Consider the following 288,358-nt stretch of genomic DNA (forward strand, 5'->3'; position numbering starts at 1 on the left):
AAGGTCCATCAATTACTCAGAGATGATGAGCCACTTGAAGCCAGACAGTGAAACCATGAGCAATGCAAGGATTGTTTTTTCCACTATCTGCAAGGGAAGAGAGGGAAGATTCAATCCCTTGGGAAGTGGAAGGGGCATTCCTGAGAGGGAGCCAGTGTTGTGGCTGGACTTGGGCGGTGTCTTTGTCCAGCTCACTCAAGGGGCACCAAGCAGCTCTAAAGGCCAGGTGAAGTATTCACTCTCCTTGCCTTGCCCCCTGTTTGTCATTCACCTGTCATATTTTTGACAAATACTCAAACACATGACAAATTTAAATTAACATTTTTCTTCTGATTCTTCTGAAGAAAGCTGGCTTGGATTCCAAGAAGCACTTCTACATTCACCAGGCTGGGTTTCCCCAACACAGTGCAGCAGAAATTCTCATGCAAATCTACAGCCTTACACGCTTTAAAGTTGTTTTTCTTCAAACTTCTGGGGGGTGGAAAGAAACTTGATATACAACACTGTTAGGGTTTTTTGTTGTTTTTATAAAATTTTTCAAGTTATCACAAAAATTACACACACTAAAAGCTTAATCTGCACATTTTCCAATTAAAAATTGAAATATCTTAAGTTTATTACTTTTATATACAATTTCAGTCCAAATTTACATTCGCATCATTTTCATGGGTAGCAAAAGGCATGGATCAAACACAGGATTGAGATGTGTCACTTCAGCATATTTATAGGATATTTACTTCAAATCTTGGTATGTGTTCATTCAAATTTATTTAGAACAGGCCACTGACAAAAGGCTGGATTTTGTGCTGAAATGGTATAAACTGTGGGGAGAGTCACTGCTACCATCCACTGCTTTCAATGCAAACATCCATCGTTTCTTTCAGTGAGATTCACAGGACAATGACTGAAAAATTAACAGATTCATTATAACCTCTGAGAGCTGTTTAGTTTAAAGCTCCATCCATGGCTGGGCAGTCAGTTTAAGGCATCTGTGCTAGACATCACAACTTTAAAAGTTAACTGAAGGAATTCTGCAGTTAACTAACAAAAGCTGGAATTCCTCTCACCTACCCCTGGAAGAGAAGTTACTCACTTGGTTCTTCTTGAGTCTTCAAAAACAAAGTAATGAAGTTAGTAAGACATGACAGGTTATAAACATCCCCCTCTTTCAGCTACAAAAATGGATTTCTATTTGAATAACTTACATTCAGTGAAATTGTCTTTAGACCTGTTTGAAATCATTTAGGCTTAGCGAGCACAATTTAAGCAAAACTTCATTCAGATATTGCAAAACAAAGCAAACAAAAATTAAAATTTACAAGGAATACTTTGGTTCCCTCCAAATTAATTATTACTTGAAATACGGAGAAAAAAAATTCAAAATTATGCCTCTCCTGCTAGACTTCATAAGAGAATTCAAATGAAGACACCTCTCAAGCCCAGAGTATGAACAGTTGGCTATTTTAACAATCTGCACAAACTGAGATACTGAATGTTAATTTAAGACACTATGAAATCAAAAGCTCAATTTTCCCCTGTAGTTTTCTGTTGCTTGAGTTATTAAAGAACCAGCACTGAAGGAAATACCTGCACAACTATCCCAGTTACGTCCACTCAAACTCCATACTTTATAAAATACTAACTATGGAGACCCTGAAAGAAATAGAAACTACATCTTTAAACAGAATCCAGAAATGCAGTTTCATATACAGCTGCATGTTCTCAAGTGTGCTTTTGCAGAAAAACATACTTTTTGATAGTTAAGCCTTGAAAGCAAACCAGTCACATAGATCCTTCCTTTCCATTTAATATTCTACATATAATGTAATCTTTTTTGCTTTGGTAAGATACAAGTAATGGGGAAATATGGGTAAGGAAAGCACAGTAGATAACATGGGTATATATCATACCTTTTTTTAAGAAATCTGAGCTGAAATGTAAGGCATCCCTCGAAGTATTTTTTGCATATGCAAGGAATGCAGTTCTTTGTAAACAAAAGCTTGAGGAAAGCAATACTGAAGCCAAAGAATCTTCCCTAGCATCCTTCCAATGATCCCATAACCAAGAGCAACTCTCCTAGGGCAAGTGTTTTGGAACTATATCCTGTGAAAAAGAGAATCCCATCCTTTGTCTTTTCTAATCACATAGTAGAGATTGCCTCGCCTTGAAGATCTCCAGATTAGGGGAGTGATGCCAAAGTTGATTCTCGAGGGCACGAGCTCATCCAAAGTCTATTTTTCTGGTACATCACCTTCTATAGATTTTGTGGCAGCATTGCTATGGCCCGCAGAGGCTTGCACGGTATTCCCACAGGAAACACTTCCCAGCACCCGGGACTGACAGGCAGCAGCAGGTTTGGTGGTGGAAAGCGTTTTAGAAGAGTTGGACTGATGTCTGCGATGACCTGAATCCTCGCCTGGTCTCCTCCTGCCAGATTCTTCACCAATAGGTGGCTGAAAATAAACGTGGGCAACCTGTTAGGTGTTTTGCCATAAAGCCAGGTATTTCTGCCTCTCCACAGACTTGCAGGACTGAAAGGATTAGGCCCTTAGAATTTATCAGGTTGCCTTTTCATGAAATCAAGTACTGCTCTCAGATTACCTTGCAGTGATTTATTTGTAGACCAAACATTATTTAAAATAGGCATTGAAACTTACATCCACCCTGAAGTCCTCCAGTCTCTTAAATTTACTCAGGTATTCTTGCAGTTTGGGGTCAACAGCTGGAGTCTTGTGTTGAGAGTATTTTAGGTAAGCCCAAAATTTTTCGAGTCCATACAGCTGACCTAGTAACAGAAAAAGATAATTTTACCGCTTTACAAAGGTCAAATTTAATTATAAACTTAATTATTCACTGTAACTATATTTTTAAGAGGAAGATAAAAAGAACATGAATAAAAGCTGTTCTTGGTTAGTTAACAAGTCAGTGCCAAGGAATTGGGATTATCTTCAACTAATGTTACCACAGTGTGAGCAGTGACAGGCCTGAGATAATTACCAGCTTCATAGTCCCTCTTTGTTTCTTGTTGGAAATCCTCAAATATTTCTTTCCTGAATTTCTTTTCCAGGCCATAGCTGTAAAATCTGAACAAGCATTCCAAGCCGTACCTGGAACAGAACAGAGAGGTACAAAAATCCACCTTGTCTCTTCGGCTCAGAAATAGAGATGGGGGAACTGGGTGGAAAGAAATTAATTTTATCCAAGAACTGCAGGGCAGCAACAATTTCCTTGGTGGTCATTTTTCTGGTATTTTTGTAAGGCAGGAACCAGTTTGAAGAAGTGAAATGAGGTTAAGAATGTCTTCACCTACAGAAGAAAGAATCTGAGGAGTGTTAGTACAGAACTCACTCATCATGGTCAACAAGTTAATGTAGAATTCAGATCTTCATTAGGTCAGGAAATGCTGTACAGTCATTCATCTGCAAAGCACAACTATTTACTGTTTTTTTCCTATTAAAATAACTTACACATGCTGCTATTTTAAAGATTTACAAAAAGTCAAAGGCAGTACTAAAAATGTTCACTGCAGATGTATGTAAACTTCACAGTCCTTAAAAGGAATGGTAAGGCCTCAGGAAAAAATACCTGTAGTGTTCTTTTGCATCCTCTAGAGCAAGCTGTTTGAATTCTTCATACATTTTCTTATTGAAGTGATCTCTCAGAAAAAAGGACCAGAAACGAAAAAGTGTGTTCATTTCTTGGGACTGGCCAATTCCCAACCGTTTCCTCTCTGGAAATAAAAAAAAAGAAAGAGAAGAACAAAACCACTATTTTAATTTTTCACCAGAATATTTTAAAGTCCATTGCCTTTAGAGAAAAACACACCAGGATCTTCTGGTAACTTCAGTTCAAATTTGAGGGTGATTTTTTTGTCAGGGAACGTAAAGTTAAATGAAAAGCAAGGTTCCTAAAACAGGCACCAAATAAATTTTGCTTGCCTTTCCCAAGAAAAAGTAAGGATGAGGAACAGTGGGAAGAAAACTGGTATCAGACAACACCTGGAAGCTTCTAAAAATTTTAGGAAGTGCATGGAGCAGCTTACCTGTTAAACACCTCCGCCGGTATTTGTGGTACACCTGCTGAGTAAAGCCATTTTCCTTTAACAGTTCGTGAGATGGGTGCTGGAATTTGGGAAGAGAATTTGGAGTACAGCCATAACCTGCCAGTGGAGCTCCTTCTGAAGGTGAGGCATTGGAACTGCTGGAGAAAAAAACCAACATATTTCTGCCCTGTAAACAGAGCTTTTCTGCTTTTCTGCCACCCTGACCTATGCAAGAGCTGAAGTACGGTCACTTGGGAACTGCTGCAGTGCATCTGGGTTTGGGTGCACCTCAAGAAAATCAAATTTTGTGCTAATATGTTGAAAATAAAACAGTTTTGGACAACAATAATTAAACATTGATGTCCTGCTTGACTTTAAATGACCACTGAAGTGAACATCATTGCCTTGAGTAACATTACTGATGCTGTATCATGGATCAAACAACACTGTGAACACCAATCTGCCTAGCTTGTTTCCAGACAGCTCTGTGTTCCATATTTTTGTCTTCCTTGATTATTCTTTTCTTGCTTCTACTGTATTTATAAATTGCCTTTTATAGCAAGCTTCTCCATTAGTAGTGAAATCTCACTATTTTATGCAAATAAATTTTGAATAACAGCAACAATTACCTCACAGAGGAAGTTCTTGGCCTGTGGTCTCTGGAATCCATCACCCAACCAACATGGCATTCTAAGGGAGGATTTGTACTGTGGCGTGTTTTTCTTTTTCTTGGAGTCTAAGAAAGTAAAAGAAGGATTTATTTCCCTAATTTGACTTCACTCATTCTCTCCCTTTTAAAACACAGATCTAAAAGTTTTCCATTCTGTTATCTAACAAGCTGTAAAGTCACAAGACCACAGTTTCATAACCTGAAGATTAGTCTTATGTAACTAATCAAAAATCTTAAGCACTACTCTTCTTTTAGAAATGACTTTCAAGGAAGAAGACTCAAAAAGTGCTCAATAGAAATAAAAAAGGGAATATGGTAAATATTTTGGAATTAAGCAATAGGAATACAAGCATTTAATTTTTTGCCTTTTAATTCTTATTAAACTATGCACAAGCATGAGTTTTATAGGCTTTTGCTGTTTTGGATTTTTTTTTAAACATTTTTAAACATTTAAACATTTTTTTTCCATTTACCTTTACATCAAAGGATCGTGTTTCTTTAACAACAGGGTAGAACCTGGGTGTTTTGTTGGGATCCTGGAGCCTGGGGGTGCGAGGTGTTCGTGGGACGAAGCCAGGGTGGAAACGGGGGGAATCTGGTACTGCTGTTGGCAGTGATCGAGCCATTCCTGCTGTTGGAGGTACTTCAGTACTTAGGAAATTACAGGTCAGCTCCTCTGCTAAATATAGAGGCAGGAAGGAGAAAGTGAGGTGGTTTTACCGAGCTACTTTAGAGATGCTATTAGCATGCAACCCAGTAAATGTTAATAGTACTGTATCAGAAATACCACAAGAGATAAGATATGGATGTTGTGACTGCTCAGTAATGGTATGGTACAAGTAGTAAATTCTTCTAATCTCATTTCCTTCCATCCCCATATCCCATAAAAAAATGCTGGTTTCTATAAAACGTTTCAGTTCAACTTTACACATTATAAATTCCAAGTCACACAAAGAGCACCTGGTGCTGGTGGAGAGTGACAACAAAGCAGAACAAGTGCCAGTTTCTTGTCATTCAGCTGAAACCACGCTACCCATGAACAGCTGACAATTTGAAAAATTAGCAAAGAAAAAGCCCCCTCAGACTGCTGACTGAACCAAAATTAAAATACTGCACAGGCAGAAAGAGTCAGAACACCTACAGAGTTGTTCTTTATCACAGAGATTCTAAAAAACAAATACTTTCATACTTACCTTTCTGTAACCCTGGAGGTCTAGGAGGAACTTCTTGGGCTGGATCAGCAGTTTCTGGTGCAAGACTAACAAATTCATCCTTATTAATGAGGTTTAGCTTCTTGAAGTTCTCAATCTCTTGCTGGATTAGAGAAAGCAAATTGTAAATGCAAAGCAGGGTAATAGATACCATCCTGAGAAACAGATGCATTTCATGAAGAGAAAATAAGCCAGAATTGACACACAAGTGACACATGCCAGGTGGGACGTGTATACTGTGCGTGAAAAATACCGTCAAATCATTATGAAGTCCAACATTTTGCTGTAACAACAACAAAAAAGAGAATATTCTCTCTTGCACTTTGCTATTTCTCACTGCCCTCTTCCTGTTTGCTGTTATTCTTGGTCCATTCTAATCCGTATTCTAAATGCTACCTTAATTTCTTGCTCTTATTCTCAACAACCGTTTCCACCTTTGTCATCTTGGTTTTGTACAAACACGCTCCATTTGTCCATGAAGCCAATTCCCCCTCTTTGTGCACAGAAACAGCCCCTTTCCCTCACCACTCAGTGTTTAGGTAACATCACTCTAATTATTGTTCTAACAAACTACAAGGCAAACAGAACCTTAATATAAAACTACTTTAAAATCACTGTATTACTTCCCTCTCATCATCTCATGTCTGACACGTACCCCCTTCCCCTCTGGGTAGGGGTTTGCATCTGTTATGAAACAAACTACTCATAGAACAAGAAAACATTGAACCATCTCCAAAACCTTACAAAAAATGTTCATTCACTGTTTTTGGTCAAGTCTGTGGCATGAAAAGCTTGGGTTTGCTTTCAGCTGTAAAGACAATTCAGCAGGCCTGCAAATTACTGTCACTTTTCTGTAGCATTTTACAACTACATAGCAGAAGGCTGAAATTAATTTGGGAACTGTTTAGACAGGCATGGTTTTCAAGTCAAAAACTGAAGAGAATTACCTTCATCATGGCATCATTTTCATTCTGATCCATCCACAAATCCTGTTCGTAGTAGTACAAGCCATCATTAATGACTTTAGCAAGTTCTGATGTCATTTTTGCACGGCACACACGGTTGCCAGCACGGTCTCCACATGGATGTTTTTTCACATACGGTGGTGTCTGTGTTACAATTAAAATCTTGTTTACATCCTGATCATCAATTTCATAATCAGAATCGCTGTCTGACCAATCAGTAAATTTATTCTTCCGACACTGATTTTGTTCCATCTCTTCATCAAACAGAAATTCAAGTTCTTCCTGTTCTTGTTCCTCCGGAGGTGGGGGTGGCTGGTGTTGATCTGGTGTTTGATCAGGTATAGGAACAGCCTCCTAAGTTGGAAAAGATTTTATATTTTAATTGGATAATGATTTTCCAAACTTCATTGCATTCTCAAGCATCACATATGTTAATATGTTTAAACCTTGGTTTACAGTGCAACCTCAAAATTGTTTTTGCATTTATTTATTTAAATGTAACATAAAGGTTTTTGGTTTTACCTTTAGCTTGACAGTGGATGCACGATGCCTCTTCTTCACTTCTATCCAAGGCTCAGAGTCCAAATCGGGCAAACTTGTAGACAGTCCTTTAGACATTGTCTGAAAATTACTTGATTCAGCATTTTCCTTTGGACTCAGTGGGCTTCCCACTCTTGGAGAACTTGGTGCAGACTCTAGCAGTAGAAAACAGTAGTTCAGCTCCTGTTGTGGATTGCTTAGGTTCTATTTTGCTTGTTTTGCAATTGTTTTCACTGCCCTTTCTTTTAACCACAGCTACCATTTTTCTACCTCTCTGGACAAGCATAACACTGATCAAAAAAATTTTTCATTTTTAAGAGACAGCTTTTCACAGTTCACTCAACATTTCAGAATAAAATTAATTCTAAGAATTTATTTCCATGGAAAGTTTCTTCATAGCCACAGTGAGACGTTACGTGTTGTTGAGGAGAAAAAAAAGAGCAGCATCATTAGGATCGTGTTTTCTCCGTGTCATTCTCTAGCTCTGTGGATGGGTGCCTAATTCCATCTTCATTCTTCCCATTTAATTTCAGCCAACATTTTACAAAAAGACTCCCTTGCCAAGGGCTGTCGGCAAACAAATGCATCTCCCTATTAAAAATGGGAATGAGTTTCCCATCCAAAACAAGGGTGCCCCAAATAAAGAGCAAACTTTCAGCTGCCTCAAAAACGAAGCAGATTTTAGGACTTGTTTAAGATTACTATTATTAATTCCACAGGACTGTAGTCCACCATTCTATATTCTAGAGAATGGTCACAGCCATAACACACAAGAGACATTTATATCTACTTCACATCAGCCACGTGATTTGACAAGTGCAAGGCTGGCAGGCAGAGCAGCTGAACAAACCATTACCAAAAGTGCAACTTCTGTTATGAAATCAGTATCAGGAGGCAAACTTCCTAAGCTAGACAGACAGCCCTAAACTAATGTTTCTGTAAAAATAAATCCTTTACCAGTATGTGAGCCAAAAGTTTGGCCTGGTATGAATTCTGGACAATTGATGAGCTGAGAAAAGTCAGTTGGAGGCAGGTTGCATGGAGGAGGACCTGGAATTGGCCACTTTTCTGGATCAACCCTTTTTCTTAGTTTCTGATCCACAGTTTCAACTTCTGTACTGTCCTTTAGGGCCTGTGTGACAAGCATATTATAACATTAAAAACTATCAAAAAAAGAAAAAAAAACTAAACAAAAAACAAAAAAACCCCACCAACTTGGCCACTTATAGCCTCTTTATAGAATCCCTGTCATTACAAACATAAATTTATTAACTCTGAAGGTATGAAGCTATGGCAGCACAGAATTAACCAAGCAACTTTTCAAATACATCCTTCTTGAATGATTGTACCTCCAAAATGAGTGCAGCATTCGTAGTCAGAGCTTGCATCCGACGGAAACTGGCGATCAGTGACACAGGCAAAAATCCTTGTTGGTCCATCTTTCTCCTCAGAAAGAAGTCTCTCTCCAAATTTTCTGTGCTGAAATAATACTCACTGCAGAATGAAACATACAAACCTGAGCTTATTCTACAGTTAAAGGAAGTCCTAAAGCAGCAACTCAGATTCCTTGTTAAAGTCTTCCATTAAAAAAAACCAAATATTTTGACATCAACAAAACCATTCTTCAGTAGAAGACCCAGAGAGCAGCAAGCATGCTCGACAGGTTAAGACAGACTTATGACTCAGTACAGCACAGAGGGGTAAAAATCAAAGCCTTGGTACATTTGCACAGGCAAAAAATACTCTCCAGTTTTCCTTCACCCACCCCCTCCCTCATTACTTACATGGACAGAAGGGAACCACATTGTCTTGGCCTCCATAGAGGTGAAGGACAAGCACTGCTTACAGTCAGAGCATAAGTTATGTCCCACACAGCAGTACCAGTTCATCCTGAACTGCATCTTTTATTGTCCCAGTTTCCAGTGCACTGGAAGGCTTAAGTACCCTATCTGAGTGTTGAGGCACAGATATATTTACCCTGAATCATCAAGCATGCTTGTGGGAAGATGAGAAAACAAAACCAGAAATGTTGTATTTGGCATGAAACTGTACCACAAAGGCACAACAGCTCATGGAGGAAAAAAGTCTGAGAGAATAGATGATGTTGAAGGACATTTCAGGAATCTGGTAATACCACAGAGACGAGGGACAAACAGCAGAAAGACAAAGTCTCAACAATGAAGCTGCTCTAGGAAACAATCCGGGTGTCAAGAGGTTTTATACTTAGTGAAGAAAAAAAATAAGGAATTCAAATCATGATCTGTCACACAGAACAAGGGAATGAGAAAGCATCCTATGAACAAGAATGGAAAACCCCCTCGATTTACATGATGGCTGAAACCTAGGCCTTTCATACAGCTTACACATCATACCATGATTTTACACAGCACATCCAAGGAACACTAACTGCTCCTCACATTCAGAAAAACGCAGGTAGGGAAAGACTTAATGGAAAGCAGTTAAAATTCTGTGACAAAAATAGAGGTAGCGCAAAAAGAAAATGAGAGGGTATTAAAATGCTGAGGAAAAAAGCTGCACATGCAAATGTAAAATAAAGATCATTCTACTTTCAACAAAGAATAAAACAACAAAGCTTCTCTCCACTGAAGCTGGGATCAAGGCCAAAGTCTCCAAGAGCAGGCCACTCTGATGCCATCACTGACTCAAGCAGCACCTTGATGCCATTTCTTTCTCTAATTTTTTTGTAGCTGAAGAAATTTGAAGCAAAAGCTCACTCTATGAATCACACACAGAATATTCTGAGCTGGAAGGGACCCACAAGGATCCTCAAGTCCAACTCCCACATGAATGGCCCATGCAACCTCTCAACCCTGAGACCTTGGCAGTATCAGCACTGTGCTGTGACCAACACTCAGCTCCAAGACAGAATGAATTTAAAGTCTCAATGCTGGACAAGACAGGACAAATGGAAACACTGCTATTAAATCAAAGCAAACAGAGAAGAGAACAAGGCTTTTGGAGAATTAAGCTCTTACTCAGAGCCAAGTATAATCAGTGAAGCAACTGGGCACAAAGAGATAGTTTCTTTCAAGAATACCCTGTCTACTGTTCTGAGCTGCTATGTTCCTTTTCCCCTCCCAGTCTAGAAGATAAGCAACCACAAATGCCATAAACCAACATTTTACTAGTGTTACCTTTACAATCGTACAGTAAAGGTAAAATCCTGTAATGATTCACCTAGTTAAAAATTCCACAAGCAGAAAGGGACAATGACTGAGCTTGACTCAAACTGCCTCACTTGATGTCCATCACTCTAGAAAAAGGAATGTGAAAGACCATTAATGATAAATGAAGACAATGCACAAGTTTGCTCCAAGTAGAGGGACAAACCTAAACACACAAACTCCCTCCAGCTTTACTCTTCTTCCTTTTCAGAGTCCATTTCCTTACTATTGAATTGATAGCTGAACTTTTATTTGTGTATTTTCTAAAGCAAAAGGACTTTTTAAACAGAGTTCTGCTGCATGTTACAGAATGAAGAGCTGCTAAGCACTGAAGCTTTTCAGGCTGACAACTTCAGCTGGTGGTTAAAAACATAGAAGATATTTTTATATGCAACACAAATATTACTCTGTTGTACATCAAGCTGGTTCTTGGAACAAGCATAAATCGCTTGATAGTAATGTGTTTCTTCCTGTAATTACACATCAACTCAGTAGAGATTTTTTTCAATTAAGCAGGTAAACTTTTAAAATTTATTCATCCAATAGGATTCAGTCTCACTTCTTTAATAAATCCTGATTTATCTTGGACTCCAACAGGAACTCTGAGACATAACGATTTTCTGTACCTTTATTCTCTATACACTTCTTTCTTTGGCATAGTCACTTTAATATTTTATAGCTAAATTATGAAAGGCAGACAATGTCACCCCAATTTAGGGCCTAATAATAGGTAACTGATGAATAAAGTCTGTTTCCCATCATTATTAGCGTGATAAAAGAAGGGAATAAACAAAAAACACCTTATTTTTTTCTTTTTTTTTTTTTTTTTTTTTTTTTTGTGTGTGTCTAGAGAGAATGAAACTAGTGAAGTTCTGTTCTAAATCTGCTCAGGAATCTCCCTCTCATGGAAAGCAAACTCCATAACCAAATGCCTTAGGAGTTCACACCAGGCAAGCAACCAATGGCTGCGGTTATCCAGCCACGCCAAGTCTTCTACCAACACCTGCCAACCTCTCGGTGCCAAAAGGGAATACAAATATACCCAGAAGTCAGATGTGACCAGTGCTGTAACTGACATTTTTCTCAGCAGAGGGGGACATCGTCATGTCCTACCTTAGGAGGTCTGGATTCTACACTGCATGCCCAGAAATCTGGCCAACAGTGGAGTGGCTGTGCTCCTCCCCCACTTGTCTGAGGACAGTGAAGGCCGATTATCCTGACATGGGGGTACATGTCCACTGTCAGGTCTCATAGGGGCCTGGCAGCAAGAGCAAAAAAAGACTGCAATAGAAGTTTTGAAGTTGATAGCCACATGTCAGATACTTTCTGCCCTTTAAAGAGGCTTTTCTCTTCCTTTTTGCGTCAACTGTAACAAAAGAAGCGAGAATAAAATAAGCAAGTTGCTGTACGGAACACGAGGGCAATCAAAAACCACCACAGAGGCATCGCAGAGAAACGCAAGTACAGAGGATGAAATATCTGCCAGTGGTGGAAACTGTCTCTTTAAAATGAACTAGTGCTTTCCAGGCCCTTTTTGACTTGTCTCCTGGTGATAATCAGTCTTCCAGATGGTTTCTCATTGCCTAATGGTATACACGAGAAAGTAAACATTTCAGATTACTGAAAAATCAAGTATCATTGCAAAACTACCCTCTCTCTCTCTCAGTTACATGTTTCAGGTGAAACACACTGAAAACATCAAACTAACGAGACTTCTCAAAGTGAAATTGAGAGCAAATAGGGGGAACGTCACCCAAGAAGAGCTTTACAGGCAAACAGACCAACAGTACTCAAAGCACAAGCTCAGAGACATCCATATCTCAATTACATGACAACATAAAGAGGGCTGTGTACCATAAATAAAGCAGTTATACGAGTTAGAGCCAGACTACAGCACAAGATGCAGAAACAGCTTCCTGAAAACTCCTCCCCATTACTCAAGTTTTTCCAGCCCACCAGTGAATAAATTCGAGCTGACACTAGAAATGGTCAAAGTTAACTCAAAAATTTAAGCTGAAATGCCTTAATCTCCAACTTGACATGGATAACAAGGATTCAACACTGTTTGAAATGAGTTATTTTGTCTGAACTAGATCTCTGAAAATATTTATACATTAAGCAATCTACTTACATTTGGTGTTTTATATATTCCTTGAGAAGTGCTTCATCCACAGAATACATCTGCACTCCTGTTCCGTCACCATAGTAATAAATCACACCAGGGTTAAGTTCAGGCTGAAATACTTGGTCAACTCCTTCACCATACAGCTCTTGATAACCAACTGAATAGTCAAAGTTCACTTCAACATAAAAGAGAACATAAAGTAACAACATTAGAAAACGCAAACAACATTATAACCATAGTTTGAAAGTTTTTTGCCACGTATCCATTTCTTTGCATACTGCTGGGGTTTCCTCTGCCTCGTCCTCTTCCTCTGCTTCTCCCCCTTCCTCTGCCTCTGGAGAACCCTCGGACGCTGCCACCCTCACTCCTCACGCTGCACACCTCGTCATGGTCGTCCCTCTTTTCTCTATCACGACGCCAATCTTGAAGAGAAAAAAAAACAAAACCACAAGATAGCTGCAATCACAATGAAACATCCCGGTTCCTCTAAGTCCCTTATGCCACCAGAGTTCCCAGCCTGAGCACAGGCAACCCACAGCCATGCCGAGGTGGCCAGAGCCAAAGCTGCAGGAGAGGAACAGGAAAGGCCTGCCAGCCCTGCCAGAGCCTGAGGGGCAGGAGGGGTCAGCAGCAAGGAGGCAATCGATGGACTGGCAGTCAATCCCAAATGCTTCTGAAGCAGCTGGACACCCTGGTGCCAGCTCAGAGGTCACAGTACCTGTGGTCAGCTCAGGGCAGGAAGGAATGATCAGGACAGTTCAGTCTCCTCCTCTGGACAACTCCCACCACTACAGGAGTGAGAGGGGAATCGCAGAATTGCAGAATGGCTTGGGTTGGAAGGACTCTTAAAGGTCATCTGGTTCCAACCACCCCTGACATGGGCAGGGACACTTTCCACTAGACCAGGTTGCTCAGAGCTTCATCCAACCTGGCCTTAAGCTCTTCCAGGGATGGGGCATCCACAGCTTCTCTGGGCACCCTGTGCCAGGCCCTCACCACCCTCACAGTTATTTTTTTTTTTATCCAATATCTAATCTAAACCTACTTGCTTTCATTTTAAAACCATTCTCCCTTGTCCTGTCATTCCATGCCCTTTTAAGTAGTCTCTCTCCACCTTACAGGCTCCCTTCAGGTACTGAAGGCCACCATTAGGTCACCCCACAGCCTTTGCTTTTTCAGGCTGAACAAACCCAGTTCTCCCAGCCTTTCCTCACAGAAGATGTTCTCCATCCCTCTGATCATTTTGCTGGTCTCCTCTGGACTCACTCCAGCAGCTCCATGTCCATCCTGTGCTGGGACCCCAGAGCTGAGGCAGTGCTCCAGGTGGGCTCTCACCAGAGCAGAGGGGCAGAATCCCCTCCCTCCCCTGCTGCCCTCGGGGCTCTGGATGAGCCCAGGACACGTTTGGCTCTCTGGGCTGTGAGGGCCATGGCCAGGGCATGTCCAGCCTCTCACCCCCCAGCAACCCAAGTCCTTCTGGGTAGGGCTGCTCTCCATCTGCTCATCCCCCAACCTGGATTGATACAGGGATTGCTCTCACCCAGGTGCAGCACCAGCACTTGGTGTTGTTAAACCTCATGAGATTCCCATGGGCCAATTCCCAAGCTTGCCCAGGTCCCTAGGGGTGGGATCCTGTCCTTCAGGCATGTCCACTGCAGCACTCAGCTCGGGGTCATCTGCAGATGGGCTGAGGGTGCTCTCAAGGCCAGCTCTTGATTACAGGATCCCGCAGCAGGGGCTCTCTGGAATCTCCTTTTGTCCCTGGCAGCAGCTGCCAAACACTCCCCTGACTCTGCCCATTGAACAGCAACTGTGCAAACCAGACCCCAGGGACCTGGGCTCCATCCACCCCAAAACTTAGGGACGGGTGAAATTCCCTCTTCACTTTTGAGAGGAATTGTGTGAGAGGAGGTTTCATTTTCTTCCTCTTTTCCTAACACTCGCAGAGACTTCTTTACTGAAAGTCACCTTTGCTGAAAGTTTCCCCAGGTTGTAAGTGGATAGTCTTTCAGATGCCAGGGAGACCACTTTGCCACAGGAAGGCCTGGGGATACAGCCCCTACTGCATCAAAGCTAAATTTAGCAAAGGACTGACTAAAGATACGTACTAAAAATTGTATTAAAAATCTTGGTTTAGCAACCATTTTTAGTGAACCCTACAACCACAGGTGTATGCTCATACACTCAAGTCCTGTCACATAAGACTGAATTCACAGAGAATATAATCTGTGTGTGTGTGGTTTTCAGTCATTTGACCATCCTAAAAAAAATCTGCCGAAGGAAGTGATAGCTGGTAAAAATCCTCCTCCCACCCCTATCCATCCTTCAGACATCCAGTTCAAACTCTTACATCCACATTCCTAAAATGACTTCATAAATTCCATGTCAGTAGCACCCAGTACTTATTATAATGAGAAAACATTCAAACTGTGCAATTTTAAAACCTAAACCAACCAACTTTCACTCAGCCTAAGATTTCTGCCGCCTAACCAGCTGTGTTCACAACACCCAAGGACCAGAAGCAGCACCAGTTGTGGTGTCAGCAGAGCTTTTTGCATAGCTGTGCTGAGAAATAGGTCAGGGATCTGAGGGACTCGGTCCAGCTCGAAGGAAAAACCAACATCAGTAGAAGTGCCAAAGCAGAGTTCAAAGTGTAGCTCCACAAGCAGCTGCTCTGGTAGCAACAAGCTGTGGGAACAGCAGCAGAGCAGGACTGAGCAGACACCTTCTGAGGCTTTTTCCAAACCTTCTGTACTGTAAAACTGTGGGACAGGATTGTGTAGGGTGCCACGAAGAGGAATACGCATGCAGCTGGTCACTGGCAAATATAAACACCAGGTTTTACCTATTGCAGGCAGAGCTAAGTTTCAGCATGAACTGCCAGCTCATGTGATAGCACACTTTATTTGCCACCAACAGCAAGAGCCAGAGACTGAGAACTACTTACTTCTTGCCTCATTCCTTCTGTTGTTATGAGGTATTAACTTGTTTGATTCCAGCACAAATCTGGAGCTCGTTCGGGAGCCTGCTCTGTCTTGACTGTCTGACCTCACATCGTCCAAGTGAAGCGGCACCCATTTCTGCTTGTTACCTTGAAAAGTTAATATATTACTCTTAATTATACTAATACTTGAAGTTTCAGCTCCTGAAAAGACTCTGCAGAATTTTCCTTGTAAGACTAGCAACACTTAATTTCAAATTTTAAAAAGCGGGAGAAATTTTAAGATATTACAAGTTACTAAATAATAAATGCAGTAAACAAGAATTTCTGAAACTGAACTGCAACCTCAGCTAAGATTCAAATGTAAGAAATAAAGGCAAACATTTTATTTAATGGCTTTTTAGATGCTCCATGATCAAGAATTTACAGCTATGTCAATGTTAAATACAGGCAGCAAATTCCTTGCTATATAATTTTACAACTCGTATATGAAACTTTGAAGTAAAAAATAACATATAAAATTAACTACCACAATAAAGATTTCAATCACAAATCATACAAATTTTCCTGATAATTTAGCTGTGGTACTGTACTTTCATCTCAAGATATTCAAAGTTCATTCACATGCATCAAAAATTACTAGCAAAGCTTTATTTCGGTTTATTTGCAGGCTGGCCTAAAGTATCCACTAGCAATTTATTTAGCTAGAATATTGATTGGTATTGTGGGCTTTATCCTTCCTGGCTAAGAAATAGAAGTACATAAGATGTCTTCTCTGCACTGGTGGTGGAGGGAAACGAAAAAGCATGTTTTACCTGTGGAATGCTTTGCTTTAGATTTCCACTTAGACTGAAAAAACTAAAAGCATATATTACATATATGTATATAACAAGATTAATAAAGCTGAACAGCAAAGGTCTTTAGGATCTGGAAAAAACACCAGCAGGGAAGCAAGACAAAAAAGCAGCTGATCTTGAAACTCCTGCTGCTGCTTCTCCAGCCTATTCCAATCTCCTGACCAAATGAGATAGAGGTTTGCTTCCCATTTTTAGTGTAACAGATTGGATCAAAAAGAAGGAAATAACCTGGTTTAGTCTTCAAATGATCACTTCAATGTGCAAGCTAATAGTAGAGCATGAAAACTGAAGTGCTGGTGTATATGCACACACACACCCATATATGTATATTAAGTTAAATTAACACAGTGCTACCTATCCAAGGAAACAAAGATTCCAGAGACAGTAATGTCTCCAGAAATGTAAAATCTTCCAGAAATTGTCAGACCTCCAAGGACCATCAGTAGGGCACAAGCTACAAGCTGCTTTTCCCCCAGAATTCTCACTTGACTGAACAGAATGCTCCAAACCCTGAGGGAGGAAGCCTGGCTGAGGCTTCCATGCAGACAGCAATATATTCTGTATTCACCCAGCACAGGCAAAGCAGGAGAAGTTTTATCGAGTCATTCAACTGGAATCTATGCAGCTGTATCAACACTGCATTGCTGCATTATACACAGTGCCTAAACTCACCTTTTTTCCTTTGGTTATTAGTCTGAGCTTCATCTTCACTAGTGTTATCTGCTGGACCATCTGGCTTTGCCTCCGGGTTGTCCTTGATTCCATTATTGCTTTTTTGATCGGATTTCTCCTCCTTTTCTCTTCTATTTGTTGGCTTCTTACTATGACTTACAGTCTTACACTGTAGGAGACACAGGTAATTATTTCTGGCAGTACAGCTGCTGATAGCAGGAGGTGCACATTTCCTTTAGATATTAAAATTCCTTTTTTACTACCTGTTTTCAGCCTCTTCAGCAAGGTGAACTTTAAGAATTGACTTGTTTTGTCAAGTCTCTTTTAAAATACTTTTATTTTCTGCTAACATAGCAAGAGCACAAAATGAGGTTTTAGATTAAGAAAGTTTTTGGTTTTTAAGAGAAGATGTAAAATGGCAGTGTGCATCATGAGTTCAGACATGAAAATGTATTTTATAGGAAAGAAAGAAATATTCTCACTAGTATCTACTGTTCAGACTTACTATCTTTAAAAAGCTGGGCTCACAGAATACTGGGTGGGAGGGAGGGGATTCTGTCTCTCTGCCCCACCCTGGTGGGACCCCACCTGCAGTGCTGCCTCCAGCTCTGGGGCCCCCAATATGAAAATATGGATCTGCTGGAGAGAGCCCAGGGGAGGCCAAGGATGATGAGAGAGCTGAAGCCCCTCTCCAGGGAAGACAAGGTGAGAGCTGGGATTGCTCAGCCTGGCAAAAAGAAGGCCTCAGGGAGACCTCACCATGGCTTTTCAATGCTTAAAGGGGGATTATGAAAGAGGGACAGACTTTTTAGCAGGCCCCGTAGTAATAGGACAACGGAGAATGGCTTTAAAATAAAAGAGTTTCAGACAAGGTATAGGAGGAAATTTGTCATGATGAGAGAGCTGAAACAGTGGCACAGGCTGCCCAGAGAGGTGGTTGGATGTCCCTGGGACATCCTGAGAAACATTCAAGGCCGTGCTGGATGAAGCTCACTTGATCAAGTGGAAGATGTCCCTTCCACTTGGGTCAGGGGGACTGGACTAGAAGACCTTCAAAGGTCCCTTCCAACCCAAATCATTCAATCATCAGATATAATTTTTACCTGCAAAATGGGAAGTTTTGCAGACATTTCTGCTGAAGAGAAAGAATTTTCCTATATTGTGGAGACAGCTTTGAAAGTAGATACTGCAGTACTGTGCTATAATTAATTTGAACACAAAGCCTTCCCCTAGACAAACAAACTAAGTACAAACCAAATGTTATTTTGTTTTACAGACACTGCATAAATTTGGACACTTTCAGTTACAAAATGCATGCTGTTGAGCCCAAATGTTGTGGTTTCCCTGACCAAGAACACAGCAAAAGCACCACAGGGATGCTGCTGCAGATCTACAGCACATGAAATGGCACCTCACCATTTGCAGTCATCTGTGCTCTCTTCCAGTTTTAAATAGCATCAGAGAGGTCTAAAACACATTATGTACTTATCACTTGAGATAAAGAGAAAGGAAGATAATTTGACAGAATAGATGTTAACTTAAAACCCAGAAGGGGAAAAATACATCAGAGGAATAAGATAACTAAGAATAACTAAATTGTGTTCAGGCAACGGGCACAAAGCGCTCCGAGCCGCAAGAGAGGACAGCATGTTCACAACTCCAAAGGCCTTCTCATCTGTGCATAAACAGGTGAAAACAGCAGAAAAGGTAAATGAAACTTTTGAATCAGTGGAGTTAAAAAGTAAGGCACTATTTAATATGTACATCTCTGTGGCACACCACTAACAAATTCCAGTACCAGTGCAGTCAGTTAAGCACACATCAGTATCCTGAATTATTGACAAAACTTCTACTGAAACCCTACAACACCCAAAGCACATCCTTGGGGGAACAGTATTGAACAGATAAGCCAACATGGCTTAAAAAAAGAGAAAAAATCCTGAGGATGACAAAGGACACTTACTTCATTGTTTGCTATTTCGCTCGGGGTCGGCCAGCTTGCGATATCGCCCAAATCATCAGCCTGCAAAGGTGACAAACAGTTTATGTTCCTTCCTTGATTGATTTAGCCCTTATTAACACAGGGAAGATGTCAGTCATGGCTCAGAGAGCCACAGTACCCCCAGGAGCATAGCTGTTAAAAGTAGCAATTCTTAAAAAAAAACAAGAAATACAACAGAAAACAAACACGCAACTTTTGAAAGAGATTTGAGCTCACAACAGACAATTGTCAGATTGAATATTGTCTTACACATATGTGATTTAAAGCTATCTACTGCTCAAGGCTTGTACTTTTTGGAAAACTTTGGCAGCTATTAACCAACCTAAAAAGTGGTGGATGTACAAAATTTCAGGAAGTTAATGTTTCAATAAAAGGACTCTGTGTCTCCTGTTGTCATAGTGGTAATTTTATGCACATAAAGGACACTCATCGCATAAGGTGCAAGGAGGATTTCTAAAACCAATCTAACATCACTTGTGCTCAAAGTGATGCTGTTTCTTTGCAACCCCTTCACATTTTTATGCAATCCCATTGATTTTTTAAACAAAAATGCCTTTCTTTATCCCTTGTGCATATACCAATTTAGCAACTCTCGTAATTTTAATTTCCTTCTTTTTTTTTCAATTTGTCTCTGTGTTCAAAATTGCCTATTACCAAGGCATAACATAACACTTCTGGTTGGAACTCCAAAATACCTTCCATCTTTTTATTAGAGCAGTATCACCTATTTATAATGCTGAATATTTACAGGCAAAAATACAAACCTTGCTGCTTTTTCTTGTCCTGGGTTTCCCTGCTTTTATCACTTTAGTGGAATTTTGTACTTCTGAAAAGGAAAAAAAACATTTTCAGGTGAAGAATTAGGCTGCACTTTAAATGAGTAAGGCAGGTGTGTGTTAACAACTCTGCCATGCTCTATCACACTACACCAAAGTGTTTCTGAGGGCTTGATATCAAAGTCAATGAACTTTCTTTAATGAATAAAGTCACAAATAGTACATGACACTGAAAACTCACGTTCATAACAAGTGCAAATCTTCTTGCAAACCAGGTGTACAAGATGCTGCCTTGCTCTATTTGAGCATTTTTTTCAACTAAGAAGGTCAAGGCTATGTCAAAGTGCTGGTATTTTAACCTAACAAGTGACAAAGAAAACCCCTGATACACATTCAATAAGTTCTCCTATTAAAAGCTATACTTATAAGGCAGAATGTATGAAATCTATAATTATGCAAGTAAGGAAAAAAAAATAAACATAGAAACAATTATATATTCCCAAATTCCTAGTAATTTTCTTTTATAAGTAATTACTCAGATGCCAAATAGAGTTTAGCCGTATAGCTCAAAATCAAGCCAAAGTAAAAAAACCAAACCAAACCAAAACAAACAAAGGAAGATATGAAAACTACTACTTAGTCAAAGCCTAAACATTATAATAATGATCCCATCTGATCTCCTGTGCAAGAGGAAACCATCTCTTAATTTCCTCTATAAAGCCCTGGCTCTCCCAGTGCATGTGTTCCCATACAGATGGGGGGTCACAGCCATTCCTTGAAACTCCTTATTCGGTGTTTTATTGCAAGACAAGCTCGAAACACCAAACGTGTCTGAAATCACAAGTGGATTATTTTATACGGGGATAACATCACCTCCTCAGCCCTTATCTCTTTCACATCCAGTGACTAATCTCCCTTATCACGGCTCCACACTGGGAACCCCACCCTTGTGCCCCAGTGACTCTGGAAAGCCTCTCTGTCTGCTTCCTGGAATACACAGCAAACGTTACAAGCACCAAGTAATGCTTACTCCACATTCCAGCCTAAATTTTAATATCACTTATAGCCACATAAATTACGAATTTCATGTGTATGCTTTGCACAACTTGGACATCTCACCAGACACGAATCCAGTGAATCCTGACCACCATTTGCCAGCAGGTTTTTGCCTCTCCTACAGATCTGCTTTTTAAACCAAAGACAAAAGACACATCTCAATTAACTTCAGACTGAGAGCTTTAAGAAACACACCGTGTGTTTCTTAGTGACCGTGTAACCCTAATTCTCACTTGCCACTCAGTAGTAAACTAATTGCCTTTTTACAAAACAAGACAAACGACTGCAGGGGTGGAGCAGCAAACAAATTTGTAATTCTCTCCAGGAGAACTGCCAATTACCCGTGCAGGTAAACCGAGCGGCCACGGCGTGGCTGTAAACACACGTCTGTGTCCAATTACCTGACTGAAGCCCTTTTTCCATCTCACAGCACTTTTACTTAAATTGCTGCTGAAGGACTGTTCTGCCAGAACTTCTGCTCTGTGTGTCAGCAGGGCGTAGCGAGGCGCTCAGAAGCGCAAGGCTCATTGTTTGCTGCCCTATCTTAGTCATGGGATATAATTTATTCTAGGCGGCAGGAGAGGCTATCTGAATTGAGCAGAATGAGACCCAACTCGTTTTAAGGAATCCCTCTTATCTGAATGGAGTAATCCAAGACTTGGAAGATGCATTTGCAAGCTAAACAAAAAGAGAATATTAGGCAACGCACCTCCTGGTGGATGATGCCCTTTCGGAACTCAAAGGGCTCGAGACCTCATCTCATCTCACTCTCTACTTCCCTACCTGACAACGCCTCCACAAAGCTCCTTCTCCTCCCAAAAGAACCATGCTCAAAACCAAATTTAACAGGTCCTTCCTGGCCTGTTAAATTTTAACTGGTCCCCCTGGCTTTCTGGGGCTTATCACGTGGGAGCTGGACTTCAGTGTGAAGCATGAAAGGGAAGATAAAGGGGAAGGAAAAACAACAAGGAGGGTGGGTGAGTAAAAGAACATAACATGAGATGACTGAAAGGTTTTACCCAGGTCACACCTGCTCTGTTGCCATGAACAGGCCCTAGAGACACCATTCAGGCAAAAACACGTGTTCAGATAAAAGCCCTCTGCTTAACATCGCTCTGGGGTTTGGTTTAACATCCCATAACAGTGTTGGGTACCCCAAAATGGCATCTTTCATTTCAGCAGAACCCAACAAGGCCTTCCAAATAAACTATTCCCCTTGTTAATTCCAACACAACTGCATTAAAATGGTTTATTCTGTGACATGCTACAAGGAACCTGTTCATTAGTGGCATGTTGTGTCAATAAAAGAACTCACTGATCCTCAATGATTTTACTCACTGGGTTTCGGAGTCTTGAGGGTGTGGGAGAAATAAATAAATGTATGAATTACAACTGCCTCAAGGATGAGGCAGTTTGATTGCCAATGATCATCTTTAAATCACCAAACTCCATGCAGTCGAGGTGGCATTCACAGGAAAACATTTTTATTATAGTTCTTCCAAGTCTCCTGACAGATCACATCCCAGCAGGAGGCACTTCCTGCAGAAACACAAGGATGCACAAACATGCCACGTGCAGCATGTCAAGATAAACAGAACAGCACGTCTGGAAAGTGAAAGATGAATTTTGGAACCACCAAAACTGCAGCAATCCTCTGGGACAATGGCAACAGAGAAAGAAAAGCAGACTGGGTGGCTGAGGAGCAAAGTTTGTACATAAGAGCTCTCACCAAGATACCCCTGGTCACGATGACAACAGGATTACAAGACAACAGGATCACAAGTAATAGGACTTCAGAAAGGATGGTTTGAAGCGCTGCAAATAAATAGTCAGCAAGTAATTTTTCCTGATGGAAAGGGGCAGATGATATTGCCAATTTCTTCTGAAAGCAAAATCTCTAAATATAGGTGGAATGCATTCTGATTTTTGATACAAACACTGTTAATGCTGTGAGGGTTTCTAGACAATATTCAGGTTTTATTTTTACTTGGACTGCACGTGTGTTCCCTTTTGTGAAAGAACAGCATCACATAAATACCAGAAGTGCTTCAGGGAGCAGATAAAATCACCCAGCTCTTCAAAACTTAATTGGAGCCTGCGTGTTAAACTTGTACAGTATTTTCCTTTCAATGCTCAGTTGGGGACTTGACAGTATATTCCATTTTTAAAGAAGGCAAGCTATGCTTAAATCTATTTTTTTGACAGATGAAGTATTGCAAATGCAACAAAAATTATCCCTTGAAGAATATCAGCAATTTAAATCCAGAGCATGGACTTAGAGCAGAGATTCTGCAAAACAATAAAAAAAGAAATCCTAATCACTATCCTAACATTCTGCCCTACAAGAGTTCTGGCATTTTATAGCAAAAACTACGTTAGATTGTCAATGTCGACACTATTTGAACAATTAACCGAGGCAATTAACCAAGTCATGACACCTGCATCCTTCCACCTGTTTATGTTCAAAACCCATCAATTTTGCAATACAGCAAGTATTAGGGGGAGGGGGAATCCACAACAGATTACTGATTCACCATTATGCTATTTATTTTCCTTATATTTAATTTCCCAGTTCATGTTTTTCTTAGCTTCTTCATAGAAAACTGCAACGTGTGACTCAATTTCCACCAAAGTTTTCATGGTTAAATGTAGCATATGCCATAGCACAGAGAGGTGAGTTTCAGTTTCATAACAGGTCTCCAGTTTAGAAGCAAAAACCCCAGACAAAATTACACATGCTGTTATGTACAGCTAAAATACAGGCAGCAGCTTTATAAGGATAACATTTTTAATCCCTTTAGGGTTGGGGAAATTGTCAATGCTGAAGCTTCTGATAATGCTTTGAATAATTTTTAGATGCTGCTATTAAAACACTCCATAAATTCCTAAGAACTAATGAGAACACCTGCCTTAAGTACACCCTGATAAAAAAACCTGACAATCAGATCATTTATGAATTGACTCATCTAAGGTTTGCTATTCCTAGCAACATAGTGTATCATCACTAAACTGTACCTTTACGACCTGTTTGCTGTCAGACTAAAGCAAATTGATTTACACAATAGCACTACAGTGAAATGGTTCTGCTAGCAAGAGACCAAACAGATAAAATGTATTCTTTGATGCCCAGAAATAAACACAATAAGCACAAAATAAATGAATGAAGTGTGCACTTAATTTAATTAGCTACATCATTCAAGCACATGCTAGTAGGCAATCTCACTTCAACCACTTCAGCAGCACAAATATTTTGCTTCACTGAATACTTTCATGTATTTCATGAACAATTTTTGAATGATCATCTAATAAGTCATTGGAGACCCACATCAGCTATACAAATCACACAAAGATTTGAGAACTTGTCATTCAGATTCCCTTTTTGCAGCCTCACAAAAAGGGCAGTACCAAAGGCTTCATACAAAGAGGTGTGAGAAGTTTTGAAATAAAGTTATTTTAACCACTCAATTCTTGGCAAATTATTTATGTGGAGGATGGGTAACTCACAGTTTGAACCTAAAGAAGTGAGGAGTTACTGCAATACATTGGCTTGGCACTACAAGGGGAGGGAGGCACATCACTGCCCCTTTCATCACCTGGCAGCCTCTGTTAAAGCTCACTCCCCCTGGCCATGATCACCAGGATTAGACCCAAGGAATCATTAAGGTTAAAAAAGACCTCCAAGATCATCAAGACCAACCTTTAAATAAATACCACCTTGTCAACTAAAACCTGGCACTGAGTGATTTCTTGAACCTCCCCAGGGACTGACACTCCACCGGGCAGCGTGTTCCAAAGCTTAACCACTCTCTCAGGGAAACAATTCTTCCTGAACTAGAGAGAAGCCTATTAATTTCACTAGCAATTTTAAATCTGAAATGAGTCTTTCCCCACAACTTAAAAGCAGATGAGGATGTAGAAGTAGCCTCTGAAGTAATTCTGAAGTTATTCTGCTTACAAGCTAAGTTTAGTGAAAGGCTTGGTCAGAAACACTGAACTGTGGTAACAAACACAACCATGAAAAGTTCAGATATGTTTGCATTGGGTGTTAGGTTTAGTGTGATGACTAAAAACTACTAAGGTACCTGAGACAAAAATATAATCAGTTGTAGTAACAACGCTTGGACCCAATTCTTCTGCCAAATTTTAACATTTTCCTGGTAGCATCAGGCAGTTTGTTTCAGTAACAAGAGACAGGTTTGCCTCTATCACAAACCAATCCCATGATAAATTGAAAGTCCAAAGATGACAGGCTGGAGCCAATTTTCTCAAGTCTGTAACTATCACTGAACACACCATAGGTGCACGTCTCAGGAAACTTTTAACAAATTACGCCAGGATCAACAAGTCTAACAGGATCCAGTCACTGCTTTGATGTGAGATCCTTTTACACTTTATTATCCTCTTTACGGATAGTTCTACATTCCATCCCAGTAGTATTTCTGCTCATCCACTTATTATTTCACATGACTAATTTCCATACTACAACATTCATAAGGGCCTAGTGTGACAGATTTCGTCCTGCCAACGTGCAATTAGTTTCTTCAAAATGCATCCCTTGTTGCGGGTGGAGGCACATGGCAATTTCTTCCTTCAAAGAGCCAGGAAGGATCAGCTGCTTTGCCTTTTACAAGGGTAAGAATGGTGGCTTCCTCACGGTGCTTCTGCTGGTGGCCAAACCAAAACACACACCCTGCTGTGTGTTCTTCACCAGCGCCACTGCCAGCAACACTGACTCCCTTATTTGCTCAGTTATACGCCTGCCCACCGAAAATTATGCTCTAGTACAACTCCTCAGTTTAATTATTAATTCCATGAATGGTAAGCACAACTTCTTGCAGGAGAAAAACAATATAAGGCTCTCCAAAATCACGAAATCAAGCAGACAATGCGCACAGTGTGTGAACGCACGGCCTTCCTGCCTCCTCCTCCTTCCTTCAACAATTATTTGCGTGCTTTATCTTTGCTGGAAAAGCAAACTTTGCAGAGGTGAAGCACACAAGGTGCTAACGCGACAAAAGCAGCTTTCCCACTGCTTCTGATGCACCAGTGCTGTTATTCCTGCCACAGCAAGGCAAACAAGTGACAAGTGCCCTTCATGCATGAAGCGGGCCACGAGCTGCTGCCCAGCCAGGCGCATTTTGGAAGCTCGGCACAAACAGGTACTTAGGAGAGCGTCAGCACACATAAACAAAACAGTCCAGATAATAAAGATGGGGATGCACTTTGCCAAAAGCTCTGCTCTTCAGCAAAGCAGAAATTTTGCGGTCGGGAATGTGGTCTCCGTTTGTATGACCTGTATACTTGAAACTGTAAATTATATATTTCTCTTTGTCAAGGAAGTACATGTTTAATTCAAGGATAAAAGTGGCTGTGAGATCACAAAAAAGGTTTGCCAGGTGCCCTCGGGAGCGAGTGCTGAGATTGAAATTCTCTGGAAGCACTGGCTGAAGTATTTATTTTGAGGTCAGCAGTTTACTTGCAGCCAAGAACAATACTCCAAGAAGCTGCAAACTTCTAGGAACACTTTGCTAGCCTAAGCATAAAGCCTGGCAATTTCAAGTTAGGTCCTTGACGACCAGCTTTGCAAAGCCATATGAGCGTTCAGTCGGTGTGGTGCCTACAAAACAGCTTTATCTTACGTGTAGTGATTTAAGGCCAGGAAATTATCCCGTGGCTACTCTTCTCCCTGGGTAAGCGCACCAAATCCCAACAGCGAGCGAACCGCCTGCTTCTGCCGTGCTTAGAGCCTCGGCAACCCCATTCCGGGAACCAAACCCAAGTAACGGATCCTTCCGAAGGCCTTGCTACATAATTAGCCAAAAAAGAGCTGCGGCAAAGCGGCGCTTCTAAAGGAGGCTAAGTGAGACGAGTGGGCGAGCAGCCCTCTCTGCCAGCGCCAGGGGCCGGCCGGAGGTCACCGCCGGGCCCGGGTGGCCACTGGCAAGCCCCGGGACCTGCGGCCAGCCCGGCGCTGCTGTCCCCCGCCCGGAGCGCTGCCTCCTGTGCCCATGTATGTCAAACCCAGCGCGCCCGGCCCGGCGCTGCGCACGGGCCCGGCTCCGCGGCCGCCGACAAACACGCGCTTTTCCTTCCTTCCTAAAAAAGAAAAAAAAAAAAAAAACAAAACCCCAAAAAAAAAACCAAAACCAAAACCACCCCGATGCCACGGAGGCGCCGCGCACACGCTCCCGGCCCCGCACCTGGCTCCTGCGCTCCGAGCCGCCCGTCCGGCCCCGCGGGCGGGGAAGGGCTGTCCCGCCGGGCTCTGCGCCGCGTCCACGCGTTCTCCTTGGGCGCCGGGGCTTCCCTGCTCCGGCCGCGCTCCTCCGCCGCCTCCTCCCCGCGGGGCGAGCCGGGCTCGGGCTGCCGGGGCTCCTGGGCCGCCCCCCAGCCCCGCCGCTCCGACACCTGCGCCGCGGACATGCCCGGCCGTGCGCCCGCCGGAGGGGCCGCAGCCGGGGCGGCCGAGGCGAGGAGCCCGCGGCGGGGGAAGGGGAACCCGCCTCCTCTCCTCGCCGCCCCGCCCCGCAGCCGCTGCCAGTGCCCCCCGGCCGGGCCGGGCCGAGCGCTGCCGGCTCCCTGCTGCCCTGCGGCCGCTCGGAGGGACGGCGGAGCGCCGAGCCAGCGACAGCGACAGCGACCGCGACCCGCCGGGGCCGCCGCCGCCGCCTGCGGAGGGACGGGCGGCGCTCCGGGCGCGCTGCCCCGGCCCCGCCCGCGCGGGGGAGGGACCCGGGGCTCTCCCGTGCGCCGTGACCTCACGCGGCCGGGAGGCTTTCCAGGGCCTTTCGGACATTTCGGCTCTGCAGGCCTCGCCCGCACCTGCACGGCGCGGGGAGGGGCTGGCTATGGTGAGCAGGAGGGTGAGCGCGTCTCGTTGGTGAGAAGGGGACTCCCCGGGCCGCAGCCTCGAGAACGTGCTCGACAGGCGCAGGAGAGCATCCTTGAGGTCCCAGCAGCGAGGGAATCCCGTATCTTTTAAGCCTTCCAACAGACAGGTACCTCTGCCATCACACCACCTCTCCTCCGCCTTTCTACTTGCTGCCAAAACCCCCCAGGAAATCATCTCCCAGTAGAAACGTGTGCTCGTTCCACGCTCACTGGCTGTACCCGCACTCCTGCCGCCGCCTTATCCCACAAGCGCTCCGGTCACAGGATGAGGAAAGCCACGGCAGCGCGACATTATTTGCTCCTTTCCCTGTTTGCCAGCTCCTCGTGCTCCCAACAATTCTCCTTGATTACACCTTAAGACACCCGCTCCTCTCCCATTTCTTTCATTCATCCCTCAGCCGCGTCTTACTCCCTTTCTTACAGAAGGTGCTCCAAAAAAATAGTGCCAACAGTTCTTTAATGAACTCAGCAAATTCCCAAATAGGCTTCTGTAAAGTTAGTCAAATAGTTTCGAAGTAGTGTCACAAATAAACGAATTTCCTGGGTTTTGCAGCAGTAAAATATGTTCCATTCAGGGTGATGTTGTTCTCCGCTCTAATGAGATCGTGTGGAGCTTCACCTCCTCATCAGGAAAAAAATCCACCACAAATCAACCAAAAACTCAACAAATTCCCACGGCAGCTGAAACTTCAGGCACTGAAACATTTTGAGGATTATTCTGGAACTGTGTGTCCTGTAGTAGCAGATGAGATCAGCTGGTGGAAGTCTGGGCCTACCTCAAAGCAAACCCCAGGAGCCTGCTGCTTTGTTCAAGATCTTTGGAAATTAATGACCTGCTGTGGTGAAGGCTTGGAATTAAAACATCTGCTACAATTGTTACCTGGCAAGGAGCAAACCACATTAATGCGCATTCCTGTAATTGCAGATTTCAGTTCCAAACATTAGAGGAATTTTCATAGGTAGAGGAAAACGTAATTTCTGCTTCTAAGCACTTTTTGTACTGAAAGTGACATGCATTTTCTTTTAAAATTTGTATCAATAAAGACAAAAAAAATGGTAGAATGATTAAAATTACAGCAAGTCTTCAAACATAGAGGCATTTTTCTTTGATACCAATAATTTGATTTTTTTTTTATGCCATACATTTACTAATCAAGGAGGTGCTGACTGCACACATTCCTGAAAAAAGGAGAATCAGTCATACTATAACAGTTTCCATTTTCTTTTATTTGGTCTCCCAAGCTCTGAAGTTAAGCAGAAGAGTGATATGAAAGTAAAGAGGCCCTACCTAAGTCACAGGTTAGAAGAGGATTAACCTCTTGTTTCCTCTTTTTCCCATACAAGATTTAGAAGATAAGGAAGCAGAGGAGTAGGCCAGCTGGGATTTCAGGAATACTACAGCACAGGAACCTGAACAGAGCAGGAAAAAAGCAGGAAAATAATTAAAGGCTAATTACGTGGGGGGCAGAAAAGCACTGAAGTTGGCCAGTTACGTGGCGCCTGAGAAGTTTTTGTCCATATTCGCTTTGCTAACTCTGCAGGGGGAAGCTTCCTGCAGACTTTGTTGGATGGAGTGGGGCTGAAGAGGATACTAAAAGCTTTTACAGTTGCTAGGATCATCCTTCACATGTTGTCCACTTGTATCATCCTCCTTGTTACTGTCTAGCAGCGCCAGTCAGGCTCCTCAGGCAAAACTCTCCTTCCTTCGGGAACACAGTACTTAGAATGCTCACGTTTGGAAAAGCATCTTATTTACACCAAATGAAAACAAGAGAAGAACAACTCTTATTTATGCTTTAATGCTCATGTTTTATCTGGTGTGGAAGCAACCAAGCCTACCAAGGAACACTGCAAATTCCAGGACTGCACGGAATAGCAGCATTTTACTCCTATAGGGTAAAAATTCAGGAGGAATTACGTGGCTACAAAAGGCTCCTTTCCATACTGTGTAACTTATCACTACTGCCATGCTGGCAGGGAACCTGACGGTCTGAGATAAAGAAACTCCCCTGCCCAACCAATTGCAATTCAGAGTAACATTTAAAAAAAAAAAAAAAATCCAAAAAAACCCACAAGACAGAAACAATTAAGATAAACAAAAACCTGCCTCAAAGTGTTAGCAGCGATCAAGCAAAAGTAGTATTCTGAGGATCCAAGGATTTTCACTTTTCTACTGTTTACAGAGTATCTCCATTACAGGCATTTGACATTCCAGAGGTAAGAAAGAATTCAAGAAGCAAATGTAAATAATAAAATATTCAAGAAGTAAGAAAAAGCAGCAAGACTCCATTCCTTTATATAGTGTTTCCTTTCGTGCAGATTTTTTGGAGTAATAAAACACAAGTGATCTATCCTTGCTGAAGAAAAAAATATATATATATATATATATATTCCTGAGTGGTTCCTTTTGAGTTATTTGGGGAGTTTTATTTGCCTTGGAGAAAGAATTAGAAACAGCTCCATTATTAGATATGTCCTGCACTGGCAAGTGTAAAACTGGAATCGCGGTGGTATCTTAATTAGCTGATACAAGCTTATTTTCTTTACCAGGTTTCTAGGCACGTAGAAAAACATCAAAGCAGCACCAGTGTTTGTTGTGTGAAGCTTTTATCATGTCCTGAAGATTACCTGCTCTCCTCCTGCTACAGCTCTAGTAGGAACAGAAAGGATTACAGGGTAACAGTGGGATGCATTTTGAACACCTGTTAACAAGAGAGGGAAAAAACCAAACTCTCACACCTACACATTTTTAGGACTTTTATTGAAAAAATTTAAAACCAAAAAATTACCAAGGCCAGTTTTACAATAAATTTAAGACATACAGAATGGCTTACCTGTTACACAGAAGAAACCTTATTACAATATTTCTCTCATGCAACTTCTGGATTAAAACCACATTCTCATTTAACATCAAAATGGATTATTTATACTTTCTTAGGATTTAACCTTAAAATATGATTTAAAAAGTTGATTTTTCAAGGGTTAAAAACACATACACAGCAAGACTACCCCCTTCACAGACCAGCTCCCTATGTCTGATAACTGGCAGAAACAGACCACTGAGCTCATTTTTCTTTTTTTTTTTTTTTTTTGTTATTCTAACCTGAGAAATTTCTTAAATAATGCTTACTGGGCTTTCACATTTGGCAACTTCAGTTACTGAGCAAAGTGCGATTCCTTATTCTTGTCAGAAGCCAGTCTTTCGCTGCTTGTCCCAAAAGACACTCTCAGAACCAGGAGCAGCGTTTGTCCCCAAAGACACTCTCACAGCAGGAGTGCTATTAGCCTAAACATCCTTCTGTGCCCTTTTGGTAAGTCAAACCTTGTTAGTAATACCATCGGGACACCAACCTCAGGATGCAGAGTTCCCATCAGTTGTGTAATTCCCGGTATTGTGCGCTTTGAAAATATTTACTTTGGCATGTTATACTTTGTAGCATAGTTGATTTTTTTTTGTGCTTACTCCTGGCCTTTACAAAATCTGTCTTTTCTCTCTTGCATTTATTCAAGCCCTTTCCCTTGCCACCAGTTATCTCCCTTTCTCATAGCTGCAACAGAAGCAGGACACAAAGCACACAATTACATTTAAAATGTGAGAGCTACAAAAGCTGCTGAACAGCGGACAGTGCTCTGGTAAAGCACTCCTAGTTGATGAATGTGCTTGCAAACGCTGTGAATCTTTTAGTACACTAGTCAAGACTTCCATTTTAAATTTGTAAATTTAATAATATTTCATTTCAAACCCTCCAAATATTTGGTGTTTAAATGTGCTAGTCACATCACACTGGTTCCCTGTATACAAAACCAACGATGTCCAAGGAAATGATGAAAAACCGTTTGAAAGAAGCAATTTAACTTCCAACAGAATAGAACCTCTTCTGTGTTTTCAGTGAATTTGTATGTTACATCATTTGGGTTATTCAAAATTGCTGCTCTTCCATTTTATCTGAACACACCTGATTTTCAAATGAACCATGATTTCTTCAGCTACCAGTCCTGTGTACCTGACTAAAATTCAAGAGAATATGTAAACTGGGCTTTGTTTGCTCCATACACTGCCTGCTAAAAACCTTTACAGTAACCATGGAGATCAAAAGTGTTGGAAAGGTGCAGAAGTCACACATCCTGAGAAATGGCTGGATTTTTCTTTTTGTTTCAGAGTAATCTTGGTTGTGGACTTTACTAAATACTGAAGTGCTTCAGTTTTCAACTTCTCTGCAAATTGGTTTTAAAAGAATGTTATAGGAGAGTACCACAAAAAAACAAAATATGTGGAGAGATACCCACACAGTTGGTACATGACAACCTTTTATTCTACTGTAATTTGTTGGCATTTTTGATCCCAAAAGTGGAAAGAACAGACTTTGGATTTTCTTAAATGCATTCAAAATCCAAGTTTCTTTATTTTCCATCTGATTAAAAAAGACAAGTGTTGAAAAACAAGGAGCAAAACTAACTGTTTCAATAACCTTTAGTCTCACGTATCTTTTAAATTATACAGTGCAAGTGTATTTTGCATATCAGTGCTGAGTGCACTTTAGAAAGGACATCTGTTGAAGTATTTCCAACAGGTCTTTGTAGCACCATATAATCTGCTGTCAGTTTAACTGCTTAGAATCAGCCAGTGCTTAGAAAGTAAAATGATAATATTTCTATTTCATCTATCATTCCATAAAAGAAAAAGAAATCTGAAAGCTTATGTTATCCAACTGAATTAATGTAAACAATTAATTACCAGACACTTGATTTTCACTTATTCCAGTTTTGTGAACCTGGCTGATGAATGCTACATGATCCTCCTGTAATGGCACGGTTTAATTCAGTGGCAGAAAAACTTCACGGATGTATTGAATGAAAACGTCTCTCTCTCACTTTTCCTTGAATTGTCAAAGTCTCTCTTTGCAAGACGTGGTGCTGAGCCTTCTGCTAAGGCTCATTTTCAATTCATAATTGAAGAGAAAAGCAGTGACAAACACGAGAGGCTGAGTGCTGGCAAAGCCACGGTACAACACAATAGGAACAGCAAGGCCATGAGGAAGCAAGAGGTAACCGAGGTATCTGGAACGAACCAAAACTACACTAAACACAAGAGAGCAGCTTAGCCCCACAGCACATTTTACATTCTTCCAACACTTGATTGGTCTGTTTTCTACTGACACACGATTCAGAATTTATTCAGAATTGAAGGAACACACAATCTGATTGGACATGAAGTACATGAACCACTCATGCACTGACAAATGCTGCTGTTGTTTTTTCCTCAGGTAATGCTGAAGCAGCTGTGTCAGAATGGCACTGGGTTGAAATGAAAGCAATGCTGGTACTTTACCACTTCTGGTAATTGTTACCTACAACAGTCAGTGACCATCTGCTCAACACTACAAGAGGCTTGTTTTCCAAACATGAGTTCCAGTAAGCTGAATTACAAATGAGATCAGTCTGAATGCATTAGAAAGATCACATGGTGTATTTCTGGAGGAAGCGGTCAAACGCGTCGTAAATCGCTTGTCTGAAACCAGGAAAAGAGAAGAGAATTTGTGTCATTTGGAAAAGGGCAGTTGTAAGTGGCATCTTTCCATATATTTACGAATATATCTACAAAGCTATCATCACAATTTCAAAACAGAGTTCAATAAAAATGCGGTATCAGGTGGTATTTTCTCCTTCCTTTATTTCTGGGATCTCTTACTTCAATCTAGTAATATATTTACATTTCAGGAATGAGTGGGACAGTTTTCCAACTTTAATGCAAGTGAAAACAGAGATGGATTTGGAGTTTTCTACTCAAACACATCAGAGACATGAGTAGCTTGAAATTTTTGAGCAACTGTTTTAAATAGCACTGAACTACTGGTTAGCATACATTAACCTGATACAGTGCTATTCTTTTTTGTTGTTCCTTAGACTTCCTAAATGGCGTGTATAGTCTTGCTAATTCCTTGTATTTTAAAATCAACAGCACAAGTATTTAACTTTTTGAAAACTACAGAACTGCACTCATAAAACAGATTCACATAACTGTCTTTAGGAAATCAATGCCTAATATTACTAAGGCACAAATTCATGAAAGTACTACTTATTTACAGTCAAGTTTTCATTTTTATTAAATCTAAAATTTAATTTTAAACTTTTCTGTTCACCTTACCTGAAAAGTCCTTGTTTGAAGAGGTAGGCACTGACATGACCTCCATCCAGATACCTGATTTCACAGCCTGGCCAGATCTCCTGGAGGCTGCGCACGCCGGTGCGCGGAATGTACGCATCCTCCTTGGCTTGTACTACTATGATTAAACTTGGGTCAACTGGAACTAAAGGAAAACAAAGCAAAACTTCATTCATCTGTGGTAAGAAATAAAAACACAACAGCAGAGATTTCTGCTGTCAAAATGCTATTTTCACAAAAAAAAAAAAATTAAATTATTTGATGCTTTAATAAAATCACGTTTTAAAGTCTCCACCAGAATTTATCTGGTTTTTAATGTTACAATAGTGAGGCCATCATTGGAAAAACAAACTAACCCTTATCCTTCTCACCCCTAGAGCAGAAATGCCTCAAAGACTTGTGAAGTTGACAAGAGAATTCTCTGTCCTCTCATCAACAAAACTCTAGAGCATTCATGTCAGTTCTTTGAGATCCTTTTTATTGGGCAAAAAGAAGTATGAAATTCAACAAAATAGAAGTTTCATAGATTTTTTTCCCCTCAAGGAGGAAAAAAGACAACTTTTGATACAAGAGGTCAGAAAGCACAGCCTATGTTCACTTCCCTTTTTGTTTCCCACATGGTTTACTTGCAACATAAAAATCCCAACATATTGTTATACATATTTATTGCTCATAATCAGAACTGCACCAATCAGATTACTAGCAGGAATAACACCAATATGATGTTGAGAAAAATAACACCAAAATTATGTTGAACACAGAACATTTCTCCCTTCAAAAAGAAAATATGTGATATGTTAAAAAGTGACCAGCCAAGATGTCTGCCAGTGGGGTGTCACAAATAATGTAAACCCTCCCTTCTTTCATACTAAATCTTATATAGAGAATATGCAATGCCAAGATGAATTCAAGTCTTCCATTCAATTTTCCATGAAATCTGAGAATTAGGCAGATTTCCTGAAGCTCCTCTCTGGCCTCACTCCAAGGATACTCTGGGAGGGAGTGCAAAGTCCCCCAGAGAATGACAAGACCTGGGAGACTATTGACACAATGGACTCCATCACTTTGACAAGTGCATCGGGAACACAGATCCTTTTAAGTTCCATGAAAGGTCAGTACTTAGCTAAGTGATACCTGGATAAGTCTAGATAAACAAGAAAGTCTGTACATAGAATAAAACTTACAGGGCTCTTCCTGTCTACTGAAATAACTTAAAAAGCTTTAAGGAAAGCACTTCACTGGTTTTCATCACAAAGTATCTTTGGCTAGCAGTGGAAGAATCTACACTAGTGTAGTTTCCTTTTATTGAGTGTTTCCTTTATTTTTAACATTTATTTAAATTTAAAACACTTGAACCAATGGAGTACCAAATGACAGAAGTAAGACATGAGGTGGCACAGGGGCTCAGTATCAGGAAAGCTTTGACACTAAACGACAATGCTGTCTGAAGTCAAAGCATGTTGTAGGAGATGGCTTCAGCAGGTTCATGCACAGCCGAACCATGAACTGCCACAAAAGGAATTCCGAGCCCCTACTCCAGCAGAACCTTTTAAGGCGGCTCTAGGAAGCAATCACTTGTTTGCATTGCTGGAAAGGGTTTGTCCTGAACTCCAAGGAATGCTGGACTACAGCTCCCCCTATATGCTATGCCTGTCCTGGGAAACAGTATTCACCAGCCTGCACCAGCTCAGAAAGACCCCCAAAATGTTTTTACTGGCAATATCATTCAAGCCTGGTGCTCAGCTATGCAGGCTACCTTCTGTCTGAAGTCGGTATGAGATTTCTGCTTGAAAAACCTTATTAGCAGATCAATTAAGATTAATTAGACCTGGGTATTACTCACATCACACAGGCGTTTTTTTCCTTTACATAATACAAATTTGCACTAACTCATATCTGAAAAAAGACACAGCAAGGCAGAGGAGAAAAATGTGCAAAGATACAGAGAAGCAAATTTTTAATTGACTTTGTCATTAGTTGGCCATCAAGAAGGAACAGAAAAACAATTAGGAAATGGAGTAGTAAATAGACACTATGGAATAATGCTCACAATAATTCCTTATTTCAGCAAAGGTGCCAGCAACTTTACACTTGGAGAAGGAAGAAAATACCTTTCCCCCCACTGTATTTTATTCAGCTTTCCAAAGTGCTCATTGAAACAAAGAGATACATACCTGGGAAGTTAGCTACGTGGGTACATTCATCCATTACTCCCTTCATGAACATTAAGGATTCTCTCTGTAAAGTGTCACTCCTTCTCCTTGTATTTATCCTGTGTCCTTGTGGGCTGGTTAAGTTTTTATTGCTACTACTACTGGTGGAAAAGGTTTGATTTATGCACTGCATTTTAGGAGCATCTTGCATTAAGAGTCTTTCTGAAGAGGCACTTAGAGCACTTCTATTTGTGGCAAAGCTGTGAACAGATTCCTTGGATACAGAGTCATTCAAGGACTCAAAGCTGAATATTCTGGAAGTCACGTCCATGTCCGCCAGCCTGTCCACACTGTCGGGGAAGTTCTTCACAAAGTCTTGTCCCATCTTGAAAGAATCCGTCTAAGAAAAGAAAACAATTAAGGGTTCTCCCTTAAACCATTTGGCTAATTTTATTTTGAAGATGAACTCATAATTAAAATAAAAAAAGACACTACCAGCACTGCTCACTTCTATTTTCAGCTTGCAGGTCTTTCAATTAAATCCTGATCATCATAACCTCTTGAGAATTTCATTCTACGTTTCTGTCAGTTTAAAAAATTGCAGGATGTACTTACATATACAGAAGCTTGTGATATAAACAATTGCTTTTCTTTCTGTATTAAACTCTGAGTTTGTAATTACAGTCATTTAAACTTAAATGATATACTACTACTACTACTACTACTAATAATAATAATAATAGAAAAATGAACATATGTGACCAGGTCTAATGTTATGTTTAGGACTGGAAAACTGACAGTCTCTAAATACTAGGGAGACACAAGCTGAACATCTTGAAAAATGTTTCTTCTTTTCATTTTGTCTTCTCCAACAGTGTTGCTGGAGTGTTTGTGACTTAAAAATGGCAAGTGCCCAAGTAACAACTATCTGCACACCAGCTCCTCTTCTCCTGCTGTGAGGTATTAGAAAAAAAAAAAATCACAAAGAAAAGAATCTTAGAGGGGAAAGAAAAAGGCATTTATCAGAATTTTGATTGAATATGTTTCATGTTGTAGTGTGATCAAAGGAAAAACTTGTAGCAAGAGCTACACTTTAAACTCATTATGCAACCAAAATAATTACTTTTGTGTCTCAGGTTTTTCCTTCAAAGACTAAATTTATCAAAGCATAAAGAAACAATGTGGCAGTATGTTCTAGCTAACAATTGTCTACTTTTAGTGGAAGAAGTTACATTATTTGCTAGATTTGCACATGTAAATATTAGCAGACAGGTAGAATAAACCATACTTACTCCACAATATTCAAGCATTTGAATGATTTCCTCTTCATACACAGTTTGTGTAAAATACTGTTTCTCCAGCTCTCTCCAGTTCACTGCCTTACTCAGCACACCCTGAGATGATAAATTCAGTACACAAGTAAAACCCAGAGGTCATTCTAAAATAATGATACACACAGGAAATTGACCTGTTCCTCTCCTGATTTTTTCAGTGGAATTGTGTTCCTGGACAGCCTCAGAATTATTGCAATCAAAGCACAAGCACATATTATAACATAGACATGGAATCCCACCTCCCTTGTGGCCAGCCCAAATATTTTAACATATATTTTTGATTACAATCTAATATATTAACAGAAAATGTATTTTGTAATTTATTAATTACCGTAGTGAAGACTGCAGAGGCTGTCGACCAGGAAAGACATGGAATCAGTGGCAATGGTTTAGGCCAGTTTGTCACTGCCAGTGAAGCCATCTAGAAGCAAACACACTTATTACACATTTTGATACTGGATTCACAGTATGGTAAAAAGAACTCTCTCATCTTCAAATTCTTTGTTTACATGGTATTTATGAAACTTGTGGTGCTAGAGAGAGTTTAAGACTGTGGCAGCTGGATAGACTTTCACCTATTTAGAAGTTATTATCTGGTCTCCAGTGATTTCTTAAAAAATAAACATTTCTCTGGAAAGGTTGCTCATTTCAAGGTTGAATGGGATTTGGTTATAAGTGTTCCCAATAGAATATTTACTAAATATTCCATTAATTACAATTACAATTCAATTATTTATATTTGCAAATCATTAATTATTATAATAATTATAATTATAGAAACAGATACAAGCTATTCATTGTTTAAAATCATAAACTTCTATAACTTCTATAACTTTCCACCAAGCTCTTGCAAGTTTATTTCAAGGCAAAACAGAGGCAATCTATGAGAAGGACTATTTCAAATTCTATACTTTCAAAATTTGTATAAAGGAAACAAAATTTGAAGAAGTAATTTGCAATGTTAAGCACACTCTTTTTCTGTCCCTTAAGTTTGAATTATTACTTTTGCAACAGTTCTCAGAACATGTTTTTGTGACTATTCTGTCTATCCCAGAAAAAAACAGAGCAAGTAAGTTCAATGTACACAAGTTCCCTGAATGGTATGTTCTTGACAAGTTTTATTTTATTAATATGAAACACCTCATGTCTGTTCTAGATGTTCTAATAAATGGATTTATGCAACTGAACTATTGCTCTACTTTAATTATTTTTATTAATAAGTTACAAGAACACCACACGTCTATGTTCTGATTCTCTCCAGTAGAACTCTCTCCCCTTTAGTAGAACTGAATCAATGCTTACAACCTTCCATTGTAAAACACATCTATATCAACATCACATATCACTTATTTCATAGAAGTTTCTATGAAAAAACTGTGAAAGATTCAGCAGGGTGATGTTGATGTAAACCAAAGGTGCTCTGTACATTTATGACATTTACAGTTATAAAACTCTGCTTTAGGGGAATATTTTCCTTTTGGGAAACACTACCATTACCAAGATTATTTACTGAGCTCCTAACAAACAAAGGATGTTGTTTTAATAAGCTTTGCACCTGTGTCTCACAGAGCTGTGATAATCTGCAGAGACACAAGCAGTAACATTTTAACTGTATATTAGTCTTTCAAGCATCTTAGTGCTACACTGCAGGTTTAGTTTGAGTACACACAGTGTCACACAGAAAATGTTATCCACCTCACCACAGAAATCTCTGATCAGTACCAATGATCACTGACACCAAAAGCCACCTCAATTACAACATGCCTACAAAGAAGGGGTATTTCACACAATGCATTAAAACACAAAGGTTTAAGCAAGAAGAAAAGAGGAAAAGAGGGAGAATTAGCAATCGATCAGTGCAGACTTTCTTTCAGCAAACATTTCTGCCCCCCACCCTTGTGGAAAAAAAAACAATTATGTGAGAAGTTTATATTCTTATTAAGCCTGCTGGGAGATGGCTGACAAAGGGCTCTATGATTTGTCAGTACATATTAAGGATTATACTAATTCAGCACAAGAGAACATGAGAATTGCCAACAATTTGTTTCTCATGACTCTAAGTGTTTATTTTAAAGCACTTCTGAGATCAACACTGTAAAACAAATTATTTCCATATGCTATATAATCAAATGAGAAGTTAAAACAAAAATTACTGAACAGGAGATATAAAAGCTTACATGTCCTCCCATGGATATTCCAGTCATCCCTAGTGGTCCATAGCCTTCTCTCTCTAGCCAGTGCAAAAGAGCTGCCGATTCTAGAATTAGAGCTCCTCCCATCACAAACAGGTCCGAGACATTTTTTAAACATGACCGTCTTTTCTCCCCAGAAAAGGAAAATAGAGGGTTTATTTTCTAAGATTAGACTCTGACAGTTCTTATCATTCTATACATACTTTTATACACAGCTTCATCACAATCCCACAGAATTCTGGAGCTGGACTCCTGTTGATTCAACAGGAGGTAAAAGCAAGCCCAGATTTTCTGGCACTTGTAATTTTTCATACAAATGAGGACTAGAAATAGACACCTGCCTATGCTTTTAGTGTAAAATCACTGACAGCTTGGTCTTTTGGAAACAATTACCAACATTAGCAACTCATTAGTAGCGATATTCTGTCCTGTGAAGTTGTCACAGACATTTTAGAAATAGAATCAAAATGATACAGTCCTAAGCATACCCTATCTCGTTTGCAGAAACAAGTATATATTTTTTTTCTTATTTACCTGTTTTACATCATTGTAAAATTGCACACTACATTTGAAGAGCAATCAGTATGTCAGCTTTGGAAGCACTCATCAGTGTCACTGTAAGACTGAAACTGTAATGTGGGAAGTTTGTCACAGTATTGAGAAATTCAGGCGGTGTACTGCAAAGCACTAAAACACAGAAGACACACAAAAGAAGTAGAGATCTATTTGGCTGAGCCATCAGAGTGACTCTAAAAATAATATACCTCTAACCTGGAGAGGGGGACTGAGTATTTTCAGTACCACAGCCAGGTTACAAAAGGCTCCTGGCCTCTCCAGCCAGCATGCCACCATCACATTTGTGACACTCTGAAGCACAAGGACAAAGCTCACTGTGAAGTCACACAGAAATGACAGAAATGAACATAGCTGCTGCACAGCAGCATTTACAGCCTAATGTAATTCTTTCCTACAGCTTTGTGAGACTCCTCAGCCTTCTGCAGCTGCTGTATTTATTGAACACTGTCACCTGTTTCACTGGCACTGGGTAACCCTGTACTGGAGAGTGACAACAAGAGTTGGGGTATTAGACTGAGCACTGCCCTGCCTTGAAACAATCCTGACACACTGAACAACTGAGAACAGTTATTTAATTTATTCTTCTGCATCAGATTACCCATAACTGGAAATTAACCTACCAATGGATGTACTCCAGCACGTGCTTTCTCCTGTCACTTTCCTATAATCTTACAAAAAACACCTGTGTCTTCTAGTCATGTTAAATGTCCAAGTTAGGATTAAAAAGGATTAAAACTCCAACTCATATTTGGACTTTCAGAAATATTGAGAGACTAAAAGCTTTGCCTCAGACACAATATCCTGTTTAATTCTGATAATATGTCTGTGGTTTGGAAAATGCAAAAAGTAAAAATGAAGACTGCCTAATTAGGCTTCCAAATTCCAATTTAAGAAACTGACTGAAGAAACAAATCCTATAAAATACTGAATATTGCACAACGTCCTGACTAACAGCTAATCAACACTAGATCTATTTGTATGCCTGTAGATCCTTAAAAGATCTCAGAAAAGCAAAATACTAGCAATTATAATGGAAATACGCTATCTGAGGAAAGATTATTCAGAGCTGATTGAAATATAACAGCAGTACTTGTCATGCAGCTGTGAATCAGGAAAATAAAACAGTTCTGGCTTGTACTGACACAAGATGTTTGCATCTCACTTCATACTGCAAGTTCATCTTGTGCAAACTTTCCTGATCCCTGAGATCTCCTAACACAACACCCAAATCAGTTTAGCAAAGAGTAGATAATTTCACATTGGCAGGTTACTAGTGGTTTTTGAAATGTTTTTTTCCTAATAAGCTATCAAAGTTTAGACAACTTTTGGCTTGAAAGAGAAAAAAAAGAAAAGCAGTATCAAAAAAAAATTGGTATCTATAAATGTAACAGGAATACTTACAATTGATCCTTAGGTTTTCTACAGCCATGTAAAAGACTCCAGTTAAAGAAAGTTTAAAAAGATTTATCAAAACTGGCCATTTAAAAAAAAAATAGATTAAATAAATAATATGCATAAATAGCTTGAATTAATTGAAATTTAGAACTTAAACTCACAAGTTTAAACTGTCACCTAATTAAATTCAACCTATTTCAATGATGCAGTTTGCAACATTTTACTTCTGTCAGATATATGGGTAGGAAAAAAGTGTAAATTGAGATCCTATTTAATAAAACAGAATAATACTGTTATACAAGATGACAGAACAAAACTGATCCATTTTTTTAAAAACCCACCCAAATCTGAAGTGATAAGAGCAAGTTTCTCAGAAGTTACCTGAGGTACCATAGAATTGTGTTTCACATAGCAATCATACTCCCTTTGCTTCTACTGGGTACCAGAAAGCTGGTATTTTACGAGTGTGGTAACTCTTCTGCCTCCCAGAGAGGACATTAGGAACAACTATTGTGTTTCCACAAAAGGATATAGTAAGGATTTTCTAGCAACAGGGAAGCCATACAGGCTTCTTTAATCATCGGCCGCGCCATTAACGTGCGTCTTCTCCAGAAGTGCTAAAGATAGAGTGCACAGACAATATAGGTAAGACAAAATTTGATGATTGAATTTCTCCATAACAATTTTACATTTTACACACTCACATGGTCTCCAGTGCCTGCTAAATGAATGCACACAGGTCTGTGCTTGCCATTCCATCTTCTGGGTATGATGAACTGAAATCTATGAGAAATGAACACCTATTTTAGCAGAGTAAGAATATCTATTAACAAGCTGCATCAAGAGAAATTAATTAAAAAACTAAAACCAAAACAACATAACTATTTGTAACCCGTGCAGGCAAACTGCCAGCAATTCAGCAACATTATTTTTCATGAACACATTCAGCAAACAAAGGAATCTGAAAGTAGGACAGAAGAAAGGCCAAACAAGAAAAGGAGCCAAGATGAAAGATCATGTTCCTAAAAAAGACTACTACCTCATCATCACAATTTAAACTTTGCAGAGTGGAGAAATGCAACTTCAGATAAAGAGCAGCCTAAACAAGCATGTCCAGCTCTCCTAGGCATCATTGCTATTTTTTCTCCTGAAGGCACAACAGCTGAAATTGAAGATTAAGATGAGCAATAAATAAAAAAAAAATCAAAACCCCAACATACAAACCATGAAATTATTCTATACACTCAACATTATTCAATTAATGTCTTCTGCTGCTACTTATTTACAGTTTAAACTACTGAAAAAAAAATCCTTCCTGAGCCACCACAATTTTCCCCACAAGATGGAGCACTGTTACCTACGAGAGTGTTACACTTCAGCAAATGCATTCATACCATCTTGAGGGAAATTTGTACAGCTTTTCGAACCTGTTACAATACTGGCCAAAGTAACAATTATCATAACTTAGCTACAAAGCACAACAGAACATAGAAAACAGTGAGCACATTGTATTTTCCAGTATGGCACTAATTAGCTTGATAATGTTAACAGTTTCTTTCTCTAGCCAGTAGAGAGGTGGAACAGAACTAATTTCTTGACTATCAGCCTTTTTCTCACATCCCTTAATTTTACATGCTTTAGCACACATATAAAAACACCAACCAGTATTACTGACAAAATCTACAACTTCCGTATCAACTTGAGCTGACAAACTTTTGTTTATGCTATTAAACAAACAAAGTCTGGGAAAAAAATTCAGCATGACAGTTCAGCTCAAAACTAAAAGCAAACAGAAATTATGCTCCCTTTGCAAACCCACTCCTCATCTGCAAATAAATGTTAGTGTGAAACCAGCATTATTAGGGAGCCTCCAGCTTTCTGTGAGAATGCTTGCTGTTGTTGTTTTGTTGTTTGTTTTTTTCCTGTTTGCCAAGTAAGAAAAGAACCAGTTTCTCTGGCTACAATAAAATAAGCTTGCTATTTTATCACAGACACAAGATTTTTGGATTCAATGGAATGGCTCCTTCAAATACAACATAATATTCTTTGATATAAACAGCTTCTCCTGCTACATATAAAACAAAAACTACTGTTTTTTATTTCCAGCATCCCCCTCATTTGGAAAAATATAAACCAATAATTCAAAAGACTCAGGGTATTCCACAGCTTTATGCAATATGATTTCTAAGCTTAAAAAACAAAAAAAAACCAAACAAACAAACAAAAAAAAGCAACCAAAATACCCAAAAAACCCCAAAACAACCAAAACAACAACAACAACAAATAAAACACCACCCAACCAAATCAAAAAAGTAATATTTTGGTATTGGATTTTTTATTTAATACATAGATTGAACTATCACATATCACATGAATAAGATTTTACAGATTGTTTGCATTACAATCAATTAGCTGCACAATAAAACTACTTACAGACAAATACTTTACTTCTCTGCAGCACTAATTTCAGAAATACCTCTCGGTTTCTCTTACCTTGCTACAAGAGATTCAACTGGCAGGATACCTGGGACACAATGAGCCAAGGGGGAAATGAAGTGCCCCTCGAGGATTTTACAGTCTGATTGCCTCTCAACCTGCAGAAAAAATGGGACAATAGAAATAAATATTATGTCAATCTTTAACCTTTTACAGGAATCAAAGAAAGATGCAATGCTGTCCCATTTTAAATACATTCGATAACACAGACTAAGTTTTGAGTTTCAACATTTGACATCTCACTGCCCAATTACTGTACTACTGTGAAAAAAAGAAAAAAACCAGTATCTGTACAGGCACTGCTTTAGTCTCTATTTCCTTCCATTCTCTTCTAGTAGCCTATTAAAGTGGCCTGGTGTTAAGTACCAAGTTATTTCACCTCTGTATACCCATAGGAAAATAAATGCAGTTAAATCACATCATCTCTTGCTTATAAGTACCTTGTCAATGAACACTGGGTAATCTTTCGAAACAAGCGTCTGGCATTTTTCCCTGTTTCCAATAATCTTTCTGAATTCAAATATTCTGTTGAAAGGAAACAAGTAGAGAAGATTCAACTTTTAATCTAAAAAAAAGAAGAGACATATTTTTATAAAATTTCAGGAGCTAAAGTAAGCCACAAACAAAGAAAACTTATGAAGACAGATTTGCATTTACAGATCAATCAGGCCACCACAGAGTAGGTGGTAGCTTCCATAGGATGCTTCTGTTATAAAAAAAAGTCTCAGGTACCTTGCTGGGGAACAGAAGGCTAAGGGGCAAATCTGGTTGCTTTCTTCTGTTACTTAAATGGGCTGCAGAGCTACACAGAGTAACTGAAACAAAACTCTTCTCAGAGGTGTACAGTGAGAGGACAGGATTACTGAAGGACATGAACACTTAAGAGGCAATGGTCGTGTGCTGCAGTGTAAGAAATCCCTCCTGGAACAAAGTGAAAGATTGCTTTCACAGTTAAGCACATGAAAAAATAGCCCAGGGAAACTAAAAAAGACCTTCATCCTCAAGGGATGAAGTGCCTTTGAAGTGAATGAAGTGCCAAGTGACTTGAAGAAACAAAGAAGTCAGCTTTGTTTTGAACAGGGATTTTGACTTGATGCCCTCAAATTGGCCCTTTAAACCTTAAATAGTTCATAACTTGCTCATTTCTGTGCTCATAAATACAGACTTTACCTGACAAGATAGAAGAGTTTTGAGTGAAAAGTACAGAGGAATGACCTGTTCACCTCCCCAACACCACAGAAAACCCAAAGAATGGAAGAAAATCCAGTTTATCACCGCAGAATAGCTCTACTTTATAACCTTTGTTTTTCTTATAGAAAACAGCAAGTGAATTAAGTATTTCTGAGAAAGTAAGGGTAAAGATGTGAGCATGGAGGGTAAGCTAAACAGAGATGTTTTGACTATAAATCTTCTAAAAATACTACATTTATGTATTTTTTCTATAGTTAGGTGGATACTGAAGGCTAAATCTTGCCTCTACTGAGGAATTTCAACCTTTGCTAATGAGTTGAGGACAAAGAGTTAGGATATTAACATTCATCACACCAAGGGGGTACACAAAATTTCAGATTAGACAGAGTAGTCTGCCATTCAATCTCAGATAATACCTGAAGTATAAAACATTTAGTAACTTAATAATGGAGCTTCACAGCAATGATTTAACAAACAAAAATAAAAACCCTCCTCCCACAAGCCAGTGTGAGGAGTCAGGAGGAGGTAGTATTCTTCCTTCTTCATACAGGTGAAGCCAGGCTGCTGGGGAACAACTCATCTTCATCCAGTCAGGGGCAACACACAGAACAAAACTTTCTCCCCCTTTGCAGACCAGCAAGCTTGCCTCCTGCTTTCCCCACCACTTTTGATCTGGTGGGAGAGGGTTTTTTTTTCCCTGAATGAAGAAGGAGGAACTGTAGCTGGTATCTCTGTTACCACCAGCAACACAACCTTAGTGCCATTTTGTGTGGGTGTGATCACCCTCCAGAGCCCAGGCAAGCCTTGCACTGGTGAGCAGTCAGAGGCTCCCTGTATGAAGACACCACTTGCACTGGAGGGAAATGGGACACTGAAACTTCACTGTGTCTCACCAAGAACCCAAAGGTTTTTAAAAGAGAGGGTTTTGATAACATTAAAATATCACATTTTGTATATACACATGGAATAGAATACAGAAATGCTGCAATCAAAACACACCCCACCATTTTTGGCTATTCCAATCAAAGCCAACATTCTCATTTTACAGGAAAGTCTGCTACTTAAGAGAAAAAATCAACTGAAGACAGACACACAAAGCAATCCAAGTGCCATTTCCAGATCAGATCTTTCATATGGACTTAAAAACCAAATAAACAAGCTCCCATAAAACTCTACTGCTATCCAGTGCACAAAATTTTATTTCAGTAGTTTTCCAAGTTTTCTTTATTGATTTTCATATACATAAGAGTGAGCTTATTAAATGCAGGTTTATCATTTCCTATTTAAATACTGCACAATACAGAATATATATAGTCATTTCAATTTTATACTGAAGAAATCTAAGTGCTCAGCTTCCAGGTATTAATCTCAATAGTAATTAATAAAAAAATAATCAAATGCTTAAAAACAAATATATATATATATATTTTTTTTTTTTATTTTTTTTTTTTTTAATTTTCAAGACATCTAAAAAGAAAGAGTTTACTACTTTGGGCTGTGAGAGAAACTTGTGATTAAATCTTACACTTTCAAAACTAATTAGGAAGTTACAGAAAGATAGCATGTTAAACATGTTAAACAGAAACAATTCTCCAGAAATTCATCAAGTTTTGTTTTTAGAAAACACTTCCAGAGATGCTGCTTGACGTATGCCATCAAAAAAGCACAAGTAAAAATATAGTTGGAAACTCAGGCATTCTCTCAAGAAAGGCCTCTTAGAAAAAAAAATTTGAAATCCTTTTAAGACTTCTTTTAAATTCTGTTACTCCCTTGGTATAGAAACATATGATTTCTTAAATAGAACCAATTTAAACACTTTTTATATTTTAAATACAAGATAGCAATTACTGTTGCTACTTCAAGGGTTGTTTTTTTCTTTTAATGTAACATATCATTTATGCTTTTACTTTTTAACAAGTCACCTTTTCAGATCCTCAGGCTTTCCCCATCCTCTGATGAAAAGTTTAGTGAGGAGAAGCTTTCGGTACAAGACATCTAATTTACTTACACCCATTAGCAGCACACTGTCATCTAGGGAAAAAGCAGAGGTAAAAACAAGGCAGTTAAAGTCTGGGAGAGTGGCAAATTCATTGATTTTAACACAAAGTGGTTTCTTGTTCTGATTTCTGCATTAAGGAAAAGCCATCTAATGTATTCCAAGAAAATTAACCTTGCTATTCAGGTCAACTCTTCATTTTAAGCAAAATATAAAGGCAGTTGATACAACATGTAGGAATTTAAAATGCTAATTAAAACCAGATATTCATTACACCACTGATGATAAGCCAGCTGAAAGAGGCACATCAGGGCTACATCCAAACTACATCTTCAATCAGTCCTAACTGCACTTTACTTGCACTGATCAAACAAAGAGTAGTAGCGCTGATCTCTGTCCTCTCAACAGAGCTGCCATGGCAAAACTCTTCAGAGAATGTGGGCTGTCAAAAACACACCTCAGAATGGAAGCTTGAAACAATGTTTGAGTTTAAACCACTAGAAGACTTCATCTCTTCACCTTCTTAATGGAGAGAATGAGAGAGAGAAGGAGTGAGAGTGAAGGAGGAAGAAGGGAGGAAGAGGGAAAGAATGTCATCCCAGTCACTGTCACAGAGAAAGCTTATTTTTGTAATCTTGCCTTCATTGGTGTATTAAACATATATCCTAAACATAATTTTATCTGTTCCTTTCCAATTCTGCTATTTCTTACAGTTTTCAAAGTGATGCTTCTCCCACTCCTTTCTGGAAAGAAACCACACCCCCAAAATCCTTGCCAGGATCATTTCTCTTTCAACAAATACACCAGCTCAAATAGAGCTAAATCTAATGAGATTTTAGGCAAGCTGAGTATTATTTTCAAAGCAACACTTACTGAAGTGAAGAGAGAGCCACTGCTGAGCCCTTCCAATGAGGAAGAAAACAACAACCAAATACTAGAAAGGAGAATTTAGATCTGGTTTCTTGGTTAGCAGGATACAGGTTACTCAATTAAAAATATAGTCCAGGATCTGTGTATACCTAAGAAAATAACAGATTTAATTATCAAACACTTGGTTAGTAAATTTACTTCAGGCATTTTCTAGCATTTTCAATCCCTCCATACTAAATGTGCTCAATAATCTCATCATACTTCAAAATAGTGCAATTTAATTAATGGGTTTTTTTAAATTTCAATTTCATCCAAAAACACTTTTTCTGCCACACTCCAATATGGCCATTTTTAAAAAGAAACTTGTTTGACTATAACAAGTCAAAATTGTGGTCAGATTAACAAAAACATTCATGTACACTTCTAGAAAGCCAGTATTTAAGAATCAGTACACAAAAATAAAGGGGAACTCTTTAACACCTAGAATAAATTACTATCAAAACAGAAGTTATAGACACTTGAATTTTAGAACAAGCATGCTAGAAAGCCATGATGACTCTAAGATGGTTCAGCCACTACAGGGTAAAAATAAATACATTAAATGAGCAGAAAGTCATAGTGGGGATGCTTTATTTTAAAAACATGAAGATGTAGATTTTGCTTTTAGTCCAAAGTCTGGCCTGACAAGCACTCTGCTACACCAAGGGAGTGCCAAAACAACTTTCTAGGCAAGGACATTATATTTTAATGTAATATTGATTGAAGTAAAAGTGTTGTCTCATCCTCTCTTCTGCTTCATTGATGGAATAGAGACTCTGAAATAACTCGGGATATTTCAATTAATCAGAATCAAGATAAAAGCACTACTGGAAAGAGTATAGGAAACACTAAAATAAATTTTTTAAAAAACATTCCTAGTATGTGAAGCATGCTGCATAGAACTTCTCAGAAATATCACTGAGATAAAAAATTTGGGAGAATGGCCCCTACTGAATCTCTTTAACAAAACAGCAGGACATGCTTCAGTCACTGCCCATCCATGCCTACATGACAAGACAATTACAAACACTTTACTGCCAGCAAAGGCAAATCCAAGTGCTGGAGGCTGAAGTTTTATTTAGGGTTATTTATTTTTTAACAGGAGTATTTCAGCAGCGAGGATTTGAAATGCATGAAAGAATCAGGAAAGGCGGTTTCGGAATGAAACTTGATTTCCTCCACTTGACAGCATACATGCCACAATCCCTATCTCACTGTGAGACAGGTCAGCAGGAAGCAGTGACCTGATAACGATGCTGTGGAGCTGTGTGGCCCAAGAGGCAGGATCTGTGTTATGAACCCTGAATGAATACATTGTTAACACTGAAAGTTTTACATAACGGGACTTGTGAATGGAAACTGCAAGCAGATACAAAAGCACGCTAAGAAGAAACAGAATCAGATATATTAATTCATTCAAAATCCAACACATAAAAGGTCAGCGATTGCTTTTTATCCGTGCAAACAGCTTCAGTTACAAGAAAAACACCCCTGGAAAGTACACGAGACCTTCACTCAAGGTCCACAGTGTAGAGTCTATTCTATACATGGATAAGAAAAAGCTCCCACCCAGCAGCCAACCTGAAAAAAACACGGAGGCTCTGTTTTAGAAGGCGGAGTTGTCAACTTCCCTACCCTCCCTCTCTATTTAAAAACCCTCCCTTAAATTAATGCCAGTTCCTTTTCTGATAGAAGATACGGCTGCTTAGAAATCAAAGAAATCACAAAGAAGTGACGGCAAGGCAGACACAAGCCCCACAACCACTCCACAAAACGGGATGGACACGCAGGAGCCGGAGGATAAACAACGGGGCCTAAAGCAGGGCTGTGAGCAGCTCCCTGCAAACCTGACCCGACCACTCGCAGGGGGCAGGTGGGACCCCCGATCCCAAATCTCTGCCATCCCCCGCTCCAAGCCCGCCCCAGCGGGACCCGGCGCTGCCCCAGCAGGAACAGCCCCCCATGCAGGACACGGCCACCGCGGCCCCTCCGACCCCCCTCAGCTCCCCCCGGCGCCCCGAGCCCGGCCCCGGGCAATGCCGTGAGGGGGAGCAGCTCTGGCAGCGCCACCGCCGCTGCCTGAGCGGGCGCCACGGCCACCCTCGGCCCGGCCCGGCCCACGAAGGTCACCCACCGCTCACCCGAAGCGCTGCCGGTGCTGAGGCACCACATGGGAGGGCAGGAGCGGGAAGCGGAGGAAGAAGAGGAGGAGGAAGAGGAGGAGGAGGGGAGGGCGAAGGGCGGGACGGGACGGATGGGACGGGACGGGACGCGCCTCACGCGCGCGGACCTGGCGAGCGCGCGTGCGAGCGCGCGTGCGCGCGCGCGGGGCGCTCAAGCGTGGGGCGCGCTCGCGCGCGCGCGGGAAGAGATCAACCCCGCCCCCCCCCCCGCCCCGCCGCGCGCGTGACCCGCCCCGCCTTGCCCCGCCCCTCCGCGTCGCTCGCGCCGCTCCGCTCGGACCCGGCCGGCAGCGCCCCCCAGCGGCGGACGGGCGGTAGCGCGCGCGAGCGCTCGGGCGCCCCCTGGCGGCGTGCGTGAGGCGGGCGCGGGCGGGGCCCGGGGCTGCGGGGCCATGGCGGCCGCGGGCTCCGCTGCGGAGGCGCGTCCCGAAGGGCAGGAGCCCCTGCTGGGGTCCGCAGGGGCCGCGGCGGATGAGGACGAGGAGGAGGAGAGCAGGTAGGGCTGTTTCCGCTGTGAGGCGGCGCCAGGACGTGGGGTGCCGCCGCCGCGGATGACCCGAGGAGTCGCCCGTGGGTCCCCGGTCCTTCCCCGCCCCTCACGGGGAGCCCGAGCCTGAGGGCGCTGCCCGGCCGGGGTCCGGCCCCAGCCGCCTTCCCCAGTGCTCCGGAGCTCGGAGCCCTTGTCTCGGAGCGTCCCGGGCCCGGCTGCGGGAGCGGGCCGGGGGCTGCTTCCCTCTGTGGGATAACACAAACTCACTCGCCTGGGAAAGTTCCTAAGAACCGCCGAGCAAGATTAATGTGGGGCAGAAGTCTGGGTGTTAACAGCAGCCTTCGTGTGTGCCTCAAGCTGTTCGTCGCTTTTTTCCCCCCTCTGACAGCAAAACAAGTGTTTTGAATTTAAAATTGGACATGCCTAAGTCTAGGTACTTACATAAACAGCGTTTATAAACAATGCTTAGGAACCTATATATCTGTAACTTGAGTCTACATCATCTGGATAGAGATTACTTTGTAACTTAGTTTGTGACTTCTACTTTAATTTTTTTTCAGCCCTTGCAATCTAGCTGTATCTTTTAGGCACAACTCTTACGTTGTGTGTTATTTTCTCATCATAAGAACAGACTGGATGTTGCTTTTTGTCAAATCAAGAGTTGTTCAGGTTTGTGGTTCTTTTAAGATTACAGCTGTGAGGAAATGTCCAGGGTTTTATGGTTTAACACCCACTTTTTAAAGCTTTTATATGATCTGTGATGCTCCCAAGTGTCTATACAAGGAGTTTGCAGAATTGAAGACCTCCCTAGATCAAGATCTCTCTGTGTGACATTGGGTGTGTGATAGCATTTCTGTTGTTTTGTTTGATTTGTCAATCTAGTATTTTTCCAGCGAAAAATAAATTCTTTATAGTCTTTGCTGAGCGGAAATCCACTTCAGCTTAACGAGTTACACAATTGTATTGAGAGGTTGGTGAAAAATGTTTTCAATGTCATGTGGGAGCACCTAGAAGAGGATCTGATGATTTCTTTCTCTCTCTTGCTTTTTTTTTTTTTTTTTCTTAAACCAGGAATGTTGTGGAAACAAAGGAACATTATAAGAGCAGGTGGCGATCCATCTGGATCATGTACCTGACAATGTTTCTCAGTAGTGTAGGTGAGTAAATACATGTGGAATTCGATGTTACTTGTTCAATTAATATACTTCAGTTTGAAAATGACAGGGCTTTCTAAATTCCAACTACAGAGCTTCTTTAATGCTACTGTACTAACCTCAAAAGAGCTGCATTGTTTGATTATTCAAAAGAGAATGTATGAATCTAGCAAATCAAACAGAAAGGTACATCTGATGAGATAAGTAATAAAACCGGCTTGACACGAAATTATGTATTATATAAGTCTGTGGACTATGACTGCCTAATAGTTTGGTAGTGGCAAAAGGTAGTGGCAAGGTAAGGGTGTTGCTCAGAATCAAACAAAGCAAAGGTTGCACTTTTATCATCCAGAGTGAAACTTCTAGAGAATGAAAATGGAAATAATGTGGAGTTTTTAAGAGATAAGATCTTCCTGGGAATATATGATATTCCAAAATATCTATCAAAATTTGTTTTTTTCCTTCTGGACTTTACACCTTCATTGCAGGACAAATTGAAATTTTATTCCTAGGTAACTTCCCCCAGAATGCTGTTGATCTTTGATCTATGATGATTTTCTGTGGGCCTAGATATTATCTGGAAGTTGATAGGATACTTCAATAACTCTTTTTTTTTTTTTTCATCAATTAAAATCTCTTTAACCAATGAATACAGATATGTCAGTGTATCATTATTTTGGTTTTTTTACTTTGGGGACCTTGTTGTCTTTCCATTGGGAGGACAACATAGGAGGTTTTTTCTTTAGTATGTATGCACCTACAAAAATGATTTTTTAAAAATAGTTCCTCCCCGTAGGAGGAATTACCACTCCTTAGAACAGCAGAAAATGCATGGGTTTATACTGTAATACATTTAGAGGCAGAAGAATGAACTTGTAATAACTGTTTTAGGAAAGAAAAGTACTGATAAAAATGGCAACTAAAATAACTTCAGTTTTTACTGTGTTACAGGTTTCTCAATTGTAATTATGTCTGTGTGGCCGTATCTCCAAAAGGTTTGTAAATATGTTTGTTTTTTTTAATAATTAAGAACAGAACACTCCTGCTCAGAAAATAGGTAATAGAAAACCTGACATTTGATTTAGGAAAAGTAGAGGAAGGTGTGTGGCTTTAAGAGACTTTTATTCTGCCATCCACTTAGACAGCTTTTATTATTTCTGTCAGATTTTTTCCTGAATTGATAAAGGTACATCATAATCCAGAAATGTTTGGTTTTCCAATATCATGATTTCTTGGACAGCAAATCAATAGAAGTCTTGTTATTGAAACATAGGAGACATGACTTGTCTACATTTAAAAAAAAAAAAAAAAAGGAAACTGGAGGTAGAAGTTGCTCTGTAAATGTCACGTTGTTGCACATAGATCTTGATATTCCAAACAGGGATTGCCCTTGTTCCTGTGTAGTGATTTTAGTTTCTTTGGTTGTTTTCACCTCTTAGTTTCAATCTTAAAAGCAGCATAAAAGTCTGAAACTTCAGTTTAAACTGTGCTAGGATTTTAGTGTCCCTGAAACTGCAGAAGGCGGTTTCAAATGCAAATTTGGAAGAATATAACCTGGGCAAGGACCTAGAGGTGTCATTGAAGTGAGGCTGATGCTGAGTTCTTGCAGAAGACAAGAAAATGCATTTCCAGCCTTGTAAATCAGGACAGATTCAGGCATGTACTGAAACAATGGAAGTGACTCCTTGGTCCTGGCATGGAAAGTGCCTGCCATGCTGCTGAAGTTCTGTCTCTAGCCCAGAACATCAGCAGTGCTGTACAAAAACTCATGGAGTTTGGTGCAAGTGAGGCATTCCCAAGCTTGGAAGCAAAGCAGATTTTATTGGTTTGGTGCATTTGTGGAGAGAGTGAGCCAAGGTTTAGTACCCCAGACAAAGCATTACAGTACAGAGTCCTTGGTGTCCCAGGTACTAATTCTGAAAGTGTGTTACTGGTAATACAAAACACTCCAGTGCTTTACCCACAGAACTGTGTTCCTGCAGATTGATCCGACAGCAGATGCGAGTTTCTTGGGCTGGATTATCGCTTCATACAGCATTGGCCAAATGGTTGCCTCTCCCCTCTTTGGCTTGTGGTCCAACTACAGGCCCAGGAGAGAACCTCTGGTCATTTCCACTGCTATTTCAGTAGCTGCGAATTGTCTCTATGCCTACGTCCACGTGCCCCATTCCCACAACAAATACTACATGCTGACTGCCCGTGCTCTCGTGGGGTTTGGAGCAGGTAAACACAGCAGGATTTGCATTTCTGGAAATGATTACATTCTGTGTCTCATGTAAGAGGGTTAACATTGTGTTTTAATACCAGATTTACCATTATGTGAATGAATTCTGTAACTGAATATGTAACAAAGCAAAGGGTGGACCCGTAGTGGTTTGTAACAAAATTGTGTAATTGTGCTGTTGTGTAAAAATATTGAAGGGAGTGCTGGCTTTTATTATCTTGCAAAATAAGAAACAAACCCCTAAAATAAATGTTACTCAACAGTTTAACAATATGAACTTGATACTTACATGAACACTTGGCTTGGTCTGTGGTTTTTTTGAAGGAAATGTGGCTGTAGTTCGATCGTATATTGCGGGTGCCACTTCTCTGACGGAAAGAACGAGTGCCATGGCCAATACCAGTGCCTGCCAAGCAGTTGGCTTCATATTAGGGCCAGGTAAAGCAAAATCTTTCCTCACTTCTCTTACTAGGTTGAAATTGGGCATTAGAAGTAGGAATCCTCAGCGGCTGTATGCAGGGGATTTTAAGGCATAGTTTGTCAATGATATCACAATTGTATAAATTGAGTCCACTCACCTATACTTCTGTAAGCCAATATAAATGGAACATTCTTGTCCAATTGCTCTGCACCAATTTAAAATTTAATTTCAGCCCCCCACTACATCTTTTCTCTCTAGTTTGCCCTGAGCACAGGGATAATCCAGTCCCAGGATCAAGGTTTTCTATATAGGAGCAAGAGTTAAAAAGAGTAAATCTGTCTGCCAAGAAAATTAACCATTGCTGCACTCAAAATTCTGTTCTATAAGTGTCATGATGTTGTTTATACTGTTTATTTTATGCAATCAAGTACTTTCCTGGCTAACTGAGATCCCACTGTTATCCATTTGTTTATTTAGAGTAGAATTCTCAAAATGTAAAAGGTATAGTACTTAAATTTTACTTAGCAATTAGAACAACCTTTCTTATGTTTTCTTAATGATTCTCAAGATTTTCACAGTACATTGATATTTTTAAGTTTTTCAGACGTGTTTTACACTTATTGGAGAAGAAGGAGTAACATGGAAATTCCTTTGTCTTCAGCTGAACATGTACACGGCACCAGTTTTATTTGGAGCTCTCTTAGGGGTTATTAATATCATTCTCATCTTTGCCATATTCAGGTAATCAAGTGAAAAAAACCTTATAAATATTCTACCTTGTTTTTGTGGGTGACTTGTAGCAAATAATATGCTGCTCAGGAGGAGGAGTAATAAACCTGTAAATAAATCTGGAGTGCTAAAACTATAAGTTGTTATTTATTTTTTCAGTGTTTCTGCCTTCTTTAATACCTGTATATTTCTGATGCTAAATGAATCTTGGTGATGTTATCGTTAGAATGTAAACTGATTAAAAAAAGTTAAAGATACTAGACAATTAGGCTTGATGTACTTTTAGTGTCAGTAGTTGCTACCCATGTTTTTCCTCTAAGGAGAAATAAGGTTAGCTCATCTGTAGGGATCTCACTGTCTATGTCTTCCCTTTGAGATTCTCAGGGGGGATTTTTATTCATTATCCCATTGGTGCAGATGCATATGGATATATTATATTCTCCCACTAGAATGTTTCCTTTCTTGAATAGGTTGGTGATCGCTGCAGTCAGGTGTCAGCTTTGTAGATGAAGTTTAATGGAGCTGCAAATGATTATCATATAGATTATACCATTTACAATTATTTTAATAGGCACTTTACTCAATAGTAGATCAAATAAAAATGTGTATTAATGAAAAAAGTTCTAAATTTCTAGGGAGCATCGAGTGGATGACATGGGACGGCAGTACAAAAGTATCAATTCTGATGGAGAAGGTACCAGTGTTTCCTTGAAAATTTATTCTTTGATTATAATTTTGAAGTACTCTCTTATTACATACAAGCATTTAGAAGTATTCTAAAGTCTGATGCACTGGGAAGCTGGTGTGGAAAACAGGTTACATCCCTCCCTAGCTGGTCCAGGAATTGCTTCATTTGTCATGTTGTGTCCAAAGTGCTGTTTGGTAGCAAAAAAGGGAAAGAAAAAATAAATTGTATGGATCCTTCCATATTTTCACCCTGAGAATTCTTCTGTGTAGTTTTGGCCTTTGAAGAGAATGTTTTGGTTTCCATTGTTCAGATATTTCAAGAAGTTTGTTTATTTTGCTGTCACTCAGGACTCATTGGGAAAACAGACCGTGTAACAAGTTTTGAAATAATTTTCTTTAATTGTCAGTGGAATTGAAATTTCAACAACTCCATTTTGATGTAAAAACTTTATACTTTGACTGTCAAAGTATAACTGCCTAGCTGCCCACCAACTTGCATGCTAAATACTTAAAAGACTAAAGGAATCATTGCTGTTTGTAATTTGTGATGGTGTAACAAAAAGCTCAGTTTACAGTTCAGGTGATTCTTTTGTATTGCTGCAGGAAGTGATGTTCTGGATCAGAACACAGAAGGAAGCATTGACCATGTTGCTGTGGTAGCACTCAACATTCTCTTCTTTGTCATCCTATTTGTGTTTGCTGTCTTTGAAACGTAAGTTTGTCTATTTTCTCTCAAAATATTCAGACATGTAGAGTAATTAGGCTGGGGGTGCATGTAGAGTCTTTTCTGTTCCGCTCACCTTCCCAACTTCCCAAGCAGAAGTCCAAAACCATAGGCAATCAAGTTGATGTGTATTGATACAGAGTAATGATTTAAATAACTCAGTAATAACTAAAGATACATACAATTTGTGGTATAGAAAACATTAATGTAAAATCTTTTGAATGGAGGCAAACCCATATCTTCAACTTTTTAAATATTCAAAAAAAAAAAAGAAAAAGCTTAACTTGGGCTGCCTAAAATTTTCAGAGAAAACATGTTTTCAGTTGAGTATTTTGTTCTATAATTTTTGCCTTGGTTTTGTGTGATCTCTTAGTATGATTCTGATTATCTCCATAAGCTTAAGTGCATCTCTTAGTTCAGTGATGATTCAAACGTATTTGATAGATTTAATGCAGTTGTATTCTGAAATACACTGTTTTATATGACTGGGTTTTTTTCAGCTTAAAGAGGTATGTTATTTACTCACAAATTTTCTGTGTGTAAGAAAAAAAGCAAAATATAACATTATCTCAGGCTCAGCTGTACTTCTTTTTTAACTTGGAAAATACTTTGAGGATACAAGATTCATTCTGCAAGTTGCTGAGCTCTAATGTAGTTAAAATTTGTTTTACAATATGGCTCTGTCAAAAGTTGCAGTATTTTTATAAAACTGAGGTTTTAGAGACTGGTTGGTTGCTAAAACTTATACAGTATCAAAAGTTTATTATTTTTGCTCTCACAGGGTCTGATTTGTTTTCTGTCTCTATTTTCTATTCTGTTCTATTTTCTGTCTCCGGGCTTGGTTTTCACTCCATCATCTTTCCATGAACTATCAGAAATAGATTATATATCTATTTATATCTAAGCATATCAGAATGCTTCAGAGTATGGCTGGTGTAGTGCATTGATGTTTGGGATGATACATGTATGGACACTATGTATGGAAGAAGCTTTTTATGATTAATAGATTTTTGTTCTGTCATTTCAGTATAGCTACTCCACTGACGATGGATATGTATTCCTGGACCAGGAAAGAAGCTGTTTTTTATAATGGAATAATCCTTAGCGTGATTGGCATTGAATCAGTTGTTGTTTTCATGGTGGTTAAAATACTATCTAAAAAGTAAGTTTTGGGGATTTTGTTACTTATGTTGGCTAAACATGAAAAGCTTTATGGCAATGCCAAATCTAACTCAAGTATTTTACTTGGTGATGAGTCTGGGTTTACTATGACAACAAAATACTTCCAATTTTGGCACAGCCTTGATGTTGTGATTCTTCTTTATTCTGTTAACATAACCCTCTTACTTGACTGTCTTTTACTCTTGAATCACAAGAAAAGCTGGTTTGAAGTTACTGTGATTTTGTAACTTGCAGGTATTTTGGTCAGATAGCATTTCCACAGACTAATGGGCTATGTCATTAGCAGTTACCTAAATTTCACATTAATTAAATGATACATTTAACTAAAATGTCATTATTTGCTAGGACTGGTGAGCGTGCCATTCTCCATGCAGGCTTATTGATTGTCTTGGTTGGATTCTTTATTTTACTGCCTTGGGGGAAGAAACTACCAAATATCCAGTGGCAAGGTATAGTTCAAGTCTTATTAGACCACTTTTGTAGTGCTCTCTTGAAAGCCTTTTATTGCACTTTTGTTCTTAATGATACAAATAACTTATTTTTACAGAAATAAAGAACAGCTCCATTCCCAGAACAGCCCCCAGTGAAATGTTAGCGCCTTTCTGGAGCTTGCCAGAGCTGCAGCTGCCATGCAACCACACAGCAGAACCTGTGGGCTGCCCTGTCACACAGTCCTGGTGCCTGAACACTCCCATGATCTACCTGGCCCAGTACATCAGCTCTGATGTGCTCATAGGGTTGGGCTATCCCGTTTGCAATGTCATGTCCTACACTTTATACTCAAAAGTCCTAGGACCAAAGCCTCAGGTAAGCACCATCCCTAAATGGTTTCTTTCTTTCGCTCTTCAAGACTTGCACTCTCTTTATTAGAATGAGAGGCCCTCTATCACCAGCCAAATAATTGTGTGTTTAAGCAGGGCAGAACTTTGCAGGAGCTTCAATATTTTTTAAAATCTAAGGCAAGTCTCTAGGGGACTTAGAAAGCAAGGCTTGTGCTCTTTATGCAAATCTCACAACATGAAAATTCCATGACTGTTCTGAATGTTCAGTCCATGACTGAATCCTTTTTGTAACTACCAATTACACATGTGGAGTATCAGGATGGAATAATGTCTCTTAGTAAATTTATTATATAAAGATTACAAATGCTACTAGACCCCCAGTATGGGCATTTGTTAGTAGTGAAACACTATAGCAAACTTACATTATTGCTTAACAAAAAAATTTGTTCCCCTTTTGCCCATTTTTTTCATGTTATATTTTGGTGAAAGAGACTTCATGCTTTGAGCCAGAACACGTTTTGTTAGAAAGTGGAGTACCTATGAGTGGAGACATGGAATTAAAGCTTGGAGAGGCTGAGCAGTACTCATGGAAACAAAGCAATCAGTGTCTTAATCAGTTCAGAAAGATAAGTGGTTGTTTAAGTACTTCCAAATTGTCTAGTTAGGCTAATGGGTTGGAATTAATGGCAAGCCAAATAATGCCTGTATCACTTACATAAGCTTTTGATCTGCTGTAGGGTGTCTACATGGGATGGTTGACTGCCTCTGGAAGTGGAGCACGGATCCTTGGGCCTGTTTTTGTGAGCCAGATCTACACTCACTTGGGGCCACGGTGGGCGTTCAGCTTGATCTGTGGAGTAGTTGTGGTCTCTCTCTTACTTTTGGAGATAGTATACAAGAGACTAATTGCATTTTCTGTCAGATATGGGAGGTTGCAGGAAGAGAATTGTTAAATACATATTTAAAAAAAAAACCTGAACAGTAAAACCAAGCAGAAGTAATACTTAGTTTATTACTGTTTTTGATCAAGGAGTACCTAACCACTGACCTTGTTGGCTGTGTGCTAACAACTGTACACCTGCACTTACACATTGACAAGAACACTTAACTTGGTCATACCCCAATACCTAGTTACCCCTGCTGCAGCTGGCTTTTGCGTCCTGCTTTTCTAGCAGCAGAGGAAGGAATGTGAGGGGTTAGAGCGATACAATGGCACATTTGAAGTGTGTACAGTTTCTATGATGTACTCTTGCACTGAGTGCAGCTGTGAAGGTCACAGGTTATGTGCATCCTTTCCAGGAAGTAAAAGAAATATTATCTTGATTCTGTGAATCGGGATTCATAATTGTTTTGTAACTACAAGATTAGTTGAGCTGCATGCACTTTGTATGGAGACACCACTGCCTGAGCAAACCTTCTGATGTTGGGTTTGTTGGCTTGTAAGCACCAGTTAATACAGACTATCTGTTTCTGGAACCTGTTACATCTCCTCCAGGATTCCAAATGACAGGTGACAGAAACACAGAGGAAGGTAGGTGCCCTCCACACAGGTAGTTGGTGTGGGATTTGGGTCTTTAAGTTGACACAGAGCCATTGAAAATCAGTTTCAGCAGCTGTTACTTGAACTGCAGTGAACCAAATGTGCAATTTTTCCTCTACTGTTTTGCTGAATGCCTTTTTGTAGCAAGAAAGATAAACTGCAGCGTTGAAATATGCACAGCTTTTCTTAACTACAAGAAAAAAAAAGTCCAAGCACAATAGTTTACACTTTTGTGCTTTGTGAGAATGAATGCACTGTGCAGAGCAGTGGTGGTAATTAAGTGAAAGGAGAAACTGGCTCCTGGATGTTAACTATTATCTGCAGACTTCTATTTTTTCTAATATTAGGGTACAAGAAACAGGAATTTACACTGTTTTAGTCATTCAGACTTTAAGAAGTGAGACTGTAATTTCCCTTCATAATGGGGCCTAAGCTCATCTGTACGGGTTTGTTTAGCTGTTTTAATGTTACTGGGAAAAAAACCTCTGGAGTAACTCCAGTATGAGGGTTGTGGCTGCTGTCTAATGTCTCTACTATTTGAATTTAATAAATGTAATTATGTATTCCTATGTACTCAATTGTTCAAACACTAAGAGACTACTGAATTAAAAGATGATTTTTTCAATTCTGACTGAAGGGGATACGTAAGTTTTATTCTCATGGGCTTTCCTGCTACAGAACCACAAAAGGTTTTGAAAAAGGACTTCACTTTTATCAGCTAATTCATAACAAGTGCTACTTGTATATCATTCTTGATGTTCCTACTGCTGAATTCTTTATTTGCAAGCTATTTCCTTGATTTGGACATCCAAAGTTCTGTCTTTTAAACAGCAGGAGAACTGGCTTGAAGCAGTTCAGCTGAACTATGCTTGCACAGAGCCAGCACCAGTTCCTCTGAAACTCTTCATCCTCCCCCCTCCAACACCAAAGATTTTTAAGATCTTTTCCTGCCTGATAAGGAAGTCATAGAGTATTTAAGTACAGATACAAACACCATCAGGAGTGTTAGCACAGTTGAAGCCAAATGCTTGAGAGAAAAGCTACTGTTAATGAAACTTCAGTTGCTGTAAGTATTACTCAACGAGTAAAACAAGGTAAAACCACCTAGTTATTAACTCTCTTCCTTTAACCATTACTTGAGCATGAAACAAATAAATAGATCCAGACAATTACCACTGCATTTATTTTTTTTTTTGTATAACATGCTTGTGGCAGGGAAGATTTAAGCTGCTGCTACAAAACATAAAAACAGAGTTATAAAACATATACATATTTACATATATTACTTGTAAGACATAAAAATATAAGTTATTTACAAATACATGAACAGCACAGATGCATTTTCCTTGATTGTTGGCACTGAGTAAGCAGTGGAATAAGTAAAAAATACAACAGATTCAGATTATTTCCAAAGACTTAATACAGTCAAGAACCAAGTTCCTCAAAGTTTTGCTTGAGTGAGTTTATCCATCACTTTAATGAAAAGTATGTTTTGTATGGTACTTCACACACAATATGCTACAAATCTAGAGTAACCCTTCCCTTCCTAAATTTTTAGCAGATTTTGGAAGAATCTCTGCATAAGCTGAGTAAGATCAGTCACTTTACTGGGAAGTCAGTGAGTGAGTTTATTAAGCTCTTGTGCCGTGACATCCGGTTTCCTTTAATCAGAGAGGAGCAGCTGGATTGGTAAACATTACAAGAATAGAAGACAGACAGTGCAGCTTCTCTTTGATGTATTCTGGCAACTTATCATCTTCTCCATATCTAGAATGGCAAAGCAGCATAGAAAAATTGAGATGCTTAAATAATTTGTGTTACTTCAATACAATAAAGTATACAGATATGTAAATGTAAATAGTAAATGGATAGGTATTTCAAAACACTGTCCTCTACCTCCCTGTTTTTAATACTATGCATGAATAGTGGCTGTACTCTGGAGACCAAGTAGATGCATTCCCAACTTGTTTTATTCATTTGTTATCCAGAGTTCAGTCAGCTATGGGTGCTTATAAAAAAACCCCTTTATTTAATAAGCTTACATAAGCTAACCAGCAGCAAAGTGATGGCAACTATAAAGTTTAAAATATACAAACCAAAATCAATAGCAGCTATGAAGTTACCTGATGTACAACAGCCTTGTACTAAGTTACTTGGATGTTTTTATGGCAGGAACAGACTCACCTGGTTGTCTGGCCATCTGGAGAAGTGTAAGTGATGGAAGAGACACCTGCTTGGGCTACCAGCTGGGATCCATCATTGAACTGAACCCATACTGCTCCACTGGTCAGCTGATGAGAGAAGTTACATTGTGGTTTGAGCATATGAAATACACAATTACAAACCTACAACCTTTCTAATAATGGAAGCTGAAAGTTTTCCAAAACTGCTGAAGGGACTTAGGTATTTTGGTCAGTCTTAAAGACAAAGATTGCATGGATATTACTTTGGAGAAATATTACTTAGTTTCATGCTGACTTCCTCAGGATGCTTGGCTTTAGTTATCCTTGCCAATGCCAGATAAAGGGAATTACCTTTAGTTTAACCACTTCTAAAGAAATTTTATGAAGGGCCAAACACTAAAAGGAGGCCCATTTGTGAGAGTTCAAGCTATACACAATTTAAAGTTTATATATATCAAGAGAACTTTTCCTGTTAGGACAGGAAGCTTAATTATCTGGATTGCAAAGAATGTTTCAAACCTAAAGCATATCCAACAGAAAAGCAGAGGGAAAATGGCTTTGCAAGGAAACAGATTTTCCTGTTGTAGAGGAAGATGCTTTCTCTTGTACAGATCTGCTACATATCTATTAAAAACTTTGTCATGACACCTTTGCATCTATATTAATGAAAAGAGAAGTTAAACAGTTTCAATTTTTTACTAGTCAAATGACAAAGGACACTGAAATAGACAATAATAGCCACAGGAAAACTGTGGTAACTGAGATACTGAACTATTATTTTGGTTTCTTCTAGTTACATAAGAACCATGGTTTTTATCTAAGATACTTTAAAGTATCTTTCCACATACAAATTTTAGACAAACTAGTGAACAACTGAATGATTCCTCACAAATCAAATTTAAAGTTAATGTAAAGGTAATGACTTTGATGTGAAAGTACACATCTCAAATTAGTAGGAAAAATGAATGGACATGCCCCCTTGATTAATTTCTCACCTGAGAAGCCCAACCAACATTTTTCACAAAAACAGATTTGACAAGTTGGGCTGAATTTGGACTGCATTCCGTTAGATGAACAGAGGAGCACGTCTTTTCAACAGTGTTAGTCAGAAACGTAGGCTTTTCGTAAGACACCACCTAAAACCCAGAGATGCACAGAATTAACAGCCTTGGCATTAATCCTCCTGATGTAGTGGTCAATTGCCATCTGTTCATGTATACAGGCAGGGTTAGCCTCTATGCTTCATTTAACAGCATTACAGTGTAAAAACCCCACAGGGACACAACTTTGTTATCAGTTCAGTCAGGTAGAAATGGTCAGATTCTGTACTAGGGACACAAACTACACAAAGAGATGCAGATCCAACAAACGTAGATTGATGTATATTCAATGAAGCTCACAATACAAACTCAGTGTGCCAAGACCCCAGTAGGATTCAGTCAGGTGAGGCAGTTATATCAGGAACCAAAGCTTGGTGGGCCTTTTAAACCAGATGAAATTGCTCACAAAGCCTTATTGGCTACATGTATATCTTCACTTACACTTTCTTTATATGCACATTAACACTTGATTATTTCAGAACAACATCAACTGCCACTACCCTTTGTGACACCATTTGTTATACAGCACCAGGGCACATCAGGGCTCTCAAACTGAAGACTGTGCTAACACAAGTAAGCAGTTTTCAAACTCTGTTCCTAGGAGTCACCTGTGGTAAAGTTTTGGGGAGTTCTGATTTTTCAGGTGCTCTTAAATCCAGATATCAAAAGTTAGTTAAAATCAAAGTTAACATTTCTAGTCAGTATCCTCACAAATAGCTAATAAAAGCCTATGCCCATACAAATGTAATTCCAATAATTCAAGTAAAACAGCAATATGGGAGACTGGAATCCATGGTACATCCTTGTGTACGTACAGGAGCACAGTTTGGAGTCTGAACTGGAGTAGAACTGGCAGCTTTATTTCGATCCAATGCCACAACTTCTTTTGGGTAGTTTGTCTTGTCCAACAGTGGAGGTGCTACAGCCTGTGGTGATTCACTATTACCAGGTCTTCTGGAAAAATAATGAGAAAAACAGGGAAAAGGTCTGTCCAAAAGGGATTAAAAAAGCAAGGGAAGGAGCTCTTCCTTCATTTTACCATGGACCGTCCAAAGCACCTAAGGGCAGGAGTCTTCTGTATAACGGTTTTTCAGTTGAAATATATAAGTATTCAATAAATATTCAATAAATACATAAATGTTCAAATACATCAGTATTTTGAACTGAAAGATATTACCTTCCAACAATTATTGGAAAAAATGGAGCACTGCCACTCCTTTTCTCTTCTTCCAAAACGGCACATTCCAGTGCAAGGCATATACGATGTCCCTGAAATGAGGAGTTTATTAGTATTAATTTGAGAATTGTATAACTATTTCATACACATTTAGTGCGGCAAATTTGTGAGCCCACACAAGGAAATTTCAGTGGTGCTGAATTTTTCAAGCTGTATAAAGTAGCTTCATCTGTTGTGTTTAATTATTTCACCAGACACACAGACCTGCTTTACACACTAGTAAGAATTTCCTCTTACTATGCATGAATAGTAAGCAATTAGTCTTGCTTCTGAGGGATTGTGACCATAACCTCTACCCTGATATTTGCCCTTCAAAAAAAACACCATCCTCCCTCCTTAATAGTGCAATGAAAAACATGGAAAGCAACAGGAAGCACATTTGTGAAAGGGAAGGTGAATTTTCAGGAAGTTGTTTTGCACTGGAAAAGGTCTATGTAAAACACCTTACCTCATTTGCATGATCCATATAAACCTGGATTTCCTTCTTCAACCCTGCTTCACTTTCTCCTTTCAAAGTGAAGGATTTCCCTGACTTTTCAATCACACGAGTTACACCACCTGTCTTATGGATCTTTGCTCCTGCAAGAAAACGTGAACACTTTCAGTGTGAGCTGTATAAAATAACAATTAACCATGGAAGGCTTGAAGAAGGGTCATGCCACTTACTAAGTTAACTATCAAAAGTAGATGTAAAGAAGAGCTCACGAATAAAAAACCCAAAGTATAATTTAAATAACACTTTTGCAACATTTACTTCCTGAAAAAGATAGCAGTAAGGAATTAATCTACAAGTGCTAGAATAAAGGCAGAGTGCCCAATAAAAATGCTTATAGTGCACTATTTTCTTCAAACTGGAGTGGTGGTTGTTTAGTGTTAGGCAATATTTTAGTGCAGCCCTAAAATCATGATTTACCTATTTGCATAACTGCTAAAGTGAATACATACCATCATAAAAACAAATTTCAACATCTGCAGGGGGTGAATTTTCCATCAACATGCACTTGGCATATCTTGTATAAAACGTCACTTTGGGGGTTTTTGTTCTCACCAACTGCACAAACTTAGCTGCATATTGGTATTTTTTCCAGTACTTTTCTAAAAAAGAAAATTCAAAAAAATTTAGATATTAGCAGATTAAACATTGTGCACCAGCTTAAAGAGTAGTAATTTAAATTCTGTATTTGACAGCTTAAGGTTGTGAGTAATATTTAAGTACTCCATAAGTATGTTTAAAGAAACTAACTTATTTCCATCAACAGCTCCCAGTATGAGTGAGGAAAAGATTACAAGAGCTTTAATTTTGGTACACTACATTGTAAAGAGGAGACTCCTTAAAGCTTCCTTGTTAAAGGAATCAAAACCTGTGGGTTACACTTCCTTGTATAGTTTCAAAACCATTTTCCAGTTAAACAGTAGTTTGAATCTAATTCTGAAAGGAGTTTTACTTCAGAGTTATCTGAAAAGTAACAGATAAAAACTATAAAGGTGCAAGATTCACTTAAAATATCACATTAATCATCATAGTAGTAAAATAAATTTCAGGTTACCTGGCAAGTTGTCAAAATTATATGTGCAGATGCCTTCAGGAAGAGCAGGAGGTCTGTCATCAAGAAGGAAACCTCTTCCTTCATTTGGATGATAAACTGCAATCTACAAAAAGGGAACAAAAATTGTGTGTAGTTGCAACTTACTACAGCACTCTACACTTTTAACAGGTATGGAAATAACTTACATTTTAATTAATTACTGTGATTTACCATGAAAGCTCTATTCTTTTAAGTAATTGTTTAACAGCAGCACTTTTTCACCAATACTTGGTCAAGTCAAATTTTTCTCTGAATTGCTTGCTCCCTGTATTTATGTGGCTTTATTATGGAGGGGAAAAGTTTACAGCTGTGCATATATAAACAGTGAATTTCAAAAGCCATAATCACTTAAAAAGAAAACCACACCTCTGAATGAACTGTAAGCACTTTATACAACAGTGAAGAAATCAAAAATATACACACCACATTTCCATCACAAGATATTCTGAGAACTTCTTTCACAAGTTCCTGTGAGCGGTGTTCTTTCAGAAACTCCATACATACTTCCCCAGTATCTAGAATGCTCACCTAAAATATATTAAATATAAAATTAAACAAAAAGATCTTTACTTTCTGCAAAAGGTAAGATATCACTTTTTTCCCACAAATGCTTTAATAAATGCTTTTCTTTTTTCTTAAATGCACTTCAAACTGATAAGTGCTTCTTACAATAACTTTTGTTATAAGTGCTATTTTTTTAAAAAACAGAGCACTTCAAGATGACTGAAGGGTATCAACCTGGTAACTGAGGATGAGGCTTCTTAAGTGACAAATCAAACAGACAGGTCTGCTCTATTATGCTTTAAGTATTCTCCATACAAAAACTAATATGCATCTTATTAATATGATTCTAATTTAAATTAATCTAGATTAAGTTTCATAAAAACATGTTTCTATTTTACCAAGTGATTTTTAAGAGACAGTCACATTATATTAAGCACTTCAATTGTTCCCATTTTTAGAACACTTACCACTGCGTTTTTGGTTTTTTGCCTGATGGGTTTCAGCCTGTGAGCAGTGAGAGGTGACACAACACTTCGCAGTGTAGGTTTCTGGTGTGCTGATGGTTCTTGGCCCCAAGTTTGGTTTTGTTCTGGTGTTGACCAAAGGCCACATGTAGGAGATGGTTGAACTTTCTCATTTTTGCAGAGAACTCCAGGGATGCATTTCTTTGGGTTTCTCTGATTTAAAGAATGTGGACAGTCACCAGATGCATCATGATTCTTTATATCTTTTAAGGTGTTCCATGCATTTCTTGGTTCATCCTGCTGCATGTCCAGATGGTACCGAAAACCACCATGTGCGTTGCTTTTGCCGGTCAGGTCTGCAGGTGGTCTCAGAGGAACTGAAAGCATCACAAAGGGACATAGGAGATTCAAAGAGTCATAACCAGAAGGAAGAAAATCTAATATAGCTTTAAAATATTTTTAAGGGATTGTCTTAGAAGGCTTATTTAAGGGAAGAATGGAATTTCTTTAATCATCAGGCCTTTTGGTACCATCAATGCCAGTGCTAGCAAAATTCCAGTGTTACTTAAAATAAGCTGTTCCTATATTTCAGTTATGATGATGTGGTGGGTTTACCGCTGACTAAACCCCTGGTCTTCAGTTTTTATACACCAAATAATTTTTTAAGAATAGTTTATAAACAAAATACTAAGACTTCAAATACATTCTTACACAAGAATTAGTTTAATCTGTTGAAAAAACAGCTTATTTACCATTCAGATAATCACTAGTAGCAAAATTTCATATAAATTTATCTAACTAGTGTTTTACCATCTACCAGAAGTTTCAGTACTCAAAATGTTAAATGCATACTCTAAATCCCTAGTTTTATTTTTTAAATCGTTGCATTTATTTCTTTTAAACATCTGTTTTTATGTTTAACCTTCCTATAACTCCTTCCCTAGTTTTGATATTTAAGCTCTTGATCAACTTTCACCTCGCCCACATCACTATTGTGCTCCTTCTGCTGTGTGGCTGAGCAGTTGAGAAGGGACAAAAATTAAATAGTATTATTCAGACCATGTTCTCTTATTCTAATTCCCTGTAGACAGAAGGGGAAGGAGTCCAGTAATATCAAAAGCCAGAATGGATTTATGGTTTATTCTTATGATTAAATTACATTATTTGCAAATGATGTAATATGATGCACAGCAAAGAACACCTCCTTCCCTTCTGTGTCTTTGTCTTTTCCTCCACCCATCCTTCTGCAGCCTTATTATCTTTCTCATTCATTGAGGCCCCATCTCTTATTTAGCTGTATTTGCACAAGGAAATTATCAGGGCTTTCAAGTCACCTGCTAGTATTCTGTCATAAATTCACACTGACACGTTTACACAACTGAGTAATTACATTAGGGTCTAAAATTCTGGTTTCCTCTTTGTTTTTGTTTGGGTTTGTTTTTGGTAGAAAATAATGGGTTGTTTTAGGAAACTATGTATTCAAATTCAATGTAAAAAGAAATAAAAAAAACCCCAGAGATCCCACTAAAACTATTACAGGTCACTAACTTGAGTGCAAAAATACACAAGTGATTAGTAACACACCATTTGTTTGCATGCTTCCAAGCCACTGCTGCATTGTCTCAGCCTGGGACTTCTGCTCTAACAAACCAATCTGGGGCTTCAGTGGGCACAGAAAATTTGACCTACAAAATAAAAGTTACACACGTAATCAAGATTGCATCAAAGACACTTGCACAACAAAAGTTATAATGCTACAGCTGCAGAAACCACAACACTTAGAACATTTAGAAAACCCACAACATTAAGAACATTCAGGAAGTGCAGGTGGCATTTTGTAATTCTAGGCAGCAAAGAACCTGCTTCTTTTTCATGGGGTAAGGAACAGGAAAATAAAATAATTTCCAGATGGAATGAAAAGCTATGATAATGCTGCCAGCAGTAACTGTTCTTACATCTAGCTCTTAATTCACAGCCTTGGAGGAGACCCAGTGATGACATGATACCCTAGACCCCCATGGATCTCACAGCATTACAAACATGCAGCTGAAAAATGCCAATCCTACCACCCAAAATAATTTACATTTGTATAAAGACAGTCAATCCCAAAAATTATAAAGATCTTTTTACCAGCTTTTGAGATGATGATATATATGTAGCCACAGGTGAACTAAAGATATAAACCATGTGTTGAAGGATAAAGAATACACACCAAACCAGTTACTGCAGAGTCACTGTCTGTTGTAAATTCACACTAAGCTCCTGTGAGGTTTTTATCTCCATATCCTGAACCTGTCTGCACTTTACTGTAGTGATGATGACTACTTCACTATTGGCAAGGGCTCACTTATCACCAAAACATCAGAATATAAACCATCAAATTCAAGTCATAGGACCTTGCATTTAAGGTTGCTGTGCAAGCTAACTACAGGTGTAAGAGGCTTTCCTCTAATCAACTATGTAAAAAAATGTTGTAACTGTTAAGTTAATCCCCACACTCGCATTAATATTCTCTCATGTTTACATTCAGCACGTCTTTATGAAGTCATGGGGAACAAAAGTAAACATTACAGTAACATTTGCATAAATTTTTGATTCATCAAACATTTCTCAAACTAGAAAGAATGCACATGCCCACTGAACTTTGCTTCTGTCAAACACATGAGAACAGTCAGGAAAATCTTCTTACTCCATTTACTTTTTTGGCAAGGAAAAGTGCTAATTTGTCTTTTCCTTGAACTGATTTGCAAAGAAAAAATATAGGAAATTATGCCAGTTCTTAATGTGGAGAAAATGCAAGAACAAAGATATGGAAGTCCTTATACTAAAACAGAAAATTACTCTTTTGATATTCTGCTCATGGAAAGTCTACAGAAAGAAGCCATGATTTTCACAAAGAAGCTACAAATAAGTACAGAACTCAATTTCATATAATTATCTATTGTTGACACTTTCCTTTCTGGCACACCACCTTTACAATCCATTGCCTAATCTTCACTAAATTTTTGTTTTATTCCCTCTAAACATAAGAAAAAAAATCACCTCAAGAGATCAGAAAGTAAAAATGTTGATAATTGCACTTTGAATGCCTTCTCCCCTCATCTGTCTCTTCTACAAAGAACAATTAGCAAGGCTCTCTACTACAATTACTGTGAAGAAAGAAATAATCAAGTTGCTGCAAGTGGAAAGAAGACAATAAAGGAGCTCTAAATTTCATCTGAATAAGAAACTGATTCTTACTGTGGTTGGTCTTTTACAGGTGGAGATATCTGCTCTTCAAAAGAACCAGAAGTACTAGAAGTCTTCTCCTTAAATATTTCTCCTATATCAGTATAGCTGGTGGCAGGTGAAAAGTATTCTGTGTTCTCCCTTGTTCCTATTTTAGGCTTGGAAAGCACTTCCAAAGAGTGACATCGATCCACCATGTTGGATACGCCTTGAGTCTGGCTGTGGGATGTGCCAGACCTGTCTGAGGAGTGAGCTCTCCGGAGGTAGCGGGAATGTGGCCTCTCCTCACCAGGCTGCGTGGTTCTTCCCCTGCCACCTACACCTATTTCCCTTCCCTGAATTCCCCACCGCTGGAAAGAACCACTTCCATCTCCCGATGAATTATTACTGGAGTTCTTGTTTGTAGGAAAAAAAGTAATTTTATTTGGGAGCGGCTGTCCAACTAACAGCTTTTTCTTTTCCTTCAAGCAACCGCTGGTACTGATGCTGGAAGAGCCCGTGAAGGTTGTAGAGATGGTGGCATTTCCACTGTCCATGGAATCTTCTGAGGTTCCCAAATCTCTGCTCCGTGCAGAGCTACCTCTGGACATAAAAGGATGATCCAACACCGAGGAAAGACTCAAGCGATCTGCCGGGTTTTTGCGCAGTAACCTGTGAATGAGGTCCTGCGCCTCTCTCGACAAGAAGGCTGGCATTTCATAATCTGCCAGCACCACTTTATTCAGCGTGTTCCTCACTGTGTCCGTGTCAAAAGGCGGCTTTCCAATGAGAAGAGTGTAGAACATACAGCCCAGAGACCACACGTCAGACTCCAGCCCGTGCGGGCTCCTCGTGGCTATCTCCGGAGAAATGTAATTCGGAGTTCCACACATGGTGTAATGCTTCTCGTGAGGCATCTTCAGCTGAGTCGCCAACCCAAAATCAGCAATCTTGACATTCATGTTACTGGTGAGTAAGATATTGGAGAGGGTGAGGTCCCGGTGCAATATTCCATGGGAATGGAGGTACAGCATACCCATGATAATCTGGTGCAAGAAGTGTCGTGCTGTCAAAACAAAACCAGATGTTGCAGTCTTAGATTTTACGTAATAGCTCTGAAAATAACTCAGCTTTAAATCTGCTTTCATCTTGCTTTTATTTTTTCTTATTTATATTAAAAAGAATGTTACAAGACTGTTTAGGTGTCAGACTACTAAAATTGGAATTAACTTTCTGCTTTCTACTTTAAGCAAAATGGCACAACTTTGTTCTAAGTTCATGAAAACTTATGTAACACAGGAAAAGGGACTGGAAATATTTTTAATTGGCCCAAACTTTCTAGAATTAGATTCTTAAGAATTAAAGCTAAGTTGCTCATCACTTTTGTAAACAGATACAAGTTAAACTAATGATGCCTGTTATAGTAGTACCCCAATAATCCAGTCCTGTGGCCTGGGTCTCAAAAAATCCCTATCTATAGCAGTATCATAGAATTAAATTAGAAACTGGCAGAGAAGCGTGTAAGCTGGAAGAAGTGAGCAAGAGGTGAGCAGTGAGGTGAGTCTGGAAGCAGTAAAGGCAGAAGCTGCCAGTTTTCCTGTTCTTCTTTCCTCTTCCCAGTCTTCACCCACATTTTGACACAATTCTAAGTACAATGGTAAGCTGTACCTTCTATCTGTCTCTGCCTTCTAAGAGAACCATCTTTTTGTACTCCAAATAGCACAAACAGAAACAAATGTATATAGAAATGCAAGTGAATATATGCACAATAATAATTAATCTCTAGATTATCATTTATACAAGATTTTAAGGTATAGAAAATGTGATGGCAGCTTTAAATATTCTGGCTCTAGAATTAAATATTTATTGAGTGAGATAAAACACTAATGCAGAGGGCTCCACAGATCAAAAAACCCCAGAAATCTCACCTTCATCTTCTGAAAAGGGTTTCTTTCTGTTCTTTATGTATCTGCTCATTTCACCATTGTGACATATCTCAAGTATCAAGTAAACGTAATTGCTATCTTCAAAATAGTTATAAAGCTGGAACATAAAACAAGGAAAAAATGAAATTTCATTTTGTAGACTACGCAGAAAATCCCATATACAGCACTCTCTTGAAACCCCATGGTTCTTACCTCGAGTATAGATGGATGCTTTAGCTGACAATGTATTTTCACCTCATTCTGAACCCTCTGTACCATTCCAACCTTGTGCATGGCTTTTTTGTCTATCTGTAAGTGGATCACAGCATAACTCAGATATTCAGTGCATATCTGCCTGACACTTTTTAAGTATAAGCAAGTTTTCACATAGTTTAACTTAATATACTTTTTAAAGGAAGAAGTGTAATAGATAATTGGAGGAACACCACAACTGAAAGCAATCCGGTGTTAACATTATCAATACTAGCACTTTTATTTTTCTGAAATATTTAAGCAGAGAAACCTAAATCTGATTTTTCTTTGCAGATAGGCTAAATATAGTCAACATTTGAAATCCTTTCCATTAATTACCAAGCCTCTTTGGTTGCGGTGCAGCTTAAAAGATGGAGTCGCAACCTTAATGCCCGTTATAGATAAACATTCAACATACATAAACATCAGTGCCCAACTGCATAACCCCAACCTGTTACAACTTTGCATTTGGTCTCTAGGGAGACGGGTATTTCCTCGGCCTGCTGCCTTACCATTTTGATAGCCACTTCCAGGCCGGTTTTCAGGGATACTGCTCTGTAGACCCCTGCAAAGGAGCCCTTCCCCAGGAGGTTCCCCACCTTGAAATCCTGCAAGACGAACAAAGCAGCCTGGTTAGCCTGGGGCTTTGTCAGTCCGGCTTCGCAGCGCCTCTCCCGATGCGGACCCTCCCACCAGAGGTGGGGAGCCCACACACCCCCGAGATCCGGGCAAACCCCAAGGCGGCCCGGTGGTACCTGGAGGAAGCTCTCCGGGGCCCGACGGCGGGGCCCTGCGGGGCCGCACAGCCACCCCCGCCGCATCCTCCTGCCGGCACCGCACTGCCGCTGCCGCTGCCCGGGGCGGCGCGGCCGGGCCGCCTTCCCGCCGCCTCTCCCGCCGCGGCTCCCGGGACGCGGATACACCCGCCCCCAGCTGCCATGGCAGCGCCCCCGGAGCCGCCGCTCCCCACAAACACGTGCGGACGGGCCGAAAGCGCGGGAGGAATCGCGCTTCCACAAACACCCGCCGGGAGCGGGACGAGCCCGCGCCCGGCCCCTCCGCGCCCCGGGGCCCCGACGGCCAGGGCTGCGCGCCGCACCTCTATCCTCTCGCCGATGCAGGTCGCCATGGCGCCGGCCGCTCTCCCTCGGATCCCGCTACCGGTCTTGCCGAGGGCCTGGGCCGCGGTTGCCCATTAGGGCGCCCCGGGCCGCCCGCCCCGGCGCAGCCCCGCTCGCTCCCGGGCCCGGAGGCGGCCGCTCCGCGCCCCCCCCGCCGACATTTTGAAAAGTCGCGCCGTTACCCCCCGGCCCCGCCCCGCCCCGGGACGAGGCTGCGTCTGACGCAACCGCGTCACGCAGAGGCGCGCGCGCGGGCCTCGCGGACGAGCTGGGGGCGGAGGGAGGAGCTGCGGCGCGTGCGCGGGGCGGGGCCGGCCCGGGCAGCCGTTACAGCGCGTGCGCTCTGAGGGGTGCGCGCGGCGGCGCGGGGTGTGAGCCGCGTCTCCCGGGGTTGGGGAGTCCCTGGAATGTTGAGGGGTTGTCCTGAGGATTGTCTGGTCCTCAACCCCGGTTGTCACGGGCAGGGATACACCCCCTAGATCAATTTGCTCAGGGCATTACCCCGCCTGGCTTTGAATACTGCTCGTAATGGGGCATCCACAGCCTCCGTGGGCAGCCTATTCCAGTGTGTACTCACCCCCGCAGTGAAAAATTTCTTCCTAATATCTAACCTCAATTTCCCCCCTTTCACCACTGGGTATACCCAGTGCTTTTTGCCCCAGCACTGCAGTTCCTGATGAAGAGTCCCTCTCCGCTTCCTTATCGGCTCCCTTCAGACACTGGAAGGTTACTCTGAGGTCTCCACTCTGTCTTCTCCAGGCTGAGCAGCCCCAAGTTTCTCAGCCTGTCCTCACAGGGCAGGTGCTCCAGTCCTCACCAACCTCGTGGCCCTCGTCTGGACTTGCTCCAACAGTTCTGTGTCCTTATGTCAGGGACACCAGGACTATCAGCAGCACTCCAGGTGGGGTCTCACCAGAGCAGAGAAAGAATCACCTCATTTGAACTGCTGACCGTGCCAGTCATGGCCACCCTTTGGATGCAGCCAAGGATTTCCTTGGCTTTCTGGGCTGTGAGGGCTCGCTGCCAGCTGTTTTTTATCAATCATCACCCCAAGTCTTTCCCTGCAGGGCTGCTCTCAGTCACTTCTCTGCCCAGCCTGGGATTGCCTACAGGTGTAGGACCTGGCACTTTGTTGAACTCCTCGAGGTTTCCCTCAGCCCACCTTCAAGCCTGTGGAGGCTCCTCTGGGTGGCATTGCTTCACTCCACTGTGTCGACTGCACCACACAGCTTGGAGCTGTCAACAAATTTGCTGAGCGTGCACTTGATCCCATTGTCCATGTCACCTACCAAAACATTTAACTGTATTGACCTCAATACTGACCCGAAGGACACTGCTTTCAGCTGCAAGTAATTTTGTTTTTTTTAAAACATATTCCTCTTGGGTCATTAACGTTTTTCAAAGGTATTGCAAAATACCTGCTTCTGTTACTGTGTTCCAGATTAATAGAAGGAGTTCCAAACAGGAATTGTGCTCGTTTTGTGGTGATAGTTGCTGGAATTATTGTTTGAATACAGCAGAGCTTTTCTTTGAATTGTCTTTTCTGACAACAAAAAGGAGGTGTGCTGAGTGTCAGGAAAAACTGAGAGGCAGAGGTAGAGCAGCTGCTTTCATCCTTTTGTGGATTTAATTCCCAAGTACCTTGTTTGATTTTCTGAAAAAGCTATTTCCAACTATTTTTCTTCTGAAATAATTTCTGAGCTGTGAGTTTAAAGAAAAACCCAAGTGAAGATAACCAGGAATGAACCTCATTCCATCACCTGTGCTTAGCATGCTCTTCTTGACGCAAATCTTTCTTTAATCTGAGGTGCTCACACTTTATTGGGCAGACCTCTGAGTGATATGCCTGTATGTGACTTTAAAAGTATTGAGTATTGAGTCTTTTGTAGTGTGTTTTATCCAAAATATAGTGTAAAACAAAATCCTGGAGCCATGTATAGAGATTCTCACGTGTCCTTTGGTTCCTTCATTTAACTTTTGTTTATTTTGTCACAGCAGTGATTAGACCTGGTCTACAGCACTTCATGGCTGATGTGAAACAAAGCAGCAGAGTTGTAATGAATTAATTTTTATGGGCCAGATGCCTTTGCTGGATGCCAGGTGTCATTGATGAATTTCCTTACTGTAGTTAAGGTGAATTTAAAATGTGAGGGAACATCTTCAAGCTCCATTACCTCAGCAGTTTGATTACAATCTCATGTGCTTTTCTATCTGTAGCTGCTCTATTAAAAATTAAATTCATTTTTGGGCGAGCATGCCTTCAAGCAATATTTAGACTCAATCCCTATAGTAAGCTGGTGGCAGTCCATTGCACAGAACAATTTTTCCCCAGTTTTTAGTAATGCTTTTTTCCCCCCGTTCTTTATTTTTCAACTGGTTGTTCAGTTGTGTTTTTATTTCTTTCTTGATGTTCAGATGCAGCACTGTTTACACAAGCTGAAGCTCTGTGTCTCCTTTTGTGTGACAGTACTGTTCATGTAGCTACACAGTAAAACACATCAATTAATTGGTTTGGGCTGGGGAAAAGACTGTTATTTTTATTGGTTTTTATTTGTTTAGCCTGCCCTCTGAATTATCCCACCTCATAAACATCTTGCTGGCTCCTTCTGTTCCATGCTCCCAAAATTATTTTCGCTACAGCAGGCATCCAGGGTGCAAGGAGGAGGTGGAGTGATTTAGCACTTCACCTTCTCCAGTGTTTGCCAGCTGGTGGCTGTAAACTCGAGCAGTTCCCCCATGACCTGCCAGCTTTCATTGTCGAAATAAAATATAGAGGTGGCTTGTAATCAAGCTGCACTTTCTCCTTCATGCACTCCTTGGTGGGTGTAAAATGGATTGTGGATAAGTGTTTGTGTCAGTCACTGAGAATCCTTACAGGTAAACCAGGAGCTGTGTGAGTGATTAAGTGGACCCGGGTTGTGGAGCTGTGGAACATTCACAGTCATCACTGGCTTGTGTATCGAGGGTGGAAGATTAGTAAAAAGGAGATTTTCAATTTAATTTCAAGGCTAAATTATTTACCTGAAGAGTGATGAAGCTGCACCTCCTCTGATTGTCCAGCCTGCAACATGCAGTGAAATGGTGCTTTCCTCTGTCTCATTAAAAAGGAATTCTGTTGTTGGGTTGTATTTATGACTGCAGGGGTCAGCATTTGCTGTGAGCAGAGCTTGTGAGACAAACCAACGATGTAACAAATCCTTCGCTATCCCTTTTCATCAGAGAGCACAGATACCTATCCTTGTTCTCAAGGCCTAAGCATTGAAAAAAATGCTATCATAAAGTCTTCTTTAAAGAGTTTTAAGAGAGAAATAGGACTCCCTTTAAAGAGAGCACGCAGGCCTTCCTTCAGCTTTGTTGCATGACCAAAAAGTGAAGCTTTAGGATATACTTCATCAAGTGGAGCAGTCTGATTAGCAACAAAAGTAAAAAGGAACTGAGTAGGAAGGATGATAAAAAGCAAATGGGAGCATAAAGTTATATTTTACAAATTATAATAAGTTGCTGTTGGTTGCTCTGCAGCTTTGCTTGCATCTTGGCCACAAGGTTCATGGCACAGGTAGTTTCACATATTTCCCATAGGTATATTTCTTTCTTATTGCTACTTTTGACAGATGGAGGGGAGCTGTCTCTTGGATCTATCTGGTAGTGCCAGTCTAGACAACAGAAGCTGAATCTTACTGAAAACATTGCTGGTGTGTCCTGGGTAGATGATGAGTTGTGTGCATGTAATGATCCATCAGCCCTGGCTTCTGTTTGGCTGCTAGGAATTTTAAAAAAAATTACCCTGATTTTACACTTTTCTCCTCTCCTTTCTTCACTCAAGTGTCATGAAGAATTCACTCTTCCTGACATTTTACTTTTGTGATGGACATTGATTCCTGGTGTTATTTCCAAGTGGAAATGGACTCATTGTTTTGTTCCAGAAAATTAACCTTCCCACTAAACCATGATCACAATGGATCCTTTTTGGCAAAGAAACCAGAAGTAAGGCCTAGTTGTTGATTTTCTGAAAAATTAGGTTGTGGTATGTTGAAGGTTTGTTTTTTGCTCAAGGAGAAGAAGGAAGAGTTCAATAAGGCAACTGGTGGCTTCACAGATAAATTGCTCCCCTCTGCCCCTTCCTGTCACCATTTTGCCAAGACTTCATTTCTTTAGCTAAGCACGCTGTGTGTCATTTTTCATGTGTGCCTTTGTAATTTGAGCACCATGAAAATTATTGAATGAGAACAACGCTTCCTATTCACACTTTGTTCTGAACTGTGTTTACACTGCTCAGGTAGTTACACAGCAGAGCAATGGTCAAAGCGATGCTTTGGAACAGTCTGGTTTAACAGTGTACATGGTGCCAGTGTCTGTTTCTATAATAGCATCTTATAAACAACATTTCTGACCTCCTAAAGCCTTTATCTCACCACTATAAACAAGCCAAGCTATTTTACTCTCCTATCATGTGCTATGTTTCCTGTTCCCCAGGTCAGTCTGTAGCTTTTCTTTTCTTTTTTCCTGTATAACAAATCCATATTTTTATCAACATGAGTTGCTGGTATCAAATTAACACTTAGTGACTGATGCTACTCTTTTAGTAGAAATACTTCTCCTGGTACTTTGGAAGATCACATTTTACTTTTTCAGTCTTGTTATACTGGCAGTTTACAATAGTCTTCATGACAATGGCATTCAAATCCTTCCATTGTTACCATTTTTCAAATTTAGAAACATCTTCTTATAGCATAACTATTTTTTATTAATCCACACATGACCCTTCAATGTGTATTACTGCATTTTATTTCATCTCTGTTACTGAAATTCTGGGAGTCATCTGATTCATCATCTAGGATACCCAGCCCTCTGGTTTTATGAAGCCTTTTAATTCTGTGTTATCAATAAAGCCAATTCTTCCAGCCCTCATGTTTTTATAAGAGGGCCATCAATGGTCTTCTAAATCTTCAATATTGAACACCTTTGATAAAAAACAAATCTAAGCTTTCTCCACACTTCAAAGAATTGTATTTTTGCTGAACTGAGGCATAAAGGGGAGCTCTGTGATTATTTTTTATAAATGGGGGGCTTTTAGTTGCCATTTTGCTAGTCCAGATTCCAAGTAGTGCCACCCCTCTTTGTCTCAGTGTATCTGTGACAAGGACTATCACAGAGCTTCTTTTAAACTGCTGAACTGTTTTGTCACATTGAGACTATATTCTGTAATATTTCTTCTTCTAATCATACAAGCACACTTCTCCATATTTTAGTCTGACTCTCTCTTGTCTGGACTTTTTATCCCACCCCAGTGGAGTGTCTGAAACCCACTCGGGAATCTCCTACTTGATTTGACCCTGCTTTATTTATAGTAGCTCTGGTTTTTTTTGTCTGTCACACCATCAACATGTTCTACAATCTAAAAAACAGAATTAATTGATTCTGCAGCAATTATTAAATGATATTTGTCATTTGGGTTCCAAAGTTTTGCCTTTTGCCCCATATGTGACTAAAACATGCTCAGACTTAGAGAGAAATAAAGAAATCTTTGAGTTACTCTGCTGCAGCTGCCATGAGCAGACAGTCAGACTACATTGTTGTCTACACTGAAGAGAAGGAAGAGTACTGGTAGTGTGTTTACCTCTCTTTTTTTTTTTTTAATTTTGCATAACTACTCTCACTTATGACTACCTCAGTATGCAAGGATGCTAGAAATAACAAATTCAGCTTGAGCTCAGGTGAAGGGAAGGAAAGGAAATGAACCACATAGCGCATCATTTGCTCTCTTAAGACAAGGTGTGGTGCAGGAAGATGTTGAAAGGAGCCCTGTCTGATTCTGCTTTGATATGTTAACTTTCTATTCTAAGTATTTGAATAAATGGTGCCTTGCCTTACCCAGCATCTGCAAAGGAGATGGCTGTGACCTCAGGGATGAGCTCACCAGCAGCGTGCCTGTGCAGGCTGCGTTTCAGCGGCACTGCAGCTGGCACAGCAGGACAAGCACCCACCAGTCCTGTGAGCCTGCCAGGGTGTGTCAGCAACATGAGAGAGTCAGTGCAATTCTGTTGCCAACTCCTCCTGTCAAGAACAATTTATTTTTAAAAATTTCACTTCGTAGTTACACAGACACAAAACTTCAGTGGGGTATTTTTCATGTCTAACACCACTGAAATGTCTGTTTTGTTTTCCTATTTATCAGGGCCACCCTGTGAAAGAGGAGCCCTTTCCAGGTAGTTACAGATTGTTTTCTTCCATATTCTTCCATATTCTTCATTCTGGATGGTAATGCTGGAAAACTTGGTCAAGGAAGGAGTGATTTACCCAAACCAAAATTGAACCAAATCCAGATTATATTTGTGATGGGTTTGTTGTGTATTTTTTGTTAGTTTTCTTTATTCAAGGGAAAGTACATGATCATGGAGACTTGGCTGCTTCTGTCTGTTTTTCACTAAATTGAATTCTACGCTTCTACAAAGAATATCAAATTTTATCAAATGAGAATTTGCTTTGATTTTGTGCCCACCCACATGAATGCTTTGGAGCTCACCTTTCAGCTTTGCTTTCAGAGATGAGAAACCTTGCTCTTGTCATTTAGAATCACCTGTCTGATAGAAACTTGAGTGGTGAAAAGCAAAATTTCTCTCAGTAACAATTCATTTCCAGGTGCTTGTTTCAGTCTGGTTTGATCATGAATTTTGGAATGCACTTGCTGGATGTTCACTGTTTGCAGTGGTCTGCAGTCTTCATACCCTGCTTCTAAAGTTAAATATAACAGATGAGCAGAAAAAAGGGTTTTCACTAACATACTTTATCTTAAAAGGCACTGGGCCAAAGTTTGTGGGAACAAAATCTCTATGTCTTGATTATGCTGAAGCTTGGAGTAAAACTCATTAAAAGTTTTGGCTATGACTGTGCTCCATTAGGAGCAAATGACCTATTCCTTATGATTATTATCCACACCTCTATTGTCTGTAAAATTTATTTTGTGCTCCATGTTACAATCTAGCCAAATAATTTAGTATTCTTCTATGACTCAGAAAATAACCTGGGAAAAAAACCAAACCAAACTAAAAAATGCTTCGTTTTTTGCTTATGCAAGGCACATTCCACCTCAGGCTTAATCTGAGCTGAATTCAGCCTGGAAAAATGAGAAGACTGCAGCATCAATTTATTGCCAATGCATTTTATTCATGTTAAGGCTTCAGTCTACTATTTCTCTCTCTTTCTGTCTTGAGCATCACAATATCCAGAGGCGATGCTGCTCTCCAATTTATCCTCAGGTGGAATTTTACCTGTTTGTCTTCTGCTCTGTAAACCTTTTCACCCGTGTTCCTTTGCCTTGTCCCTTGGCAGCTGAGTGCCACGGTCACTGGAACTGCAGCCCTGCAGATAGGCATTGGTGAAGTGTACACTCAGTGTGCTGTGCTGTCTGAGGATTCACTGGTCTGTTGTTTTTATCCTTGCCCAACGCCAGCATTGTTTCCACCTTCCTGAAAGTTTATTTAGGTGCTCGCTGGAATTTTCCTTGGCCTCCCTTGGTGAATATTCAATTGCCAGCAGTGGGTGTAGCTGCCAGTGTTGACATCTAGTCTTGCTTGCAGAGGTGGACTGCTCCCTTAGGCACAATTCCTTTGTTAATGGTGTTTCCAAGCCTTATTGAACCACGCAGCGGTAATTACTGTCTTATATTTTAATCCTTTTTCTAATTAGCATTTGTTCTTATATATGTTTTCAGAACTCGGGGATTAGCACTTATCTGTACACTGAGCTTACTGTGAGCACATGAAGCTTGCCCATGTACCACAGAATGCAAAAAGACCTCTGGAAAGAAAACAAGTGGGTTTTGAATGGCACTTTATTGTCTCCATGCAGGAAGATACAGTAAGAAACAGTTTTGATATTAAATGAATGGAGCATTCATACCTCAACAGTCTTTTAGAATTATAAATCCCACATCTTATTGAGTACAGATCTTTTAGAACATCCTGGGTAAAAAAAATTAGTTAATCTGCCTTGGTAGAACTATTAATTAATTCTTCTGAAGAGAATGAGTGGATTTACTCTGTCTTTATGCTTCACACATGCAGCGAAGGAGGAGTCATACATACCTGTCACGTGCAGCACAGTATGAGGTGTGTTTATTGGTAATGTGAATATATAGGATTATTCACTCAGCCATCAGGCATTACCTTCTGTCACATGAAGCACAGAAGCTTTGTTGTAGGAATGAACAAGCTGAAGTGACCATTGCTGTATTCCTGGGATCCCAGACAACCTGTGGCATTCACTTAGCTGCTGGGCTATAACAACCTCAGCTTCCTCTTCCTTTAAAATAAGAGGAGCTTAGGAAAAGAAAATAAGATTTCTGTCAGTTTTTGCAATAGAACCAATCACTGGCTAAATTAATGTGGTTATTTCCCATCATCTTAGCTGAAAATAAATTTGAAGTGCCTGAAGGCCATGCAACTCCTCTGAAGCAATCATAGGACAGCATTTTCCAAGGACAGAAACTGGAGTGCACTATTTTCAGCTCTAAACATAAGCAGCTGTAGTTCCATTGAAGTTAGAGGAGTTATATAGCTTTGTACAAAGGTGCAATTTGATTCCTAGGTTGGGATTTAGATTTTTCAAAAGCAGGGATGTTACATTTCTTCCGTGACACTTGCAGCTAGTTGACACTAGTGAACTAGTGAAATATTGAATAATATTCAATATAAGCCTTGCTCATACTGAATAGGAGGAACAATCAGAATAATGTTTCCCCCCACCCCAGTGAAATTAGCTTTTTTTTCCCCCTGCATGTTCAGTCTCAGAAGTACTTGGAGTTAATTACTTCACATCTGCATTGCTTCTCTTACAACCATGTGTGCCTGGTTTTACTGGAGCCTGAGGCTGGGCCTGTGCTTGAGGATTAAGTAGCCTGTGTTGAGCTGTGTGCTGCTATGGCTGCTCCAGGACTCAAACAAGGCAGTTTCAAACTGGCAGGGGTATATTTGCAATATGGCTGAAGTTTGGAGGTACATGAAGCAGTGTGTTCAAAACTTAGCTTTGAAACTCCTTTCTTAAGCAAAAGCCTATGCTCAGCTTTAATTATTGGGCTCCTAGTTCTCCTCCCTGATATTCTCTCCTACCAGGGGCACTGGACTGGTTTCCTTGGGAATTTTCCATGGCATGTTTATTGCTGAAGTCTGACTAACAGTAACATAGCTACAGTGCAGTACAGTCTCTGTTTTCACTTTCAGTAGCCCAGGTTTTGGGTGGTTTTTTTCTAAAAAACTTTCTCCACTTCAGATTCCTCATGTGGCTTCTCAGGAGAATGACATTTTTCTCTTCATCATGCTCAGAGGAAACGTGATTTCAGATGGCAGTGTCTTTGTGTTGAGACAGGCTGGGAGTTGAACAAATATCTTGAGACTTGGATCACTTGTGATGCTTTGTCTCACACAGAAAGGGGCTGTGGCTCTCATCTGTCTGTATGATGGGGAGTTCTCCAGAGGGAACATGTTTCAGACAGAAAAAAATAACTGAAAACTTCTTCATCCTGGGACTGACTGTGTCACTGCTGTGCTGATCAAGAAAAAAGATGTGGAAAAATTGCTCACCTCCCCTACTTCTTCGGTAGTGAAATTCAATTTATTTCAGAGAAGGAATTTTTTCATTTAAATCTGTATCTTTAAAAAAAACAAGTCAAACTTGTTAGCCATGTCATTTAGTTTACTCTTCTCTAAAACTGACAACATGTTCCATCCTTATTTCAGGAGTGTGGCTGGAGGGAAGTCATTTGCAATGTAAGCGAAGAAAAAAACAGTTTGTTGAAAGAATGATTGTTTCTGAGAAGCTGGTTATTAAATATAATCTGTTTTGAGTAAAATCCTTGGTGTGGCAGAAGGCTTTGTTGCAATGACTAACACATTTTTATAGACATTCCAACTTTGAACCCTCCTATGAAGTTACTGGCCCTGCAGCAGAGGCCTTAAGTCTATGCTACAAGAATATTGTGTTGCTTGTGTTAATGCTGTCAAAGACAGATGAGTATTTTGTTTTTACTGATTGTGTTGAACTAGAATGGCAGCATTTGGTAGCCCAGTGGTACTTTACCATTTATGCCAGCAGAAGCTTCCCCCCCCCCACCATCTTTTGTCCATCTTAATGAAGTTACAGAATTTGTAACTTTGTGTGGTGTAGTGGAGCCTGTCTCTGTAGATACCAAGGGTGAGCTTAGTCAGTGATTTAGCACTGGAGCCAGGCTGACATCATGCCTGTGTTATGGAAACAATGAGGTCATTGGAATGATTTGCTAATTTGGCTGGTGCCCCTGTTGTAGGTGTCTGTATTTGTTGCTGTGTGGAGCACAGCCCCACACCGTGCCCTGTTCCTGAGCAGGACACGAACCCCTGTGCAAGTTTTTCCAGATGCCTTTTCTGTGACTCTTTTGACTGTACTGCACCTGTGAGCACTAAGTGATAGTTTCGAAAAGAGAAAACTTTTGCAAGTCAAAATAAATTCCATGAAAAAGGGTGGCCTCAGTATTTGAATTTTTTATTAAGAGGACCTATCTTGGTCTGGAATTATCATTAAATCCATCACACAGTCTGCACAAGCTCACATCAGTGAGAAGAATTCCTTACCCCAAAGTGAAAATAGCATTATCACAGCACAGCTGAAGGAGTTTCAGATCAGTGCAGATACTCATGGCTTGGCACTTGCATCATGTGCCCTTATGAGTGATGTTCTGCCCTGCAAAGTGAGACAAACTGAAAACGCAAGGACAGATTTCTCAGTGTAGCAACACTGCTATTTGGATACCTAGAGCTAAAACCCAACTTAAATACAAAACTATTCATTATTTCCCCAGGCTATTCTGTTGGAAATCTTGATTGACTCCCTTTGCAGTAATTTTTTGTAAATTTTTAGCTGTAACTAGCACTTAGTTACCAAGCAAGCAGCTGGATTTGCAAAGAAGATGAATCCCTTGGGTAATCATATCTGTCAAGTTCATTCAGGTGGATTTCAAGATGGTAACAACGGATGCAGTGTGAGATTTGAAGGCTTCCTCAACAAAATATAATTTCATTGTCCTAAATCTTAACTAAAGTATTAATTATACTTTCCCCTTTTTTTTCAGTTCCTACTTCACTGTCAGGATACATGTCTGCTCCTCTGGCTTTGAAAATTGGTTTACTGATGTTATCCATGAAAACAAAACATCACCTGAGCATAAAGGTATAATTTTTGCATTTTTCCAGTTGTTTACAAAAGATCTTGATCAACAGTTTAGCATATTAAGACAAATGACATTTATAACTGCTGTTTTTTGGGGCAAGCTGGTTGTTGTGGTGTGTATTTCTGACATGATATTAAAGGAAAGCAATACAAAATATTTCTCTAATGGCTTGTTCCACCCCCAGGATGATACTGAAAAATACACTTATGTTGTCTGAGCTCAGTTAGTTTGTCTTGAAAAAGCTATCACGAGAATTTAGCACATTGGTCTATGGTTGTTTATTTTCTTGCAAGCAAAAACAAATGCAAATACTCTATTTGTGTATTTAAAAGTTTAGAGTAATTATCTTTACAATTTCCGCAGTCTTGGCAACTTAGTGAATTTAGATACATTTTATATTTCTACTAAATATAGTCAAATGAGATGAATGCGTATTTCATGCTCCTGTAATGTGAAAGAAAATTAAAGTTATCTGTGGTAGAAGCTTGCTTCTGTTTGACTCACCAAATACTCTGAATACTACTGAATGACACCTCTGTCATTCTAAGGTCCAGCCTGGTAAACTTTCTTGTTGTTTGTGAACTTGGTATTACAAGCAAAAGGGAAATGCTTTTGAAAAAGCAACAGAGAGATAAGCTGGGTTGTTTATTCTTTGTAAATTAGCACTCAAAGCCAGCAAAGGTAACACCACTGAGTTTTCTGAAATATCTGTGAGTAGGTTGTAATTTTCACTTAATGAGCTTGCAAGAGCTGGTGTGATTACTTCATCAGTGACTTTGCAAAGTACAGGTTTAGAAATGCCATCATAAACAGAGTGAGTGATCTTTGGATTCATTTTCCATCTCCACTCTCTATGTTAAAATCACCATATAAGAGTATTTTGTCCTGCCTTGATATTGTAGACAAGGCAGTGCAGGTAGATGATGGAACAGGTGGGGAATATTTATTGCAGCAGGAACATATGAAAGATGTGCAAAGAGGAAGTAAAATGGGAAAGGTTGTTTTTGGTTGAGAAAGGAAACTTCTTGGGCCACTTCATCTTCCTGTAGCACTGTCAAGACAATGTTCCCTGTTTTGTTTTGTCATTTTATTTTCCAGGGGTAGTTCTGCTGGTCGCTGCCATACTCCACAGGAGGAACTCAAAGCTCTGGCCTAAGATTTTTGTGCTGGTGTGTTGCCTTCCTGGGGGTGTTGGCTCCCTTTCCAGGAATGTAGCATTTTTTGTGCTGCCCTGTGGTAGATACTTTGTGACTTGAATGAATCATTTAATTTCACTGTCCTTCAGAGGCATAAGTAGTAACCCACATTTACTTTTGTCTGTTCAATGCTTATAAAATGTTCAGCTTTTTCCCTGGGATGTTCTCTGATGTGAGGATAAGGCTATTTTCCGAAGAAATGTGCAAGTAAAATGCTCTTGACCAGTAGTTTGTAAATGTATTTGCTGTAGAAGGTGTCATTTTCTTCTTCTATTTGCAAGTGCTTCAGCACTACTGAAAATCTAATTAGCCTCATAAAAGGAAGAGCACACTGATATTTGTAGGAAGAATGAAGAATGTAGGACAGAGTTAAGCTGAGAAAGTAAAGGATAATATTTAGTTGCAGCCATGGTAATGATCACAGAGGACACTCCCGTTTCAGAAGCTCTTTGACAAACACAGTCCCTATGAATAAATTGTTTTTTATTCTGCAAGCCGCTTGTTTCTCCCTGAAACTGCACCAAGCCAGTCCCTTGAGGCAGTGTTAGGGTATTACAGTTCAGAGAAGCTGGTTTTCAGGCAAAATTTGAAATCTAGGGCCTCACAATACATTTCAGTATTTTGATGGAAACATTAACATTAGCCTTAAATTGTGGCTATGTTTTTAATTCCTTGAGTTTTAGCTGGCTACCTTCAGCTGACAGGACCTGAGGGAATGTCTTGAAGCTGTGTCAGGGGAGGGTTAGGTTGGATGATAGGAAAAGGTTTTTCACCCAGAGGGTGTCTGGGCACTGAACAAGCTCCCCATGGAAGTGGCCACAGCACGAAGCCTGGCAGAGCTGAAGAAGCATTGTGACCATGCTCTAGGGTACACGGTGGGAATGCTGGGGTGTCCTCTTTCAGGGCAGGACTTGGACTTGGATGATCCTTGTGGCTCCCTTTCAGCTCAGGATATTCTGTGATTCTTTCAACATTCACCTTGTTTTGCTAGAACAGTCCTTTTGCTGTGTGACAATGGGATACTTTTCCTGGTGGTGAACACAGCTAAACCTGGAGCGTGAAGGGGCTGATTGAGTGGTCTGAGATGCTGAGACAGCAGAGTAGGTTAAGGGCAGGATTTCCCCCTGTACTGATAAGGTAGGTATCAAGCTGATTTCTAGTTGTACATTTTTACACATGCACTATGTATGTGCATGTATATACATGTAAATAGATAGTTTTTTCAATAGGACCTTTCCCCACCCCTAAATCCCAAACCTGGCCTGTGAAATTAATATAGCTGAAATATTTTATTATTTACTGAGATCTAAGAATGCAAAGCCTGGAATGCAGACTTGGAGGCACTTTTGAAGTGTACTGATGGATATAAAAATGTTGAATCATGTTGTTTTTGTGCACTTATATTGGTTATGCAGAATTCTACAGTCATTGCATGCTGCTGGAGGACACAGGGATTCCTGTTACACTGCCAGCACATTGAAAAATTCCTGGAGGAATCCCCTGGTTGCTGCTTTCCAGCTGCACCTCCGCATCTGCTCAGAAAATCAACTGTGCCCCAAGCCATCGATTTCCCCCAGCAGTTCAAGGCACAGGAAAACTAAATTTGTACGTTGCAGTAAGTCATTCATGAAAGACGAATTCCTGGAAACCTGGGAATTTGTGCTCATCCAAATGCAGAGACATGACAGCAGCTGTGACAATAACTGCAGCTCCCCAGAGGCAAAGCAGTGCTATGCTTGGGCTGCAGCAGCCTGGCACAGAGAAGGGTGAGAGAAGCCACAGCAGGACAGGTGAGGCACCAAAAATGCCTTCATCTTCTTACCTGTGACCTTTTGGACAGTGTCACCTTGTATCCACCCAGGACATCAGACAAAGCTGCTTTTAAGAACACTGATGCAAAAATGAGGTCTGGGGTGGTCATTTATGGTTCAAGTAGCGGTTTATATATTTATTATCATTATACACAACCTTGACAATCTATATTGCCATTCAAAAATAAATTGAAGTCTTGTCAATTTGCACATGATCTGTCACTACTAAGAATCCCATTTACATACATCGTAAACATTTTCCGTACTTAAACACCGCTTTAAATTCTGACTCTCCCATCTCTTCCCCCCCTCAACCCATGGAGATATGGTTATCGACTATGGAAAGAAACTTTTCCAACCACTGCAACATTCAGGGACTACCACCTTTTTTGATCAACCTAATTAAACTATTTCAACACTTTGCTGACCAAGTGGCCAGAGGTGGCTGGTGGGTATAGCTCAATTTTATTCTTGTTTAAAATGATTCTTGATGGATTTCATTGCAATGAATCCTGGTTTTCATTGCTTGATGTATTTCCTTCTGACCAGGAAAGAAGGAATCCAAATTTTAACAGCTGTATCAAGTAACTCACATCAAGCACCTTCCTGGTTTAGTATTCTACAGTGCCAACAGTCACAATTAGTTATTTTCACTGTTATATACAGGTGTAGTAAGTGGTTGGAGTCTTCAAATTTCATCCAGAGAGAATTAAGAATTCAGCTAGGAGTCAGCCACCACTACAGACGTTCTGTAGCTACTAAGAGCTTGTGTTTATACTCCCAACCGCTATCTTGGGAGTTGAAATTAAAATTTATGAGGCATTAACGCCTTTTGTTAAACATGTTTTTTACCACCTCTTTTGAGAGTTTCTGTCTCCTGGTGCCTGAATGATGAAAAAAACTTAAAGAGTAGCAGAAGTGTAAGAGGCAATAGAATATTTCTCCATCCAGTTAATAAACTCACAGCTAGTGGCAATTAAGAATAAGCATCCTTAGAGCAGGCAAACCTTATGCCAGCCCACAACTCAAGTTTGGGCATCTGAGCTTCACTTGAGAAGGGCTCACAGAGGCGTGGAAGTATTACAGTGTGATTGATTACACAGCAATGAGAAGTCCTATTTTAAGGAATGAGGTTCATGATGGCACCGATCTACAGGAATTGAATTTAGCTTCTACAGCAGCTGGGCAGGTGCTTTGAACCAGCAAATGCAGTGTGTTTGCAGCATGGCTTCATGTTCTGGATGCTAGCATTGGTTAACTGACAGGCATGAAAAACCAGAGCTCTGAGAAGTGCAGATCCCAAGCTTTGTTAAGGCTGTTCATTTTTTACACTGATGTCAAAAAAATAATTGGGAAGAAAAACCTCCTGCCAGCTCCTTGCTTGTTTCCTGAAATTACGCTTCCATAATCCCTACAGGAAAACCCCCACTTAAATATGGGGTATTTGAGAACTGTTATTAGCAATCCGTAGGAGAGATGGAGTTCAGCACACAGAGATGTTGGAAAATATTAAGGAACTTCCAATGCTGAAGATACAAAGAAATCTCATCAACACACAGATTGGATGCTGTACATCAGTATCTTCCACTTGTAGGTGGGAGAAGCAAAGCCTCTATCCCACAGACCACAAGGGGTCCAGGATGCTGGAGCTGCACGGCAGACACTGCACTGCCCTCCTGTGCTGCGGTGCCAGGGACAGGGCACCTTCCCCCTCACTCTGCCCCGGGGCTGTGGGAGGCAGAGCGGGAATACAGGCTGTGGGACACAGGCTGGGTGTTCCCCAACTGCCTGTGAGCATTCAGGACCCAGCTGCTCACCACTCCGTGTTTTGCAAGCCTGCCCCAAAGGCAGTATTTAAGCACTGCAAGGACACTGCCAGAAGCCAGGAAGGGAGAGGCGTCTTCATTCAAATTCAGGCAACAACAAAATCAAAACCTTCATTCAGAATCAAGGGGTATTTTGTCATGAAGCAGCAGCTTCAAGAAAGGAGAGCATAAAACCCTAACTTAAGTGTTACAAATCTGTTTATGTTACATCTGAATGAAGTTCAAAGAAACTTCTAACGTACCGCAATACAAAAAGTGTACAGGAACTCATGATTCAGCTCTAAACTAGACTTAGTTTAGTAAAGAAAATTAAATTAATTTTGAAGTCCTTTCTTGAGCAAGTTCATTAATGCTCCAGACAGGAGAGAAGTCCTCTTTAAAGTGAAGGAAACTCTTACTGGTAAAACGAAACAATGTATTTATACTGGCTTGTTATCAGATCTTTACATGAAACTTTAGAACTTGATTTACAACACTTTTGTTTTTTAAACGAACTCTACTGCCTTTACAAAGATAGTGTTGCTTCCTTTTTTCTTCTTTTTGTGGGACAGAGGGAACATTTTCAAATATCAGAAATGTATCTTGCCCTCAGCAGAAAGTTTCAAGTTTATCATTATCAACAATTCCTGCTGTTATGTAGCAAAGACTCTGGTGCTGTCAGGGTAGGCAGAGGGAACTTGCTCATTGAATCAGACACACAAAACCTCAAGTTGTGCATAGTGTGTAAGTACTTAAATCTCTGTAACAGGAACCAGATTAAATACGAGCAAGTCATCTATTAGTGTCAACTCACTGAGGAAGGATCAACTCTGCCATCCCAAATGGGATTCCTAACATGGACCTCAAAAGCCAGCCTCTGTGGGCGGTCTGTGTCAGCACTCCTCTTCAGCAGGGATCTAGAGACAGACCAGATGCACAGCAGAAAAACCCTATTCTAGTAAGAAAACTTGACTACAACTGTTTGTCTGAACCATATCTGGTTTTGAGCGTGCAAAATTATTCTAGCCTTTAACCTAAGCATTGCCTCAGACATCTGTGAGATTAAGCATCTGATGGCCATGAGCAGAGGACATTGTTCTTGCACATGACCTTTTAGCTACTGAAGAGCTGACACTGGAGATTTCTGCAGTTTGTGCTCTTCTGCCACAGGTACCAAGAAGTCTACCTAGACAAATTATTGTGTAGCTGGATTTTAAGAAGCCAGTACTTGAGAATGCTACTCATTACACTGCTGTGGTAAAAGCCATTAGGATATAAATGGTCTTAAAGCCTATGAGACCAAAGCCAGCTCAGCCTGACAAAGGACAGCTGATGCTGCAGTACCGTCACCCCCTCAGCGCCAGAGGTGTGACTACCGTGGCAGAACTCAAGACTGAGGTTGCAGAATAGCTCTCCTCAAGGTCATTCAGTTTTAGTTCAAGGGCATTAAACATGTCAACTGAGGTGTCAGACCATCCACACTGACTGCATGGAAGCGGAACAGGAACGAGAGCCAAGTACAAGCATCTCAGTCACTTGATGTCAGTCATGACGATACAATTCCAGTACTTGAACTGGTCTAGGCAGATTTATGTACAGCCATAAATGATGGTTCCTTTGTCTGTGAAGATATGTGAGAGTTGAATTCTCCTCTCCCAGGGCTCACAAATCACTTTTTGTAGCATGAAGTGGTAGAAGATGAAGGGCACAGCTGAAGATAAAACAGCTGCCAAAGCCAGAAAGATTGTAGTTCTTGTTTACAACAGCAACACCTCCTATAGGAGAACTGCTGTAGGAGTGCCTGGTTAACATCTGGACTTGTTTCTAGGACAGAGTTCAAGTCACTGAAGCAATACACTGCAACTTATTTCAGTTTTTTATGCTGGGTAAAGAAACCACTTTTCATAGTCGGAGTAGCCCATTCCCACTCTGGTAACAGAAGAGCTGTTTGGAGTCAATAGTGACAGGCTTTAGTAAGTGCTGCAGTACCCCAGTGACCGACAGAAGCATTTGGAATATATTTGGGACATACATTGGACCTTGACAACGTTTAAGAGGTATCAAAGATAACAGTGACTCTACTGTTTAATACATTGTAGACACTTTCATTAGAGAGCTAAATGACCAAAGCCAAGTGGTAAGCTATGCAAGTTCATCAAGCAGATTCCATCTTTGGGGTAAGAATATCCAGTTTTTAAGCTCTTCTGTTTTGGTCCTTGACCAAAAAATTATGTGCTGAGCATCAAGGCTTAAATAAGCTCTCAGCATTTCTTTCAAGTCTGCACCAAACAGCATTTAAGCAACCTCAAAATCAGGGTGGTGATACCCAGTTTACACAGCACTGTTTCTGCTGTTTCTCCTCCCCAGGACGAGATACGATCAAGATGTAAATTGAATTTGAAACAAAAGAAGTGGAAAGCAGTTCCACGTGCAATAAGACATTTTCAAGGGACAGCTACACAGCAGGCCTTGAATGTTCTCCCCTTTCCTCCTGTTCTCACCAGCATCACCCCGTGCTAAGCGCAGTAGGGTATGTACAGCGACGTGCAGAGACCAGGAACTCCGGCACACGGCAGAGCCACGTGCTGGAGCAGTTTGTAATGAAGACTGGTAGTGGCATGGGAACCCAAAAAACGCTTAAGCTCATATTACTCAGTTCCTATGAAAAAGACCGTACAATTCTCATGGTACATCAACAAGATGGACTGGTATGCCAACTAACCTCTATTTTAATATTTAAATTATAACAATACAATAACTAGAAAAGGTCAGTGCTTCAAGTGACAGCTTTTGCCACTTCAATTCCAATATTTTTCCAAAATAAAGATGCGATTAGATCTACACTTGAGCATCAGTAGTGCAATACAGTATCCTTTCCTGAATAAAGGAGCTGAGGTTTATCCACAATAAAAGCTTTAAATAAGGTAGATTGTTGCCATTTATATATCAATTCTGTATGTTTGATATAAAATATATTGGGAAAGCTTCAACTGACTTATACAATCTACATTTGGCTAAAGCTCCACATAAGCAGCATCAGTGGAAATGAACATCAGAGGTGTACTTAATATAAAACACTTTCAAAACTACTCAGCAACAAATGACAGAAGTTTGGCTAAGAGTAACTGAACATCTGAGGTGTGTACCAGACAAAAAGAATGGACCCTGTGGTTACTTGCACTATTTTAATGAAGTAAAAGAAATGCAAGGTCTTAGTCCACTTCCATTTCTCCGGGGGGTTTGGTCTGCTGCGGGTTGTCCTTTGCTGGTTCGGGTTTTGTTTCAGCAGCGCTCTGTCCGTTCACTGGCCCGTTGTGCTCCCCGTTAGCTTTGGGCTGCCCGTCACTGGGAGGTTCTATCTTCGGCTTGGGCTTGGATAGAATGGGATTACAGAAGCTATCCAGTTCCTAGTTGTGACACAGGTGAGACAGCAAGGTCATTTGGTGGCACAGCAACTGCATTCAACTAGAACGTCTCTGATTTGTTTCTGGTTCGTAATGGCCGGGAGTTTCATTATCAAAGACCAGACTTGTCTATTCTATCAAGCCTATAAACTTCAAAAAAGGTCTTTCACTACCTGAGGACTTCATTATTTGTTACAAACCTCTATGACAACCCATTCTGTAGAAACTTTAGAAATAGAATTTCTAGAAATAGAAATTTTAAAAAGGATTGTGCAGAGGTAACTACCGTAAACCAAGAGCCAGCAATGAAGAGTGCTGTAACTGCTGCTCCCTCTGTATAGGTCTTTTAATAGCTTTAAAACCTCTGCAGATGTAATATTCTAGTTCAGATCTAGGCTAAAGTCTGGCTCAGGAAAAACTGATTAGAATTCAACAAGTACAATTATTTTTTTTTTACCTTAGATTTTGCTAGTATTTCTGCCACTTTGACAACTGGATCCTGAGTTAGACTGAGTTTATTCTGGGCATTCATTTTGCTGTTCAACCAATTCATAGCCTCATTAATGTATTTTTCAACTTTCTCCATCTCAGCAGGATCTAGATGGTCGTATTTTTCATCCTGAGGAGAGAGACAGGTATTTGTAGCACCCACTAAAACATGCTGCTCACCCAACTGAGTTAATCTTAGAAGTTACTGATACACTGGTAACAGCTGTAAATTCAGAGATCCATTTCAAATGATGCCAGCACATCAATCTTTGATGTATGTTCTCCTCAAGAAGCTCTTTCTGCTAGCAATGCAGAACAGGTTTAAAGTTCTAGAAGTACAACAGCCCTTCTAAAGCAGTGCAAGAGGAAACTTTACAGGATTTGTTTAAACACAAAAGACTCTACAGCCAAAATCAAAACACCTATAATCACTGAATAGCTGAAATCATTTGGCTTTACCTTATTTTTGTATGCTTCTACTGCTTTCATAAGGAGCTGAATCTTCTTTCCCAGTTCATTTAGAACTTTTGGTCTCTCTTCGTGTTCCATGCATCTTTCCTGGATAGGCTGTCCAAATTTCTGGAATAGTAAGCATAAAGATCTTTACAGAACACGCATTTCCTTTAGTCTGCTCTAAGAATAAAATGCAGCATGGGAAGGAAGGCTGCCTTTAACTCCTTTTCTCACCCATTCAAAGAGCCAAGTCTTTGTATATTGCTTTAGTCCAACAACAAAAAAAAGCAGAAGTTAAAACATAGGAATAGTAACTGTTCTTTCTAGGGTTGGTATTTTGCTGTTTTCTGCAAGAAAAGCATTTGGAACAATGCATTTGTCACAGAAACCAGTTAGGCTTTAACAGATGCTTTAATTTTCAAGTAGTTCATCTGAAAACTTTTAATTTTATCCACTGTTTGCTTTTTCCTTCTCTTGAATGGTGGTATCCCGGCAGTTGCCTGGATCTACACTGCTGTTTCCATTAGTTATTCCTCCCCCTGAGGAAATGTGACTGCAGAGTAAACAGCTGGAACCCAGGGGCTAGACACCTACTTCAGCTTACTAGGAAGTGGGTAGCTATTCATCAGAACTCACATTTTCCCCATCAGATCCTTAAAATCTGAAGCATTTAGGGGGTGTTTGTCATCAATAATCAAATGATACAATGGAAGCTACTGTTAAAGCACTCCAGAGCCTTTACTGCTGGATATTAGACCCAAAAATTGGTCTTATTATGCATCTGCAGAAGATCACTGAGAACAAGAAAACAGAATATATATACTGGAACTTAATTCTCATCACCCAGGAGTGCAGTCTAACTACTCAAAAGCCTCTTTCAGACTGTAAGAAATCTGACAAAATTCCCACAGCAATTAGATCTATTGTCATTAGCGACAGTCTGCTTCAGTTCAACCATTTGCAAATTAGGAACACAACTCACATTAAACTGTACTTCTAGATCTAAACATTCTGCTCATTTCATAACTGAACATACACAACCTGAACACCCACCCCCAAAAATTCATGAATGAGTTTTCTAGAAAACAAGTTAAAATCTTACCTTTAATTCCTGAAGCTTATCCATGTATACTTGTTTTGGCTGGTCCTCTCCATCTTCATAAAGCCAGTTTTCTGTGTCCTCTAACATCAAAGTCAGCTTGTTTGAATCCTACAAAGCAAGTTATGGACACTCCAAGTCAGAATGGAACATATCAAATGAGACTTCTCTCCCTGGCAAAAACCCACCCTACTCAAAACAGGACTGCTTCATCAGCTTAAAATATTCAAAGTGAGAATGAAGAAAAACAGTAATTAACAGACTTCAAAGCCAAGATTTTACAGTGATTAAAGAGGCAGGACAGCCCTACTCATGTGATTTGCAGGTGAAGTTTACCAGTTATAAAATCAGTCCTGAGGCTATTTAAGACAGTCCATGCACCTCTGAAGAGTGTTCCACATCATCTGTTCACTTCCTTTTTACTCCTACCTACTCATGCCATTCAGAAGCTCATGGTGATCTGTCCTACTTTCCTATGCTGACCACAGGGTTTTTACTTTCTTCCTGCATCCCTGACCCTTCCTTACCACTGAGGAGCTTCTGAGGCAGTAAAGAACTCTGCAAGTCAAATGCCAGGTGTAAGCGTTAACTTGAGCTTCACTGCTGGGAAGTCAAGGCATCTCCTATTCCAAAACTAGTCCAAGAGACCCCTGCAGCCTCCACAAAACACACACAAAATTTATAAATACAAAGGAACTTTTTCCAACAGCTGAAGCATATAGGTGAGTCTTACCTCTTCAGTGATAAATTTCTCAAAGACTCCACACAGTTTGTCTCTGAATTCATACACATATTCTTCAACAGCATTCTTAGCATCATTTCGTTCTTTCTCAAGCTTGTCTTGCATCATCATCTTCCCCTAGGGTGGAGCAAGGCACACTTAAAACTGAAAGCATTTTTAAGTGTTCAGCTTAGTCACTACTCTTGAAACTGTACCAGAGAACTTGGCAGAGGCCTGGTAATTCACAATTATTGATAAAAACGTTCACCTCTGTGTAAGTCATCACTACAAGCACAACCACAATGGGCTAAGGAAAGTCCAGAGAAATTGAGTCATTTCACCAAAAACCCCAAACCACAAAACCCGTTATAATTAAGGGCAACTTCCTAAAGAATTCTAAATAAGCTATGTTGATGATTACAAGTATTTTTTAGATACTTATTTACAGTGACATTAATTTGAGTGGCCACCTCTTTATGCTGCTTACCTCATTTTCTATATAGGAATTGATCAGATCTTGTCCCAGCTGCCTATAGAGGCTCGCCTGTATAGGGAGGTCAATACTCTTAACTTTTGTTTTAGCCTTTGGCTGGGAGGGATGATCTTGCTTTTCTCCAGAAGAAGCCTATGAAAAGAGTGACACTACTGAGAAACCTCCAGGAATGAACATTTATGCTCAAAAAAGAGACAAAGAAACTAGTTAAGACAGCTACAAATTAATCTTATGTAAATTAAGGACCTAATTATTCCTCTGTATTCAAAATCACTATTACCTCAGTTTGGAACCAAGCAGGTGAAATTTAATTTCTTTAAAGAACTGTTAAAAAAACTTGTTGAAAAGCTTAAAGCGCTGCATATTATTCTTCACAACTTTTCCTAATCATCCCAAATTCCATCTTCATTGTAAAACCAAGTTAAACAGCAGAAACCTACTTCAGTTTCCAATGTAGCATGATTAAAACTTTGAAGTGCTATGGTAGGATTCTTTACTTAACCATTTCAATATAGGTGTTCTCTAAACACAGTCCCATGTTTTTCAACTAGCAAAATCAGTAAATGTGAGAAAAGAGGGCAAAAAATATGTTATATCAATACTGAATACAAACCTTTGTTTCAGTTCCAGCATTTTCACTCTCCTCATCTGCTTGGTTCTGTTGTTCAGCTTGACTTTTCTGCACACCTTCTTCTTGATCAACCTGCATTTTATCCTGCAGAGAGTTACATAACTGAATGCAAAGGTTTGCTGTAAGATTTAAGACTGGTATCAATTACAGCAAATCACAAACAACACATGAATTTCAGAATCAATCTTAAAAATTTATGCTTCACTATGCTTAAACAGGCATTTTGATGTAGTATTTATATCTTTCAAATTCAAATGAAAATTCTACTCTGTTGCTTGATTTTGCTGTCTGTCCCTGTTACATAATTATACTAAGACTTGTGAATACTCACTTTAAATTAGAAACAAATACATATAAAATGAAATCAAAGAACATTCTAGCAACACACCACCAACAAAGGAAACAACAATGGATTCTCTATGGAACAGCCAGAACTTTGACTTCCTGTCATTTTTGACCAAAACTTTAAAGTTTGCAAGCCAAAGCAGAAGTAATTTAATTACTGCAATTATTACCTGCACCTGTCTCACAAGACAGTGAAAACAATAAAAATTAGCATCTGTAGTAGCAGCCTCTTGGGAGTACATGGGCAACTATCTTCCCTCCTTGCCACCCAAAATAAAGAGAGCCTGACTTAAATTTTTCAGTAAGTTCATCACTTATGCCTTATTCTAAATTTAACAGTCTGAAAGACTGTTAAATTACTAATGCAGATCACGTGGTTTAAGTAATACAGCCCCATGTCATCACTGAAAAACACTTTTAATGACACAGTAATGGGTAAGCCTGAAGTTTCCAGGATGATTCTAATCATCAGAGATCCAGAGCATTAATAACTAACAAGCTGTAGCTAAGGTCTGAAAGGCCCAAGATTGCCTCCATTACAAGGAATTCACAAACTACATATGCATGTAGAATAATTTACTACTAGTTCTGCAAAATAATAAAAACAATTGTTTAAGGATTTCAAACTCTAGCACAGGTTGCAATTTGAAGTGGAAAACAAGAAGGCTAGTTCTACCAAATTTAAAGTTTTGTCACTTCAGACTAGAAAATAAGTGATATCTAAGTACTCATTTGCTGTTCTTACTGTTCACACAGAAAAGCCAACAACTGGAAGGAACTGCTTTGCCTACAGGAAATAGCTAGAGAGGGAATAATAGAACACATAGACACCACAAACCTCCTCCTCAGAGTCGAGGGGATCATCCTCAATACTGAAAGGTAATTGCTGACAAGCACCATCGTAAAACAGAAGATGTGTTAGATGCATGAAGTGCTACAAACAGAAAGCCTGAGCATGGAAGCAGCTACTCTCATTCTGAATTCAGCACACTCCCAGTAAGCTCCACATGCCTCTTACTCCAAATGTCAGCTCTAGCACTTCCAACCTTTGCTCACTGGATTACAGACATCATGTATGGAGCACCTGCCCACAAGGACCTGGCACCATGTTCAGCATTTCAAATATGCCCGCATTCCTGGAAAGCGGCATAGTATTCAAGAAGTTGCTTACACCAATTATATAAGGCTTCTTGTGTAACCATTTGCTCTAATTCCTATAGAATATCCAACTAAAGTGGGAGAAGCTAAGGCCAAATCTTAGGAGAAATGCTGCCAGGGCCAGCGCTGGTGCTGCTGTTTCCAGCTCCAAAGTGTTCCCTGGCACCCAGACCTCAACTCTGCACTGCAAAGGGGCACAGCTGCACCTCACAGGGAACTACTTTCAGGAGACAGTGCAGCTTTCCATGTATAAAGAAATAGCATATATTTTTTTTACTCATTGAAAACATAGTTTGTAAAGAAAAACCTTTGGAATTTGTCAACAGATCTCATTAAATATGTTGCCTTTTGCTGGTGACACTAGATAACGCTAAGACTATTAGAGGGATGACGAAAAACAATGAAAAAACGATTTCATTTTTTTAGAATCCGTTTTTTCCGTTCTTTGTTCTTTAGTGCCACGCTTCACCAGCACTTAAGCAATAAACATGAAGAAACGTGTTGCATAACCGAAGCGGTAATTTAAGGGTGGAGAAGCAGTAACTGTCAGAAGCGGAGCACGGTGATTTACCCTGCAATTATCGGCTCTGGTGTCAGAATGACAGTGTAGATGTTTACAAGCTTTACATACCAGCTCCTCATCTCTGCCTTGGTTCTTACTTGCTGACTCGGTGTCCATGGGGGTGTCGTTGTGCTCCCCCTCGATGCTCTGCTTCTCTATGATGGACGCGTTGGCCACGCTGAACAGCCCGTGGATGTTGACGCGCACTTTCACCTTCACCTTGGAGTTGTCGCCGTCGTGCTGGGGACCAACGTTCTGAATAGTGAAACGCCCTTGGAAACAACAGAGGTGGCTTTAATTGTTGTACCAAAATGCAGAGAAAGAGGGAAAAAAACCCCCAAATGCATTCCTTTAAGGGTGTTAACTTAAATAGCAACTTCACATAACTGAAACTACTTGGAAACTTTCTACGTAGTTGACAATCCTACAATGTAAGCTGCAGGTAGATTAACTAAAAGCTGGTTCCCCAGTTATTACCAGTTCACTGATAATTAATAAGATGTTTTTGCTTTATCTCTATTCCATAAAAAAACAAGACAATACTTTTCTGGGTGTTCTACTTCTCTGCTGCCTTCTGTAACCACCACACTAGAGAAACTACTCTGATTCATCTCAAATGGATTCTTTTGTCCACGTAACTCAAACTTCACACTGAAAAATAAAACGTTAGCAGAGATAAAATATTCTGTTTGAATTTGGTAACATGGCTACACTACATTTTTTGGAGAATGATCAGTGCTTAGCAAGGTTTCAAAAAGCAGTGGGGTTGATACTTGGGGATTCATGGTTTCAAATCTATTTTGAAACTTGCTGAAAATTTAAGTATAGATGATGTGCATATGTAAAGAAGAATTTTTCTTCCTCAAGACCACAGACTTCTTGCATAGACAGCCGAATATACAGCAATACATTAGTACCTGATTAATAAATCAGTGAATAAAATAATGAATTAAAGAAGCCAAGGAGTGTACTAATAACTGCAAGTAAGGTGGCATTAGCTAACAAGAAACTTATTTATGCCACCTAATTCTTCAGACTCTACTACAGATGCTTAAATTGAGGAAACACCTGTATTTTATATTCTCAGGTTAACAGAAAGAGACGTGACAGATCACATGAGACAAGTTATCTGTCCAGACAGGCAACAGCTCCTTTGATCCAATTTCTTTGAAAAATCCAGGCTGGCAGGCACATAAGATCTTTATCAGTTTTACAGAGACTGAAAGAACCAGACAACAGAGCACTGAACTCTTAGTGCCTACTTCTTTTGAAGCGTTCAGAAACTGTAAAGATAGATGGAAGGCAGAACAAAGAATTTTTTTCAGTCATGTCCAACAGAGATGTCAATATGGTTTTGCTCACTACATTTAAATCAGGAAGCCTGTGCTGAGACTTTCTAAAGAACCCAAGTTTTTCTGTAAGCTAGAAAATAGGGAAATAACACATCTTACAAAAAAGAAGAACCACTTTTTCCTGTATCAACAGGAGTTAGGGATGGGGATTTTATTCCCATGTCCTTACCTATTCTGGAATCAGGATAAGGCACTTCATGTGGATGGGTATAATAAGCTTCCAAGTCAAAAGGCTCTTTCTTGTGGAAAGTAATTACTTTTGAGAATGGAGCAGCATGGTTCTTACTGAAGACTTCACACTCCCTAAAGCAATAAACATTAGATAACATTAAACCTCTGAGCATAATTTCATGGATAATCAAAGTCAAGGTATGTTAACAATCAACTGCTAACTAAGCAACAGTGATTTAGTTTAGGTCAGTTTTTAACAAGAGTTGGAGGTTGAAAGCCTCTAGGTCTCAAAGCTGGACGCTGCATTTTGTCACACTTATTAAAAATTAGGCAAATTCACCCCAACATTTTAATTTAATTGCATTTCCCATTGTTAAGCAGTAACTGGAACCCCAAAGGTAAAATGCTAAAAAAGAAAATTAAAATTTCAAGTGTACAAGTGCACAACAGCTTCAAAGCCTGAGGCCTGTTTTTTTCCACAGCTCAACGTTTTTCTTTATATCCAAACACACTCGGTTTTGTAGGCACTGTACAACTTACCCTGTTCCTTCTTCATAAGATGATTTCCATCTCAATGTTATAGAGTAAGGAACAACATCTGTGATGGAAAACTCACGCACTTTAAAAGCTGGAGAAAGAATTGCACACTGGGGAAAAAAAACCAAAAAGACCAGAAGTTTATTATATCCATGCAGTCAAGTAAACAGCAAGTACAAGAATTAATACTTATCATATAGGCCATATGGAGGCCCTGCTTATCACAGACTTTTTTTTTAACAGAAACTTTGTAGAGTTAACTAAATTGAAAGACTTAACCAAAGTAATAGATGTTATTTCCTCAATGATTTTCAGTAAAGATACCCAGCAAAGGTTCCAGGTGATGACACAGAAATGCAACAGCAGAATTTACCAGGTCTTTTTAACAAGCCCATCCTTCTAACATGACACAGCAGCAAATTAATGAATGTAACAGAATCATTTCTGATATGGTCACAGTCACCAGTTAGTGAAAGAACGAGTAAGACTCTGCATCTTGTTTCAGCTGCAGTACATTTTGCTTGTGGTTAGCTGTATTTCATTAGTACATTATGTTAAAGAAGCAATACTAAAGTTTTATTTCAGGAACTATACCTGCAAGGCACAGCCTCTTGCAACAGCTTCGTCAGCATTTAGCGTGGTGCTTATCTCTTTACAGAAAAAGTTAGAGATCTGTTCCTTCACTGCTGGAATTCTAGTAGCCCCACCTACTATTTCTATACTGTAGATATCTTCACGCTGAAGTTCTAGAAAAGAGAGTGCATGCCCTTAAGTTATCATCAACATATCAGAAAGCTATCTTTGGACAAAAAAAGAAGAGAAAAAAAGATAAAAGTTCTCTTGTTATCTAGACACTGTGACAAGCACTGAATGTATTTCATGGCTGACAAGATCTTTAAAACTCTTTGTCTCTACTACAGGCTACAAAGTTTTCTAGCTGCATAAACCTGAGAAACCAGAAGCCAAGCATTCTTGCATGGAATGAGAACAGCTGTCCTTTAAGTGTGTTGTCCACGTGCATCCCCTTTCTGCTTTGCCTAAACTCATAAGGGTGAAATTGGGTCTTCTTCACTATTGGACAATACCTCACCTCTCCCAAAGAAAACCAACAACATTAAACCCAAATAGCTCTCATTTTATGTCTGGCTGAATTTTGCTTGCCAAAAGAGAGAAGAAAACCTTTCTAAGCCAATGTATCTAAGAAATAACATAGCGTGCTTGAAGGTTAACTTTTTAATTCTGAAATCAGGATATGTGTATGAAGTCATCTCAAACAACAGTCAGTCATTGAACAGCTTTGTTCTGCAGTTACTCAGCTTTTTAATTCCTGTATTTGCTATCTAGCCAAGTCACAAGATGACCAGAATTCTTCCCTTTCTTTTAGTTGAAGGTGATGGAATTGAGGGTAAAACCTTTCCTATTAAAAGTCTAAATTCTCTCCTCCACATTATATTAGACAAAAAAAATTAAAATAATATAAAAAAATTACTTTGTTATTGGCACATGCTTTAGGTAACTCAATTTAAGAATATACTGCCAAATGACCAGGTCAGTGAGGATATATAAGTATCACATGGAACAGGCTGGCCAGAAGGTTGCAGTAAAGAATAATACCTTTTACCATCATCGTTTTGGTTTGGTTGTTTGGTGCTTTTTAATAAATTCAGAGTGCCAACCTTTTCCATGACACAGGGTGAATGAGGGTCAATAACCAAGGTTGCAGAGTAGCATGTGCACTAAATGAGGCGGGAATGGGATCATGCATTCATGGCAAGCATATGAATGGAACTTACATTTAACTTTTCAGTATTTAGCTTTGCAATTCTAATAAATACAAAAATACATTGAAAAGATAATCATTAAAGAGATCAGGAATGACTGGATTGCTAGCAGCACCTCAAGTAACTTCTACTTACTGGCTTGATCCATGGCTGCTCTTAGAGGAGGCTCCACTCTGGCCAGAAGGGCAGCACACAACTGCTCAAACTGAGCTCTGCAGGGCAGGGAGAGTGCTTGGCGTTACCAGGCTGCTCAGAGACCACAACCCTCTGCCCCTCAGTGGGAACAACGCCCAGTACCTGTTCATCTTACTGGAGACATCCAGGTCATTCATGAAGCACTCGATATTGAGTGGAAGGTCAGATGCGTTCGCACTCATCAGCTTCTTGAGCTTTTCACATTCCTGATACAATCGCAGCAGTGCTCGGGGATTCTCTTTTACATTCAGTTTGTATTTTGTCCTAAATTCTTCGGAGAAGTAATCTACCAAAGCCTCATCAAAATTCCTACCACCTACGAAAGGGTCAAAGGTAGTGGCCAAGACCTGGCAGAAGTCAAAGAACAAGATCACAAGTTATTAGCCAAGGTTTGTTCTGTGTCATTTACTCAGTGCAGCAAGATGTGACATCATCGCCTTCCACACAGCTTCAGGTGGCACTGGCGACCAGAGACAGGCCCACAAAAGCATTAGGCTCCTAGTAGGTCACAGACAAAAAACTCTCCAAGCCAGAAAGCAAACACTGCTCAGCTTTACTTCACATCCCACTGGATTCAGACTTTGAACTGTCATGGATGGCACCAAAAAAAATTAAAAAGCCCAACATCTCAGAGTGACTCAAGGCAACTCAAGAATCTCCCATGAGTGAGTCAGCTGCACAACTACAACGCTTAGGAGGCTCCCTGAATATGCAAATACTTCAGGGATATGGTAAAACCTGTGCAGTGTCCTCAATTGTCATGCACTTCCCAAAACACACTTCAGCATACTTCACTTCTGCATTTTACAAAAACTGACTTGATGAAATAGTCAAAATCTAACACAAAGGTTTCGTATTCCACGTTTAAGAATATTTTCTATAGACACTTATTTTTTAAAAAAATCTAATCTTTCCACAGAGCAGTATTTTGAGTTTTAAATACTTCAGGCTTTTAATGTATGACTTAAAAGATTACCTTCAGTTTTCCCTTGTTAAAAGCACAGATGGAAACCTGATATGCAGAATGCCCCATATCTACAAAGACCACATTTCTTGGCTTCTCTTCCAAGGCTGGCAGATCTTGCTTGTATATTCCATAGGCTAATGCAACTGGAAAACACCAACCCATGGAATGTAAGGGGAAGCCACACACAGCTGCAGACCATGCATTAAAAGCACCAAGAGACAGACACTGCTCATGTTTACCCTTTCTGAACACCTTCATAACTCTTACTAAAAAGTCAAAACCACGTTGGAAACACATTTTACGCTGACTAGAGAGGAGATGTCACGTGAAGGTATGGCACTAATAAAGACTCACCCTGCATTTCATTTCTGCTTGCAGACAAATTAACATTGCAATTTGTGAAGCGGCACAGATTAAGACTCATGCCTACACCTCTCCCTTGAAATGCCTTACTTTCAGAATTTTTTACTTTTCAAAGCTGAAGTTCAAGCATGCCCAAGGAAATACAGAAATTGTTTTGGAAGACTAATTTACATGAGTCCAAGCTTTCACTACCAGCACTCACTTGGAAAGCTTTTTTGAGACTTTCCAAAAGCAAAGAGAATCAAGAAAAATAAAAATTACTGATTTAAGCAGCTCCAGCTTTAGTCCCCGTCAAGTGTTATGTATTTCTATGCTCTACCTTAGAACTCACCAAAACCAGAAGAGGGAATTTACTTTTATAAATTACTTTATAAAAGCAGTTGTGCCTTTGCTACAGCTGACAGGATTGCCACAGTTTTAAGCACAGATCCCAAGTTTATTTCCAAAGCTATTCCCATAGTGACCATGCTCAGGCTAGCAAACCCCAGCTCTCATGGTGCCTCCCAAGTGCTGCACACCACCCCACTGTTGTGTTTCCAGTTCCCAAACTGGATTGGGCAGTACTAGCCTGGACAGCTTTCTCCCAAACTCCCAATTTTGTAACAGCAGGGTGTCATCACCCTCACATTCAACAGCCTGTACGGCCTCAAAGAACAAGAGAAGTCCCAGCCCTTTACCTGCTGTAGTTTCATTCATCAGCTTCAGACAATTTAATCCCGCAATCTGTGCAGCTGCCATTACAGACCTTCTTTCAGCATCAGTGAAGAAACTAGGGACCTGTTTCCAAAAAATAATGTCATTGGATATTATGGGATATGGATTTTTTAATTCAGAGTAGTCAGACTTGCCCATCAAGCTATCCTATAAATGGCATGACCACAAGAAACTGTTAAAAGCCTACCTCAAATTAATAAGGCTGTCTGAAACAGCTAGCTAATTCATTTGAGTGCATATTTTAATTAGAAGTTCAAAATACAACAAAAATGAGGTGGCATCCAGGGTTGTTTTAAATAAAGCAGATTTTAACACCCACACCAAAAAAACCCCAAAAAAACAAAAAAAGCAAAAATCCTGAAAATGCTTTCTCAGATTGTTTTAATGAGTTTTTCATCTTAAAATCATCACCAGTTTCTGATTTGTTCAGGACAAAGTCAACCCAACAAATATCCACACACAGCCCTACAGTAAACCAATGGCAGAAGCACTGCAGCACTGCTGGAATCAAACTTGAACCTGTATCCATTTCTCAGCTATCACTGCCACCACAGTGCCAGCTTACAGTCACCACAGTGCCAGCTTACAGCGTGCTACAAGGTTCAGTGCCACCAAAAATAGCCACAGCATGATCAGAGCCCAGTTAGGATCTGGCTGCAACCAGCTGGCACCTCTTCAGCAAGCGTAGAGCTCCATTTTGTTGTGTGTTTTGCTGGCTACCACTGTGGGGCATTGCCAAGGATCCCTGGGTGTGTGGGAGGTATTCTCCCAGTGTCTTCCTAAGGCACAAGGAAGCAAGGAAAAAGATCAAAGCAGACTTCTAACAGCTGAAGTACACTGCTTTCCAGTTCCCATGTCTCTGCCTGACAGAGAAGGGATTAACTGCAATCCTTCATGCCCAAACTTCCCACCAGGGCCAGTAAACAAAGACCACATGAAAAGCACACACAGGGCTTCATATCCAGCAAAACAAAAACACTTTTTCAAACAAAGCCAAGTAGTTTGGGTGTGTCAAATTATCAGCATGACCCTCAGAGCCCTAAGTTCAGGTGACTCTCAACTGCACTACAACAGTGCTCACCCATGTAACAAGAAAGAAATTTAACATGCATTTAGGAAGTTTCTTTGGAAGCAAGGAGGATATGCTTACACCTACGACAGCTCTCATTTGTAACTAGAACTACAGTAATCAGAAATACTGTCTGTAGCCCTTGGAGACAGACAGACTGGATCAGTTTAAGCACTGTGTCCTTTCTGAAAATACACTCTCAATGTAACAACTTTTTAATCTCCTCACACATGCTCCTCAAGAAGTATTCTCATCTGGAGAACCTATAAAAAAGGCCTATTTTTGGGGATAAGATTTCTATCCACTACTTGTGCCTCCTAGCATTGCACCACGGTATAAATGGCCCTAGCTTGCATAAAGCTGCCTATGGATTGCCATATATATATATCACAACTTACTGAAATCACACAGTCAGCCACTGGTTTCTTCAAAGCACTTTCAGAAGTCTCCTTCAGCTTGGCCAGCAGCATTCCTGTGATCTGTTCCACTGCAAACAGCCTCTCTTCATCCAGGTACCTCACCTGAAACAGAGAATTGGATTCTTGGATCAATCACCTCAACTTTGCTCTCAAGATGGGCAGCTTGGACATTATTCCTGATGTTGAGCATTCAGACCCATTGAACACCAGGTTCTAGACTCAACTAACTCCCTGTCAATTGATCTGTGCTCCCTACAACAAATCTTCAACAGTTCAGTTTTGTTTTGGGGGTTTTTTTTGGTTTTTTTTTTTGTGGGAAGCTTAATATCTCAGTTATCTCAAGGGACTATTCACAATGATACAGTATTTCTGCTGCCTGTGTATTTTGAATTTAAAAAACAGCAGCAAAAAAGGAGTGTTATACATGTAGGATCACATTGTCCTATAACACAATCTAAAAATACAAGCTTTGGAGCAAGCCCAAGGAACATTTGCTTCCTGCAACAGTCTCTCAAGCACAGGAGGCAGGGAAGGTGTATTCCAGGCAATTCCAACAGTCCTGCCCTGCTCAGGAAATGCAGTTGAATCTTCAGCCTTCATGGCAGGTTCTGTGCCCTGAATTCCTAACAAGCCATTGTCTCTCCAGCAATCCCAAGCACTCCTGCCATTTAGTTTGGAAGCAAATTAAAAACGACTTGTTCAAATCTCATATTCAGAGCATTAGGCTGTTTTCCTGACACTCGGTCTCTGCATGTCTGATGGGAACTAAATCTCACACTGTAATTACACAGATTTGAAGGTAAATCTAGTAAGGTCAAGTGAAAAGCTAATGCGACTATGGAAAACCAGTATGATTGATAAGAAGTCTCCATGGACATCTTGGAGAAAGTACAGACTTATTTAGAGACACATGCATGTATCTGGTTTTCTTAAGGAAAACACAAGTGACCACACAGGAAGTTAAGTGACAAGGGCCCTAAGTGCTCACCTCCACCACCAGAGAGATTCCACCCAAAGCTCTCACTCACCTTTACTCCTACTGAACCATTTGGCATCTTCTGAAGTTCATAGGGAAGTTTGGCCCTCTCAGCTTGTATGTAAGGATCTTCAAATGCTCTTCCATGCAGTTTCTTAAAGCCATGTACTGCATTTTTTACGTTTGTGACAATCTGCGGCAAAGATTATTTTCATTACCCATGACATTCTGATACAGAGGACTGTGCAGAAAGGAATTTTTATGTTGGGCTTAATGCACACACTGACCTGTGTCAAGCCCCACACATTCACTGAGAAGCAAAATGTGAGGAGACAGAAAGAATCATCTACTTTTTAATCTGTGGCCTCTGTTAGAAAAATTAATATGTACTTCTCTCTGACATATCCATTAATTTGCTGCCATCAATTTTCACTGCACTTTTTATTTTAGAGAAGCTTTCTGATACAGCATGGAATATTTAAGATCCTATATTGTTGCAGTGGCTGCCTGCAGGAATTAGTGGAGTTATTACCAACATTAACCTTAAATGAACCTTCAACAAATTAACACATTTCCCTTCCTTTAAAGTTCTCCTCTAATTCAGATCCCATCTGAATGTAACACCTTCCCACACCTACTCTCTCATCAGTGTTTTAACCTAGTTGTTTTCAGGACAGGCTTTTAAACAAAGAAAGGACCAAAACAAACAAATCCCAGTGAACACAATATTTAAGCTATCAAAAGAACCTACTCCAGGACAATCTTTCCCAAGATGAACTTGTTTACTAGCCAGAAAAGTTTTTGAACCATTTACCTGGCTCTTTGCTGCATTCCCAATGGCTCGGGTCTTGGATCCTAAAGATATACATGCTCTAAGTTTAAAAAAAGAAAAAAAAAATCATCTTTAAAAGAAAACATCACAAATTATTTCCATGGTACTTTAGAACACCCACAAAAATTCAAACAACAGAACATGGATGTGTTAAACAACAGCATTACTGCATGGAGCGCCAGAACCTGAAGTGGAATTCTAGTTATTTTGTTCCTTGTAAATTAGTTTAGAAACGGCAAGCAACTGCAACTGTTGTCACTCCAACTGCATTTAAGGAATTCTGTAAAAGCCTAAATGCTCTACAGATCTTATCATGAAGGAAAGGTACCGATAGTTACTTCTGGGTCACAGGTTAAAAACCTAAAAAGCCTGTGGGATTCTAATTCAAAACCCTGATCTTTACCAGCTTCTCTTGACTCAACAACCCTTGAGCCTGAGAGGGCCACATTCACACTCTTAAGAGCCCTTAGCAACAATCCTAAAACATCAAACAACCCGGGAGCTGAACGAGCTGTGAAGTGCTTGCACAACTGAGAACTACCAGCTACAAGCAGCAAACAGGCAGAAAGGCAGAGACCCGGGAACAGCTCCCAGGCACTCAGGGCTTGCTTGGGAAGCTCCACTGTAATCCACAGCTCCCTGCAGCTTCTTGGCTGCCACTGAACACCCCCTTGTATCTGCAAACGCTGCTCAGGCCCCAGCCACCATGTGGGCCCTCACACACTGCCTTTGGAAATGTTCTCTTCTATTCTGGAAGTTACTAACACCATACCTTCACATCACAGGCCTGAAATACAACTCTTCCCCAAAAGGCAACCGATCTGGCTATGACCATTCAGCAGTAACAGAGAAACCCAGATTTCATACAGCTCTGGTGTAATTGTTTAATGAATGCATAAAGGTCACTCGATTGCTTCCTGCTTCCTCTCCATCACTGAGGGCACTGCACTCTGGTAGTATTTTCTAGCAACTTCTTCTCTCTGACACTCAAAACCTTTTCCAGATCTAACTGCTGCAAACACACGAGGCATTACCCTACATTTTCAAATACACAGTTCAGCTTTCACAACCAACTTCTACAATTTTTAACATCACAACACTACAGCTTCCAATTACGCCTTGTGATAATTAGAATTAGGGGAAGTCAGATAAACGAGACATTTGCACAGCAAGCAAATGATTTACAAACTAATGCTATCGCATTAGACCTTTTCAGTGCAGGAACCTGCCTCTGCTCACAGACAGCACTGCTTGCACAGGACCCCATCCAGAGCATGCAGCACCATCTCAGAGGCCCCAGAGCTCTTGCCATGGGTTATCTCAATTACTCACTTCCAGCACAGGGGGATGGGTGGTTTCTCCCTCCTGCTGCTGGGAAGCAGAGATGTCAAAAAAAAAAATGTGTGTCCTCCTTAGCTTCAAAAAATTCAGTTGCTTCCATGATTCCGTATTACATCATCTTAATTACAGCATGTGATCGCATTAATCACACCTGGTGTGAAATAAGTTATGAGCTATCAACAACTATCTTGTTTTTCCACAAAACCACAGTGGTGAGGCAGAGCACCTGAAAGGGCCATTTGCCATGAGTTTAACATGCCAGAATCACTGGAAATGTGTTAAACAGACCTGCTGAAATTCCCAGCTCAGGAAAAGTCAAGTGCCAGTTAACTTTCAAAAAGATACAGGGCTAAAAGCCAGGGAATATCCAAGTTCCACAGAACTGCATGGCTTATTGGCAGAATCTGTTCCACTTTGTAAAGTATTTGTGCTAAAGCTTCCAGGATGATACACGGCTGTACTAACACCGACAATCCCAAGCACTGGATTACTGAATGTAATTAACTAATAGCTAACTCAAGTACCTGCATGATGTGAGCACCTCAACAGGAACATTCAAGTAAGTTCCTTTACTGTGTTGTTATGTGCAGTAAGGAAAGTTTTCATGATTGAAGAATTAGATCTGTCTACATCACTCAAATCCCACTTGAAGTAAAGATTTAGCTACCACAATAAACTTACATAACAGTAATAAACCTGTTACATTTCTGTTTACCTTCGCTTGATTTCTCCCGAGACAATAACAGTAGAAAAGATGTTGCTCAAGGTCTCCTGTATTACTACATTTTGAGACAGAAAAGGTCAACGAAAATGTAACTTAAGGTGTGACAAGCACTATCTTTAAGTGTACGTACACTCCAGATGCTGTAATTGCTAACCTGAACCTCTTTCATAATCACTTTGCAAGTATCTTGAAAGTACAGTTAATCAGACATTAGTATAGAAAATATCAAATGCAGGTAAGCCTACCTGCAAAGAACACACCCCCAAAAGTAGAAAAAATTGGAAGTGCTCTTCATCACAATGGGGAGGGAAACTGCAGCTGCCTGAGGATTCTCTGGGCAACAATTTCTTGGGATACTTTGCATTTGAAAGGCCAGAGAATTTCAGTTCTCACTGCGTATCTAGTGCACAAGGATAATTGCTTCCTGAGAGTTAATATGAAAAACATTATTTTCTAAATATGCGAAATGAATTTTCAAGAGTATTCCCACTGAAACAGACGGCATACTTTTCGGCAATCAACTTCTCTGTACTTTTAAAAATCAACTTTTTAGAACGCAAACCTACATTACTCTGACACCAGGGCAGCAGTGCTGAAGTTACTACAGTCTCGCACAGTGGAAACAGCTTTTTCTCTGTGGGCTACAAGTCCCTTGGCAAAAAGAGAAGCACCATCCAGCCCCCGATTTTTATGAGTATTACACGAATTCCTGAATCCTCCTTCAAAATTATGCACAGATGGAGCTCTAAAAATCCTAGACGTATCCCATAGAAACAGAGGAGCAAAATCTCCACCTACTCTTGCGTCTCCCATCATCACGGACGTTGCCCAGTGTCCCCCCCTCCCCTCCCCTTTCCTTGCCAGACCTCGGTGTTCCAAGGCCACAGATGCGGTGCAAGTAGGAACAGGTTTAAAGAAAGGGAACTCATCGCGCCGCTTCCCTGCTGAATCAACCTCCACCTCCTCCTCCTCGCCAGTCTCGCCACCACTCATACAATTCTTAATGGAAGCGCTCCCAGCCCTGGCAGCCGTTCCGGAGTTGTGGGAACACACGCGCTCCGCGGGGATCTCCGGCTACCCGAGAGCAGAGCGCTGCGAGGGCAGCAATGCCCCGAGCCCGGGGAGCCGCGCAGCTCCTCCGCCAGCACAGCGCGGGATTTCAAGGACACGCCGGCACCGCCGGAGCCGGGACGCACACCCGGACACGCCAGTGTCTTCCCAGCACACGCATTCCCAGGAAGGGGCAGCGTGCCGGCTCCCGGCTCGGCCGGCCGCAGGGGCCGGGCCGTGAGGGGGATCCCGCGGGAGGACGCGCGGGGCAGCCCCCGGCGGGCGGGCGGGCCCCGGGCGCGCCGGTACTCACGGCGTGCAGCGGTCGCTGTACTCGTTGGCGATGGTCTCGATGCCGCCGCTCCGCGCCACGCCGATGTAGCAGTTGAGGAAGCCGAGGTCGATGCCGACCACAGACATGGCTGCGCCCGGTGCTCCGCTGGCGCTGGGACCGGCCGCGGCTCCGCGCCCGCCGCTCCCCCACTGCGGAGCGCCGGCACCAACCGGCAGCGGGCCCGCCGTGCGCAGGCGCCGCCGGCGGGGAGCCCGCCCGGCCCCGGCGCCGCCTCGGCTCTTTCCGGCAGGGCTCGGGCGGCGCTGCCCTTCCAGAAGGATCTGGAACGGGAGGGATGCGGGCGAGCGGGGAGGGAGCGGCACCGCCCAGAGCGACGCCCCGCGCTCGCGTCAGCGCTGCGGTGGGACCGCCCCGCCCGCCTTAAAGGGTCCGGGGAGCGCGGCTGCCCGGGCCTGGCGCTGCCGCAGGGTCCGGGTTAATGAGATTATAACAATCCGGAGCAATTAGTGCAGAGCGGCGATCGCGGCCATTAGCACGGCCGTGCTTGGAGTGAGCCGCCAGGGACCTGCCGTGCCGAGGGGGCAGGCACCTGGAGCGGGTGGAACCTGGAGAACCGCCGAGGGCCAAGGTACGGGGCGAGCCCTGTGCTGGAAGCCCAGTTAGGCCCTTGCTGTGTCCGACAGAGGTGGGGATGGCCCTTGGTGGCTCCTGGTGCCAGGAACGGGCAGAGTTTGGGCTGTCGAGCCCTTCATTCTGCCCATTGCTGGCACCCACGGAAGAGCCGTCCCTGGCTGGGGATGGGCCCTGTGTATTTCCAGGAACGGACTCGTGTGTTCCCTTTCCCTGGGGAAAAAAGTCATCTCGAACCCCAAGTAATAACTCTACTTACCCCACGTTTTGCGGGTACCGGGTATTTGTGGATTGAAACTCGACAAAACAAACCTACGGGCTGGAAAAGTTCCCTAAGTATTTATTTGCTTCTAAAAATGACACTTTCACACAGCAATGTGACGTCTTTGTGACACAGCATGTGACACTGCACTGCACAGTTCTGTTCCACTGGAGAGATTAAAAATAAGCACAAAACGACTAAACTAGTTTAATATCCCTGTCAAGAGGATTGATTCTCCCATTTGTCACGATTTCATTGATCTACTAAACAAGCAGAATTTTCCTAGTGAAAACATATTCTTTTCCTCTAAAACTTCCAGAGGCAAGAGAAACCACTGGAACACAGAATCATTTGTAACACAACTACTTTATCTGCCTCAGTTATCTCATTTTTACTTGCTAGGACTAGGATCAGAAAAGTAAACCAGGTCCAGTCCTGGTAGCCAGGCAGGCAGATCCCCCAGCTCCAATTCCTGCTCTGCTTTTTCCATCCCTGTTAGAAAAACAGTGGTTCAAAGTATGGCAGCACCACTTGAGGCTGACTCCCGACTGAATAGAAACCTCGAGGGCAAAGAGATTAAATGCAAATGTTCCTGTGTGGTTGTGCAACCCAAGCCAGCTGGTTTGAAGCAGACTTGAGCAAACATTCCTGACGGCCACCAGAAAGTGCCAGTGGGCTTTTTATTTGCTTTGTCAAGAGTTGGAGATGCGAGTACGAGCAGGGTGAGCCAAACTCTTGGAGGCATCTCCTAAAAGCCATCTCTGTGCTTCAGTGTCACGCTGATGTTCAGTCTGAGTATGAACAAAGCTCACTCCAGCCAGATAAGCCACAGACTTGCCTGTGCACAGCCCCGTTTCTCATCATCGACTGCCTCTGTAGTAATCTTGGGCCTGGGGTTGCCCCAGTCTTTCCAGTTCTTGGCCTGTGGATCACATCTGGTACTTTAGTAGCTCAAAAAGAATATTTGTCCAAACTCCATGGGCCAAGGGTTTAATGTGAAATTAATGGCTGGGGTGAAATCTTAGGAATGCTGCTGACCTTTCTTAGAAACCAGACATTTAAATGCCATCTAATTGCTTTTTTTGGATCCTAAGTTATCAATACACCACAAGGTTTGGTCCTTCCCTCTTGAAAATGATTACAGAAATAAGGGTCTTCTCATTTATGTACATGCTAAGATTTTTCCTCAGAACTGAGAAGAATCCTCAGTTATTATTAATTTTCTCAAGCAATACTGTTCTAAGTGTTCTGGGTGTCTAGGTGTCAGCTCTTTATATTTTTGGGCTGTGTTCTGGCTTAAAATGCTGCCAGCCAGGTAAGAGCCTTTTCAATGTTGTTTTAGTATGAACAAAATGGAAACATTGAGAATTCCAAACAAGTGGCAAGTAAGTATTTTCTTGGATTCATTGGTCTTTCTGTAGTAAAGAACACTAAGGAACTTTTTCTCCTAATGGATCACTCCAAAGGAGGATCTTTTGACTATTAAATATTTATCTGGTGTCACGCTCTGTTAGCTGGTACCAGTGGCTAAATTTAGAAAAGCTGGGATCCTTCTTCTGATGCCTCTTTTAAGCTCTACTGGGCAAGTAGAAGGCTTAGGAATTAAATGAGGTCACTCCTGTCCTATGGGTGGCTCTGAGTTCTTTCAATGCTATTAAAACTCGAACAGCTCATTTTTTTTTCCTTCTTTAGTATAAGTGAAATAGTTTTATACCACGTAGATTGCAGTTCATAGTGATCAATAGAGTCCTCTAAAACATGTTAAGAGCTGTTTTAGGAACCAGCACTGTTTTTTTTGTCTTCACCAGCAAAAAACATGCACAATTTTTTTTGGGAGAGACAAATCCAAATCTCTCTCATTATGTCAAATTCTAGTGGAGAGAAGGTATTTATTTATTTATTTTTTAATTAATATTGAAGATTTAACTTAGCTACATCTGAAATCAAATCCACTTGTAACATCAAGGTAAGGCTCTGGGTTCTCCAGAATGGCAGAAAGACAGTCTTGTCTACTTTAGGCCACACAGATGAAACATGATCAATACAAGTAAATGTAGTAACATAGCTAAAAAGCATTCCACGTATTTTGGTTTGGATCAACATGAATATAGGCAAATGAGAGGCTATTTGATAATGGTTGCTGATGGTACAGAGTTGCTGCTTAGCTGACAGAAACCACTTTTGCTGAAAGCAGCAACTGTAGTTTGCTTGTTGTTTCTGAAAGTTATCCCATCTGGAAAATACAGTCTTAACTGGAGAAATGTCAGGTGCTATAATTAATTCAAGGCCTCCACTTGGATCAGAATAAGCAGCATGATAAGAAGTTGTTAAAATCATCAGCCTCATTTGAACCTTTAAAACAACATGAATGAAACAAGGATCACTCACAAAATACATTTATACAGCCACAACACATATAAATCTTCTCATTCTCATATTTTGTGCTAGTAAACCCATTATCTTACTCTAAATTATTATAATTTATGTTTCTAATAATCTTGATACTCTTCTCTATCCTAGTGGTAAGTTAATGACCAGAAACAGGCAATTCTTTGGTAAAGCCTCAAGAGGCAGAGCATTTTGAAATAAAACCAGCATGGACTGCTGCTCAGATAAAGCATAAAACAGTGCAATTCACATTTAGTCTGAAAGGAAAACGTCAGTAGTGCTAATGGGGTAAGCTTCAAGGTTTGTGATATTTAGGACAGATTACCAGAGGTATGCAGGGCATTATGTAAGATTTTAAGTATCCCTGGCATTTTCTGAAATGACCTAAGCAAGTTCCATGCCAACATTTATTCAGATATTCTGTTGACTTCCTGGAATAGCAAGAGAGGAGATCTTTGAAACAAAGCTTTGGAACTAACAACTTCCCTGTTAGCGGGTGGCAAAACTTCCTTAGGGATGCGGGGAACAAAGTCCTGGTTTCTCAAGAGCATTTTTGTGTTTTGTTTATTAAATTATTTGTATAATAGGAAGAATTTGTATTATTAAATGTACTTCAAATGCTACTGAATGACCTATTAAAATTATTCTACCCACAAACTTCTCCTACCCCAGATATCTGGCTCTGAGTAGGAAAGGGAAAGCCAGTACTAGTTTTCTACTAAAAGCTTTCACCAAGCTGTGAGCTGAACATACTTTAACAAAACAGAAGTGGAAAAAGTACAAGTTCTGTAAGCTGCACATCAGATCTAGTAGACAAGTAAGACATGTAATTTTGACCAATTTCTGTAATTACAGTAATCCTACTGTGGAAAGACTTGGCTCTTCACTAATAGTCTGTCGAGCACAAATAACTGTAAGTGTAAAAGCTGTAGCTAACACCCTCATGAGTTTGTAGTAAGTGTGATGATAAAGATTTAAAAGGTGTTTGTATCTGTTTGTAAAAGCTACCTTAATGGTGTCCATAACATCCAAAACTGAAGGCCTGGTGCACCATGACTCCCTGTGTACAGAACTACCCAATCCCTGTACAGGCCAGAAAATCCATCTGTATTTGTAATTTTAATAATCCAGTCCCCGGTTCCTGGAACTGTTGCTCAGCAGCACCTAATAGGAAAGAAATTTATGCACACTGTTATGCATGCAGACACCTTGCTTTTCAGTACAGGCTGCCTGCATAACTGAAACATTTAAACAGAGGAGATCATGGCTTTGTCTCGTTTTTAACAAAGCATAGAGACATGGAGGGGTGAAGACTGTGTATTCGAACTGGTAGTGACTTGCATTTGCTAAAACACTTTCCAGGTCAAGTAACTACCATTCCAACGCTGCTGTCATTCAGCAGAATCTTACGGATCCAATTCTCTCGCCCTTTCTCTGGAAAGATTTTTTTCTATGGAACACCATGCTTTCTCTTCCTCCCCACACCTTCTTGCTCAGATGTATGAGAATCATTACTTGTTTCAGCTTTTCCTTATAGTGGAGCAAAAGTTAAAAAAATCTGTGTGACAAAAAAAGCTAAAATTATATCTGTAGATTTTTAATCTGTTTTCCAGCTCTTGGGATTCTCTACAGGTGAAAACATGGCAGGCAATAAACCAACCTTTGAAGGAAGAACTCCAAACTGTACACCTTTTTATACCAAAGGCATAGCAAAATTATGAATTCAGCTCAAGTACAAGGCATAGGGAGCAACAGGTGAAGCAAAGTAGCCAATTCCTGGGATAACCTTGCACAGACAAGAACCAGTGTTAAATTGTCCATTGCAGGCAAATCAGGAAAGCCAACAGCCCCAGAGACTTCTCTTTATACTACAAAGCCTTCCAGACACTTTCCGGGAAATTAATTTTACCTGTCTGAATGAATGAAATGGATTTAGAGACATTAACTACCCAGAAATAATCTCCAGTTGAGAAAATCTTCAGTTGATATTCTTGATACAGAACAAGGATGGTCATTAAACACCTTAAGTTAGGAAAACCCAAACTCCTCTGGTTTCTGCACCCAAAGTTGGCAAAATTCAGTTAAAACTTTTCCCTTCAGAATCTAAAAAAATGCAAAAACTGAGAGCTGTGCTACAGCACTGTTTCCAGAAAATTATCTTTCACTCTACTTCATCCTCTTCTTTAAAGAGTGTGCATTTCTTATTACTTTTATGCTTGTAATTGCACATTGGTAAATTTTTAAGTAACAGAAAGGATTCTGCTACTGTTGTGCATTGGTCTGCCTCTGGAATGAAGTAAATAAAATGCCTGAGGTACATCAGGTAAGCCTGGCACTGCCACTGCAGAGATTTCACTGCCCTTCCCTGACCAGCTGAGCTGATCTCAGTGGATCTTGCTCCTGCTGCTCTGCCAGCAGCCAGGTTTGCCAAAATATCCTTCCAAAAGGCATTTGGAACACAAAGATTGCTGGATACAGCTATGAAAACACAGCATTACAGTATCAGAATACTGACCTCTGTACTAAATTAAACTTCAAAGCACGAAGAACAAGATCTATCCAAAACACTGCTTTTACAAAATGATGAGGAAACGTGGCAGTCTCAGAGCAATTCCTACACTGAGGGTTTTTTAATATTTTCACTTGTAAAAGCTGATCACAGTAGAAGAAACATTTTACATAACTTCTTAGAGCCCTGACATAGCTGTGCTGGTTTTAACTGCACCAGGGGTACATCCTGTGTAGTAAATGCAGACCATGTGCGTGTACCCAAAATCATTTTTTATTTGCCAGTTTGGGAACAACTCCACAGCTGTAGTATTCCATTTCCTGTCCTGAACAGAACATGTAAGAAAGCATCCAAAGACCCTGAGCTTCAACAGTGGATATGCCACTTTGTTAAATATCATACTTGTAAGGAAATTAATCTTGATTGTTATTCATGGAATGTCTCTAAAATTTGAGTCACGAGCTTCTACACATGTGAGCCATCTGGAAGCACTTCCAGGAGATGGAAGGGAGATTTTAAGAACTATAAACAGTGTTATTTACATAATGCCTGTTTTACTTTTTTCCACTGTAAGGAAAGAAAGAAAACAACCTTAAACTCTTTATATACAAAATTACTGTAATTGAAAAAGGACTGCTTAAGAATTTGCATGCGATATCAGGAGATTAATCAAACTTTAGTGACTGACAGAATTCCTCCTGGTCAGCACTACCAGAAAAGCCTGTGGCAAGGAAACTTTCTGGCAGTGTAGTAAAGAACTGTCAACAAGAGAAATCACAGAACACTGGATTTTTGTTTACATTATCAAAACCTAATCGAAGAACTCCTAAAAGAGATAACTTAAGACAGAGACAAATGAAGCAGATTTTCCATCTATTTTCACATTAAACAAATCAGATAGGAATACTTTATTTTCCATTCTGCTGATATGAATGAATTTTATGCAATTTGCCAAATGCCAGTATCAACATTTCATATTCCAAGACCAAAATTTCTTGGAATTAATTCCATGGGTGTTGGCCTGGGTGCCTTTCAAAAATCCATCTGAATTGGAGAGATGTTTATGGACACCTCACAAAGTCATTAATCATTTAAGATCAAACCCCAGATTTTATTGCTGCTACAATAAGGTACACAGGAAACCTGCCTCTTTCTACCACTACTAATTACTAGCCATGCTGAGGGAAAGAAGTGCACAGCTCTTGACCAGATCTAGTTTGTTTATTAAAATTAATATGCAAAAGATTATTTTTACCTTTATCCTCTTTGGACATAAAAATAAGTTTGCATTTGTCCTTAAATGCAACCTTTAGAGTCTGTGTTGGGAAATACTGTGTAACATTTGCCAAATCACCAGTGCCAAAAATTCTACAGAGAAAGAAATGGATTTTTAAAAATAACTAGAGATTTTAAAATCTCTGAAGTTTATACTACACCAAGGATATTATACAGTATCTCTTCTGTTTGGTGTGAGTTGCAACAAATGCCACAAATCTTCCTTTTCAGGTCCCTTCTTTTTCAAGCACTTCTTTTTGGAAGTACAGATTTATTTTGAAACTTACCAACAGTGTGTGAATTTGGTGTTAACACTTGAAAATCTCAAATTATGAGTGAAACATCAGTAATATGAGAAATAGCTTAAATTTTCAACTTCCTCACTTCATCCATTTCCAGGTCTAGGGATACCTATGGAAAGTGCAGGAGAGCAGAGTATTTAGATGGCTGTGCAGACATTTCTCTCCTGAAGCAGCCTCCATAAGCATTTTGGCTGACAGAGAGGGTGCTCACACTCCATCTTAAAGCAATGCCTGACAGCTTATATAATTATCATAAACTTGGTGGCACTTTTAGAATTACATTATTCTCCTAAATTAAAGAAAGGGTTCTCCTGGACACTAAGATGAACAGCTAAAACCACTGCAGCAAAGACTGCATGCTTTCTTCCATGTTCCTTCTTCCATCTGTCAGGAAATCTAATACCCAAACCTCACGTATTTTAGACTTCTGTGAGGTGTAACAGAGTAACTCTCACATCCCCTGATTTCTAAGCGGGAAACCCAGCTAACACACTGCTGCTGTGATTTGTGTGCCTCAGACTGAAATACTGTTGCTCATCTGCTAGAAACCATAAATCCTGGAGAAAGCTTATTAACAAAGTCTTCAACCATGCACTTCAGGCCTAAGACTTCTGCTGCCTGGAACTAAAGCAGCTGTTGAGTGATGCAGACAAGCTGTGAATCACCCTGTGAGCACTGCAAGCTTTTGATTGACTGTTTCAGGACTACCCCAGACTGTGTCATTTACTAGTGAAAACAAGATCTAAAGATTTCGTCATGAGAACCCGTGAAATTGAATTTGCTTTCCTGAACTCTTAAACTTTTTGATCCCTTTGTTTAAAATGGAATTCTAGTTCTGCATTTTATGAAAAGCACTAATGAAAAACAAGTAGAAAAATAAAAAATACATTAAGTAAAAAAGAATAAAAAATTAATGTTTTACTGTTAACAAATATACATTTTTATTATAAAGTTATTAATGTAAAATAAGCCAAGTCCATGCACATCTTAAAACCACCCTCATCTTTCTTTGTGTCTTCAAAACTGCATTTTAACAAATAGAAGTATTATTTATAGTTAAAACTCACAGAGTCAAGTAAAAAATCAACCACACTATAGTCCTCGAGTGTGCAGGAGAGCAGAAATGGTAAGCCATTAGTTTTGTGAGGCTAAGTGCCAAGAATTGTCTAAAATATTTCTCTCTGTTTTGATTGATACAATGCTACTGGAAACATTCTGTATTTTTCAGGAGGTGCAAAATTTTAACTAATTGGAGAACTATTTTTTCCTCCATCACCAACTTCCATGTTCATACAGCACTTTGAGGATTAGTTTACCATTTTATGTTGCATATTGTACACTGAACAGCAGTGAACCTACAAATTATGTGGTGTTTTCATACAATAAAGTTATGACCAGGATAAAAAAAAGTGACAGTATATAAAAATAAGAACTTTGGTTCTCTGAAATATTTTTAAGTATTCAACTGATGAGCTCATTAAAAGCACCACTGAAGTTTTAACTGTGTAATACCACAAGGCATTTGATTATTTTTAAGCATTTCAAAGATACCCAATGGGTGGCACTCAAATTGAGTTCATTTCCCTTTATATGGGATGCTTTAAAGACTTAACACCACCAGGCAGGATGCCTGAGTGTACAGGAAGCTCATCTATGCAGCCAAGCCAAAGGACAGTTTAAAGGCCAGTTCCACAGCAGCTTCTGTCACTGAGTCATGGAAACACACGTAAAACTCCTGAGGTTTGGGATGGAGAATGAGTCTCCTGGGGAAAAAAAAAAAGAATAAAAAGAAGAAAATCATCACAGGTGTTATTTTTTTTTCTCCTCAAATGGCAGAGCCTGGTTGTACTGCAAGGTTTCAGTAGGATGTTAAAACAAGCTGTTGTGTAAGACAGTTGGCAAATTTCAGTGTCTGTCCCATGCTATCTTACCTCTTTCAATTAATTGGATTTTTAAATCAAGTTATTCTCTACTCAGCTTCTTTAAGGCTGTGTAGGGAAAAAAAATCTTCAGGTTTTCAGGATCTTCTGTGTTACTGGTCTGTTTGCAGCAATCCAAATTTCTGGGCTACAAGCTGCAACCAAGGTCCTTGGGAACAAGCCCCAGGATTCATAGATTTACTAATTTTTAAATGTAATGACATCTGGGTAGTTATGTTCCCACATATTAACCCAGTGAGCTCTTCTAGGAAAAGAGCTAAAATAGAGAAGCTGTTAATACCTGTGCATTGTAATAATTTTTTAAAAGATATCAACAGTAGTGTAATTTTTCTAACGTTTTAATTAAAGATTTTAATTTTTTCACATGAACTGCAGTTATGTACATTAATAATGGGAAACAATTATTTTTCTTTTTTCTCTCTAAACATTTTTCTTCCCAGTGAAAAAGCTTCTTTTATAATATAACAGTAATTATAACTGTTCACCTCATTTGTTTCTATCATTGACTCAGCAACTGTTAAAGGTGGAAATTCACATCAATGCAACTTCCCAGTCCCTTTAAATTAAAGCTCAAATCAATCAGTCAGCTCAAGTATTCCTGTGATGTGCTACACTTAAATTTATTTTTAAAGAACACAATGGCATGGTCAAAATGAAATTCTGAAGGTGAAATTTCTCTTTAAACCTACCCCACAACCCAGTAGTTCATTGTTGGTGGTGGTTTCTTCTGGTCAGTCCAGTTTTCAGGAGAGCACTCAAACAGAAGCCCGTGTTCTCTCACCAGACCTGGGTCCTCAGCTGCCTTATTAAATTCTAAAATCCCACTGCCTGCCTTTTTCTTCTTCTGTAAAACAACTGGTGAAATGTTAGTAGAGCATGAGACATTTTGACATGAACACGAGCAAATACAACCCTGTGATTTGTTCAGGACTCTCTGATGGATGATTCTGCTGTCAAAAAGCCAGGCTTAGAAGATATAACTAACTTGCTTACATGATTCTTTTATCCACAGTTTTGTTACCTTGGCATCAAAAGGCTTTTCCATTGCTACACAAGTTGGAATTAGACACATGCTCCCTTTTTTGACTTTTCCTTCTAGCTAAACACTGCTTTTCTAATAAGACATTTGAGTTACTACAGCACTTTTAAAAAGTGTGTTACAACAGCTAAAGATCTCATCTTTCTCTGTGTGCCTCCCTAATTAGGAACTGTGATAGTAGGAGTCTATTGAATAAACTTGGCCAGGCAGGAATTTCTTTTTGTAAATAAACAGCTGCTTTGCTCAGAGCATTTTCTGACTCTTACTCAGTACGAGGGCATAAAAGCATAGAAAATAAAGACATTTTTGTGTTTTCTCCAGCTTTTAGAGCTGTGTTTTGTGCAGAGCTTATGAGCAAACTTTGCAAACGTTCCAGTTCATCTCTGGGTCTGCCAGTGAAACAGTTGCTTCAAAGGTGAAAGAAAAGGTTTTTTTAGAAAACAACTTAAGGAACTTCTGTCTGCCATATGCAGATACGGAAACCACATCATTCAATCTGCCTACAATATTGAAGATGTAGGGGCTGAAGATCTAAAAAACATGATCAGAACATCCTGTTTTAGGGTTTAAGATGACAGAGCTTATTTTTGCTCAATTTAAAATTTATTCAAAATTCCTGTACACATTTTAAAAGCTAAATTGTGAATTTTCAGTTCTCAAAAATTAAGGCAAAATTGATTATTGATGAGTTTACAGTAACTTTGGCATTACTGGTACAGTTCTCTGGATCCTACACCTTAACAGTATTTAGCAGATGACAAAGAATACACAGTATAATAGTACATTTCTGTGTTTGATTTTTTTTGTCCTGCACTATGAACAGGGCAAATTGCTGTTTTTTCTTTGACAACCTCCTGGTGCTGTAATACAGCCTGCCAATTTCAGCATTAATAGCTGGAGCCAATATGCAAAAGACTACACCAAATTTCGCTGAAAGAGGTGTGTCCATCAGTTATTTCTGATTCTCAGTTCTTAAGGCTTGAACTATAAAATGTCTATTTAATGGCTGTAGCCAAAGGCAATCTGATGCTAAGAAATGCTCATTTATTCTCTCTGCTTGCTCTTGGGTTTCCTGCATCTCCCAACAGAAATGCCCAAAATACATGGCATACTGGCAAAATCCTACTCAGCAAAACCCCAGTGTCATGTGACTGATCCACCAAATTAACTATTTTTAACAGTTAAAAATTCCTAGATTTACAAGGCACATGGGTCTAGCCAGAAATGACTTCTTCAGTAACATAAAAGAAACATGAAGAAAAACTATACTGCTATTTGCAAACTTGCCTTCATTAATTTTGTACTGTTATTTCCCCTTTTCTCACTTAACTCACTTGAATTGCCACTTAAGGACCTAAAAATTTCAACTGACAGTAGTCCACTTTGGTTTAGAGTCTGCAGACATGCAAATACAGCTGCTTTTAAATTACTGAAATACTGAAGTGAAAAGAATCTTGAAATACTGAATTGAGAATGTGATTGGACAAAGAGAAATCCAAATTTCCATACCTCTTTCCTCATGGACTGCTGGAAAATGGAACGAATTGAAAGGCAGCACTGGTAGAAATTCTCAATTAACTGAGGGTGGATGGAGCCACCAAGCTGTGCTACTTCTTCGTGAGTTGGAGTAATAAAGATTCCCTGCATTGTCTCCAAAAACAGGTAGTGGAAGAGGGTATTCTCAGGACCAGATGTCAACCTTAAAAATATTGGAGAATTCATTTAATTAAAATGAAAATAATTTGCAGCTTTTGTTTCTTAAAGCAGGATTGTTTTTCTAATTACAGTAGGGTACAAACTGGATACAGGCATTCAAAAGGTTCCTGTCTCCACAACAAGAAAATCATGCTAATTTTGACTGTAATACTCAATTTAAAAAAAAAACAAATTAAAAAACTGTGGTGCTAGTTAGGCATTGCACTTGTTCTCAAAAATTGTCTCCAAAAAAAGGAAAGTGAAATAAAAGCTTTGTTCATTGTACATCTACCTAGAGATAATATGGAGGCACAAGGTAAGTACATGTGTGGTCCAGAAACTTCCGCTTGAAATTCCAAGGTCACACAGATGTGGGACAGGTGTGGACAACACTGACATATTATTCAGAAACACTTGTCTTTTATTGTATTATTTCAAATTTTTATGTTTAATTAAGCTCTCAGTTTAACAGATTCACTTCTGATAATCTTTGCCTAGCAAAGCTTTGGGGACCTCTGTGATCTGTGTATATTCAAAAAACAATCCAAGCATGCCCTAAAAAATGAAATACTCAATAAAAAATAATTTCTTACTTGATAGTATTAAGTAGTTCTGTATCTCTCTCTGAAGGGTTCTTTTTAATGTTTCCTGAATTAAATGGGTTTGGCAGGGTGTGTTTTTTCCTAGTGGCCTGAAAAACAAGCAGATAGGTGAAATAACAGAGAACACACAGCTAAAGAAAGAACATGATCCAACCAAACCAACAGAAAAAAGAGGACAATGTAGCATTTTAATAAGGCCCAGTTATATCAATTTATATAAATGTATTTTATAGCCTATTTTAGACTAAACTTGGTTAGAAGCAGTGGTAACTGTATTTGGCTCTTGTGTGTTACATTTCTACAACTGTACAGCAATTAGTTGTGATAGTTTATTTTGGGATTATTCTCCAATTATATCTGCTTTTCTCAACACAGTTGTGCCCACTTCTGTCATGTGAAATCCCCAAATATTTACAAGCAATGATAAAATAAAAAAGTGTGATGGTTCTGAGGCCGATTCAGAGATTCCCAAGGCAACAGAAGTATTTTCTACTGAATTTGAGGGACTTATTTTTTTATAGTGTGCTTTTTATAAAAGTTACCTTGAGTTTGAATGAACTGCCCTCTCTCCAAGCCCCCCAGAACCTTATCAATTCTCTCTGCCCGTGTTCTCTGACCTGCGCTGCCACAGGTTGTGGATTGGTGCTTTCCTTCTCCGCGGGCCCTTCGCTGCCCTGCTCGGCTCCCCCGCTGCTCCTCGGAGGGCTCTGCTTCCGTGTGGTGTGGGAAGTGTCCCCAAAGAGGCTCCTCCTGAGCCCTGGAACATTCACAGGTTTGCAGGAGTTCTGGAGCTTGCTTAGCATTGGCGAGGTGCTCAAGCTCTCCAGTCTGTCCCGTGCTGCAGGAAGGAACCAGTCAGCACAGGCTACAGGTGGGATGGAGGGAGAATCCAGCCTTTCCTCTATGCTGCTGTCTATTCCTTCCAGCTGGAGTATGGTTGCTTTGACCTGATCTACATAGATACAGTCTGGTCCTGGATTCCCAATAGCTCTGGATGCACAGCCCCCTGCCTCCAGCAGGACGCACAGGACAAAGTGTCTCTGTAAATACAGAGGATGCAAACATAAAAGACCGCTTACAAACATCAGCTGTTTGCTTTAAAGAAAGTTCACGTTTAGAAAACCAAAACCAGACATTTCTGACATGACCTATCTTGAAAGAGAAGATTATGAAGGTAGAAACATTTTCAACTGAAGTGAAAAGGCATAAAAATAATGAGAAGTTATATTAAACTTCACAAGCTTTGTAGATGTATAAATAATACTACTCCCTGGGAAATTCTATCCCATGGAACAGCTACAATTTGAGTATTTTGAAAAATTACCCAGTGAAATGCATAGTGAACAGACAACTCACAACAGCAGAAGAGAGCCTCAGAGAATGCAGCTTTAACTCACCAAGCCAACTATCAGTAAGAAGTATCTTGCTTCAGGTTCCCTGTATCCCGTCAAACTCGACTCTTCACACGGCTGGAGGTGATGCTGTGGGAACACCTCCCGCCATATCACCAACTGCCCAATCCTCTGCTCTGCTGCCAGGGGTAACAGACCGTAGTGCCGGCAGTAGAAACCCACATCAACAAGGTCTTCCTTTGGCAAGTGATTACCAATCAAGTAACCCTGAATTAAACACAGAAAATAAAGTGTGTTCAGTGAGAAATACACCACCACCACACAGCACTTCTGAGTACTTTCCATACAGAGATAGCCTCGCTCCACACACACTGAGATCCAAAGGTTTCTGGCCACAGACTGTCTTTTTGGTGTACAGTTGTACAATACTGAGCTTTTGGGCCACATCTAAATAACCAAAACACTAAATATAAACAAATCAACCACCAGCATATATGCAGGTTATCAAAGGTGAGCTGGGCTTTCCCAGCTTGCAAAACAGCTACAGTGTTAAGGTGCTCTCATTTAATTTTCTCTCCAAAAGTAGTGAGCTTTCACTGGAGTTAATACAATATCTGAAGAAGATCCATAGTACAGTGGTTCCAGCACTAAGGGCTTTACAGCTGAAGTGCTGTCACTGTAGATACTGTGCAGTTCCACTTCTCTCATAACACTCCCAAATGAGAATTGCCTGATAAAATCCTTAAAATGCAAGTTTTCTTAAAGGTTTTTTACCTTGCTCTTTATATTTTATACTGTTGATTACACTGTCTATATTTACCAAAGAGAAATAAATTTATGAATGAGGCCAAACTGAAAAAAGCTGTCAATACAATTTCTCAAGTCTTGGATTTAAAGACATATTCAAGGTAGAGCACCTGCTATTAAAACATGGGAATGAACAAAAGAGTTCCTATTAGAATATCCTACAGTCTCAGTTGAACTGACTCTTACTACTTTCTTATTATGCTCTCTTTCTAGTCCTTGGATTATGCACCAAGAAATTCCATTTTTAAAGAAGTATTTTTGTTCTTGCTGTTCATACAGTACATATAATTTCTAGACTCTGATTGTTTCTGTTATGGTGTTTGAACTTTAGGTCTGTCACTAAAAATACATGCTTAAATCAATCATATATTCACTTCAGATTTGTGTCTGAAAGACTAAATCAGATTTCTAGTTTAATTTTCCCAATTGTTAGATCTTAATCTGAGATTTTAGATTTTAATTAATCTATTAATTTAATTGATACTACCTTGTAAAAGAGACAAGAGCCCAGGATTACATATAATCTTCTCATGTCATAATAATCTTCCGACTGTTGGGGGAAAAAAAAATTGTATAATTTTTAATTCAGTGTTTTTATTTTATTTCTCAAATGCAAGTGAACTAATTCTGGTCAATTGTAATCAATACTTTAATACTTTCATATTTGACCACCTCTTACTAGCAATACAGCAGTTAATACTGAGCAGTTAAGGGGAATACCAAGTTTTTAGCCTCCATTATTGAATTTTGTATCATTACAATTTTCTCTAAAAATTTCAGCTCAAAATAACTAGTTTCTATTTGACTCTTACATGTTCATAAACTATTTTTGTTAGGATATGTCCATTCAGTTAACAGCAAAGTAGCTTTAGTATAACTACTGACACCAGGGGCCCTCCTAGAGTAAAACTTACAAGTCCAAGTATTTTTTCCCCGTCTTTGACATTTTCACAGTATTTGACAATTTGAATAAAAATTCAATTTTTATTGAATTCAAAATATTCCCATTCATTTATCTTTTAATGCCCAGTGCTCTCCCATTAGCAGCACTGTTTTTAGATGGATATTCTGTATTTTACGTTAAGTAGGTGGAATCAATTTCTGTGCAATAAACTGTAACTTATAAACATTGATTTCTGTAAATAATCATCCAGGTTGTTTAGTGCAGGGATTCTTTTGAATACAATTTTAGAGTAACTGTTCTGGAACATGAGCTCAAGAGAGCTCTTTCATTACAAAATAAAGCTGAAATGTCGGTATGTTTACACCTTACACAGCTAAGAGTTACTTTAGTAAATAATATTACTATTACCTTTTTTAACAGTATTAAAAGTAAGCAGAATTTGTACTTGTCTTCTTTAAACTGGAAAATTAAATTCTGATCCACAGATGTTTTCAAGTTTGCACACAATTGCTTGGGAAGGAGAAGTTATTTACACAAAGAGGAAATATAACAACAATCATCTCTGTTGAAATCAGTGGCTTTGTATACATCCCATGGGTTTAAGTTAAATTAAATAATGGATTTTCAATGACCAATCCTATAGGATTATAATATAATATTAAGCATGGTGAGGAATTCAGGATAAACTGCTTTGACTCCCACTTGATCAAAAGAAGTTAGTGGATTTTGCAAATAGTGCTTGTTTAAACCACTGAATGTGACATCAAGGCAAGGAGATAACTGCAAAACATTCAAAAATAAAATGTTTACCAGCTCTGCAAAGTCAGCTGCTTCCAGATCACTCAGTGCTGTGTCAATTTCCATCTGAAATAGAGAAAAAATACTTTTTAATAGAGATTTCCAACACATTAGTTCCCAGCAATAGCACAGCTTGCTCTGTCTTGCCCGTCTCAGACTGGGATTCACAAGTACAAAGTGAGTGGATAAAAGTTTGCACCTATTTTTTATTAGTTACATCAAATATCAAGAACACCTGGAGATAGCAGAATTAAGAAAAAATCCTTTCTAATTGCTGTCTATTTCCCTCCTCTTAGAACTGTACAATTTCTCTGCTTGTGTGCCAGCTGACCCCAGTGTCTGGTATAAAGGAGATGTCAATCTTACTTTCAGTGTGCTTTAAAACACGAGGTCTAGAGACAAACCTGGCACACTACTGCATCCAGCTGAGTTTTCAGAAAACTCTTTTATCCAATGGATTTAGGTTTTTTGTCTTTATGGAAGTCGCCAAAATGCTCTCACACATTATTTTTGTTCTATTGAAACTACTTTAAGCTTCATTATTTCTGTAACTGCAAGAGCTGCTGGTTAAATCAGGTTTTACTAAGAGTACTTTCCTTGGTCCTAGGCACTGAAACTCATGACATAAATGTGCTACTTAATGAAAAGAACCTATATCCCATAATTACAAATTTCTTGGGCTGTATTAACAGGCTGCCTCTGATTGAAATACAGCCAGTTTTCAAACAGAGAAATGTCAGCAAGCCTGTTGGCACACAACTAACCACCCTCTCAGCTTTTCTCCAGTCAAAATTTAAATGGCTTTCTGCCTGAAGAACTGACATTTTTAGTTTTATATTCCTTATAGAATAGATCTTCACCAAAACACTAACTGGAAATGTCATCTTCTGCAACAACAACACTTTTCTGGCAAATGGAAATGATCTCAGCTATGGAAAGTGATGTCTGTATTGTAAGTATAAATGATGCCGTTTTCTAAGTCCTTTTAAAACTTACTATTTTATAAGGAAAAAAGCAGCCTGCAAGCTAAACTGGAGACCAAAGTACAACATAGCCCCTCTACAGATACTTGAGAAAAAAGCATGGAAAAACCCCTGACCAACAAATTGTAAAAAAAGTAGTAAAAAATCTACAGTGCAAGATGGAAAGAACTAAGTAATTGTCAGTATGTGACTAAAGATAAAGGAGAAGACAATTCTCCTTTAGAGGAGAAAAGGGAGAAAATCCCATTAGCAAAGAGAAATCTGTTTGGAAACAATGGCACAGATTGATGCATAACTTGTGACATCCCTGACAACTCCTACTGAACCATAGCAAACCTGAAATAACTCTGCAAACCCTGTCAATAATAAATTGAAAGACTTTAACCCGTCATTCCTTCTCCTCCAAATACTCCCAAGAAAATTATACACTGATGTCTTGCTAAACATAAAAAGAGAAATGCTAAAAAGCCATAGTTAATGTTATCTTCAAATAAATAACTATAAATTACAGAATATGCCACTGCAGAAGAAAAGTCATTATGAACATCCAGACTTGGCCCTTTCCCAGAGCCATTCTGAGAAGCAATTTTAATTTTCCATTGCACAGCCTCTTTAAGTTCAGCAAGTAAAATGTGGTTTCTTTTTTTGTTGCTGATGAAATGAGTTTGGATAAGTTTATGGTCAGCTCAGCTTAGAAACATTTTCTAATAATTAGAATTAGCCTTAACTATGTTTTCTACAAGCTTACAAATATTTTGGGTCTCTCCATGAAAGACAACTCTGAATTTAAATTTTCCCAGCTGTTTTTATTTGCATTAAAATACAGCAGATACCCATTAAAAAACAAATTCTACCATGACAAGACTAACATTTTAAATTGGAGTCACAGATACTGAAATAATAAAAATAAGGTTTATGACTGGCAGCTGTAATTTTATTTACTGTGATCCACCTTAGTCTTAGCCCTGCTTAAAGCACAACTCAGTTTCTAACATGGGAGGTAACCTGGCACAGTGAAATGGTGCAGAAAAGCTGTACCTGTCTGGTGTCAACAAATGACATGTGGGTTATTTATTTTGATTCTCCAATAGCCACTGATAACTCTCCTAAATTATGAGCAATACATGGGCTTCTAGAATAGTAATTCCTGCCTGCCAAAATACTTCAGTGGTCAAAATCAAACATACAGCTACATACCAGGGGTTGCTTTCTCTACTTGTCCTAGATAACTGTAAAGTCACCAAACTACACTCACAATAGCACTGTTCCTGTGGGAACAGTGGTGCAGCTCCAAACTTGAATTTCACAGGAAAATGGTTGGTCTGGGATGGGCAAAGCACTTAGGTAAATCAGACAGGAAGAGCAGAAGACACCTGTATTGACTTTTTGGCCTGTCATGCCCAGGTTTTCCTGGAGAGATGTGAAAAGGACATGACCTTGATTTCCTGAGGCAGAGTCAGCCAGCGCAGGCCTGGGAGGCTGTCTAGGAACAGGGCACTGCAGGAATCCTGGTGCTGAGCACTGGGGCCAGACTGGAGCCTCGCAGGATGAAGGGCACGCTGGAAGAACAGGTTGAAAAAATGATCCAGGCGAGAAACATTTTCCACCTGGCAGAAAGCACTGGACAAACATGAACTCCAAGTTAGAATAACACTGAGAAATTTGCAGCTTGCTTATATAACCCTCAGTGCTACACAAGCCTCTTTACAGAACGATGCTACATTTGGATGTATTTTTAACATAAAAAAACCCACTAGGCTGATATCCAGGCAGTACCTACAAACAAAGGACAAACTAAACCAGTATGGTATTACAGTAGATGTCTTAGAGCAACTTAAGCTGAGTGAAACATTTGCCTCATCCTTTTGGAAACAGATTTATTCTTTTTTGTTCACTGTGGCATACACACATTAACCTCGAATTAAATGCAAGAATATGTGTAATCCACCTGGGTAATTTTATTTAGGTAACAGTCAGACTGAAAAATCTCCTGAGTGCTTTCCAAATGCAGAGAAAGACATTCACTCTGCCAAACGGAGTTTGGCACTCCAGACACTCACTCTGGAGAAGTCCAGAGTGTTTACTCTGTTAAAAATACAACACTGATACACACGTCTGTTGTACAGACACAGAGGATAACATCTGCAGAGTGCTGCTGACATCCACAGTGACTTGGATTTTATAGTAATGATTTAACCTAATCAGGGACAAAACTTTCTGAAGTGACAAAGACTGCTTAATCAGTGTCTTACTAGTGTTAAGACTGAAACCAAAAGGCAAGCACAACAGAATTCTTGTTTTTATACAAGTGTAAAGGAACATGCAAAGAAATTCCCTTGAAACATTAAAATTAATCCTAGTATTTGTTTTTTCAGTGAGCACCAATAAAAAATCAGACTGAAAAGAAATACTTCTGAAAGAACTCACCTGTCCAAAGAACTGTACATGAATGTCAAGGTCCTGACAACATCTTGAATCATGTTCCTCAGCTGAGAAAGGGGCACACTAACAAATAAAAATTGAAATGTACAGCTATGGTTATAACATCTTTATGATGAATAAGCAGTCCTCTTAGAATGTGTAAATATGTAATATTATTGATGTTATTCAGCAGTCTTTGTAAAGAACTTGAGTTTACTAAGCCCTACAATATTACTCTTTTCTAACTTACAAATATTTCTGGGATCTTATTCTCTTCAGAGGAAGTGAAAAAGGAACTACAACAATGGATATATGAAAGATGTGAATAAAGTCAATCAAAACAGTGAAATCACAGACATTAAAACTAGTTACAGTAAAAAGAGTACATTCAAAGCCCTTTCTTGCCTTTTTTGTTAGAAGAGTACACAAAATAAATTTGATGACACAAAATTTAAAGGAAAACAAAACCTTTCCTTTGAAACTCACTTTTCTTCAGGAAGGCCAATTACGAGCAACTTGTCAGATTCTTTCCAGTAAACAACTTGAACCAGTTTTTCACATAAGAAAAGAGAGGAACTAGAAAAATGAAGCCAGAAGTATTTCTGTTAACACTATGAAGTTATAAAGGAGTTGAAAATCATTTCACTGAACTAAAAATCCTATCACTGCTACCCACTACAACAAAATTTCCCCAAATCACTTTACATCCAGGCTGAGCACTCCAACTTCAGGCATGCTGTTGTAGTTAAAGTGTTACTGCTAAACAGGTTGAGTTGCTCTGGTTTGTCTAGAACTTGATGCAAGACCCATGTTTGCTGTATATGTATGTGTAAAATAATAAAAACAGTAATTACATTTCAAACACTTTTACCTGATAATCTCGGTACCAGTAACACTTTCCAGTATGTCAGACAGTGTGAGAAATATCCCTCTCACACTTTTCAATTTTTGGGATGCTTCAGATATGGGGTACTGATAAATAATTTCTTGCTGTGAAGAAAGTTAGGTATTAGTTAAGCAAACCAAAACCAAACCCTTCCAAAAAATCCCCACAGAAAACAAGATAATATTTTTTTTTTTTTTTGTGGTAACAGTTGGACTTTTGTTAAAACATGAAATCTTTTATCATATCCTTTCATACGACATTGAAACAAGCAGAGTGCTGCATGGGCATACTGGAAAGTTCTAAAAGGCACATGAATGTTTCTGACAGTTTTAAATCCTCTATCTTATGGAAAAGCATGACTTATTTAGAATAATTATTACATGGAGAAACGTAAAATGACAAACAGTGTGGCCACTGCATCTCACAGCTTTAAGTACACTGTTAATAGAGGAAGAAATTCTTTATTGTGAGGGTGCTGAGGCCTGGCACAGGGTGCTCAGAGAGCCTGTGGATGCCTCAGCCCTGGAAGTGTTCAAGGCTGTGGATGGGCCCTGGAACAGCCAGGTAGAGTGAAAGGTGTCCCTACTTATGGCTGCAGGGTTGAAACTGGATGATTTTTAATGCCTCTTCCAACCAAACCATTCTGTCACTCTCTGATTCAAGTATTAGTACAGTTCTTTCAATATTTAAATTTTGATTTAAACCATCATCAGACATACAGCTCTTCAAAACTAACATAAGAATATGAAAAATTAAGTCTTGCTGTATAACCCTACCTAGCTGCTTTATATGGATAGCATAAAACATAACTGCTGAATATGCTCCAATTTCAAAGTACACCATTAAGATTCCTCATGAAACATCTGACCAGATACAGAAGTCATTTGAAACTAAACCTTATAGAGATAAATATTTGAGAGATATTTTTATTTTTCTAACAATTTTAAAAAAATCGTTCTTTTATTCAAGCACTTTCAAAAATTTTGTATTATTTCATCAACTATAAAAATACACTAATAAGCGAACATGATTTCCACTCCTTTACTGCTTTCTGCCAAATCATGATGGGCCAAAAATAATGCATGTAATATTAATCTTATCCACTGCAAAGATTATAGTAAAGTATCTTTCTCCACAAACAAATGAAACACAGGCGTGATTAACTGCCCTGTTTATGTCACTAAGCACATTCAGGCAGTGCCAATACCCGTTAGAAAATCTTCCTTCAGCAAGACTAGAAGAATGCAAAATTTCATTGCAGAAGGACCTGACAAACTCTTCATTCATATCCAATTTAATTAACTCTATTTATAAATACTCATTAGTGACAAGGATCTGTTTTTTCTGGAATCAATCCCTCAACTGGAGAAGCCCTGCTGTTTTCTTATTGTAGCATTGCAAAGGGCTAGAAAGAGCCTTTTCCCCCCCTCCTCACTATGAACCGGGGCCTTTACACAAAATTTGTTTGAGAATTATCTGAGCACATTCCCAGGGAAAGAAAAGCCAACTGTAACAAACTGTTATCATGTATGGATATAGTGATTTAGCAAGGGCCAGCACATGCCACCAGATCAGCTCTCTCCAAAGCAAGCCCAAAGGTCACAGGCCAACGACAATGGAATTAATAAATACAAGTAGCTCATTTCTTAAGGTGTAAATCCTCTCTCAACCCAACCCCCAAACCTGGACAGAGTCCTCTAGTAACAGTAGGAGGAACATGAACATTATTCCTTCTAAGGCATGCTATTGCCAAAATTACAATCACTGGTAATTGTAATACCCACCTTAAAATAAAATATAAAAAAAAGGCAGGATTGACCTTACTCACTGAGAAACTGTTACCATAGGGACACCCTCCACAGGCACACACACACCCCAAATGATTCCCAATACTACCTCCCTGTGTAGCTGAGCAGACAGAGCTTACAAGTCTTAAAGCTCATTAATTCTATTTTAGGTGCCAAAAGCTCACAAGTGGGAAGAATTATTTACAAGTTCCAGTTGCCACAGTTTACATGGATGTGATCTGCATACTGTGCCTCCTCTGGATATGGGTAAAGCAGCTTCTTAAAGGATCATTTTTCTATTGTGCAGGAATGTTTAAATTTCATTTAAAGTACTGTTTAAACTAAATCTGAGACAGTCCATCTACAGGATAGAAGTTGCCTGAAGTTCAGAAAATGAAATTAAAGACAAATGCCTTAAAGAAGGCAGCATTCTTTTGCAAGGAAATGTTATAAAGAGCTTCATTATATCAGCAAAGCATCTCTCAACGTATTTGGGGCTGCATAATTGCCAAAACTTCTCAGAAAACAATTATTAGATTTTGTGAAGGGACAACAAGGGCATTACAATCCCTCTTTTACCTCTGCTCAATGTTGAGGATTAATCCCGTTTCTTGGGAGAATGTAAAGGAACAATGGAGCAAGAAACCAGTACTCAATTTACTGTGAAGTGCAGAATTGCAATCAGGCATTTACATGATGTGTAAGAGAGGAGTCAGAGGCCCTGAAATTACTTTTTTTAATATTTCATAAAGTTTATGTGGTCAAGGAAACACTGGTCTTGGACTAGTATATATTATGGTATAATGTAATTTTCTAGGTTTCTCCTTGCCAGCTCTGTTTCTAGAAAATAAAATTAAATCCTAATTTGTGTAGCTCTAACATTTTTTTTCTATTACACATCACCAACAGAACATAGACTTGTAGCAGTTGAAAAATAGTATAAAAACCAGTAAAGGTATCTCAATCTAAGGATAAATTCCAAGGAAGAGAAAGCAAAATGTTTTCTTTCTGCTCTCCACTCCATCACTGTCCTGCCATCTTAGTCCTTGGGGACTGGAAAAGCCTGTGCTTTGTTTGATGTCTCCTCAGCACAGATCAGATCACCGGGACATAATGCTGAATTTGAGAATTCACACAAAGGCAGAAGAGTCTTCTCCCAAATGTCAGCTCCTAAGAAGTCCACTTTGTCCACTTGCCATTTCAACTGGGCAAGAGGCCACCCTCAGCTCTGTGTCCCTGCGTGGAGAGCAGTATTTGTAGCTATGGCTACATCCTGAACAACTACACAAACTTAAAATGGTTTACATGCACACTGGCAAAATTTTCCTGAAGAACAGAAAAAGGAAAGAGACGTGAAAGGAAGCTTTACAGGACAGAGGAAAAGTACTTCAGTGGCTCTAAAAACGCTGCCTGAGCAAGAATCAGCAGCTGACTGCTCACAGCAGACATGCCAGAGCACTCTAAGAAAAGGCACATTAGCATTTAAAAACAGAAGGAGCCAGACAGATTATGGATGTGGACTGCCAATAGCTCCTGCTGGGGGATATTTTTTTGACTGGGCACTGGGGAATGAATGCACCTCGGCTGGGCTGTGCAGTCACCACCGCCATGCTCAGCTGAGTGCAAGGCCAGTTAGGAGTTTGTCAGCAGTGATGCTGATTCTTCCCCCCTGGAATTTCAAGCCTTATTTCTGCCAAAATGGGCATTTTACGGATGATTCACAACCCAAACCATTAAGAGGATTTTTTTATTTATCCTTTTATATCAAATGTCCTAGCAGCTGCTTGATCAGTGGTTACCTTTCACCTCAGTTTTGCTGAATCAGCCGCCTACCTCATCCTTGGATGTCTCAGAGTCCAGTTTCAGTGTGAGGAACATGACAATGTGAGGCACATCCTGCACAGCCTGCTGAAGGTCCAAACTGTCCTCTCCCCACAGGAGCCGAACCAGGTTGTTCATACTTGACTGCGTCTGTTTGTTCCCTTGCTGAGAAGTTCCTTCAGGCTCAAATACTGAGGTTTCAAATGTCAGTTTAACCTATTAAAGTAATTAATTACTGTGAGAATGAGCCTGTACTTATAATTACTTTCAGATTGTATCAGTATCAGATGGAACAGATGCATTTTGAGCCCTTTAAGAGGTTAGGTTTTCTCAGCCTCAGCTTTACTGAGGAAGATGTAAGCAAACAAAATTCCTGCTGTTTCAAGAAAACCAATTATATATTCAACATTACATAACCATCTATTACAAAGGACAAAGCCAGCTATTACATGCTCTAGGAACCATGTGAGTAAGCATGTGGTTTGCTGTGTTTTCATACTTAATTCTTACGGTTTTGAGAATGGAAAAATATACTTACTGCTCTGGCTTTGTTTGAGCACAAAAACCCATTACCGTGCCTTTGAAACACATTTCACATATTTGACTTTCAAAACGTCAGCAGTTTACTAAGAACATATCCTGAAGGCTCTTTCTTGAGCATTTCTTTATGATTTTGAGTGCACTGACACATTTGTACAGGGACAACCATTTAAATTTACACTGTACTGCAAAAGTCTGCTAAACTGTAACGGTAGCAATGCTTTAATTTTCAATGTGTTGACTTCCCTTTTTTTAACTGTAAAATCAGAAAATAAGAGTTTTGTTGCTGTATTTAACAATTTACACAACTACCAAGTAGCCTAAAAATTGTTTACATCCCTTACTGTGCTATGTCTTCAGAAGAAAAAATAACACAAACAGAACATCCTCTCTTAAACAAAACCTTAGAAGTTTAGATCAAGCTTATTTTGCCAAAAAATTATATGATGTTTACTGTCCCTTATTTCCCAAATAAGTTTAAACCCATGAGTTTTAGAATAAATGCGTACTTCCTGACAGACAAACAACACTTAATCCAAAACTTGATGTGGAAACATGTTTCAAATTTTGCTTTATAGACCTATTTTTTTAAGCCCTGACTTAAAAAAATTATGTTTGTTAGTTGTTTCAGCAGTGATGAAAGTGATTTTTTCTTTTTTGTGAATGAACACATTGTCCCAAGAATGAAAGGAGGAGATGTGAGAAACACCTATCTCTTGACTGAGCATAAAGTCGCAATTTCCAAGGAGAAAAAATTCATTTATGTTCTTGGATGAGACCTTATTTTTTATCAGTCTTCAAAGTGACTGAAGACATATTTGGACTAAGTAGGCATGCTCTTAGTTCCCTCTTTCACATGTTTTTACTCAAGGCTGTTTATCTGCCTTGAAATACCTGCAACATGCCTATTTACTGGGAAGTTCTGAACATAACACATCACACCAAATCCTGCTTCTTTGTTAAAATCAGTGACAGTTTAGCCTGAGGACTGAAGCAACAAAACCAATTTTTTATTTTCCCAAATGTGATAAATTTTGAGAAGCCCAAGCAGAGGTAATTTATACATTTAAAAACAGATCATTTTTGTAATTGTGTATGTGTGTACACATACTTTAAGAGAGGAGTGCCAGCAAGAAGTAATGATGCTTTAAAACACCCACTGCCTGTCAAACTAGCTTGGAGAGAAGTGCCATCATCAGCTCTTACAGCTACATTTATGTCACTGGTTACCACTTTCCCCTTCCACTTTACTCCCTTTCCCAACACTTTCCATTCATTTTCTCCTCTCCTATTTGGGCTGCTATCAGCCTTTTTTCTCTTCCTCTTCCCTGGTACAGCACTGCAGTCAGTCCTGCTCTCCTGTCCTGTACTACCCCTTTCTTTTCTGACTCATCCCTCGCCCTCTCCTCATCAGTTCATTTTTGATTCCTGACACTGCACATGAATAGGGCTCCAGGAGCATGAACACCCAGCTAAGAAGTGGCTGCTTTCTAAGACCCAGTATCTTGACAGCAGACAGTTTCAGAAGTGCAGGTTTTCTTCTCCAGCATTCTTAAGACTCCGTTCTGTTTCTCTGTCACGCCATCTGCATATATTTCAGAATATTTTCTTCATACCCTGTTTAACATTTTACAGATTTCCTCAAGCCTCAATAGTTATTTCTCTCAACTTCTACTGCATCTTGTCTATGGACATTTAGTCATGACACTTAGGCTACAATCGCTATACTAATGATACACAGATGTCATTCTTGCTGCAGTCTACCTTTTAGTCTCTCCATTTTTAAAAAAACAAACTTAGTCTGTCCTGTCTTAGAGACACAACCATATGATCCTCCAGGGAAGAGCTCAAAACAAACTGAACTGAACAGAACTTTAACTCTCTTTCAACCTGGAGTCATCCATGCTGCCTCCCACATCACTGTAATAGAAAAGGATCAAGAGACTGCGTTTCTACATATCCTAAAAAAATATTTTATTTTTTCGTGGAGAAGAAATGAATCTTCATCCTGAGCAGTGCATAGGATCTGATTAAATATGACTACTGAAGCCCCTTTTATAAGTACTGACTGTGAAACCTTCCACAGGTTTGATTCCATTTCTCCTGAAGAAAATCAGTTCAGTGCACAACAGAAAATGACATGAAGAATGGGTAAAGCATTAATATGCCACTCTATATATCATGCTCGCATTCTCAATACTTAGAACATTTCTCAAAAAGAATTTAATCAAATTGCAAGAAGGTGGCAGGAACAGCAAACTGTGAGGGACATGGATCATCATTTTCTGCTTAGGGAAGGTGACAAAGTAGAACATGACAGAGCTCTCCACAGCCATGGCAGGGTAAGACATGAGCAGTTACCTTTTTCTCATAACACAGAAATATGGGGTATGACATGCACTCGATTAGATGGCAGTTTGAAAGCCAGTGATAATTAACAAAATACTAATCAGTGACATAAATCACTGCTCCAGGATGCTGTGGACGTCAAAGGAATTTTAAAAAACAAAGGAAAGCACAGAAACCCTTAACTCATTTTACAAGTCCTTTACTAATAACTTCTGGAAGCTGGAAGGTAATGATTGGAAGGTCACTCTGTATTTAATCTGCTTCTTAATACTACTATACATTTCTCAGTGTTGAAAGAGAAAATGTAGCTGTTGTACCACTGGTCTGCCCCAGGAAGGCGTGATTTCATCTGCAAGAAAGCTGCATGGATTGGAAGATGGATTTTATTAGACAGAGCTAGGGGCATTGCCTGCCTTTTAAAGATTGCCTGCAGCTTCCTGTTTTCAGTATCTGTTTGCCACATGCTTATGGTCTGCACAACTGTAACTCAAAATTTCAGGCTAGAATTTCTAATTCTAGATGTCTGCCTCAGGCTGGATATCTTTAGAAAATTTTGAGTAAAATGGTTCTGCAACTTCTGAATACCAGAGTAAAGAAGAGTATATTCCTTTAGCATATCTTGCCCTTCCTATTCTGTCTTCTCTGTCTCGTGGTGCTAGGAAACAGCAATTATTTTGATTACAGAAATGAGAAACAAAGGACTAATGTAGCATTTGGACTTCTGTTGCTCAGTAAATGCACTAAAATAGCCCTTACAAGCCTGGATCTAATTGCCTAAACTGAGGTAAGAAAACCAAACCAGACCAACAAAATTTTGGAAATACAATGAGACACGTCACATGGTGCAACTGAATCTAGGTAGTGAAGTTTTTGAAATCAATTCTGGCAATTTTTAACATGAATCCAGGAAGAGCAGGGACTTCACTTAAGTAAATAACTCATATGTAAGTAAAAAGGCTTTAAAACTGCATTGTTTTTTGATATTCTGCAAAGAAAGATGAACCAGAACACAGTAACAATTTTGCTTGTATTACAAAATGTCAGCTACAGCAACCCTGTTTTTTCAGCAGCGTGACTGCAGTGTACTGCATTGCAAAAAACCCAGAAGTCAGTATTTACATCTCCACTGGTCTATTCTAGCCACCACTCGTCTGGCTTTGGCTCAAACTGCACAGTAGAAAAGGAATAATTGCACTTTAATGAAAGGATTTGGAAAGCCACCATGACAAACTGTAACACATTTCAAGTAATTGCTGCCTGCTTGACAGATTTACTGACAGTGCAAACACTGACATCGCATCACAAGGAACTGCTCTGTGAAGGGCTGCACGGCATTTTAGCAACAAGTAATACCTACACCCTAATCTAGAGAGGATGCAATTACACAAGCTGTATCATCTCTGCCTTTTTAATCATTCTGTATTTAATAACAGTTACAGCAACTCCGTATTTGGTCAAAAATGGACAAGAGAAGGTTTTTCTCCCACGGAGCTCTGCCAGTATCTGACCACAACCCCAGTAGCTCAGGCAAACTTCAGGCTGTCAGATATCTTGGAAAGCTTCCTGAACTGACATCCCCAGTACTCAATCTCACTGCAGCTGCAGATACATTTCCACAGGAACTTGCACAAAGTAAGTTGTGAACAGAACTTTTGTGTTCAAGAAAACACAAAATTTCCACTTTTAAAAATCTCTGGACTGTAAAATATTTCTATCATTATCATCACCTCGTATATTCTACCTGAAGAAAAACTACCAAGAGACACTTTAATTTTTAACCTGCTCCTACTCATACCTCTAAGTTTCAACTTTTATCTTGACTTCCTGTCCATCAGGAAGTGAATTTTAGCAGAATGACTCAAAAAATTCCATTTTATGCCAGTAACATCCTAGATACGTAACACTCTGCTGGCTTGGCTCTGAAATAGCTATCTGATTCTTCATTACTTATTTAAATCTTCATTAGAACTCCAAAACTATTCAGCTAGAAGAAAAGATATATGCAGTAGGTTTTGGGGCAAGAAACATCATTCATCAGGTCATATTTTTTGTAACTTTTTTTTGGTATCAATTTTTATTACTGACTTCTATCCGTTTCATCACTATTGAGTTTTAAAAGATCTTAAAAGTATTCAATCTAACATCTCTTAGAATCCAAATAATTATTTTTTTGTATTTAAATATTAAACCAGCATCAACTTCACCATTAAAATGCTCTTAAGTATTTTTAATAGCATTCCTTGTTAATTCAGGCTTGTTTTTACTCTCTTGTGGTTTGCGAGTCTTGTTTATGTTGATGAAGGTATAATTACTCTATTCAAGTATTTTCAGAGCAATTATTACCATTTTAAATACAGTAATTGCCAAAAAAAATCCACTACTGTTCTGCTGACATGTTTATTTTTAAGCTACACATCAGCACCTGCCTATTTTCATATGATTTTTCTGATTCTGATTTTTTATCAGAATTGAACTCTGAAATTTCTGCTCTGATTGAAATCAAACAACACATTCAGAAGATAATGGAAGAAGTTTTAAGAAAAAGGCCACCTAAATTTTGTTGCCTCAGGAAAAAAAGGTTAGAAGCAGTATTAACTTTTACAGAGGATGTTTGGAATAAATGTTCAACTGTACTGTATACTGTACCTGCATAGGACCTGGAATGCAAGACAAAACCCTCTCTATGTTTTCAGAATTCACATCGACATCATTTACTGCAACAAGAACATCTCCTGGAGGTGGAACAGACAAGAAAGGAGAAATTCAGTTCCTATCACAATACAGAGACAAACACTGTCTTATTTAAAAAATTAATGTGCCATTCAAGCTGTCATAAATGTCCATTTGTTATATTTAAGTAGATGTTTGCTACATGCAACACTTACCACTTTTATTTTTCTATTATCTCAGTGCTCTTAAGGCCTCATGGCCATGCTCATATCATTTGAACAAAAATCATAGAAATATACAGTGGTTTGGGTTGGAAGGAAGCTTGAAGACCATCTAGTTCCAACCCCTTGCCACAACTTTCATTACACCAGGTTGCTCCAAATCCCATCCAACCTGGCCTTGGACACTTCCAAGGATGGGACATCCACCATGCCCAGCCTCTCTGAGCATCCTTTTCCAGTGTCCCACCATCCTCACAGTCAAGAATTTCTTTCTCTTATCCAGCCTAAATCTACTGTCAGTTTAAAGACATTCCCCCTTGTCCTGTCACTACATGTCCTTTTAAAAAGTGTCTTCCCATCCTTCCTGTATGCTCCCTTCAGGTACTTCAAAGCCACAATTAGTTAACCATGAAGCTTCTCTTTTCCAGGCTGAACAATACCAATTCTCTCAGCCTTTTCTAAAGAGAAGTGCTCCATCCCTATGATCATCTTGGTGACACTCCTGTGTAACAATTCTCCAATTGGAGCCTCTCCCCTCCAACCAGGCTTGTATCACTCTTGTTACCTGACCAGAAAACACAGCAAATTCCTCAACTTAGTCTTTTCTCTTCCATTCCTTGTCCCCTGCTGTGGGTCCTCTTCTCCATGTTTTTATCTACCAGTTTTTCCTGCCTAATGGCATCTTGTGTTTTTTACATCTGACACCCTTACCATCACTGAAAATGGGGAAAAAAACCCTTAGGATCCCAAAGACAAAGTCATTAACTGCAAGAGGAAAAGGTTTGAAAAATTAAAGACACCACCTACAAGAGCAAACACAACCAAATTATAGTTTACAAACTTAAAATCCACACTCCAGTTTAAAGTACAAAAATCAAACTGGGATTTCTATGCGAAGTGAAGGAAAATATTCTCAAGAAGTATCCCAGTGGTGATTAATTGATAACCTATGCCACATCCCCCTCAAAAAGATGTATGTTTAAGCATGAAGTGTGCAAGACAGATATGAGACCTGTGGAAAAGAAAACTTACTTGTGAAACTAGAAAACATAGAAGTAAAATAACATCAACAGATAAAACTACATAGACTTGAATAGAAATTGGAAAGCAAAAATAAAGGGGTTTGGACCATTCACTGTTTGGCCTTTTCTTGGAATGTAGGTGAGTGATCCCATCCAGAGTATTCTTTACAGTCCTATTCACCTGTGCTCAAGAAAAAAGAAATCAAATTGGATTAGATAAACAGATGTAATACTGCAGCAACATGGGAAATTAACACCATTAATTAAACTATTAAATTAGAAAATTAGAAATTAGAACAATGGGAAATTAAGAATCTCTTGGTTAAACACAAGGTGAGCAGAGCCTAGGTGAGAAAGCAGCTAGAGTGGAAATCAGAAGGTGCTGCAGACCCTAACCAGAGAATTCTAAAAAACTTTCTCTATAAAGGTATATATAGAATATATAAAGAGCAAACTACCTAAGATGAAGCAACATAAATTTATGACAAAAACTGTAAGAAGTGACTTCCAGGATTTGGTGTTCATTAGTTCCTTTAATGAGGCAAATATTCAACTTTAGAGCAACAAAATAGGCCTTATTTTCTACTTGCTGTTATTTGGTGGCACTTTCAGTTGTCTCTGCCTTCTCTTATGAAGATTAATTAATTAGTTTCTAGCTTGTATCTTCTGTAGATAGGGAAATAAAATAAATCAGCTTCTTACTTAACACTGAAAGTGACTCAATTCCAAGGTCATTCTTATGTGTGAACTAAAAATACCAAGAGCTCCCATGAACAAGTTTTATTTTGCTTGAACTGCACAAAGACTCCCCTAGAAAGTACCTCCACATCCTCTCCGAGATGATTAACATGGTGTTCATCACTCGGGCAGTGGAAAGGGATTAGAAAAAGGATATGGATTTGCAGAAAAAGTGCACGTTTAGCATAGTTGTATTTTAAGCCTTGACTTGGCAACAAAGATGTCATCAACTGCAGAAATAAAGCACTGAACCACTGTAAGGTTCAGTGTGTATTTCAATTTTCCAGAGAGAAGATTTGCTCAGCTCAAACTGACACGGTGCTAATGACATGCACGCTATGGAAAAGCACAGCCTGAGTCTCTAAGGTCTCTCAGTTCCCTGGGAATCTATTCAAGGACACGGAATGCTCAAGAAGAAAACTGACAGTTACCATTTTTTCTATGTTCTACCTTGTTTTTAAATACCTTCAAACTTCAACTGGGCTTCTTCCCAGGTACAAGGTTGATTGCTCAGAATCAGTGCAACACAAAATCAAGGCCAACAAGAGACAGAACACTTCTTACCTAACCATCAGCAAGGAAACACTGAATACCTCCAAAATGGAAGCAGTATTCCTCTTTAATACACCAGGCAATAACCAGTTGCTCACTCTTCTTTTACATTAAAAGGAAAGTCATTACTACTCCTGAATGCAAAACCAAGACAATGTTACATTTCATTCTACATATAAAAACATTTAAAGTTTTTCTTTTTCAGGAAAGAGCTCTCTCCCCAACCTGTGTGTTTCTTGATGCACAGCACAGTTAAGTTTTAGCTTGTCAAATCTTCAACACAACAGTAATTCAAAGACAGAAAAGCTGAAAGTTAAGCAGCATTTAAAAGGAACTCAGTAAGTCCATGCCAGAGCCCCAGGACAGAAAATTAGTAATGAAAAGCAGAGCACTCAGGCTACTCTAATATAACAAGAATTATAAACAGGATTACTATGTTCCTTGTTAAGAACACTGTATTAAAGATCATTATTTGCAACTGCAAGAGAAAGCATAAATTGCTCTTGTACTCATCTTCAGCTCATCTGCTTAAACAAAAGTTGTTTGTGCTCTGTTTGTTTGACTGGATCCTTAGGAATTCTGTTGTAAAGCCATTCAGAGGAGCTGCACACACTTTGTGAAGATGTCCACACCTTAGCACTTGAGGGAATGTTTTGGAACTGCATCTCCCAGGGTGGAATAGACAAAGACACTTCGAAAGGAGAAGAGCCATCAGTATTTACATGTTACATACCCCAAGTGTTTTATTTATTCAATGCCTAATGTACACATGTAAAACTTTCATTGCAGCAGTAAATATTTATTCCATCCAATTGGTAAAAATGTAATCATGGACCATACATGGAACAGCTTTCCACAGCACACAGCCCAAGCAGTCCTGTAAGGCTGCCTTCCATCTGCCAGAAAATGCTGTATCCCTATCACAGAAGAGCAACTTGATACACTTTACTGATTAGTATGGCTTTTCCAGAATTGGGGGAGGAGGCAGTGAGGGTGGCTGTTTGCTTTTTTTCTTTTTTACTTTTTACTTTTCTTTTTGCCACACACTACAACAGTCAAAGAACAGAGACTATGAAGTAACAGAATAAATAACATCACTGGGCAAAGTATGAGCTATGTAAAATTACAAACCCCGAGTAGTCTTAAAACAGGACATGACCACAAGATCTACTCAGTGTGACAATTAACTGCACTGAAAGAGTTAATACACACAAGTTGTACTTTGTAAGAGCTTGATATCTACATTTTATTTGAGAATTGTTTCTTGCCCTTTAGCAGTGTGAAAAACTTACGGAAAGACAGAATGATTCAGGTTTTCAGACATTAATTATGTAAAAAAAATTATACAACTGTATGGAGTTTAATCTAATTTTACTTACTTAATGCTTAAACAATTCAGGTTAAGTGAAATAAGTGTAAATAGCTTTTGCAATTGTTTAAGTTGGTCTAACTCAATGGTCTGCAGAGTTAAGTCAAACCACCCCAATCTAAAACATCACTGAATTACAGGGAGAAACATCAGAATAAAGTATCACTCAGTTGCATTTTTACAGATGCAGTGAGCCACTGCAGTAGAGAAGAGGAACTTTCTTCAGGCAGCTCCAGGATATCATTCCTTAAGTCAATAAATTTATCTTTAGAAAAAAGACAGTCCTTCTGAAAGAAAGTGGTTTAGATTATGTATTAAGAAGAGATTCTTTCCTGTGAGGGTGGTGAGTCCCTGGCACAAGTTGCCCAGTACAGCTGTGGATCCCCCATCCCTGGAAGTGCTCAAGGTCAGGTTGGGTGGGTGTAGTGTGGGGTTAGGACTAGATGGCCTTTAGGGACTCTTCCATCCCAAACTGTTGTATGCCTCTATGGCTCTCTGTAAGGAATGAAGTTTAATGACTTAAATGTCATAACAATACTTGATCAAGCTTTTGTGTTCCATCACTTACTGTGGAAAGATTTTCAGTTCACAAAGAAACTGTAAGACATCCATACATGTTCTCTGCACAATGTTAAAGCAGGGCTGAGCTTTACTTGAGTGATGAAACAGAAAGAGGCGAGGCAGGAATTCTTTCTATTTTATTTGTTCTCATCAGAAGAGACTTCTCCCATCCAGTCAGCAGCAGCTAAGACCAGTGTGTGTTGATCCCAAACACCCAGTCTGCACACAGATGATAGAATTATTCCTGCTCTTTAAGGAGAAAGCTTAGGCAAGTCTTTGGCACTGGTGGCATTCCTAGAACATTTATTTCTGCATTGCCCATCTCTTTGCCACTTGAGGCACAAGACTATGACTTCTGTTAACCATCCTCTCCCTAGAGATAACCTGCAGGCACCATTTCTAAAACTAGATCCCCACTCCCCACTGCACTAAGCCAAGGGACACCTACTGGCAAGTGAGCACCACTTCCACACTGTGATGGGAAGTGCAGATTTTTTTTCTGAAATCATGAGAATCAAGTTGCTCCCTTGGGAGAGGATGGAGGACAATCTTGTCATGGAATCCTGATACTTAGTTTTCTCTGTTCCTGGTAATGACTCGGTGGGAGCACTTATAAAAGTTCCCATATGCCTCTCCAAAAAAGGCAAGCTATGGAACGCATTCCTCCTAAAGAAAGGCAGATCAATTACTTGTTTTGTAGTTAGCAGGCTGCTTTCATCCAAACCAGTGCTGCTGTGCTTCAACAGGACATTAAAAGAACAAAAGCCACATCCCAAACGCCACAGTGAGAGCACAGCAAAGCTTACACAAATGCTATTTCCATCTTGTGAGCCCAAAATCTCTACTTTGGAGAGTCTTTTCAACAAATACACCATGTATGGCAATTCCACATAAAAATCTCAATCTCTCCCAATATTTTGATCCTTTCAAGGGCTTTCTTTCCTGACAGGACTCTAAGGTTATGGACCTTTCAAGTGAAGTTAGCAACAGTACCTGTAGCTTTTGCATACATGTTCAAAATGGGATTATCATAGCCCATCTTTACTATCAGGCACAGTTAATTCTTGTCAGTGGGGAGTTTTCACAAATTTTTGACAATTGTACATACTGATCAAGTGAGAAGATTCATGCTGAGCTATTTGGCTATGGGAGCAATAAGACACCTTCAAGGAGGATAAAAACACTACGCTTTGCTAGTGACAAGAGCTTTTCTGTATTTCCAGTGTCATTGGAATTAATTTTTTATTTTTACTATGGTAAAGATGATGCTTATCAGCATTTACAAGAACTTTTTCCTAGTGTGAATCCAACAGGTTTCAATTTGAAGGTGGGATGGGAACCAAATTATAATGGCATTATCTATAACAACCCTTATTTGTCAGAACCTAAATGTGAGTATTTTGAGAAGTTTTTGCTCTTTGAAGATATGCTCAAAGTCTTCCACAGCAGACCAAGCTTTGCATAATGTTGCAAATCAACTGAAGCAAGGAAAATGTTCTGTCAAAAATATGAAAGACACTTAAAAAGCAGAAGATAGAAGCAAATGTATTTCTTCTTAACCAAAATGAAAGTGGCGACGAGTTTAAAAATTAATGAGGGCTCTCCTGTTTCAAAAATTTAAGATGGGTGCTGGCCTGCTAAATGTAAAAAGAAAAGATAAATGAACTGATAAACAACACATGGATAGAGTGCCATCTTTTTAGAGTTACAAAGCAGCAGGGTTTTTTAGCTTGCAAAATCGCTGTATTTACTTTCATATGGTCAGTGCCTGCATTCCACTTGTTTAATAAAGTACAGGAACAAGACTTACGACTTCCATATGCAATCTTAAAACCAAAAATTAAAGTGTATTGCACAAATAATAAACAGATGTTTTAAGTGTTCAAAGCTATAAGGGATACACATTTCAAAACAAATACGAGAAGCCACCTGAGGAAAGTGATTATTAAGGATGGAAAAAGAAGTTACTTCTACTAAAAATGCTGAAGCATAAACCATTCTGTGAGTGAAAAATGAGTGCTGCAAACCGGTCACAAGGAAGACAACCAGATATCATTTTAAAGCATGTATTTTTTAAAGGAAAATATAATTTGGAATTGCCTCACAAAAGACTACTGCCAAGCTGGTCTCGACCACTGAAGGCCACTGAAATATTATAAAGCGAAACAAGAAGAGGTTAATGTTTATGCACATACATGTCAATGGAGATGAACAAAGCTATAAACAGAGCAGCCAGCAGGCATTGTGCTGTGCTGATCAGGTGTTCCTCCCTTGTGATGGCCTAAGAAGCTGCTGACTTTTGTGCTAATTCTTCAGTTTTAGAATGACCACAAAAAACATCCTTTAGTGGCTGTGTCCACAATTCTCCACATGACTCCGAAAACCTACTATAATCAAGAACAACTGAAAGGCAAAGTTCTTCTGTTATTGTTCTTGAACTTTTTGTCCAACTTCAGCTCCTGTGACACTCTGAGGAGCTATCTATTGAGCTCTACTGGATTCTAAATCAGGCTTTGGGTGTACACCACAACAGTCCCACTCTGTGATGCGGAGTACAGAAGCAGTAAACCGGACAGATTTTTGACAAGAACGGAATTTTTTTTACTGCATATTCTTTATGCAGACAAGACTGAAATCTGAGCATAAAATTTATGCAGAGCATCCCTATTTCTAGACACCACATAAAAATTCCAGAGTACTCAGCTTCACTATAGATATATAATTTGAAAGTATTTTTATATGAAAATTATACATTTTCCACTGTTGGCACTGAACACAGCTCATTTTCCCAGTTAAGAGCTGAATAACCCCAGTATGCTTATTTTCAATGTGCAAAAAACAAGGCAAGTGCTGATGATAGCCTAGGTCATAATAAAGTGCAAGACTCTTCTTAGATTAAGCTAAATGTTCTGCTATTTGAAACAAACAAACAAAAAAACCCCACAGTTTTTATGCTCACTAGCTCTGGGAAGTATTAAGTGCAGCAGATGAAATACTATCTCTAGCTAGGTCAGCTTGATCTCCTGGATCTGGTATTTACCTACACTGTTCTGACTTCACACCTGCTCTCACAAAAATGTTATTTATAAATCTGTGTCCCAAAATTAACTTGCAGGTTACAAACACCCACTCTTACACTAATTAGATTAAACACCCTTAAGCAGATCGAGTTGAAACTCACTCTTTCCTCCCCCTCAGCCCACATCCCCCACACTTTTTGACTAATCAGTTCTTGCTGGTAAAATTTGAAAGTTATCCAATTTTCCCTCTGGAGTATTCTCTAGCATCTCTACTAAAAACACACGCTGGAGCAATCAGCCAGTTGAAGCACTATGTGCCTTTTTACACACACAACACTGGAATTTCAAAAGCACTCATGCTGACTTTGTGGGATTTGTGCTAATTATAGCATTAAGATTTTTAATGATCTTCTAACCAACATCACATCTTCGCTCTCCTACTCTGTGAGCAAACAGCTTCAAGAGTAATTAAGTAATCTTTCACCCTTTACAGATGTGGCCTGGTTGTCTCACATTTACTGTCTCCGAGGTTGATGTCCTGTGAGTGCCAAGTTTTGAGTGGCCTCAGTGCTGAGAGTGGGAGTATTTCTGCTCCCTCATTACCCCTCACAGCAGTTCATTCCCCTCCATCATTCACGTTTGGGTGCCTGTCAGACCTTCTGTGACCCAAGTTTAACTTACTCCACTAGGAAAATACTAGAAAGCCGATTTCTCTTCTGGGTTAGTTTCCTGCCAGGTTATTTCCTCAGCTCATGGAAGTGCCCAAGCAGCCAAACCAAAACAAAGGCTGTACTGGCTCACTGCCTTCCCAAACTGCAGCCCTGCCATGGATTTGGAGCCTCCCAAAGTCACAGCTGCAGAGGAAGCTGCTGTTGGACTTGCTAAACAGAAAAATAACCAAACAAGGCTGTGGAGAAAGTTTGTAACATTAAGAATGTATCTTACTCAGTACTTTTTCCCCTCATTTTTATGATACAAAACCCATTTAAAGCATATATAAATATAATATATATTTAAAGCGGTAAGGCTTTTTTATCTAAGGGGGATGCTGTGGAGAAGAATGAAATCTAAACACAGTATCTGGCAGATTGGAGGCTTGCTCCAGTTCCACTTATCTACTGATCAAATCCTCAGTTAAAACCCAAAGTTAAAGGTGGTAGGGGGAGGTATTTCTTGCTCCAAGCTGCTCTGAACACTAAGGGATGGTCATCTCCTAACACCTTTCAGGTTATGCCACATGTTCTTAAAAGCAGTAATACAGTAAAACTGACTAGATAAACCATCAGATGCAATGACACTGACTTAAAATAATCCCTTGAGAACTGATGCAGTTGCTTACATCTCAGGAATATTCAAGTCAGCTGCCTCTAACAGCAAAAACCCCATAAATCTTCATATTAAAGGAAGAGTGCAGAAGTCAGCTATTCCTTCAGTTACTTACCAATCAGGATTTGACCTGTTTTTATTGCAGAACTACCTGGCACCAAGCCATGTACCACAAGCTTCTCTTCACTGACTCCTCTGGTGGTTTTATCCCTCCTGCCTTGTTTTTCCACTCTTCTGCTGCTCCACGAAGACTGATGGACAATCCCTACTAAGGCCTCCAGCAGCCTCTGCTGCTCTTCTTCCCCAGCATTGTAGAGCTTTCTGGGATTTACATAAACAGATACATCTTTGTACTTTTGCTGAACAGTGACACCCGTTTTATGAGCAGACTGGTGTTTCAATATGGAAGTAGGACCAGAGGGTTCCTGGTTGCAGCTTCCACTGCCTTTCTTACTGGAACGCTTTGGTAAAAGACTTTTCTTTTTTAGCATTTTGGTCCATTTCTTCAGTTCATACTTTCTTTCCTTTCGCGATCCCTCTTGAATAATTTCAGCTTCATTTTCACGAAACCTGACATGATTCACTGCTGGCATTTCTGGACAGCTGTTCTGAAGCAGAACTTCTTCTTCACTTTCACTTAATTCCAAGTAAAATAATTCTCCATTTTTCTGCACGCTATCCAACCACTCAGGCTCAAGGTCACTGGAAAAGAAAGAAGAATGATCAGTGGGTTCTGATAAGGAAGATCACTATGCAAGAGAGCTCTGATTATTTTAAGTAGGGAGGAGACAGAGAGAGTGCAAGGGTTGAATAAAAAGCAGGAAAAAAAACAGTTGCCTCCTGAACATTGACAGCTCAACTGCTTGAAGTCTGCCATGAGGGTTAGAGTTTGTTTTAGATAAATGATGGATATGGCAAGGAAAGACATCCCTCTCTCCAGTAAAATAGTTTCTTCAAATGCCTGAGAGAAAACCAGCTATTGCAAAAAGCAGTATTCTCTTTTCAGAAAACAAACATTTCTTTGACATGCAAATTTTAATTAGTAATTACATTCATGTGCACAATGGGACTTTCTCTTAAGAAAAAAATGTCCATTCTATTTGTTCTTTCCCATTTTTTTTCCCTTATGCATTTGTAATATAATCATGGCATGGTTTTTTGAGGTCATCCTGTGCAGAGCCTGAGGATGGACTTGTTTTTCCTTGTGGGCTCCTTCTAACTCAGGATATTCTGTAATGCTATGGGAACACAGACTGCACTGACAGTCCTTTGGGAAGAGAAGATAAACATTTTAAAAATCACTTAGATTTAACATTAAAAAACCCCAAAACAATCCAAGATGAAATCTAGGTAACAGTTTTTAAAAGCCAAGCTCCAAACAGCAGATGCAAAAATACTAAAAATGCAAAGAGGCAGCACTGCTACAGAAACAGATCTGGCAGCTGGCATGGATCACCCGAAGCCAAGAGTAAGACACTTCTGCAAAGGAAAAGCAAAGTAGCTCTAGGATGTAACAGAAACATCATCAGCACGGTGCAAAAAAATTTTTGACCTAATTTGGCAACAGTGATGTGTCAGCCATGTCCAGTTTTGGATAGCAGATTTTAAGAAAGATGTAATAACTGGAACATACCCAGAACAAAGAGACAAATGCTAAGTAGCCTATAAACACACTTAAAGGGAAGGAGACTGGAGGAACTCATACTCTTTTTGCTGAGGAAAAAAAAAACAAAACCACCAAAAAAAATGCCTGCTGAGGGACAACAGACGAAATGAACCTCAAGGTGAACCATGGAGTGTTACTCCAGATAGATGAGAATCAACAACGGCCAAAATAAGAAGAGTACTCAGAGGTTTAATTATCTGGAATGCTCTGCATGGAAGATTTTCAGGAAAAGACAAGACCAGTTAATTCTTCCTAACCAGATGAGAAAGAGGTCTCTCTGTTTCAGAAAAATCATATAAGGAAAAACAAGACTGGAGATTTTCATCATAATTATATACAGTAGTTTAATGTTAACATTAATACATTTTACACTAGATTAGTACTGAATAAAGAGTGCAAATCAGATTTAAAGGTAATAATAAATATTCAAACGGAGCACTAATTTACAAGCACAGATAAATGATAAAGTTCCAAAGTTTAGCTGAACAGAGAACATTATAAAGACATTGCATCAGAGCACCTTTAGGGGCTCAACAAGAGGATCTGGCTGGACTAGCAATACAGAAAACATTGGCACTGCTCTCTTTCAGGAGCCCAAGCGATTGAGAAAAGTCTATGGGTCTTGCAGGATGAAACATCATCTAGCTCTTCTGCATTTATTAGCTTTTTTTGCCCAAATACACTGTTTAAAGGAAGAGCCACCACCTGTGATAATTTGGCTATGCCTGAGGGATAAATCCAAATTTGTGATTTCTGCTGAGTTTCACTCCAAATCCTGAGCTCTTATTCAACAAAGTATCAGAATGCTAAGAAAACCTAAAGGCTGTCAAGGGCACAGTCTTTCTCATTCAACGTCTCTCAGAAGATGGTAGGCAAGAAATAACAAGAGAAGAACTTTTCCTTGGTTTGCTTTTTAAGGAGTCCTCCCACATTCTGGCGTATGTAAGCAAAATTAAGCAAAACCAAACAAACAAAAAATTCCATTCCAAAACCCCAAACAAAACCCAACCAAACCAACCACCCCCCACCCCCCCCCAAAAAAAACCAAACAAAAATGAAACACTAGAAATTTACAAAGAAATAACATCTGGATTAGCAAAACTCCTGTCATGTATGATAGGATTTTTATTCCCTCTTTAAAAGAGACCGTGATCTTTGGAAAAGCTGTTTCTTCTTTGGGGTAGATGTCAAAATTTCAACCTGGCTGTCAATTCATACACTCATGTTCTCCAGGTTTATTCTCTGTTTTTATTAGAACAATATGGACCACGGGAAAAGAAAACGGTGTGGGCATATCTGGTGTTTACTCTGGGTTCACCCAAACAGAACCACTCCAGAGAGAAGTCAAGAAGGAATTGTACTGTAAAAAAACTCCCAGTTTCCCCATACAGATCCACACAGACATCTGGAAAAGCAAATCTGAAACAAGAAGCCTGCACCTAGGATGAGAGGTTTCTCCCCCAGTGCTGTAGTGTCACGATAAATTTAAACCAAGCAAGGAAAGAAAAAAGAGGAAAAAGAAATAAATCTTATTTTGATCTCTTTTCCCTCGTGTCAAAACAAGTGCTTACACAATAACCTCAACTTGCCTCTAGGACTGGAAGCTTCAGTCAGGGGAGCTAAAAAACTTGAAGGCCTGCATTTCTCTAAGAGTAGTTTCTCTGATCCCACATATGTATTTTTTCTTTGGGATAAAAGTCTGAAAAGCTGTGCTGACTGAAATGGTCCATTTAGGAAAGAAAGGATCCAAGTTCTGCTGGATAAATTGTTATATAGATAAATTATTTAAAGTATTACAGATATTAACATTAGATGTGTTATGTGCTGAAGTCTTTGGAACAGCTTTATTCCCTAAACATATATAAAGAATGACAGTAAAAAAGCATTTTAGATTAAAGAATTGAGAAACGAAAAAAAACCCAAACACACAAAATATAAAAAACCATGGCTTCAGGCTGAAATGTTACAGTTGACTTCTAGCTTATAAATATAGGAATAAAGGTAGGTGTACATACAACAGCTTTGTCTCTGAGCCAGAGGTACAGGGCAGCTATGAATTAAACTACACTTGAACACAATTCTAACTTCTCTCACTTAAATCTTTTTTTTTACCTCCACTGCACACACAGCGTGATGAAAATAACATGCTGCATGAAATGCTATTAATTACGCCCTGAAATACACATTTGAAGTGTCAGGCAGAGCTGTTTTAACACAGGGAACCCAAGTTAATGTTTTAACTTCATCCGATTAAAAAAAAAAAGTTACAAATAAATTAAAGCCCCGGAGGTTGCATTTATAACTTTAAAATATGTACTATTACAGAACTGCCTTCTTACTTAGGACACTAAAAGACTAAGACTACACCTTTCTTGCTAAAGCAAGTGCCAAAGTCCCTCCATCCCCTCTGCTTGCCCGCTGTGATGTGGGACTCGGTGCAAGGACTGCCCGAGCTGAACGCCCGCCGCTTTACAGCCAGGCTTCTGCAGAGACACTGCCACAAACCTCACACCGCTCTCTGCTCCTAGAGCCGAGCCAGGCCAGGCCAAGCCAGGCCAGGCCCGCACCGCCCTCAGCGCCGGGGGGCTCCCACCGCCTCCCGCCGGGCTCCCCTGCGCAGGGGCGGCGCGACCCCCGCACAGCCCCCGGCCACCGCCACTCGCCCTTCCCGGCCCCGCCCTTACTCGGAGCTCACAGACGACGAGGAGCCGCAGGAGCCGCTCTCGCTGCCGGTGCCCGCGGGCTCAGCGCCTTCTGCCCCGGTCGGCTCCATCCCCTCAGCAGCATCGCTCCCGCCGGACGCCATGACAGCCGCGCGCCAGGAGGGGCACGTGACGCGCGCCGCGCCCTCCCATTGGCCGGCGCCGCCGCGCGCCATGGAAACGGCGGGAAGCGCGAGGGCCCGGCCGTGGGAGGCCGCGCTGCCGTCGCTCCGCGGGGATAAATCCTCCATTGTAGTGGGAATTTCCACGGGCTCATCCCCCACAGCCCTCGAACGACTTTCCCTGGCTCAACAGAAACGCATCATGGAGAACCAGACTTTATTTAGTTGCCTGATTCCAAGGCCCCAGCACCCGTCCCATAAAGGACGCCCTTAGTGAAACTCGGGAGTCCTGGGGTGAGGCCCAGAGCGTTGTAACCAAACACTGATCAGGAGGGGCAAACACGAGGTAAAAAGTGATTCTCGGGTCAACTGGTAAGCAATGGGATGCCTCTGTGCTTTACTTTATGTGCTATTATATTAATTAAACGAGCTGTGAGAAATTAAAGTAGCATCTCCTTAGGTTTGTCAGCAGAGCAGTGCGGTTCAGGAGAAACAAGGAATGTGACAGACCCAAACAAGGTACCTTAAAATAGCCCGTGCATATTTTAAAATACCTTAAAATTTTCACGTGTAAAATCATGCACAGTCGAGAGAGACAAAGAAAAAAAAAAAAAAAACCAAACAAAAACCCTGCTCAGCTTTCAGGACTTAAATTATTCACAATCATGAAAAAGAAGATCTATGGCAGCCCTGCAGACAACTTGCCGTGTAGCTGTGTCAGTAAACCCATCAGGACACACATGGTGAGTAGGGAAAGGGATGGAGAGAAATTGTTGGAACATTTTCAATGTGCTGGATTTAATCTCTGCTCAGTGGGATATTTGCACAGCTTCAGCAGTGAGGTTTTATAGTGCTGGAACGCTACAGAGGAGTGACAGAATCCTGGTATGAAATTCCTGTACTTGAAACTGCGTTAGGGAAGCGTATATTAGTAGGTGTGATTTCAAATGAATTAGCAGATAGAAATGTTTTGGACTCGCATCCATGTAATTAAGGCTTCAATTGGAGTAAAAATACCTATATTAAGTACTGTGGCCTTTCTGAAGTCCCTGTACAAGACCTGATTTCACAGATAAATTATTCTTGTATGGTTATCGAGACTACAAACCTATCCAGAGAGGGAGACAGAAACATTCCCCAAAGAAAAAAGTTTGTTCTACTATGGTTTCATTTGAAAGTAGGTGAGATACACTGTCCCACCCTCCCTAATTGTGCTTACATTTGCAAGCACTTTTAATACACCGAGCAGCACACTGAAGTGTTTCTGTAGAGAAGTGGTAGTCAATGCCAGATGGTGCTGTGTTAGTTAAATTTCACTGAGTTCAAGAGTTGATTAATTGGTTCCAGTTGTTTGCTCACTAAGTGAGAAATACAGGCTCTCTCTCAAGGAGGCAATGGTCTTGCACCACTTGCTATTTTATAGGAATCAGTATATTATGAGTGGAGGGATGATGGAAGGGTTTGGTCCTCTGAGAGGAGTAGCTGGGAGCCACCTAAAGACTTCGCTGAAATGAATGTGGAATTTTTGCTGCTGTGGGAACAATTAAAGATTGCAGGATATGTCTCACACAGCAGGATCTTATTTTAGTGAAGACACAGATTTTCTCACACAATCCCTCATGAGAGGAAAGCCTCTCATTTCTTGGGCATAAATATTAGAACAAGACTTGAAATAATTTGTCTTCTGGCAGACACTTTACACTTAATCCGAGTAGCTGGGGCTGATGCTCCTCACTAAGGAATCCATGAGCCTTCCATGCTAAGTTACCATTTTTAACATGCAGATGGTAAAAATCTTGCAGGGGACATCACTGGCATCAATAGCACTGCTCACCCTCACTGTGAACAACTGGGTAATGAGCACTTAGGAGTGGATAATTAAAGCCTGAAGGTTGTCTGAACAGCTGATTAGCTGTTCCTGCAAAGAACTAAATCCACGTGTAGGAATTTATTTCCTGAACAAGAGTTTCTTGTTACTTTTTTTTTTCCCCTTAACCTGTTTCAGAAGCTGTTGTGCTTTAAAAATAACAGCCTGCCTTGATCTATGCCTTTATTCAGGAGGAGACTGAAGTTAAAAGAAGACAGGGTATAGGACACACTGGTTCCATGCTTCAAATTACAGCTCTTCATTAGTGATAATGAGGTAAGAAGGCCCTAAGTGACTTGCTAATGTTTCATTTTTTTCACTTTCTGCTTGGTTTCAGATCACTTAATATTTCCAGGAAGGCACTATCAACAACTGGACGGACACAAATGATACACTGATAAAATGTGATACGTTACAAGCAGATAAAACTAAGAGGAAAATTGTTTCATCTCTTTGTTTTTTCAGTTGTGTTTCTTGCTTATACCTGCTTTATTGAAAAAGAAAAAACAACCCCCACAGCCCCACACAAAAATATGAGTGACATTATATTCCAGCTATTGATTCCTGGGTTTTTTCATTCCTCCAGTGCACGGCATGAGCAAAATATGTCAGAAATAATTCCCTCTTTTGTAAAATTAATGTCAGCAATGCAACTTTCCCCTCCCCTGCCCAAGTCTTTCTTAAAGGAAAAAATATATATTTCATAGGGATCCCTTAGTAATTAAGATTTTTTGATTATAAGGTTTCCATAAAACCATGTAAGACTGCGATGACAGAATCTTCTGCTCACAACTCCTCTGACAGGACTGTGTAGAGACCACCCACAGCAAAGTGGCATGAATTGAAGAGTGACACTGGGCTGTCATTTTAGTTGTGATTTTTACATATAAACAGACTCCACGGAGAATGGAGGCGACCTCTGGCACCAAAGGAGCAGAATTTTTGTGAGCAAACCCTCTAGTACTCAATAAATGAAATAGAAAGAATATTCTGACTTCTTGAGCTTTCTGTATCAACTCTGACCACAGAAGGTATTTCAGAGGAACACAAAACCGACACGAAGACAGCCATGAAGAACAGTACAACCTGTGAATAGTAGTACAACCCATCTCATTATTTTGAAAAACACTCTTGGAGAGTTAAGAGTTCTCTCCAGAATGACAAGGAGCTGTAATTTTAATTTTTTTTTTTTCCTACTGCTTTTACTTCACCCTAAATGTTTAAAATGCTTTTTTTTTTTATTTTTTAGGATCACCTGCTATGCATAGCAAGCATGTCAGGCATAAAAGAAAACCATTATTTGCAGCCAACATGCAAATGTTGCAGGCATGAGTAGCCTTATTCCACTTAGAATATATTCACGTAAGCAATACCACGGGGCAGCACGTTTTTAATCCAGCTCTGAAACAGAACATTTTCTGTGAAGTCACTGAAAAGTTCACGGTGTCATGTTGGCATACAAGCACACTTATTGTGCATAAAGCAGCCTCAGAGTGCCGTGCCGGAGCAGGCTGATCCTCCTTGCTGTGCTCTGTGTTTGCATCCCCAGTGCTCACAGGAATGGATTTCACACGGCTGCTCCGTCTGACGCCTTGAGCTGGAGTTAATAACCGCTTGTTAGTTTCCATAGCAAGAGCTGCTTGGAGCTGGCACTGGAAGTGCCCGTGCGCTTTTTCTGTGCAGCTGGAAATAAACCAGCGTGGCTGAGAAACAGGAAACTGACGCTTAGCAGAACTGGAGATGAGCTTCTCTTGGATTCTGCTGAATGGGATGCGTTTTTCTCTGTAAAGTCTCCGCGGCTGTCAGCTAGCACATGGAAAATGCCATTTAGGGTGGCTTTCAGAGTCCTGCACGGGCCTACTGGGCAAGATCCTATTGTCGAGATGTCTTTGTCGGGGGATACCGTGGAAAATCGCGCGTTAGGGATGGTGAATGCAGGAGGAAAAGCAGCTGCTTTGCATACAGCGTGCCGCCTCCTGCACATCCACTTAGGGATTTCTTTCCCATCCCTCTCGGATTTGTGTGCGAGTTAGAATGCATTATCCCCTTCCCTTAGAGAAGGGTTCAAAACGCTTATGGCATGGATGCAACAGCATCAATCCGTACCCAGAGCATCAGCACTTTTCTCTGCACGTGTAAGAGTCCCGGGCTCCCCGTCGCTCCCCTCACCTGCACGTCCTCCCCTTCTCCAGGAAGGAGGGAGGGAAGCCCCAGGGCGCTTCGGATCCCCTCCGGCAGCCGCCCCTTCCCTCCCCCTGCCTTGCCATGCTCCCCGGGGCGGCCCCGGCTCACAGCCCCTGTCCCTTCCTGCCGCCGGGACCACAGGGGAGCTCGCCGGGGACCCGCAGGCACCCCGGTCCCTCGGCCCGGCGGGTCCTGCCCTGCCGAGGGGCAGCAGTGCCGGAGCATCCCGAGCTCGGCAAAGCCATCTCGGGCGGCATCCCCGTCCCCGGCACTGACCTGTGCAGCAGGACGCTCTGCACCGAGTCCAGGTCCTCCAGGTTCCTGGTGACGGGCCGCGGGATGCTGTACCTGCCCGTGGCGAACATCGCGGGCGGCAGCCCCGCATGGCCCTGCGGCGGCCGAGGGCAGGTGGGAGCCCCGGAGCCCCCGAGCCCGGCCGGCCCCGCCCGGGACCCAGCGGCGCCGCGCCGCGGGGCGCGGGGGAAGCGCGCCCGCTCCTGCCGGGACCGCGCTGCTGCGGCACGGGAATGCTGCTGTCTGTCACGGGGCTGAGTCCCTGAAAGCCCGGCTTGCTGGTAAACGCAACAAAGCAGTCCCTAGCTGCGGCCGTGGATTTTTTTTATTTCCTCCCCCCAGAGCATCATCCCCAGCTCCCGCTATGTGAGAAAATAACTTTTCCCCATGTATTTTCCTGTCGGTCAAAGTAGTGAATTACCCAGTCGATCCTCTTTCCATAAATAACAATATGGATAATTACCAATCCCACAAAATCCGATCCAGTCTTTGGTTCCCTCTTTCACAAAATTTTAGTTACAAGTGGTTTCAGGTGATCACAGGACTCCTTACTGGGTTCCCAAATGTAAAATTCTGATGCAGTATATTGAATGAACAGGGACGTGAATGTGTAAAACCCATCTCTTCACCGTTTTTATTCTTTCCTGTGAACTGCCATAATTTATTTTCTCTGCTCCCTTTTATGAGATCAGTTTTCTCTAATGATGAGAATTTTTCAAGATGTGGTCATCTCCTCCAGGTTTTCTCCAACAGCTGACATAAGATCAATAGCTAATAAAGTCTTGCAATCTGTTATAAAAACCATGGATTTTAGTTTCCCTCAGACATTGTGCCTGAGGTAATTACAGCAGCACAGCAATGCAGTAGTTTCCCAGAAAGACCATTAAGAGGGGGACCACTGGCATGATACACAACAGATAGCAAACTGGAAACCACTGAATATTTTGGCACCAAACTCCGTGGGATGGTGGACACCACATGGAGCAAAAGCTTCAGCTTTTTGGGAGACTTTGGCTTGAGTAGGCGGTGGCAGCAACTCAGTTTGGAGAGGGTGAATGCAGAATTTCCATGAGTCTGTGGGTGGGATTCTCACCGAGTAATATGACTCGAATATTTAGGTGTCTTAACATTTTTTCCTTTTCTTAAATTTTTATTTTCTTTTCTTTGATACCAGCATGAAATTTTAAGAGAAGTACAATCCCTTCTGAATCCTACTCCTGTCAAAGATGAGGAACCACCATCATCCATTGAGTTGAGCAACAGCAAGCAGACGTAACAATTATGACCATAAAATCTTTGGCACCAGGATGCCAGGGAAGTTGAATGTACACCAGGATTTTGTGTCTAAGTAGCAGTGACTGGAGGAGATTGCTATGCACAGGATCAAGATCAGCATAATGCTTCCACAGTTGGCACTGAGCAAAGAACTTTTTGTAATACCCACATCTTGATTTCAGAAAGCTGATCCAAAATTCATGGTGGTTGTGTCATCATTACCTTAGAAAAACATTTAGGCACCATCCATATTTCAGCCTTTGTACCTTTTCTACGCCCTGAGGGAGCAGAGATGTTCAATTTGTACACAACAAATTCACCCCAATTCACTTAGGACAACACAAGCCCCACATCCAGGTCTAGAATTTGATGGTAGAAAAGAACAAAATCCCCTAACATTACCATCAAAATCACCCTGTGTGTCCAGAAGGCCTTTCCAAGATCCTTGTCAGGTTTTCCTTTTCCCTGGGTTCCTTCTCACTGCGAGACTTTCTTTTTTTCTTTTGTGTTTCTTAAACTAGTGAAATAATGCTGAATTTAATGGTACTATCATCTGCTACTAGTATTTTACTTTTGCATGGGCTTAAATCGATTATGAACATCTTTATTAGAATTGCTTACAACTCAGCAAAACTAGAACATGTAAATACAAGTATAGAGATCCTCAAAATGTGACAAAATGAGAGAAGGTGACTTAGGTTTTGTGTAGCTTATGAAATGGAAGATCACAAAGCACCACACTGCTGATAAACAGGCCAAATTACTAATTTTAAAATCCAATAGAATGTTTTTCTAGGTGTGAATTACAACTTCTACCATATTTAGTATGCCTAGACTCAATATTTATGGATGATACAACTGGAAAATGAAAGAGGAGCAGAGAGTCAAAAGTGATACAGTGGATACTTGCAGAGTCCTATGTTTTTTCCCTGAATATATTTACATTACCTTAGTTGCACCTAAGTTTTTAAAGTTAAAAGATGGGGGTCTGAGCTAGCATTAATCCTGTAACAACTTCTGCAGATACTCTAGCCTTTGACATTTATAAGAATTTATTTTTAGTTTTATAGATTTAGTTTCACTAAAATACAAAGTGCAATTGCATTGTATTTTCTGCAAGATTTTGAGCCACCTGAAAGGAAGGTCACTATTCCATTTAAAGCTCTTGTGTTTGTACACAGATGAGAACATGGTGCTACAGCACATTTTTCTGAATCCAATAAAATAGTGCAGTTTGAGAAAGATTATAAAATCCTGCAATGCAGAGAAAACCAAGCCATTAGAGATAGGTGAAGGAGGAAATTCAACCAGTTTAAACACACAGAAATGACAACAATAGAGAATTTTATGAGACACCCTGCCTACAAAGTGACAATAGCATACCTGGGCTCCCCTTCTAACTGTGGTACTTTTGCTGCCTGCTGAACTGCCTTATGAAAACCCTTCTGCCTTGTAACAATTCTGCTGTTGCTGATGTAGAAGAAAAAAAGAAATAGCAAAATACTATGATGCTGTGTTAATGACATACTCCTCTTTCTGAAATTATACTGGTTTTTTTTCTCCAGCAGATGTTAGGCTCTAACAGGTTATGCAACTGTTTCCTATGATGACAAGGTCAGAAGTTTTTGAGTCATAATCCCCTTTTGGAAAAGACTAAAAGAGGTAGTAAAGCTACTTTTGCAAGATTCAAACACTTTTAATCTCCTTGACTTGGCTGGTGAGTTTTAGTGTGCCCAGGGATCAAAGATTAACCAGCATTCATGGGCTGCCCGAGATGGAAATCAGTTTATTACTTCGTATGTAAGATGCGTCATTTATGTCAGGAGTCATAATGATGGGGAGAGTTGAAATGTTTAGGGAAAGACTTCATTCCTTCAATTAAAGGAAAAAAGTCCCTATTTTTTTAATTTTTAAATTTTTAATTTTTTTTTTCTGTTTGATCATACCTGTAAGTAAGGGATACTGTACTTTATGTATTCAATTCCCAAAGTAAGGACCACGGCAAATGTTTGTCACGGTACAAGGTTACTTTCCTGTTCTGCCATTCTATCTAGAAACATTCCTCAAATCTACAGTGGTTTATTTCTGGTATGACTTGATCTTCTTCTGGTTAACAGTGGATAGTGATGGCAGTTCTGTGGTGTGGGTATTGCTGTACTTGGATAACAGGGTAGGCTCTCCCTCACCAGAAGATACAGGCTCAGGCTGCTACTGCCTGTCTGTTGTCATGTTTGAAAGACTGAGGAGTGGGATTGGTAGGGTATTTTTCCAAGGGGATGTTTCCAGGCTCTGCCTCTTGTCTACAAACAATTGTAAAAATTCTAAAAGACGGAGACAACACTCTAATTTTTACTTCTGACATAAGCAGATATGGACATCCACCTCTGGATTTGCCTTTATTCTAATCAGATATGGACATCTGCCTCTGGGTTTGCTTTTATTCTCATTGAGGCTAGCGGCATATGAAAAAGCCCCAAACACAGATTTTGGTGTTACTGCATCACTTAAAGAATAGCTCCTTGTTTTGTGTCTGTATGGACACAGCTGGGTTCCCCAAGCTGTTCTGTTACCTTCCTTGTGTTACATCAGCACTGCACTGCAGAGAGAAGAATGAACAGCTCTTCTACAGTGAGTTTAAAGATCTCTTCTTCTCAGGCTGCAGGGGCACCAAGCATTCTGTGCATTCCAGGCTCTGCCTTCAGTCCAGCCTTGCAGCAGCAAGAGAGAAAACCCAGTTTATTTGTCAAACAAATCTCCTGCAGTTCTGGGTTCTCTTCAAAAGCAGCCATGAAGGCAAACTGGTGAAGTCAGCAGCACAGGAACCCCTGGAAACACGAATTTACAGTCCATGGGGAAACCATTAATCCAAGGAGTAAGTGATAAGCTGAATAGCAGCATAGGATGATGTCACTCATTTCGTATCAATCTTTCAGTTCTGCAAAGAATCTTCAGTTTGCAGAACAGTGGGGATAGGTTGGCAACACGTGGCTACTTCATGGCCTTTAAAATAACTTGCTGGATTCTTATAACATCCTCTAAGACAGTTTTTGTACCAATGAGAAACCTAAACTTAATTGAAAATGCCACCCTAAAAATTATTACATGACTGATATATTGCAAAGACTGATGAAACATGATTAGACTTTGTTAAACTGAAGCTGATAAAGTTCTTGTAAACTTGTCTATAAATACAGTTTGTGGCCATGTGCTCTGGTGAGAAATATCAGATCAGAACCATAAAAAAGGGAAACTTACGTTTTATATGAACATCTGGGCAAAGTATATGTGGCAAACATGCTAAATAATAATAATAATAAAAAAATCTTTGAACTTTAACCCCAGATTTATTTTACAGTATTGGTTTTAAATGTCTCCCTCTTATCCCCAGCTTCTGGACTTGTCTGAGTTTCTGGAGGCACAGACTTTGGTGCATTGCTTTGGAACAGCCTGTCTGTGATTTAAAAATTTACAAGCAAATACCCACACTTTATATGTGCCACCTCACAAAACAGCACTTTTGGATTAACATGAATTTTCTTTTATTGTGTGAGAATCTGAGAGAAGCATATGTAGAATTTCTATGGATTAAACAGTTTATAAAACTAGTTTAATTGTGAGAGAAGTAGGATTATTTTAAAGACTTTTTTAATTTTCCTGTCAGGTGTGTTGGGAATCCTCTGCTTCTTAAATATATAAATGCATAACACCAAAAGCAGCCACAACTAATTTGCAGCATGAGAAAATAGACACTCTTCTCACTCATTTTGTTTTCATCAGAGGTGATTATTTAAAATGTAAATATTTTACCAAGCTACAAAGTTTTAAAAAAGCAAAACAGCACCACCTGGTGCTGATCAAAGTTTTTACGATCAGTTCCAAACTCTCACTTTGAGATTATTGCTTTACAGATAAATCAGTGGCTTTCACAGTATCAGTTTGAGGTCAGATAAAGAAATAACCTTATCACTATTTCTATTTATTAATGCTTTTGCTCCTTTTTCTTGTAGACCTTTCTTCCCTCTAAATTTTTATCCATTATTTACTAGGGACTTTTAGAAAAAGTTCTTCTAGCTTAAACATTCTGGATATGTGTAAGGAGTTATTGATTAAAATATGATTTCTAGGCCTTTCCTCAGCTGGTTTAGGTTTGAGGATGAGAAACTCCAGATAAAAGTGAACTTCACCACTCTTTTTCTTTGTTTCTAATTATTTCTGGGCTTCCTTGTGGTGCTCAGAAATAAAAGCATGATTGAGGTTAATCCCTGTATCCTGAAAGGACTTCAGCTGCCTGAAACCTGCCGAAATCAATGGGCAGTTAAGTGCCTGAGGATGAATCCCTGAGAATTCAATTTCTAGGCATCATGTATTTATTTCTGAAAAACTCCCCCATTCATTCCTCCTCAGTGGCTGATGGTAACATTATGATCACTTTGTCCCACAAACACCACTTTTTGTGCTACTGTTTTGCCTATGTTGCTTTTTAAAAATGAATTGTGTATCATTTCTTGTGAAGTAAAAAAAAAAATTATAAAGCTGACACATTCCTGGGATAGACATCAGCACATTCATAAAATGAAGAAACAAACAACTATTTGTGTGAGGTAAACTCTCACAAATGAGCAGTTTGCCACAACAGTGTTTTGGAACTTTTTTTTTTTCTGTTGTATTTTGATGTGTTTGAAGTATGAAAACCAACTAATAATGGATTTTTCTTCAGATTAATGAAGCAGAACTAAGAAATTGCTGACTGGGAATCTAAGAGATACCAGGGACATGTCTTCCCGATTGCACACAGCAGGAGGGTGGGGAGATCTCAGCTACCAAGCCAGAACCTTTCAGAACAGGGGTGATACTGCGTGAGAGAGTTGTTCGGACATAAAAGCACGATCAAAGCTGTTTAGCTTGGGCACAGTGCTGTAATGACACATTGCTGCTGCTGTGCTGCATGTCAAATCAAAGCACTCACTGCTCCAAAAATAATTGTTATTTCTTAGATAGTTGCTAGCTAGATGACGAAATCCTGATGTTCGTGCAGCTTTTATGATTTCTGCCGTTTTGGGAGAGAACTTTGTAAATACATTGTGTCATGTCTTGGCTTGATTGTTGTCTTCCAGCATCAGGACTGTTTCTTGCTGTGTGCACACATAAAATTTAGGGCAGCCATAGAGTGCTGGTTTAGGATGGGGTGCTCTCCCTGTCTCTGAGATAATGCAATTCTAATCAAACTTCAGTGTGACTTTAATTTCTTCTGTTCTCTGAAATCTCAGCTATTTGTCTGCCTTCAGTCTTACAGAGGATCTGTGTTTCATGCTGTGGCTGTATTTACAATGGGTTTGTTTTCAGTATCCATGGAGGGGCTTAGAAGTGTAACCAAGCTTGCTAACAAAACTTCACTTAAATTTTAATTTCCAGGCAAGAAACGCTAGAGGGCATTGAAAGTTCTGTGGTCATCCGTGTAGTAACTCCACAGTGCTCTTCTGTAACAGCAGTCTTCTCAGTTAACTAATAAATAACTCAGATTAACTAATAAAAGCTTGTTAACATGATGGGAAAATCTGCAGAGACCATTTGCAGACTGCAAAAAAAGTTCTGGCATTAAATGACAAATCCAGTGTTTGCTTGGGTCAGCAAGCACACACAGGACACACCATCAAAACCAATATAATGTGAAGCTGCACATGGATTTCTCTGAAAATGGAAGCAAAGCTATGTTAAGAACATCCATTTCTGAAGATAGAATTGTGTAACTTGTGACTGGCAGCTGGCAGGGTTATATATTCCAAACCCTCTCTGGTGTGAAAAGTAGAATATTTTTTCCTCATATGCATTGTACAAATTCTGTTCAAAATTAAAAAAAAAACAAATCAAACCTGCTGACAATTTCATGAGGGTCAGTTCAAAACTGTGTATGTGATTTTATAAGGAGAGAAGAAAAGTATAGACAGAATGTATATACACAAAGGGAGGATTTTTGGAGTAGTTTGGAAGTCAGCAATGGGAGTAGAATTTGCAAGACTGTTCTTTGATACTGCTGCCAAAAATTCAGGCTTTTCAGAAGCTTCTGTCCACTATAAAATTGATTGTTCTTCCCGGAAATAACAGTGCAGGAAGAATTCCAAGGACACAGAGAGTTCTTGAGACAGAATTGCTCATATAGGATGCACAGAGGAATGTCTTCCTTTGAGGGGACAAGTTGCTTACCCTCCCTTATCTCTTTATCTGTTTTAGATGCCTGTTTGTGTCTGCATATGTCAGACTTCAAAGAGGTTTGTGTTGTTTTTTTTTGTATGGGTTTTTTTTTTTGAGTGGTTTTTGTTTGGGTTCTTTTTTTTTGTTTGGTTTTTTGGAAAGTGCAAATGGTGCCACGGTGTCAGAGGTGAGGGAGTGATGCAAAGTGCTGCAAGGAAAGGCAGCATCCTCCAGCTTCCCTGATTCCTGACAGCTTGGCAAACCTGCACAGAGCTGTCTGCTGTCACAGACTTTAGTGGTTAACCAAAAATGATGTTTTCCCTTAGTCATTTTGCATATTGGTGAGTTACCCATCCCATGTAGCTGTTTAACAGTGTCTGTCACAACTGAACTGTTCTCAGGAAAGTTGTAGTTTTCATATCAAGGAAAAGACATTACTCATTTTTCTAACTGAGTTTTCTATTTTGGAAAAATAGCAGGAAATGGAGAGCTAGGATACATACAGACACAGATGTCATTATCAGGAATATCAGAAAGCTGACTCCAATGAAATTTGCCTCCCATGACTTTAGACCAGTCTCAGCAAAGGCATGTTCCCATTAGAGAATGAAGACATGTAGGGAGGAATCCTAGGAAGTTCTGCAGTAGGAAAACAAGCAGACAACACTTCTCTTTTGATTAAAGCTTTTGTGCAAAATCCAGTGTAGAATGTAACACGTGACTTGCAGATAAAAATAATGGATTAAAAAAAGGTTAAAGTCATGCTCTCACAAAGAGAAAGTATATTACTTGAGGACCTGAATTTTGTACTTCATCTACAATATACAACATTGCATTCAATTTTAAAAAAGTAATTTTTGTAGGGAAAACGAAAGGGAAATGAAATGGTTCCATCACTGGATTCGTGTTTCAAGTTCCCTTACAAAAAAATCTGATAATTCAAGATAAACAAGAAGAGAAATGTGATCAGCTCGGAGAACACTTGTGACAAGGTTATAGTTTATTGTATATTTATCTGCTAACAAAAGGAAAGAGCAACTTTCAGCAAGGGAGAGCATCAAATGCTCTCTCTCTACCTGTCATAAGCCCTGGGGCTTACAAAAATAACAGACATCTTATTGCATTCTTCACAAGTTGTCAATAAAAATCTGTGAGTCTTGAGGTCACACAGAAATGTTTGGAAATTACAGAAAATCTGCATTGGAAGCTTACAAAATGAGGACCAGAACTCCTGTAGTGTTTTCCAGTGGAGCAGCATCAGATTTGTGTTAGACAGTTCAGGCTTTTGTGAATTGCCTTCTTTCTTGTTACGAAAAACTGCTGGAGTGGCCACTAGCTCTAGTTTTCACTGGAGCAATTGCACTGTAAGATTTGAAAATGTTTCTGTTCAGGGTCAGATGCCATGGGTTCTGCTGTCTGGCAGCAGCTCTTAGAACAAGGGAGTTTAGGTGCTGGCAGATCAGCCCAAAGTTGATGAGATGAAAGTTACTAAACAAGAGGTCTTCAGGAAATCAAGCACAGTATCTGCACTTTCTGCACCAAAGAACCCTTATGTTTTGTCATTATATTTATCTTTAAACCTTGTCTTCTTTACCTCTCAAATATTTTATCTGTTCATAATCATCTGTAAGTTAAGAACTTGGGCAGCTCTTTGGTGCTTACTTGTCATCCATTCCAGGTAGTGGCAAATGATATAATCATTTTTTTTCTAGCTATGGCTAGTCAGAAAATTATTTTTGCTTCTTTGGTGGTGAACTTGCCACAGCAATCCTTGCATTAATCTGCAGTTTTCAGGTTCCAAACAACATAAACTTAGATATTTACTGTCTACTGTCCCTGGCACACACTGTGGCAGGGTTTCCAGCACATTCCTGGCACAGCCCAGCTAAAACATGGGACAACTGTTTGTAGTCAGGTTGAAGAGTCAGATGCACAACCAGAACTTCCCAAAATGAATTAAAGGACTTTTCATTGACTGTTGCTGCTGTCTTACCTGATTACAACAGGAAAGCATATACATTGAGTTGAACATTAAAGTCACAGTGTACTTTATGCAGATGTAATTACATCTTTAAATTAGCAAGATAAAGCCTCATTTACTCCTCAGGACAATCTCAAGTGCTTTAATCTATAAATTATGTGTACATATCTAATGTGCATAAAACAACTGTGTGACTGCCTGTTAATATTCAGTAGTTTATTGAGAAAGAAGTCTGGGATTTATCAGGAAGATTATTAAGAAGAGAAACCAGATCAGCCTATTGCCAATCAGGAAAGTGATATGAAAATTCTAGGCTGCGTTGAAGGAGACTACCATGATATATACAGGGAAAAAGAAATTATTCTGTTAATTTGGAACATAAACTTACTTAAAACTCCTTGTAATATCTGGTACCTGCTGCACAAACCACTGCAACTTATGTTGAGTTGGAACTCTCTTAAGCACAAGTGGTTTACAGGAAATAAAAATTCAACTGCAGTACAGCAGAGCACATCTCTTCAATTTAAACCAGCATGCCAAAATAATACCGATACATTCCAGAAACATCTATAAAGGCAGAGCTAATGCAACTCTGCTTTTATTAATGCCCATTTATGTCAAGATGCATAACAGACCTTCATTATTGTAATAAATCAGTGACAAGGTATGCCATAAAGTCATATTGTAGCTTAGTGTTATGTTTTCTGATTGGTAACTGATGAGGTCAGGCCGTGGATTTACTGGAGATTGCTGGAAGGGCAAGGTGCAATCATATTGTTTAGATTATGCACTAGTTTCCATTTCACAGTGAACTCTAAAATACTCCTCTTTTTTTCCTGAAGTGTTATTTGAAACATTTAGAATATTGCTGCATGTGTTACATGTAGACGTTATTTTTAAAATGCTTTTAAAAAATAATTTAATACACAAATACTTCAAAGCTCATGGATCTTAGTAGCTCTGGCACCCTTTCTTGACAAGTACCCTGTAGTGCTGCTGTGCATATCTTTGGATATTTACTGGTTCAGGCATCCAGTTTTCTTCTTTATGTCACTGAAAATGGATGCTCAGAACAGAGAGGAATAGTTAAAGAGCCCTGAAAACAGCAGCTGATCAAGTAACTAAAAACACATTCTTAAACTTGGAGAATTGGATTCTCAGCTTTAAGGCCTTTCATGAAAAAAGAAATAAAACTTTGTCATTTACATTGCATCAGTTTCATAATAAATAAAATTTTGGAATGTATGCAGATTTTTAAAGAGAAGCTCAGCATCTGACTAGAAGATAGAACTTTCCAGAAGAATCTCTCTGATTTCATGTAAATATTGAGGAATGCATTGAGAGAGCAAGTCAGGGACGTTCTTTTGCACCCCCAAAACAGAACATAAAGTTACTAGCAAGATACTTTCCAGGATTCTTTTGAGGTTGGATGTGGCCTGATTGCTGTCATCATTCTGCAGGGCAGCAGAGGCAGCTCTTTCAGTTCTGTAAAGGGAGAACACGACAAATTGCCCTCTAGCCAGTTAAGGAATTCTGTAAAGGTTAAGGAGTTACATTTCTGGAGAGAATCCCAGTTTGATCTCCTCCACAAAAGAGGCCAACAGTAACAGCAGGGTGTTACTGATTAAAGGCTGGAAAATGCAGACAATATGATTTCACAGAAGACTAAAGAAAAAAATTAATGTTGTGCAATTTTAAAATATATTCAAGCAAAGATTTAAAAACAGTACATATTTCATCAATTTTTAAGATTATTTTTAAGTTAATAAGTCATTATACCTAACAACTTATACTATAGATAACCATTAAATAATATATCTGTATTTGAAAACTTTTTTTTTGGTTTCTCAGATATAAAAATAAACATACCAGCTCATACTTTGTGCTAAATCAAAACCTGTTTTCTGAAGTACAGGATTTAAAGGAGCAAATTCTGCTTAATTTGCAAAACCACTGAAAACAGCCCCAAATAGCAACTTCCCCAGAAATCATGGGAACTTTTCTTGAGCACTGAGGCAAGGAGAGAGGCCAGGAAACAGCTGACTGCAAATTACTTTGTATGTTGTTATTTGGCCAGAATTGCTTGGAATTACTTTACACTTCATATGTCAGTAAGAAGTTCCTGATAACCCTTCTCTGTACCATGGGTCATTATCTCTTCTGTCTTACCTGATACAATCAATGCACATGAACTTTCAAAATCCTAGACATTTTCTACTGACAATTGTGGTCGTGTTTGCTGCGTCATGGAGGATTTCCTTTGGGCAAAGGTAGTTAACAACCTTGTAGGTATAATGGAAAACAAGAAGCATTTTGAAAGATTCCCTTCCCTACTTTGCTATCTCTTTAACTGCTGCCCAGCATTCTAACTTATAAAAAGGCGGTTTAAGAACTCCTAAGAAGTTAAATGAGACAATATTGTTACCTTCCTGTCCTTCTGTAGTGAAGAATAATAAACTCATTAGTATTTTGAAATAAGTTTGGTAATTGAGGCAGCTATTCCTTGAATGGTGAATGCAGTTAAAAATCTGTGCCCTATCTCCAGTTTAAATTTGTCTTCCTTCAGCTACAGCCATTGCTCTTGTTAAACAGAATTTATCTTTTTTCTTTTTCTGAAGGTGACAACTCTTCAGTTGTTGGGTTTTGGTTATTTTTTTTTAAAAAAATAAATAGGCTGAACAATGTACATTCTCTCACTCTAAGGTGATGCAAGGAGAGCAGAATGTGCCCTCATGTCTGTGGCATTACCTTCTCCAGCTCATCCCCCAGACTGGCACTCTTCTTGGATTCCACACATGCTATCAACAGCAATTTTATATGTACTTCCAGATCATTGATCAAAATACTAAATACTAGTAAACTTAGTCCTAATACCAGGAAAAACCTACCAGATGCAGTTTAATTGAATTAAGATTTCTAATGGATATACACTTTGAGATGTATATAAGCAAATTTTTTCAAGCTAGTTAATGTGCTATTTTAAAGAATAATTTTTTTGGATACAATTAAGAAATCTACACATATTGCCATTCAGTTTATAATGTGGTCCAAAGCCAAATATAAATCAAGGAAAGATTTTTTATTTTACACTTCTTTACAATGCAAAGTTTTTTTCAAATGAGTCTGATATATTTTTTCATTTATGTTTAAAATTTCTTATCAGGAACAGCTTAACCCATCTTGATTAACTAGAGGGGGAAGAAACTTAACAAAACCATGTTTGCTATTGATTTGTCTCTATAGAGTGAATCTGGAAGCAGGACATCCTGGTTTTCAAAATAACTGAAAATCCTTTTTACTTCTGAGTATTGAAAGTTTCCATCAGATTGCAGAGACAAGATGAATGACTTTCCCACCGTGGGTGATATGCTCACCATCAACAGAAGGCTGCAAAAGTCAATTCAGATGACTTACTACAGGCCAGATCTGATTTTGTGATGTTTCACATTTGTAGTGGCTGTACTTTGGGTTGTTTCAGCACGTGCACAGGCACTGAAACTGATTCTTTGAGGAACAAATAAAGCTCTCAATTTTTACATGTTCACGTGTTTATTTTCATGATGCTGTACTGAACATAATGGGTGCATTTAAAAATATGCACATCATTTGATTACTTAAGCACTTTTATCTCCTAGTGTTCCTATCAGATGTGGAGAGCTGTCAGCATGAAATGGGATCCTGTAACTTCTCAACCTTATCTAATGAAAAACAAATAATCAGAACACCAGAACATATTATGGATTTTTATTGTTTGGAGTTGCTTGTAATTGCTTTGTATAGCAAAAATACATGCCATGTTCCAACTATGCTCTCTAGAGAGCTGGATCAAGAATTCCCCTTGCTAGCTCTTAGTTGTATTTCCTTGCCTCCTGGGCCTTTTGTTTTAAATTACCCATCCAGTCATTAACTTTTGCAGATTTTTTATATTAAGCGCAACAGTTACAAATGCTTTAATTTTATATTTTATTATTTGCTAAAGCCCTCCAGCTGGCCAGATTCCTCCTGTGTCAACATTCTGACACTTTTGTTTAGAAGATATATCAGCATGCACAAGGCAATGGCCAATGAAATGTCCATTATCTCTGTTTGACAGGGAATGCTTTGAAAGGCTGTGTATTTTTAATGAATAGGAAAAATCAAAGGCAGAAGAACATCTTGGGCCTTTGCACATAACAAAGGGGGCATATTTATTGACTCATTAATACTGAAAGTCAGATGGCTGTGTTGAGAGTCGGCAGTCTCAAGTGTTCCATCACCTACAGGGAGTATTAAATATAGAATAAACAGCCCAGTATAAACTGAGGGGCCATTTTTCTATCAGAATAGCGGGTGGGTCTATTAACTTAAATTATTAACAGTGAAACTGAAGTCACAAAGCCTCAGATGAAATTCCAGGCAATAACTCATAATTTTATAGCTTTCTATCCTTGATTATTCCTTCCTCCCCAAACCTTGAACATATTTCTTTCTACAACAAAAATAAGCCACCTTCCTTTTTTAATTTTTTTTTTTATTCCCCTTCTCTTTTGACTCTTCTTTCAGTCTTGGTATTGATGCTTTTTTTTTTTTTCCTTCACTTCCCTTGCAGAGGTTTTAACAGCTCCTCTCCTTCCATTCTCTTCCCTTCTTGGCCTGTACTACTGACACATCTTCTTCATTGTTCTAACACTCAGTATTTGCTGCTCTAATTTCTCATCTTATCTTTCATTAGAGCTCAATTTTTATGATAGAACAGTCATGGAAGCGACTTCAAGAGGTATGGTTATCTTGTATGTAAAAGAAAAAACTAGTTATAGTGGTATGATTTGGGAGATGTAATGGCCATGTATTCATTTTCCCAAAATATATGTAATTTCTTTTGGCTCCACTAGGATATCAGATCTAATTCTTTATGTATATCAAAAGGCTGTTCATGCCTGAATTTAAATTATATATATATAAGCCTAATTTCCTGATAAACAAACAAGAAAAAACATTAGCTCACAAGTTTTTAGGCTCTCAGACTGTTTGGGTTGGATTGATTCTCTGGACATTCCTAAACTGACCGCAGAGTGCTATTAGATTTGTATATATAGAGGAGCAAAACCTTAAATAACTTAAAGATTCAAGTTGTTCCCAACTGGAACTGATCATACTTCCTGATTCTTGAATGTTTAGAATTGGACTGGGACAAGATAGTCTTAAGAGGAAATGTGAGCCAGAGATTTCCATGGTGAATCCCATGCACAGGTGTTTGCAGGTGTGGAGGATAAGGCATTGCATAAAAACTACTTGGAGTCTGGTTTGCTATCAGCCAGGTATCAAGATATCAAGGCCAGAACTAAAATCCTCACTGTGAAGAACCAGTGAATGAAAATCTTCAGCAATGCAGCTTTTTCCATTGGTAAATACTCTTTTGCTCCAGCAGCTTCAGCCCATAGAATTTTCCTGGATTGTGTGAGAGTTTCCTAGGACAAGAATGGGTATAAAAACGTCTCAGGACAAGAGCAATTAACAGCCCATTTGATACCCTATAGCAAAAGCTCCAGGAAAGTGTATCCTGCATTTGACCCTGTGATGTCAGCAGCCACTGCATGTGCTCAGGGGGACTCGGCTCTCACACTCATTTGATCACAGGCCAGGCCTGCTGATTGCTGAATGTCAAAGAAAACAAGAAAAACCGAGCAGATAACACGAAATTGTGTAGAGGAGGAATTGTTGCTGAGAGAGTTCAAACAGAGCATTTTGGACTCGAGTCAAGAAAAAGCTGAGATTATTTGGAAAAGAGTATAAGGTAAAAGGATATGCCAGTGAAAAGGTCAAAAAGGAAGTTTAAGGCAAAGCAACTTGTCTTAGATATTTTTGAGCTTTGAATTAACAGACTAAATCTTGAATTGTTTGCAAAGAACCAGCAGCTTTCCCAGTTAAGCCCTATTGTGGCTTAGTTAAGGCTATTGTGTTTATGACTAATGCATCTTGAAGTCCCTGCTCAGAGTAAAAGCTGTCCCAGATTGTACAAGGTAGTTCTTACATGGAAAGAGTAAGATAGATGTAACCAGTTACCAAATGTAGTATTTGCTACATCCTGTACCCTAAGGCACTGTTTACATTTATGTAAATAACATTTATGTAAATAAAGAAAGCTTACAGTAGTTATGCAGTTAATGTAAAAAAAATTAAAGGTCAGGATGACCGGCTGAGAAGGGACAAAATTTGAGATCTAATTATGCTTTCATTAGTCCTTTTTTAGAGCCTGTTCATTCCAACACAAACTTCCAACTTCTTCCTGTATTTCATAAACATGCCTGCAGACTTTGTAACCAAAAGGACAGCTCAGCTACAATTTAGCTTGGCCTGATCTGGCATTGTGGGGATCATTTCCTGTGCTCCACAAGAGTCAGCTGATCCTTGCAGAGCTGCCTATTTCAGAGAAACCAGCACATTCATTTGTTTACTATGACCTGGTTACATTTCAGTTGGCAGGGGTTGAAGTGAAAGGGATGGGAATAGAAAGTTTTCTGTAGGGCCTCTCTCTTAAGCTGTCACTAAGTGTTCAAGATACAATCACATAACCTTCAACTCATATTCCCAACAAGTATTGCAGATTAGGGAATTCTGTTGTATATAGTAGTAGACCTGGGGATTTGTAAGCTCCTGGGGAGCTTACAAATAAATTAAATGAAGTATACATAAAAAAAAATAGGAGACATTTCTTTATTTGACCCTGAAAAATCTGTCTCCCAGGATCATAACTACATGGGAGCAGGGCTGTCTTGTACCTCTGTAAAGGTACTGCTGCAGAAGCTGTGGAATCTTCTGTCAGATACTGAAATGTGCTCTGACTCAGAAGGACTGAGAGAGAACAGTTCTCTGACTTGGTGACAAGAGCTCTTAGTTTAGAAGCAAACCAGTTCCTGTTCCAGTTCCTGTTCCTTAATCTGGGACAGTTTAACTATTCCCACAGGAGACACAGGAGATCCAGAACATCTCAAAACCAGCAACTGGGATCCCTTGTGTTTTAGGGGCCACCACAGACTTCTTCATTTTGTTTGCCTACCCTTAAAACGCTTCCAGGTGAGGCGTTGAGGCAAAAATAAGAACTGGACAAATTCAGCAAGTAAAACTTCCTTTTGATAAATAATCAATTTCACATGAAGTGCCAGCTAGCTGTGAACATTGATTAATGAAGAGAGAGCAATTCATTACTAATTTCAGCATGACCTCTAAATTTCTCTACAATCATTGTTGCACCAAAAACTCCATCAAGTCTCAGCCAAAAAATATTATATGTGTTATATATGTATTAATATAAGTATTAAATCAGGATTTTACCTGTTGTTGAAAAATAAAGTAAAACTTGAGAATGTTTAACATGCAAGAGTACAAATGCAAGGCAGAAAAAATAATTATGTAACATTACATGTTCCCATTTTAAAAATGACACAAGTCTTGACTAGATAGGTTTGTGGACACATAATATAAACATTGGAGTCACAGCGTTGCTCTGTCACAATTCGCTTTACAAATGGTGTTATGCCTACCTTCACAGTCCAGAAACATCAGATTGATAAAATCTGGAGGAGAGAGTGCTAAAGTGGGACTTAAACCAGCCTCATTGTATCACTTCATGGTGATTTAAATAGGCCATCCAGAGAGAAAACATCAATAGAAATTCTGTGATAAACAAAGCTTTAAATTGATTCAATAAAATAAAATGTCTCAATTGTTATGAAAACATTGCCGAGAGCTGTGAACAGATTCCACTCCCTTGTTTTTAACATGCAGCTGAAATCTATGTGTATTCTGATATTTGTTTGTTCTGAAAACAGCAGTGTGCCTCAGGCAGATCAGTAACAGGCAAGCTGGCATAGTCGATTGTATAAGGGATCCTGAACAAGCATCTGAAAAGCAACTATTTAAAAATCAGCAATCCCATTTCAGAGAACAAAATAAGAGACTCTGAAGCATTCTCTTCACTAGGTTTTGTTACTATTTGAGTTCTAACAACAGAGGAAAAAACCCAGGCTTCTTTCTTTGAATGGTATTGTTGAATAAATTTCAAAAAGTACAGTAAAGTAGAAGTGAGTCTCTTTATGTGGAAGCCAATTTGCATCATCCTTGCACACACAAAAGTCAGAAACCATGCTACTTTTTTTAAAAATGCACTAAGTATAAGAACAACAACCCTCACTTCTCTTTTTCGAAGGAAAAGCATTATGAAGTTACACAGATAATTATTTAAAAAGCCACATTCAACAAGTTTCCATTAGAATTTGCCTTCTTAGCATAGTCATTTGTGTCATACATCAACAATTCCTCTTAGAACTCACCCTCAGTTGTGTGTCTGGAGTGATTCTGGAGGTGACAAATGGCACCTGTTGTTTTTAAACCCATATGCAGCTCTTCCAGTGTAAGAGCACAGCTGGCTCACCTCACGCTCTGCCTCCCACTCTACTGATTCCAGGGCTCCAAATCTTTCCTCTTCCCCATTTCCCTAACCTTAACCTAGTCCATTTGCTCTTACAACAAGCATGGTAATTGTTTCAGTCAATAGGGTGGGTCAAATGCATTCCTTTTTAACACCAGTGACTTTCCTGTGGCTGTTTGTAATTGAGAGGGGGAGATGGTGATTTCTCATTAGCACAGTAAGGAAAAAAAAATCTTGGAGCACAAATGTTACTTTGGATTTAATGAATATAAGTACAATTGTCTCTTTTGAGTGTCTGCTATCATGCAGCATCTTAATTTTTTTTGACTGGTGTCCTGTAAAATTTTAATTGCTCTGGTATCTAGTTTTATTGCAACAGAAGTTGAGTTAGTTACACTTGTAGTAAGAGTTAAATATGCCTCTATTACATACATAGGAATAAGTAAAAGGAAGTGCTAAACTAAAACAAAAATTCCAAAGATTTTGATAGGTGAAAAAACAATATCATAGTTTTAGTTGGCCATTTTATAGAACTATATAAGTTTTTCCTTTCACAAAGGCTGTTTTCCTTGAATTTCAGCCTTTGAGAAAATGTGGGTTTTTTTATTTTTTTTTAGTTATCTCTATAGTGAAACTATGAAAGTAATGGGGAAAATGTCCTATTTCTTATCTGGAGGTGATTTTGAGGCAGAGTTTTCATTTGGAAGGTGGAAATTAATATTTCAGTTAAGATTTCTGTGATGATTTCATCAGTAACTCAGGTACATCAAGTAAAATACACATCATGCTGTGAATGCTGGCAGATTTTACATTATTGAATGCTCTGAGGGAACATCACCAGTCACCTGGAAGGACAGGAATGAATTCACCTCAACAGGGGAGTCTGCCTTTGTCCTTGTGACTTCAAAAATTTAGGGAATATCTATCCTTAGAAGAATTGCAGAGGCATAGGAGTAAAAAAGTTCAGAAGAATGAAATGTTCTCCATTTATTTGGGAATGGTGTTCCAGGTTACACTTTTGCTATACAATGTCTTCAAAGCAGTGTCAGTGGAACTGATGAAAAGAATATCTGCTACTAAAACTGCATTGTGACATGATGGTCCGTACTGCCTTGGGGGACTAACATGCTCTTGCACATATTCCTCATTTATGAGAGTTTTTGTACCCTTGTATAATATAGTAAGAGAGTCTTTTCTGAAAACAGAAAAGCAGCTCAAGCCCTGTTCATATGTGCCCAAACCAGCAACCATATGATTAAAGAACAATAAGGACTGCACCTGATTCGGCTTGGACATTCTTTATGATTTTCTTAATAACAGGTTACAATTATTTGTGTCTTTAATTAAGTGTTTGCTGTGGATTCTACAGTACAAGGCTAAGCCTTGTGAGGTCATTGGACAAAATGGCACAAAACTGGAAGGGCAGTGGTTCTATAAAAAATTATTAGGTTTGGGAGGAGAGAAAAGGCCTGGATGGGAAAAATTCATGTTCTGTAACTTCTGTCATTTCTTGGATGTCGTTGTTTAGATTCATTGACAGCATTTTCTGTTCCACAGAGTAAAGGGATACAGGAAATTCCATGGGCTAGAAATAGATTACCCTACTGATACAAAACTGCCAGTGAGAGTCATTGCAGTACTTGGCTAAAAACACTGGAAATGGAAAAGGATTGACACTGTTTTCTCCTGGCATCTTTAGTTTGTTTCAAAGCTGGCAGGCAGGCACTGTGTGGTAGTTTTGGGATGTCTTTTGTGTTGCTTGTTGGCTGAAATACAGCTTGGGCTTTTTCGGATGGGTAACAGGTTCTTGAAGAATGGATGGGTTGTCTGAAATTATTAACAGAGCAGTCAGAGGAAGGGATGTGATTGTTTGCTTTGCTTTTGTTGTCATTCTCTGCCCATACTAATTCTTTATCCAATAATATCTTGGCTACAACATGAGCTGGACTTTAAATCCCATCCCTCTTCAATAACAGGACTAGTTACTTCCACATCTCTCTGTGTCAAACAAGGTGGTCCTATACTGGGTATTTGGGTGACAACATCCTGCCTCCCAGCTGTGATAATAAATAAGGGGTATAAGATCTGGCACTTGCAAACTCTTTTATTTTGGAAGCTTCTGTCCAACATATGGATAAAATTATTCAAAAACCTATTCCTCCAAATGAAATATTTTTATCTAAACAGTGATATGAGTGCATATAAACTAATATTATTCAGATACACTGATTAACAGCAGCAACATGAAAATGAAACAGTCTCCTCCATCTGTTCGTTTGATGTGTGTTCATGGTCTTAGCTCATAAGTTATTAAGTTATATCTAGAAGTTGTACCTCATACTGTATGTGTTTTAATCAGGCTGTGACTCCTTTATTGGTACTTCAATAAAACAGACAAAAATATAAAAATGAGGATGAGTCATCCACCTGAGGTGTAGGTATCTAGTGTTATTTTGGGTGCTTTGGCATATCCCAGCTGGTTTCCAGCTGCTGATAAGGAAGGACAGCTCTTCCAGCCCAGCTCTTCCATTTGTCAGACCCAGACAGGCAAAACTCCTGGATGCCCTGGGATATCCAACATGACAGTGGTTGCCAGTCTTCAGGAACATGGATTCTTCCAGTGGCTCTTGCTGGCACTACTGTCTAATAGGCATCTGTAAAAAAGGGCTGGAGGTGAGGATTTTTCTGTTAGCAGAACTTCCTACTATGACATAAAGTTTAATCCCAAATGCAGAGTATGGCACTGGCAGCATGTTTGATCAATAACCTGAAGCAGTTCTACATATTTTCATACATGCTATAAAGCTGGCTTGGCCCAGCTGAAATAAACTGAGAACTTTTTAAGGATCAAATCTCAGAAACACTTTAAATTAAAGTTCTGTTTATAAATAGTCTTTTAATATCTGTTACATGGTTTCCAGATGGACTCCTGTTCTTTTATAGCTAATGATCGAGTATGTTGTAATCTTTCTTATAATGTCAAATTCTCAGCAAGTGATTCCAATTGCAAAAACTATAAATAGGGTGTAATCCAAGTAAATATTTTTTTTAAATATACCTGGCTTATACCTTTTATATATCATTTGAAGTCTTTCTGTGGTATCAGGGTTTTGTATGGATTTAATAGGTCTTCACCACTGTCTTAAAGTGGCTCTGGGCCATGTTCTGACTGTGCCCTGGGCTGCATCCAAAGCCCTGTGGGCAGCAGGTCAAGGGAGGGGATTCTGCCCCTCTGCTCTGGTGAGAGCCCACCTGCAGTGCTGCATCAGCTCTGGGGTCCCAGCACAGGATGGACATGGAGCTGCTGGAGTGAGTCCAGAGGAGACCAGCAAAATGATCAGAGGGATTCCTATGAAGAAAGGCTGAGAGAATTGGGATTGTTCAGCCTAGAAAAGAGAAGGCTTTGGGGTGCCCTAACTATGTCCTTCCAGTGCCTGAAGGGAGACTGCAAGAAAGATGCAGAGAGGCTTGTACAAGAGCCTGGAGTGACAGGAGAAGGGGGAAGGATTTTAAATTGAAATATTAGCTATTAGGAGGAAATTCTTTGCTGTGAGGGTGGTGGGGCACTGAAACAGGTTACCCAGAGAAACTGTGGGACACCCCATTGCTGGGGGTGTTCAAGGCCAGGTTGGATGGGGCTCTGAGAAAACTGATCCAGTGGAAGATATCCCTGCCCATGTCAGGGGGCTGGAATTAGGTGATTTTTAAGGTCCCTTCGAACCAAAACCATTCTATGATCCTATGAAAATTGGACGAGAGTCCTAGTTCCCATACACTTTCCCCAGGAGATTTATGACAAAGTAATTTTGATCAGTTTGACTGACACTCTTTTAACAAGACCTGAATATTTCCATTTTCTTTATGGATAAGTGTAAAGATAGGATGTATGTATCTCTTCCATTGACCTCTGGTCAATGTCTAACTCTCAGATTCATGGTATGACGGAAATAATGTGTGTTACGAATTCACAGATCAGTCTTGAAGTTAGAGATTTTTATTAATAAAACCTTGGTTAAATTGGTAAAGGCACCTGCCACCTTGCCCATTTATTAATGATTTCCTTCTGAAAATCCTGTAATTTTTCATTACTGCCAGTTTATGGAAAATGACTGATTGTTATTCTAGTTAATTTGTTTTTTTAATGGAGTGTTTGAGTTCGAGTTTACTTTGGTTTTAATTAGATTTTGTTTTTTTCTCACAACAGAAAAATATTTTTTGGGAGGTAATATGAGACTTCTTTTTTCTTTTCCCTTTTATTGAACTAGCAATTAAAGCTGTGTCATCAACAAAGTCTAGATCTTCAAAATCTATGTCATATATCTGTATTTCTAATATTAATCTCAGTGGCAATACCAAACATGACAACATCATTGTTTAATATCAGTCTATGCGATTAACCATTTCTTCAAGCCTATGTTGATGTATGCAAGCCCCACTGTAATGATGGCAATAATTTTTGTTGTAACACAATAACAGTTCAAGATGTTCTGTACTGGTTTGTGATAGAAGCTCTGCATGTGCTGGGGAAACGTATGAAGTTTGTGCTGAGTGGTAAAAACAGTATTTGATGCTCTCTTTGATGTTTAAACTGAGGGTAAAAATCTGTCCAACACATGAGATGAAGCTTGTTCTAGCAGCTTGTTCTTGCTTTACTTCAGCTCTAAAAGAAATAAAAAGGAAGAAAGGTGCTTTAAAGGACTATGCACAAAGTTTTGCTCACCTCAATCACTGTTACACTAAGTCACACTCATGTGAAATACTTCTGGTATCTCAGTTTCAAGTGCTGTTATACCAAAGCATTTCTTGGCCCCATATCATTCCCCTATGTTCTTCTCTTCCACAAACTTCAGCCATTTGTAGGTCTTCTAATTAACTTTGTCATGCAACATGTGTAACGTTTAGCTCTGAGAATGTAATCTCATTGGTGAGGTGTCCTATGATGTTTGCTGAGTTAATCTTGAAAAGTGACACTTTTTGATTTTTTTTCTCTGTTAAAGGTTTTTTTCTGTTTATGATTGACATTTCCAGACAGCGTAAACTGGCTTACTGTAACTTTATTCAACTGATAAAGTGATTTACTATTCCTTCTTTCAGTAACCCCTTCAGCCTCTTTGGCAGTATTGTCCACGTACTTCCTCTTGCCTTTTACCTCCATTTTCCATTTTTGTGTGGGAGCCAGCTGCAACTTGGTCATGCCTGTGATATTGCAGTGTGAAAAAGACTGCCACATATTCATGATGCCTTCTTGTGATGGCCCTGGGTGGTATAATAGCTGAAATCTGCTCTTGACTTTAGTTTGAAATTGTTCCTCTAATGGTTCATATTTTGACTCTTTGATTGTGCTTTTTGGTGGAATGGCTTTCCCCTGGTCATGAAACCTAAAAGCAAGTGCAGTTTTGCCAGGCTTTCCACACTCCCATTTAGAGACTGGCTAAGTTTGTTTGTAGCACTCAGCCTCACTTTCCATGTCCCCAACCTTTATTCAAAAATAGGTAATAAAATACACAGAGTTTTGCAATTAGAATATAATTTATTTACTTTCTTGGTTGAAGCTATTGCTCTGAGAGGATAGCCACACTCTTTTGTTGTGCTCCCACAAAAGGCTGTGACAGATAATCTTGTGTAGAATACTGGAAGTACTTTTGTGGTCATGTTGTTTGTTTAATTGAAATTGAGATGCTTGCCGTTCAAGAGTTTGATCTACAAGCCAAGGGACAGAAAAGCCATTTCATTAAATTTTAGAGAAATAGTTTGTGTAGTACAAAATACAGAAAGGCATGGAGAAACAGGAGGCAGTCTGGTGCTCACAGTTGCTGTAGCAAGTGTTCTGTAGGGTAAAGATACTTGGATTTTCTTCTGTACTGAAATCTGAAAATGGCTACAGCCCACCAGCTACAGCTAAAGTGCTTTCATTTGGAATTTGATTTAGAAATAGAGTAAGACTTCAGGGACATGGAAAGGTGCTCACCTGCAACGTTGTTTTCCACTTTTTTTTTAAGGGCTGTGTTACTTGGCTAATAGCTACAGTCTAGCTTGCAAGGGAGATTAAAAACTCTTTTTACCTCTTTTGACTTGTCAGTCATTCTATCATACATACTTAAGTAAAACATTACTAGGCAGCATCATTATATACATGACACTTTCAGTGTATAACACTCAAGATTAAACATGTGCAGCCTAATATATCCTCCTCATAAAAATGAGTATCCTGTCTTGACACATCTTCTGAAAAATAAAAGCGAGCATTTTAAAGGGGTTCATTAAAGTTCTAATATTCACCCTCAGATATGTTTTTATGCTAAGAAATGACATGTCTTTCATTATTCATGTAGATCTACCTTAGTTCCTTAAGGTTTCTTTCTGAAGATAAAACTGGTTTAACAGTACAATATAAATCAAATATTAAAATATTTGAGGACTCATAAAGAAGAGGTGAGATTCATCAGAGGTAACCCTCCCTGTTTTCACAATGAAATTATTGAAAGAAAATTATACATGAATCATCCCAAGTTAAAACTCATAGAAAAATAGGCAAGGAAATAATCAGCTGATCTTTGCAGTTTCCTAGCAGGTAATTAAGTGACTAAAAGAACAAACATAGAATTTTCAAGATAAATCCTATTAAAGCAATCTAATTTTCATCTCTGGCAGGATTCCTTGTGTAGATTAGAAACAGCATGTCATGTGCACCTTAAAAAAGCTTTTAAGGTTGTCTCAGATGACATTCAGCTAAACAAATGAGTACAATTTGGTGTAGATTAAATTACTCCCATGTGAATCCAGATTTTGCTGGAAAGTAATATTCTATGCATCAAAGATTCCAAGCAAAATGGAAAAAACACACCAAGTTCTAATACACCAAGACTCCTGAGTTCTTCAGGAGTCTCTCCTTTGTTGATTGTTGTTCATTGCTTCATTAATAACTTGAGTGATGGAATAGAATATTTTATTCAAGTTCCTGGGGAGCAAATAATCTTAGATTTAATAATTTCATACTAGAATTAATAGATAATCTTAGAATTTTAAAGTATCTTGATCAATTGCAGCATAGTTTTGAGGTATTTAAAAGCACAATTCACTCATGATGTGTAAAACCCACTGTGTTGAGGTAGGAATAACCACTGACAGTGTTTTTATGGGATCAAATATTGAATTATTGGTATTCTGTAGCTGAGACAGATAAACACAGAGCAGGTCTCAGAGAGAACTTGTGGGACATTTTAAGAACAGGTTAGAAAAACATGTATGAGTGATGGTTTATGTGTCTTTAATGCTGCCTCCTGGCAATGGGGTGGATCAGAGAACTTCCCAAATCCCCAGTCTGCTATGGAGTCTATTATCCAATGAACCTGGTGTGCTGGCAGCAGTCAAAGCTGTGAGGTCAGATCTGATCTGATCTGGTGTCCCTCAGCTGCCTGAAGTGAGTGGTTTACATGACTGTAATTGAGATACAACTTAAGCTTTGTTTGTGGGGCTGTGAGAAAATCTCGGTATCTGTCTAATTTGCCCTGAACACAAGGTGAAAAATGCCCACTAGAGTTATCTGGCCTTGAGAAAAAAGAAACACTTTTGAAAGTTTCATCCTATTTTATTTATCAGATTAATTTCATTTATGGATCCACATCACTGAATGTATCAATACCCTGTGGTTTTTGCATCCACGACTGGATGTTGGTGCCAGCAGGGATGACCACATTATTCTGGAGGATGTTGGTTGCTATTCTTTGTTCTGAAGGCTGTTGACAGATGAATTAATTTCCCTCTATTGTTTTCTTTCTTTAATGGCATACCCAGTTAATTAATTTTTTCTCACTTCAAAGCTGCATGCTTTCTGACAGGCCAAAGATCTGCTGATGGCAACACTCTTGAAATGCTGCTGGTCTTGGTGGGAACAGAAAATGACACATTTTAATTTTTCAGGTTGCCTCAGAGCCAGCACTCTTGTACAAAGGTTCTGTTTCTGTGTTGGCAGCTCATGAAACCACAGCAAAGCAGAGAAGGAAAGCTTGGAACAGGACTCCAAGGCGCCCAGAGTATAAAGGTGGCTCTGTGATCCATTTTTCCTGTGATGAAGGTCTTCCCTCAAATATGAAAAGAGCATTGAACTACATAGTGCGCCTTTTCTGTGCTGAGAAAGTTAACCTGCTCTGAGGGGGTGACACTCCTGTCTCAGCCCAGAAAACAGCAGCCAGTACAATGGGAACAGGGAGCTTTTCTCCCAGCTGCTTGGCCTTTCAAAGCAACACAGCACACGCTAACCGTGGACAAAAATCATCCACTCCAGCACCTTTCAGGGATCCGTGTACCATCTGTAACCCCCACTGAACATTTGCCATTTAAAGTGGACCTAGAGCATCACAGCCTCTGTCCCAGATTCCTCTGAACCTGTCACTGCTCTGAAGTCACACAGCCAGCACACTGGGAGCACTGTCATAGGAATTATTTTCTCAAGCTATGAATTAAAATTTTTATGAATCTCTGGCATCTTTCCTAAATTGTTTGACTTTGCACAAGCCTGACTTCTGTCATGTACGTAAGAACAATTCAGAAAAATTGCTGGACTTTGCCTTTTAGGTGGAAAAGTCTTTCTGTATTACCTATAACATTTCAGTCTTGCAGTCTCCTCCTGAAGCTGGAGATGTGATCCACATTGCTGTGAACCTGGAAATACCCGTAATGCATGCATGTGCATTCAAGTGAAAAACTGCATATTTTTGACAACTGCAGCCTTTCCTAATAAGAATTTATAAGATAAACACCTCTATATTTGGAAGCTAACCTCCCCTTCTCCCTCCTTGAAGAGGTCAGACCTTAGAACATGTGTGTGGTGAAATTTCTAATATTTACAGGAGTACTTACAGATGTTTGCATTATAACATAAGCCGTAATAATTCAATTCATACCAACAGATGATGTCAAAAGTCATATCCTATGATGGGGAAAGGGAGTATTGCACAGAAGTGCTAAAGGATCCTGGATTCCCTCTCCTACTAGACAAGCAGTACCTGCAGATGAACACCACCACCTTTGCACTTGGTTCCTTGGCACTCAGTGGTACATTAAAGGGTACGAAAAACATTCTGACATTCCCTTTCTCCTGCGTCCCACTTGCTTCCCTGGAGAATATGTGGGTGTCTGCTGATATTTTTGTGTACTGACAGCCCATGAAAATTCTTGCTGATGTGTGCTGAAACCTTTAGTTCAGTGGCACTTAGCCTGTCAGCTCAAAAGGAAAATGTTTGATAGGAAGCAGAAAAATTGGAAGGAAAAATAAGTCAGGAATATTTTAAGTTCCAAAAGTCAGTTGAATTGTCTGCACTAAATGAAACAGTTTTGGGGTTTTTTAAAACTGAAATATGCTAGAGATTTTCTAATTTGAAAAGGTGAAAGAATTTTAAAATCGAAGCTCCATCATCAATATCTATCTCTCTCTATATATCTATATTAGATATCTAATATCAGACTATAGATATTGAGTTAATCTGTTGCTTTTGAACTAATTTTGTCAAAACACTGTCACATCTATTCACATTTTACATGAGCTGTCCTATTTGGGGCACATGGGAAAAATCAGGAATAAGAGAAGCAAATTAGAATTCCCATGGTGGGAAGAAGAGTCATAACACCTGAGTTTAAAAGCCCAATCTGTTTTGATATTATTTTCACAATTTTAATGGGAAGGATCACAGGATCACACCAGGACTCTGTGTCAGAGGAAGCCACAGGGCCATGGCTGTGCCACATGGTGAGGAATTGCAGGCTACACCAGTTAGCATTGACAGCAGGCTAAAGCTTCCATTGCCCTCTTCCAAAGAACTGGTGATCAAATCAATTCCAGCATGGTATGTTCTCCTCTGAGAAAAAAAAAAGGAATTTTTCTTCTTGCAATTATATTTTTTACCCTGTCCTGTGAGAAGCTTGGAAAAAAAAAAGAAAACTAAAAAAACTTCAGACTCAAGCTGCAGTGGAACTTGGAAGTAAATGTGAGTTTTTGTCCCATGGTACTTTGCAAGCAGAAATTCTGTTTTCCATTTTCAGATGGTTGACTGCTAGCTGTGTTGTAGAGTCTAGCTGTGAACTTTGGCTTTGCTTTGGCCTAGACATGTGGCATCTAGCTTGTTCCAGCACAGAGTATGTAAAGCATTTGGCTCTATAAATCTCCAGTCTCAGAGGAGCCATCCTTCCATATCTGACATTAATGAGGCACACCTGCACAGTGTTTGACTATCTCTGTATCATTCCATGTATCATGGCTGGCTGATTCCAGCAATGCACCACAACTGAGACAAAAAAAAAAGGAGCAGTTTGCTCATTAGGAACGCAACAGTTTCAGTGTTTTGGCTTTCATTCTTCGTAACATCTGTTGAACAGCACTGGGTTTGTTCGATGTCTGAATATCCATATACATGTTTATGAAAATAATAATGCAATTTAAGCTTTGTCTTCAAATTATTTGTACAAATAATTCTTCAGTATTGTGGGAGGAGAGGGGAAGATGCATAGTTTCACATGTGGTGTGAAACCTGGTAAAAAGAGATGCTGTGTCAACTTTCTGCATTTTGTTTAAATTAAAATAACAACATATTATTATTTAAATTAATATATTATATATATTATCCCTGTTTAATTAACAAAATAAAACGCTAAGTTGTTTGACTGATTATGTGTCCATGTGAGGAAGAAATTCAGAAGGGTCAAAGACAAAAAACACAGGATGAAGAAAGGAACGCAGGATTTACAGAGCCAGCTGGGATCTATAACATCACCTGCTTTCTGTTAGGGTGAATCTTCTGTCCTAATGCCTGGCTTTAGTCTTCTATTTGGGCAGAAATGCTTTTGTACAGAGCAGAGTGATTCTGCTCTAGACCTTCTGCAGAACTGGAGACCAGATGAACATTTCCAAATTTGGGAGAATGAAAACTGGATCAAAGACCCTCAACGGTGAAGGCAAAATTGGGTTAGAGCTTCTCAACAGTGCAAGCAAAGTTCAGTTTTGTGGAGATGTGATTCTGGCAGAGGTGGTGAAAAGCTGTTGGGTGAAAAGCACTTGGATAGGATCAATGAAAACTGGAGCAGATAAAGAGGGTGCAAATGACAAGAGTGCTGAAGAAAACAGGGAAGTTGAGAACAAGAGAGAAAAGGGGTGGGAGTCAGAGAGAGAGAGAGAGAGAGAAGGATATCCAGAAAATAATCTGAATGGGTAAGAAACCAGGGATGTTTTAAGTAGTTGAGAAAATTGTGTAATTGTTTTTTTCCCCTCTCCCGCCTTTGTGAAATTATGTAGCCTTCCCTGGCCCTTGCATCCGTGCTCTTTTTTTAGGGAGTTCCAAAATCTGTTTTAATCACCAAAACTCCCTTTTCTCCACTATGCTTCATTCCTCCTACACTGCAGAGTTTTGCATGCCTGTGAGAATGAGGGAAGGCCAGAGAGCCACTGTTGCTTCTGCTAATTGAAGAAGGGGGGCAGAAGAAGAAATCAGCTCTTGCTATTCCCCCTCAGCCTAGTAATTGCTGTCCCACAGGAAACAGCTCCCTCATATTATGGCACCCATAGCAACAACTCTCTTTTCCTAGGGCTCTCATGCACATAAAATGAGGAGCAGGGCTGCAGCCTTCACCTTCTTCAGCAGCACTACCCAGGAGAACTGCAAAAATACTGCCACAAAGGACCATTTCTCTGGGGGGAAAAAAAAAAATCTTTGTCATTGGTTTTGATTTAGTCAGAAGAAGAAAAAGCTTTTAAAAGTAGGACACCATGGAATAGAGAAGCACAAATACCTGTTTGCCTTGAGAGTAAGGCCTGTTGTTGTGTGGAATGTAGCTCCTACAGGAATGATTCCATCAAGGAGTTCAATAAAACAATTGATTTACTGATGTGTGTTGGTGAACCTGAGATTTTGTTGTTTTGTATCAATGAATTCAGTGGAGTAATATCCTGTGCACTTGCAGGTTGATGAGATCACAAATTAGAAAACTATTTATCCCTTAAAACAGAGAAATGTAAAGGAATGATAACCTGGCTTTGGAATTGCTATGGAACTTACATAGTTCGGAAGAATTTAACTCTAAGAGGCTAACGCTAATAACATTTGGGTTACTTTTGCTGCTTGCTCTTTGACCTGCAAATTATATAATTACTTATCTTTAACTGTTCATGTTTGAGTAGCTTGCATACATTTATAAGAATTAGGATACGAAAAATTGTGAGGATTTTGTGGTCTGTGCTGAGACTCTTTCAAGATATACCTCCCAATGTAGATGCAGTGCATATCCTAAATATAATACAGGGAAGGCCCAAAGAATTTTTTATTTGGTTGTTGCAGAAACACATTTTAATAAATATTTCCTTGTTTTGCATACAACTGTTCAACATATCTTCTGACCTTACCATTAGCTGTGATTTTTCAGGTTTTTTTTTCATCAATGTATCAATTCATTAAAAAGATTCACCAAACAAAAGCAGGAATCCTACAACTACTATTGCTTGAGAGGCAAGGTTGACTATTTATTTTACATAAAACTCCTCTAAGTATTTCTACAGGGAAATAGAAAATAAATTACATTTCTGTAGAAAAATAGATAGCATGCTGAAGTGGAAATGTGAATGTCAATGTAGGCTGCTGCTTTTTGCTTATCAGTGTGCTCTACTTAGAGAAGGAAGTAAAGAAATCCCAGGCTGTGTGAACCATCAGGGAATTGCTGTAGCACTGATTGCTTTTGAAGAATAATTTAAGCTGACACTGGAAAGCAGCATGCTCTCCTTTTATTTCTGTATAGTTATCCTTGCCTTCCCACCTCTTTTCAACATGGTTTAAATGGTTTCTGTCAGTTACAAAAATCCTTATGTACACTTGTGCTCTAGTGATATTTATTTTCCAAAGTCAAACAGTCTCTATTCCTCTTTTAGTAAGTGCTTTAACTGTTGTGAAATTAGGGGTAGGAACTCTTTATCTCTTTAAGATTCTCATCTACCAGACAAGTCCCTTCCTGGAAGTCTCTGACTCCTTCTGCACTTAGGACCACTTGACTTGCACAAAACAAATTGGAAACACAAAGAACTGACTGAATACAACAGTGACATTCTCTTGACTTCTAAAAAATAGTACTTTGCCTCTTAGGCTGGTTATATGGAAGGCAGTCATCTTCAGGAGGTAATGAATTGAATCAATTGCTTTGAAACTCAGTACTTTTGTTTAGTCCTGTAGCTTTCTTATATCACAATGTTTCATATCAGATTAAAGAAAAAAATATAGAAATACTTCTGAAAGGTTCTTGTTCCTTTTGGGTTACACAAAATTGCTTGTCAACAGAGACAGCCATAATTTTCTTTTGGTGAACTAGAAGCCAGTGAAATGTTTGCCATGAAACAAATATCCCAGAGAGCACATGAATCCAGGAATAAAAGAGTTTCTAACCAGGCAGCAGATCATGTGGCACAAGCCATAACTGTATTCCAGTAACCATTTGCAACTTCTGCAACACTCAGGAGACTGCTGCTCTGTTATACCCCCTCTCTTCCCTGGTAATGTGAGCCACAGAATGCAAATCAGAAAATTAAAAGTTAGACAAAATTACATTGCAGCACACCTATAAAAACTCTGCTTTGGTCAAGGGTCTATGAAAGGAATTTGTCTCCAGCACTATGTGACCTGCCAGGTATTGATGAGGGATTATTTTCAGTATTCAGCTCAAAAGGCAGAGAAAATAGCTTTGGAAACTGGACATTGCCAATGAATGCAACTGGTAAAATGAAGCTACAAACCAAGAGACAGAGGTATCTACTGAGTATGATTACATCTCTCTGTCAGCAAAATTCTGAGGATTATGCAGCAAAAGGGTGCCTAGCTGCTAGATACATCTGTGGGTATGTTTTTAAATTCAATTTGCCCATTGGAACTAGAACTCTAATTTATGCAGTCTGGTTATTTTGCTTTAGGTAACATAGTGGAAATTGGTATAGCATTTATATATTTATCACACATTAACATTGTAATTAATCAAATTAACATTAATCTGTACTCTTTCTATAGCTCTTCCTATCTGTTGAACTTCAGGTGAATTAAAGTGGGTCTGCCTGTGTAGCACTGAAGATAGTGTCTGGAATTTCAAACATGATAACCCTGGTGGGAATAGCAGGATTTCTCTTTGATTTCAAATCTCCTGTTTTAAATAACAATTTTCCACAGTAATTTATGGGCAGCATTCTCTCAGCATGGTAAAAGTAGTAGTAATTAAATATTTGTAGAGGGTTCTGTTTAAGAACCAACAGAAGATCAGCAGCATGACTTTAATCTCCTCTCAAGCTTTCATAAATGTGACCTTCAGAAATTCCTTTTCCTTTTATTCACACATCATGCAGCAGATTTTATTTTGCATTCATTTTCCTTCTGAAACTTAATGACTGTGATATCACTGGGATTGAAATGGGGCTTATAATCAAGATAAATTAATTTCAAATATGTTTTAAAACAGTTTCCCTTCAGAAATTCATAATATATAAAAGAGGCATATAAAATAACAAGTTAAATACATTGGGGTAATTAACAAAGTAAAATTAAATTACATTATTTTCAGATTCATATGTCAGTAAAAGGTTTTGCCAATTCATTTCCTCACTTAAATTTAACTTTGTCATCTCAGCTCATTTATTAAATTCTGTTTTTTCTGGCATCTGTTAGCTAAGAACATAGACCTCAACAATAGCATATTCAGGAAAACCTTTGCTCTCATTTCGATGGCTGCAGAAATGCTTATGCTGTATTTGGATTTTTTTTCAGGATGGGATTTTTAACTCCCAAGACACGAAAAGGAACTCTCATGGATGCCATTTTTCAAAATGATTGAATTTGATTGAAGAAAATGAACTGTTAAAATATCCCCATGCTTTAAGTCACATAGAAGATCATCAAAAGATTTGACTTTTGCTTTATTACTTGGGAAGGAGATTTGGTAACATACTTCTATTGTTCAATTTATTTTGTAAACATTCCATTCATCTGCTTTTGACACGATGTGATAAATTGTACCCTGCCTGTTTCCTCATATTCCCTCATTTTGGGTGTTTTTTGATCTCCTAAAGTGCTTTTAAAAATGTTATCTCAGTGACCTTAGTACCAACCAAACTCTTATTTTGGCTGTGAGCTACCCAGTCCTGTCATTACTGTAGCATCACATGGCAATACCAGGAAAAAATAGTTTAGTGGTTGTTTTTTTTTTTAACTTTCACAGAATAGATAAGTGTATAATAAAATTTGTATTAAATAAAAAAAAAATAAATCATAACAAGATACCACAGTCCTCTTCAGGAAGGGTGTTGTCATTCTTTGAAATCTTTTGATCTCCTTGCACTTGAAGGAGACTTTTCACTTTTTTGTTGTGTATGAAAGCTGTTAAAAATACATCAAATCTAGAAACCTCTTAGAAATACTAAGATACATAAAAGTGTTTAGTGACAGGACAAGGGGAATGGCTTCAAACTGAAAGAGACTAGGTGTAGACCGGATATTAAGAAGAAATCCTTTTCTGTGAGGGTGGTGAGGCCCTGGCACAGGTTGCCCAGGGAAGCTGTGGATGCCCCAGCCCTGGAAGTGTTCAAGGCCAGGTTAAATGGAGCTTTGAGCAGCCTGGTCTAGTGCAAGGTGTCCCTGCCCATGGCAGGGGGATGGAATGAGATGATCTCTAAGGTCCCTTCCAAACCATGCCATTCTATGATTCTATAGCTCTGTAATATATGCTATAATAATTTATATATTTATATATATCTATTATTATATATAAATTCTTCTGTATTATACAGATAGGGATTGCACAGGGTCTGTTTAGAGCAGGAAAGGACACATGGCTCAAACAGAGGGATTTATGGAAAGTTAACATAGACAGATTTCCAGGGTGAAAAAGCACCCTGTTCTGATCCATCAGTCTTCACTCATGGATATATTTGCATTGAAGAAAATAGGGATAGTTGGTAAGACTCAGAAACATTTGAATGAATAAATGTCCTGTGATTTTACTAGAGAAATTGTAGGAATAGGCAGTGGTAATATTGGATTAGAGATTTTATTTAGTCATTATTGAGGCTGAAATTTATTGAAGAAGGTAAATTTGATTGATGAATTGGGTTACTGGAACACAGCCCATATGTGCCTCCTAAACTCTGAGTCTGACAACTGAGTATCAATGAATTTATGCTAATTTACTTAAAGTGAGAAAATGACCCTCTCCTTTGAGCTGCTAAGTTCCTACACTTGCTAAAATTTTTCTTTTTCCTTGTACCCCTTTCTTTTTCTTCCTGCCCAACAAAGCTCTTTTTGCTGTGAATGGCAGTGCCTACACATCCTGGTTTGCACCAAGGAAAAAACTTCAATATTTTGCTCCTCTAGGCATCTTAAAAGATCTGACAGTATTTTTACCTATGCAGTTCTGCAAGGAGTAATAATTCATATTTTTCCCTCAAATGTTGCCTAGAGGGTTGTTGCTTTGCACAGTTTATAAACAGAAGTAAAGCCAAAACCTCAACAAGCAAATGGTTTCTGCTTATTTGTAATTGAAAGCTTCATGTATTCTAGTATGGAAATCTTAATTTGATACTTCAGCAGACAGAAAATTTGTTATTAAGTAGACCCAAAATAACAGCCTGATGAATATGGAGTTCCTTGGGAATGTTATTTTTGCTAACTTTTGGGGAATGGTTATTTTAAGACATTGATGGAAGTTGCACTTATACAGAAGTAGAATTCAGCCCTGAAATTTCACAATTTGTCCAAAATTTAGAAATTATAGTGGTGTTGTTGAGTAAAAACAAATTCTTCTTCCAATGTGATCTGTGTGTGTAAACTTCTGAAACATGTCTGTCTTGTTTACCTTCTCTGTAATCAAACTTCCTAATACTTTAACCATTATTAGAAGTTACTCTTACTGGCTGCAGAAGCTTTTGCTCCAGAAAATCAGTTAAAAAGGGAAAATTCTTTTAGTACAGCTCAGGCTAAGAACAGCCTATATTTTCATGATGACACTGGACACTACATTTCTATTTGGCACACTTCCCTATTTACTCTTCCTGTCCTGGCCCAATAGTTGGTCTCCTTTTCACTCTGTGTAACTTTCCTTGCTTTCACAGCAGCAGGGATGTGAAACACACTTTATTTTACTGTTTAGTAAATATTTAAGTTGTTTTAGATCACAAACAGATAAGGACTTCAGAACTGATGCTCCACCTGTTGGTGAAAATATAAACTTTAAAATGCACTTTAAAGTCAATATAAAAGAATTAGGCTTTGTTTTAGAAGAGAAGTCAGATTATTATGGAAGGACAGAAAACTTTTTAAGGCTGTTGGCTCAAGTTTTACTTATATAGGAGAGGTCATCCCCCCTCTCCTCACAATGTGCATGTCTGGGCATCCTTGTTCTTCTTCAGTGCATTCAAAAGAGCTGATTTCTCTAAAGGTGTTGTTCCATGAATCTAAAAGTCTGGAAAAGTATTGGGATGAGTTTCCTGTGCTGTGCAGCCACAACAGGATGTTCAGTTCTATAAATTTGAATGGAACATCTCTATTACCCAAAAATGTGTCAAATTTCAGTGAACCAGTCAAAACTACACTGGAAGATCCCACAAGATGAAGTTGTTTTAAAGCCACCTCTGTAAATCATAGCATTTTTCCAATAGCTCAGTAATTGTCAGCAGAAATTGTGAACTGAACAGGAACCTTACTGTCCTTGAAATGCAAAAACCCAAGGGTTTGTATTTTATACCTCAGCTCTTGCCTGCAGTAGGTAAAGACTGGTGAGGTTGTTTTACCAACTAAATTCACCTTTGTGATTGGAAGCAGGACCGCTGTAAGGAAAGGAAACTTCAGTGCTACTGAGTTTTGTGACACTGCCATGTGCTGATGAATATCCATGTGCCTCACACCCAAACACAGGGCTTATTTGGGTTTGATTTACATGTATGTGTTGGTTTTATTGCTAGATTAAGCATTACCTCCTAGAGCAGATACGTTTCTAAATTCTTCTGTGTCCTAGAGGATATCTTAGCCACTTTCATGTGTTTATTCTAGATTGAAATTTTAAAAATGCTGACCCTTGGGAAAAAAGGAGATGTGTGGGCAGAAGAAAAGGAGCAAACTGCGAAATTACATCCTTGTTTACTCAGGAAATGATCTTTTATTGCCAGCTAGAGTAGACTTAAGGCTCCACTTACCCAAGTAACTCTCCTAACCAAATCAATCTCATTGATGTCTCCTATTTTTACTGATAAGAAAATTAACCCAAAGGCTACTTCAGATGCCTGTGGTTTTCATGTCAGGATAATTAAAATCTTCCATTTTCTCTGCTCACAAACAGCAATGATTTAAGTGGAACCGCTGAAAAATAAGATCTTTTGAGTAAGCATTACCAATTACAGAAAAAATGTTTGCTGCTAATAGTTTTCTGTCATGACACAAGACTTTTCCAAGAGTGGACTGCTTTTCCTTCGTTCTTTTACATTTCTCTGTACATCAGCTGCACATTTGGTATGGTGAAAGTTCTAGGTGACCTCAAGGGTGTTCATGTCACACATAAAGGTGTTTTACACTTCTTTGTATTACAATAATCTACCAGGATGACCTACTGATATTTTCTCTACTGATTCCTCAGATTTAAAGAGAGGTTTCTCTTCCCTGGCACGTAGCATTTTTAAAATAAAGGATGATTCCTTTAAATTTTCAATATTCCTTTGCAAGTTTTGCCTAATTAGATGCAGTGTGCTACATTTTGCTTTGTGGTACCATCAGAAAAGTCTTTACTTGAGGCATTGTAGGTAACAGTTATGAATACAATACTTAATGCTACATTGACCTAAGAATCCAAAATGAGTATTTTGAAATTAGCGAGCAATGGTATATTGTTACTTTGTCTGCATCTCACCCCATCCAATTTCCAGATCACAGCATCTGTTCTAACAGTAAAGGGGTTGATATTGTAGTAGTGTGAGCAGACTCAAGTTCAGCAGCAGAAACCAGTTTTTACTAAGCAAGAAAAAATTCTTATTTATTTATTTAACAAAACCACTTTTCAGAGAGGAACCACACATTTCTTCTTGTCCATTTATGTTAGTAATACATGTTTTTGCTTCAGCTGACCTTGGCAAATGGGGACAGGTTAATTGGCAAAGTTGTGCTAATCAATCACCATTAAGGTGATGATTTTCAGCTGAGGAACAGGAAATTTTGGATAATTATGATGCTGTTAATCAGCAGCAACAACAAAGAATGTAAAAACCACCATGAGGCTCTCAGGACGCAAAATGGTATTGATGTCTCTCTGTCACATATAATGGTTTGCAATATGTGCTAAACAGAGATTTTTTGACCTGATTTTTTTTTTTTCCCCCCTGAAAGCTGTGTTTATTCTTACAGCCAGAGGGAGTCAAATGGACCTTTTTTTGTGGGTGTGGCCTGTCATTGTTTTCTGTGGCTTAAAAACAAAGCAGTGAAAGACATTCCCTTATGCTAATTTTCCAGTGCGTTTCTGGAAACTCAGACCATGAAGTTTGCCTCAAGAAATTGGTTCAATGTGGCTAAGACCCTTGTTTACTTGTTCTCAATTAAGTAAGCATTAATAAGCTGTTCCATTTGCACACAGATTGCCCAGAGAGGGTATTTTCGCTCTCTCTGGGTAACTTTGGCAGTAGTACATTAAATCATTGTTTCATAGTTCAAGGCTAAAACTGTATTGGAACTAAAAGATCTGATATTTAGAAAATATGTATTCTTAATTCCAGTTCTGCCTTGCTTTACAACTAGTTTCTTAGTCTCATTGAAGAATGAGTGTTAGTTTTGTTGCTTTTGGACACATTAGAAAAAAAATTGAATGGAGTGTTTATTGGACCTTTAGTATGGAATGTTTGAGATCCCGTGGAAAGCGATCTGAAGTATTCTCAGTGAGCGTTTCTGCTGCACTGCTCTTGGGAGCGGACGTGGAGTTGGTTGCCTTTGATGTTGGTGATATCTGTCTTTGAATTAGTTCTGAAAGTTTAGATTTCCTCCTCGTACCAGCAGTGTGGCAGTGGTGACCTAGCAGCACGTGTTCTGCAGCTCAGCTCGTATCTTTTATCAGAATATTTTACCCTTCTGCCCGCAGTGGCACCTCTTACAGTGCAGATGTTGGTCCAGCCATGACTGGCAGTCATGCCGTGACTGGCATCTTGCTGGAGCCAGGCATTCAAATACCCATCTGCTTTTGATTGCTTGCAGGATGTTCTTCCTCTGAAATGGGGAATAGTCTCTCATTTTTAGTTTTAAATTGTCCATTTCTTGCTGTAGGGGAAGCTGCCATTCCTGAGCGAAAACCGGAGTTAGCCTGCGGAGTGCCGTGAAACAGATGAGGGATGGACAAACTGAAGGGCTAAATCCTTTCCTTCTCCATCCAGCACAGGGCAGAAATCCCCTGGAAACTGACTCATCCCAGTCTGTATTAGCTGTAGTGCAGCTGAGATGACAGTGAGAGGGGCCCAAACTGTGTGACAGTGACTGAAGGTCTGTGCACAACACAGCCTCATACCTGGCCCCTGGCAGGTACCACTCCGGGAGAAGGAGCTCCTGGAAGGAATTAACCCTCTGTCTTGGCTACAGCAGAATTAATTTTGGAAGTCTCTCTTCGATTTCCTTACTTCTCCTCGCTTCTGTGTCATGCCAATGTGGTTTTTATGTTATCAAGCCAAGCTAGCCACTGAGAACTTTATCTAAGCTGCGGTTTGCATTTCAGTTTGTTGTGATGTCTGGAATTGGTGGAGATAAAGCATGGGCTTTATTTTCTGGACTTCATTTTCCATGGCTGACATTTGGCAGTCTGGATCTGCATACTTAATTGTCTAGCTCTTAAAATTATCTTTGTTAAGAGAAAATTTAGGAATGTTGGCTTGATGGCTATAAGATTTCTGTGTAGAATAATCACAACCCAGCCTTTCTATTTTTTTAAATATTTTGTTTTGTTTTGTTCCTAAAATGAAGTAACAGGGATGATACAGGACCACGAGAGGGCACTCTGGCTCTTTAAGTGCTCCTTATTAAACTTTTATCACTGAGGACTGCAAAAGAAGAAAAATGCTGATTTATTTCTTATAGAAGAAATTACAAACAGGTATTTATTTTCTAGCTTATCAGTAGTCTTATGACAATCTTGATATAAATTGTGCACAAAGATGACATCACTGGTTTTGGAAGGCTTTTGTCAAATGTGTAAAATAGGAAGATGCACCATGGATCTTTCCTGACAGTTACTTTTTGGATTTGAAAGCAAATGAATTTTCCAGTTTATGTATTTTTCTTGACAATGTCAGTCTGATAATTCTACAGAGAAACAACAGTTTGTTTGTTTTTTTTTTTGTTGTTGTTTGTTTTTTCTTGTTTGAAGACATCTTCCAGTAAGCACACATGATTATTTCACTCAAAGCAGCCTGACTTAACAGAGAATGGTGTTCAGTATCTACTTTTGTGTGTATTTGACCATTATGATTTTAATAGAAGTAGTGTATTAGTTGAGAGAGCTGAAATGAACACAGAAAATTCTCATCCTGGGGGTTTTCTACCTCTGTGTCACTAGGAGTGATTTTTGACTGAGCTGGTGAACTGCAGAACACTGGACACACTTTCTCCTAGTGGAAAGGTTACAGTGATAATGAACCTTTTGTAGTCTTTCTCCCTCAGCAACTTTCACCTGTTTTTTAGACTTGGTATGGACCCTTCTGAAGAGATTCTGCCAACTGTGCTTTCCTTCTGTGAAGTTACACCTTTCCAGACACCCCAATAACAAAACTTTGACTCTTTTTCACCGTTTTGCGGCTCCAGCGCCACTTGGTCATTTCAGTGAAGGCAGCCAATGGTTTGGGCTTAACCAAACGATACAAAAATGTCCTCACTTCATGTGCCTTTGATCACTGTCACTTCAGAAGCAACTGTAATAAGAATCACCACAATCCCAGCCCCAAAAGTGGCAGGGCTGGAGGGCATTACACATTTTGTCTGTCTGCTCCTGGCTTTTGGCACAGCCCTGCCTCCATGACCAAGGAAGATGGGCTGGGTGAGAACCCCTGGTTGCTGCACGCAGACTTAGCTGCTCTTAGTGAGGCTCTGACAGGCAGAACGCTCCCAGGCAGTTCCTGACTCAGCCCCAGACCCCATCTTTTGCAGATTATAGGCTCTCTTTCTGGCCAGTCACCAAGAAATCCTTCCCTACAAGCCTGATTCCTATTACTAGCACAGGGGGGCAGAGCCCAGAGCGCTGCATTAACCCATCCCTGGCCAGAGGGTGGTTTGCATAATCTATCATCTTGCTTTATTTTCTTTCAAACCTTCTGATTAGGAGTGTGTGCCTCTCTGTCTTCATATACATCAAATGGACACAAGCAAATTACAGGAAGCTTTCTTTAAATTGGTTTGGAAACACAGAGGATCCCAGTTTTTGACAGTGGCAGAAAGTTAGAATAGCAGTTGTAGAAGAACTGGTTAAAATACATTGTCAGTGCCTCAAGTTCACAAAACACTGAGTAGGAACAGTGGGGTTGAGGGGAAGGTTTGTTTTCATGGCCTGTGGAGGGCTGGCAGTTTGAAGTTATTCCCTCTGCATAAATATGGCAACATTTGTAAGCTACTCCAGATCACTTGCTGGAATGTAAAGTCAGCAAAATTCTGCACTTCAGAAAGTGATTGTACAGCAGGACTCCTGTAGAGGAAGTATTTTGTGTCTCAATAAGACAATGTGTTCAGCTGTTTAGTTGCTTTAATGGTGCTCCTTGAGGCATGAATTGTGGTGCATTTCCTCACTTTCTGTTTCTTCCTGAAAGAAGAATCTGTGTCCTGGGCTGCTTCTCTTTATTGTCACGGCTGAGCTGTACACACTGTGGGGATGGATTTATTCCACAGGACCATTCACTGTATTTACCATTTGGGAGAAATCGTGCCTCCATCTCAAATTTCCTCTCCTCCCTAGTATTCAGTGGCAGCCAGGAGTCATGGACAAGGGTTGGTATCAAAACATAGCTGCAAATTATGAATCAGAGCCAGCCAGATGAGAGCTGGTGTGCGAAACGCCGAGCAAGACACGGGGACCCAAAGCAGCTGCTGTGCTGTGCTGAGCAGAGCTGCCCACCACTGGCAAGGGGGAAAGATAAAGACAGGCTGAATGCTGTATTTGAATTGTCATAAGGCTCAAGGAGGTTTTCCACTCACTTGAGACCTCCTCTCAGGACTGCTGCCTTTGGGGGTGAGATTTGGTACATTTTTGGTTCGTGGCACCTGGCCAGGATGTGTGGGGACTTCTGCAGTTCCTTTGTCTGCCTGTGAGGATTCAAACTTCTCACCCACATGCTTCAGTTCTTTTCCATGTCCCAGGCCTGTTCCTGTCTATTATTCAACAACTGTTTCGTGCAAAATACAGAGGACCATCTGGCAACAAAAGCACTCTCTTCTTTAGCTCTGCTAATTGTACCAGATGCCTTCCATGGATTCTCCAAACCACAGTAGTTTTAGTTCTCAAAATGTTGATGATACATAAAGATAGCAGAAAGTAATATAACGTGGTAAATTGCTTTTTGGAGTGATTTCATGGAATATAAAACACTTAAAGATATAAAATGTAACAAAAACACGTGTCAGACAAATGAGAACGCAGGAAATCTGAGGTAATTTCCCTTTGGGATACTGAAAATGTTATGGGCTACGCGGCTGCTGCACTCCCCAGGAGACTGCAGTGGCATTTGTGGAACCACTACTACCACAATTCACACTGCATTGTCTGTTTTGAAGTTGGACACCTTTGTTTTGTTTCCTTCAACACTAAGTGAAATGAGCCTGTAAAATATTTTTTTTTGAGGAGTAATGTCCTGTCCAGCATTTGAAAGGCTGGCTGTGAGGGAAGTTCCAATTGATATGTATTTGACTCACACTTGAGAACTCAGATATTCTGGTAACTAGGTCACTTTGGCATCAGTCTTGTGAAACTGTGACAGTTTTTGTGGCTTCTCCACTGAGTTTCACACTCAACAACTTATATCCTGCTTATACGTGCCAAACATCTGCGCCTCTAACTTTCCTTTGTGTCATATTGAAAATCTCCCAGTTCTTCACATTAGAATGGGTGTCTGAGAACCTGGTGAGATCAATTAGTGTTCTAACTATTGGAGAAGGACTCTTGAAAAAAAAAAAAATAAATAGCCCTGGCCACTGTTAGTTCAGGTTCATAGATATTGAAAGTCTGATATTCTGCAGAATTTTAAGAAGTGTAATCAACCTTGGGGTTATAGCTAAGCTACTGAAATAAGCAGCAAATGCTGGCTGCTGCTTTGAGGCTACTGAAGGCTGAATTTTCCCTGCTTCAGTTCCTGACTGATTGATATGGAAGACACAAAATAACCTGAGAGGAAGATTGCAATGCAGCTGAACTAAATTTGTCCATTTAGAAGATTATCCAAAATCAAAATGTTTAAATGAGACTTTCAAAGGTACCTTTTCCATGCGTCCTGAAGCTCCATCCTTTCTTTCATCACAGGAGGAAAGGAGTGCTGACGTAGTCATCTGTAGTCAGAACACAATTATGCTGAAAGTCCTGGGAGATAAATATGGCTGTGGACCTCTGCAGAAGGGGTGGAAGCCATGTATTTTCCTAAAGAAGAGAAGTATTGTCAAAGACCATCAGTGAAATGTGTAAGATACCTTCGTAAGACTTCCAAATTTCAGCAAAATTGTTATATCCTGAATAATGGTAGATTCCGGCTTTGCCAAAATGCAGCTGGGCAAATCTGTTACTTCCCATATGGGAAGCAACTGTTCAAGCAAGTTATATAATTATACATTATAACATTGCTTCTGTCCAAAACCTAGGGCTGCTGCAGACATAAGCCAAGATTTTTTTCTTTTCTTGCTATAACTAGATTTTTTTTTTTTTTTTGTGTGTGTGTGTGTATGTGTGCTATTCAATTAAAGCCATAAGGGAGTAAACAATTCCATTATTTTCTCTTTCCACCCTCACCATTCCCATATCTGATAAATTACCATTAACCACTCTGGAACATGAACTGGCAGTTTTGGCCTTGATGCTCTGTGTTGGTTTTCCTGGATGGAGGCTAATGAAACAATAAGCGTTTTTCTGCTGTAATAAGCCTGATTTTCCCACCCTGCACTTCCAAATGTGGATTCTGAAGCTGATATCATAACTTAAAGAAGTCAATGTAAATTAAAGAAAGCAATTTGGAAAACAAACAGATCTTCCCCTCATTTTGCATAAAAGCTCTAACAGTGTTCAGAACTTGGTGCTTGTCTTTTGAACCCTCTACAAATATTTGCCTTGTGCAGCAGAGGTCCACATTAAAAACTAATATCCCCCAAAATGGGGAGGCAAATGCCTGTATTTAGAAGAATATTAGCCTGATTAGCTTGGAACTCTACTAGATGTGGTAACCTGAGAAAGTAGTTAGGGCTGCAAGACCTATTCACTCTCTTGCCAAGATATCTGTGCTTCTTTTTGATGGTGTGATGGCTGAGAAACCAAAGGACATCTGGATTTCTTGTCAACAGATGACTTTCACTTTACCACAGCAGTTTTAGGCCAACTTTGATCTGGTGTAATTATGATCTGAGTTAAGCCTAACCCAGCAAAAAGCTGTGCATGTTTAGACTGGATCTCAGGTAAATATGGTATCAATCCAAGTAATTGCACCACAGCCTGAAGACTTGTGGTGGCCTGAGGGATGGAGAAGTGCAGGAGGTGACAGGGTGGCCTTCTGTGTCAGTTCCAATTTATGATGGTTTAAAATGCTTTGTTGGCCTTAAGATATACTGTGTTCCTGTATTTCCATAAGAAATAAAAGACATTGGGTACAGAGCTGACAGGCAGCAAAGTGAGAAAAATGGTTTAAGACATTGTATGGTACTGTGCTGATTTAAGGCACCAATTTTGCTGCAGGAAACTTGGAAACTGATTTTTCATCACTGGTAACAATGCCTCTTCAAGACATGGCATCCAATGCATTTGGAACATGCTAATTAAAAACAAAAAAGACATTTATTTGATAAAAAGGAGTAAAGTAAATAGAATTGCTGTTCATATGTGAATGAGTGAGGTTGTGCTCCTGTGAGTGAGAAGGAGGTAAACGTTGGGCTGTGGTGTGGATGTGTGAGCAACCTGAGGAGCTCTATCGAGGAAATGTGAGGAGGTAGACACAGCAATTGTTTTCAGCTGGAGGTAGATGTAGTTGTTTTCTCCTGACAGATGTCACTGGACACATTGGCTCTGAACACTTGTGGATAGCTGGAATTCCAAAGCCAATGCTTAGAGATTTGGTGCCTGTGCTTGTCCTGGGACTCATGGCAGGACATTACCAAAGTGCACAGACTGTTTGTGCTGTAAAATGCAGTGGTTCTCTCTGTGGAGCAGGGACTGTTTTCCTCTGCTGCTCTTCTGCTTGGCTTTTCCTGAGCTTTGACCAGCTTGGTCTATGAGAACACCACAGCTCCGGGCTGCAGGTGCTCAACCAGGTCAAATCCTCCCTCCAGATTAGGATGAGATAGGGAATCACATCCCCTTCTCCTCACCTCCTGCCTGGCTTCCCAGGACAGGAAGGAGGTACACTGAGCCTGGGCCTCTCCCTGGGAGACTGGGGACACGGGGAATGCTGCAGGACACGGCTGTGCTGCATCTGGAACATGGACACAGACCAGCCCTGCACCGCTCTGGGGTGCCCTGGTGCTACCAAGCACATTACTGTAGAAAACACCATTGAAGCATCACACAGCATTGTCTGCCCTTCTCCACCCAGGAAAACCCAGATGGGGAAGCTTGAGGAGGAATTAGTGAAGGGTTTACTTGCCTTCAGAAATAGAGAAATGGGTGCTTTTAGGATTTTTGTGAACACTCCTGTCTTCTCAAATAAGCTGTAGGTTTCAATAATATTGCTGAGTTTCTGTGAGGCACAGTTTCCCTCAATTTAAACTACTGTTTTTCATAGGAAATGTAATTAAAAAACATGTATTTCTTACTAAATGGAAGCCTGTAGTAGAAAAACAGTGGAGGTTTTCTAAAGCCAGTACTTGTCTGGTTCTGGCATTAGCAAAGGAATTGCTTTTAAAAGAGTTCTCATCTTATGAGAGCAAAATAGAACCAGGATCTAAAATCTTAAATTTGTTTTAGAACCCCATGATTATTTTCTAAGTTGAATCTTAATGGAAAAATGATGTCTCAAACTTATAACAGCCTCTGAAAATTATTTATCTTTAAGAATATTTCAGGTTTTTTTCTTACTTTTTGTTTCTTATACTGCTTCAAACTGATGCCTGATGTTGTATATGAATCTTAATCTAGTGGACACTTCCTGGAATGCTTCCCACCTTGACTTTAATGCTGGACAGCAGCTTATGGATATTATGTGGCCTTTGAACTTATCTTATGAAAAAAGATTAAAATAACCTCTATATATTTGCATTTATATATTCCCCTCAGACAACAGAACCATTTTTTAGTTTTAGAAATAAAATATATGTTCTTTTAAAGAAAATTCCATGGTTTTTGAAATAAAATATATAAACGTAGATGATTTCTCAGCTGCCTAACAGTTCTGAGGGTCAGTTATAAAAAAAAAAATATTCCAGTAGTCAAATCCATGAACAGTTTCTTTTCAAGCCTCTGAGTTATTCTCTGAGCATTAATCACTTTTAAGAAAAATAAAACCTCTTTTTAATTGTTGGAACTATATGTTTTTCAATTTTATTTGCTTAAGTAAGTGGAAGGCTCCCATGGTTCTCACCCCTGCTCCTACTTATTTTTCTTTAAAGCAAATTTAGACACTTTAAATGGGCCACTGTTTAATAAATTAGAATTTTTATTAAATGACTTCACAAAACATTAAGTTTTCATAATTTTTTAAGCCTGCTGTTGAAAAAGAGAGGTGCTAGTGGAAAACTAAGCTGGCTTAGCACAGACCATCAGTTGGTCATGCTAGTCTGGGCGGGACACTGACCAAACTGTCTCACTGCCATCACAGCCTGGTTGGTGGCTCTTGCTCCTGAAGGAATGCCCTGGAATTCCTTCTCATCCCTCAGCTCCTGTGAAAGGTTCCCATTCCTGAAACTCTGTTTAGTGAAACCTCTTTGGGTGTTCTGAGATTTCTAATTCCCAGACTTCTCTGTTGGTGTTGTCACAGTGGAGCTTAAGAGCTCACTGAACCGGTGAATTTAACAAGGACACTCTTCCCACAATCCTGCAAACTGCTGGATCACTCAACAAGTACTTAAAAAATGTCCTGACCATTATTTCCTGCTCTTCTCCTCAGACTTTGCTGAAAACTTTGATTTGATAGAGGCCACACTATTGCCCAGTGCTGCATCTTCCTGACAGTCTTGTCTCTGTGAGTTCCTGGTATATATTCCTTCAGGATTTTTCAAGTTTGAAATTAGATACATTTATAGTTCTAAATAATTCTGTTGCTTACCTGCATCTGCTATGCTAATTCATTTTCCTGTTGAAAACCTCAGGGCATAGTGCAATATGACTGGAATTGTGTTGTCTGGAAGTCAGTGCAGAGCAGAAATGACAGTGCCTTATGGAAATGAAATATTATGTGGAATCTCTCTATGCAACAGTGAAACAAGAACAAGGAAGGAGGCTAGAGGGCAAGGAGAAAGGGAACCCTGAAGAAGAGACCTTACAGAAAGAGGAATTTGGGCCTTCAAAAGGAGTGGAGTGTGACAATTTCCCATTTCCATGGCTATCTGTATCATAAACAGTTGTGTTTAAGTAACTGTTTCTCAGTTCCCCTGACATTATGCATCCTCTCCAACTATTGCTTCATATAGGTTTTGCTATTAGCAGGACAGAAATTATATAACTATTGTACAACTCTAACATCATTGGAAATCTGTGCTGTTTAATATAAATTCTTTCTGAATGTCCCAGACTGCAGTGTGTGCTGAGAGATCTGAGCTGTCTGGGGAATCCAAACCATGGGAAAAAAAAATAGGGATGCTAAAACTCCTAAAAATATGAACAGCTTTTCAAAATCATAGCTTGGGTCTGATTTTTTTTTTACCTAACTGTTTTCTTTGTGGTTTAAGTTATTTTTTTGACATTCTACTCCATGTGTGCATTTTTCCCCTTTCCTATTGCAGTCTTGCAGCTGTAGAGCTGACACTGGTTATTATGCAATTTATCCTTTCTTTAACACTTGGACCAAAAAAAAATAAAAAAGAATTTCGTAGAGTTCCAGAGTAATTTCATTTGCTAAGTAGCAACAATGATTTTGTATGTTAAAGGCTTTCTGATTTCTGAAGTTCTGTCTTTTTTATTACTAAGTTTTTCAAGGTCTGAAAAGTTGGTTTAAAAATCCTAAAAAATACATTGATGTAAACTCTCAGTTTCAGAAGCAAGGGCTATGTGCAAAACACTAAATTTTGATTACAAGTTTCACAGGAGTAGTATTTGTACAGTATTTGATAACTGAAGTCTGAGCACTTCAATGATCTTGTCCCTCAAAAAATACAGGGAATTTGAACTTTGGGGTTTTTTAGCTAGTGGTCAACTTAAAGTCTGGTAAGGAAATAGAAGAAGAGAGAAAATGAGCCACCATGCAAAGAGTATCAAGACATTATAAACTTAAATCTCCCTAATTTTTTGGATGTCAGATTCTAGTTCTAAGAGTAAAATCATTATAGATTTTACAGGTAGTTACAAAGTTTCTTAGGACTTTGTGTACTTGTTTCCAAAAGGGAAATAAAATGTTAAATTAAAACTCTGAAATGTTTTACAAAACAGACAATGACAAAACATCTATGTTCTCTTGGGGTTTTTTTTTTCTCATCTCTCCCTTTATATCACACAGTTTCCTATTGTGGTAAAAGTTTCTTCTGTATCCCTGTTTTTTTCTATGGCAGTTTATCTTCATACTATGAGATCAGCTGTCAAACATGGTTTGGAATGCCAAGATCAACAGTCTTCCTGTCCCTTTTTGATTAATTCACCACCACAACAGAAAATAGCCAATGTGCACAACATTTAATAATTAGCTTCTTCTGCTGATGAAATATAAATTAAAAGCTAGTGACAATACTAAGGAGGAGAATATTTGTGAAACAAAGCCAGGAAATTAAGAGGAAAGACACTAGCATTCCTCTCTTTAGATTTTATCCTAAAATACTCAACTGGAACAAAATTGCTTGTAATATAGCACCAGACTTTATAAATGTGTTGTTACTGAACTCTTGGGTAGCATTACTTAGTTTGATTAATAGCCAAAAACACCATGCCAGGTTAGTAGTTAAATTGCTATTATGTAGCATAAATTCTCACAATCAAAATACTTTACAGATTGCAATTGATTCCCAAAATGACCTTGGAAAAGAGATAGCAGTATTCTGTTCCTCAAGAAAATGACTGGTTTTACAGAGTAGGAAAGTTCCTCTAGGGAATGTTTTAGAGCAGAAGATTCTGGAGTGCATCAAAGACTGTAGATGTTGAACTCCAGGTACACAAGTTATCACAGACCTTCTCTGGTGTGGTGGCAACATTATCTGAGTTTTGAAATGAAGGACTGATTTTGAATTAATCCACACAGAGTATTTGTTTTGTCTGGTGCCTGCTTATCACATGAACATCTGCCATATGGTTGTGGGATAACTGTGGAATAATGCTGTCTGAATATATGAATATATGATTCTTCTCCTCCAAATATATTTCAACAAGCCATAGAGAATCTATTCATTGCTGGCTTAGTGACTGGAGGTCCTGTTCAGAAGTGCAGGAAATATTGTGGGAAATATCAGAAAAAGACAAATGGCATGCTTGGTGAAATTCTCCTATACAGGAATGGTAAGAAGATCACCTGATTTGCCTGCAGCTGGTGATAGGGCACTTTTGCAGCTTCAGTGCAAAAGTCAAACAGATGCATGACAGAGCTGCTTCTTTAATCAGTTTAAAGTTTATTTTATGCAGAGCAATCTGTGACGGACCTTTGGGATGACTCCACAAATGTCGGTGAGATTCGTTTGTATTTCTAATAGAAACCATATCAAAAGTATCCTAAAATTAGATAATCAGGAGCTGCACCAAGGGCAGCTCATCTGACCTTGTGCAGACATGGGAACACTGACCCCCTGTTCTGGAGCCCAGGGCTGTGAATATAGGGGTCACAGGGCTTCAAAATCTGAGACCACCCTTTTCCAGGCATCTGATAAATTGCAGGGAATTGCAGTACACAATGAGTTACTATGGTTTGGTGCACACACGCTGTAAGAAATCTGGGCACTCCTCCATTTCAGATCTATTTGGCTTAGAGCCTCTGGATGGAGCGCAACCTCTCTCTTCCCCTTCCTTCAAAATCAACCCAGGTCAATGCTTTCTTTGTGGAGGTTAAATTGCATGGTTTAGTTACCTCCCCAGAACTGAAGGCAGCTCTAGACATAAACAAAAGGAAAAGCTATAAAACACAATAGAGATAAAATATGAAACACATTATTTGTCTTAAAAGCATTTTTTATATGTAAACAATGCAGAAGCTGCTGTGAATAGTGGCTGCAAGTCTGCCAGTTAACCTCTGAGGTCACAGACTCTGCCCAGGTTTCCTGCTAAAACATGGACAGGTTAGAAAGGAGTTCTTCGAGATTTTAGCATATAATGGTCTATCACTTCAAGTTTCTGTATTCAGTGGGATGCTCTGGTGCTCACAGCAAGTCCTACACCTGGTGGTTTGGCTGTGCTGAAGTAGGGGAGTTGGTGATTTTTAAGGACTCTGCAACAAGGCCTCTTTTCGGTCTTAACTGCTGTGTATTTGAAGGGCTTTTGAAATTTGTCATTTTGTGTATGCAATGTTCTCCTAAAATGGCCAATGACACCTTAGGCAGCCATTCCTTCTTCTGTGAATGTCCAGGACTTCACCCTTTATGTGAAATGGTTGTGATTCCTGATCTCTTCCAAGCAGCACATGTGCTGGGAGGGAAGAGAGAGTGGAAAATGGAATAAGCCTGCTCTATAGGTAATGGTTTGTAGCAGCCTGTTTTCAGAAACTGGTGGTAGTCTTAACTCTTCAGTTGCATATGAGATAGATTTTCAGTCCTTTCTTCACATTTTTCTGTTTTGCCAGTTCCAGTTTTAACTATCTCCAGGGGTGGTGACTCCACCACTTCCTTGGGCAGCCTTTTCCAGTGCTTGATAACCCACTGATATGGACAAGGATTCAGGTGTTGAAAAAGAAGAATCAAATGTGGAAACAGATAAAAATCCTCCACTTTCCAAGCCATTTAATCAATATTAATTCTCAGTGGGCATCAGCAAAATATTTTTTTTCTGTGCTATACACCTTTTCAAACATCTGCATGACTGTTTGGGAACTTACTTTTTAGGAGAGTGACAATTACAGTGGTCTTAGGGACAACTGAATAGTCAAACAGAACTCATCATACCCTCATAAAAGTCTTACCCTCATCAAAGTCTCCCCTCACCATTCCCAGAGGAACCTGAGGGAAGACTACAACCATTCTGCTAAGCTTCTGTCATCTGGACTTCCACCACAATGAAGGAATTGATTATCCACTGGGGACATCCATCTCGTTTCTACAGAAGGAAATCGCTGGAACACAGCCCAGAATTTGGGCCAGTGTATCTATTTAGGCATAAACATTTACATAGAGATGAAAAGGCAAAACTCATTCCTCCTGTCAGACCACTGAAGCCTATGGAAATACAAAAGGATTCAACTGATCTAAGGGTTGCACTGGGGAGAGGAAAAGCTACCAAAACTGAAGATGAAAGTAAAAAGCCTCTCTGGACTTCCTTTTTATATGTTTCCTTTACTCTTTCAAGACTTCTTAAATCATTCTCTTTTGTGGCTAGATCAATCAGAAATAACTATGCTTACCAGTTTTGTTCCATCCAAAGTATTTGGAGGAGCTCCTTTAGCCATACTGTCTGGTGAATGGGTTATTTTGGGGAAAAAAATATCCTATTTTCCAGGTAAGAAATATAAGAAGCTGCTAAGAAATCACCAGCAACTAAATAGACTCCAGTTGTACTATTCTGCTGCTGGTAAATTTGTTCATAGTATCAATAGGAGTGGATGGATTTCATTTGTCAGTCAGTGGGGCAGCACTGTGAATGACTTTTTGCTGGTAAAAACAGTACAGGAGAGAAAATCCTGTGTTAGGACTTTCACATGACAGCTCTGTCTTGTATGTTTGGTCAGAAAAATATGACTGGTCTGCTCCCCCCTCTTGTCAAAAGCCTCAGAATTGGCTGAGGTTTAGCGCTGTCAAATCTGAAGATTAGAGAAGATCTTCTAAAGGTGAAAATAGGGGACAAGGCCTGAAGCCTGTTACTGCTTTGAACATTAGATGAAAGTAAGTGGCATTGTCCTAATTAGATTGGGAGGCTCTATTATACTTTATTTAATGGCAGTCAACTATGAATGCTGTTCTGGTATGTTCTGAAATCCCCAAGGGACTAGGTCATGGACTGGCATGGATGAGAGAAAGCAGAGTTATATCTTTTCTGCTCATGGCTCATAGTTTGGAATTCCTGTTTTAAGTGCAGCTTTGTCTTCTCCTAAGTGCAGAAAATTTTGGATGATAAGTTTGAAGAATGCTGGAAATTTGGTAGTCTTTTTCATGCTTAGATACAGGAATAAACTAGGAAGAATTCATAAAGAAAATGGAATTTAATGCCTTAGAAGGAGCAGATTAAACATATGTTCCTTGGTTCATACCATGGCCTGGATGTAGTGTATATAACCTTTTAAAATCAGAGGTAAAATTGCTGGATCATAAATCCTCTTCTTGAGTATTATGTGCCTAACTCCAACTGACGTCAATGGAAGACAGAATCTGAACCACTCTAGCTGACATGTGAGAAGGAAAAATGAATAATGAAATGAAAATAACATCTCCTCATGTTGGCTGTAGATCTCTCTGTAAACCATGTGTCTCTTGAAATGATTTGTACGAGCTATTATGGTGTTTTGTGGATTACAAAACCACTAAAGAAGGAGACCAAAATAGCTAGAGGTGGTGATTCTGAGTTCATCTGCCCAAGTTGACATGTGGATTTGTTTCTCAGCTGTAGAAGAATCCACAGAAATCTATACATTGGAGGAAATCACTGCAGAAGTTCCTGCTGGATAGCTATCAGTCGAACCAGTCTAAGTCAGGGATTCTCTCCAGCCCTTCAGAGCTGGTTAACAAGACAGTCTCCTCAACTCAGTCCTTCTCAAGTTTGATCTCCCAAGCTGAGTATCAGGTTGTACCTGTGAGCCAGATTCTGTCTGTACTCCAGTGAAACAGAGGTCCCAGCTCCATTACTTTCTACTGGCACAACAAATGTCAGTTGTCAGCTATGGATATTTTTATACCTAAACCACTGTGTATGCAGCTCACACTTGAGCCTGAGAACAACTGGATCAAATGCTTTATTATGCACATATATGCTGGTGTCAAGCATTGAAAAGCCTTGTAAATTTGGATAATTAGTAGTCCACTACAAGCAGCAATTAAAATACTTTTGAATCCTTGCCATTTGGATTTTCATTCACATTTTGAATCATTCAGCTGGTTTCCTGCAAAAATTAGAAGTTCAGGAGTACGCAGTTGCACGAGTTGTCTTGGGCAATTGCCCTTGTCTTAAAGTTTCATGTCTGATCTATGTAAATGCACACAAAATCTTTTCAGAATCATTTACTGGGACATGGATATGCCAAATGGAAGGACCCTGTAACTTTGTTTTATCTGTGTTAACTGTAACTGTGTGTCATCACCTCTCAAATAATTTCTTCAGGTAATCCAGCTCTTGAAGTCAAGTTTTACATAACTGGTGTCCACTCTCTGCCTACCAGCAATCCAATATTGAAGTATTTGAGGTCAAGAGGAATTGAAAGTGTGCAATTCAATACTGCAAGCCACTGCTGAGCAAGCTTGTGCTCAATTTTCTTGTCAGAAGCCCTGTAAATTATAATAATTAAACTATAAAACTATCGTGACTGCTTTGATCCAGTTGCCTAGACAAAACTCAAAGCAAAACACGAACTGAGGGACATCTCAGCTTCTGGGAAAGGAGGTGATCTACCACAGTTCCCTGAATAGAACAGACATTCATTTAGCTATAGATTTGAAAAGATTTGAAGCTTGAGGGGTACCGGCTGCTTTACGTTTCCAACCCTTGAGACAATTTCATGCTTCTCTGCCTGCAGGATTCTGGATGCACATCTGAGCACCGTGTCTGGAAGTTCTGAGGCTCTTTATAACCCTGAGAACCTAGAGAATAAAGGAAGGAAACAACATATATTTCTCGAATGAAGTGGCTAAACAGCACTTGTGAGTCATGATATGAAAGGAAATAATTTGAATTAGGTGAGATGTGCATGGCAGCGTAACGGAAAGAGAGTCTCCTCATTTTCATCAGCTAATAATCAAAACATTTTGACACAACTTCCAAAGGAAGCCAAAAATATGGAAACGATTATTTAGAGAAGAATACAGCAAAATTATGTATATGCTTGTATTTTGCATCTGAAGGTAAACTGTATTTTTTTGTTTCTAGATGGATATCCCAGGCAAATATATTGACCCAGAAAAAAGAAAGCAAGACCTCTGAGTGATGTAAATAATCTCATATGTAGAAATATATGTATTTTTTAGTTACATACTTAAGTCACCATGTTAATTCCAGTGCTTAACAATTGTATTGTGCAATTGAAGAGCAGAAAAAATGTTCTTGTCACTTACATAAAGAAGATTTTTAAAAGTCAAAAAGTGCATGACTTCTTTGATGTAGTATTTGGCAGCCATTTTGACCTTTTTCTTTCTGCTAGGGTTTCAATGTCAATGGCAACATTGTGCAAATAACAGATTTTAAATATTAATTAGTTTTTTATTCAAAGCAGTGTCACCTGCCAAGTCTGAGGTTTAAAAAATCCCAGACATAATTTTTTATCTGAGTGAAAAGAAAGCATCTTGAACTATATTGTGATCTAGTAACTTAGAAGATTTCAGAATCCTATTTTGTCTTACTTGGCAAAGATCTCTCCAGACTCAGACCAAACAAAGGGAACTGTCCTGAAAAAACTTTTTCAAAATTATGAATTAGAATTGGATTTTTATAAACACACATAGTCTCATAAACAATGTATTATTGCTATTTTCTTATTCATAATTTTCCATCATTTTTGCTTGTTCATCATTCACTTGTTTGCAAAAACATTTTCTGAATGAATATGAACGTTGAATGGAGGAGGACAGACGAATTATGTGTTACTGCTGATTCAAAATGACACACTGCAGACAAAATACCGTCAGTGCAAAGATACATTTCATATTCCTCCAAGGAACTGAAAACAGCCCTCAAAGTTAAAGTTCAGTTGCTTTCATTTCCAGTCCATATAACATACTTAGTGATTGCTGAGTCCACACTTTTTCTCTTCCTAAACACCACAGTATTAGAAATACTTTTGTACATGTCACCTATCTACAATAAAAGGCAAACATCAAGGTACAGCAACAGCCTTGTATTAATATTGTAAATTGTGGGAACGAAGATGTCGTAAAGAAGAGCAAGGAATCTCTTCTTCTTGCAGAATATCAGATCTAATTTCCCTATGAAGATACCCAAATCAGCGAATGGAGCACCAAAGTCCTTTATCTGCAGGGCAGAAATGACGTGGCAGTCAAAATACTTGTATGGAAGTAGAAAGCAGAAGAGTCTAACAGGAGATCATATGAACATGTAAGAATGCAATCAGAAATTAGAAAGGGTGATAAAATATAGAAAGAAGAATGCCTACTTGTTACAGTGGGTAACAAGTAGGCATTCTGCAAACACTTTAAGAGGAGGACCCAGGAGAGAGCTGGTCCATTGCTCAAAGAAGAAGAAAAGCTAAAAATAGATGCCACCGAGATGGTTGAAGAATTAATGAAGTTTTGCTTCAGTCTTGACTAAAGATAAGAAAGCTAACATGGTATCAGCAGCAAAGGGAGAAGATTTTAGGTGAGAAAAGGAAGGAAGAAAGAAAAAAAGAAGATGGCTGGCAATCAAATTAGATTGATTTTCAAATCATCTGTAAGTGCCAGACTTCCTCTGTGAGCACACAGGTAGCTCAATGAGAAATGTCAGCATCAACAGTGGTTGGCTTTGAGAGCTTGCAGAAGGATGAGTGGGATCCAGAAGACTCCTGAAAGACCATGACAGTTCATAAACTCAAGAGTTGCTGCTGACTTCTCTGCTTTATTCCCAGCTGGAAAGGGCATTCCGACATCTCTCAGGGCTCTTTTTTTAGAAAGTTTCCCCCCTCTTTTGCAAGTTAAGTGGGTTTTGGTTTCCAGCCAGCCCTTCTCAACTGCCTCTGGAATAACCCAGTTGCACTTGCCCAGTTGAGCTTGATGGGAGTCAACTGCACCTCATTATCTCTGCTCAGAAAAATTCACCGAATTCTAGGCCATTGTTTGTCTTGGCAGAGGGTGTTTTTTATAAGAGCAGGGGCATGACAGCACCAGTCCTGAGGACACCAGCCCTCGTATACAGTCAGTCATGTTTCACAAGGTGCCAAAGAAAATAATTATAATTTACTTGAAATGATTGGTAGAGAGCATGCAGATTTGCTTCCCAAGAACTCTGCCATTTGGCTGTTTCCCTGCAATAAACACTACATTTATCTGGGAAAACAATACATAGGACAAAAAAACATAATAATGATTTATTTTGCTTTTTTGCACAAAGCAGGATCCCACTTACATAATGTATTCCTCCTTCACTTTAGGATATGTCCTGTGGATATATTCATTAAGAGAGAGGAGTATTTTTTAGCAGTTTGTCACTTCTTCAGTGTATCCTGATAGCTTAGAATTACAGTAGATGTATAAGACATGTTTCTTAATAGCCTTCTGGATATTCTGGTTTCCTTGGACTTGCTCTTCACCTGCTTATGGTAAAGTTGAGCTGTATTTCTTCTCCTTTTCTGGGGTGCATTAGGAAGAGCACTGTCAGCAGGCAGAGGGAGGTGACCCTGCCCCTCTGCTCAGTCCTGGTGAGGTCACATCTGGAATGCCGTGTCCAGTTCTGGGCTCCCCGGTAAAAGGGAGACATGGAGCTCCTGGAGCAGGTCCAGTGGAGGGCAAAGAGGATGATGAAGGGACTGGAGCATCTCTCTTAGGAAGAAAGGCTGAGAGAGCTAGGGCTGTTCAGCCAAGGGGATGGAACCGGCTCTGCTTGTCCAGGCAATACGACAAATGGCAAGGGGCAGAAACCGATGAAGAGGAAGTTCCACCTGAACACAAGGAAGAACTTCTTTCCTTGTGCAACTTCATTCACATGTAAGTGACTGAGTGCTGGAACAGATTGTCCAGAGAGACTGTGGAGTCTCCCATGATGGAGATACCCCAGAACTGGACACAATCTGTGTGGACACAGTCCTGTGCCATGTGCTCCAGGATGAACCTGCTTGAGCAGGGAGGTTGGATCAGATGACTCATTTGGTCCCCTCCAACCTGATTCATTCTGTGATTCTGTGAAACAAAGTGATGGCATCTGTGTGGGACTTGATGATCTTGAAGGTCTCTTCCAACCTAGTGATTCTGTGATTTTTGATACAACACATAATTAATACACTTTATCAGTGCAAGAAATGACCAGCATGGCTAACAAGTATCTGCAGCTCCACTAAATAAAATGAAGTGTGTGCACAGACTATAAAACTCATCACTGCATATCTACAAAATTAGTAATTCAGAAAAGGATTATTTGTAATCAATAGCAATATCACATAGGGTAAAAAGATGTGTTGTGCTCTGGGGCACAAGGCAGGCACTGGATGGTGGCTGGCTCTTCTAGGGATGGCTTGGATGTGGCTTGATTTAATTTCTGGTGAAAGTTTTCAGGGATAAAACTGCATCTGGGATAAAACTAAACCCTGCTCTCACTCATGAAAGCTGTTTCCTCAGCATGTCTGTGCCAGAGATTGGCTTGGAAAGGAAGATATCCCTAATGAGCTCTACACAGTAGTGCAGAATGATGGAAGAAGCTTTGTCCTATAGAGACCAGAATTTAGAAAGAGTGAAATAGACCCTTTCATTTTATCATGATCCTTCAGTATGATGAATATTCTGCCTTTTACTTTGTGCATCTGTTTAAAATGTTCTTTGGACCCTGATGTATGAGGGCATGTTTCTATCCAGACTAACATCAACACAATTCTTAAAAGAAAAATTCTACAGGCAGTCATTGCACTGATGGTCAAACCACACATGGTTTTCCTGTTTATTTTGTCCTTCTCCTTCCTGACATCTTAAAGAATTATTTTGAAAGAATTATTCTGAAAGAATTATTTGGAGTCACCTGCTTGTTGCAGTTTTTCTTCCCTGCTTGTTCTGGATGATGACTAGTCATCATCCATCCATGAATAGTCCATTAAACTATCCTTCTATTACTGCCATATGGAGATGGTTGGCTGTTGAGCAACTGCTATAGCTGAAAAGGGGAAGGGGTGGTGGAATTAGCATAGCCTTAACATTTAAAGGAGAAAAAAAGAAGAGAGTAAGGAAAGTGCCATTACAAGAGTATTTCCTGTCTATTTACACTGACTTTTTAACACACATTCTTTAAAAGGCTGATATATAGATTTGATTTTAGTATTTTTTACTTTGATCCTTAATAGTTCAAACTAAAATTATAGAAATTGCTGGTAGCTGCATGTCATTAATAAAATTTCCACCTTGCATCTGTATACAAAAACCCCCTCCAATCTACTTTAGAATAAATAATATAGAAATATTTAGAATTTCTGTTTATCACATTTTGGTGATGTGCTTAGACAACGTGACCACAATTTGCTTATAATTCCTTGAATAATTAGTTTTGATTATGTTGACTCTCTATCTCAGAATAAATTAGCTCTAAGGTGGTACTACCTGGTTTAGCCTCTACAAAGCAGTTTTAACATGTCTTTTTCTCACATGCCTTGTTTGAAGATGAGAGAATGAAAGCTTCAGTTCACGTGTCTTTTTTCAACGTATTTAGTTTGCTATAGTAGCATGTTCTGTCTGTGGTAAGTAGCCCTGGAGCAGGAGTTCTAAGTATCTGGGGGTTTGCTCTAATAGAGCATTCCAATACTTAACAAATGGATTTTAGTAGCTTGCTTTTTGATGCTGACTGTATTATGCCTCTGAGCATTTTGAATATATGTATCCTGTGAGCCTTTATGGCCATAAGCCTTGTGCAAACCAGGATGCTTTTAATATCTTCATTAATGACGTGAATGGGAAGGACTGAGTGCATCCTGAGCAATTGGGTCTGGTGGAAGGTGTCCCTGCCCACAGCAGAGAGGGTTGAAAAGAGGTGTTCTTTAAGGTTCTGTTCAACCCAAACCACTCCATGATTCTATGATTATTTGAGTCAGGCATTTGTGAGATACTATTTCTCATAATTCTGTGAGGGGAGTCTGTGTGTGGGGAGGGATAGGTGAAAAAAGTCAGTGAAGTTAAATAAAGCACATGTTTAACCAGGACATATTTAATCACCACTAAAGTTGCTTCAGGTTTTATTGGCCACCACATACCTAAACTGCACTCCAAAAACTGAACCTGTGTTGTTTGATGGCTTCTCCTGTTGTGATGGATAAAGATCTTGTTTAAAATGATCCATTTCTTCTTGTCACTTGATTTAAAGGTTGATTTTGGCTTCAGAATTAGTCCCGTGTGTTTTGAAATGTGAGCCTGAAAGCTGGTTGAAAGCCCATGTAAATTTGGTACCAGGGTGCTCACCTTTGACAAGGAGAGGCCAGAGAGTGCAGTAAACAGTGCTGAAATGTGGCTGCGTGTGACAGGGGTCACTGTACTGTAATTCTGAGACTCAGTGACAAACAATGTGGCCTACACTGAGTGTGCCTAATCTAACTTTGTTCCCCAAAACGGCTCTCTAAACTTACAACTTCACTGTTCATAAATTACATACACATTCTTAATCTAGCAGAGGCAAATCCATGATATATGTCATATGTTACATTACACATAGCTCTTTTACTGCTGCTGTTAATGTTGCCCAATAAGTATTTATAAGGCAGTCTAATAATGGGAAACATTTTTCATTAGTCTAAATGCTTGCTTTTTAAACAAATGGTGTTCCAGTCCTTAATGTTTTAGCTTCCCCTTTTCTGGTGGTTAATAGGCTCTAGCCACCTAAATGGAATTGTGTCTGTTTACTTTAGGATAAGCTTATGCTGCACTGGTAGGTGTTTTGCTTGTCATTAGAACATGAGTACTTAGGTTTTCATCTGACGTATACAATACAAGTATTATTATTATTAGTAGTAGCTTTTAATTATGAGGATTTCTTGTATTTTTGATATATAAGAAGTAATTTAGGCAACTGTTCAATGCAAATTAAGAAGAAAATTAAAGTAAGAAGAAAATGAAGAGTGACAACAACGCTTCCCTTTGTTGTAAAGTTTGTGACATCATTCTTCAGGAAAGAGTGAAAGGGTGTCACAGCACCCTGAGTTCTCTCATTTAACTGAGCAATTTAATGCCAGTGACAAGATTCAGAGAGTAACATGAAGATCCCTGGAGATTACTGGAGGACAGGTGACAGCTTATGTTATAAAATTTCCCTATAAAAGAATTTTATTAGCTTTTTAAAGACAAGCTCAAAACCTTGTTCTTCTTGATTCCTCTTTTTCCTAGGAAATTTGTAATGGTTTTGATTTGTATTCATCCAGTGGAAAAAATAATCACAAAACCAGCTCAATAGAGGGGATTGAATGCTCAGTGAGTGACAGAATTCATGATTTCCTCATCTATGTGAAATCTGAGCAGGGAAAAACCCATCTTGTTCCTGTTTCTAGAAAGAGCAATATTGAAACACTCATTTTTGTCTTTCAGACATAGATACAGCGAAATGGAAATCCCTCTGGGTTTTAGACAGGGGCTAGAGAAGCAGCATTTCCTGGACCAGGACTATTAGTACTCACATATGCTTGTAACAATTGTGACAGACAAAAAAGATATGATAAATATGATCCCAAAGAACACTGTTGTAAAGGTAAACTTGCAGCCCATCTGTCACAGAATCACATTCTAAGTGCCAACAAATAATCTTTCCTTTAGATAATAAATCTTAAATTTGTTTGGGTTAAGTTCTGTTTGATTTGGTTTTTCTTTTGCATAATTTTATATCTGAATCCATGTCTTCTCAAGCAGAGGTAATTTGGGGACACCTGTGTTTTAAAGGCCACATTTGAGGAAAAAGTTGAGATATACAACAAAGCAGACAGACTTTTTCCAAAATGGGAACAAAAGAAACTGGTTCCCTCAGTGTAGTTCTTCAAGGGTGAAATTTACCCTGACCTGAGGCCTTAAGTGGGATTTTAGTGCTGTCTGATCTTTGAACTAATATGCTAGAGAGATGAAGGGGAGGTTTTTGGGTTTTTTTTTTTCCTATTTCCTGCACAAAAAGAAAGCAAAGCAGGCAATGTGTTATAATTATTGTAAATGCCCAGAGGATTCCATGTCTTTGAAAAGGCCAAAATGAAGATGCCCTCTGCTGATATCTTTTATAACAATTGTAAAGTATCTCTATTAATAAATGTAATCGTTTAGCCAGAGAAAACTTCCAAGAAAAATTGGAATAAAATATATAGCTAGTTGGGAATGGGGTCACTGAGATACTTGCTGGGAAATATGTACCTGTATTAGGCTATGAAATCAGGACAGAGCCTGGCTGAATTTATTCCAGAAGCAAGAAGAGTGGACTGCCCCCCTGAACTATGATCTGAACAAATCAGCACAGAGGTCTCGATGCGTATTAAAACCCCACAAGTACAGTGAACAAATAATTCCCCTAAATATCATTATCTTGAATACCTTTTTATTCGAGGTGAAAGCAGAACAACAAAGTGATTGAAATAAAATAATGAACAGAATTTAAGTTCAAAGTGACATAGAAAAACAGAGGCTATCATGGACCAAAGCAGGAGTATTAATAAAATGCCAGAAGGAAATCTATTCTTAGTCCTCATTTAAAAAAAAGGACAGAAAGAGGTTCCAGTTCTGACCAGCATTGCAAATAAGATGAGAAATGTAAAATCTGTGGAAAGAAGTAATAAACCCAAATGCTGGCTTTAAATTTAGTAATGGGCTGAAGAACTCAAAACAATGAAGTGCAGTGTGCTTTGTTGCTGCTTATTTTCACTAAGTTGTGTAGGTAAAAGTCTCTGATTTCACCACACTTAATTTTCCAAGACCCCTGAGCCCCCTGTTCAATTTAGCAGACTTACAGGTTTTGAATAATATCTCATATAAAATATCTCCATGGAACTTGGCAGGAGATGCAGAAAAATGTTCAAAAACAGACGTTATTCTTCTGAAATCAATAGTTATACTCACCAACAAATTACGTTGCTCAAGATAATCTGTTTCTCAACATGGAGGAAATAAGAATCACAAGGATATTTTTTGTGGATTTACATTTAATTTAAAATGTTGGCACCTAAGGATCTTCATAAATAGATGCTGATAAATAAATCAGGGCCTGATCCAAAGACTACTGAGAGGAAGAGAAAGACTCTTGTTGTGTTTGACTGTGAGTGGATCAGTTTCTAAACCTCCTTCAGAAGTGAGATTTTTATTGTTGCATTAAGATTCAGGAAAAAAACCCAACCTGGTTTTATGTAGCCACCATTTCAGTAGACGTCTGTGTCTTTGATATATGCATACATGGAACTGTTATTAATCTGTTGATAGGTATTTCAGAAGTTGTGAGTGATGGATCAGATGTAGCCCTGTTAAACAACAGAAGTTTACCGGGTCTGATATTTTTATTGGGTCACGATGGTAGTAATGTGGAAATATTTAGCATGTAAGAGAAAATTTTAGTAAGCATTGTACTGACTCATGATTTAGGCTACAGTTATATTCAGTTTATGAGCTGGTAGAAATCATAAGTATCTGATGTACAGGGTTGCAGAAGAGGTTTTCAGTCAGCAGTGGCTCAAATTTTAAGATGGAGTTGGAGCAGCACTCCAAAGGCAGGTCTGTTCTGGGGCTGCTGTGGATGTAGGGGCATCTCCAGGCCCCCTCAAGTGCCACAGCCCTCCAAGCAGAGGAGAATGGAACACCATAAGGACAGAACTTGACTCTCTTGAAAGGCCAAGACTGGGTGCGTGGCCAGAGAACAAGAGCAGAGTGAGAAGGAGCACAGGCAGTCAGCTGAGACAGGTCTGAGGAACTGTGTCAGGGAAGTGACACAAGCCCTCAGAATGGACCAAAGTCTCTCTGAGATCTGGCAAGGAATTCTTGACAGAGGACTGCACCCAAGAGGCCCAACTTATAGGGATCTTGGGCTCTGCAGGGCAGTCCTTGCCCAGAGGCAGGAATGGTGCTCAGTTCAGGGTGGTCCTACTTGTTTTGAGGCTGCCTCAGTGCAAGAACTTGAGGCCTTTGATGTCCCCCTGACATAGAGCACACAGGGTTTGAATCCAAGCTTCCTTGGAAGGTGGAGGCAGGCGAATACTGCCCACCATCTTCTTTCCAGCTATCCTCCACACTCTTGCAAATGCTACTGGTACACTCAGGCACTACATGCTGGGGGTTGAGGAACCCCTATGCAAACCCATCAAACGCCTCTTGTGTCACCTCTTGGATGAAAAATCAAGAAAACAACACAGCACTGTGGAGAAAACGTGAACTTTATTAAAATGCCTACTCACGGAATCTACAACTGGGGAGTGACCAAAAGACTATTGGGTGCAATGTTAATGCCTTGAATACTTCAAATTTTGGAATGGAAATGCTAAGGGCAACTTGAACTTCTTGGATGACATGTGGTGGGGAATCCTACAGCTAAGAATGGGGTATCTCTAACTCCTAAGGTGGGGAATGTCTCGGTGCCCCAGCTGTCACTTGTCACACATTGCCCACCATGCTCTGCATGCAGAACGTGGCACTGGAGCAGGAGAGTCAGTGCTGAGGGGAGACTCGGAGTCTCCTTCCCTTCCAGATGGCCCCTTCTGCTGCTCTCTTGGCTCTGGGCCTCTGCTGAGAGCAGTGATGCAGGCACAGCCGCGCCATGGCACGGGTGTGCCTCAACAGCTGGATCAGTTTCTTTGGGCAACCATGTCCCCATCAGCAGCAGCAGCATGGCCCTGCACAGGCCGAGGGGCTCTGGTGTTTCTCTCACAGGGCAAAGCACAGGGATCCCCATGGAAGGGGCAGAGGGTCAAGGCTGAGCTGAGGCCTTCAGGGCTGCCATTGGCCTTGGAAGCAGAGACTCAGGCAGGGCTGGGCTGGCCCTGGGCAGAGGCTGCAGCAAGCAGAGCTCTGGCTGCCTGTGCCTGGTTCTGTCCCTGGACTCAGCCCTGGTCCTGATACCCACCCAGGAGCTCAGCCCCCTCTGCCGCAGGGCCTTGGCCAAGGGGCTGCCCGAGAGGCCCTGAGGCCTTGGGGCCTGTCCAGCTTTGTTCCTCTATGGGGGCTCCCAGGACTGGCTTTAAACCACACTGGCCCAAGGCCCTGGCATGTCTCAGCTCCCAGCACTGTCCTGCCTGCCTGATCTCCCTCCTTCCCCTCTCTCCAGCATCTCTACAGTCTTCTGCCAAACTACCATCCCAGGACAATGCCTGTGAGCAGGAGCACTGAGAGCAAGCATGTCTGGAAAGTTGGCCCCACGTCCACCAAAGGCATTGAGTCAGGGTCTATATCCAGCATGTCCAGCTCCTTGGGAAGCTGACCAGAGGTGCCTGTGTCCCTCTCAGGATGGCTGGAAGGATCAAGGAGATGGACCAGGAGCAGCAGCAGGCAAAACTGCAGGAGGCAGGAGAAGACCTTGCCGGCAATTTTGCTTTGCCTGAAGAGCTGCCACCACCGCACAAGCTCTGGACATCGCTCTGTGCCGAGGTCTGCCTGGGCTCTGGGGCATGGCGGTGGCTGGGTATAGATGATGGCAGTCACAGTGCTGTCCCCAGAGGCTGAGATGTTCCAGAATCACAGAATGCACTGGCTTGCAAGAGCCCTGGAAGATCATTGAGTCCAACCTGTGACCCATGGCCACCATGGCAAGCAGAGCCCAGAGTGCCACATACAGGCTTGCCATGAGCACCTGCCCCAATGTTGACACCACCAGCCCCCTGACAGGCCTTTCCAATATCTAATGCCCTTTTTCTGTGCACAAGTTCTTCCTAATGGCGAAACTAAACTTCCTTTGGTGCAGCTTGAAATCCTTCTTCTCATCAGCTCTCACTTGTTCTTGCCCTCCTCTCCCACAGCAGCATGGCCCTGCTCAGGCCGAGGACTGTGGTGCTTTTCCAGGATTGGAAAGCACAGGGATTCACTTTTAAGGGGCATAGGGTCAGAACTGGCTGCAGAGCCAAATTTCCCATGTCCTCCCCAGGTCTGCTTCAAGGGTCATCAGGATGGGCCAGCTTCAGCTGCACGGAAGACTGCAGCAGGCAGGAACAGACCCTAGCTGGTCTAGGGTGCTCTGTGAAAATGTTAGCATAAGGTTACATAGAAGTGTTTAATTTGCTGTAACTGTTTCCCTTGTACCTCCTCTTCACCACAATCATCTTGATCAGAATTTCATGAATTAAATTACAAATGAATGGTCTTCATTGTCACTTCTGATGTGCTGCATTTGAGCACAACTTATTTTAAGCTGCGTGGAAAAAGTTCTGTGGATGACTGCATAACCACATCAATTGTAGTTACGAGATCCTAGTAAAAATAGAGGACCAGTATCATTCACTTTGTATTCCTTTTCATTAATCAGTATTGTTTGAAGGATGGGTTTTGTTCCTGTTTTTTAAAAGATTCAAGGGAATATTCTTAATGTTCAAGTGCCCTTACCCAACATGCATATTTAATTAAATTTGCTTTTTCCTTCCCATCCTGACTCAATGAGCTTAATTGGCTAGTATTTTAATTCTTCAGGCTGCTTAGTGTAGTTACACAAGAGACGTTTTTGACCTTTATCTTATTTTCAGGTTTTTGGTCTTTCATGTTGTGTTGAAACCTTTAAAAAATTGTGAAAGAGTTTTGAAAAAAAATACATTTTTAAAATAAAACAAAATATTGTTTATAAATACAAGGAAACACAAGATTGCAAGCCTATTAGTAACCAACTTGCTCCGATATCCATCTGTCCATCCATGAAAGAGTGTTTGCACAGGTACCTCAAGCGTTGTATAACAGACATCAGAGATTCCTACTCCTGGATTAATATTTCTGGCTTTCGGAGGCATGATGCAACTATCTCCTTCTTGTCTATTAATCTCAGAAGGAGCTGGCAAACTTTCCTAACGTGATAATGGAAAGCTGTCGGGTATGATTGTGTTTCAAATTAGGTGATGCCTAACAATGAGGTAATCTCTCGAGCACTGGAATTCCAAACAGTACCAGAGCTTGTGGGAAAAGTTCCTCTTAATGAGGCAATATTTCCAGCACTCGTCTGTGTGCAGGAAGTCCATCCAGCATGTGTGCCAGCATCCAAAGGTTTCAAATACAGCTGTATGTTATAGCATCTGGTTTTAACAACAAGTAACAATTGTGTTTTAGATATTGTCTCAGACAGTGATTATGTCATATGCATCTATACTGCTGTGACTAAAAGCACATGGAGCAGCTACCAGTGCTGAATTGTTTGCCAAATATCCACATGCCTATCCATGTGATATGGCTAGCTACTCATTTGATAAATGCCAAGACAAGTGCTACCATGATAACTTTCCATTTGCAAAGCTCCTGTGGGCTTTGGAAGCCATAAGAACTAGTTGGTGTCAGAATTCGTTGCTGCCCTTGTGAAAATTCCCCTCAATATTTTCAAATTTGATGTGTTTTCAGCTGTAAATAGGGAGGTTTTCTTTCTGAATTATGGGTAAATTAAATGCTTTAAAAATGTCTTCAGCAAACTGATAAATGGGCAAAACAATATTACAGACTTATCTTTATATGTGCTCAGGAAACAGGCTATCAAAATGAATTCCCACTGCCACTGCCCTATAAAGATTCATGTTATAAAGCTAAAGGGTATAGAAATTACTCTTAAACTCACATAAGGAATGTAAATTTAATTTGTTACATCTACTGTCCCACAGGTTTACTTGTTACATTCCATCATCTTTAATCAAAACAACTGGTTAAGTTTAAATATAATCAGTCATAATCCCTGGACTTCTTTTTAAGAGCCCAAATAGTAATCCACTGAGAGGCAATGTCACTTGAATTTTAGAAAATCCTTAATTTCTTGATCCTTCTTTTGTAGTCAGGACAAAGAAACATCAGCTGTTTTCTTGGGGTTTTGGGTTTTTTTTTTTGACTACCAAAGGGATAAAAGTCTGTACATACTTATTGAAAAAATAGGAATTCTAGCTTCTTTTCATTAATTTCAGGCCAAGCACAATGCAACAACTCATGTAGGCAATTTTTTTCTTTAGAAAATGGAGTGGGTGAGTAGAGTTTAGACAGTGATCCTGTTCAGTACTGAAGGGAAGGCACACTGTAATTATGTAGAGTGCAGGTAATTTCACCTGCTTTTGTGGGCATGAAGCAATGAGGCATTTTTGCAAAGAATGAAAAATTTCTCCTAAAATAAAATAACATTTTGGATAACAAATGTTTTAGTAGGCAATTTTTATCACAGCCATGCACTGAGCCCTTCACTTGGCCTATGTCACAGCAGTCTTATTCTGTGCTAACTTGTGCAAATTCTTGAATACTCCTTGGAGATAAGGAGTCATTGGGATTTTCTGGATTGAAGGAAACTTTGGCCACTTTTACTTTCCTTTGATTGTACACTACTCCACCCTAAAACACTGATGAGCCTCTTGTGCCTGGTTATGTTGACTGTGAGACCTTTTATGTCAAGCAGTTACAAAGTTGTCATAATGTAACCCCAAATTGGGGCTATTTCACTGAGATAATCTGTGATAATTGACATAACACCTGCTTGCTCTCACTAGAGTCAACAGTTGCATAAGGTTCCAATTACTTCAGAATTTGGCCCTGAGTTTCTGGGAAAGTGGTGACTATGTATAAGCTGCTGTACATTTGTTCATGGCCCGTGTACCTGAAATATATTAAAATGTGTTTTTCTTGAAGATCACACTGGAAAATAATGGAGGCTCCTTTTTTGACTGTTGCATGCTGGAGAGACCTGCGAGGAGACTGTAGAGGAGACTGTAGAGGAGGCCAGCAGAGAGAACTACAGTGAGGTTTGCTCAAGGAATGGATGATGCATCGGCCCTGCACTTCTTGGGGGCTCAGGATTAAAAGTTGCTTGGAGAAGCTTGTTACTGTTTTAAAGTTGCCAGTTCTGTGGGTTTCCTGTGGAATTGCACTAGTTTTTAGCAGCAGCTGTAGCTAATTTTCAGGAGCCAGAGGTAGCTATCTGGGGGGCTTTTTAAAATGCTGACAGGGGGCTTTGGCTATCTGGTCGGTGCAGTGATTTCCACTGTAAATTCAGATAATGTCTCTGAGAACGGATGAGAGGAGGTGAGTCAGGACTGTACATCCGCAAGCCAGTGCTTGACTCTTCTGTCATGGGCCCAGAAAGCTCCTCAAGGACCGTGTTTCCAAGCCACTGACAAGTACAGACTGTTATCTGAAGTGCTGAGGGATTTTGTAAAGTCCTCTAGGCAGTTTAGCACAGCCCTGCTGAAATAAAGGGGGATTTTAATGCTTATCTTGCAAGTGTAAATAGCCAAAGCAGGGTACTTCAGAACCCCAGGCTCTAAAGGTATAAAAGCATTGACCACACCAGCTAAGAAGCCTAACCACTAATAAAAGAAGACAACCCTAGAAAATATTTAGATTCTTCTAGCATCTAATTCAGGATTATTAGTAATCTGAGACTGACCACAAGAACTATCATGATACCACAGTGTGTAATGGTGAATGACTAATGCAAATTTGTGGAGGTAGAGGGATACTAGACTTGTTCTTTGTTGAAATGGCAGACAGAGTAGATTCCTCCTACACCAGAGTGAAAATAATATGGCAGGACAGGATAGAGGATGCATGTCTGGGAATTCTTCTTTTCTTTGTGGCTGACAGTAGTAATTCCAAGTGTGGGCTCAGTGAGGAGACAAGAAGAGGTGGAATAACATTTAGGATTTCTTAATTGTGACTCTTGAATAGCAGCAACAACAGTAACCGCAGCTATAAATACCTGTCTCCAAACTTGCCCCATGCCAGTAATTAGATTCTGGGGAACACAGAAGCGTTTCTGCATGCTTTCTTCTCAAGTCATAAAAAGAACACTTTGCTTTCAGTGGCATTCCTCTTCCCATTGTGTTGGATTTCCCTAATTATTCATCCAGTCTAGTTCTTGCAAGGGGTGCTCATAGAAAATCTGTTTGAAAAAAGCACAAGCAAATACTTGCAGGTAAAGAACACTGTGAGTCCATTAGTACTTGCATGGTTTTCATGGCATTAATGCATCTGCGATCACAGGACTGTCAGAAAACTGCAAATCAAGAGATGCTGGAATGTTTTGTAAGGGCTGAGACACTGGCTACATGCACAAGAGATGAAATTGTTGAGGTCCCTTGGTTAAAGTTAGTGCTTTACCTGCATGATTTAATGAAGTAAAAATAAGTCTGTCTAAAGCTTGATAGAAATAATAATGATGTGGTACAAAATAACTTTCCAAAGTACAATGGAAATAAATGTAAATTGAATAAGGAAGGAAGGGAAAAGAAAATGTTTCCCCAGCAGAGATAAAGTGCACAATTCTAGGGGTTATTTTCACATAATTTTGGCTGTTAAATTTCATTTTCTTTGGCAGCTTTATCTGGTCCCTTCTGTAAAGCTTGCTAGAAGAAGTTCCTGTGCAGTGTGTATGTTTGAATTCTAGTGAGGCATCTTGAGACAGTTTGGCTGCCATGTGACAATATTCAGACTGGTCTTTGATGAATTCCAGAGTGTTATATAAATATCTGGATCCAAAATAAAGGTGTCAAGGCACTTTGGAGAGCCTGGAAAAATAAATCAGTGAGCATTTTGAGACATTCTCATCCCTGATGTCTCTTGACTTCATACCTAGCAGAAGCAAAGGTCTTCCTTTTCTCTCTGTTTCCAGTTTAAGTTTGTTTGTATATCCTAAACAGTAAAGGAAAATACTTTGATCTTCCTGAGACAAACCAGTCTCTCCTTGATTCTTTAGCTATGACCTGGGAGATAACTATGCAAATACATCTTCCCTTTGTTTTACAGTCTTTAATACTGCCTCTAGTCTCATTGTTATAATATAATTTACTCTCAGTAAAGAAGCTTCTCTCTTTCTCTCCCTGAGTTTCTCTGAATATAAGATTTTTAATGAGAGCACTGGTTATGAAGGAGAGTTTTCTAGAAAGGATTTTGTAAAACATTCAATTTGATCTTTAGTCCAAAATGCCAGGTGGAGCATTACTGACAAGAAGCTCTCCAGCTGAGGACCTGCTGTCAAATCCCTGTTACTTATATTCCATGGCTGGGCTGGGCTGGGCTTGTTACAGACCACAATAAGTGTATGTCTGGGCGTGAGGTTTGCCATCCAGAGATCTGAGGCAATTCCATCATTGTCTGGCTCACTACTAGTCTGGCTTATTTGCCCCACCCCAAAGTCGTTTTTATGTGAAAAGTTATTTCTCTGGTACAGCTGTAGTGATACTAGGATGGGGTGCTATCAACAATCAGTTGGATGATTTTCATGGAAAAGGAAGCTGATACGTTTGAAAAGGCTAAAAAATAGGAGCTGGCAGTTGACAAAGACAGTTTTGTATGCTTTAAATGCACTGAATAACTCACCTGTACCTCCATCAACCTTGTCACTGCACCTTCCTGGCATACTTAGCTTGTTGCAGGTCCTGCTTAAATCTCATGGGTGAGGCAGATCCCTTCCATACATACATACATACATACATATATATATATATATATATATATATATGTATGTATGTATGTATATATACTTACATACACACACACACACACATACGTACGTAGGTATCCTCTCTATAGATGGAGCCAATTTGGCAAGCCAGTTTGCTGCTCCCTAATCCTTAATTGCCCTGGTTGAGCTACTGCATTTTTCCTTCTGCTCTCCAAAGGATTTACCCAAGAGAGGCATGTAAGGGCCCAGTATACTGACTGATGACTGGGGACAGAGCTGGATGGAAAGATGTAATCCAGTGGGAAGATGCCCAGTTTCTTTCACACCCCACCAAATTACCAAAAGTTTCTTTCCTTCTGCCAAGCACTTCCCCCTCAGCCATTCTTTCTTTCCTACATGTGTATTTTGTTTCAGTCTGTTGACATTGTTAGCAAAGAGTCAGTCTCTGCAGGTTGGTCTGGATCCACATGAAATATATAAAAGGTATGTTCAGTTAGAGTAAAGCAGCACTGTGCCTAGTGAAAATGAATAGAGTGAAGCATCCTCTGAAAGGTTTGAAGACACAGTATGAGAATCTTTTGACATGATTATTTTAACATGTGTGTAAAAGGCAGGAAAAAGAACACCACACTAAAGCCTGATGCAAGGAATTTCTGCTAAATCAAATACCATGTTTGTATTTAAATGTCTTGCAGAAGTGGCTGAATTTTCTTATGGTTTTAAGGCGCTCAAAATAATGTAATTTTTAATTAGACAGTATAGTGGCATGAGGGGGAGGGATATTTTTAAAAGTGGGATCACTTCCATTTTCTAGCATTCTTCAATAAACATTATTCCTGAGTCTGCTGTATGGGCAGCCTGGTTTCCTCATCAAGAAAAAAAAGCTCTCCAAGATAGTTTCTTCATATCTATTTGCATCTGTATATACAAACATATATCCCTTATATCAATATACATCTCTCTTGAGCCAGATAATAATAATAATAATAATAATAATAATAATAATAATAATAATAATAATAATAATAATAATGAAAGTGATTTGCTAATCATAGGTCCTTACAAGTTTCTATGAGGCAAACAAAGAAGGAGGAATAAGATGATTTAACAGGAGTGGAAAATGATTCAGAGCTAAAGAGATCTATTGTTATTGTCTCCACAGGTATGATTTACACTAGGATTTATTATTGTAAAAACACATTAAAAGAGGTGAAATTTTTCTGGCTTCAAAAATGCTGGTCACCAATTCATTGGAATGAGGTAAATTCCAAGATTCTCCAAATGTTTTTTTTTATGAATTACTGTTTCAGTTTTTTAGGATGTTATTATTATTATCTTCAGCTCCTTGTTGTAAATATTTTGAATACAGATTCCTGTTGAGACTGTGGCACCATTATCTTTGGCCTGTAAGTGCAAAACTTTCATGAATTCATTTTTTCTGGATGCTGCTGAGCCCCTTCCATGTGTGCTGTGTAATTTTGGAATAGTTTTGATGTTTTTACATGAATGCACATGTACTGAATGCTAGCAGTCGTTGTTTCAGTCTCCTTGAAAGAGTGCTGAGCAGCTGTAGAATGCCAGTTGTGCTTCTTAAGCATCCCACCAAGCTCTGGGGAGGAGCCTGCGAATGAATTTTCATTATTGAAGTATGACTCATTAGAATGATGACTCATTCTAATGTGCTATAGGTCATAGTTGTGAAGGAATTTTTAAATTTCTACCATCGAGAGGATTTGCCGATACTTTCCTCAGTGAGGTCTAAATTCTCTTAAGATTCTCTTTAGATTCTCCTGTGAGAATTTAAAAGAGATTTTTAGGACAACTACTGTAAAATTCCATGACCTTTCTTTGACTGAGCAAGTATATCCCCTTCCTGTCATTTCTGCCTGAGTCTTAGCTGCAGATTTTGCAGTTTAGAAACCTAGTTTGGGATAGTTTATACTTTTCTGCATAACCATAAAGCTAAAGGTTGTTGAATTATGTTTTAAAGCAGGAAATGTTTTTCCTCTAATCCAGGTTTGCCAGCTTTTCACAGATTAATGACCATCATATAATCAAGACTGCTGTGATTTTATTTTCTCTTCTTTTTCTTGGTTTATCTTACTGTCTTATACTGCATTTGTAACGGCAAAACTGGGAGGGTAGCTTGGGTTCCTTGTCAAGTGATTACTTTATTTTGCATTGCTGTTAGCAGTAAAAAGTTGCCATTTTTACTGCTTTAAGTGCTCAGATGGAGCACCTCCAATAGCTGCAGTGCTTTAAACCAGAGCCATCTCCAAGTGTCTGCTGCATTTCTCTGCTTCAAGGTGCCCACCTGCATGGAGCAGGAACAGTCAGCTGCTCCTCCTCTCAGCCAGGGGAGACCTAATAATGGGACAGTAATGTGCCACCACCTCCCTTGGCAGTTTGAAGCTTAAATTTTGGCTGTGAACTACTGTAGGTGAGGAATGGTCCTTTTCTGCTCAACCTGCCATGGAAGTGGTAATGTCTGGCAGAGGGTTGGGCCAGGCAGCTGAAGCTCCTCGTGCCAAGAACAAGAAGGTTCCTATGACAGCTTCATTTAGGATGCTCTGTTTTTGCTTTGTACCACATTTTATAGAATAATCAGATGATTTGGCTATTTCATTCTCTCATAGTAGGGAGCAGGCAGTTTCTGAATGGCTTTGGTCATGTGGAATTGTTGAAATACACAGAATCTAAAGGCTAAAGAAACTGTGTGATTATATTTTGATAAAACTGAATAAAAATACTTGCCAGAGGCTTATGTTGCATATATACTCTACTTTTCTACTTCAACAACAGAGATTCATACAGCTGTAAATTTGATTTTAAGACTGTGAAGGAAATTATGTTTTAAAAATACTGTGACTATCATAAATCTTTTCTGAGCTTGTTATTAAATTAGGCTGGTATTTACATATTATTTTTTATGACTTATCTCTTTTCATCATTTAGATCTACTCAGTCACCCATCTGGTAATAAATTTTTTAGCCTCAGGAATACTGCATGTTTTTAATTCATGCACTTCTGTTTGGTGATTAGCTATCATTTACTGATTTGGACCATCAGCTTTCAAAACTTCTTCAGTAAAAATGAAAAATACATAAAGAATTCAATAATGTAATGACTTATTTGTTTTCCAGCCTTTTTTATGTTTCTGAACCAAATGTTTAAACTATTGCATCTTAGCATTCTTACCTCTAATGGCTACACTTCTTTTCTGTGATCATAAACTGAAAGTAAAAATGCCTTCCTGTATTCACAAATCTTTCCTCTTAAGAAAACAGCAGAACATTGCAAATGTTCAGAACAAATGCAATAATTTAGAAAAGAGAACAAGTTATGTTGAGCTTGAAACCCTACACCTCCTAAGTTGGGAAAATTTTCACTCACTGTGCAGGTTTTGCCACTCAGGCCCACCTTTAGACATCATAAAACTTTACTGTTGTGCACTTTTATGACACAATTATGAACGTAAAAGCAGAGTTTTGATGCTAAGTAAGGAAAATGGTTTCCCAGACTCTGTTATCAATGACAAAACACTCAGAGAAGGCAGTAATAGCAGAGAGCCAGTAGATGAAGTTGAAGTGTGATAGCATTTGGGAATATGGATCTGGCCTAACAAAGGGAATGGGAGATAGCGAGAAATGGTGCCTCTTCCTTTGTGCTGGAGTCATTGGCCTGGTTTCCTTGGAAAGACTTAAATCTATTCTCTTGTTTTTAAAGATAGACTCTCCATCGTACGGTAGGTGATGTGATCTCACTTTCCATCCCACCACAAGCAGCTCAGGGGCCCTCTGAGTAGCAGCTGTACTGAAAGCAGTCTGAGGAACAGGAAAACAGAGGAGACAAAGAAAATAGGAAGAAGTTGTTGAATGTGTACTCAGTGTAGTATGTTATACAAAGTGTTTATTATATTTATATCAGGATGTGTTTTATTACCTCATAAAATTCAGTCATATGGATAATTTGAGCAATTAAACTGACTCAGCCCTGTGTCTTTGTTAGCATTGTAATAGCTTAAAACATATTTCCACAGGTGTTTCAAAAGACCCACAGAGGTTGCATGACCGAAACATTAACATGTTATTCTAATAATATGATGCTGCTCTGTCTGACTCAAAAGCTTTTAACATGAATATTTTTCAGGTTACTGAATTGCCAAAAAGGGTTTTTGTTCATACTTCCACACTGGCGCTTTCTCTTTTAGTATGAAGTAGTGATATAACGAATAAATTATAACCAGATGAAAGCCTGGAATTTGACACTTCATCCCAGGATGGTGATGGCACCTGGCAAAGTAAACGTTTCCCAACAATGTGCCATCTGTATGAAGGACAGGGACCTAGGGGGCAGGCTGAGGCGACATTTGATACAAGCAGGAATGAAAAAGCCCTGCTGGACATGCAAATAAATTGTTACTGACGTGAGAGCTGGAGACCAGCTCAAACCTTCTGGGTGGGGACTGGTGAGGCACTCCTTATGGATCTGTGGTTTGGGTTATTTTTAGGAAAATGAGGAGTTTAGATGAAGCATTCACATGAGGCCACCTCGCTGTGTTATCAGGAGGTAATTCAAGCTGACAGTCACTCTTGGCTGCAGTGGGCATCCTCGTTCAAGACAAACACAAGGAAGGGGTTTTGTTGCTGGGTTTTTGCTGATCCCAGGCGCAGCTCCCAGTCCCCAGAGGAGATTTTTCCACAGGCACGGTGGGAGTTCTCGAAGCCGCATAACCGGCAGGGCGCTGTGTTTGATTCAGATACATCTGTAACACTTATCGTAGCTGATGAAGAATTATTCTCTCTGCCAAGATAATTTCAGCCCGTGTGATGAGGGCTGATGAAGGAGGTGTGAGCTGGGAAATCTTACTTGAGTTGGAAATCCTGCAAGGTTCTAATGACCGTGAGGTTGGGGTGCCTCACTACTTTCACACCTGGTGCCAGATATTGGTTTTGCATTTGCCAGTGAGCGAGCTGCAGCCAAGATTCTCCAAATAATTTCTTTTTATTTTTGCAAAGACCACCCATAACTTCAGCTAAGGGAGAAAAAGATTTTTGCTAGTAACAGTTTTGTCAGCATTATATTTTCCATATATTTCAAGGGTGAACCAGCTTGTCTCTTTCTTGCTATTTTGTGGTGTACTAAAGACTGCTGGTTGCTTCTACATTATTTTTGAGAAGTTCATAATAAATTCTGCTGTTTTGCCCAAAAAAGACTGGTGGATATGTGTCTATTTTGAGAACTTGTGCCTGTGAGCATAAGAAGATTTTCGGTTGCGCAGATGAGACAGCTTCATGTGCAGGTGCTTGAAAATGTCATAAACGTAAAACTTAGGAATTAGAACTCTGGAAAATCCTGTCTTCCAGTGATGCACCTAGGTTACAATAAAGCAACATGTACATTTTAGTGACAGGACAAGAGAAGATGGCTTCCAACTGGAAGAGGGTAGATTTAGATTAGATAAAAGAAGGAATTCCTTACTGTAATTGTGGTGAGACACTGGCACAGGTTGCCCAGGGAAGCTGTGGATGCCCCATCCCTGGCAGTGTTCAAAGCCAGGCTGGATGGAGCTTTGAGCAACCTGGTCTAGTGGAAGGTGTCCCTGCCCATGGCAGGGGGGTCACTAGACGGTCTTTAAGGTCCCTTTCAACCCAGGCCATTCTATTATTCTCCAAAATCTCCTGTTCCTACTGATGATAAGGTGATGCTTGCTTTTATTTTTATTTGTCTGAAAGACTGAGCAACAATGGGTATTCTATGACTACTTTTAACTTTTTAGAGACATGGAGACAGGTAGAGTTAGAACATTGCCACAAAGTCACTCTTCCCCCTATAGCTGTTTGATCCTGGTTAGAGAATTAGATTATGAATCTTAAAAGCAGTTAAAAAAATATACTGAGCCCATGTCAGTGAAAATACTCCTACTAGAATGGCAGTTTAATGTCAAGCAATTGCATTATTTGTTGATATTTTATATGGTTAGTCTGGAACCAAACAAATTCAATCTCTAAACATGCATTAGTATTTAAACTGATTGGGCATTCTCTTTGAGACAACAGATTATGACTTAAGTGAAGTTTTATTACCTGTGGTAAGTTTCATTCAAAGAAAACATTTTTTCTCACACAAATGGTCATGATTTCCTTTCAGAGGAAGGATGCTCAGATATTCTGTGATTAGTTATTAACTCATCTGGCAAGTTTTTAAGCTTAAAACACTCTGAAATTGCAGGGAGTTTTTGTTTTTTGTTTTTCAGAAAGTAAGAGGAATTTATTATATTTATATTTTTCGAGGAGTAAAATCAAGTGTGCTTCAAATGATCATTAATGAAAAATATAACTTTTGGCTATATTGTTTGGTTTTGTTTTTTTTTTTGTTCAGCAGATCCATTAATAGATTTCTGGGCTAGTTCAGATTATCTCTGTGGAATAAAATGTATGTCACAGAAGTGAGGCGTTACGGGGATAGCTGTGGTCCACAGTCAGAATAGAGGTAGATAGATACTTGATTAAATTAGAAGAATACTTGATCTAATCTAGAGGCTCACATGCCAAGGGCAGGGAAGACTATTATTGGATATTGCTATGAAGGTCACCATAAATATTAAGTTTGTATTTTGCAAATCCTCTTGTGAGGGTATGATTCTTAATATACTGATGGGAAAATGGAAATACCAAGCAGGCAGATCATGAACCTGCTTTGTGATTTCTAAATTAGCAGTGACATTTTAATAAATAGCTAGGATTCAATAGCAGACATCCTAGAAGTGACAAGATTTGCCTTTCTTATCAAAGAAAGACACTGCACTTACAAAAATGAAGGGTGATTCAAACTGAATCACAGTTTACTGTGAAGGTACCAGTGCTAGCTATAGCTGCTGTTTAGCAAACAAAATATTCTGTTGGATCCATCCTCTTACTCCTTATTTTGTTAGAAGCAGGCAGATTTAATTTTCATACACTTTCTGTTGAAGATGATTGCTCTTAATTTATTACTCAGGAAGAGAAAAGGCAAAACCAGACCCACACAAACCTCTGTACCTACCTGGACAATGAAATGTAGAGCTATTACTCAACATGTTGAATAACAAACCCCAGTTCAAGGTTTTATTGACTAATTCTATCAGAGGCTGATTAGATAATATATTCTGAAGTGAAAGAGAGTAGTAAAATTTTATCGTTTGGAGACAAATATGTGTCGTTTGTTCCTTAAGGCTACCTTGGATTTACATTGAGATGGACAGAGATGACTATGGTGTCAAGTTGTTGTTGAGGTCATAGGAGGGGATAAATCTATGAAATTTTCTGGAATTTAACTGCAGTGGCATGGCAGGAGCTCCCAAAGCCACTGCCTTCCTGAGATCTTCGTGTCTCCACTGGGAAGGGATTGCTCTGAGCACCAAGCACTCATACACCATGATGTTGTCTGAGGGTCAACGAATAAGCACGAGAGGGGTTCTTTTTATGTATTCTATGTATTCCTGTGGAGTTTATTGATCTCACCCAGAAGGGAACCAGGGACAAAGAACCCCGAAGAAAGTAAGCACTAAACTTATCCACAGGCAGGGAAGGGGGGAACATCAGAACTGAGGGCCAATGGGTTGAGGGCACAGGGGCGGTGAAAAGGTGGAGCCAAGGGATAACAGTCAACCAGGGTCTTGGAGGTGGAGTGACAGGGAATGGGAACCAATAGGGAAAACAAAACCAGGGAATATTCTAGAACCGGGGTGGAGAATAAGTGTGACATATCTCTTGGATGGGGACAAAGAACAACATAACTAGTGTGATGTAACTGGGGTACATAAAACACCGAAGAACTGCAGAAGAACGTTCTTTAAACAGGGGTTACATCCCGGGGTATATTACTAACAACTTCCCCTACCAGCTCCTGGATTGCAACATTTAACTGTATGGTAAAAAAGTGAAAGGTTCTCTTGACAGTCCTGCATATCTCCTCTCTCTCTGAGTCACTGTGTGTGCTCTTGTCACATCATGCTGGCCTTGATGCTTCTGGTTGGTTTTTGCTACTGGAGATGTAAAAATATTTTTCATTACTGGTGCTGATATGCACAAGAAAAGAAGCACCCACAGTAAAAAAAGAAGCACAGTAAGTAAATAAACAAGTTACAGTATTTGCTTTTCACAAGTGCTTGATTTGTGAGAGGATATAAAACCCTCATAGTGAGGAAACATTTGCCAGTTTACAGGCTTTGGACCAGTTCTGCCAACCATTAGACCCACACAGGTGTGCTTGTGTGAACCTGGTGTAACAGTAATCTGTATTACCTTCCCTTCAGTATCTCTTTTTTTTCTTTTTCTTCCTCTTCTAAGTCTCTTTGCATGTTGACTGGACTGGTATGATGGCATGACAAGAAGATGCAGTTAGTGTTTCTTCCAGACATTGTGACTTGCTGAGTCCTTGTGGCTGCTCTTCAAAGTGTCATCAAAGCTGTCTTGGCTGGATTGCCCAAACAGTCTGATCCTCTGAGATTAGCAAACATCAGTCATTATTTGTCATTGGTGTGTGTCACCATAAGTGGGGCTTCCTCTGTGAGGCTGGGACTCCACACTAAAAATTCACTGAGCTTCTTTCAGAGTGCTTGCTCCTGTTACCTCATTTCTGTCTTTCTGTAGTACGTGTTCCCTCAGTTTTGCTAACTGAACTTTAGTTCTCTAAGGGTAAGGTCAGTTTTTATCCAAGCTAAAAAATATTCCACTGTCCAAAGGAGTAATCTCACCATCTCTGAGGCCCTTATCTGACCTCTTCCTTTTAAGTCAGGATCAGAAAACACACTGTCTCAAACCAAAGCTCTTCAGTTGTTATTTTGGATGCTTAAGTCTGACTTTCAAAAATGCTGAGAGTGCTACAGTGCCTGTTTAAACTCGGATGCAGAAGGGCCTGGCTGTGGTGTGTAATGAGCCACCTAGAAAAAAAACCACAGACACAGCTTTGGGTTATTTAAAACTCTTTGCTTGGCTGAGCAACAGTATTGCTGGATATGCCAAGACCTGTTAATTTATATCTATCCTTCTCATCTGTTAAAGTAATAGGAATAACAGAAAAAATTAGATTTGTATGACCACCAGACATTAATTTTTCACCCTAGCTAATATGTTAACCCTGGCACTGGCCGCCTCACCCAGTGCAAGAGCAACCCAAGTGTCCTCAGATACTGAGGAGACATCAACATATCCATGTGCAAACTGTCCTTTGCTGGGACAAATTTATCTGTGATGTGTAATCCACCACTGGATATGTTTGCATTAATGATGATCTTTCATCTTGGTCTTTCTCCTACTGTCCCTCCTACTCTCCACCCTTCAGGAGATCTCTAATCTTTCAGAGACTGAAAGGGTTCTTGCTAGAAGATAGGTTGAGGTAGAAAAGAAAAATTAAGTAAAGCTGACAGAAATCTAGCTGTAAGAAAATCCTGCTTTTTGTGTCTTTGCTGCTTGGTTTTTTAAAAATCTCATGTTGGTACAGTTTACATTTCAGCATGATTCAAAATTATACTCTTACATTTCAAGAGTACAGAAATGTTAGCAAAATAAGGGCTTGTGTTTTATTTGGCCTCTATATTCAAGGATCTTGAAAAAAACAAAAAATCACAAATCTTTTTTTTTTTTAATTATATATTTTTTTAATGAAGAGAACATTCTTCGGAAGCAAACAAACCTTTAAACCTATCCTCTTTCTCTGGTGCTTTCACTAGAAACACAGAGTCTAAATATCTTCACTGGTGTGAACATCTCTATGCAGCTCCTTAACTGGCACCAGGAGAGCCAGGGCTGTGGTGCTGAAGTTTTGGCAGCCACATGAGGCTTGAAAGCCTGTGGGGTAGGAAGAACAGCATGGAATATTTTAGACTAGAGATGAGCATACAATTTTTAAATAAGATAGGGTTTTGTTTCTTGTTTACTTTCTTACTAAAAAACTCTTAATGGCTTCATTCATTGAAATTCTGATTGCTTTAATTCATTGCTTTAGGAACATTTTCCAAGCAGACTTTTCATTATGCAGCAGAGAAGGGTACATTCAGAGATTATTTTTGGGACTGAAATTGTTAAAAATATCCTGAACTGCTAGTTCTCACTGTTTTACTCCATAAATAACCCTTTCCTCCCTATCCTTGTCAAATTATGTGGTTTTTACATTATAAAATTATAACCTCATAACAATTTTGAGTATTTAAACATTAAGAAGTGTCATAGTTGAGAGACGGCAGGGCTTTAATTTGTTTCATTGCTGAGTAACCATTGTAGTGCTGTTTTTAATTATAATGTCACATATGTTGGTCATCTTATTGTTTAATTTCAGGTCCCTGTTCCAAAATGTGAGGTCAAGAGATCTTTGGAGCCAAATGCCTTGCCACGAGATCTCATTTAAAACATAAGTTGTAAAATGTCAATGTAGATAAAATGGATGTTTACAATGAGGCATCTGAAGGAACTTCATGAGAAAGCATTACCTAGCTTAGGAAGGGTGTAAGATAGGAGTAGAGCACACCTGGAAAACACAGGCTAAACTCTTTTCCTAGCAGGCAGGTGATGTTGTCATCCTGTCTTGCTAAATTCGACACTGAAGTTATACATTGGGTACATCTTTCAGGGAGGTGTCTTAACTCCAACTCCCCAGGTAAAGCAGCAATTAGTGAAAATGTTGATAATATACTAAAAAATCCATGAGGAGAAAAAAAAAAAAAATTGAAACCACCAATGTTAATGGATTCTTTATCCCCTGAAACTGGATCGTAGCAAATATTTCTGAAAAACTTCCTTGCTTGTAAGAAGTGAAAATCAGTGCAAAAAGTTCTGCAGGGCTGCAGGGTGAGGCAATTTTCATGAGCTGTTGTTTGTAAAAATGAGTGAAAAATACTTAAATTTTGTTTTAAGAGAGTAGTGTAAAATCATTTAATTTAGCAAATCTAATGCAGAGGAAATGGACAGACCTAGATAGATACCGTTTTTTTCCTTGCTTGCCTTTTCCCCCTGTATCCCTCTTTCTTTGCCCTCGTTAAAAGTACTCAGTGTACGCATGAATTTGCCTTTGTGACATCAAAGAGTCTGGTTCTGCTGCTCGGGCCATCTATAAGATTATACCGACCAGAACGTAGCAGGCTGATGCCAGACACTTGACCCTGCCTGGCAAGTCCCAGGCCAGGCTGGATTTAAACCCAGCTCACAGTATTTAAACACCGCCGTTCGCAGCCAGCGCGCGGCCGAACAAACGCGCATTGTTGTCACAATTGGAACCACATGCTGAGTAATGGAGCAGAGGTGCAACTTTGCTGAGAATGTGCGGACAGTTGGAAACGGGAATGTATTTCTTCATTTATGTCTGTGCGTCTCAGGGCTCCCTTACTTTGTTTTCTTAGTGAAACTCAGACAGATCAGACACATAGGATTAATGGAGCTGGGCACTGACAGACCAGCTCTGTTCCAGCTGCAGTGACGGTGGAAGAATTGGATCTGGACCCTCTTAACCAGTCCTCCAAGAGTGAGATTTCAGTTACCATGACTGGTCGCCAAGGACTATTTTATTTTAACCCATGTCAAATCTGAGCTTACCTATGGGGCTAAACCACAGCCTGCTGAGCCAAGTGTGTCCGAATGCAAACTCATTTCACTGGCTGTTTGTTACTGTTTGGAAAATTCAGCCACATAAGGTATGGAGCAGTCTCCAACAAATGAAACTTTTCAGGCTTCGTTGCATGTGAAATACTGCATGCTGCTTCCTCACAGCTTGCAGCCAGTGCATCAGTTCCTGTTTATTAGAAAATGAAATGAAGGCAGGATGAAAGGAGTTGAACAATGTTCTCAAGCACATGGCCTTGTCCTGTGCAGGGCCAGGAGTTGGACTCTGATGATCTTTTTGGGCTCCTTCCAACTCAGGATACTCTGTGATTGTCTGATTTTGTGATGGAAATAATAAAATTTTCTCTTTGGGATAACAAGACAAAACTATGGATTTAATGCTTTGACTGCCTTTCATTATGTAAACCAAAAGGGCTTGTGGAGGGTGTAAACTTAGGTTTACTTGGGATACTTCCAGTTGGTGACCTTAAGTCCATAGTCATCTCCTTCTTGGTTGGCATTAGTAACCAAATCAGGGTTCTTCTGAATTGAAATCACTTATTTGTATCCAGAAAAACACTTCTAAACTTCTTTTTCTTTGTGGGTAATGCAAGTACAATAATGGTGATCACAACTGTGATGGGGAATAGACAGTGAGGAGGTTCTCCTTCAATCTGTTGATGCGTGCTCTAAGTAGCAAGCAAGTCAAGCAGAAAAGAAAGCAAGAGAGGACCATTTGCAGTATTCTTGACATTAATCACGTGTGTTTGAGCTGTCCATGGTGTGGCCAAACAGCAGGTGGGGAGAGCATCCTTGGGATGCATTTTCTCCTCACAGAGGGAACCACACAAACTGTTGTAACAGCATTCTGTGTGCTTGTGGCTTCATAGAATATTTTTGTTGTTCCACTTCTATGAATAGAAATAGGTTACAGTGACAGGGTAGCTACCTTTGGCTTTTTGAAATCGTGATCACAGAGCATGGGCAACAGTACTCCTTTCTTGCATAAGCTCCATTCTAAATTCAGAGGAGAACTCTTTCATCTTGAAGGTTCAGAATAACTGTTTTTTTGGGTTTTTTTAAATACTGTTAGGAGGCCACAAAGAACACAGCACAACATCCTTCTGTGCTGCAAGGAGAAATCTGCTCCCTGAAAAAGGAATATGCACATGTACATAAATGAGATTTTGTCTGCACTTGTAAAAGCATACATGCACTGAGTGATCAGTAAAAATGGACTTGGTTCCTTGATCTTGGATCTCTTATATGTGAATCATACTTGTTTGTTTTTTTTTTTTTATTCTCCTTATTTTGATTTAATAGGTTTTTATGTGTCTGATCAGCCATTCATTTGTCATTATGTTTGATACTCTGAAATGAAAAAGTCCTATAGGAAGAAAGGCAGAAAAGCTGAAGTGCCCTGATGAAAACATGCTAAATAAACCACCACTACAGGTTTGCAGCCTACATATTCCTTCACCCTTGAGCCCACACCCATGGGTAGGAAGTGAGGCCAAGCTCAGTGGAAGGGAGGCCAAGCTACTGCACTTCTAACTTGCCAAGATGAGGAATGGAAGGAACGAAGGTTTCAGGCTGGTTAAAGTTTTTTAACTGTGGTTTTCCCCCTTCGTTTTTGTCCTTGCTTCTGGTTCCAGAAGCAGCTGAGAGAAAGATGAGCTTTTCTCAAAATGCTTCTTTGCTTTTTCCGGACTTTAGCTGGACTGAATTCCTGGGGCTCTGTTATCAAGTAGGAAGAATAATGTGTGGAGGCAGCAATTATTTGTCAAGTACTGGCAATGTACTTGGCATGCTACAAGGCATGGATAGGAAAGCTTTGCCTACTCTGGAGAGCTGCAGTTTAGATTACAGACTAAAATATGAAGACAAATGACACAGGGAGCAAATGTGGATATTTTTAAAATCCTTTAACTTGGTGTTTTCAAGGAAAAGTTAAAGTTTTCATGGAGAGAGGACAGGTCTCTGTGTATCAAGGCTGTGTGTTTCTTTGCTGGACAGGCCTGGTTGCAGCAGTTTAAAATGAAGAGAGGGCTGTTAGGAAGCATTTGGACAGTTAGGAGAACATGAGACTTGTGTAGAATTTATGCCATGGGTAAACAGCTTGGGAGTTAGAAAGCAAGGGTTAACTGTCAGACAATATAAATTTAGTTGCTGAAAATAGTTGCAGTAAGTGAGAAGATTTTGACAGGAGTTAAGAGGAAGACAGTCAGAACACTTAAGTGTTTTTTAATCAGGCGAGAATTAAATTTTCCAAAATCAACCCCCCTCTTTTCCTTTTCCTCCCACCTCCTCCCCTTCCGTCCCCTTTCATGTGCTAAATGACTCTGGTGGAACTGTGCTGTAGGTACAGCATATTGTGATTAAATGCTCTGTAATGCTCTCTGAGATACATTAGACCAAAAAGTATAAATGGAATGCCAGTTGCATAAAATAAATCTGAATTCTTGCTGCACCATGGTGAGGCAGCTCAGTTACAGCTTCGACCACCCATGAATGCTCAGCACACAGCAGGGGTACTTTTGGACTTGCATCTCACCTATTATCTTGGTAGTAGGGTATGAATCTCTTTGAATGTGAAAGCCTGGTTTTGTTTAAGCGAAGAACTTAAGAAAAGGCTCCTTCCTTATTTTGTTTTTTCCCTTGAGCAGATGAAAGGTGGATAGAAGCGACTGTAAATTTTAGGAAGGAAAGACGTGGAAAAAGGCTAATGCTTGCTGAGCAGAAATTTTATTTTCCCAGCCATGCTACCCAAATGTTAAGACTCCCCTGTACAAAACTGTCACTGCTTGGTCTATATAAATTCACTGTCAGAACAAAGGACACCCTCTGGAAGGGAAACAAGACTGTACTATACCATTCAGCAACTAACAGAAGAAAGAGAATAGCTACTTCCTGCCAACATTCATACTCCAAAGATGTATGCTCGAGGTGGTAGGTGAGCATTCAGTTCTTGCTGCAGCTGGCTCTTGGTGATGACTTATCCATCTTGTGGATAAACTGCATGAAAGACTCAGGGACACAAAAGCAGGGGGCTGGCAGGTTAGCTCAAGGAGAGTGATAATGACAATGGCTGCAGGGGTCACCTGGAAGCAACTGAGCCAGTGTGGCTGTTAGAGTGTGAGCATGCTAGGATTGCTGGGAAAATGGGAATATGTTTCAAGGACCTTTTCTAGGTCCCACTAAGCCAGCTGAGCCAGGAACCATGTGCTGGTTCACACTGACTCCATTCTCCAGTCTGTATTAGTTCCACATTCATTGATTGCTGTTACTCTGACTCCTTTGTGTTTGGCTTTTCCTTTTCTTTTAATGGAAATTAATTGAAATTAATGGAAATAATTGATTCTTTGCCTACCCCTTCTGGCCTTCTTTACCTTTCCAGCTGGGGAACTGTTCTTGCATTCAGGGCAGGGGTTTTGATTTCCCCAACACCTTGATAGCACACAGTCCATGCTATGCTCTCCTCTCTGGTCACAGCAGCCGATTGCCTGTGCAGCACTAACGCTGCTAACTGGAAGTGTGGCATAGTGATTTTATGTTCTTGCTGAGTTGCAGTGCTGCAAGTTCCTACTGTGGGTATTTCCTATGGAGAGCTTCAGGGATGGGACTGTATGTGGGATCAGTTTCACTGCTCCCTCACTTGCCCATCTGCTGATGCTGAGGTTTCTCTTATGCTCTTCCTGAAAGATTAGTGGTGAACATGTCATCATCCCCACATTTGAATGAACTGTTTCCTGAGGATTTGAAATGCCTTGGCCTAAAGTAATTTAATGAGAACAATAATTGCCTCATTTCCCACCACATAAGATCCCATTCCTCTTCTTGGCACAGGTATGGCATGTAGCAAATGTTTCTATAGAAGACTTAAACCATTCTGCTCTTTGAAGCCCTATCATTTCTGGCTGTCTATTGGTGAAATAATTAAAAAAAAAATTCTTAGTAAAATATGTTTGACCAGGGTGTAATTTGATACACTGCCTGGTCTACACTGTTGAAAAGGGATGAAGTTTTGTCCTGACAGCTAGAAGAATAAAACATACCTGACAGTCTTTAGCTGCTTTGTGGATGCTGCACAAACTGTCAGAAGGATCTGCCTGTGCTGTGAGAATTACAGGCTGTGTGACTTGGAAGGCTGCTTCTGTTCTGCTGGTTACATCCTTTCATCTCAGCCAACTGACTGTGCTCGTCAGTCCCATTCACCTCCTGGTGCTCTGATTCTTGTGATGCCAGTTTGGCCTCTTTATTATCTTCATTTTTAGCTGCCTTCCATTTTCTCATTTCTGGCCTTTAACTTCATCTGTGGTAACACAGAAAGGCTAGTTCTATTTCTGTGGACTATTTCATCTGAGAACAGCTTTTGGCAGCACCAAGGACATGGAGAGTTTTTACTTTATCCTGCAGCCCATGTCATGAATCTCTCTCCTTTTTAACCACATTGTTTCAATTTTCATTGTTATTTTATGTTCTATGAGACCCTTGGAGTAGAGAGTTGTTGCCTTGCCCAATGCCCAAGACCTCTCCTGGCCTCCACTCTTCACCCCAAAACACATTTTCCCTGGAATCTCCTTTTGCCAGAGGACTCAGGCAGAGCCTGTCACGTGCAGAGACAGAGAACCTTGTGCCTGTGTGGGAGCACGCAGGGCTTGGTGGTCACCTTGCAAATATCTAAGGCACAAATTTTCAGGGTGGCCATTCCCAAGGAAAGGAGTGTCTTAGGGCTCAACCCTCCTTGGAATAACTCCTAACAAAAATTAAGCTAAAAGTCAGTAAGTATTTGTTTACAAATCCTAAACAGATGGCACACACGCATACTTGTACGAACAGAAGGGAATGGAGAAAACCCCAACATATTCTCCAAGCAGCACTTAATTCAGATTTGGTGGTTTCCTTTACTCCATATGACTCAACTGACAAGTTGGCGAATGCCTGGCAGCATTTATAAGTGAGGCCTCTGTTTTCACTAAGTCTTTAAGTCTTCAGGTTACACTCACTGAGTGGAGCCTGAAGCAGGCGGATTTCTTTTCTGTGTTTGGTCCCTGTACACCTTTTGAATCATTTCAGTGGAAAGATTTTCCCCTGACCTGCTAATTTATCATTCATTAAGTCAAGAAAGGAGGGTTTTCCCTTTCTTCCTAACAAGCCATTGCTTACTGCCTTATGCTTTGGAGGTGCCAATTCCTCTTGTTCATAACTTGGACACTTCTTACTTGCCCAGCCAGGTAAAAATCTTTTCCATACTGATGTTATTAACTCTTCAAGGTGCAACTCTGCTCCCTGATGCACCCTAGAGCTTGGAGTATCCAAATCCCAGACAGAAGCTTTTTCACTTAATTTGATGGCCATATTTTATAGACTACTATAGTTGTAATTGATTCAAGCAAGTTGTTCCTGACTCTTTCTGAGATCAAGCCCAAAGGTAATAAATAACTTGGTAGTATTAATAGATGTGAGGTACGTTGTCTCCTTACTTCTTCTAAAATTAGGGTTTTGTGAAACACCCTAACAAACTCCCATTCACTTCCCCCTCCCATCTACTAAGAACCCTTTTTCTTTCTGGTGATGCTCTTTCCTTCCTTGCACTCACTTCTTTATTCTCTTTCTTCTTCCCTATTTCCTGTCTTACTTCTTTTTCCTAATCTGTTCCCTGCTGCCAGACTCTGATTCATGATCCCTGTGAGATGAAGCTGCATTGGCCGAGGAGATGTGGGGGAGGCCATCTCTTTAGCCCTTTAGCTCCAGCAGGGATTGTGAATCAGAGCTTGCTGCTGCCGTAGTTCAGTCTCACATAGTAATGTAAACTGGAGCTGATGGCAACTCCATTAGCGTGACAGCCTGAGCTGCCTCAGCTGAGCAGTAGATGTACCACCTGTTCTGCTGCTTCTGTGGTGGGGATTGCAGCCTCTGGAAGAGTCAAGGAATGGTGTATCATCTTTCCTCCATGAGCTGCTAGACCATGAGAGTCAGGGTCTTTGGGCTTTCCTTTCTTTCTTCCAAAAACTGATTCTACAGCCTCTTCAAAATTATCATTCCTTGCACAGTCTTATGGTCTAACACCACTAAGTAAAAAAGTCCATTCTCACCTCAAACCACCCTACCTGAGTACAGGAAAAATAAACCCATTGCCTAAAGTCTGCTGCTGTGCGCCTCCAGAGATAGAAATGAAAACCAAGCAAATTCTTCATCTGCACCTAATTAAGGACCATTGTTACATTTCTGTCTTCCCCTCATATTCCCTGTTATCATCACCCCCCAGTTCTCAGAGGGAAGAGAGATGGAAGGGAGGAGGGATGTAACTAGATGGTCTTTAAGGTCCCTTCCATCTCTGTTCGTTCTAGAGTTCTATGATTCTTTAGAGGTGGCACTACAGGGACACCAAATCAAAGCTCTCCTTTGCTACCCTGCTTCTTTCTTAAGCCAAACTAACCCCTGCCCCAATAGCAGTGGTGATACATTAAATATAACAAACTTGCATCGATTTTATTGCCCACTTCTTTATTATTTAGGCTGAGCTGTGGTTACTTGATTGCCCCCTGTCCAGTGCCTGTGAGGAGCCTTGCACCCCTCTGGCCATATCCTGACCCTGTGCCTCAGGCTGGTGTTAAAATCCACCCCTGAGGTGGGGTAGTTGAGGTTCTTATTAGCAGATGCCTTGGGATGCATTAGAGTGAAACAACACTGTGTGACCTGTGTGTACATATAGGAATATATGCCAGGTTTATTCTGGAACAACTTGGTTGCAAAGGTAAGGAGGTTTGTAGCCATTTTGGTTAATAAAATTTGAAATATGACAACTCAAAATGTACAAACATACCTCTTAAGAGATGTAAGGTTCCAAGTGGGTATTAGGAACAGCTTCTTAATCACGGGAGCAGGCAGGCAGCAGAACAGGCTGCTCAGAGAGGCTGTGCAGGCTTCCTCCTTGGGAGTGTTCAGAAATTGGCTGGACCATCCTGCTCTAACTTCAGAGCTGGCCCTGCTTTGAACAGGAGGTTGGATCACAGCACCCTGAGGCACCTTCCAGCCTGAATTTTCCTGTGGTTCTTGTGTCTCCCGGTGTTCTCCAAGACTGCTAAATTTACCTCACCATCTCAAATTAGGAGAGAAAAATAAATTAAAATAAAATGGTTTACTCTGAAGAAAGGAAGTGGCAAGAAGCAGGGATTGGATATGTCCCATTATTTGATTTTATTATTAATGGAATCTGTAATTTTCCTTTTGAATCTTCATGAATGTAGTAGAGAGGTAGGGGAAAAAATTAAAAAGAAAATGTGGAAATTTAAATTTCGTTTCTTCCTGTGTGTTCCGGTGCATTTTCCTAGGTACAATCTGTACAAGTTGGCTGCTGTTGTTTGAATTCTTTTATGAATTAAACCAGAAGTAAATGGTATCTGGGTTTGTTTTGTACCTTGTTATATGTGGAGGCAGATAGAAGGAGACTATTCAGGATATGGTTGACATTCAGCATGCTTAATTGTTTGTAATTGTTTTTTTTTTAAAAAAAATTCCCTTATTTTTGCCTATCATTATTTCTGCTACTTATGCAGAAAAATGAGACTGTTCAGCTCCCCTTTTATGTAGTCAGACACATCTATTTTATTTTCTGAAGAAGAAGAAAAAAGAGAAAGTACCAAGAATTAAGTTCAGATGACAGATGTTTATGTGGCTAAACTCTCAGTTTGGTTTAAATAACATAGCGAGGAGTAGGAAGGAATGTAACCTTTTAAGCTTTTCTTTGTTTACAGATACGAGGAGAGAGAACAGTAAATAAGTCCGAGTTACAGTATGCCTTTAAAAAATCAGATGATATATCACCACCATATGGAAGCCTGCATGCCCTTTCCCATAGGGACATGCCACTAGGAGGGGATTTATAGGCTGCTAGCTCATAATGCAGAAATATTTACAATGGGTTACCAACTTTGCTGTGACTGTTCCTAAAATTCCCTCTGGAACAGCACCCATGGCAAGCCAAGGGTGACACTGCTTGATTTTCATTGAGCATCTCAGTCCTTACATGTTTTGCTGAGCCCAGCATAGGGATTGTTCAGATCCTGCAAGGAATCACAGTACTCTGAGAAATGTTTACTGTTTCTGGGAAATATGAACTATAAACAAATCTGTACTGTCAGCCCAAGAGGGACAGGTGAGGTGGGACTGCATGCAGGCCTTGGCTGTTAGATAGTGACTATAATCTAAAGGCAGGTGTTTGGAGTGTACTTCTGTAGGGAAAATAAACTTTCTAGGTCTGCTGTAGTATTTGGTTTGAGATTTAAATGCCAGTGCTCACCAGCAGCGAGGTAAAGCATTTAATGTCACTGCATTTTTGGGGAGAACTAATTTCAACAAATTGATCACTGCTTGTTTGCCAAGAAAGTTGTTAGGGATCAGCTGAGAAGCCAAGAGCAGATCTATTGTTTTCATGGTGCAAAATCCCCATGATTTAGTTATTTTTACTATATTTTTACATGGTTAAGCCATGTCTTCAATTCCAGGAAATGGTGCTTTTGCCATCAAGCCTTCAAATTGCAATTATATTTTTTAGCTAATAAAATTACCTCTGGTAAAGAACATGGGATGGTTAAAAGGAAAACCATGGATGAGAATCTGAACTGCAACAGCTGAAACTTGAAACAAAAGCATCATTGTAACATAAACAAATTGTTGGTGCAGTACACATATAGTAATTCGGCCCAGTAAAATAAATGATAATAAATTCTGTCCCAGTTTTCCCTGTGATTTGGGCTCTATATTATCTAGAAATGTGGGATATTTTCTTTTAATATATGTTATGACACCCAGATTTTTAAGATGTGGCTTCTAGGTTTTGTTTTTAGTTGTATTTGCCTGACCCTTTTAGGCATCATTCTGCATTATACTTAATTTTCTGCCTGTGATTAGACTAATTTCTATAAAACGTGTTACTTGAAACGTGTGTAAATATTCACTGTAAGATTCAAGTTTAAGTTTTATTAAAGAGATTGATAAAAGAAGAAAAACATAAGGTGTGTTACACTGCCGATTCTTCTGGGTTTAGCCACCTCCTAAGGTCATTAGTGCCTAATGCTGTAAACAAAACCTTGTTAATGTGTGAGCTTTTGTGGCTCTAATGATTTTATGTGCCATGTAGGCTGCTGCATGAAAAAAAAATTGATATAATCCTGGTTATTTATCAATGTGCAATTGTGTAAAGTATACCTAGAAGCCAGGTTTGCAAGAGAAGGTAATAGCTGGGGTGATAAAACTAGAAAAAGCAGCCAAGTGTGAGAGGTCAGAGACTTTTCATCCACAGGTGAAAATCTTTTCAGATTCACAGAGTTTGTAAAATGGTCTTGTACAATAAACACCCCTCTCTAGAGAACACGAGTTCTAGCCTTCCTAAAGAGATTTAAATTAGATTTAAAAATAATCAGGCTAAATTACATTGGACTCTTTTCATGGTAATGATGATTTCTGTCATGGTGAAAATGCTGCTGGAGCTAAGTTAATGGTTTTGTGGGTGTGGGAGCAATCCTCTTGAACCAGAGGTTTGTACCTGGCTACATTTGGGCTACCATTTTAGGACAGGATATAGAATCTTCCTTTTGGATTGCAATTTAGCAATTTCTTTTCCGAGCTAATAGTTGCTACTGTTGTTGCTTTCTATTCCACACGTGCTCTACAGACAAATACAGACAATTAACATTCTTGACTTTTAATTCTTTTTACATTTTAAGCCTGGTCATGATCTGCCACCTAAGTGGTGGTAGTACTTATGAGTGCTGGAAAAAACTCTTGCAGGTAACTACTTGAAGTGGGACAGGGAAAAGGGGGAGAGTCCTTCTGAGCTGATTCAGAAGGAAAATGGAGACAGAGATCACCTCATTCATCTGTGGGAGAAAAGCAGGGAAGGAGGACCTCAGTGCACAGCAGAAAGAGCTTTAAATGGTCATTTGAGGTAGATATGTATACAGAAGCAACTGAAAAATAATCACGTGTGTAGTATTTATTTTATACAGAGTAAGGCAAATTAATCAGCAGCAAAATGATCTATATGACTGCTGTCTTGTATATATATGCTTCAAGCCTATAACCCCTGATGAAGCTCTTTTGGCTTCATGAATAAAACTCCACGATGGACTTGGTGGCAGCTGTACAGCAAAGTGTGATGGCAGTGCTGGGAGTTGCTTTATATGGCAGAAAATAAAGCTCTAGCTGGAGAGGGGATTTTCAGAGCATCATGCCAGTGTATTTCCGTGATCCAGAGCCCTCATTTAGCCATCCAAGGGGATTCCTGATAGCATTTCTGCTATTGCTGATACCTATACTGGCCAGCAAAGGCCCAAGACACTATCATATAATTTTCCCCAATGAAGAGAAGCCTGGGAAAAGTTAGATGGAGGGATGTGATCAATGGCTGGGTTTTATTGATGGTTATAGCATATGAGCATTCAAAGAGCCAGACTGATGGCGACTTTCTGCTTTGGCAGCATTAAGGATAAATGTAAATGGTCATATAAAGATGGTCTGGGGATCTGATTAAACAATTCAGTTGATTTTAATGTAGAATTCATTAACTAAAGAGTCTGAAGTCAGTCACTTCATCACACCTTTAAAATACTAATATATTTCCTCTGTGTTGCAGAAAGATATGGGAATTTTATTCTGGGAGTAAGAAGAAAATCCTCTGGAAAAAGAAGACATCCATTCAAATTTTATTGAAAAGGAAAAAAAAAAAATATTTCATTTTCCTTGCAATAATCCTCCACTCCAATTATGTAACCTTGGTATTTCTTTTTCTCCTATATCAAGCAGATCTGATCTTCACAGTACACAGTCCCTAAACAATTTTACCATTAGATTTTATTTCCTAGGCTCATTTTATGAAAGTATTCACTAATCTTCAAAAATAAAAAACAACTCTGTGCTGTATGAAGCCACTTGTGCCTTGCTGGTTGGTTTCTTTAAGGAGAGGGTTTTTGTGGCCCCAGAAACAGCTTAATTGGACATCAGAGCAGCCTTGACTTCTGTGCAGTCTTCAGATCATTGTGAAGACAAGCTGGATGACTTGCTTTGGACCTACTATGTGTTTTCACCTTTATAGTTCAGTTCTTTAGGCCTCTGTTGCTGATGCCTTCGAAAAGAGCCAACCAAAGCGTGCTTTTTTTTTTTTTTTTTCTCTTTTGTCATGGAAACAGGCTGGTAGAGGCCAGGGCTGTAATGTAAATTTAGTCGCAGAATTGCTTGTGAGACAGAAGGTACTTTGGTCTTTGGCAAATGAAACCCTCATGCTATTGGAGATAGAGAGTTTGAAGCAAGTTAACTTTATTTCCCAGAATTTTCATAAAGTTTCAGATTATAAATTCCACAGAGAACTTCAAGGTGATTCTGAGCTACTCATTCTGTGGTTTTATAACCTAGAAGCCTTGAAGGCTCTGCAGAGAATGAAGAGGACCCTCAGCCCCTGCTATTTTCTCATCTCCTGCTACCATGGGGATTTGTAATATTGTTCTGTTCTTCTAGGCTCTAGTAGGACAAAATCTGGAAATCACTTATGTGTGTTTGGAAGGAGCCTATTTGCTTTTATTATCAGTTTGTTTAATTTAAGTGTGTTTCTCCAATGCTTTTGGGAAATTTCATTATTGCAGTTTATGTGGCTGGTTAGTCTCAAACTCAGTCTAGACAGCCAGGAGTGCATGTCTTGTCATTCTCCCTGCCAGTTCATGGTATTTGTAAAGCATTCCTCACAAGATGATATGAATAACACTTTTTTCAGATTTTCATTCTGTCTTGGACTTGACCTCTGGAGTTCTTGGTTTTATGCAGTGTTAGTCATCTCCATTTCGCTGGGATAAGCAGAGGACTCACATGAACACAGAGATGTGTGTTTTCCCTGGAACTTCTAATTCAATTTACATGGTGGAGCTTAGCTTGGATTTAGATGCTAAACTTGTATGGAAATAGAAAGGTTTTTTAAAATTTTTAACTTCACAGCTGTACTTATCATCAGAGACTGCCAGTCAAATCAGTCTGTTTTGATTTCTCTGAAGTGAGTCTTGTTTGAGTTTGTCAGTGGATTCAGTGAAATTGAGCTGGAAATCCAGGATTTGTCTGTTTGGAAGGCTGCAATTCCATGAGATAATCAATCTCTTTCTAGGACAGTCTTCTTTGTGTAGGTTTTCTTGTTTATTTTAATTTTTAAAGCCACATGATACAATGCCTCAGTGTACTAAAATTCTACCTTTCCAACTACCTTTAGGGGATAACTTTTAACTTGAGGAAACCTTTTCTGGATCAAATGCATTTCACTACCCACAGACAGCATAAACATTGACCTGAGCAATGTGAAGTGGTTGCTGAAGGAATATAAATGGGACAATACACTCATGTGCTATGTGGGTTATTAGAAATACCATCAATATGTGTACTTACAAAAATAAATTATTTTCTTTACCTTTTGAGATTCTGTGGTTCTGTGAAACTTTCCATAGGTATTTCCCAGATGTAGCTTCACGGGTCCTGTTGGAGGAAGGGGCTCCTCCCTCCTATGTAAGAAATGTAGGCAGTGGCTCACTGTGCTTGGCCTTGCACCAGAGGAAGATCTCTTCTCTCTGTTTTTTCAAACAGAACATGATCCTGATGCTGTGTGTGGTTTCAGTGCACTGTGGAAGTCTCACTACACTTCCAGAAGTACCTCTCTACTCAAGGTACAGAGTGCAGCTTCAGCGAGCAGGTAATTGCAACACAGGAGAATGTCTAAATAGACACCCTTTGAAATGTGTTTCAAAGCATGTATTTTGTTTGAGCAGGATCTTGCAGCCTTTGTATGTGGATTGCTGGATTTTCTGGGGGAGGTTCAGCATCTTTGTCTTGAGAAATGCTGCCTGTGCTTGTGGTACTATTACCTGGCACCTCTCCTACTGGATGGATCCTGTTTAAATTCAGGGAATAGCATTGTGAGCAAGTTATTGTCTGGTTAGCTGCAACATGAGCTGTTTTATACTGTGAACTGTGTAAGGTTTAGTTTAAAGATTAGCTCCTTTAAATGACTCTGCATTTTCCATGGGGTAGGAACCTGCTACACAGCACCTTATGGGTGTGTCTGCACCCCAGGACTGTGACACTCACCCTCTTCCATCTGAATTAAATTGCATACATTTTGGAAGCAGTTTTTAGAGGCATGATTAGATGGAGAAATGGAGTGGGCAGTGAAATGCCCAGTAGAAGCCTAACTGAAGTACACCAGTTAAGCACATTCTCTAACTCCAGGGTTCTGTATGTGCTGACTGAACTGAGCTACACAGCATATATGAACACAGGTAGTGCCTTGCCTTTGGGAATTTGCCAAAAGTGTGAAGTTAGCAATTCCCATCAGGACTTCTAGAATTCTCAGGGTAGCTTCAGTCATTGCTAGGTTTTTTTCTCTAAATGAGAGGCTGGGCACCACTTTTAAAATTAGTGTGTTATGAAACTGACCTGAAATCTTGGATTTGGCTTTATTGTACTCTAAATTGCCATTGGCCATAAACAGCCTTTTTACCTTGGAGAAATACCTTTGGTTCAACAGAAGCCTAATTATAGTCCTAAAGTTTTGAACGTTGCCTATATTAGCTGAGTCTTGGTAGAGGAGATTGGTCCTGATTCTACTGATGGTTGATATTTCTCTGTTTTCAGCTCAGCTTTTAAGTTTAAAAGAGTGTTAGATGATGATGACAATGAGTTTCCTGAGTAGCTATAAAGCTCTCAGTGTTTTTTTCTGTCACACACATTTTCACTGAAATCTGCTGGGGACAAGGAGCTAAAGGTCAGAAGGCCATGGAGTCTTGTCCAGCTCAGGTTGCCTTCACTGCCTTTGGCTGTTTTGAATGTGAGGTTCTAGCATCCATAAAATCTCTCTTCTCTCCTGCATTGAACTTTGAGAAACTTCTTCTGACTTACAGGTCTCCTATTTCCTCTTTTTTTCTGTGTTCTGTGTTTGGGAATGTCTCACTTCCCTAACATTTTTCTTCATTATGCTTTGCTGTAACATGGGAGAATAAGTATTGTTTTGTATATCTCTCAACCTAGATAAACTCATTAATCTTAAAAAATATTGTGTACTAAGACAATGATGAGATGAGCAGAGAGCAGCAGTGTTACTCTGCAAAATAACCTTTCACATTCATAATTATCTTGAAACCCTCCTTTGAAGGATTATTTTCTCAACTATAGGAAATTTTCTAAGCTTTTCTGGTTTTTCTTTTCCATAGGACATCTCTGTTTCCTTGGAGCTTTCCTGAAGCTCAGCCAGGTAATGACAATTTGCTTTTACTTTGACAGTCTTTTCACATTCATGTATTTCCTTCTCAGAAATGAGTGGGATTGTGGGTAAGGAATTCCAAGGAGTCATCTGTAAGGTATGGTTTGGAAAAGTCCTCTATCTTATGTTTTTCAAATGAATTGCTGGGCAATGTGGACCAGCAATGGGGCCAGGTATATTGGATTTCTTGATAACTCTTAACATTTTTCACCAAAAAAGCTGCAGTATAAATTCAATACTGTGGATAAGTACGTACATTGGATAAAAGCACTTCTTATTTCAGAATATACATAGCTTTTATGGTGTGAAAAGGGTAAAAAAGGAAGTTTTCCTTTTGCCTTGCTTCATGTGGAAGTGAAATTGGTACTTATGACCTGTACTGTAGTCCATAGGCCCCCGTGCTCTGTGACAGACTGAATATGCCTGTGGAGGTAGTCTGGAAGTAGTTTCATTTACATACATTAAAAAAGTCTTGTACTTCTGCCTCACAGGCAAACCTCCTGAATTCTAGGTGCCTAAAGGCAGGCTTTCTTACCCATGTAGGAATTAACTTTTCATTGTAGTAAATCATCTAAGCTCCAAGGAGCTCTCCAGTTAGAGCTGATGGCTCACTCATCTGTTATCTACTACAGCTAAAATCAGTGTCTTTTTTTTTTTTGGTTTGCTTTCTCCCCTCATTCCCCTGTCCCCAGTCAAGTGCCTGAACACAATGTGCACCAATTAATTGATGACAAGTTCCAATTAGAAGTCCAGAGCAGACTTCAGAGTCCAAGGCACATGAGACCAGGATCAAAATGTGAACAGAATTCAGGTACCTTGTTCATGTACTCTGGAGCTGATCTCACCTTTGAGCTTCAACCCTGAGCTGATGTGACAGCATTTAAGGAGGCAACAGCTGCAGTTCTTAGCAAGGCAGTTGCCCCACACCCCCAGTTTTTAAATTTGTGATGTTTGAAACTGATTTCAGCATCCAGTTATGAGAAGGCTGTATTGGCTGCTACTTTCATTGTACAGGTGAGAAGGCTTAAGCTTTGTGGAAGTGATATTCTGCTTTTTCACAGATGTCTTGTACAAGCCAGAGAGAAACTCCTATATCCTAACTCAAATATATGAAATATATGAGATATTAAATTGAAATATATAAAATGCATCAAATATATGAGAATCAAGAAAATCTATGTCCCAGTTGCATTTCAAAGCTATTATTTTCACCTTCCAGAAGCAGTTTTCATTTCTCAGTGGTGAGCAGCCATCTTAAGGTACAATAAAAAGTGTGATGTGGGGAAAGAGAAACTGTCTTGTTTAAGTGGCGATGAATTTCAAGCTTTTGCTTGGAAGTTTTCCTCAAAGACTATCACAGTGATGGAATACCATCAAGCCACAACAACTGCCACCTTCTGCATCAGGAAACAGCTATGTTCCCATCCTTGCTGTTGAAACTAGTGGTTAGCTATTGCCAATTGCTTTTTTTTTTCCTGTTCATACCAGGAGAACTCAAAATTTCTCTGTCAGTAAGTTGGAAATGAATCTGACATTTAAAATCCTTTCCCTGCCAAAGTCCAATCTGATAAAAAGCCCCTCTGAGCAGACACTAATTAGATGACAAATTTAGAAGCCTATAACAGAATGCACAATCTAGTAAAGACAAATTAACTCAGTCTTTGCTGCTGCCTCAGAGCAACTTTCAAATGGACAGACACCTGTGAGGTGTGACACCCTGCTTGCATTACATGCTTTTATTGGTCTAGGTGAGAAAGGAAATGTGTCATTGTACCCTAAGAAGGTACCTTTCACTGTATTCTCATTTTACAGTAAAAATGTGCAAAACACCATATACTTTTTCCCTCAGGTTGTGAATGGAAACATGTTTTATTATTGTACTTTGTAATGGTTATGTTCTTAGAGAATGAGCTAGTTCCCATGCATGGCTGTAGGAGTGAATGATGTTTGAAGAGGCAAGCTTCTGCTTTATTATTCTATTTGTAAGAGGTATCACAATGCAGTCAAGGGAGTAGAAGTCCTTTTGTGATCAGGTTTAACTGTAGATTTGCTGCACAGGCCTCTTTACTCATTCAAGACCTATGACTCCAATGAGTCATGTCTCTGTTATCCTCACTTTTTCACAATTGGCTTCTTCCTTTCTTTGTCTCTTCAGTGTGCCTTCTTCATTCCTTAATCCTTCCCCTTACTTTTTTCCTTTAAGTTTTATGTTTGATCTGCATTTTATAAGATTATTTAATTTTGATTTATCCAGATGGTTGAGTAGAAAACCTGTTATTTTCATGGGACAGATTAAGTATGCACAGAGTTAAAAAAATCACATTATGCTAATAGGACTATCTAGGGGCAGAGAGCAGCATATACAGTCTCAATAATGAGCAAATTGTCCAAAGAAATCCATTGAAATGTTGTTTTTAAAGAGAAAATAATTATGGAAAGAGTGACTTTCCGTGCAGATGTTAATCCACAAAAGTTCAGCCTAGGGTTAAAAACTGTCTCATTTGTTTAGGGCTGTGTTTGGTAATAACAATTCTGTCTGATGCTCAGTTTCTATGGAGAGATGTTTGCTTTCCTTTTTTTTTTTTTTTTTTTTTTTGATAATTCACTTCATATTTAGGTCAGATTAATTGTCTGAAAAAAGTTGGGAACTTTTGTCATGGCCAGGGATACCTGTGGTGAGCTTCACCAGTAAGGGACAAGATCTCCTCCATTAACCAGTACACCTACACTGGAGTGTGCAAACAGCTTCTCACAGTGACAGACAGGAATTTCTACTCTAATATTAACCATTAGGAGAAAAAAAAAATTAAAAAAAAATAAAAAGAAAATCAGGCATAAAGAAACATTTCATCCAAATTAATTTGTTTTCCTAGCCTTTTGAATGGATTCATGACTTAAACTGTTTAGCAGATTGACTTGCTTGAGAAATACAAGTGGTTTCTAGCTGACACACAGGATTTTATGAAGTGATTGATCACAGCTGCCAATTGCCAAGTTCAGTGGGATGCTCTGTTTTGGCAGCCCCCACAGTGTGTGCATGTGAAAAAGGGGGGGTGAGGGAAGTGACAGTGGAGGGGGTAAATGGTTTGCAATTCAGTTAATGGGATTTTAAAAGTATCCTAAATGCAAATGTGTCTGCTTTGTAAAGACAAACTTTCTGTGTTGGTCTGTATCTTGGGTTTTTTTTTTTTTTGTGTGTGTTTATTCTGTTAAGTTTTTGAAGTGAAAATCAGAAGCCTGGTCAAAGAATGGGAGAGGAAATACGGAATAACTATTGCATGCATTTTTTCCACCATTATTCCTAAGTGAAAAATAGTCATTTAACTTTTATGATTCGTCAGCTTCTATAGGGAGGCAAGAAACCAGGAATTTAATCTTGCTCTTGTTGAACTCAAAGGGAGTTTACCATTAATTTCTGTTGGAGAACAATCATGCCCTAAGTCAGCAGATGAAATAAATAATGCTTAAGTCTTCAGCTTGCTATTAATTCATGATTATTTGTCTTGTCATTCAGTAGGTGGGAGATTGACAGATCAGATGTTTTATTCCCAAGCGTTGCTGTGGACTTGAAGCAAAAAACTTGAGTGACTGCTCTGTGATCACCTTTACCCCCATAAAACAGAGGAAGTCATTTAATCTGATCTTCATACTGAGGAAAAGAGACTGCAGAAGATGCAGGTGTTTGGGAATGTTGCAAGATAGAGTGGGAATGCTTAATTTGGAAGGGTTATGTAGTGGCCTAGGCATATTTAATCATTGGAAGGGCAGAAAAATGAGGAGGATACACATATAGATAATTGAAGTATATTTGACCTGTGATTTTCAGTGATTTGAGCCACATTTGTTGTGCTCAGGGCCTCATCCAGTGCTATTTGAATCAAGAGTCCAGCAGCAGGCTTTGCTGTAAGAACAGAAAATAACATTACAAACATTATATGCTTGGTCTCAGTAACTCCTGCAGGAACCAGGATCAAAAACTTTAGGAAACTCCCTGAACACTTAGAAGAAACCCAGTATTTAACAGTTATTAAACCCCTTCGAGTTCTCAGCATTAAAACACTCCCAGAAAAATAAGTTTTATTAGAAACACAGCTATTTGTAGTTCTGGCCTTAAACTGAAGCTCTTCATGAACTGTACATAGGGCTAGGAACTGGCTAACATGAAAAAATCCCAAACATTTGAGATACCACAACTTTACACGTGCTTGGCTGTTTACACAAAAAAGTGGGATAAAGGAAAAAGAGTATCCCAGGCTCCTATGCCTGTTCTCTGGACATAATTGGGAATAGGAGGATGGTGGTTGTGCACCATTGCTAAAATAAGAGTAAAGGCATAAAGTTGAGGAAGTTTCATCTCTGTTCTGAGATGATTCAGTAACTGAAATTTTTTTTCCTCTGAGCAGTGAGTTGCTGAGTGGTTATGCCACTAAGAAAGAGACCATGCAGCTTGTGAACCCCAGAATTTTCTGTAAGCCTTCCTAGCTGTCTCTGATCATAGCTGTATGAAATTTCTCTTTGCCTAGAACTGCTTTTTATTTTTTAAAAAGCAGACAACCCTCCCTACATGGACCATACAGCTGTTCAACAGAATTTACTCTGAAGGGAGGGCAGTAGGACCCCTGGAGGAAAAGTTTTAAGTGGTCAGGATGAAAGCACATGATATATGTGGGCCTTGTTCTACAGGGACTCCATGCTGGCCTCCCAAAATTAAGCAGGAAATGGAAACAGAGAAGAAAAATTCTTGGATTCTGAGTCAGACTCGAGGGTTAAGTCATAGGCAAGACATGGATGCCCTCTAAATCATTCTAGATAAGGTCATGGAAATTGGATGTGATGGAACAGAGCTCTTGGTCAGTGGAAAGTCCTTGTCTGGAGTCATGTGTGGTTTTTATCTGAAAGACTTGTCCAGAAAACCAGTGTTTCTCTTGTCCCAAGCTGAACTGTACAAATGTTGCTTAGTTGAGGTCATTGAAACTCAGAGGGAAAGCTGCTTTAGAGACACCTTGCAGGATAATATTCTGCGATACTTTTCCTTTTGATGTCTTGATCTGAAACTCCTGCTGCTCATTAACACAAGACACAGAGTGCCCAGAGATCTGTCAAAGAGCAGATCTCTTAAGGGTCTACCTTAGCTGGAAAACAGAATCCACCAGCTGCATGTAAGGGGCTAAAAAACAAAGTAGCAAAAGAAAGCAGAAAGGCAATTTAGGTCTGTTACAGGTTTGAGAGCCACAGTATTTAAGAAAAAAACAACCAACCAAACCCAAACCAAACCAACAAACTAACAAAACAAAACAAAACAAAACAAAAAACCATATAAAACTCCCAAATTTTCCTGAAACCAGCTGTCCTGCCAGACTGACCAATGAGACATGAGAATGCTGCCTCTCAATACTACTCTTTAGGAAAAGCAAAGCAACTTTTAATTCCCAGTTGACAATCAGCATTCCCAGGAAACCTGTCAGTTGAAGAATGTGAAACTATTGCACAGAAGACCCTATATACATATAATTTATTTTTGTTAAAAATGTATTCTTTTTTTTTTTTTTTTTTTTTTTTTTAATTCCCCTGAGAGAAATGTCAACTATTAAGGGGTCTTTGTGTCGGGTCTGCAGGGTGATGTGGTACTGCTGAAGATGTCAGTCCTCTGAGCTGGAGACTTCTGACCTTGCCTGTCTTAAGAAGCCCTGCTGGAAATTTCCTTGAGTTGCCTCTGAAGAGGTTTAGTTTGACAGTCATGATTCTCATATTCAGAAACAGAATATAGGGTAATGTGAACACTGGGGAGCTGTTTCACATATAATGCTGATCTGGCATATTTTGTTTTACTGACTAGCTTAAGTATTTCTGTTTATTTTTGGGTAGCATATTCTTTCTTGGTGACATATTACAGTTTCTGGGTGGAGGGAGGAGATAAAATAGCAGAGTGTTTGAGCTGTATGGTACCAGTATCACAGAGTGTCATTTGATGTATTGCTCACTTTCAGCAGGCCTGGATAAATTGCAAGATCTGTGTAAAACTTGTAGCAATGTTCTGTCACATGCCTAGGTCAGATTCTGTTACAGAAAAAAACATAATTTGACAAATGAAAAGAGAGTAGCCATATAATATGAAACACAATTTCGGTATATGAAACCAAGTGTATAATACAAAGGCTTAAAAGGTTCACTAATTTTTCTTACTTCTTTTAGAGATTGTTTTATGCCTCATTAATCTTCTGAAGGAACCTGCCAAACGACCAATTGGTGTTCTGAAATTAGAAAAATTAGTGACTTTTGTGCTCATTAAATATTTTCTTAACATCAGTTTGGTACATTTTCAGTCTTGGAGAATTTGACCTACCAAGGACATTATAGTACCCTACCAAATAAAAGACTCCTCAAGCATTTGTACTTTGTGCAAAATAATTCTAGTGCTAAATGCACGTATTTGCTACTTCATTCTCCAGATCTAGCAGAAAAGGCTGTTCTTAACTCGTGGTTGCTGGCATAAGGTTACTTGTTAAAACCATAAAAAACTTTATGGTTTTACTACCATAGAGTAGAATCCTAGTGAAGAGAAGGGGCATTTGCAGATTGAGAGGAGAAAACATGGAACAAATTGCTTTGATTTATGTTTACAAGTTTGAATTAGAGCTGTAACTTTAGTATTCCTGAAGACAAGGCCTTGAAAATAAAGCTTACTGCCTTAAGAAAATGATCTTTTTTAGTTGGAGTAACTTGATCTAATCCTTTATAGTTTATTCACCTACTGTTTAGTGTGTAGAGTGGAAGAAAATGAGTTCTTACTACCAGATAGGTGAGAATGATCTCTCTGTCTGCTATCCTCTCAGAAGTCACAGAGTCACTCATTTGGAAAAAAGATCTTTAAGATTGCTGAGTTACAGTTAACAGCAGTTAACCCAGCACAAATCTGTCACTAAACCACGTCCCTACATGCCATATCTGCATGTCTTTCAAATACTTTTAGGGTTGGTGACTCTACCACCTCCCTGGTCAGTGATTCCAATGTTTGACAACCCTTTCAGTGAAGAAAACTTTTCCAATGCCTGATTTGAACCTCTCCTGGTGCAACTTGAGACCATTTTGTCCTGCTTGTTACCTTGGAGAAGAGACCAACCCCCACTTGGCTACAGCCTCATTTCAGGGAGCTGCAGAGAGTGATGAGGTTCCCCCTGAGCCTCTTTTTCTCCAGCCTGAGCACACCCAGCTCCCTCAGATGCTGCTCACAGAGCTTGTGTTCCAGACCCTTCCCCAGCCTTGTTGTCCTTCTCTGGACTCAGTCCAGCACCTCATTGTCCTTCCTGAGCTCAGGGGCCCAGAACAGCATGCAGCACTTGAGGTGGGGCCTCAACCACATGGTCACAGAATAAATGCATGCTCTTCCTAGTGAAGAACTCTGTGAGTTTGCTGTGCCTCAAATCAATCAGTAATTGGCTGTGACTTCCATGAATTTTAATTATGAGAATAATTAAATGGATGTTGTGTCTTTTGATGTGTTGCATAATGAGAGGACAACTCCGAAGGTGCCTGGCTTGTTCATATAATGTACTATTTTACAGCTGAAACTGTAATGTGCTTGCTTTATTTAACATCTGCTGTACTTCATGTGTGATTCATTAAACTGATGCCAGCTCTTTCAACTTGTCTCTCACCTGAAGGCACTTTAAAAGGTAAGTAAAAAAAAAGAAGTTTTTATGAACATGCCCATCCAGAAACAGAGGAAACAAAACCTCACATATTCCTCCTGTTTCTTTCCTTTGCTAAGGTGGTAATATTGTCTGCTCCCAGAACTCCTGACTGGAATAGTGAGGAGTTGATAATGCAGACTGTGAAGTGAACCCCTGGATGTGAAAGTGTGAAGGGAAATGGAGTAGCTCATGTACAATCAACTGATATAATTGCAGAAAATCTCAGAACAAGAAGGCTTGTCAGCCTTCCTTATTAGCTGCAGTTTTCTCAAATCAAAGATGTTCTTTCTTCCCACAAATCCTGCTTTTATGTTTTTCCTCTGACTTGTGGCAATGACACCACGGTGCCTACACAGTGCAATGACAAATGCATAAACTTAGTTTGATTCATTACTTGCAGAGTTACTTGTAGTGTTGTAATGCATTTCTTATTTCTTACACAAGCACCCCCCTTGCTTGCTGAAATCTGATAGTAAAAGTGAGCTAATCAGGAACTCAGCTGAGATCAGAACATGAATGAGGCATATTAATATACCTGTCTTGTGCAAAGAAAAGATTAATGCAGTGCTCTTGTTTTTCCTAAGTGAAAGGAAATGTAGCTAAATACAAGTACCTGTCACGTACAACCTTGTAGCCATTTGACAGAGCTGCTGCTTTTGCGCTCCAAGTTTTGACTGAAGTTCTCATCAGCCCCCATGCCTTGTAGATACTTCTCTAAATTTAAGGACAGAGCATCTTATAATTTGTACTTGCTGTTGAATATTTAAACATTTAAACAATATGTGCAGGTGTAAGTTTTCATTTTCATTTCTCCATATTTGAACTGCTCATAGCTAGAATTGTGATAGAAATTAATCCAGTGCATTTCAGGCATGCCAGAAAGAGGAGAAATATAGATTTCAAACTAAAAACATCCATCTTAAGCTCAGTTTTCAATTAAAAAATTTCTCCCTGATATTCAACTCACAGAATTTATCCAAGTACACAACAGTGGTAGTGAGTGACTTCTGGGTTTGCATTTTGAATGTAAAAGCTCTGATTCTCATTTACAATTATGGCAGATGTAAAAGCATCCAAGAAACACGAAGGAGATGGCAACCCCAAGCAAAGGAATTCCATCATCCTATGATGTGTCTGCTACAATCTCCTAATATTCATCTTTGAGTGCTCTGCTACTGGCTAATGGTATCATCTGAATGCATTTTTCCATGGAACATCCTTCTGTGCTTGTCCAGGAGCAAACAGGATAGGTATCCTTCCCAGACACATGCTCTGCTCCGTTTGATTTTCTTGCATTGACCTGTAGCTGGATGGTTTGTACACCCTCTGCTGAATACAGAAAGCAGCCCACAAATAATCATATGAAGGCTGATTAATGGAGTTATTACATGCTTTTCTTTAGATAGGTAGCAAATTTTGTGGTTTTATGAAATCTCTGCGAGGAAAGTAACTTCTCCTGAGGTTTGCTTCCAAGGGTAGCCATACAAAAACAACTTCTGATAGCAAATCTGGAATGGAGTCATGAAGTTCTTTATCCTTCTACAACTGCCAAAGAAAATAAAACCATGTAAACATGGTGTCTCGCAGGCAATCTTATGCTAATTTACTAAAGTTGCTTCAGAGTAAAGTGATTATGCTTGGTGAAACACATGGAGCATAAGCATCCTGGATCTGGATCTGACTTTGCCTATCCTGTAGCCTTCTTCCCCCATTCTCCCTCCAGCCCCGACACACATACCCAGAGAGCTGCTCTGTGTCAAAAAAGTGCTTTGCAAATGACTTTGAAAAATAAAAGACGACAGTTACCCATTAATAATATTTTATCTCCAGTACAGGTCAGTGGGGAATTGAGCTCTGATTATCGTATTCCATATTATTCTTCTTTGTGAGACAATCTTGCCTTTAGCAGCAGATTTTGTACTATATTCCACTAACAGACATTTAGATGATTACTGTTGCAATCTCAGTTTACCCTTCTATCCCCTCAGAAAATATATTGAATATGTTTGAACAATTAAATATTTTATCAATATAATATTTTTATCTACTTTTGACACAGCAGTCCATAATAAAGGGAACTGTGCTGTACGGAAGAAACCCAACATTTACCAGCAGCAAGAATTAGTGTTCTTAAGACTTGAGGAATCTTGAGATGCAAAGAATGTCAAGCAAAAAAGATTGTACAGATGTTGAAGAAATCTTATATGGTGTGAGGAGCCGAGAAGCTTGTGATTTCATTTGATCTACACTGGCGTTGGCTAGAGCCCTTGCAAAAATTACACGTCCGTTTAAAACTGATTTTGTCCTTGCTGGAATTCAGCTCTCGGTGGTTTTCCTTAGGTGGATTGTGGCTGGTGTGTGAAACTTTCAATAGCATGGTCTAATCAATACCGTCAGGGTCAACATACTTCCCCCATGCCTCTTGTGTTCCAACTGAGGTTTGAGATTATTAATGGGTACAGTTTTCTGGAAACAACCTGATAGTTATTTTCTGAGCTTCCATGTGATCTGGCAGCTTCTGAGCTGCATTAACATTTCCATTTCATTAATCATTGTGACCTAAGATGGGCAGGTCCTTATGCGATTTCCTAATTTTTTTCCCTTTTTTTCCCCCCCCTTCTCAAGTGCTTGATCTTGGAAAGTAGAGGCATATGAACCACTTGCATGTTAATGAAAATCAGCCTACTTTCTCAAGGGAGTGTAACAAATTCAAAATAGAGCTTGATTTTTCATCTTTTCCACTGTTGAGGACTTATATTTCTGTGACTTCTAACAATGTTTCACGCTGATACTTCGTGTACACAGTCGCTGCCTAGGGAACAAATGTTTTAATGAGTGATATCTGGAAAAAAGATGTCGCACACTCCTAATTCCAAGCATAAAAGAAATTTTCAGATGGCACAGTGGTTTCATGAAGGAAAAGAGCAGTGGTTTTACTGGGGAAAAGAACTACTCGGAAAGCATAATCCTCAGCGTGTGGGTGGAGGAGAGGAGCTGAAAATTTGATAGATGGGAAGTGATCTTGGAATGTTCTTTGGAAGCAAAATTTCCTTATATTAGTATATAAGTATATTAGGGTTGGTAGTCCCCATTAGCCACAGGAGCCCTTTCATGCCATTTCTTGTTGGAGTTCGTGTCCAGTGTACAAGAGTTAGGAATTCCCAGTTTTAGAGATGAAGTATAATCAAACAGATAAAACTGAAGTTCCAGTGCAAGCCACATATGAAGGCGGATGGCAAAACCTTTTTGAAGCACAAATGTTTTTGGGGACAATGAGAGATAACCTCACCTTTGCTGTAGGTACTTCTTTAGGGTTATTATTCTGTAGGGTTTTTTATAAATAGGGATGAATTCTTATTATTTATCATAAAAAAATTCCCCAAAACTTGCTGAAACACCTTTCAGGCTCGACTGCAACATGAAATTAATTGAGAACTTGTGAACCTGGCCCATTTTTGTGTTAAAATACCATTTTTAATTATATGATAGCACTCTATTTTTATTATCAACTGCTGCTTCAGTTAATTCACTTATGAAATACTCTTTGTGTGGTATTCTTTATATAAACTCAGTAATCTTTCTCCAGACTGTTTCTACATCTTCCCAAATTTATTTCCATGCACCTCCCTCAGTCACCCCCCAACTTTTGAGTTTTAATTATCCCAAAGCTAGAATTAACAATACATGAATGGCCCTATGCTAACTTGTGTATTAATTGTCAGTTTTGACTCTTCTGGCAGCTACTTTGCTACTTTGAGCAGATGTTTTCATTGAAGAATTCTGTAATGCCTAAACCCTTCTGTAAACCCTTTGATATCTGAGTCCTAATTTAGTTTCATTCATTTCAATGTACATTCACTCGTCTCTCTAGTCTGAATTTTGTCAGTGATAATATTAACACCAACCAATTTTGACTTTTGCAGTTTATTGAAAGGATATGAACATCACCAAGTTGTGTCTTGGGACAAGTAATTCTAAAGAGCTTGGTGCAGTATAAAGCTAACTAGTTACTGTTTCCCAAAACAAAGAATTTTGCGTGTTTTCCATGTTTCCAGGGCCTCTTGTGGTTTGCTGAGTGTTTTTACTGCATTAAGGAATAAAAGAAAGAAAATTTATCTCCCTCACACTTGGAAACTGTATGAGAGTGTTTACAAAGAGTGCAGGGAAAGCTTTTTGCTTTGCTAACTCTTTTAGTTCATGGGAGAAGATCTGAGCCTGTACAGTATAACTTTGAAGGAAATGTTATCTCAAAGGACAGGTTACCGCCAACCTGCATTCTTTTCTCAGATCCCTCTTCATATAATTGTTCTGCCTTAATATTAGAACAAGGATGTGGTCTGAACTCTTCTGTTGGACTCCTAACAGAAAATAATACTTAGAAAAGGCTTTAACCTGATTTTCCAAGCACGTGTACCAGTACCAGAAAGCACTGGGACTTCTCTGACTATAGGAAAATAGAACATAAGTGCATGAATTATGTTTGCAAGTTTACCTGAGGAAGAAAGCATTTAAGAAAACTTAATAGTGAAAAAACCTAAACAAAACAAAAACCTGAAAAAAATTTGGAGAACAAACTTTTACTGGGTCTTTATGATTTTCAGACATTTAAGGAATTATGTAAATGCAAGTTTTCATGATTGAAAGAAAGATTTTGGTACATGGGAAAGATTCAGTGAGGGGGAAATGCAGAAGAGGAGTCATGACTTCCATTGAGACAAACCCCCAGTATCGCTCACAAATGTTTTGCTTCCTTGATGGCAAGGCTGAAATAAGCCTTCATGGTGGCTTGTCCTTTTGTGGAAACATTTTCTAGTATACTTAATGAGGCTGACTTCAAAAGAAGTAGCTGTGGCCTCACCATGTAAATATTTGCTGTTTGGGTAGTTCCTCTTAAAGGAGTAATTTTCATGTCATGATTTCCAGTGCCTTATTGTTTCCCACAACTTTCTGTACTCTGAATCCTTTTGTTTAAGTGCACAAATGCCATTTACAACAGGCCATGATTGCTGATGCAGTTTTGGTTTTGACTGGGGCAGGAATGTTCTTACTCAGTTCCTACCCCTCCTAGTAGCCCTGGAACAGAAAAAAGCCACCAAGGCAAGTGACCACAAAGACCTGGTGTTTACTCTTTGTTTTAGGAATAGCATCGTGCTTGTGCCTGACCTCCTCTAGCATCCAAACAGCTGGGAATTCGAGACTGGGAATGCAGAGAGAAGCTTAGAGAACATCTCATAGTACAGTCTGCTTTCTGGGCTGTGCTCCTGCTCATGATGCAGATGAAGCCAGAGTTCTTGAGTGCTTTGCAGGGAGTAAGGAAATAAATATGTGTATATGTATATATGTATGTGTGTGTTTATGTTGACCTGAGCACAAATATGGAGTTAAATGTCTACTTCACATTGGCAGAGCAGCTTTGCCTGCCTCGTTCATCATGTTCCCTTATAACTTTGTGTGCAACAAGGATAGGAGGAGATTATACTATTACAGCCCTGGGAAGCATCCTGAGAGCTTGCCAAGCAGAAGAGCAGTTGTTTAATATTACCTCTGTTTAGAAGCAATTACATCCAGGAAAATGCAATTCAGATCAGACCCTTCTAGAGCCTCTCAAGTTCTCTGTTAACTATTTCAAAGCCAGTCAATGCCTGTGTCATCATTTGCTATTGTACTCTTGCCATCACCATGCTGGTACTGGGCAAAATACCAAAATTACAGGGGGAAGGGGGTGTCAAGGAAAAGGCCTGTAAAATGTGATGTTATTTGGGGTGCTCAAGCTTTTGGTGCCTTTGGTTTCAGGCTTTAGTGAGGAGGTTGATCTGTGGAACCAGCAGGCTGCATTGAGGAGGAGGGGTCGGATGATAAGAAGGAGGCAGGGCTCAGCTGCAGTCACCTGGGAGTGACAACACAGGAGACATCCCTTAATCCACCTGGGTGGAGGAGAAGGACTAACCAGCTGGTGATAAAAGGGAATAGAGGGCTGTTTTTGAGGGGAGGTTCAGTGCCAAGGGCTCTTCTGCTTTTCTTGAGGGGGTTGTGTAGGAGTGGCAGAAGCTGCCTGCTGGTACAGCTTGCAGCATTTTTCTTCACATTATCCACGGCCTTGGTCGTTTCCTGGTGTGCAAGAATCAAACATTTGCACCAAGAAAAATTGCTGTTCTCACCTGACACTTGCATAAGAAGGCCAATCTTGTGATATTCCCTCTTTTCTGTAGGTATCTGGGGAAGGGTGGTTCCTGCATGTGTTTTTGACAACTCACTCTGAGTTCTGTGGTTGTAAAATATGAGAATGATTGAAAAACTTACTGGTTTCAATTGCTTTGTTTTAAAAACCGAGATAATGAAATATGTGACAAGTTTCTGTAAGAATATATTTCCAGTTAATTATAAAATGAATGATAGATTTTTTTTCCAGTTTCTACAAATTTCTAAGGGGTTATTTTAAATATTGTTAAATTATTACTACTGTTGTCAAGTAACAGCAGCTCCAGTTGCCTGGTCCATCCACTGCCTTTTGAAGGAACAAAAATGCCCAAAAATGCTTCACTAGTGGGGAGCTGAAACAGCTATTTGCTGTGTGAGGGTAAAAGGAAGATAGGAGTCTCTGGGCTGTTGATTTCTAGGTCTGTTACCAGCATTACACAGGAAAAGATCAGCTCAAAATTGAAATGTAGAAGCTTGAAGTCACAGATCCTAACTGTGTACCATGTAACTGAGCAGGCAGTGTGCCTCCCACATGTGAAGCTCCAGTTAAAAGCTCCAAAGTCTTTTCTAGATATCGGTCAGTTACTTCCTTTGAAACAGAAGGGAAAAAAAAAGGGAGGAAGAAGAATCTCAGTGTTTCTGGTGCATGGATGACACAGTGATATATGAGAGCAGCCCTGCTTTTGCTATTATAAATTCCCAGCAGTGGTAGGGAACTGGAATGTGCTCTCCACAAGGCAGGCAGGCTGCCCACACTCGAGGCTGGGAAGGATTGGGACCAGAGTGGTATTTTTGCTGTAGAACTTCCACAGCTCTCTTTGGCATAAAAATATTTTCTTTATGCAGAAAAAAAAAATAAATTGTTAATAAAATGGGAGCTGAGCTGTAGTAAAAAAGTGTGCCTTTGAAGATGATCCTATGACTCCATTGCTTTAAATTTAAATTTAAGATGATGAGAAGACTTTAGGTGGGAAGATTTTCACTGATGATTCAAGGTATGCGTAAGTAGGGGTAAGTAATAAAGAATCAGAAAGAAATAAAGAAGGAAAATGTGAAAAGGAAATGAAAGGTGAGATTTGGCAGATATTTTGGGAGTGATGGAAGAAACAGACCTTGGGGATGAAGAGGATGGAAGGAGAGGAAAAATGTCTTGCAAAGACAGGAAAAATAAGCCAAACCAAAAAAATCTGAAGGATTCATAAGCTTCTCTGGAACAAGTAACAAAATTGACATCCTAACTGCATAGAAACAGTCTTAATATATATGGTATGGGGTGTGGAACTGGGATGTTGGAAGTGGAACTGGCTGTATTAAGAGCCATCCTCTATAAATGCTTCCATCCTCACTGAGAAATTTAGATATTTTTTTGTCTGTCCTGTTCTTGCTATTATTAAAGTTTTGTCTATCTTACATCACTCAAGTATTATTTTGGTTTATGTGTGGCTCATCAGATTTTTCCACTGCTTATAGAATTTACAGTTGTCACTGAAGATGGCTAGGTATAGTCTAGTAATGTTGGTGGAAAGCCTAGGAAAATACAACATGACTCTAAAATATCTATTCTCTTCTGAAATAAAAAAAAAGCTTAAAGGAAATGGTGAATAATGGAATAAATCATGATCTATTAAAAAGACTGTTTTACTGTTAAAGTCCCCATTAGACACACATACCACTAACAAGATTGGTACATTAAGAACTGTGTAAACCGAGATTCTGCTTTCCTTCAGTGGAAAATAAAGATATGCACTGAAGCCAGCTTGACATTGGCAATACACAGTGCATCATGCAATAATTATTTGTACTCAAAGCCCCACTACAGAAATCTAGCTTGGTTAATCTGTCATGTGGAGTGACTGACTGTACTTCAGCAGCCCCTGCCTTAAAAGGGAAGCATGTGGAAAGATGCTTTGCTGTTATTTCAGGCTAAGGATTCAGGGAGGGATGTGAAATGGTGCCAGGCTAGATTTTGGTAAGTCATCTTTATAAAGTAAAATGTGGGATTCGTTGTTTTGTTTTTTTTATGACTTCAGCAAGCTGTCCTTCAAGAGCCCCAGGTTCTCTGGGGTGGTAATCTTCCACAGAAGACTTTTAGGGGCCAAAGTCCTCACCTGCCTTTTGGTTTGGGAAGCCCAAATTGTTTAGTGTCAAGCCTGGAGACCACCTGTGATCCAGCAGCACCTCCCAGGGAGCAGAGTGTTCTTCCAGTGTTGTGTCCTCTCATCTTGGATGGGTTCTGTCCTCCATAAATCCCCTTCCTTCCAATGTGTGGTCTCTGAAACCTGCTTTAACAAAGAAGAAGGTTTGTAGGAGTGGAGCAAAATTTGGTTTGGTTTGAACTTTCAGAACTCCTGAAAGGACTTAAAATAATTTAATCTTTATCACTTACCTAGAGGGTATCTATCTTAAAATCTGCCATGAAGTTTAAGTGGCAAATGCTATAGATTTATATCCCAGTCTTCCACTCAACACTTTGAAAATGAAATCCTAACTTAGACTTTTGCTTTCTTTGCAGTGTTTTGGTCACATTTACTGAACATAAGACTATATACTCTAAGTGAAATGCTTTATTAACAGTTATGGCCAGTGAGTGGTGTGGAATTTTGTAGTATTTTTTGCTATGTAGGGTGATGCTTTTTCCATAGTGAAAGATCTAGTCTGTTATTCAATCCAGAATGAATTAATGATGACCACAATACCACACATATTCTCACCTGCACTTCTTTAGTTGAATGGAATTGTATTGCACAAGGGCAGAGGTTTTAAACACAAGAAAAGGAGAACCCTTTCCCAGGGGCAGGGCCAAGACCTGTGAAATTCTCCAGCTGATCCATCTCTTAGACTAGGTCTTTGCCCTAAAACAACCAAGGCAATGTGTTTGGAACAAAAAGGATTGTTTTGATCAAAGGGAGGGAATTTAAGATAGCAGGTGCTTGCCATGTTCTGCAGAGAATTGTTGGAAGATGTTCAGATACTTTGATGATGAAAGGAAGGAATGCCAGATAAAGAATACCTGGGTGATTTAAAGCTTGTTATGGGCTCAGTTTGTGAACAGTATTTTCTTGAATATAAAAATCTTGATAAATAACAAAATATTTTAGTGCAGTTTTGTGGGATGGAGTTAAAAAATGAATAGTCAGGATGCTGGCAGAAAAAATGGAAAAACTGAGCGGTATGTTGATAGAAGGTACAGTCAAATGCTCAGAACCACTATTTTTTTTCCCCCTTTTGATTTATTCAGCTTTAAAATACAAGTTTTTAGCAACCACACTTTATCTGATGAGATTCATACCTCAAATAACTTCATTTCAAGGCAAACATGTAGCTGCACAGCAGAGGTCAGGAATTTCCCACCTAAATAACTGAGAGGTCTTGCAAGTGAGATCTCCCTGCTGCACGTCTGTGCTTCCCTTGTGCACGGTGCTTTTTGGCTGAGTTCAAAAGGAGATCATCAGGCAATAGTGAAGAAGCTCAAGTAGATGAAAAATGGTCTGTTAAAACAGGGCTAAAAGAACAGAGAAATATCAAAAAGGTATGAGAGTTCTAGGAAATTTTGGAAGACCCTTAAGAGAAGTTGAGGATCATGTCTCTGAGGAATATAAAGTGGGAAGAGGATGGAGTTGCAGGAGGAACCAGTCTCTTTAAAAGGTTTTAGTCCAGAAAGTTATTTTATGTACATTGTGCTGAGTAGGCTTGTTGTTATTCTCCAGCCTGGATGGACACTGACATGGAGTCGACTGAAGGTGGGAAGATAACTGGGAATGTGGAAAGAGAGGAGAGGAATTAATGTGTGTCTGTAACTCCCCTCCATTCATACTTTGCTGATTGCTGCGTTATGATGTCCTGGTACTGACTGGGAAATGTGCACATTGTAAAATAGGCATGTCCAGAGTTTTGTACAAATAAAATAATCTGGCCTGTTTTTTAGCACATGAGATGCCGGTTTTCTCCGGTTTGTTTTGGTTTTTAATCTCACTGAATGAAGCTAAAAGATAATAAATATGCAGAGGGAGAAATGAAGTAGGAAGACCAGGAAACAGAGCAGAATAGGACAGGTTGACTTGTCTGAAGTATTTTCTTTTCATTAAAATAAAATGAATGGCTTGATCTTACTTCCCCTAAGCCAAATTCTATTTCCACTTCTGAGCAGCATGTGAGGGTGAAGCACACTGTCTGCAAAAGCACTGCTTGTCATTTACTGCAATTTGAGGATCAGAGACTGCTGCTATGCACCAGAGTGAAAGTAAATGGATTAACACTTGCTGAGCTTAAAGCTGAAATCCTTTAATCTTATTATGCCAAAATACATGTAATTTCCCCCCATAAATTCAGTTGTGGTTTTCTGTGTGCTCGTTGCAGGGGTGCATCATCATGTTAGCCATGTTATAATGACAGTTCAAAGGACAGCACTGCTTCTGGTAGCAAACTTCCCTGTAGAAGAAAGATGCAGGCCTTTTTTATAATAATATGCAGAAGTGCACTTCCTGAATTAATTAAGGAAAGTTGTAATTAGCTTCACCAACCATCAAGCATAAATTGATGAAACTCTCTAGGAAAACTGTCTAAGGTATATATTAGAAGGTAGTGACTTCACAGATTCTGTTCCAAAGGATATAAATTCTATCATCAGGTGACTGTTTGTGAGTTCCCCTCTAGCATCCCTATAGGAAAAATATATTCCCATGCTTTAAACTATTAACCTCCCTCCTATTTTTAAAGACTTTTGGTGACTGAGTTTATAAGGGAAGAAGGAGCAGTTAGGAAAACAAGCAGAGCTTATTTTTCCAATGTAACAAAAAATTAGGACTGTTGTCTGCAGTTTTACCAGAGGCTCTCATGTGTCTGTTTATGTGAGATTCTCCAAACTTCTGTGGTTTCAACAGAACAAAAAAAAAAGGACCCGAGATTTTCAGATTTCTTTCAGCCAAAGAATACGATAGGCATCCACAGGGGCAGGGGAGCAAGCCATGAAAAATAAGCTTCTGTGAGGCTTGGAAGCCTGACATAATCTTTCCCTGTCAGAACCTTTGGGTTGAATTCTGCTTTGCCTGGCACCCAGTTGAATCCCATTGATTTTTCAGTTTGGATGCTTCCGGTGTGAGCCACGTGAGAGTGTGGCTGTTTGTTTGGAAATACTCGGTACTGAAGAAACTGGGGATACTGTGGGTACAAATGTGTGTGTTACTGATACTCCAGGAAGTGATACATTTCATCAAGTCTGCTTAGGGAATAAGAAAATTAACTCCATTTTTTTATTTTTTATTTTTTTTTTTTTAGGAAAATGCCAGATGTTGGCATAATATGTCACATGCTTCTGTCACTGAAATGTTTTTTAACAACAGTGCTAATGTGTGGTATTATGCTGATGTTGTACAAATAACTAGATGTCAACCTCCATATCCTCAGCAGACTTTTATATCTGTGTGTCTGCTTAGCTATTGGAGTTACTAAAAAAAAAATAGAAGTATATACATTCTTTAAAAAAGGAAGAGGAACTTGCTGGTGAAGCACAGGTTACAGTGTTCTGGTTTGAATCAGCAGAGGGGAATTCAGAAAGCCAGAACAAGGAAGGAAATCCTTTTTATGGGGAATGGAAGGACACATGCATACCTGTTCAAAAGTTACTGCTCTGTCTGTGTATGTATACACACAGCCAATTATTACCAATATTGATTATGTAAACCATTCCCCCCATTCTCATATTGAGAGAAAACAGCCATCATCATTGCATTTTCAAATTTATGTAATTTAATCCATTGAAAGATTGCAAAACGGGCATGTGAGATGCATCCATTTTTCTTAAAGAAGAAAATTGACCATAACCTCATAAGTGGAACATAGGACATTTAAGGCTGTATGTATTGTAATGCTGCCATATAGAATAAATTAAAATACTTGGACAGAGAATTATTAGGTGATCCATTCTTGCAAAAGAGATTCCCTCCTGCCTTCTATTATTGTTGCTGCAGCCATCATGTTGAGGTTGCTCTTACCCAAATGACTTTTCTGCTCTTGAGGATTGAGGACTTGCATAGAAAAGTGGTGCTGCTTATTTAACTAGTTTGGGTGAAAACCTTAATTTCTAATGACATTTTTGGAAGGTGGTAGTTTGCTCTACTGAGAATTTTTGGTGGGGAACTTGGTATAGCCACTAGAAATGGCAAGGAGGTGTTACTGCTATGGCATCACCCAAATGAAAGACTCACATTTTGATCTGAAATCCTAGCTAGATCTGTGAAAATGTTTATATGCAATACTTCTCTTGAAATTATTGGAAACTGTCTCTTTGTTCTTTTGTGCAGCTGCTCCTAACAGAATGGTAGAAAGAAAAGAGGAACTAAGGAGGAAGCAAAAGGAAAAAATGGGAAATGAATTGGTGAATAGGCTCAAATCAGCACTTTGCCTGAAACCCTGGCAAACCTTGGCTGTCACAGAACTGTGATAACTCTGCTGTGTGCTGGACACTTCACAGTTCATCGTCTTCACTTTTGCCAGATAATGCTGGCTGTGCTGATCTAGTTCTCTTGCACTCCTTCATGTACCTTCCAACATGGTGTCATTTGTCTTAAACCTTTCCTGCAAGATCCTCAGAGCAATGACTAATCTCTTCTGCTTTTAACTTCTCACCCAGAATCTGAGGCAGTGCAGCCTTTTTTCTATTTATGCCCAAAATTCTGAGCATCACAACCAGTGAATTAAAACAAATTGGTCATTTTGCTCAGCACAAGAGATTCAAGTTTCATCTCAGATGAAAGTTAACTTTTTTTTACAAATTCCAAGGCTTGTTGTCTGTAGCTGAAGATCCAAACCCCATTTAAAGCCTAATGGTGATTTAAGTAGTCCAATCCTGCTGACATACTTGTGTGGATAGCAATCATGGTCATGGCTGCTTTCATAAGGCATTTCCCTCAAGGAAAACTCCTCGTGTGGGAATTTTGTATTGTAAATAAATTGCATAGTGTTTTCCAAAACAAATTGGTTAATCCTATCTTAGTCGAGTTACAGAAGAAATACTATTGGGGAAAACAAAATGATCTCAGAAGTGGAATCAAGGTAAACTTAAACCATGATCATATTACAAGTTGGTTTTGGCTTGAGATTTGTAATTTCACGAAAACAAAGAGAGACAGTCTTGGACTTTTGCTAGATAATTGACAAATCTCACCAAGTGATATTTTTATTTAATTGAATCCATATAATTTGAGAAATTTGCTTTGCACATATCTGCCTGGAGATGATCTCTTTACACTGCATTCCCCTTTGACCTTAATGTGAAAAACTCCATAGATTGAAGCTAAACAGACAACACTCAGGCTAGATGGGCTACTTGAATGTTTTGGGAATTACAGTGAGGTGCATCTGAGGTGCTTGGCTAGTGTTTCACTTGTGGTAAAGCCAAGCTTCCCTGTTATTGCCAAGAAAGATTTGCAGTTTTATATTTGTTTTCTTTTTTTCATTTTTTTAAGCTTTCCAGAATGCACATTCTAATCCCTTTGGTAGAGTTTCAGAGAGCTGCTAAAACATTTGAACTTCATTTTTCCCTGATTTGCCAGGCTTCACTTAAAAAAATAACGTGGTGAATTCATTGTCATTTCTGATTTTACCCATTCTATTTGTTCCTAACACTGAACTCTGATTTTGTTGGGTTTTTTTTCTTTTTTAGGGAGAAATATTTTTTTAATGTATATATATATATATGTGTATATATATACACACACACACATATATATGTATATGTATATATATATATGTATATATATGTGTGTGTGTGTGTATATATGTATATGTATATATATGTATATATATGTGTGTATATATATATATATATATATTTGAACTCAAGTTATACTAGGCTGGTTAGTTTTTAGCCCTGTTAGTTTTTGATTGTGGTTTTCTTGTTTCTGCTGTGAGGTTTGTTAAGCAATGTTTTATGAAAAACAGTAGTGTGATCATGACTCTTCATGGAGCCCTTGCTCCCTGTAAAGATGTCTGCAATGCTGTTTCTTCATGCCTAATGGGTAGGGAAAAATTCCACAATTTAAATGTTGTTTAGGTCTGGATATGTTCAGTACCTTGTATATTCAGAACAGATCTTGCCACGTTTCCTCTGGCTCTTCCTTGAGTCTGGTCACCCACATATTTTACAGACGTGGAAGATGCTGGGGGAAAGTGTGAACATGAACCTACCAAAATAGAGCTCTCCATCAGTTCTCAATCACTGGGAATTTGACCCAAGCAAGACAGTTCATTTTCCTTGGGAAGATTCTCATGTTTCTGTGTTGGCAGAGGGAAAGGTTCTGGAGCTGGGTGTGGGTATCCTGAAGCAGAACCCCCTCCAAAACCTTCAATGTTTTTGGAAACTGGAGAAATACTGCCACATCAGATTTTGTTAGAAATATTACTTCTGCCACGGAAATCTAATGTTTCCATTGTGAAAAAGTGTTTCCTGTCTCTAGGATGGCAACAGCCATAGTTCAAATTGAACTTGAGGAACTTTGCTCTCATGAAACAGTTCCACCCTTGGATCTTGTTATGATTTGCTTGTTGCTCAGCAGGAGCTCCTCTCAGAGACACCAGGCCTGTGGAAAATGGGCTGCTGCCACTGTGATTGGTTCATATAATTTCTCATATTATTGAGATGATGTTGCACTTAAGACCTTACAACCAAGAAGGGCAAAGCTGGGTTGGCTGTGTAATAGTGGAAGGCAGTGGTGTGGAGTCCTTTATAATAGGACAGTAGAATATTGCTTTGAAAAAATATCTTCTACCCTATACAGGGCTAAAATAGATAATCTAATGAATGTTTTTTATAGCAGTTCTGCTGTTACCTGCCATTTTCTTGATCTCCTCTGGGTTTCTGAGCCATTCTGACAGAGGTGGAGCAATAATGATTGCTAGTTACACTCACCATCAGACATGGGTGATCTTGACATGTCACTCCTTTTCTGTTACTTCTACAAATACTCTGTTCTTTTGTGTTTCTGTACAACAGATTTATTTTTTTATCCAGTCCTGTATGCCATCTATTTTCATGATATATCTTTCATATTTATCTTTAAAACTTTTCAAATTGCACACTTTTGCACATAAATCCAGTGATAGGGATGAAACAAGTTTACTTTGTTAAAAAAAATACAATTCCTTAAAGTTAAAAGTTTTCCATTAAAAGGTTGGTTTATTTTCTCCCTGGACTTCTAGTTGGAAAATAAACATTTTTTCTTGGACTAAGACTTGAGTTAGCGGGAACTGTTGAGTTTGAACCAATAAAAAATTGTTGGTTTGTCTGATTTGGTACATAAATTCAGTGCCTTTGCGGGACTGTAGCTTGGAATCTGCATCCACCATTTCTGTCTTCAAGTTTAGGGCCCACAGAGGGGATACAGGCATGGGCTCCTATCCTATAACTGCAGTTTGCTTATCCAGGTCAAAACAGAGCTCTCCCCAGAGCGAGAATTCAAACTGTGCCCTTTTTACAGGGACACTGAGGATTGGACAGCACGTCACCTGTGTTTCTTTTTTCCCAGCTGGTGAATTCTTCCTTTTCTCTTCCGGAATTCAATAGCTTTTGAACATTAATAGGTTTTTGGATTTTATTCAGGAGGCAGTTAGCTTCCCAAGTATTTCCTCCCCACTTTTATAGTTTATGAAAGAACCTTCTACTCCCCTTTCATCACCCTGCAGACAAATGGTTTTGTGGCTTACTTGAACAATGCCAGACCTACCAGAAAGAGGAGCTGGATTTGCCAGGGAGTCTGGCATGTGGGACACGGTTGAAGGTCCACTTTTTGGGTTCAGCCCTTTCAACCACAATCTGGCAGCATCAGTTTCAGCAGCACCAAGCCTAAAGCCTCATTTACCCTGACCAAGGGGGGCACTGTCTGGGTGTACAATCCATGCTTTCAGCTCAAAAGAGGAAGAGTGTCCAGAAGGAAAAAGGTTGAAACAGCTGGGAAAAGCAGGAAGTAGCTGTTGCAGGCTATGCTATTAGTGGCTCTTCTGAAAAGATACCATACAGGGGCCAGACCAGAAATTGGGCAGATGTGAAGAATTTTGTATGAAAAACTATGTGGCTTAACTTCCCTGTGTCTTTCCTTACCCAGGAATTTGTGTGCTGCTTGTATTGCAATTGCATTGACGGCTAGGAGACAGCGTTGGGGTTTTTTTTAACATTGTGTTTCCTCAACCATGTGCTGAATTTCCACACTGGGGTGAAAACTTCTTGTAATTTATTTTATTTTTCATATATTTATGTGTATATTTCTATTTGGTTTTAGTCCTTACCTCACTGTAGTTCGGATTTGAATGTTTACCTTCTCTTGTCTATCTTGCCATGAGCAGGGAAGCCAGGTAATCAGCATTTTTCCAAGTATTACAATGTCAGTAACAACTTGTAAGCAGTAGATGGCACAGGAGAGGTATGAATAAACTGAGAAAAGCCCCTACTTACAAGTTCCTGCCTATATCTTTAAGCAGTTTAGGAATACAAGGAACCAAATTAGGAAGGTTTGTATCTAGCCTGTCGAGTGGCTGTTATGCTTGTTAACTTGATCTTTTATCCTAGATTAACTGGAGTCTTTGAATTGTAAGTATAATACCTTTTCACAGTGGGACATTTAGAAAATGAGTTTTCTCTTTACGTTGTACCGTCTGCTAAGTGAAAACTAGACACTGTATATGCATGGAATAAAAGTTACAGGGATCATATGCTTATGCACTTTTCATCCTTCATGGCTTTCCCAATGAGTACATGCTGAATTCTTCTAGCTGTCAGGAAACAAATCTCAGGAGCATAAACCTTACACTACGTTCTGCTTTGCAGCTCCCAAGGTTGTGATCAAAAGCGTTTCTCGGTTCCTGTGCTGGGTAACGTATGTCCCAGGAAGTGAATAGGTATTTCTAAGGACACAAACACTTGTTTAATTTCCTTTGATTGGGGAGTGAAAAGTTACAGTGTAAACAAGGCTCCAGGTACTGGGCTAGTGATCACAAAAATATCTCCATCTGTTTCCTATGGCAGATTTCTTACTTTTTATTTGCCTTTTCACTTGTGTGAGGGAAAAGCTTCAGGAAGGTCCTGGAAGGGGGAAGCCACAAGGGAGCATGGTCTGTCAGTTTGTGTAGGGTGGAGAGCAGGGAGCTCATCTCACTTCTGCTATTGACTTGATGTGTGACCTTGGGCAAAGCACCATTCCCCTGTGGGCCTTGCCCCTTCTTGCCTTTCACTGGCCATTCAAAGTTTTGTCATTCAAAACTGTGTAAAATGCTGCTGCTCTGATTTGATACCCTTTTTATCTGTTCACTGTGTTGCACAGGTGTGAAGAAGAGTCAGGTCCTATTTGTTTTCTCTCATTTACATCTTGTGGAGATGATTACTTGCTGTTGTTGGTACAACCCCAGTACATTAAAAGAACACTTGTTTTTTTTTTGTCTCTCAGTGCACAAGATAAAAAGTACCCTGAGAATGCAGGAAGCTTTCTCATCTCCTCTGTGCTTTTGAGGTTAAATGAGTATAAGTTCTGATATGTTATACTAGACAAAAAGGGCCTTAAATTTCTCAGATTTTTACAGCAAAAGAGAATTTTACGTGTGTGAGGGAATAGAGAAACAAGGCACAGAATTTCATTTTTCTAGAAAAGCAAACTTAAAAAAACCTCAACCCCAAAACAACAGAGCCAAAACACCTTCTCCCCACTAGATGCTAGCAGAGGAATCATGGAAGACATAGAAAGATATTGCCAGATTTTACTGAGGTTGAAAATGAGCTCTGTTTTCTTCTGTCAGTGGAATACTCAGACTAATCTGTAAATAGCGTCTGTTTATCATTAATTGCTGTGGCTCTGCGATTCCTGCCTCCCACTAGGACTTCCATGAAAAACAAAATGGTCTTGGCCAAACAAAACTCCATGGTGGAGGAGGGGGAAAATAAACTATTAGCAACAGTGTAGGGCACCACCAGAATTAAAAAAAAAAGTAAACACCAATGGAGAAGAATGTCCTGAGATGCTGCATAAGAGCAAATCTGTTGTTGCAGCAGAAACTGATTAAAGGCTACATAGCAATTCCAGTATTGTGGATTATTTTCCAAATGCCCTTTCAAATAGCAAAGCAGATGAAAAGAGGGTGAAATTCCTCTTAGTGGCAGATGGAAAGTGCTGTCCTGTCTGAGAGAATCTGTCTGGTGGCAGAAGCAGTCATCCACCCCGTGCTGGATGAGCAGGCTGGCTTCTTTGCTCCTTACATGTTGTCCTGCTTCCATATGGCTCATGCTTTTGGGCTGTGAGCCTTGGCCATATTGCCATATTTGGTTGAAAAACAGTTGATATGGAACACAGTAGGTGCTTTGATTATGTCAAAATAGTAGTAACAATTGGTGTGCTGTGACACTGGTTTCTAGACAATTGTGTTTATAGCATCAAGTGACCAAGCATATTTTGATGAAAGGCTTTTCAGAATGAACTTTGTACACTCAGCTGACACCTTTGCATTTAGAAAAAGACTGGATGTGGCACTGGTTTAGTTGAAGTGTTAGGGCAGGGGTTGGACTTGATGATCTTAAATGTCTCTTCCAACCTTGTGATTCTGTGATTTTATTATTTTATTCCATGTCTTTTTTCTGGGTTTGTTTTGTTTTGTTTTGTTTTGTTTTGTTACCCAGGCCAGACAAAGCTAGATGAGAATAACCCTCAGATTTTTATTTTAGTCATGATGAAGTATTAAGAAAAATACAAGGAATTGAATTCCTGAATGGGATTGACTGATGATACAAGTTCTTTGGTTTTCCTTTTATGTTATTTAACCAAGACTAAGGGGAGATAATTGGCCAAGTTCAATGACTTAAAACAGTCCCAAGTGCACCAAAGTTAAAGACACAGCATGTTAAACATTTTTAGTCAAAGTGCTGTGACTGTAGCCTTTTCTTAGATGTCTATAGTCTGTCATAAATGGATTTTTCTCTTGTGTCTAGTAGCTTTAATGTTGATCCCCCATCTATGGTGCTGTTCCTGACTGGCTTTTCTGTGCAATTAAGGAATGACATAATAATTTCTGTCCCCACTCATCCTGCCTCTAACAATTTCTGCTTAGCAACTATTAAATGACTGTGTTTCATAGCTACAAACAGACCAATTGTCTGTGAATTTCTTATCTCCCCTTTGAGTCTATTTATGTATTTGGCTTTTTCCACCATCCTGTGGCAGTGAGTTCCACAGTTTGTCTTGTCTGAAAAGTGTTTTCTTCTTTTTGCTTTGAAACAGGTATGTGATAATTGCATAAATGCCCCCCATTTCTCATTTAATGAGGAGAAATTGAGTATTTGCATTGTATGAATTTCTCTACACCATTTTTACAGACCTGTGACATGATCCAGTGAAGAGCTTTCTGCATTCCATATTGAGTCCTTACCTTTTATAGCCTCTCCTCTGACAGGAAAGGATGTTTTTTATCTCTGATTCACAAGGCCACACATTTCTGTGCTTTTTGGACTACATGAAGTAACCAAAGTGACTCCAGGTTCTACTTGGTGGTCAGGAATGGATTAATTAGAGCCTCTTATTAATGGTATGTGCATTAATTTGCACTTCTCTACCCTGCAGCTCAGGATTGTGTTTTTTTTCCTGTCAGTTTTCTCAGTTAACTCTAGGTCTAGAAAATACTTTGCTTTGTTGAAATGCTTGTCTGTAATGTGCAAACATGTTTCCCCCCTCATTCTTACCAGACTGAGCAATTAAAATCCCAATTGTTCCCACAAGGGAGCTCTACAATTTTTTTTTTTATATGAAGTCTGACCATTTATACCTATTGTTTAAACTTATTGCTTTACCAAGAATCACTCTGGAAGAGTACATTCTCTCTTGTTCGATCGCCTTTGGTGTAATGTTTGTTAAGAAAAATCAAAACACCCACCCCCAAAAAATATATCTACTGTGGGATCCTTGCATATATGTTCAAGTGTCCTTGGAAAAAGTCTTATTTTGAATATCCCAGAATATATCACATTCCTTCATAATTTTTTATTCTTTATTACAGATTCCATAAATATAATATGGAAGTCAGACTTAGGAGCCTGTAAGTCATAATGTTTCTCTGATCTATTACTATAGATCAATGTCCTGGAATTCTTGACTGAGCTTGTACAGGTTTGGAACAGGAAACTCCCTCTCTGCTGGATCAATATAGCTCATCTTTGAAGTGGTGGAAAGTTTGGTATGGTTTCAAAGGTCACGTTTTCTCAGTCTTGCTGTCTTGGGTTTAGTAGCAAACTTTGTCCCGACTTTCATCAAAAGCAGCAGTATTAGAACTATTAGAACATGCTATTTCACCAAAGCCACTGATGTCAGTACTTGAAAAGTGTTGTGGTACAGAGGGACCAATGTATTCTTTTGTCAGGGCCCAAAAGTTAAGGTGGTTCTTGGACTAATTTTAAGTGAAAAGGATGCTTTTTTGCTGGAATGTTTTTTGTGTAAGGGCAGGTAAGTTAGAAAGTTACAATATTGTATCTGCTCACACTGATGTGAGAATGGAAAATACCAGGGATGATAATAGAAGTGGAACATATAAAAATAAATTATTCTTTTTTCTTTTTTTTTTTTTTTTTGTTGAAGACACAATTTGCTTTTGCTTGTCCTCCATTTGGCTGTAGATGAGAGGCATTGCTAAAAACGCTTCATTATCTGTGAGCTAGTAAAGCTTTTCTTTCATCAAATAACACTCACTTGATGGCGGAAAAAATATTTCCCTACTTTGAAGAAGATGGCAACACACTGTCATATGGCTTTGGAAAGTGACAGTGCTGACATAATGGGTTTTTCATTGTGTAACTTTCATTTAGCATGAGCAGCATTTGAAACAAATAGTTCTGGGTTTGTGTATATATATATATGGACAAATTCTGCTCTTTGGGTGCCAAATCAGAGGCAGCAGTTTAGGGGTATCAGCCAGAGGTGCTACAAATATGCAGACTATGTTGGTTTAGAGTGGTTTTGGAGGCTGGAGGAGTAAAATGACTCTGGCAAGGGTGAGTGTCATGAGGCATGGGGGAACAAGAAGTTCTGTAATGTGTATTTTGCAGTATGGCTGTTTATTACACTGGCTGTAGCCAAGACACTTCACTCAAATGCTACTCAGGCCTTTTTCTTGGCGATCCTCACTCTTTCATTCTGCCCTTGTATTCACATATAATCAGAAAGTTTTATTCCAGAAAGTATTAAGTTAGTATCAGAAAGTATTAAGTTCCTGTTCTGGAGCCTTATACCTGTCAGAAAGTTGCTCAATTAAAAATTTTTACCAAGGGTTGTGGAAATGCAGAGGCTTGTCTTACTGACTAAGAGGAAAGAGTTTTTTTTTTCCTTGAAAAACCCCACCCAACCAACAACAAAACAAAACAAAAAACCCAAAAGCAAAAACAAAATCCTCAGAACCATTAAAAAATAAATTAAAAAAAATCCCTTGAGCTGTTATTACTATGACAAAAGTGCTTTTGACATTTGCTCAATAAGCAGTACAAAAGATTGATATTCACTTTGTCTTCCACTCATGTTTTCTACTTGAATTTTACAGGCACTGGAGATACATAAGGCAGTCCTGGACCATCTAATGAATTGTGGAATGCATATTTTTTGGACCACTGGATTATTTAAGAGAAACCGAGCTGTTACAATAACTAAATATCTCAGAAGAAAACTTCTGAGGTTTCTGTCTCTTCCTCAGTGCTGGAGTTTCTTAATTGGGTAACACCTAAAAAGCAGTGTATGCTTAGAACCTGTCAAGCCCAAACTTGCCTTCAAGTAACAGACTACTGTGACATCTGTACTATGAGAATATTTTGTATATGAAAGTGTGTATAGAAATGAAATAATCATACTAATTTGTTTGCCGTTGTTGCTATTTAAGAAAACTATTAATTTTCTTGTCTCATGTAGGCCTAAGTAGATCTTAAGGTTTCATCTGGATCTCGAAGGCACAGGCATTTGTATTGTCTGTGGCCAAACTGAGGAGGGATGGAAATTCTAAAATCTGTCTGCAGTGAGGTCTTGACTTTCAAGATGGAGCAAACAAAAGTCATTGTAGGGGGGTAGTTTGAATAAACAGAAGGAAAACCAAACAATCCAATAAGAACAAAAAATGTCACTAACCTTTGATTCAAAAACGAGCAGGTCCCGTTACTGCGTTACCTCTCAAAGAGTTGCCTGCCTGACTTTTCCTGCCCCGCTTCTCTTTTTAGTCTAGCCAGCTTCCTATGGAGGAACAACCTTCTCTCCTTCCTCTTGGCTGAATCCCTGCTCAAGGCTTTCAGCTGGAAATCCTGGGGTGGTTGAAATTAATATAATCAACATGGCTAGTCAGAGTACCTAATGACTTTCTGCCTGAAACCAGCATGGCCTTAGTTTTGGATCTCATCTCTTTGGGCAGGAGAGCAGTGCTCAGATCTCTGGAGGGGGCTTGCCTAGCCAAGATGAACACTTCTGCAGCTGACGGGGAAGATAAGCACATGTGTACATCAGGATGCTGGATGTACACATGGATGTGATATCTGTTGTAGCTGCTGGCGCAGAAAGTGAAGAGTAGAGAGCAGCATTCTCAGTCTTGGTCTTTCACAAAACAGATTTTCTGGGAATGAGTATAAAAAACCTCACTTTTCTAACCTGGTTTGAGGAGCTAGCAGCAGTGGACTTGCTTAATTATTATGAGTTTGGAAGCATCCCTATCCTATGTTGCTCAGTGTGAAAAAAAATTCCAAATTTTCTCACAAAGTTTAATTATATTAAAATTTCAGCTTTTAATTTAAAGAGAAGGATGGCTTATGCCTGCTTTATGCCAGCTGTTATTTGTATACAGCAATAATCTTTGATCTTTTCATCTAGGTTATGTTTGTTTTCACACAATTGTGTTCAGAATGCCCATATGAAAATCGCAGGGGGAATAATTCATGCCAATGGTTTATGCCAATATCAAGTGACAATTCTAACAATTTTGATTTTGTGCATTGGGGTGGGTAAGCTGGTGGTATAAACCTTTTTCCCCTTAAGTCTTGAGCTCAAAGGAATGAGAAGCACATAAACTACATGCAGCTTCTCTCCTCTCTGTTAAGAGTGGATATGAGCCTTTTCCCTTCCTTCTCTTGGAGAGTCAGTGCTTCTCTACTGCTCCTTTCTTTGTGACTGTGGTGGCAGGGTCTTCCTCCTGCATTTAATTTAGCTGATGGTAAAATGTGTCCTGATAAATGGTGAAGACTGCTATTGACTGTTGGTTTTGATTTCCTGAGAGGATGAGCCTACAGTTTAGATACTTAGTTCTTACTGTTTTGGTTCTCTTTTTTTTTTTTTCCACCCAGCCAATTAACATGGAAGCTGTGTGGGAACTGGAACATCCATACTGTGGAAATTTTAATGTTTCCAACTAATTTTTCTTTGCAAAACTGAGCTCAGGATGTCTGCCAAGAAGACTGCCCCCTTGGGAGCTTGCCTGTGGGTGGGCTGACTAGTCTTTTGGATCTGGCTTTCGTTGAAGGATTTTTGACAGTATCAGTTCCTGTAGAAGTTTGTTTCTACAAATCAGCATTTTTCTACTGGAATAAATAAAAAAAATTATTTCTAGAATTTCTGACTATAGTTAATGAAAAAGAAATTGAAGGGAAACTGAGGAATGGTATGACCTCACCTGAAAATGCCCTCCAACTATGGAGTAAAATAGCCTGTATCTGAATGGTCCAACTGGCAGGCTGTAAGCCTAGTGCTGCCTGAAGGCTAATTTCTTTTGAATAAGCTGCCAAGGTAGATAACTGGAGAGAATGCCTTCCTTGCCCTCACCTGGTGTAGAAGAACATGTTGCAGTAGGTAAAGAAACAAAAGAGGAAGAGTTGAAAAAGGAGACCAAGTTCCCTTTTGCTCACCAGTTGCTGTGTAGAGCATTGGTCTTGGCAAGGTTTCCTGTGTGAAATTTTGGGGAAATGGTTCCTGATGCAATTTTCTGCTCCCTACAATTTTGTGGCATGCATGTGAAAAAGCCGGTGCTGCTGGGGAGGGGAAGCTGCCTCTCAGAGGAGCTCTTTGGCCCCAGGGTGGAGGTGTGTTCCTTGGTGTCCAGTCAGACAGTTTAACAGTGGGCCTTGTGCTGTTCCCATTGTGCAACTGGGCTGTGAAATTCCCTTTCCCTCTGCCAGCTCATGGAGATGCCTTGGAACTGGCCCCACCATCAAAAAGACTGAGCCATCCTGTGGCTTCCCAGTCCTGGTAGTACTGCTGCATGGATCTCTCTTTTGTTCTGCTGGAAGGTAGAAGTTAGAAAGACAGCAAAAAGCTTTTATTTCTAAGGTTAGAAGAAATGAATGTGGGAAGAAGTGACAATTTTTAAAACCAATAGGTTGAAAGAAACTTTTGGATCTATCACAGATAGGAATACAAAGTGAAAGAATAGAAGTAGTTTGGTTGCCATTAAATCTTTCAGAAAAAACACGTTCATTTTTTGAGTTTATCTTATTTTTCAGTTTGGTTCATTTGTACTTAAGAACATCTAGCACTTGAAGAACAGTAACTGGACATAAACTCTCCCCTTTTTTTGTTAAATAAATATAAATTGCATGTTTGTTTGACTTCCATAGCTTTATAATAAATTATTGGCTTGTGAAGGATCCGATCCAATGTATCCTTCATCAATGCAATCTCCACAAGTGCCCCAAAGCATAATATATTTTCATGCTGTTGTGCTTGGACCAAGTCAAGCTGTGCTGGTAAAGCTGTATTTGGCTGCGTGCAAAGCTCATAATCCATAGGTTATGGCTCTGCCAAGTCTAATGGGACTTGGGCACAGCATGAAAACATACTGTTCCAGCATGTGCCTGGCTGCAAGAGGGGAACCCAGCTCCACAGGTCCTGCCCAGTAAACATTTGGAGCAGATTGCAGCACCCTTTTATCACTGCATTAGTGAGAATCATCAGGAGCTCTCAAGAACTCATTAATTATATTTCTCTGAGCACAGTGTTTTGGCATTTTGAGTACAGCTAATTACAAGCAGATCTTAATCTTGGAGTTTTTTTCATTGTAATTAATTATTTCTTCATTATCTTCAAACTATTTGACTAAGCACTTTACATCCTGCTCTCACTTCTTTAGCAGATGTCTT

The 288,358-nt window shown here is 39.6% G+C and overlaps 7 protein-coding genes and 6 long non-coding RNA genes across 36 annotated transcripts; 7 read left to right on the forward strand and 6 right to left on the reverse strand.

The window, feature by feature from the left end:
- Positions 1-506: 506 nt before the first annotated feature.
- Positions 507-27,704, reverse strand: LARP1B (La ribonucleoprotein 1B). Of its 4 annotated transcripts, none has more exons than XM_086890460.1 (19): positions 27,243-27,704; positions 19,975-20,036; positions 19,172-19,231; positions 17,209-17,377; positions 15,686-15,829; positions 13,017-13,160; positions 12,745-12,913; positions 8,778-8,922; positions 8,386-8,560; positions 7,411-7,583; positions 6,871-7,242; positions 5,906-6,026; positions 5,186-5,391; positions 4,672-4,778; positions 4,043-4,200; positions 3,586-3,730; positions 2,998-3,107; positions 2,658-2,785; positions 507-2,453 (listed from the first exon to the last, which is right to left on the reverse strand). In XM_086890460.1, the coding sequence occupies exons 1-19, from the start codon at positions 27,463-27,465 to the stop codon at positions 2,232-2,234; spliced, it is 3,033 nt and encodes a 1,010-aa protein (XP_086746586.1). In that variant the 5' UTR covers positions 27,466-27,704; the 3' UTR covers positions 507-2,231. The 4 variants fall into 4 exon arrangements, with proteins under 4 accessions (XP_086746586.1, XP_086746585.1, XP_086746587.1 ...); XM_086890459.1 differs by having other exon boundaries at positions 4,043-4,197; positions 27,243-27,703; XM_086890461.1 differs by lacking the exon at positions 27,243-27,704 and adding an exon at positions 20,228-20,795.
- Positions 3,013-4,664, forward strand: LOC147653268 (uncharacterized). The gene is made up of 2 exons (XR_015287284.1): positions 3,013-3,125; positions 4,107-4,664. It is a non-coding gene; the product is annotated as an uncharacterized LOC147653268 (long non-coding RNA).
- A 72-nt stretch (positions 27,705-27,776) lies between the features above and the next one.
- Positions 27,777-33,589, forward strand: LOC147653269 (uncharacterized). Of its 2 annotated transcripts, XR_015287286.1 has the most exons (4): positions 27,777-28,040; positions 28,509-30,150; positions 30,484-30,609; positions 33,198-33,589. It is a non-coding gene; the product is annotated as an uncharacterized LOC147653269 (long non-coding RNA). The 2 variants fall into 2 exon arrangements; XR_015287285.1 differs by lacking the exon at positions 27,777-28,040 and having other exon boundaries at positions 28,047-30,150.
- ABHD18 (abhydrolase domain containing 18) lies at positions 32,225-50,727 on the reverse strand. 5 transcript variants are annotated; one of them, XM_086890514.1, is made up of 14 exons: positions 50,480-50,727; positions 48,303-48,448; positions 47,356-47,464; positions 44,683-44,767; positions 44,240-44,340; positions 42,451-42,529; positions 42,277-42,363; positions 41,753-41,778; positions 39,761-39,899; positions 37,915-38,004; positions 37,542-37,643; positions 36,271-36,649; positions 34,079-34,241; positions 32,225-33,442 (listed from the first exon to the last, which is right to left on the reverse strand). In XM_086890514.1, exons 3-14 carry the CDS (start codon positions 47,445-47,447, stop codon positions 33,391-33,393), a joined length of 1,395 nt encoding a protein of 464 aa, XP_086746640.1. In that variant the 5' UTR covers positions 47,448-47,464; positions 48,303-48,448; positions 50,480-50,727; the 3' UTR covers positions 32,225-33,390. The 5 variants fall into 5 exon arrangements, with proteins under 5 accessions (XP_086746640.1, XP_086746641.1, XP_086746642.1 ...); XM_086890515.1 differs by having other exon boundaries at positions 50,473-50,626; XM_086890516.1 differs by lacking the exons at positions 44,240-44,340; positions 44,683-44,767; positions 47,356-47,464; positions 48,303-48,448; positions 50,480-50,727 and adding an exon at positions 42,786-42,884.
- Positions 50,728-50,876: 149 nt separating this feature from the next.
- Positions 50,877-64,887, forward strand: MFSD8 (major facilitator superfamily domain containing 8). 2 transcript variants are annotated; one of them, XR_015287287.1, is made up of 14 exons: positions 50,877-51,017; positions 52,083-52,168; positions 53,117-53,160; positions 54,148-54,388; positions 54,714-54,827; positions 55,407-55,551; positions 56,175-56,233; positions 56,830-56,938; positions 57,978-58,112; positions 58,478-58,581; positions 58,680-58,939; positions 59,652-59,752; positions 61,286-61,520; positions 62,627-64,887. XR_015287287.1 is itself a non-coding variant. In XM_086890521.1 (12 exons), the coding sequence occupies exons 1-12, from the start codon at positions 50,914-50,916 to the stop codon at positions 59,865-59,867; spliced, it is 1,617 nt and encodes a 538-aa protein (XP_086746647.1). In that variant the 5' UTR covers positions 50,885-50,913; the 3' UTR covers positions 59,868-61,085. The 2 variants fall into 2 exon arrangements, 1 of the variants encoding a protein (XP_086746647.1); XM_086890521.1 differs by lacking the exons at positions 61,286-61,520; positions 62,627-64,887 and having other exon boundaries at positions 50,885-51,017; positions 59,652-61,085.
- On the reverse strand, positions 61,615-74,247 carry PLK4 (polo like kinase 4). Of its 4 annotated transcripts, none has more exons than XM_086890519.1 (16): positions 74,012-74,247; positions 73,425-73,520; positions 72,874-72,969; positions 72,664-72,778; positions 70,769-71,801; positions 69,113-69,213; positions 67,532-67,905; positions 66,984-67,088; positions 66,522-66,624; positions 65,920-66,069; positions 65,423-65,553; positions 64,915-65,006; positions 64,553-64,691; positions 63,633-63,773; positions 62,639-62,745; positions 61,615-62,221 (listed from the first exon to the last, which is right to left on the reverse strand). In XM_086890519.1, the coding sequence occupies exons 1-16, from the start codon at positions 74,039-74,041 to the stop codon at positions 62,122-62,124; spliced, it is 2,913 nt and encodes a 970-aa protein (XP_086746645.1). In that variant the 5' UTR covers positions 74,042-74,247; the 3' UTR covers positions 61,615-62,121. The 4 variants fall into 4 exon arrangements, with proteins under 4 accessions (XP_086746645.1, XP_086746646.1, XP_023782365.2 ...); XM_086890520.1 differs by having other exon boundaries at positions 64,553-64,688; positions 74,012-74,231; XM_023926597.2 differs by lacking the exon at positions 74,012-74,247 and adding an exon at positions 73,668-73,821.
- Positions 74,248-74,298: 51 nt separating this feature from the next.
- On the forward strand, positions 74,299-92,970 carry LOC111929065 (uncharacterized). 6 transcript variants are annotated; one of them, XR_015287290.1, is made up of 5 exons: positions 83,669-83,797; positions 85,135-85,232; positions 86,332-86,402; positions 87,421-87,566; positions 87,845-88,450. It is a non-coding gene; the product is annotated as an uncharacterized LOC111929065 (long non-coding RNA). The 6 variants fall into 6 exon arrangements; XR_015287294.1 differs by lacking the exons at positions 83,669-83,797; positions 86,332-86,402; positions 87,421-87,566 and adding exons at positions 74,299-74,383; positions 81,745-81,890; XR_015287291.1 differs by lacking the exons at positions 83,669-83,797; positions 87,421-87,566; positions 87,845-88,450 and adding exons at positions 74,372-75,382; positions 81,745-81,890 and having other exon boundaries at positions 86,332-86,923.
- HSPA4L (heat shock protein family A (Hsp70) member 4 like) lies at positions 92,757-112,581 on the reverse strand. 2 transcript variants are annotated; one of them, XM_086890527.1, is made up of 19 exons: positions 112,205-112,581; positions 108,759-108,816; positions 107,997-108,137; positions 106,948-107,070; positions 105,444-105,543; positions 104,413-104,546; positions 103,539-103,783; positions 103,377-103,453; positions 102,055-102,206; positions 101,464-101,570; positions 100,922-101,055; positions 99,470-99,672; positions 97,318-97,419; positions 96,699-96,836; positions 96,224-96,349; positions 95,494-95,601; positions 94,398-94,517; positions 93,907-94,068; positions 92,757-93,452 (listed from the first exon to the last, which is right to left on the reverse strand). In XM_086890527.1, exons 1-19 carry the CDS (start codon positions 112,309-112,311, stop codon positions 93,258-93,260), a joined length of 2,532 nt encoding a protein of 843 aa, XP_086746653.1. In that variant the 5' UTR covers positions 112,312-112,581; the 3' UTR covers positions 92,757-93,257. The 2 variants fall into 2 exon arrangements, with proteins under 2 accessions (XP_086746653.1, XP_086746652.1); XM_086890526.1 differs by having other exon boundaries at positions 97,318-97,437.
- LOC147653270 (uncharacterized) lies at positions 112,499-120,476 on the forward strand. The gene is made up of 2 exons (XR_015287298.1): positions 112,499-112,814; positions 117,080-120,476. It is a non-coding gene; the product is annotated as an uncharacterized LOC147653270 (long non-coding RNA).
- Positions 120,469-159,948, reverse strand: INTU (inturned planar cell polarity protein). 5 transcript variants are annotated; one of them, XR_015287288.1, is made up of 16 exons: positions 155,306-155,630; positions 151,071-151,657; positions 142,123-142,208; positions 136,600-136,803; positions 132,965-133,083; positions 132,580-132,669; positions 132,100-132,177; positions 131,109-131,292; positions 128,702-128,755; positions 127,475-127,537; positions 126,226-126,447; positions 125,446-125,868; positions 124,820-124,917; positions 124,041-124,230; positions 122,182-122,347; positions 120,469-121,315 (listed from the first exon to the last, which is right to left on the reverse strand). XR_015287288.1 is itself a non-coding variant. In XM_086890525.1 (16 exons), the coding sequence occupies exons 1-16, from the start codon at positions 159,859-159,861 to the stop codon at positions 121,204-121,206; spliced, it is 2,754 nt and encodes a 917-aa protein (XP_086746651.1). In that variant the 5' UTR covers positions 159,862-159,948; the 3' UTR covers positions 120,469-121,203. The 5 variants fall into 5 exon arrangements, 3 of the variants coding, with proteins under 3 accessions (XP_086746651.1, XP_086746649.1, XP_086746650.1); XR_015287289.1 differs by having other exon boundaries at positions 155,317-155,444; XM_086890525.1 differs by lacking the exon at positions 155,306-155,630 and adding an exon at positions 159,773-159,948 and having other exon boundaries at positions 122,182-122,336.
- On the forward strand, positions 155,530-158,295 carry LOC111929063 (uncharacterized). Of its 2 annotated transcripts, none has more exons than XR_015287296.1 (5): positions 155,530-155,817; positions 155,906-155,964; positions 156,084-156,188; positions 157,504-157,588; positions 158,055-158,295. It is a non-coding gene; the product is annotated as an uncharacterized LOC111929063 (long non-coding RNA). The 2 variants fall into 2 exon arrangements; XR_015287297.1 differs by having other exon boundaries at positions 155,591-155,791.
- Positions 159,949-205,873: 45,925 nt separating the features above from the next.
- Positions 205,874-213,306, forward strand: LOC111929095 (uncharacterized). Its single transcript, XR_002864517.2, has 3 exons — positions 205,874-206,014; positions 212,834-212,957; positions 213,184-213,306. It is a non-coding gene; the product is annotated as an uncharacterized LOC111929095 (long non-coding RNA).
- A 9,048-nt stretch (positions 213,307-222,354) lies between these two features.
- LOC147653271 (uncharacterized) lies at positions 222,355-245,358 on the reverse strand. Its single transcript, XM_086890448.1, has 3 exons — positions 245,235-245,358; positions 223,228-223,591; positions 222,355-222,747 (listed from the first exon to the last, which is right to left on the reverse strand). Exons 1-3 carry the CDS (start codon positions 245,356-245,358, stop codon positions 222,585-222,587), a joined length of 651 nt encoding a protein of 216 aa, XP_086746574.1. The 3' UTR covers positions 222,355-222,584.
- Between the last annotated feature and the right edge of the window lie 43,000 nt (positions 245,359-288,358).

Source organism: Cyanistes caeruleus, chromosome 5 (assembly GCF_971803275.1).
Source record: "Cyanistes caeruleus chromosome 5, bCyaCae1.hap1.1, whole genome shotgun sequence".
Taxonomy (NCBI): domain Eukaryota; kingdom Metazoa; phylum Chordata; class Aves; order Passeriformes; family Paridae; genus Cyanistes; species Cyanistes caeruleus.

Coding starts and splice junctions, on each gene's coding strand:
- LARP1B (XM_086890460.1), bottom strand. CDS start 27,465: ATGTCCGCGGCGCAGGTGTCGGAGCGGCGGGGCTGGGGGGCGGCCCAG. Junction 13,161..15,685: donor CAGAAGGAATGAGGCAAGAA/GTAAGTAGTTCT, acceptor TTTCTCTTCAAG/ATTGGCGTCGTGATAGAGAA. Junction 2,786..2,997: donor AAAGAGGGACTATGAAGCTG/GTAATTATCTCA, acceptor TTCTGTTACTAG/GTCAGCTGTATGGACTCGAA.
- ABHD18 (XM_086890514.1), bottom strand. CDS start 47,447: ATGGGTGTAAGTAAATTAGATGTCTTGTACCGAAAGCTTCTCCTCACT. Junction 44,768..47,355: donor AAGCCTGAGGATCTGAAAAG/GTGACTTGTTAA, acceptor TCCTTTCAACAG/AATATTTGAATTCAGAAAGA. Junction 34,242..36,270: donor CCACGTAGCTAACTTCCCAG/GTATGTATCTCT, acceptor GTTTTCCTTTAG/TTCCAGTTGACCCAAGTTTA.
- MFSD8 (XM_086890521.1), top strand. CDS start 50,914: ATGGCGGCCGCGGGCTCCGCTGCGGAGGCGCGTCCCGAAGGGCAGGAG. Junction 51,018..52,082: donor GACGAGGAGGAGGAGAGCAG/GTAGGGCTGTTT, acceptor TTCTTAAACCAG/GAATGTTGTGGAAACAAAGG. Junction 55,552..56,174: donor CTCATCTTTGCCATATTCAG/GTAATCAAGTGA, acceptor CTAAATTTCTAG/GGAGCATCGAGTGGATGACA.
- PLK4 (XM_023926597.2), bottom strand. CDS start 73,733: ATGCGGCGGGGGTGGCTGTGCGGCCCCGCAGGGCCCCGCCGTCGGGCC. Junction 62,746..63,632: donor ATGTTGGTTGGGCTTCTCAG/GTGAGAAATTAA, acceptor TTCTCTCATCAG/CTGACCAGTGGAGCAGTATG. Junction 62,222..62,638: donor CCAGATGGCCAGACAACCAG/GTGAGTCTGTTC, acceptor TTGCCATTCTAG/ATATGGAGAAGATGATAAGT.
- HSPA4L (XM_086890526.1), bottom strand. CDS start 112,311: ATGTCTGTGGTCGGCATCGACCTCGGCTTCCTCAACTGCTACATCGGC. Junction 107,071..107,996: donor ATGGTTCAGTAGGAGTAAAG/GTGAGTGAGAGC, acceptor TCTCTGTTTCAG/GTGAGGTACCTGGATGAAGA. Junction 97,438..99,469: donor AAGGCAGAGATGAGGAGCTG/GTATGTAAAGCT, acceptor CTTTGCATTCAG/TTATGTAACTCTCTGCAGGA.
- INTU (XM_086890523.1), bottom strand. CDS start 155,574: ATGGAGGATTTATCCCCGCGGAGCGACGGCAGCGCGGCCTCCCACGGC. Junction 133,084..136,599: donor CTGAGACATCCAAGGATGAG/GTAGGCGGCTGA, acceptor CTTTCTTCACAG/CAAGAAATTATTTATCAGTA. Junction 132,178..132,579: donor ATTGGCCTTCCTGAAGAAAA/GTGAGTTTCAAA, acceptor TTTATTTGTTAG/TGTGCCCCTTTCTCAGCTGA.
- LOC147653271 (XM_086890448.1), bottom strand. CDS start 245,358: ATGAGAAAATGGAAGGCAGCTAAAAATGAAGATAATAAAGAGGCCAAA. Junction 223,592..245,234: donor GTTGGCTGAGATGAAAGGAT/GTAACCAGCAGA, acceptor GGAACATCTCAG/CCTCTGGGGACAGCACTGTG. Junction 222,748..223,227: donor ACAGGCATTGTCCTGGGATG/GTAGTTTGGCAG, acceptor CTGCTGCTGATG/GGGACATGGTTGCCCAAAGA.